The following is a 288,358-nucleotide window of genomic DNA, read 5'->3' as shown; positions in this document are numbered from 1 at the left end:
TGCAGCAGCGGCAGCAAAGGAAAGGCCAGCCTTGCTTTGTGCAAGGCCTTTTATAGGCCTTGAGCTATTGCAAGACCTTCATTCATTCATATAAGTTCATCTTTAATCTATTCATTTATGTAAACTTAGGTAAATTTATTCAAATTTTAAATGTAAATTAATTCTTTTTTGCCCCGGCCGCCGACACAGTGTCAGAGAGCTGATGTGGCCCTCCTGCCAAAAACTTTGGACACCCCTGTTCTAAGGAGAAGGGAGAGAGGAAAACAGGCCCATCCTACTCATTCAGGTCAATTGCAGCAGTTACTTCTGGCAGCAGAGTGGCCAGCAGTGCCCATGACTACTTGCCCACCTCTCATGCTTGTTCTCCTCCCACTCCCTGGAATAAAAAGAGAAAAGAGGAACAGGAAGTGTCTGCGACAGTCTAGTCCACTTACTCCTGCTCCACTCCCCTCTTCCTTTTAGAATCCAGGATAAATATTGGTGGCAGTGCCTTTCCCCATCGCATCACCTGAGATGACTGCCTCACAGCCCAATTCTGAGCTGCCTGGTACACGGGGCTGCTGTGGCACCAAAATGACTGCCGCGGTATCCTGTGTGCATCAGGCAGCTGCTGACGGCTCCTTGGGGGCTTCTTGACTTTGTGGTGGCCATTGTAGCTGGCGCAAAATCAAGAAGTCCCATGTCGGGCCACGTGACTGAGCTCCGCTGGCCCTGTCACCCTCCAGCCCCACTCCTTCCCCCACCTCACTTTCCCTCAGCCTCCACCCACTCCAGAACGCCTCCTGCCCGCCTCCCCCCAAGCCCTGACTTACCTCTCTGCTGCCAGGCATTTCACACAGAGTGCCTGGTGGCAAACCGCCAGCTGGCGGTAATATTCACAAACGTGCCTTATGGCACATTTGCGACAGAGCGTGCTAGCGGTGAACTGGCGTGCACTGCTCTGGATTGGGCCCTCAGTTATGGACAGTCCTTCTTAGGAACCACAATGAACCTTCCTACCCAGGCAGGACCAGATCTACCTATCTAGATCAGAAGTGGATGATCAGAGCTGTCTGGATTTCCCTTTTCCTCCTGGGTTTCCCTGCCCTCCTCCTCCACACATGTGCCTCCTGCTTCTTCCCACCCTGCCAGCTCTGTGGATTGCCTCTGGCACAGCATCTCAGCACAAGCTTCCCAAAAGGACTAGACAGGAGCCAAACTCTCCATTACAACCAGCAATGCTTTGTGGATTTGAACAGCAGGCTGCACAGCTTAGAGTCCTGTTTGCCTCTCTTAAAACAAATAACCCTCTTTTGTCCGTTTTATTGCCTTTCCACTATGAAAATCCAATCTGCCAAGTCAGCCGTGCTTAGTTCAAGATCTGGCTAACAGAAGGAATTCCCTCACTGGGATCTGGGGGCTACCAGCTGGAAAGAAGCAGGGGGGGGTGCACGTAGCATCTGTTTGTGGTTAAATTAGTTCTGGAGGTCAGGTGAGGGGAAGCCGGGCTCAGCATCCAAGGAAGCCATAAAGGGGTGGCAGCAGGAGCTAAGCTACCCAGACTGTGGAAGGGAAGGCTTTGCCTGGAGACCAGGAAGGGCACTGACACAATGGACATTGCATGGCTGCGATTGGCATGACCTACAAGGGCTCACACAGGGCTTGCTGCTCACCAAAAGCCTGGGCTGAGTGTCAGGTTTTAAGCTTCTCAAGGTGTTCAATCTTGGGAGCAAGCTATTTTCTATTTTAGAAGTAGGCTACCTCAGAATGCCAGATGCAAGGGAGGGCACCAGGGTGCAGGTCTCTTGTTGTCTTGAGTGCTCCCTGAGACGTCTGGTAAGCCACTGTGAGATACAGGAAGCTAGACTAGATGAGCCTTTGGCCTGATCTAGTGGGGCTCTTCTTATGTTTCTGTTTGGGCTCACAAAGCCCTGCAGTGCTCTCATGGTTCCTGATCTGGCACCCCAAGACACCAACCTGTCTGGTCATTCCTCTGCTACTGCCAGTCCCTAGCTTACCAGGACTCCACTTTCTGGGAGGCCTTGAGACAGTAGGGACACTTCTCTTCCAGGTTCTCAACCATGAGTCTGCCTCACCCTGACACCCAAGCAGAATTTAAAGCAGAATCAAAATGCAGCTCTTCAGACAAAGCTGGATTTATTTTGAAGGACAGTGCTGGTAGCAACATTTTCTTCATTAATGCAGCCCAGCAGCGATCCAACTCAGAGATTTTTGCACTGTGATTTAGCTCTTCTGTGCTGATCCAACTTTCCACACAAAATGGCTGGGAGCTGGCACAGCACTTTGGTTCTCCTAAGACTGTTAGGGCTGTATAATTCCTCTCCCTTTCAGTTTACCAGGCGAGAGGGAAATTCAAACCCAAATAGCCACCTTGTTTCAAACTTAAGAATTTTGAAGGGAAACTCAAAGCTGGTTTTCTGACCATTCTTTAGCCTTACCCATGACAAGCTCCCATTCTGTCTATGTTCCTTATTTTAGGTCTTTCTTCTTTGCTGGAACTCAGGATGGTGTTCATGGGAGACCCAGGTGGCTCCTCATCCAGCCACTGACCAGACCCAAACCTGCTTCAACAAGATGACTCACAGCCCAATCCTATGCATGTCTACAGTCCCATTAGAGTCAATGGGGCTTACTATCAGGAACATAAGAACATGAGAACATAAGAACAGCCACACTGGATCAGGCCATAGGCCCATCTAGTCCAGCTTCCTGTATCTCACAGCGGCCCACCAAATGCCCCAGGGAGCACACCTGATAACAAGAGACCTCATCCTGGTGCCCTCCCTTGCATCTGGCATTCTGACATAACCCATTTCTAAAATCAGGAGGTTGCGCATATACATCATGGCTTGTACCCCGTAATGGATTTTTCCTCCAGAAACTTGTCCAATCCCCTTTTAAAGGCATCCAGGCCAGACGCCATCACCACATCCTGTGGCAAGGAGTTCCACAGACCAACCACACACTGAGTAAAGAAATATTTTCTTTTGTCTGTTCTAACTCTCCCAACACTCAATTTGAGTGGATGTCCCCTGGTTCTGGTATTATGTGAGAGTGTAAAGAGCATCTCCCTATCCACTCTGTCCATCCCCTGCATAATTTTGTATGTCTCAATCATGTCCCCCCTGAGGCGTCTGTTTTCTCGGCTGAAGAGGCCCAAATGCTGTAGCCTTTCCTCATAAGGAAGGTGCCCCAGCCCCGTAATCATCTTAGTCGCTCTCTGTGAATAGGAAATAGGAACAGGAAAGTGTGAATAGGAAAGTGTGATTCTCTTGACTTTCTGAATGCACAAGTTATTCTTGCCAAAGTTATTCTTCACGAGTCATTCTTGAAAGAGACGCAACTTCTTGACTTAGGAAAAGTAATGAAGGGGGTTAGATCAGGGGTTTCAAACATAAGGCCCAGGGACCTGATGTAGCCCGCAGAAGCTTTTTATCGGGCCCTCAGGCTCTCAGCTGCTGAGCAGTGCTGAAGTGTTACTGCTAAAAGGGCAGCCCCCACAAAAATTGGGCTTCCCCATATCTTGAAATATGATCAAGATTTGCATGTTTTCTCTTCTGTCATTTGTAGTTAATGAAATCCTAAGTGAGAAAAAGTGCTTATTTTTGGTTATGACCTGTTTAATGACATCACTCCCTGCCTAACGACATCGCTTCCGGCCCTCAGCAGGCATCATGAATGTCATTCGGCCCTCGGTATCAGTGGCATCACTAGGGTTTGCATCGCCCGGTGTGGGAGGCCAGCTCGTCACCCCCCCATAATGGACCTCCTCCCATGCAGTGGGTGGGGCAATGACCCTGAGGAGTGGGTGTGGTGATGTATCATTGCTCCGCCCCACATCACAGCCGCTGCCCCCATCATTAAAATTGCACCTTTATCATACACATTGCCTAAATGTACACATTTCTGGAACTGAACTTGATTCAACTTCAACAGGTTTAGTCTACTGGCTTCAATACACACTTGTTCTATACACACATATTCTGGTTTTCATGCTTTCTGTGTGAAATCATACTACAAGCAATGTTCAACATCATGTGAAGAGTCATCACAGGATGTCACATGGATAATCATAGAAATCAGAGTTGGTACCTTCAAGATCATCAAGTTGAACCCTCTGCAAGTGCAGTGTGTCCACAGCTACAACATTCCAGATATAGGCTACCCAGCCTCTGCTTAAAGATACACTGTGTCACTCTCTTCAAAAGCCTCCAAAACTACAGCAGTTCTCAGCTCTAGGAGATTTAAGTTCCTGTCTCATTATTTCCCTACCAATAGTACTAGCTTGAATATCATCACTCCTTGTTCTTCCCTAGCTCTCCCCTCAAAACAGAAATAAAAAATTCAACATCTTGAATAATTCTCAGTTTTGCAATTGGAGCACATACATCCTGCGAAATATATATGCAATTGTGCAAATGCTTCTCTGTGATATACCCTACAACAACTTCCAGTGCTCAATGTCAATAAGAACATAAGAACAGCCCCACTGAATCAGGCCATAGGTTCATCTAGTCCAGCTTCCTGTATCTCACAGTGGCCCACCAAATGCCCCAGGGAGCACACCAGATAACAAGAGACCTCATCCTGGTGCCCTCCCCTGCATCCGGCATTCTGACATAGCCCATTTCTAAAATCAGGAGGTTGTACATACACATCATGGCTTGTAACCCGTAATGGATTTTTCCTCCAGAAACTTGTCCAATCCCCTTTTAAAGGCATCCAGGCCAGATGCCATCACCACATCCTGTGGCAAGGAGTTCCACAGACCAACCACACACTGAGTAAAGAAATATTTTCTTTTGTTTGTTCTAACTCTCCCAACACTCTATTTGAGTGGATGTCCCCTTGTTCTGGTGTTATGTGAGAGTGTAAAGAGCATCTCTCTATCCACTCTCTCCTTCCTGTGCATAATTTTGTATGTCTCAATCATGTCCCCCCTCAGGCGCCTCTTTTCTAGGCTGAAGAGGCCCAAACGCCGTAGCCTTTCCTCATAAGGAAGGTGCCCCAGCCCAGTAATCATCTTAGTTGCTCTCTTTTGCACCTTTTCCATTTCCACTATGTCTTTTTTGAGATGCGGCGACCAGAACTGGACACACTACTCCAGGTGTGGCCTTACCATCGATTTGTACAACGGAATATAATATTAGCAGTTTTGTTCTCAATACCTTTTCTAATGATCCCAAGCATAGAATTGGCCTTCTTCACTGCCGCCGCACATTGGGTTGACACTTTCATCGACCTGTCCACCACCACCCCAAGATCTCTCTCCTGATCTGTCACAGACAGCTCAGAACTCATTAGCCTATATGTGAAGTTTTGATTTTTTGCCCCAATGTGCATGACCTTACACTTACTGACATTGAAGCGAATCTGCCATTTTGCTGCCCATTCTGCCAGTATGGAGAGATCCTTCTAGAGCTCCTCACAATCACTTCTGGTCTTCACCACTCAGAAAAGTTTGGTGTCATCTGCAAACTTTGCCACCTCACTGCTCAACCCTGTCTCCAGGTCATTTCTGAAGAGGTTGAAGAGCACTGGTCCCAGGACAGATCCTTGGGGCACACGGTTTTTCACTTCTCTCCATTGTGAAAATTGCCCATTGACACCCACTCTCTGTTTCCTGGTCTTCAACCAGTTCTCAATCCATGAGAGGAGTTGCCCTCTAATTCCCTGACTGGAGTTTTTTCAGTAGCCTTTGGTGAAGGACAGTAATGCCTTCTGCAGTCAAACAGACTGCAATCCCACACATCCTTACTTGGGAGTAAGTTCAGTTGAATACACTGAGGCTAACTCCTAAGTAAGCATGGATAGAATTGCATTGTAACCCTTGTAGTACTGCCCTGACACTGATCCTGCTGGGATGCAATATTACAGAGAGGCAGGCACTTCCAGACTCCCCCCCCCCTTCTCCAGCTTCTGACTCTCTTGCAACCCTCTCTACAGATATTTCCCCCCCCTTGTTTGTTTGTTTGTTCTGTTCTGTCTGTCTGGGGTGGGAAAGAACAGTGGGAGGGGAGGAAGTTTTAAAATGTAGAAAATGTTGGAGAAGGCAATAATCTTGAAAATATACAGGCTGAGGGAGGAAGGGAAGGGGAGAAGCCCAAGGAGGAGGCAAATTTGCTGAGGGTTTCACAAATGTCTCCAGTCCCACACACAACATCAGGGCTACAACTAGCTCAGCCCTTTGCTCCCACCTTCCTGCAGTTGGCGAGTGACAGGGGATCTCCACCTTCCCTTCTACTTTTGCAGAGCATAATTTCAGATTTCCAGTGGCTGCCTTTTTTTGGGCAACAAACTCCCCCCCCCTCCATGATCATTGGGGGGGGGGGAGGAAATCCTCACCTCCCCATCATCACTCTCCTTGTCCTCTCTCTGGGCTTCTGAGTGCAGCCTGTAGTTGGGGCACATCCAGCCACCCAGGCTCAGTCTAGCCACCCAGAAAAAGGGTAGTTCCACCCCCCCCCCCCAAAAAAAACAGGGGGCAAAGGCAGAACTGAACCCTCCCTTCCAAACAGGCAACTCACTGGGCGTGCAGGAAGCAGGCTTTGTTTTTAAAGGGACAGCACCCCTTCCACACTTTCCTGGGAGTAAACCCCATTGACTGTCATGGGACTTACTTCTGAGCAGACATGCAGAGGACTGGGCTGGAAGGGCTGCTGTCTCTTTAAAAACAAAGCCCCTTCTTGCAAGCACAGAGAGTTGCCTGTTTGCAAAGCAAATGCCAGGCAGGTGGGAAACAGGCAGATAGAGGAGCAGCAGTAACTCCCCTTACCTGCGCACAGAGAGGGAGGAGGGCAGGCCGCTGGCAGCAGCGAAGACGCGCAAAGCCCCCGTGCGCAAAGCGCAAGCAAAGAAAGCTGCGGTGCTCGGTGCCACAACGACGTCCCAGCAACCTCCAGCCCTTCGTTTGCAGGGGCAAGCCACTCCGATGAGCTGGAGGTTGCCATGCATCACGCTGCGCGCACGTGTGATGCTCGCACATGCGTGCAGCGCCTCAAAAGCCTCCGAACTCTGGCAGGAGGCTCCTGCAGCATCACGCATGTGCGAGGCTTGCCTCAGAAGCCTCCGGCTGCACTTTAAAGGAGGAAGGGGGAGTGCACTTTCCTTGGAAGGGCGGGACGGGGTAGGTAGTTGGTGCGTCACCCCCCCCAGCATGTCACCTGGTGCGGCCGGCACCCCTCTAGAGATGCCACTGCTCAGTACGAACATAAGAACAGCCCCACTGGATCAGGCCATAGGCCCACCTAGTCCAGCTTCCTGTATCTCACAGAGTTTGACACCCCTGGGTTAGATATTTTATTATGAGGTGGAATTGCATCAAAGGCTCTTAAAGCATGCCTCTGTTTGCCAGTTAACCATGAATGGAATGGACCTTTAACCCTTACTGTGAAGCCATGATTCCCCTGAAATCTCTCTACCTTCACCAAAATTCAAAACCGCATCCCTGCATTTGATGCTTTATTCCAAGGCCATATCATTTTTTCATGTTGCCACCACCAGGTCACTTTTGGTCAGCCTGGGAAAGTGGAGGATAGGAGGGGCCTCCTCAAGAATTGTAAGTTGCACTTTAACTTGGATCTGTTGTTGGGTCGGAAGGCAATACCATTTTGTAATGTTTGTGGTTAATCTGGCAGAAATTGCTTTCTGCAAGAGGTTCCTTCCCTGCCTGCAGCCATGAAAGCATTCAATAAATAGACATTGAGAGTTCTAAGTGAGCAGGATACATGCAGTCAAAATGAGAATGGCTGAAAAGATCATTGCAGCATAAAGAGTCAACAGTAACCAGCCAAAAGACAGAATAAACATGACAACCATGAGCATGAGCCAGAGAGATCCTGAGAAAAGGACTCCTCTTCCCTACAATTAATCATCACACAGATCCTTTCCAGGCCAAGCTCTATAAATGTGATCATGGGAATCCACAGCCCATAATATCTGCTTAATTGCCGATGGGTGGAGGTGAGTCAGATGCTTTTTGAGAAAGGAAAACTGACAAGCCAAACCTCTATGCACATTTACTCAGGGGGCGGCATTCTAACTCCAGAAGAAAGTGAGCTGCAGTGGCCCATGTGGGGCCAGAATGCATTGAAGTCAATATATCTCTCCATACTGTGGCGCTTCATGAACTGTCACTCAGCGCGGAGAGCCCATTCCAAGAGACAAAGCAAACATATGACGAAATATCTGAGGCATTCTGGACCCTTCTGGTGCTTATTCTAGGTGTTGCTACTTGGCTCTTAAGCCAATAAACCCATTAACAGAAATTAAATTTTCTATAATGTTCCTGATGTTTCTTGCTCATGTAATAAAAGGAAAAGGTTAAACTGAGACCCTCCAATCATGATAGCTAGGTAACTGGTCCCACCCTTTAAAAGTAGGTGGGGTCTACCAAGCCCACTGTAAATGCCACCTTGGTATGCATTCAGAAGTAAGTCCCATTATGTTCAGTGGGAGAGGACTGGACATTGAATAGAGTTGCCAGCTCTGACTGAGACTATTCCTAAACATTTTTTCCCCCCCAAAGTGATGTCATGTTGGAAATTCCTGGAGGCCCTGTTAAAATCTCTAGGATTGCTTTGATTGCTACTGAAGATGGATGCTGAGCCTTGGAGACTGCAGGCTCCTCCTGGAGGACTGGCAACCCTAGTATAGGATTGCAGTCGGAAAGAGACCCCTCTGAGCGTTCACTGGAGGGATGAGTGTTAAGCTTTCCTAATGGCTTCCAAACAAGTCCCCACACCTGTGGGGCACAGGTGACATGCAATGTGGATTTCATGCCACTGTGGATGCAATGGCATCTGGGACGTGACACATGTGCGTACAATGGGATCCGACAGGAGGACAGAAAACAGTTGTGAACAAACATGTCAGTGATTTGTGGCTAGGTCTGGCACAGTCCTACACGGTGATATGAACCTCACTATGAAATTGCTCGTTGCTCACCTTACTCAATGGCTCAAGCTTAATGAGGCAGATTCTTTTCCCCCTTATGTGGGAAAGGAGGTGGAAAAAGATGTCCCCGCTGGGAGAAAGATGGTGACAAGCGTGTCAAAAGCCTCTCCACCCATTCTTCTGATACCTCCATGTTGCTCAGAACAAGTTTAACAAGGTCCCAAGTCAGCACCTGCTTATCTCCCAGCCAGCCCATGAAAACCAGAGGTTAATGTGAACTTGTGATTAACCAATTCACAGCAAGCCAAAATATCACAGAGCTGGAAAGGACCCAAGGCAAGGCCTGCTCCGAACGGCTGAGATGCCAGGAAACCAACCTGCCAAATCCTAAAATTGACTGCCTACAGTGAGAAAATGGTCCAGGGTTGTAAAACATTCCTTGAAGCCAAGAATGCCCTTGTTTCAGTGGCAGTAGGCACCTCAGTCCTAGAGCACTTGACCTGCACCTGGAAGGTCCCAGATACTGTGTCTGGCAGCTCCACCAAGTAGGACGGGGGGGGGGGGAACCCTTGAAACCCTGGAGAGTTGCTGCCAGGGCCTAGGAAAGGGGGGTAAAGGGGGTGTAATTTGTACCCAGGCCCGGGGTCTAAAGGGGGGGCCCAGGAGCCAAAGGAGGGGCCCAGAAATTTCCTGGAATCTGACATTTTTCTATCTACTCAGACTTGTTGCCCGTATGGAATGCTGGGGACACTCTCATGACGCTACTGATGGCACATGGGTGGGTAGACCTGGGCTCCAAAGACGTTTCCAGCTGTCTCTACCCTCCCATCACCTTGCTTTACCCCTCCCTGCCCCTGTTCTGCTCACCTGTCACCACCCTCCCCCACTCTGTTTCACCCTCCGCCTTTGCAAAGGGGCCCAAAAGAAACTTTGTACCCCCTGATAGAATTCCTCTCAGAGGCCCTGGCTGCTGCCAGTCCATGCAGACCAGTGTTTCTCAAACTGTGGGTTGGCCAATTTCAGAAGGGTCTCCATTCATTTCAATATCCGATCTCATCTGATCTCGGAAGCTAAGCAAAGTCAGGCCTGGTTAGTACTTGGATGGGAGACTGCCTGGGAATACTGAGTGCTGTAGGCTTATACCCTAGTCTTTTGAGACTGAAGGTTGCCAACCATTTGATTTGATGTTACCTTAGTATATGACTGCATTTGGGGAAATGTTACATATCTGTATTTTTAACAAGCTACTATGTATATTATTTTAACAATGATAGCAAATGAGACATACTCCTGGGTAAGTGTGGGTAGGATTTCAGCCTAGGATTGTTAAAACTTTTCCTGCTTGATGATGTCAGTTCTGGTCATGACATCACTTCCGGTGGGTCCTGACAGATTCTCATTCTAAAAAGCGGGTCCCGATGCTAAATGTGTGAGAACCACTGGTGTAGACAATGCTGAGCTAGTTGGAGCAAGTATCTGACTCAGTAGAAGGCAGCTTCTTGCCGTTGTGGACCCAGCCCCAGTGCCGCCCAGGGGCACAGGACTGCAAAATGCTGTCCCCTGCCCAAAAAATGACACTTTGCGGAAAACCGGAAGTTTTTTCAGCATTTTGAAGGTCTCAGAAGGCTGCCTTGGGGGGGGGGGGAGGCAGTGGGCAACCTCCCTGGCCCTTAAAAGGGAGGTTAAAAGGGCCCTCAAAAATGGGCCCAGAAGCAGGCCTAAAAAGGAAAAATCATGGCGACTGGAGAACTGTTGTGGTGGTGCGTCTGGGACCTTTGCGTCCCCACAACCCCTCAAATATGCCAGTGGCTTCTTGGGTTTTTATTGAACTGTGATAGCACTGGCAGGTGTGAAGGATGCTTCATTTCCTAACCTTTGGTGCCAGCCCACCCGTGAGGCAGACTGGGGCAGTTGTCTCAGGTTGCTGCTCAGTTGTCTCATTTGTATTTGGGCTGCCCATCTCTGTCCATCCACTCCCTTCCACGGCTTCTTCTCCTCCTTCTGTCTGGATTGGATAAGAATGGGGAAAAGGAGCAGAAGGCAAAGTGTGGAGTGATAGGCTTGATATCAAAACGTGCAGGCTGCCACACAGTGAAGTTGTTACATAACGGCCAAGACATGGATGGAGACAATTCTGGAAGAAGAGAACACAAATGGCTGTAGATATTGGTTAAACCTAGAGAAGGCCCTGTGCTGTCCCTCCTTTTGATACATCCAGGAAGAATGACAGAGGCAGTTCTGGAAGGGGAAGAGCCAAATGGCAGCTTGTCCTGGGCAGGCTGGTGGAGGGAGCCTGTCTGTCTCGTCACTCCCTCTGATGCATCCAGAAAGAATGGCGGACTACAGTAATTGTGACACTGGAAATCCAATCACTAATGCCTGCTGGCCATTAATCACCTGTCTCTCTAGCTGGTGTATGGCAGAGTTGGCTTGAAGGAAAAGATTGCATTTACTAGGGAGGGAGCAGCTAAGGTCAGGGAAAGGTACAGACAAGAACATGCATCAAGCAGGTCCCTTATGTAAGTCACATAAGGCAAACCATACATCACTGCAAGATCCATCTATTATGAAAGGGAATCCAAATCTCTCTGGCACTCATTTGAATTCACAGATCCCTGGCAAGGCAGACCTCAAAAGGAAAGAACAAGGTATTCATTCTTTGAATAACAAAGCTGAAGATGTGTGCAAGTGACCCATTGAGAGAACCGCTGTAGGATTTTTTCCCTTGCATTTTCAAAGCGAGCACCCCCACTTGCTTCTTTGTCCCAGCATGACTTTGTCTCATGTGAGATCTTCTGGGGGCTTCCTCAAGTCCTTTAGGTTAGAAACAAACTGCAGACAGGGTGTCACAGCTGGTTCACGCCTTGAGATTGTTTTGTTTGTGGTGCTTCTGGTCTAAGAAAGAATTCTATGTAACACAAAAGCTCACACACATTGTAGACATTGGTTACCTTTAATAAAGGTATCAGGCTGCAGCAACTGTTACCCTGCACATGCCTGATCTCATCTGATCTCAGAAGCTAAGCAGGGTCGGGCCTGGTTAGTACTTGGATGGGAGAACACCTGGAAATACCGGGTGCTGTAGGCTTATACCACAGTCTTTCAAGACTGAAGGTTGCCAACCATTCAGGCTGCAATCCTAACCACACTTTCCTGAGAGAACAAAATAGGACTTATTTCTGAGTAGACCTGGTTAGGATTGTGCCCTTAGTTTACTATTCTGCTCTGAAAGTTAGAGGTGTGTGTTTGTTTCTACGAGCCAACTGTGGCTGGACAGGGTCATGTTATAGAAACTCACTGTGAGCTATGACGGAAGAGCCAGAGTTTTCTCTCTCCTCTCATTAGCAGATCTGCCAATTCTGCCTGAGCATCCAGATGCATTGTTAACTTGGTCCTAGCGAGCATCCTGACTTCCCCTGCTCCCACACACATCATTTCAAGGTTCAGCTAGCGTTATAGGGGATGTGCCTCGCTGCCAAGTTCTGTCCCAGCTTAGAAAGCCCCTGCAAATCATATAATATTATTCCATAGGGACTGTACATCTTTGAGCCGCACCATCAGGAGTTCTGGCTTCCTTACAAAGAGCATGAATCATAACACGATGTCCTTATCCCTGATTCTCCATTCCATCCTCAATTTTGTTACCTGGATCTTTCCTGTTCCTACCACGGTTTGCCCCCAAACAGCCCCATAACCAATGTGCATTTAGCAGATGTAAGCACAGCCAGTGGGTAGAACTTGGGGTGTGTGTGTGTGTGTGTGTTGTTAGCATGCAAATTGTTTGGACATCTTAACATTTGCAACTGGGGGGGTGAACTCCCTTCAGATCAGTTCACAATTGGTTCTGTCTTTATGAGTTTTCATGGCAAGCATTCAAAAGCGTGATTCTTTTCTACGAGATCTCTCTGGGCTCATAATGCTAGAGCATGTGCACTGTTGCTGCCACCCACACGATTATCTTGCCCACTATAGGTGCTGGTTTCACCTGCCTGACACCCACCACACAGTACCAGCCCTGGTGGAAAAAACTGCTTGGAAATTCAGCATGAATTTCCCTCTCATGAAAAGCAAGCACACCCAGCAACAAGACAAGGAAGGTGGCCGCAAAACACTGTTTTACAGAAGGTGCCACAGAACAGATTGACCCCAATTGAGACGTTAGAGAGCCCTGGCCAAGTTTATGGCAGTCAATGAGCGTTTCAGAGACAGTAAAGACATAATGTTCAAAAATGTTCATGCATGTGTCTTTCGAATATAGGAAAGAACCTTCCAGGGAGCATGGTGCTCAATCTGTAATTGAGCTGAACATTGTGAACTGGAGAAATTTGTACCCTGAGTTAGGTAATTGCCAGTTGTAGAGTGATTGCTGTTTAAAACCAGCTGCTCTGTGAGTGCTCTTGCAGGTGAGTGGTGTGCTATGCAACCACACAACTTGACCTGAAACCTAACTGTACCTTGGAACCAGACCAGACTCTTACAATGAGAGGTGCTGAGGGTAGCATCATTCCTGCCGTTAGACTCTGTACAGTCTGGGTGGCCAGGGCTGTTGGTGCTGGCTGCTCGGTTGAGGACGCCACTGACAGCGAGGAAGAAGCGTCTGGGATAGAGACTGAGGAAGGGCTGTAGCTGGGGAGTGCCAGGGGGCCTTTCCCCCCCCCGAGCCAGCAGTTCCCCCCCCCCAGCACTTTTTCCAAACCCATCCTCTTTCTCTAATCTGGCGTCAGTTGGGGGTGGTTTGAAGCCCTTTTTTGCAACATTTTTTGTGCACAGGAAGGAAGGCGGCTCAGTGCTTCTGGCAGGAATTGGGGAGGAGAGAGAGAGAGTACATGTGCATAGAGTGAGTAGAACAGGGTCCTGGGGGGGCTCCTTGGAAGTTATGACCTCTGGTCACCCTGCCCCCATCCAGAGCAGGGCTGGTCAAGAGCAGCTACAAGAAGGTTGGGAGAGATTTCTACTTGTACTGGCTGGGGGAAGGGAGGGTGCTATTTCTTCTACTGTGGAACATGCTAATTACTATAATGGTACTGCTGTGGGTGGGGCAGGGAGAAATGTTTCTGGTTGGAGAAATCATGGGGGCAGTTTCTTGCCTTTCAGATATACTTTTAAAATTAATGGCTGCTGCTTGGGGGCTGGGGAGACCCTTTTTCTGGTGGGAGAAAACATGGAAAGCATTTGAGCTAAAGAGAACCAAGAACTTAAGTGTGGGAAAGGTTCTAAGCAGGGGCAGATACAGGGGAGGCCATGGGTGCATACCCCCCCAACTTTCCTGCCAGCAGGGAAGGGTGCCCGCCAGGATGGAGAGCAAAATCAAGTGTCAGGGGAACACCCACTGGGCAGGTGTGAAGGAGATTGGCTGGAATGGGAGCCCAGGTCTACCCACCCAGCAAACAGCCACAGAGGCTTTAAGCTCAATCAGGAGCCCAGGTCTACCCAAATAGGTAGACCTGGGCTCCAAGTCCAGGCAGGAGCCCAGGTCTACCCACCCAGCAAATAGCCACAGAGGCCTGGGGGGGGGGCATGATTGAGACATATAAAATTATGCAAGGGATGGCTGGAGAGATGTTCTTTTCCCTCTCACATAACACCAGAACCAGGGGACATCCACTAAAATTGAGTGTTGGGAGAGTTAGGACAGACAAAAGAAAATACTTCTTTACTCAGCGTGTGGTATTACTTTATTCAGCGTGTGGTTGGTCTGTGGAACTCCTTGCCACAGGATGTGGTGATGGCATCTGGCCTGGACGCCTTTAAAAGGGGATTGGACAAGTTTCTGGAGGAAAAATCAATTATGGGTTACAAGCCACGATGTGTATGTGCAACCTCCTGATTTTAGAAATGGGCTATGTCAGAATGCCAGATGCAAGAGAGGGCACCAGGATGCAGGTTATCTGGTGTGCTCCCTGGGGCATTTGGTGGGGCTGCTGTGGGATACAGGAAGCTGGGCTAGATGGGCCTATGGCCTGATCCAGTGGGGCTGTTCTTATGTTCTTACGTAGGCTATAAGCTCAATCAGGAGCCCAGGTCTACTAAAGCAGGTAGACCTGGCCTCCAAGTCCAGGTGGGAGCCCAGACCCAGGTCTGCCTGCCCAGCAAATGTCCACAGTCAAGCAGGAGCCCAGGTCTACACAGCAGGTAAACCTGGGCTCCAAGTCGAGAGCCCAGGTCTACCTGCCTGGTTGATCTGGGCTCTGAAGGTAGTGCTCATGGCCCCCTACCAAATACAGACACTGGATCCAACCCTGGTTCTAAGGAGATTCAACTCTCAGGAAGCTGGGAGAATTCAGCTCAACCAGGTGGAGTCAATACATTCAAATCTTCTGTACTTTGCTTTTTAAAAGTCATGAATATTGTAAAAAAACTAGTGTTCCAATGATGTGACTGTATTTGACTAGCATATCTTTCCTCTTGCTTTTATGTAAAGTAAATTTTATTTTAATATGTATCACTGCATCAGCAATGTGTCATCAACAAATGTTATATAGGCGCTAGATAGGTGCTAGATAGGTGTTAGGCGCTATAGAGGTACTAGATAGGTGCTGTAAAGGCACTATATAGGTGTTAGATAGGCGTTATATAGGTGCTATGTTGGTGCTAAATAGGCACTAGATAGGCGCTAGGTAGATGCTAGATAGGTGCTAGATAGGCACTAAGTAGGCACTAGGTAGGTGTTAGGCGCTAGATAGGCACTATGTAGGCGCTAGATAGGTTCTAGAAAGCTGTTAGGTGCTATATAGGTGTAAGATAGGCACTATATAGGTGCTAGATAGGTGTTAGGTGCTATATAGGTGTTAGATAGGTGCTAGATAGGCACTATGTAGGCGCTAGATAGGTGTTAGATGGGCGCTAGATAGGCACTAGATAGGCGCTAGATAGCGCTGCATAGGTGCTGTATAGGTGTTAAGGTGTTAGGCTCTATATGGGTGCTAGATAGGTGCTAGATAGGTGATAGGCGCTATATAGGTGTTATATAGGCACTAGATATGTAGCGCCTATCTAACGCCTATCTAGTGCCTATCTAGCACCTTTCTAGCACCTATGTAGTGCCTATAATGCCTAGGTGCTAGAAAGGTGCTATATAGGCGCTAGATAGATAGGTGCTATATAGGTGTTAAATAGATGTTAAACAGGCACTATGCAATTTATTGTTACATTGCTTTGGTTGGTTTCTGTGGTTCCACAGTCACTGCCCTAAGCTGTAGCTTGTTTAGCTTATGACTAAATCAGGCACTGGTGCCATGGCACTTGAGGGTTGTGTTAGAGGAGTGCTCAACCATCTAGATTTTTAAAAGTCAATTAAAAATATCTCCAGGCTTCAAAAAAGTATACAATATGGGACAGGCATGAGAAGGGAGCTACGTTGTTAGTTGTTGCAGTGTCACCAGACAAATAGGTAAGGCTTGAGAATCATCAGTGGTAGAGCACCCACTTTCTATGGAGATGGTCACAAGTTCATTTTCGAGCATGAAAATGAACACTTCCCTGCCAGTGGCAGAAAATTATCCTACAGCAAATGAAATTACTACATCCCCAAAACAGAAAGCAGCCTGACTTGGGACTGCACACATGTTACAAAAATATGTGTGAATATCCCAGGCCTGATATTCAATAGCCCAAAACCAGCCAGCAACATCTGGTGGGCTGTTCATATTCTTCTTCATAATAATACCAGTGTGATGTAATGGTGAGAGCAATCCAGGTCATCATGGTCCAGGCACTCTCTCTCACCTAGCCTCCATCACAGGGTTGTTGTGAGGATAAAGTTGGGCAGGCAGAACCATGCACACCACCCTGAGTTCCTTTGAGGAATGGCGGGATCAAAATATCACAAACAAATAATGAGAATATTGGTGGAGAATCACATTTTTGCCTTTACATTAAAAACTCTCTGCAAGCTGAAAACTAGTACAGAAGAAGAGATATCCAAGCCACTTCCCACCCCACTGGCCTGCAGACTATTTACTCTGCAGAATGTTCTCCAGATCATTCAAAGGTGTCTGTGCCCCTTCCTGCAGTCCGTTCTGCACTTCATCCTGATGCCCAGGGGAGATCAAACCAGGATACTGTCATGGAGCCCTCGTGCTTTGTAAAAGACATGCTCTGGGACATGTTCTCAGGCGCATCCTCAGCTTGCCGGCCACTGGATTCCTGTGCGAAGGGAGGGCAACCCTTACCGAACACACCCACCCACAATATCTGTGTCCTGCAAGGCAGTTGTGAACCAGCTTGCCATGATGGATCTTCCCAAAAGAGTTTGGAAACCTCCTCTCAATAAGGTGGGAGCCACGTCAACTGGGCCATGGCCCAGTTGGCAATCAAAATCTCTACTAGTCGGATCTCCAGACTATCACTCTCCTGACACATGGGAGGTGTAACAGGAGACAGGTGGAGCAGTGCATGTCCCAGGAATAGGTGGTGCTGCCAGGTCCAGACAAAGGAACGCCCTGGCTTAAACAGGACACATCTCATAGGAAAAACAAGCTGTGGAAAAGTTGGCAGCAGAAGATGTTAGGTGAGGTTGCCGGGTTTGCCAGAGGCAGGTTTGAAATAGCAGGTTGCGCTGGATTCTGCTCCAGCAATTGGCAGGTACTCAGAAAAAGCCAGCGTTAGTTCGCACGTCATTCTGGCACAACACAATCCAACAGATTAGCTGTGTGGCTGCCAAGGAGAGGATACTCCTCTTCGATTGAGCCAAGCAGGCAGGGAAGGATGCTTTGCTTCTCTTAAAGGGATAAGAACATAAGAACATAAGAACAGCCCCACTGGATCAGGCCATAGGCCCATCTAGTCCAGCTTCCTGTATCTCACAGCGGCCCACCAAATGCCCCAGGGAGCACACCAGATAACAAGAGACCTCATCCTGGTGCTCTCCCCTAATGGTGCACATTTATTGATCTGAACTTCAGCATCATCTTGTCATTCTCATGACCAAGTCGCAATATGCAGCACTCTAGTTTCTGTCTGTGATGGACTTCTTTATGGAGTTCAGGAGCTGGAACTCTGTGGTGAAGCCCCTGCCCTGCACGCTGGGGGTCTCAGCTTCAGTTCCTGCCAGTATCTCTTAGTAGGGCAGGGAAAGATGGGAATCCTGGAGAGCTACTGTCAATCAGGGCAGGCAGGACTGATCAAGATGCAGCTTTGCATGTCCAAGAGCAATAACAGCTGTGGATACTTAACATTCCCCCCCCCCCAACCAGGGGTCATCCAATGAAACTGATCTGCATGAGATGTAGGGCAGGCAAAAGGAAGACTTTCTTCAATATAGCACATCAGGAGACTGGAATGCATTGCCACAAGAACTGATGACTAACTTGGCTGGGTGTCAAAGGAGACTGGACATATTCATGGCGGACAAGTCTATCACTGGCTACCAGTCATGATGACTAGGTGCTACACCGCAGTTTGGCAACATTATGCTTCTGAAAGTTATCGGTAGATACAGGGAAGCAATGATGGCAGAGGGCTATGCCTTTTTCTCCAGCTTGTGGGCCTCCCAGAAGCAAGTGGTGCATCACTGTGGTAGAGGTGTTTGAAAATGGGGTTATTTATTTTACTCGTAAGTAAGCCCATTGTATTCAGTAAGACTCAGGGCACAATCCTAACCCACTTTTCAGCACCAACATAAGGGTAATGCCACTTCAAGGTAAGGGAACAAACATTGCCTTACCTTGAGGAGGCCCCCATGACTGTCCCCCAACTGCAGGATGCAGCACATGCCCCACTAGCACAGCTATGCCAGTGCTGGAAAGTTGGTTAGGAGTGTGCCCTTAGACAATAAACCTATTTTACAGACAGAAAACAAATACCTCTAACTATAGGGAACTGGATAGGCCTTGAGCCCGATATAGAATTCAGATCTTTCTGGTGTTCATGGTTAAGACACCAGAAATAGTATAGCAAAGGGGTGTGTGGGACATGCTTTATCCTGAATTGTAGAGAGGGGGTGGCATGAATGGTATCATTAAAAAGTCCCTCTGTGCATGCTGAACCACCAGTCTTACACCAGAGTACGCATAGCTGAAGACATATTGCTGCTGCTGAAAGAACATCAACGAAACAAAAGAAACTATGTTATATCATACTCTGGCCTGGTTAGGAAGATACTTCCTGCCCAAATTGGGCCCATGCATGGAAGGACATGTGCACTCATGGCACATGCACATCCTGGCCCCTCACTTCAGATGGAGTTTCTTCAACTGCATATGTGCTTGTGTGTACATGGGCACTGCTAAACCTAGTTTAAAGTAGAGCTGCTCTGGTTCTTTCTCATTAGCATTTTCACAGATTTGGGAGGCTGTCTCCAATTTGGAGAATTGGCAGTAGCTCCTGAAATTGGCAAAAATGCAGGCTGATGTTTGGGAGTCAGGGGTCTTACCAGTGGGTGGGAGTGGGCTTCTTTCTGTCTTGAATGTTCAAATGCTATTGCTTCCTAGAGTGGCAGAGAAGACTGTCTTGTAATAACTTCTGTCCTAGAATGCCCCAGGATGCACACTCCCGGGTAGAAGATGAAACCACTTCCACAGTGGCACTGTTTCCATCTCTAAAACAGATAAAAGTCCACTCCCTTCTGCTGATAAGCCCCACCCCTCCACCTGGAAAAACTAGCAGAAATTTTCAAGAATAAAGCCACAAAACTGGGGGTTGGGGGGAGGAAACACACTTTTTTCTCCCAGGGAAAATGTCTGGGTTGTGCTCATGTTTAAAGATTTTAACACTCAGTTTAAACAAGATTTTGCAGTGCACATCAAACATGCACTCCACCAGCTCCATGACAGAAATCAACCTCGAAGTTTGCACCTCTTTAGGCATATGTAGTTCACCTGCCTTGGCTCCACCTGCTCGCATCTGAATTTTGCTGAGGAAGATATCCAAGCATCAAATGAAACTAACTAACTAACTAACTAACTAAATAAATAAATAAATAAATAAATAAATAAATAAGGGAAAAGAATGAAATGGGAATCTCAGGCATCCAGGTTTAGACTGGAGCCAAGTCCAGAGGTGATGCAGTTGCTTGTGTAAATGATGGTCCAGGACAAGAATAGAATTGGCTGCAAGTTGACCAGTAGGTCAAACTTAATCTAACAGCAGCAGCCACGTTGATTGAGTGTTTGATTTAAAGCACTTATACCTAGCTTACATACAATCACAATGGGAAAGCATAACAACAGGAAAAGATTGGGGGGGATGGGGTATGCCTTGCCAGCTCTTTTTCCTTATGGGGCACTTAGTGGTCCTATGACCACTATGAATGGGGAGAAGCACAGTCCAAGCTTGAAGAGGTGGAAATGGTGATGAATCCCATTTGCAAAGTGGAAAGGCCTATGTTTTACATCAAAAAGGAAGCAGGATGGAGGGGAGCTAAGTCTTCTAAGGCTGCAATTCTAACCACACTTTCTTGAGAGTAAGGCTCATTGAACAAAATAGGACTTATTTCTGTGTAGACCTGGTTAGGATTGTGCCCTAAGTCTCCTGGCTCAGCTCCCTAAAGTCCATCACATTCAGTACTTTTCTCCTACTCTTCTTATATCTATTACACAGGCCTACAAAATTGAGTTTTTCCCAAACTTTATGGTGGTTTGATATGAATTTGGGGTGCCGATTCCAAAAATGGCATCCCTTTTGCCCTATCACGTCTAGTTTTGGAGATATAGTATAGCCTCTTTAGTGAATGGTTCAAGCAGCTTCCTCATGAGGAAGCTGCTTGAACCATTCACTAATGAGGCTATACTATATCTCCAAAACAAGACGTGATAGGGCAAAAGGGATGCCATTTTTGGAATCGGCACCACAATTATACCCAAGAATTGGTGTAATGTTTAAGGAAGCAAAATGTGTATTGGCCTGTGTTATCAGAGCTCCACTGGAAAAAAAAAAAAAAAGAACACAGAGTGATGGAGTGCGGTGAGATAAGGCTAGGGTCTAGATTGGTAGTAAAGACTTCACCCACCCCTCCCTGGATTGGAAAAGAAGGGAATAGAGTGGGAGAGGAAGTGTGGAGGAGATGGCACTCTAGCCCATCGTTCTCCTCTCCTCCACACTTTCTGTTCTGCTCCACTAGCTCAGTGTTTCCAAAACTCTGAGTCACACCTCACCAGAGGGTCTCCACCTGATTGTTGGTGGATCATGAAACTGACAAGCTGATAGCTGACAGAGAAAATGTATTGGGCCCCATGGAAAGTGAAACTGAGCCACATGTGCGTTTATTCCTGAGTAGGTGACTATGCCTTTGTTCCTATGAAAGGTCAGGCAAGGGGGAACACAAGTGACTGTGGAGCTCAACAAATGCTCCAGAAGACAGCCCCCCCATAGCAAAAAGGATTGAAAAAGAGCAACTGGTAAGGTGAAACTTTGGGGGGAGGATCTCATAAAGCTAGGTGTGCTCTGATACAATGTCATTTTAAAAAGTACTAAAAGGTTTGAAACTTTCTTCTCCTCTACACTTCCTCTTGTGCTCCACTCTGGCCCATCACTCTCCTCCAAGCTTATTTTTCCCACTTCATTTCCTTGTTCTTTTGCAAATTCAGGGGGTGGGACAAAGAAGGGGAACGAATGAAGGAGTGGCTGGCACACTGCTGGATGAAGGGGCTTCATCTGGCACCACTTCAGGCCCTGGGCAGTGTTTGGCGAGTCCTTGGGAAAAGGAGGGAAAATGCAGCCTTCTGGATCCATGCAACCCTTCTGAGGTTAAAATCAGATCCTCCCACCTTTGCTTTAAAGGGGTGGGCAGGCAAACAATTAAGCAAACATAGATACCACCATGACATCTAGTTTGGCTTCTATAAGCACCTGGTTTGGGTTGATTTTGATTAGAAAAGGCGGAATGGAGAGAGAGAATTACTCATGAGTCAAGTTTGGGGCAAACCATTTCCTGTGAAACAAACCACTTGACAAAGAGACCATCATTAATGTCTTCTACAACTGCAGTGCCTCCAACTGTGCTCCCACTCTACCAGCCAACGGTGCCCCCCTCCCCATTTTGCCCCTTCATTCACACTCTGAGCACATCATTCACACTCTAAGCACAGCTGAAAGGACAAGAAAGCGAAACCTCTCTACAGGGACAGATTTCTCTGTCTGCAGCAATGGTGGTGGGCAGGCAGAATCGCCCAAGGTGCGTCATATTGAAGTTCCAATTACTGATTAACAAAGAGTGACGGGGTCTCTACCTTGACCTTTATTTTCATTTGAGCAAACAGAACTTTTCTGCCGTTTGTAAACAGCCAAAGTTACATACCCATGAGGCCTTCCCTCGGCCTCAGATGTTTGGGATAGTTGGGCATTTGCTAAAGCAAGGGTCCATCCTCTCCCTCTGCATTTCTCTTCACCTGTCATGGTCCCCCTCCAACTGGAGACTTCAGCAGGATCCAAACCTGGGGCTTTTGCATCATGAAAAGCGCAATCCCCTGGGAAGTTCTGCCACACAAACCCCAATGAGACAAATGAGGGCTGCAAAAAGGAGCAGTATTTTTTTTTTAAATTCACCAAAAAATTTTTAAAATGCAACATTGCAAGAAAAAAAATGCATTTTCCTCTTGAGCCCAAGGCAGTTTTAGTTCCAACTTTTAGACAGCCTGGGGCAGAACCCCACCCAGATGGTGTGCTCCCCCACGACAGGGAAGGGCTGTAGCTCAGTGGCAGAGCATGCGCTTGCGTGCAAAAGGTCCGAGGTCCAATCCCTGACAGTATCACCAGGAAGGGAAGAGAATGCCCCTCTTTGAAACTGTGGAGAACTGCTGCCAGTCAGTGTCTGAGACCCTGGAGAGTCACTGCCAGTCAATGCCTAAACCCTGAGAAGGAGCAGCCAGTCTGTGATAATAGTAAAGCAGATGAAAAGGCTCGTCTTGGAAAAGGGGTCCTGGCATCCTTTCACATAACATAAAGCTTTTCACAACTCTACAAAGCAGAACTTTAAAAAGGGCAATTGCAGAGAAAAATTCTAAATTGTTTTTGCATATTTGGGGGGGGGTGATTAATTGTTCCCCAAACAAAACCAGGCTAAGGAACCTGCAGGCAGAGTGCGCAAAAGAGAATCCACAGGGCGTGATGCCTCTTCCCAGCGTTCATGCAGATCCTTGTGTCCTGTTGCATAACTTCCCATGATTTTAGGGGGCCCGAACAGGAGACAGTGGATTTGGCACTCAACTTTTTTCCTATTCATCCCTCTGGCTTCAAGCTCTTTTCAGATTTATCTGATGAAAAGTTACTTGCCATATGTCAGAAAATAGCCCTTAGACAGCCATTTTCAATGTTGTTTTTCACATGGTACTCTGACCTCTGCGGTCTTCTCTATGGTCTTCACCTGTTGTGATGTCACTTCAGGTTTCAGGGAGACTCTTCCAGGTTTTGCAGCTCTGTTTCCAGGGCAACTGCCTGTAGTAACGAATTGTCTGTCCTTCCTCCTCCACCAGCAGGGCATTCCAAACTGGTTGTGCCATGCTACCATTCTGTTTTATCTTGAACTGTTCTGTGAGTGCATTGATTGATTTCTTGTTTGCATTTTGTTGCTTTATTTCTTTTAAGCCACCTTTAGCTTCCTTTTGGGGGGGGGGGGATAAGAAATGTTGGGGACTAAATTTAGAAGATAAAAATGAATAAACACACAGGTGAGAAAACAAATCGGCCACATTTCATTTGATCCCACCTGGCTTGGGTGTTGTTGTTTATGGGCACTGTTGCCTTGTTTTACAGATAGCAACTGCTGGGTGGGGTGTGCATTTGATGCCAATCAGGTCTGTGACATCAGCGGGAAGGGAAGCATTAATCCTTTCCCTCCACCATGCTCCTGATCCAGATTGCTTCCTCCTCCCCACACCATGGCTGCTATTTTTCCCAGGAGCGAAGCAGAAGTGGCACCAAGAACAGCTTCTCTCCCGGGACAAATGGCAGCCAATTCAGATGGGGATGGTGGTGGGGGCAGAGTTTTAAGCCCCCTCTTGTGTTCCATGGACTTAATTCAGCATCGTCACCACCACCCCGCAGCTGTTACTTACAAAACCAATAAAGCCTATACATCTCAAGGCCAAACAATATGTTTATCATAATGTGTCATTTAGACTTTGGGCGAGCCCCCAGCTCTTTTCAGCCTCGCCCTTCTTGCACTGGGGAGGATAGTAAGCCTAACCTCCTTTACTGTATTGTGGCCACGACTTCAACAAGATAATGCATGTCAAGCAGTCTGAGCATGCCCAAGTCCTACATATATGCTTGGGGATCCTTCTGACATAGCTGCCAGTGTGGCCCTGTCAGAGAGAATGGGGAGCCCTTTCTGTTTGGCAGGCAGCAGAACTGGGTGTGATGACACAGCCTCTTCCCCCTCTCTTTCAGGTGTGATGACCCGGCAGGTGTGCTGGCAACGGTGTCAATGAGTTTGTGTTGCTCATACCTTGGGATGCGAGTATGAAAATGAACACATCAGCTGAAACTGGCTATCGTCCTTCTGAATCACAACAACATCAGGCGCTCTGTGTGCCGGGTGAAAGTGGTAGCCGTTGCCAGTTCCTGCCGCACGACTGTATCGTGAGGAATAATTATTGGTATGAATTACAGACTCCTTCAGGGTACATTATGTCACTACATACACTGGCTGAGAGCATTCGGAGTGAGTAAGGGAGCCTCTGGTTTTTCTTGTTTTGTCACCTGGTTTGAGAAAGCCTTCGCATTTGCAGACACCCTCAAATTCAGCCACACCAAACCTGCGTCTGGCTACATGCACAATAATTCTTCCTCTCTGCTGAATACATTATACCTGAATGTAGCAGTTTGCATCTCATTTACAGGAAGGATTTGGGGTGGGGCAACTGGTGGCTAATTTTTCTGGCAATGGAAACCTGTGAGAATTCTGAACTTCATTCCCTTGATGTGTTTTTGTACATATGGTTCAATCAATATTTGTCTTGCATGGTGTTTTCCCAGGGCACAGGGATGAAAGTATGCATCAAGAAATGCAGGACAAAAGGAATCTTAATGTGATCATACATAGGCTGGCATCAAAGCTGCTTTTTTCCTCCATGTGCATGGGCGCATAGGTGACGCAGCATGCAAAAAAAGATGCAGAGGGACTGAAGAACACAACATTAGAGTACTGTACATGCTCCAGTTCCAGAACTAATTTTAGGCAGTCTCTGTTAGATGAAATTCAGGTGGGGTGGAACACAGAGCAGAGTGAACCACAGGAACAATGAAGAATTGGAATGGGGAAAAGCCCAGGTGAGTCTTTGCATAATGAATGCAATTTTCCTGGGGCGTGTGTGTATATGTGTGTCTTTCTCTTATTCTTAGGCAAAGCAAACTTGCCAAGAGCAGTGTTCTTCAACCTTGGAGTTGGGAACCCAATGGGGGGGCCAAAGTCTCGGTTGTGGGGTTGCGGCAACTTACCGGGAATGAAAAAAAGGTTGAAGACCACTGAACTAGAGCACCACCAGGTAAAGGTGGGAGGCATCTGGTGTCCCTCTTCAGGTACCAGGAGATTGTATCCCAGTCCTGCTCAGGTGCTTAGCAATTGTGGTAAAAGAGCTTTCACTCATGTCAGACTTCCTGATAACTCTAATGAGAATATTAGAAAATAAATAAATATTTTGTTACAGTACGTGCTGGGAGGGAATTACAGGGGCAAAAAGTGGGTGGCGACAGGGATGGAGTGGGTGGAGAGGGTTCTAGGAAGGGGGAAGGATTGATAGTGGAGTCCACAGTCTATTTATTTATTATTTATTTGAGTTGTGGCATGAGGTTGTCATGACCTTCAAAAGGTTGAAGGGCACTGGCCTAGAGAGTGTCATCCCCTTCACAGCTGGCCCAGCCATGAGGTGACCTGGTGTGGTTCTGTAGGCATCAAATGGTGGGAGAGCAAGAGGTGGTGGATTTAGGGTGTCCCTGAGTCTGCCACTGCCTCCCTCCAATCTGCAGATGTGAGCCACATTGACCAGCTTTCCACTTGCTAAAAATGAGCCAAAGTGGATCATCCCCTTCCTTAGTGTGATTTTCCCTCCATTGTGTGATTTTCACAAACCAAGAAGTGCAGGACTTTTGATTGTATTTACAGGAATTGCACAGATGAAGGAGCACCTTCACTGGCATGGCCCCTTCAGTGACGACTTCCTCCCCTTGCTGCTGAGGCAGCACTTCTCCCAGGGTAGTCCCTGCACCTGAGGCTGATCCCATTGCAAATGGCCTGGAGGGGCACAGTCATCCCAGGATCTCATTGTCAAGCCAGCCAGTCCCACCTACAGTGTCAATAAACCCTGCAGACAACATGCAGGGTGCGATTGTGACACAGGCACTGCGTGATGCGGAATCATACGGGAGTTAACAGGAGGACACATAGGAACATGGCTGTGGTGGCTGCCCCACGGTTCTGGAACTTCCTTCTCCTCGAGATGACATGAAATCTCAGAACAGGTTTGGGTGCTACAAGGAAGTAGCGACAGCATGAAGAGGAATGAGCAATCTGAACATGGCTTTTCTCTTGTGCTTCCTGGATAACACTGCTGGAGAATCCTAGCTCAAGCTCAGTCTCTAAGAGCAATCCAAGTAGAGCTGGGAAACCCTCTCCTTTAAACCCTGGAGAGCCTGCTGCCAGGCACTAGATGGATCAAAGGCCAGACTCCGCAGAAAGCAGCTTTTCCTATATTCAACTTATCTCCAAATCGTATTTCTAACCAGGGATGCCATTCAGCACCAACAAGGGGCAATGCCCCCTCCCACAAATGCCTTGGAGGATCACATGTGCCCATGCTCCAGCGTGCATACAGAAAGTGCCATCAAACCAAATTATTTAGGGCACTTTAAGGGTTAAAAAGCTGTTTCATGGCACTTTTTTTTTGGCAGGGAAAGGGTGTATAGGTCAAGGTTAAATGCCCTCTACCTCCAAAGCTGCAGCCCTGATCCTGGCTACTCTCCTGCATAACTGCCATACAACATTAACAGAAAAAGTGACCCAAACTGCACTGTCACAAATTAAACACAGCACTGAGTTTGGCTCTGATGTGATCTGCGCATGAGAGAGGAATGGTCTGGCCTCAGAGTATTGATAGAAAAGAAGTTTCTGGAAAACACCCAGAGATGATGTGGCTTCACATGATATAAAGACCATTGTGACAGAGCAAGTGCATAATCCTATTTCTGATTATTAGGCAGTGTAAAAACGGAACTGCAACCAGAGATGGCCCATCCATGAGGCTAACTGAAGCGTCCATTTCAGACAGCAGAGATGTGGGGGGCAGGAGAGTCCATCTCTGTCAGTCTACTTGCCTTCACTGCTCCTCCTCTTCCTCCTCCCTCTTTTCTCTAGATTGAAAAAGAAAGATTTGGACCAAGAGGAAGAGGAAATGTGGAGGAGAGTGCTGAGTGAGAGCATTGGAGAGTGGGGGGAGCAGGGGCTGGCACATCACTGGGTAACGAGGGCAGCATTTGGTATGCCATCTCAGGCATCAGGAAATCTTCGGCCGGCCCTAGTCCCTGGCTTCTGAGGAAATGGATAATGTCAAGCTGCAGAGTAGGCCTTTGGGTTGCTCCCATAGGACATATGGGTCAATTTCTACTCAAGGTAATTGACACAAATCTGGAATCAACAAGGATGTTCAGAAAACAACCTGAGAATACAGTCTCTGGTGACTGATGTGTGGGACTTCCAGTTTCATTGACAGGGACAGCGCCAGAAGCATGGCAAGCATTTTGTTTGTTTGGTTAGTTTGCAGCAGTGTTGTTTTTTTTTGTCCTTTATTTGCGAAAAGCCACAACAACAGAACAATAATAATAACAAAAGTAAAGTGTGCCACTTCCTCTTCCTCTCTGTGTCCTTCTCTTCCTTTCCCAAGGCAGCGGGTGGAAGGAGAAGGAGGCGCAGTGGAGGCCAGCAGCCAGACAGAGATGAGCACCCCCATCACAACCAATCTGCTGCCTGAGGCGACCACTACAATTGGCCTCATGGATGGTCCAGCCCTATCTACAAGTGCATACAAAGTTTTTGCATGAATGAATTACTGCACATGGACTGTCTGCATGTACAGATCAAGACATGTACACTGTACAAAGATTGTGCACACATCAAAGAGAACATTTGAATAAGGCTTATGTAAACATTTCCATGAGTGGTACATAGTATCAGTTAAATCGGCCAAGGTCTTCCTCGAATTGGGCATCCTGTTTGCAGCACTCTGCTGTCACCCAGCAAGGCTCTTATCTCAAACTCTGAGCAGTGCATGCTTCTCCGAGACTTGGTTCAGACATACATGTGTATAATTCACTGCCTTGTGGCACCCCATCCTGCCCCTTCCTGCCCCCCGAGGGTACATCAGGCATTACCACAGCCATCAGTACTGAGGGTTTAGAGGTTGGCCTTGCCAAGTGAGCTCTCTTATGGGTGTGGGCCCTTGGCCAGTGTGCATACTGGCTGAACTCTGATGCCACCTCTGTTAGCGTTGGGTAACTTATGCCTTTGCACGACGACTGACATTTGAGTGCATGAACTGAATCTACAGGGGAGTATTGCCCTGGATCTGGGGTTCTCAAATTTCTCAGGAGTAAAACTCCCAAGTAAATTTGTGCAGGAGCGGAAAAAGAGGCAGTGACACAATCCCCAGGATTGTGCAACTGCAGGGAAAGGGGGGCTTTAAAAAAATTTCCTTACCTGCTGCCAGGATCCGGGGGTATGGGGAGCCCCTCAGATTGCTCTGCAGGGCTCCCCACAGCATGTAGGAATCACTGCTTTCACTTTCTGCAAACTGCTGGGAGCCCTGCAGAGCACTCCACGGAGTTCCCCATACCCTCTGGACCTGGTAGCAGGTATGTTCGGTTTTTTAAAAAAAGCCCCCCCTTCTCCCGCAGTGGTGCGATCCTGGCGATTGCGTTGCTGCCTTCCTCCTTTCCCCGCCCTTTAAGGGGGCAGAGGCCACAGTCCTCAGGCTGGGGCGTCACGACCGCCCTGGATGATATGACAGTTTGAATGAAGTTGACAGGTCTGTGCTACGTAATTGATACACACAAAACATCCCTTGAAATTGTCATCCCATCATTCTCCAGGATGTTTGAACCAGATGGAAGTCCAAGTGGGGAGAGGTCAGGCCTGGGAGAGATCTGGTCTCCCCATGGGAAGGCCTCTAAGAGCCCAATCTACGCAGATATAAATCCCATTATAGTCAATGTGGCTTACTCCCCATTAAGTGTGGAGAGTTTAGTTGCAGTCAAAAAAACTGCTTACCTGGTAGGACAGTATCTATGTGGCATATTTAAAATCCTCTTACCAAGCAAAATCTCCCTTGAGGGAATAATGATAATCATATATCAGAGCTACAAAGTCTCTGAAATTTCCATGCATGTTTTGGGGGCTTTTTTGTGTCTGTACCTTTTGGGATTGGGCCCAACCCAAGTGTTGCCATGGGACAAAAGAGAAGGTGTTGCAATCACCTGGGACTAATTTATAGGAAAAGCAGCCTGTCGGATTTGATGATAGTCCTTATGACATTGGCTGTTAAGTGAAATTACTGTCTCCCCTCACAATGATTCATACAGAGTTGATGGCAGAGAATATTCTGATTGACTCGGTTTCTCAATCGCTTCTGAGCATAATTCAGATTATGGGGCAGATTGCCAAGTATCACTCTTCTTGCAGGTGGATCCCACTGTTTTCACTCAATGTGGTGATTGTCCCATGAGAAAACAAATGCCAACATGGTATTTGTTCCTGCTGATCTTGTTAGGCTGTCTGGACCTTCTCTGCTGTTGGAGTATAGATAGCCTTTAATGTGGGAACCCTGAGTAGGCCTCTCTGCACTGTGATGTATGTGGAAATGCCAGGTGTATTTTTACCATCAAGGCATTTGTGGTGGACAGGCTATCACCACTGGTATGTAAGATCATAAAAAGAGCCCCGCTGGTGCCACTCCCTTGCACCTGGTTGCTTGCTTCCAAAACCAGGCAACCTATTTCCAAAGCCAGGAGGTTGCATACACCCATCATGGCTTGAAACCTAGTTCTGGTGTTGTGTGAGAGGGAAAAGAACACCCCTCTATCCACACTGTCCGCCCCCTGCATAATTTTGTATGGCTCAATCATGTCCCGCCTCAGGCACCTTTTTTTCTAGACTGAAGAGCCCCAAATGCTGTAGCCCAGGGGTGTCAAACTTGTTGCATACCGAGGGCCGAATAGCATTCATGATGCCTGCTGAGGGCCAAAAGTGATGTCATTAGGCAGGAAGTGATGTCATTAAACAGGTCATAACCAAAAATAAGCACTTTTTCTCACTTAGGAGCTCATTAGCTGCAAATCACAGAAGAGAAAACACACAAATCTTCATTATATTTCAAGACATGGGAGAACCCAATTTTCATGTGGGCTACCCTTTCAGCAGTGCCACCTCAGAATTGCTCAGCAGCTGAGAGCCCAAGCGTCTGATAAAAAGCTTCCGCAGGCTGCATTCGGCCCCCGGGCCTTATGTTTGACACCCCTGCTGTAGCCTTTCCTCATAAGAGAAGTGCCTCTGCGCCATACCAGAACAAAGCCCATGCACATGAAATTGCATTTGTGAAAATGCAAATCTATCCTCATTCTTTCGTTCTCTCTTTGTAACCTTCCCTTAATATATCTCACATGTTTAGCTCCAAGGAGCTCAGGATGGCATACACAGTCCCTTCCCATTTTACCCTTGCAAACAGCCCTGCTGCACACTTACCTGGGAGGAAGCCCCACTGACTAATTGAACTCACTTCTGAGTAGACATACATAGGATTGGGCTGCAAGGTAGGTTACCCTGAAAAAGCAGGACTAACCAGCTGAGGAACCCAGTTCCTCTTCACCCAACTACCACTCCTTACCGGTTTTTTTGTCATCTCGCATTGTTTTGATGTTTAGACCAGGGGTGTCCAAAGTTTTTGGCAGGAGGGCCACATCATCTCTCTGACACCGTGTCAGGAGCCGAATTAATTTACATTTCAAATTTGAATAAATTTACATAAATGAATATATTAAAGATATGAATGAATGAAGGCCTATAAAAGGCCTTGCACAAAGCAAGGCTGGCCTTTCCTTTTCTGCCGCTACTGCATCACAGATGTGAAACAGCAAGCAGTGGAGGGAGCCCTCATCCCACAGCTCACCGAGAGGTCAAACAGTTGCCCTCACACTGAGAGCAGTTGCATCGGGCCAGTGTGGGCTCCAACAAATCACTGCAGGGCCAGAGGCTCATTGGAGACTGGGAGCTCCATGAGGGCCGCATTGAGAGGCTTTGAGGGCCACAAGTGGCCCCAGGGCCGGGGTTTGGGCACCCTTGCCCTAGAGCAGTGATTTTCAACCTTTTTCATCCTGCAGCACACTGGCAAGGCACTAAAATGGTCAAGGCACCCTATCAGCTTTTTGACAATTGACAAGGCACACTGTGCTGTCAATGGGGGCTCACATCCCCCAATGGTCCTATTGATAAATGACCCTCTCCCAAATTCCCATGGCACACCTGGGGACCATTCGCAGCACAGCAGTGTGCCATGGCACAGTGATTGAAAATGGCTGCCCTAGAGCTCTATCAAGGTCAAGACCGGGGGCATGTGTCCCTCAGAACCAGGGCAGTGCTGACTAGACTTGGCAGTTGGCCCATAATGATCCTCTTTCTCCATCTTTTTTTCCTTTTTCTCTGGCAGATGGATGGCAAAGGTTAATCTCAGGCCTTTTGGGGGCTACATCTGGGCTGAGCCCCATTAATTTGGGGCTCTCATTATTCAACATTATTGTTGAATCTCATATTGTTACAGTACGAGATCCCCCCCCCATTTTTCAAGGGTTGACAGTCTTATGTCATCACCAGGCCCTCCTCCACAGAGTGACTAGATGTCATAACCACAAAAGTGAACAAGGCACCCCAAAATGTAGGACAATCAAGAAAATTGTAGGGCACGACAAAATAAAAGCTAAAAACAGTCTATATTGATTGGAGGGAGCCCTCATCCCACAGCTCACTCGAGAGGCCAAACAGTTGGCCTCACGCTGAGAGCAGTTGCATCGGGCCAGTGTGGGCTCCAACAAATCTCTGGAGGGCCAGAGGCTCATTGGAGGCTAGGGGCTCCCTGAGGGCCACATAGAGAGGCCTTGAGGGCCGCAAGTGGCCCCCGGGTCGGGGTTTGGGCACCCCTGGTTTAGACTGTCAACCACTCAATGTAAAGATCTGCCTTTGTTGCTTATGCTAGTCTGTAGAGCTCCACGGATCCCGATGGCCCCATAGAAATAATATATTTGGTCAACTATCAATTCTGTTAATAATGAGCTTCCCATATATAAAATTATAAATTACCATATAAATAATCATATGTTCAACGTGAAAATATGTGATTATTTATTAACTCAGAGGTTCTCAAACTTTGAAGGCACTTTACTCCCTCTGTAAGTTCTTGCGGGGGAGAGGCTAGGGCAGCGACGCAACCCCCAGGATCGCATCACTAAGGGGGGCGATGGGGGTGCTTTGCACTCACGTTATGTAGGCAGGGCTGCAGCAGGCTGCAGGAGGTGCCAGAGCCCTGCACAGTGCTCCCCGAGGCATGGAACATATTGAACACAATGGGATTTATTTCTGAATAGTCATACCCAGGACAGTAGTGTGACGCTATTTTATCGCCAGCGAGCTGGTTTCATCTGCTCGTAGAGCTGCTGTAAATCACAAATACCTGCCAATTGTGGATAACATTTCAAGCTGAAAGGGACCGAAAAGGACCATGGAAGTGTCTGTGGAAATAAACCGGTTAATCTTTAGGGTGCTACAGACCTCTTCTTCTTTTTTTGCAGCAAGAGACTAACATGCCTGCTGCCCTTCTGGAAATTGTTCTCAGGAGTGTTGTATACTTGGTCTCACTCCCAGGGTTTTGGGGTGCTCATAGTTGTTGGTTCTGAACCCTAGAGCCCTCAAAGATCCCTGTTCGGTAGTATGCCACCACCCTGTAAGAGCCAGTGTCTCAGTCCAGGGATACTGAGACCCTCTAGGCTTAACTATATCCCTTGTAGGCACTGAGCACTTTCTTTACTTAAAGTCTCAGTCCTCAAGTTACTAGTCCACAATGAGGATTTTTGGTAGCTTGCTGAACGTCTAGGCAGGATTCTGAACCTTTGTCCCCAACAGACAATGAACCAACATGGTAAAAAGATTTTCTACTTTATTAAGTATATCGGGTTACAAAAAGTTACAAAAGGCAGCAAATGCTAGAGACATAAAAACTTCTAGGAAACATACCAGCATAAAACAACAAAGCTAACTGGCTAACTCTATTATTCTCTAACTCTCACCTGGGTCAGCTTCTTTTGTAGATCCTCAGGTCAGTTACCTAAGAGGCCACATGGTCCTGGCGGGGCAGGATGTCCACCCACCTCCTATCTCACCAAGAGACAAGGAACAAAGACCCTGTCCTCCGGAAGTGGGGCTGGATGCTCGCCCTCTCAGCTCTTCCCTCCCCCCTGGAGATCTACAGCTGCATTCCATCCTTGATGGGTGTCTTTCTGGCTGCCTAGGTGCTACATTATCACCTTCCATTGAGTTGTAAATTCTTAGCAGCTAGGACTGCAAGCCACTTCTGTGTTACTGTTTTAGCTTGGTTCAGGCTTTACATGTTACTAGGCCTAAACTGTACATATTCATGACAAGGAGGAAATGGCAACCCATTTAAACTGCTTGCTTGGTCCTGTTGATTGCATTTTTCCACTACAAATTATATTAGTTTCCTGCCACTTTAAATGGCATCCCCAAAGAATCCATGTCATTGCAGTTGGGTGAGAAAGTCTGTATTAGCGATCTCTCCCCTCTTCCACCTCAAAAACCACAATTTCCAGGGTTCCCTGTGAAAAGAGGATGACTGTTCAACCTGTTTTGTTTTGTTTTTAAGTTTGCAAAGGAGATTTACCCTATGACTGTTTTCCCTTCCACTTTCTGTGTACTCTGAGTGGCTAAAGCAACAGATAACCTCAGCCGGGTATATGAGGAAACAGTTGAGGGGAACATTCTGCTTGCACATAGCACATTTCTGCTTTCTCAACAGGGCTGCAGCAGGACTTGCTTAGATGAAGTGTGGGCTGGCAGTGGACACAAGTCTAGGAACAAGCCACAAATAGAAAAGCAGAAGGCTGCTGCACAAAATAAACAAAATAATCCCTGGAAGGGGCATGCATGCTGAGTCTATGCTGGGCTCAGGCCTTTCGAACTTTCATTGTGGAGAGAGCCCCCCTGTATCCCACGTCAGCCTCCCTGCTGAGGACCTCCTTGTGTCTGCCATGGAACCCCTGAATGTCCCAGAGGATTCTGGGAAACAGTAGTAGGTTCATTTGGCTCTGTTGGTAGGTCTCTAGGTGATGTGCAGTGGACTGATGATGGTTTCTGTCTCCCAATGGCTTAAAAAAAAGCAACACCAAAAAAAACTTTTTCTCCTTTAGACTATGAAATGAATGAAGTGGGGGTGAACAGACCAGGAGTGGGTTGGTGTGTGAAAGGACTGTGAGCTCAGATCTGGTGCCAAAACAAATCCTAGTCTGAGCGTAGGTAGGGTTGCCCATTATCCAGAACTGGCCTGGAGGCTCCAAGAATCAGCATCTTTCCCCAGGAGATGACAGGAAACCATCCCAGATTTTCACAGGGCCTCCAGGAATTCCCAAAGTTGTTGTGCTGGAGAAAACAATTTCCGGGAATGGCTTCAGTCAGAATTGGAAACCCCTGCTGAGTCTGCACACAGAGTCACCTTGTTCCTTCATTCCAAGTCCCCCATGAGTCACTATTTTGCATAAGGCTCTGATGCAGCAATTTTCAACTGGTGTGCTGTGGCACATTGGTGTGCCATGAAAGGTCCGCAGGTGCCCCACAGGAGTTTGGAGCACAGTGTTGAAAGTCCCTTAAAAACTCTTCCGGGTTCTGTGGCTCTGTTTTGAGGGCAACTGTCTGTAGTAACAAATTGTTACTCTTCCTCCTCAGAGTCAGTGGAGAGAGAGGGACAGACAATTTGTTACTATGGTTTCTCTAAAAACAGATCTGCAGAAACCAGAAGAGTCTCCCGGATGCGAAGCATATAAGATCAGGGTCAATCCCTGCCAGCCCCTCTGAGACGAGGCGAGGACCATAGAGAAGACTATAAAGGTCAGTATGCTGTGAGCAGAAAAATATTAAAAATTGCTGCTCTGGTGGGTGATCTAGTAAAAAACACGGTAGACCCCCAAAGTCTAACATCTGACCATGCCTGTTCTACGACACCCAGATTACATGGGACACTGACTAGGTCTGTTTGACTCATTATTGAGGGTGTACCCTAAAACAGTCTGCTGAGGCTGTATTTTGTAGGGTAAGAGTGGTGGAATGGAGGAACCTGGTTTATACAGAGTCAGACCATTAGGTCATCCAGCTCATTATTTCTCAACGTTTATCCTCCACAGTACCACTTTACACAATCCATCTATAAGCACCACGGGAAGTGACTGGTGATGACATTGTTGCCAATTACTTCTGGGCTGGGAGACCAGATACGATGCTACGAACACCAGTAAGAGGCTCAGGATGAATGGGAAGGCTTTTTTGAGTGTGGAAAAGCATGCTTTGGAGCTCTGCCTGTCACATTCCTGGTCTCGCTGCCAGACGGCAAGTGTCCAAGGGTCCTGCAAGTACCACCAGACACCACCTCAAGTACCACTGGTTGAGAAAAAGTGATCTAGCTTGCTATTGTCTACTTGGGGTGTCAATAAGGCTTTATGTAGGGGTATAAAACTTGTTTCATAAAGTGGGCCGAATAGCCTCCATGATGCCTGCTGAGGGTCAGAAGTGATGTAATCAAGCAGGAAGTTACGTCATTAAGCAGGTCATAATCATGAATAACCACTTTTTTCCTACTTAGGTACTCATTAGATATAAATGACAGAAGAGAAAATAGGCAACTCTTAATCATATTAAGATACGGGATAGCCGGATTATCAAGCAGGCCACCATTTCAGCAGTGACACCTCAGTACAGTACAGCTCAGCAGCTGAGAGCAGAGGGCCGTATGTGGCCCCTGGGCCTTATTTTTGACACCTCTGCTTTAGAGTTTTAGGCCAGGGTTTGTCCCACTTGGAAGTGCTATCAGGGGCTTGAACACGAGACATTCTACATGTAAGCATGTTCCCCACTATTGAGCTATGGCCCTTCCCTCATCTCCACTATCATAGTAATTATAAGCAAGCTATCAAAGAAGGCAAGCTCTGTAGCTTGCGTCCTGAGTACCCTTCTGTACTGCAGCGAGTCATGGACTCTTCGCTCATAACAGAAGAGGAAACTGAATGCTTTCCACACGCACTGCCTCCGACGCATCCTCGGCATCACCTGGCAGGACAAAGTTCCAAACAACACAGTCCTGGAACGAGCTGGAATCCCTAGCATGTATGCACTGCTGAAACAGAGACGCCTGCGTTGGCTCGGTCATGTCGTGAGAATGGATGATGGCCGGATCCCAAAGGATCTCCTCTATGGAGAACTCGTGCAAGGAAAGCGCCCTACAGGTAGACCACAGCTGCGATACAAGGACATCTGCAAGAGGGATCTGAAGGCCTTAGGAGTGGACCTCAACAGGTGGGAAACCCTGGCCTCTGAGCAGCCTGCTTGGAGGCAGGCTGTGCAGCATGGCCTCTCCCAGTTTGAAGAGACACTTGGCCAACAGTCTGAGGCAAAGAGGCAAAGAAGGAAGGCCCATAGCCAGGGAGACAGACCAGGGACAGACTGCACTTGCTCCCGGTGTGGAAGGGATTGTCACTCCCGAATCGGCCTTTTCAGCCACACTAGACGCTGTTCCAGAACCACCATTCAGAGCGTGATACCATAGTCTTTCGAGACTGAAGGTTGCCAACATTATCAAAGAAGGCATTGCTGATCTTCTCAAATGTGGTATGAAAACCACTGTAGTAGATGAGCATGTTTCCATTCACGAAATGGCATCTCCCTATTAACCTCAGCAGATCTTCTAGAGGTTTCCTTCCTCGACCTGTCTCTTGTAGCTGCTTTGTCTGCCTGCCCCAGGTCTTACCCCCTGCCTCCAACCACTTTCTGAGTGGCACTCAACTGCTTGAAGTGTGCGCCACGGGAGGAGTGGATAGTAGTGCAGTAGTGCCTTCAAGGGTGCCACCTGAAATCATTTGCCCTCACTGAATCTTCCCCCCCCCCCAACCCTGTACAAGCCACAATGACTGTGTGCAACCTCTGGGTTTTAGAAGCAGCCCACCTCTGAATGCCAGGTGCAAGTGAGTGGCTACAGAATTTGGGTACCTTGTGGTCTTGTGTGCCGTCAGAGGCACCTGATGGGCTACTATGAGATGCAGGAAGCTGGACCTGATGGGCCCTTGAGCTGATCCAGCAGAGCTCTTCTTATGTTCTTATGAAGGAAGGCGTCACTTGAAGCATGGATAAAGCACAAAATGCCTCCATTGCCCTGGAGCAACCAGAAGAAGTGTCTGCTGGCTACAACGCCTAGTGGGTAATTGCAAGCAAGTGAATCACAAGTAGTACTGTGGAAATACCAGCATTGCCTGAAGACAGAGAAGGATCTCCTGTTTTCCTGGAGATGCTCTATCTTTTCTTTTCCCCTGACACCATCAGCTCCAGCTCACAGGGGAATCACGCAAAACCTCCTACACACTTGTTTCTTGCAGCCCCACAGTTGTTTGAGCCTAATCTTGACTGACTCCCAAAACTCAGCCGCTCATGCTGAGGTTTGCTTAATTGAAAGTCAAGGTCTTGGAGGGAGCAGGGTAAATGCAGTACCTGTGTGTGTGTGTGTGTGTGTGTGTGTGTGTGTGTGTGTGTGTGTGTGTGGACATTGACTGGACTGGACCAGAGGCAAACCTGCTGCTGCTGTCTTACACAGTTGCCAAACTGGTGTCACTGGGCTGTTGCTGTCCCTGGTGCAAGAGTGTCACCAATACCCTTTATGGGTCCATGCTCCTGCCTCCTGTGGAGCAGGACCACAATGGCATTCCAGCTGCCTTTGGTGTCAGTCTCCCAAACTGAAGGTGAGGTGGCAAAGCTGTGCCTGGCCTGTACCGTTTTAGGACTAAGGTGGGTGTTCTTTCACAGTTAAGGCCCAAATCCTAACCAACTTTCCAGCACTGACATAGCTGTGCCAATGTGGCATGTGCTGCATCCTGCAGTTGGGTGGCAGTCATGGAGGCCTCTTCGGAGCTGCATTGCCCTTACCTTGATGCTGGAAAGTTGGTTAGGATTACCTCCTAATTCTTCTAATCTATACCACTGGCCCAAGACCTCCTGACACATGAGACAGTGTATCAAATGCTGCCTTCCCTTACCTGTTGTTGTACCACTCCCTGGGTTGGAAGAGGGGCATGGAGAGGAACAGGAAGTGTGGAGGAGATGAGAAGGATGGGCTAGAAAGCATCAGAGACACTCCAGCCTACCACTCTCCTTGACTACACCCACTCCATTCTGCTCTTCCTTTACAAAACCTAGGAGTGGGAGGAGCCAAACCTGGGAGGGGAATCAGCAGAAAGAGATGGGTACCCCCACCAACCCCCACCAACCTGCTGCCTGAAGTGAATGCCTCAGTTGGTCTCATGGACAGGCCAGTCCTGCCTGTGATTTTAAAAACAATAATCTCTGAATTATTGTTCCTGAAATCTAGTTTTCTACAACCAGAGAGGTTTTGTTGTTGTTGTTGGAGTGTTCAGAGAAAGGGGACTCTCACCTGCAATCTGAAATGGTATGGTCCAGGAATCGGTTCACCTATGCCACCTTCTGTGAGAAAGAGACCTTGTTTTGAACTCTTTGTGATTGGAAATCAAGTAAGCAGAAGTTGAATGAATTGGAGTTTTGAAATTCGGTCAGATTCGAATTCAGTTCTGAAATTCACTCAGATGTAAATTCAAAGAAATTCAAAGATGCAGAGCTGCTCCCATTCCCAGTCTGAGCTGCCAAAATTGTGCAGACATGATTCCCGCAGCAAGACAGAGCAACTGAGAGAACAAGACTTTTGCAGGAGTAGTTTTGGGAGATGGCATGCTTTATTGGAAACCAGAGCCCTGTGATATCAGAAAGACAACCAGGACATCAGAAAGACAACCAGGGCACCTCTTCAGACACAAACATCAGCTCATGAAGTTCTGGTCACCACATCTCAAAAAGAATACAGTGGAAATGGAAAAGGTGCAGAAGAGAGCCACCAATATGATTAGTGGGCTGGAGCACCTTCCTTAAGTGGCAAGGCTACAGCATTGAGCTCCTGAGTCTAGAAAAAAGGTGCCTGAGAGAGGGCATGATTGAGCCATATAAAATCATGCTTGGGATGGATACAGGGATGTTCTTGTCCCTCTCACACAACACCAGAAGCAGGGGACATCCACTAAAATTGAGTGTTGGGTGAGTTAGAACTATATTTATCCAGGGTGTAATTAATCTGTAGAACTCCTAACTACAGGATGTGGTGATGGCACCTGGCCTAGATGCCTTTAAAAGGGAATTGGACAATTTTATGGATGAAAATTCCATCAATGGTTATAAGCCATGTTGGGTATACTGAACCTCCTAGTTCTAGAAGTAAGTTATATCTTAGTGCCAGAGAATGGCAACAGGATGCAATATCTTGTGGTCTTGTGTGCTCTGTGAGGCATCTGGTGGGCCACTGTTAGATACAGGAAGATGGACTAGAGGGGCTTTTGGCCTAATCCAGCGAGGCTCCTCTTATGTTCTAATGATACACCCCCTGTTGCAAAGACTTTATTATCCTATACTACAGCATCACTGATGGGATAAATTCCTGATTTTTATATTTTTGTCCCATTAACCAGAGATGTAGCTTTCCCCTGTCACTGTATCCAACGCTGGTTGCTGACCCTCTGGTTGCTGACCCTCCTGTTCCATTCTCATCATCCCCTTTCTCTCATCTACAATACATTTGCATTGTGCAAAATGCACAAAATTTCACCTGAACCGAGCATGTCATAGAAACACCAGCCTCCAAATTCTCTGTAAGGCACAAGGAGTCTTTGTTCACTCTATCTGAAAGGTTCCCTATTTTCAAGGCAGGAGAGCTGCTGGGCTGGTGGAGAAGTGCATGTTGAGTTCATGTCCCACCTTCACCCTGAACTGGCTGGCCTTGGGAAAATCGCTTTCTCTGCTTTTGTTCCCTTTTTGTGCATGAGTGACTCAGGACTCTTCTCCAGTGACTCAAGGCTGGTGCAGCCTAGCAGTGCTCTTGGTGACCTGCAACAGAAGTGCACGCAAGAAGCTGGTGCATTCCACAGAGCATCTGGTGATGGGTTCCTATTTGCACCACCTCATGTCTGGAGTGTTGGGGGCATGTGTGCAGCCAATATGTGAGGAACTAGGAGGATCATGCACAGTCTCAGATTTCTCTGTCTCTCACTGAGCTGCAAATACAGACCAGGAAATGCTTAATTTGTAGAAAGGGGGGGGGGGGTGATCAAGTTTGGTTTGGACTGGGAAACATTACTCCTTGATCTGGAATCTTTCCCCATCCCCCAATACTTGGAAGTGTGTGGAAACTCTCCATAACATAGGCCAATACACATTTTGCTGTCTTAAAAAGTTAGAAAATCTGCTGGTATTCATTTGCATCTTTTTAGATTGTGAGCCCTTTTGGGACAGGGAGCCATTTAGTTATTTGATTTTTCTCTGTAAACCGCTTTGTGAACTTTTAGTTGAAAAGCGGTATATAAATACTGTTGTTAATCATCATCATCATCATCATCATCATCATCATCATCATCTATTCCTGGGTGTATTTGGGGTGTTGACTCCAAAAATGGCATCCGTTTTGCCCTATCACATCTAGTTTCAGAGATATGGCATAGTGAATGGTTCAAGTAGCTTCCTTGTGAGGAAGCCTACACCATATCTCCCTCACGAGGAAGCTGCTTGAACCATTCACTAACAAGACTATGCCATATCGCTGAAGCTAGATGTGATAGGGCAAAACTGATGCCATTTTTGGAATCTGCATCCCAAAGTCATATACAGGTATAACCTAATCATCCACGGATTTTTCATCCGTGGTTTTATCTCAACGTGATGAGAAGGGCCCTTTAAATTAAAGAAAAAAAGTTGTTTAACAATAGCCTTGTAATGCAAGACAGGGCAGCCAGCTGACAATCCATCAATCATTTTCCCTCCAGACACTTAGAACAGCTTCACTCCAAGGCAAGCGACCCCTCCCTTCCCCCTGAGCAGATGAAAGAGAGATCATCACTTTGCTGTGGGTGAAAGAGGGGTCACTGGCTCAGAATGAAGTCTTTCTAAGTGCCTGGAGAGAGACTGATGGATTGTCTGCTTAATGACTATCTTACATCACAAAGGTCAGCAAGGCAGTTTTTAAATCACCTAGCAAAGGGACACTGTTTTTTAAATGAATTTACTTTAAAGTTATTTTTGCCATCCATGTGAGTTCTGGGAATGGAACCCTTGTGAATAATGAACCTATAAAACCAATATAAATTTTGGGAAGGGAAAAAAAAGTGTTTCTGACCCTCAGTTTCGCCAGCCTGTGTAATTAGTCCATGTTGATGGAAATGCACTCTGCACCTGCTCAGGACAGAGGACTTTCATCCAAGCTGATGTTATGGGTTCAAAACTTGAACCCTACCACAGTTTGAACCCTGTGAAGCCCTTAGTTCTAGTTCCGGCTGCACCCATAGGGTGTCAAAAGTATCCTGCATTGCATTGTGAGTGACCTGCTGAGAAAGCTTTGGTTTCATTCAGATCTAATATACAACTCTTTCTTCAGCCAGCAGGACTTCCCTGTTCATCTGTGGGCTGCAGCATTCTTTTTGTGAGTGCCCACTTTGTTCTGGGCCTGCAATTTTTAATCAATGACTTGGTCAGATGCTTCCATAAAAGCCTTTGTAACTGACTCCAAAGCCATCACTAAGTATTGAGGCAGCCCACTTTGGTTTTAAAAAGGTGAGTTACTATATGCAGACTGCCACTGGTAAGTGCCTGCTTTAAAGAGGCATTCTCTCTCTCTCTCTCTCTCTCTCTCTCTCTCTCTCTCTCTCATAGCAACACATCTGCACCATTTTGCAACGTGGATATGAAAATCATGCAGTTGTTTTTGCCACATGCAAACATAAATGTCCAGATTTAATAATCCACTAACATTTCTTTAATTGAGTGACAGCTTGTTTCCATGCTATGGTTTTCTACACGACCGCCAGACTGGAAAAAGGAAGAGTTGTAGCTCAGTGGACAGAGCACTGGCTCTGCATATAAGAGCAGGGTCAATCCTTGCCAGTCACTCTGAGAAACCCCCATTTATGTGTAGACAATACTGAGCAGGAACAGAGCCAGATGGGAAGGGCACCCAGCCCCTTTTAAAGGCATCTAGGCCAGACGCCATCACCACATCCTGTGGTGAAGAGTTCCACAGATTAATTACAAGCTGGGTGAAGAAATACTTTCTTTTGTTTGTTCTAACTCTCCCGACACTCAACGTTTAGTGGATGTTCCCTCGTTCTGGTGTTGTGTGAGAGGGAAAAGAACGCCTGCATAATTTTGTACACCTCAATCATGTCCCCTCCTCACTCAGAAGCATGCAGAACAACTATCCCTTTTGTAGCAGTGCAAAGGAGAACTGTGTCCCACCACCACCTGGCAAGTGTGCGATGACGCACTGGGCAATGGGGGAAAGCAGCAGCTGCCATGGCCTGTCTTTCCCTCCAGCATTGGCCAATGAAAAAATGCACCACCCCAACACAGCAGGGGGGCTGACATTGGCGCGGAGCATCCAGGAGATTTGGAATGGCCAGCATGGAGAAGGCTCATGACATACCAGGCGTTTTCTAGGGTAAGCAGTTCTACAGTAAATAAGATGTTGAAACCTTTTCAGGGGGATGCAGAGCCTAGTTATATCTTCATTGCAGACCTAGCCAAGATCCATTATAAAGTGTACTCCAGAGAAATGAAGCAAGATACAGCAGAGATTGGAATAAATCTTCCCCCTGAAACATCAGGGTGTTCCAATTCAGCCTACCAATCAGAAAATGCACTTCCAGGGGCCCCAAATACACCCCTTAGCAAGCAACCCTTTCATCAACAGGCAAGAAGGGTTCAAACTGAGACTCTCCAGTTACCTCAGTGTGGCTCGGAGCTGTATTTGCAACGCGTGGGTGGGAAAGCTGTCACCAGAGAGGAGGAAAAAAAGGCTCCATGGAAAGCAAAAATTGTGCCGAAACAGCTGAGTCATTCTTTAGCCGTTAAGGTAGACCCAGCTCAGCAGCCTAGCTAATAGGCCATTGGGTCATATTTGGCCGGAGTTCCGCGGTTCTTTCACCGCAGGGTCACATAAAAGTGGAGTGTAGGAATTATAGCGCAAAGTGCTGTCTTTTCCTCTGGAGGGCTGACCTTGTTTTGTCCATTTGTGATTTGAACAGCAAGTGCCAAATTGAATATAATGACATTCTTAGCTAATCAGGATTATGTATGGCGGTTTGATGGATGGGCAAGGGCACAGACCCCACAACTGCCACACACTCCCGGCTCTTCTTGTCCAGAGACAGTGTGCAAACTAGGCTGGTAGTCCTCACTGCCACCACCCAAGGCCAGGGGAATGAGGCAGAAACCTCCCTTCTGGAAAAATGCAGTGGCCCAAGGGGTTCCCTTGAAAGCCAGCCAGTAGCAAGAGGGAAGGCAGGACACCCTACTCCCACCCAGAGGACCAAAGACCACGAGGGTTAAAATAGTAACAATACAAGGAGTTTTGTTTTATTAAAATGGTGAAAAACACAAAAGTGGAAGGGGGAAAGGCAAAACAATAAGGCCCTTGAGGGATCACTGGGAGGCAAAGGAAGCATTAGGTGGACAAAGCAAGCGAAGAATCACACGGGATAAAATTTGAGCTGGAAATAAAACACTAATGCATCTTCCTGGGCACTTTCCTCAAATACTTGTGTTGGTCTTTGCACACACAGTTAGCCACTCAGGGGGAGATCCTTGTTGCTGCCTCCAACACACCAAATGAGAGGCCAGGTAAAGGCACAAGGGGGGATGTGGGATTCCACTTATAAACTGTGGGTATCAACCAGGATTTTCTCTATTAGATTGGTGACTTGGGGCCACCTGAGCCCCTTGTGTTTCCTACTCTTGGAATTCAGGTGGGCTTCAGGGTCCAACAAGCTGGCTCAAAGCCAGGGCAGGCCCAAGACCTCTTGGTGTCTGAGGCTACATGCTAAATGCTTTCCCCCCTTACCCATTGATGTGCCAGTCTCTGCTCTTCCCATCTCATGGATGCCAATTTGCCTCATGGATGGGCCGGCCCTGCTTGAAGCCAAGTTCTTCGTTTACTGGTCAGTTGGGGGAAAAAAGAGGATGACTGAACAATAAACACAGGCAAACAGCGCAGCTGCTTCTGAATAACTTAGCAGCTTCTTCAGGATGCTGAGGCAACACAGGAGACTCTGTGGTGACAGGAAGGCCCAAATAAGTGGGCAAAGGGGCAAAAACAGGGAAAAATACAGGATTCTCACTGCCTCATGGGAAACAGAAAAGCAATCATCACTACTTTCCTCTATCAAGTTCTTGTTATCTACTAGGGGTTAGGTTCCTGGAAAACCTAGTGGATACCAAATTAGAGGGATACTGAATCATGGAGTCTATGGGAAAAATGGGGGTGAGTTCCAGGGGACTCTTTTCACCACACACTCTATGTATTTTATGAACCTGAATCTTAACTTGAGGTACGTGGGGATGGGTGATAGTGAGATCCACATCTCCAATATCTTCCTCCTCCATGCTGGATATCCCTTGATGCATTGAAGGTTGTGGCAATGGTGATGGCAATTCCTCTGTGCTGGTTATCCCTTGACTTACTGAAGGTTGCTAGCCCAACAATGAGTCCTCAGAGATCAATAGTGAGGAGGGGGTTGCTTCACCTGCCTGTCTCTTGGCTCCTTCCCTTGGCTTGCCCCAGCCCCAGTCCCAGAGCAGCCCTCAGGTAGCCTTCCAGAAACCTCTCATCATTAGTCTCTCACCATCGCCAGGGTTATGAAGGTTTAACTGGAGTCCCTGAGATGGTGCCCAAGATGGTGGGGCAATCTGGAAGTGGACACTAATGTGTCTGACAATTCTCTACAGGCCAACACCAATGCCTGTTTGATGCTGAACCAACACCTTATTAGCAGATAATGAGAACAGAGTAGCTGATAATGAGAGATGGTGGCAATTCTGCCCCAAGTTGCAGGTAATTCGCAGATAGCAAATTCGCATATAAAGAGAACTGACTATACTCTTCTTTACTACTTTCACCTACCTCCACAATTCAGAGACTTTGGAAGTCAGGAGAGATATGGTGTGCAGTTGCCCCAAGTAGTTGGGTTGCTAGACAGGGCCAGCCCATCCATGGGGTCAACTGAAGTGGTCATCTCAGGCAGCAGGTTGGTGTGGGTCACCTATCTCTGTCTACTTGACTCCTGGCCCTCTTTTCCTTCCCCTTTCTGAATTGGAAAAGGAGGAGGGGAAGAGAAAACATGGAGGGGACAGGAGGGCTGAGCTGGAACACAGGAGAGTGGGAGGAACAGAGGTGGATACATTACTGGGTAAGGGGGGCAGCATTTAGCATTTGGTGTGCTGCCTTAGGCATATGGAGGTCTTGGATGGCCCTGTTGCTGCAGTATATCCTCTCCTAAAGACTTAGGACATTGGAAATTCACTAACATAATCTGAACCTGTTCATCATGTTTGTGGATGGCACAAAACTGGAATGAAATGCAAACACTGCAGAGCATGAGATTATCATGAATAATGACCTCAGTAGTTTGGAGCACGAGAAAAAAAAGAAAGATAAAGTTCTGCTCTTTGCCCTGGCAGACACCAGGCAGCACAAGGGCCACGGACACATTCAATGTCATGGTTTCGAGGGTTAGGAGGAAGCAGATGTCATGAGATACCCATGCCTTTTTCAATTCTGGCAATTCTGGGTCATAGACTCAGTTTTCCCTGACCAAAATCAGCACCTGCAGGCAAATATGCACAGCTGCATGACGATGGAAAGATTCATGCGGTGCTCTTTCACTCCATATATGCGTAACACAGTTTCTGAAGAGCGTAGCCTTTCAGACTGTCTGGGGCCATGAAAGCCCGCCTGCTAACCAGTTATGAAAATCAAGGCAAATTAAAGGAACTGCACACACATAGAGATGCATATCATAGGCAGTTATACACATAACCAAAGGGAAAGGAAACTCTTGAGAATAACCCCAGAGTCTAAATTAGATCCTCGACTCCGGGGCTTAATTGGGCTCATGATTCACTATCCCGAAACCCTGCAACACGTCAAACAAGAACAAAGCAGTGGCTTCCTTGGCTAGGCAGAAATGTTGCTTTTTTTGCTGAGTTCTAAACATGAAGTGAAATGGGACGTCCCTAAATGCTGTCTTTCCTGGTTTTCAAAAGTGTGATGAGGAGCTGCACCAGAGCAGGAAAGAGCTGGGGTAACACTTTCCCACCCACCCACACCCACACCCACCCACACTTTCCCACGCCATTTTCCTGATTGAAATTGTTCCACCAGGCTGTTCTTTGCACTGCAGGGGGGAATATACACGTATGTGTATGATAGTCTCTCAGCTTTGCCCCTCAGAGAAGACTTTGGAATAAGTTACTTTATCCAGGTAAATGGCACTGGGGGATTAGGGAAACGCGGCTCCCACAATGCCACAGTCCTGACCCAGATTGCTCCCCTCTCTTCCAACCACTATTCATAGATTTGAAAACTACGGGGGATCTTGTTTACAGTTTTCCTGCATCATGTCCAGTTTGGCCCTCAGTGTCATAACACTGGGCTTGAGACACCCTAGAGCAGGGGTGTCCAAAGTTTTTGGCAGGAGGGCCACATTGTCTCTCTGACACTGTGTCGGGGGGGGGCAGGGAAAAAAAGAATTAATTTACATTTAAAATTTGAATAAATTTACATATGTTTACATAAATGAATATATTAAAGATGAACTTATATGAATGAATGAAGGTCTTGCAATAGCTCAAGGCCTATAAAAGGCCTTGCACAAAGCAAGGCTGGCCTTTCCTTTGCTGCCGCTGCTGCATCACAGATGTGAAAGAGCAAGCAGTGGAGGGAGCTCTCATCCCACAGCTCACCGAGAGGTCAAACAGTTGCCCTCACACTGAGAGCAGTTGCATCGGGCCAGTGTGGGCTTCCACAAATCACTGCAGGGCCAGAGGATCATTGGAGACTGGGAGCTCCATGAGGGCCGCACTGAGAGGCTTTGAGGGCTGCAAGTGGCCCCAGGGCCGGGTTTTGGGCACCCCTGCCCTAGAGCAGTGATTTTCAACCTTTTTCATCTTGCAGCACACTGGCAAGGCACTAAAATGGTCAAGGCACACTATCAGCTTTTTGACAATTGACAAGGCACACTGTGCTGTCAATGGGGGCTCACATCCCCCAATGGTCCTATTGATAAATGACCCTCTCCCAAATTCCCATGGCACACCTGGGGACCATTCGCAGCACAGCAGTGTGCCATGGCACAGTGATTGAAAATGGCTGCCCTAGAGCTCTATCAAGGTCAAGACCGGGGGCATGTGTCCCTCAGAACCAGGGCAGTGCTGACTAGACTTGGCAGTTGGCCCATAATGATCCTCTTTCTCCATCTTTTTTTCCTTTTTCTCTGGCAGATGGATGGCAAAGGTTAATCTCAGGCCTTTTGGGGGCCACATCTGGGCTGAGCCCCATTAATTTGGGGCTCTCATTATTCAACATTATTGTTGAATCTCGTATTGTTACAGTACGAGATCCCCCCCCCCATTTTTCAAGGGTTGACAGTCTTATGTCATCACCAGGCCCTCCTCCACAGAGTGACTAGATGTCATAACCACAAAAGTGGACAAGGCACTTGTCCCAAAATGTAGGACAATCAAGAAAATTGTAGGGCACGACAAAATAAAAGCTAAAAACAGTCTATATTGATTTCATGTGGTTCATTAAAACACTATATTGCTTATTATTAAATATGTAACTATAGTACATATAATTTATAACATATAATTTATTAATTACAAGAAGGCTATGCGTTGCCTGCAGCGGCCAGCTCACAGGGAAAAGGAGATTTAAGTTCTTTCCCAGGACACAAGGCTAAAAAAGAGAGCATGTCCTGGAAAAAGAGGACGTCTGGTCACTCTGCTCCCCCATAAATCTTGACTTTGGAAATGCACCCAACCTGGCAATTCTAATATGGCTGAAACTGCCCAGCCAAAGTGCAAACTGTACCCAGAAACTGTTGTAAATCTACCAAGTCATATGAAGCCAAAGGGCTGCCCGAGCAGATGGCATCACCCTGGAGCACCGAAGCTTACCCCAAAGCGAAGCAGAACACGGATCTGACCCCACTGCCGGTGAGCCGGTTCCAGTGCCAGCGAGCCCCAGTGACTGTCTCATGATATTATGTAACCTTGGTCTACTCACTGCTAAAACTATGGCCCAATCCTATCCCCTTTCCCCACCAGTGTAACTAACGTTGTGCTGGCAGAGGCTGCTTTACGGCAGTTGCAAAGCAGCCTCTGTTGATACGTGCAGCAGGCCCGCTGGTGGGGAGGCTGGAGTGGCCTCCCATTGCCAGCGGGCCCACAGAGACCCACCAGAGCAGGTAAGCCTACGCAGGGCGTTGGAGGGAGATGGGGAGGGGGTTGAATGGGGTGGGGTGTGAAGAAAGGAGCAGTGACGGAAGCAGGGAGGAGGGCAGATCAGGTCTGGGAGGGGACAGGATTGATAGTGGCACATGCCAAATCCTGAACATGTGACCCCCTTCCTGGGCTTCATCCACCTTTGCAGATCAATGTGGACTTGCACCAGCAATCGAGCTGGCACAGGACCTATAGTGGCTGCTGGGGCTTACCCTGGGACAAGGGGACAAGTGTTCCCTTACCCTAAGGAGACCTCTGGCAGCCAAAAATCGCCCACAAGATACAGCGGTAGTTGCACCTGCACCACTGCATTGCCGCACACGGATTTAGGTAGGATTGGGCTGTTTGCCAATTCCAGGGCAGAGGATGTTTTCTCCAGGGAAGCTGGACCACCCCCAAATATTTTGGTTGATGTTTAATTTTTTAAAGTGCAATTTAACAATGGCAAGGAAAAGTCCATGAAATGATCCATGCACATTTCAACCACTGTGTTTCTCATGTTTGGAAGCAGACCTCGGGAAAGGATCGGGGCCCTGTTTCTATGCATTTGACTGAGAAAACACATGCGCACAATCCCATGTGCAGTGGGCAGGAGATGTGCACATTGGGAGCTGAGGGCTAAAGGAACACAGTACCCAGTTGAGGTCTTTCTGAAGTGGAGTGTTCTGTCTTATTTATTCCTGTGTATTTATCTTAATATTTATAGCCCACTAAATCACCCTAAACATATGTTCTCTTGGCAGTTAGCAGTAAACAGTAAAATGCAACTATTAAACCTATTAAAGGGATAATAAAAAAAACATAATGGCAAAGTATGTTAAGATACAGAGCATCAATTTTATATGTACACACACACACACACACACACACACACACAAGTGCAAACTTGTGATTGTTTTGTTTTGATTACATGCCACCCACTGAGGAAGAAGGACAGGGCTGAGGGAAGGGAATTTGTCCAACTTTTCTCCTCTCTCCCCAGCGCCAACACACACTTCCTGCTCCAGTGCAACTAAGGAGATTGGTATGTGGAAGCAACTGTCTCCCCACATGCATTCACTTCCTGGATCAAAAAACCGTGGGCTTAAATCTGATGCCCCTGAGCACAGATACTGTCTAATCCTGCATAATGTGCAGGGGACCTCTGGAGAGAGGTCCTGTCTCTGCCTGCATTCTGGTGCCCAGCATATTTACATCCAAGTCACCTGCTTTACGAACAGAAGGCGTAGTCTAAAATCCAGTTTCTCAACATTCCGTCACACTCTGGTGTGACCAAGAGGCAGGTCTCAGGATGGGGCTCTGCACAGAGAAGCAGGCTCAGTTCTTCTTGGCTGTGGAGCCTGGGGCAGGAAGCATATTCAGCTCCCTACTGACTCCTTGCTTGCCAACACAACCCCAGGAGGAAAGATAGTGGTGAGCAACATGCATGCAAAACCTGAGATTTCTGAGGCCTGTGATGTCACAAGGCTGGGCTGAGTGATGTCACAAGATTGCCAACTCTTGAAAAATGGAAGACAGGTCTGGTACTGGGCCCAGTGGTGACCTAAAAATGCCCTGAGTTGACCCTTTGCCACCCATTTCCCTGAGAAAAATGTTGGGGAAACAAGGTCATTTTTGTTGGGGGAACAGGGTCATTTTTAGTAAAACAGCAACCTTAGTGAGCATGAAGCTTTGCATAGTAGACTCTTAATGTGAAATGAGACAATTTAGTATTCAACTGCTGCACACCTTCTCCCCCAGTAACATCTAATAAAAGAATGTGACATTGTGATGTTGAGAGTTTCTCCACCCCTGAAAGTGGGAGCAAGGTTAGGGAAGAGGGCCAGCTTTGTCCATTAGGCAATAAAAGTGGCCTCCTGAGGTGACCACATTCAAGGGGTGCTGAGTTAGCATTGTGGCCTTGGGTCAGGAGAGTAATCTAATTCTGAGCTCTCAGAGGCTGCCTCTGCTGAGCTGGCTACTAGCACGTCCTTTTCTTTTCCAAAGCACTTTTGTGGAAAGGGGGGGTAGCAGTTCCCTGGATGTGTGGCTTGCAAACCCATGTGTCCAAACTGTTGTACCCAGTTGGAAAGGGAGCAACTGGCCGCTGAAATGCGCACAAGCCAGGCTGCTATGTGGCAACAGCAGCCAGGAAGAGTCTTTCTGTGTTTGGCTCTTTCCGTTTCCCACCACTTGTCGGTAAAGACCTCTCTAAATCACACACAGGCAGACACTTGGAGAGCTAAGATAACTTTCTCTTCTTTAGGGGAGTGACTTGTCACAAATCTCTCCGCTGGAGTCGGCGCAAAGGGAACGGAAAACACAGGCACGAGAAGGAGGAGAAGAGCAAGTGGAAGGGACGACATCATTACTTGTTTGCAGCTTGGGGTCCTCATCACAGCAGTGTCCAGGAGAACCTTACAAGGAGGTGGAGACTGTTCTGGAATGGACGCCAGCACAAGAGCCTCAGCCATGGGGGGAATTGCCCCAAGTGCTGGACCTGCCCATTACAGAAGGAGAGATGCATCTCATGGGTTTGACATAATCTTGGCCCTAAGCCAAGTGTGATTCTTACGTGGTTCTCTGAGGCACCGTGACTCACCCAGAGTTGCTCTTCCAGCTTTCTCCTCTGCCAGGTCTGACTTTCCCAAAGGCTAGTTATTAAATTTGGGAAATGAGATATGATGGCCAAAAACAAAAACAAACTTGGATCACCAGATACAAAGATTCCCGCTCATCATAGTCCCACTTGTTCATTCATTCTGGGTTATTTCCCTTTTTGCCTCTCCACCCCATCACATGACCAGCTTGTGTCACTTTGCTCTCACTGACTTGAAGGCTATCTTGTAGACTAGGCTGGGTGCCTGGTCGTTCGTAGGCCCACGTCCGGCCCCATCTCCATTTTTCTGGCCTTCTCTATCTTCCCTGAACTGAAGAGCTCCTTCCCTTAGGAAATGAGAGGTGGCCCTGGGGAATGCTGTCTCATCTTAGAGGCCTTGCTATTCCAGGCCAATAGCAGTTATGGGGGGTGTGTGATCCAGATTAGGACCATGACCGGGCAGAGGGTTGAACCCCTTTTCTTTCCCTCATGCCACAAATCTATTGGGATGGGGTAGTCTGGTTATTTACTGAATTAAACATAAGCATACCTGCCCTAATTAAAGCAATGTGTCATTTGACCCTCACTTCCGTGGTTCTTGCCAACATGCTTCAGCCCGAGATGCCAGTCTCTCCCAAGTGATCATGCTGGAGAGCTCATGGTGATATCCTGGATAGCAAGGCTTGTGTAAAGCACTTGGAGCCTCTGAATTGAATGCCTGACTCTCTGTGCTAGCTGGGTAGCTTACCAAGTGATGGAGCTGCTGATCTGCCCTCTGCTGTGCTTCAACACTACTTCAGATGGCTAGAGGTTGGTACTACAGCTACTAACTCCGCAAGAATTCGGTGACACAACAAGCCAATAGGGCTCCACATCTTGTCCCTTTTTGCTGCTGCCTCCTTCATATTCCTCAGTCTTCATATCCCTCAAACTGTCTGCAAGCTCTCTCAGGTGCCAGCCTTAATGTTCTCATCTCTGTGTAGACTGAAGGGGAAGAGACCCCACTGATCCCATTTCTTCCATAGGCATAATTTCGCAGTGCTCTAAATTTCACCATCTTTAATACCATTACATTGCATCACTATAATGTTACAATTACCAGCTGGTCACCTCAAAAACTGGGTATTTATTTGTCAATTTCATGGAGGAAGAATACAGTGACTTGCCCAGAGTCATGGAATGGAGTCAATGGCAGGACCCAGGGATGGAAATGGAGACTGTTGGAAGTGTCCTTTCCTGTCAATTTAGCAGCTGCTGACCCTCAGTGATATTTTAAGGAGTGCTAATGAAGTTGCCATGTGCAATCTGAGTAGTGTGTTGTCATCATCGTCCCCGTCCCCCCAATCTTTTCAGTGCCATAGAAGACACCTGATGCAAAGCTGAGATTTTGGAATTGCAAGGGCATCCAGGTGGGGCAATTGCTGGAGGCCTGAGACGAGTTGAAGTCTTGCAAAGGAGGATGTCTTGGAGGAAGCAAGACAACAGTCAGCATCTTTGCTCTCCACTCCACTTTAGCCAGGCTGGCTCAGGAACAACTGCTTTGTATTCACAATTTGGGCCACAAAAACACTTCGCATTTGTTTAGTGCTTTTTGAGGGCGCAAAGCATGTATTTGCTTGATGCAGTCCTTACAACAATCTTGTAAGGTGAGTAAGTATTATTATCCCCAGATTGCAACTGGGAGGGAGTGGTTCGCCTAAAGCCATCTGGTGAGTTCATAGCAGAGGCGAGATCTGAAATGAGAAAGTCCTGCTTTGCAGTTCAGTCTTTCAGTCACAGTGCCCCAAATATACTTTCAGCGCCTAGCGTGGCATAACCTGGGGGGGGGATCCTAATCTCCAGTCATGATTGTGAGAATAGATTTGGAGTGCTGCGGTGTTACAGACTACAATGGTGTGATCTCCTGTTTCCCCAAGGGAAGGTGGAAAGGAGGAGGTAGATGTTCTGGGTTACACTGAAAATATGGCAAGCAGGACGCTCTCCCTAAGTGACAACATTTCGAAGAGGAAGTCAAACAGAAAGTTCAACATGTGGTTTGGCTAGCTTGCCTGAGTCATCTAGGCAGAGGACATGGGGGGGTGTGCTGTGACTATCTGCCACACCCTTGCAGCCGTCTCTGATTAAAGGGGAGCACTGAAGTCATTTTAGCCTCTGAAATCCTTGTTGCAAAGAATTCTGGGATCGACCATTCAGATTGTGAATTGTGACAGGTCTGTGTCAAGGGATTCACACTCAGGGCTGTATTTGTCTGTCTAAGCCAGATGTGGGCCAGAAGCATTCACAGGGACTCTGAGCTAGTTGATGTACTAGTAATAATATGGACAATATTTGACTTCCCTGCTTTTCATGCTGTCTTAAAACAAGAAGGAGGGGGGGGGGATAGGAATCTGGTGTTTATTTCCAAGCCTGCATTAATGAAATTCCACACTGTCCTGGATTACCTCTGTCAAAGAAATAATTCCAGTCTCTTATCAAGCTCCAGGAGGTGAGGGAGGCAGATAGATTCCCCTCTCCTCGGGGCCAGGAAGATATACACGGAATGCGTTTGGGGGCATGCATGTATCTCTTGCTCTTCTGGTTTGCAGCCCAGGTGCAATTGTAAAACAAGCTTTCCTGCTATCCTTGCTAGATCAGGACCTCACAAAACAGGTTGTGGCCTTACAGGCACACACACAGGGCTGCCAACCATCAGGTATCTGACCAGTCCATTTTGTACATTAACCTTCAGTTTGGTATTACAGGTGTTGTCAGAAAAACCAGGTTTTTGTTGGACAGAGAAGGGAATTCACCTTTGTTTTACATTGGCCTCATTCCCTGATCAGCTCACCACTGTCCAAAGAGGCACCAAAATCATCAAAGCCCTCCCCATGCCTCCCCCCCTCCCCAAATCACAGGGCTCCATCAATGGACCAGCCATTGGCAGGTTCTATCTTCACACTGGCTCCACCCACTGATCAGGTATTTCTAAGAGCAAATGTTTCTGCAGACATCCAGAAAGCAGGACCAGCCCAAGACTTCCAGACACCTGTGTCAAATGATGATCCCCCTTACCTGATAGTGCACCAGCTTCTGCTCCTCTCACTACTTGGACTGGAAGGGCAGAGCCTCCATTTGCCTGAAGATAACATCCACAGGTCGCCAGTTCAAGGCCACCGGCACAGTGCAACCTTGAAGCAGCTGACAAGCTGAGCCGAGTTATTCCATCTGCTCTGAGTGTGGGACGATGGAGGCCAGAATGTGAAACCAGATCAGAGTGAAACATTTGGACTGTTGTGGTTCTTGAAAGATAGAACCTTTCTTCAATGGTAAAAATCCCTACGGGGATTTAATCAGCCTGCCTATGTAAATCGCCTTGAATAAAGTCTGAGGAGAAATCTGACAACCAAGAAAGGCAGTATATAAATACCTTTAAAAAAAAAGGAAGAAGGAGACGGGGCAGGAGAGGAAATGTGTGGACAGGAGAATGGCAGGTTAGAGTTGTCTTTCTAATTCACCACTTTCCTCCATATTTCCTCTTCCATTCCATCCCCCTTTTCCAATCTAGACAGTGGGAGAAGAAGAGGAGCAATGGATGCAAGTGGGCAAACAGGGGTGGAAGGCCCCTGCCAACCCACTGCCTGAGGCAACTACCTCAGTTCATCTCATGGATGGGCCAGCCCTGCTAGTAAAGTCGGCAAGAGTTAGTGTGTAACTCACATTTGTTGCAGTGGAACCTGCTCATAATCTATTCAACAGCAGCTGTTTTGTTGTGATCCTTGTTCCTCCTTCTCAGTGTTGTAAACCGCTTTGCATGTTCTTTAACAGAAATAGAAAAAAAAATAAATGCTTAATGAGACAGCCTTTCTCTTAGGTCCTCTTAGGTCCTTAGGCCCCTGAGTGGGCTCTCTCAGGCAGTCAATCCTGAGTGGCATTAAAAGACAGGAGAATGGAAGCCAGTCAGTTCTGATCAGTGGAGCATGATCTTCAGAAACTTTCTCTAACTGATCTCTTGACTTGAAACTGAAGCTGTTAGTACCTGGAGGGGGGCAGAGCAGCCAGTCCTGTGGGGAGGCTCAGCAGGGTGGGCAAGCAACCCCTCCCTTTGGAGCCATTCCTGGCGAGGGGAGCAAAAGATCAGGAGAGAGATCTTGGGGTGGTGGTGGACAGGTCGATGAAAGTGTCGACCCAATGTGCGGCGGGAGTGAAGAAGGCCAATTCTATGCTCGGGATCATTAGGAAGGGTATTGAGAACAAAACAGCTAGTATTATAATGCCGTTGTACAAATCTATGGTAAGGCCACACCTGGAGTATTGTGTCTAGTTCTGGTCGCCACATCTCAAAGAAGACATAGTGGAAATGGAAAAGGTGCAAAAGAGAGCAACTCAGATGATTACTGGGCTGGGGCACTTTCCTTTTGAGGAAAGGCTACAGCATTTGGGCCTCTTCAGCCTAGAAAAGAGGCGCCTGAGGGGGGACATGATTGAAACATACAAAATTATGCAGGGGATGGACAGAGTGGATAGGGAGATGCTCTTTACACTCTCATGTAACACCAGAACCAGGGGACATCTGCTAAAATTGAGTGTTGGGAGAGTTAGGACAGACAAAAGAAAATATTTCTTTACTCAGCGTGTGGTTGATCTGTGGAACTCCTTGCCACAGGATGTGGTGATGGCGACTGACCTGGACGCCTTTAAAAGGGGATTGGACAAGTTTCTGGAGAAAAAATCCATTACGGGTTACAAGCCATGATGTGCATGTACAACCTCCTGATTATAGAAATGGGCTATGTCAGAAGGCCAGATGCAAGGGAGGGCACCAGGATGAGGTCTCTTGTTATCTGGTGTGCTCCCTGGGGCATTTGGTGGGCCGCTGTGAGATACAGGAAGCTGGACTAGATGGGCCTATGGCCTGATCCAGTGGGGCTGTTCTTATGTTCAAAACAGAGCCATACGCCACGCTGAGCCTCCCCGCCGGACTGGCTGCGCCGCCCCCCTCCAGCTACGCCACCTGCTGTTAGTGAACAGGAAGGGGTGCCATCTCAGTCTCCCTCCTGAGATAACAACTTGTCTGGGACCAGACTGAGTCAGAGAGAGGGAGGTTGGGACAAGATCATTTTAGAGACATTTCTTTTGTTACAGTTCTGGTTTCTATCTCACTCAAAAGTGCAACCATAGTTCAACTGCTGGTAAGAATGGAAGCAGGGCTGGCCCAAGACCTCCTGACACAAATGCTGCTCTCCTTACCCGATGATATCCCAGCCTCTGCTCCTCTTGCTCTGCAATGCTGTAGCTCAGCACTCCGCTTGCCTCCACGTTTCCTGTTTCTCTCTATCCCCCCCCCCCGCTTTGTTCTTTCAATCCAGGCAGTGGAAAGAGGAGAAGGACCAGTGCAGACATAGGTGAATGGAGACAGGCTCCTCGCACCAATGTGCTGCTTGAGGTGACCGCTTCAGTTGGCCTCATGGATGGGCCAACCCTGAGTGGAAGGCCCTGGCAACACATGAAAGGACTTAACCAAAGAAGGGGGTCCTTCATCCCCTTATTCTGTCTTGAGGAAACAAGCAGGCTCTAAGTCCTGCACATGTCTTCATTCCTTGCTGCCGCTCAGCTCCTCCTGCGAAAATTGCTTTGGGGGAAATGCTCCGCTCTTGCCCCCTCCCAAGCTATCAACGGGATTGTATTGAGTGAGGTGCCGGCTGCTGCTCAGTTCAAGGCGGGCAGGTTTCTTTCCATCCCCCGACAGGCTGATGCCAAGCTGTGCCAAAGTTTGCTTTTGAGAGCATCGGTGGCTGGCAGTGCAGAAAAGGGCTTTCTTTGAGCAGTTCCTACTTTAAAGATTCCCCCCCCCCTCCAATTGGTCTCTTGGGCCAAGTTGGCAAATGGCTCTATGATGACCTTCAATTATTTTCTTGGCTTTAATGTTTCCCTGGGGTCAAAGAACGGAGAGAGGGACTGGAAATTTCCAGGTCAGCAGGAGGAGCCTAGATCTCTCTCTCTCTCTCTCTCTCTCTCTCTCTCTCTCTCTCTCTCTCTCGTTTTTTAAGCTAGTGGTGTGCACTCTCACAGAGATCTGCTGGCTGCAGTGAAAGCCAAATAAGATAGGATAGACACATGTTGCAAAGGGAAAGCAAGTAGGAGAGACGCCCCCTGCCTCCCCTCCCCTTGCAAGGCAAAGGTTTTGTACTACCAATGGGAGAAGGCAGCGGTTGTGCTTTGACTCTGGGTGGGATCACTGCTCTTGCTCTTCCACAGGCTTCCTGCGAAGCCCGTGGCTCAATCCTGCGCCTGGGCAAAGGCCCCTGTTGAGAAGGCAGCACCATCCAGCCACCAAGGGAAGCGGAGAGAGCCCTGTATCCTTAGACATACATTGGAAAAACAAGAAAAACTGGAATCCAGCTGAACTGCGGGGGTGGGGGTGGGAGAGCTGGAAGCCAAACAAGCCGTGGCAAGCAACAGCCACCCTCAACCAAAGCAGCCCAGCCTGGCAGGGGATTGTTAAAAGCAGGAGCCCTTGGAGCACCAAAAGGGCAGAGTCCAAGCTGGGGCTTGGTGCAGTTTCTCTGCCCAAATGATGCTGTTTCCAGTGCCAAGGAGGCGTCTTCTGTCCCTCCTTCCAGGGGAAGTGATCAGCTCTTAGTGAGGTTCTTTTTTCCGCCAGGCTCCTGTTGCAGCAGCGCAGCAGCATAAGGGAGCTTGAAAGTTGGCAGCATTTTTCTGTCAGCAGTGGCACATAACACACAAGAAGAGCCCAGCTGGGTCAGGCCAAGGGCCCATCTAGTCCAACTTCCTGCATTTCACTGCAGCCCACCAAATGCCTCTGGGAGCACTGAAGTCAACAAGATACCTGAATCCTCTTGCCACTCCCTTGCACCTGGCATTCAGGCTACTTCTAAAACCTACTTGTTGCCTGTGATGGACTTCTCCTCTTGAAATCAGTCCAATCTCCTTTTTCAAGGCATCTAGGCAGGGTGCCATCGCAACATGCTGTGGCAAGGAGTTCCACAGATTAATTACACACTGGGTAAAGAAATATTTATTTTATTTATTTACTTAATTTCTACCCCTCCTTATCTCCCTGAAGGGCATTCAAAAGAAATGTCTTCTTTTGTCTGTTCTTACTTTCCTTCTCGTCAATTTTAGTGGATATCCCCTAGATCTGGTATTGTGCAAGAGGGAGAACTTCCCTCTATCCACTCCCCACCGATCTGAATTGAATGAACTCAAGGCCAGCCCATCCACAGGGCAACTGACAGATTGGCAGGGGGAGAAAAATGTAATAAATATATAAGAAATAATTAGTTTGGAGAGAGACTAAGAGGCTTCTGACATGAACAGTGGTGCTAGGACCCTACTGGTCCCTTCACATGTGGCAGCTCCTTTTTGGGGCAAAATGGCTGACCTGATTTGTTCGCTATGGTCACAATCCACCAGAAACTTTCTCAATGGGGGGTTGATCTCTGGCATTCAGAAATGCAGCTTCACAATGGAGGGGAGGCAGCATCCACCTGCAGGCAGAATGAAAATAAAAGTGTGTGCTGTTGACAAGCGGAGGCACCATGGATCGGCCTTAAGACTGAACAGACAAAATGTCCTGCCCGTTTCACCCTTCAAGACAGTCTGTCCAGTCGGCTACCCATGTTTAACCACCTGTATCGTCTCAGGTAGCAGATTGGTGGGGTTGCCTATCTCTGCCTGCCTACTTGTCTCCACTGTGAGTGGAGCAAAGGCTGGCACATCATTGGGTAGGGGTAAGCATTTGGCATCCCGCCTCTAGCATTGAAAGGGCCAATCCTTCTCCATTCCAGGATGAAGAGGTTTTTGGAAAGGTTCTCCTATCATCCACCTCAACTGTTTGCTCTTTACCCAGTATATAATTAGTCTGTGGAACTCCTTGCCACATGAAGTAGTGATGGCATCTTGCCTAGATGCCTTTAAGAGAGGATTGGACAAATTTCTGGAGGAAAAGTTCATCATGGGTTACAAGTCATGGTAGGTATGTGCAAGCTCTTGGTTTTAGAGATAAGCTACCTCAGATTGCCAGATGCGGGGGAAGGCACCAGGACGCAGGATGTGTCTTGTTGTGTGCTGCCTGAAGCATTCGGTGGGCCACTGTGAGATACAGGAAGCTGGACTAGATGGGCCTTTGTCCTGATCAAGCGGGGCTCTTCTTATGTTTGCTTGCTTGGGCTTGTGTGTGTGGAGTGGGAGTGGTAGCCCTCAGCTCACTGAGGAGAAAGTGGATGAGGGAGTCAATAAGAAGGAAGTCCTTAAGACCCCAGGCCTAAATCCTGATGTTGAGGATCATCTGGGCTTCTCCATAGCCCACCTCAGCCCTGCTCTGACCCATGGACTGAGATCGGGGCTGCTGAGAGCTTCTCCAGACTGGGCAGCAACAGCTGAAGGTGCCTCAATCTGGGGCATGCTGGCATTGCATTCTGGAGCAGTTTGAGGTTTCTTTGCAGAACTTCCTGGGCAGTTTTGTTCCTTGCCACCCCACCCCACCCCCCCAAGGAACTGGGTCTTCTCTGTGTAGGCAGCTTCCGTCTCTCTGCAGGCTCTTTGCTGCTTGATGCAATGCCGGAAGTTTATTGCGCATCCCACTAGGGCACTGAGCAAAAATCAGCAGACAGAGTGCAGGCGACGCTACCCCCACTCAGAGGGTGTCTAACATCCCCAAGATGCTGAATGTCATTGAGTTTTCCAGTCCTTCTGCAAAATCCACTTCTTCTGAGAAACCTCTTGGGGCTAGTAGCCACTGTTTGTCTTCTTCTACTGATCAACAGCTATTAGCCAGGGGTGATCATTAACCCCAATCCATATGGGAATTTCAGCACCCCTATGTATGAAATCCCCCATTTGGGACCTTCACTTGCCCCCTAAGTACTGCTACAGCGATGGCAACCATCACAGGTGATGGAACAATAACATCATGGATTTGTTAGTCGCTTTTATGTAGGACTACTGAACACACACTCAAAGGGCCATGCACAAGGAAAAGTCAGAAATAGAATGTAAAATATCACAACAGAATACTTAGGAGCTCTCCCACAGCAGGATAGAATGTGGTCAGAGACCAGGGACACATTGGCACACAGGATTTCAACTGACTTATTTCTTTTATGCAGCTCTTAAAAGGTGTCTACTCAGGGTCTACTCTAGATCAAGCACTTATGTGCATCTTTAGTTCCTAGTTCATGATCCTTTTTTTCTTTCCACTTGCCCCTCCCAGAGGGTTCCTATATCTCACCCACCACCTACTGTGTCCCATTCTTTCAGCCCCCTGCCACTGGATGATCTACCCCTTCTGTTCCTGCCAACCAGTTTTCTAGCCCTTTGCCAGCCCCATGCCATTCCTGTCACTTTCTGGAGGGTTGCTGGGGCATTTGACTCAAGGCCAAAGGGAAAACTATCCCTTCTCAAGCTGGTCTGTGAACATTTTGCAGCAGCCTTGGCACCCTGAGAAGTTGGAAGCTTTTTTTTGGATATTGTTTGAATATTGGTTCAAGCAAGCAGGGTTTGAGGCTTCGTTGTCCTGATCCAACACAATATGAACGGAACCCTCTGTGTGCAGATACAGCCTACTTGAGCACCAGTTGTCAGGAAAAAAAACAACAGAAGAAGACTATGGCCATCATGTCCTGCTTCTGTGGTTGCAGAAGCCATCTGGTTGGCCACTGGCATGCTGAAGTACGAGATGACCCTTTGGCCTGATCCAGCAAGGCTCTTCTTCAATTCAGAGGAGCTTACACAGAAAACCTTCTCCTGAATGTGACTCATTTCTAATGCATGAGCTACCAAGCCCTTCGTTCTAGTCCCAGATGCCCGTGGGCTGGATGTGGTTACTTAGCAGGATAGACAGGCACTCCTCACAAGTGACTAGGCTCTTTCCCCTATCCTGCTTCACATGTCCCAGGGACTAAGCATTTCTTTCCTAAACAAATCCTTACTCCCAGTTTATGAACATAATCAGAGAGAAATGTCTTTCTTCTCAGAAGAAAGGATGGCCTCCACTGTCAAGAATCTGATTGGGCTCAGTCTTGCTAATTTCACTGGAGATTCCTCTATTTACTTAACTCCATCACTGACATCAGTGGGCCTGAACAGTGTCTTCACTCCTAACCATGACCAGTGCTGCTCTTTTGCCTGTTTTGATGTGGTCCTTCTATGATGTCTTTATGGAACCAAATGTTCAGAATAACAGAGGAAGCAACAGGTTAAAAAGCCCCCCAAAACATTTTTTTTTGGGGGGGGGGGCTGTTTAAAGAATATTGGCACATAGAATATTTGGAACTGGTTAGTATTTGACAACTACAAAAACTGGCTGCTTTATTTAGTTATCTGTTGTACATTTCCAATACAATGTCCAGTATCTCCATCATTCACAGTCTAGCATCAAAAAATATGGGACATTGCATTCTGATCCCCGTTGATAAAGGACATCAAGTATGAACCATGCCCAAAGGCTGGTTGAAAAATGGATTTTTTCCCCCCATTGCACTCTGGAATGATACATTTCAGGAAGTTTCAACTAAACACATTATTGTATATAAATGTGTATATAAAAACACACATTATTTTTATTATTTTTATATATAAATGTGTATATAAAACACACTACTTTGGAAATATTTCATACGTTGATACTATTCAGTTTTGTGTTATATGAACCCAATTTTTTTAAAAAGATAAAACTCATTTGGAATTCTTAACTAACGGGCCCTTGATTTTTTTTTTTCAGATCCAGCAGTACACATAAGAAGCACAATCCTCATCTAGTTGCAATACAATCCTATGCATAGCTACTCAGAAATAAGTCCCACTTGTGTTCAGTGGGGTTTCCTTCCAGGAAAGCTTACATAGGATTGCGGCCTTGCTTGAACATCCTGCATCTAAGTTGCCTTTGGAACCTTCACAGCTCCTCCAATGGGAAGGGCTGGTCTGATTTCTTCACTGTGGGAAGTGGGGGCATATCACTCCACTTTGAGATCTCCCTCCTCCATCACCCAACAGCTTCTACTGCTCATAGGTTTTGTTTTACTGAAGGGCAGGCAGATCCTTCCACACCTGTGCTATCTTTCCTTCTCCATGGCCTTGGGAAATAATTCATTTCTCCTTTTCTTTTCCCATAGAACCTCATTTTGTGGTAACAGTTATGAAAAGATCTTGTGGGAGGTGGATTTGTTGCATGCTCTAGGGCCTTCCCTTGCTCTTCTAGCAAGCTGCTAATTGCCCGTGGTTCCTATGTTTTGATGCTGGGGCAACTTGTAATCAAGATTAAAAACAGAAGGCATATTTCGTCCTACCATCAAAAGAAATCCACACATGGATTTGCTAAGCTCCCAGAACGGTTGGCAGGTATGCTCATTGCACCTGTGGGTCAGCTCTGTTTCCTCCTGCCCTCCCTTTTGTCCAGTCAGTCAATGACAGGGGCTAGAATTATAGTGGGTAGTGGAGATGCTTCTAGGATTTCCCTCCCTTATGGCACTGTCCATATATTGACAGAGAAAGAGGGTCAGGGCCACATGGGTGCCCATTCCAATGGAACATGAGAAACTGCCTTATCTCAAATCAGATCGTTGGTCTATCAAGCTCTCCGGAGTTTCAGATGGGAATTTTTCTTTGCCCTACCTGGAAATGCTGCCAGGCCAGAACCTGAAATCTTCTGCACGCAAAGTACTGAGCTGCAGGCAGTAGACACAGACAACAAGGTGGTTTGCAGCATGTGTACATCTATTTAAAAGTAAGCTCCATCAAGTTTGATGGAACTGACTCCCAGGGCCATGTACATTGGATTGTAGTGTTCATTTTGCAAGGCGCACTTCTGCCCCCATGCCCAACCCACTTTGAGGCACACAGTTCGGGAATCACTGATCTAAGCAAAACCTGGCTTGTCCTTGATGAGTTTAGTGACATGCCAGAAAGCTCTCTTACACAACTGTGTCTTGGCAGCATGCATGAAGTCTGGATATTGGTATCTCCGAACGTAGCCCCTTGTGAACAGACTGGGCCTACCTTCGCTCTGATGGAGTGGGGAAAAGGATGGGAGGGAAATGGCAGAGGACTCCAGAAAATAAAGTAAAGCTTGGGGAAGAGTGTTTGAGGTCTCAGAGAGCTGCACATAAAAACCAAGGGCGGGGAACACATGTAACTAGGCAGGAAATGTGAAAAGCTAACCCAGAGAGAGAGAGAGAGAGAGAGAGAGAGAGAGAGAGAGAGAGAGAGAGAGATGCCATCGTGCAGACATTGGATGGAGAAGGAACAGCAACAGAAAACTACGGGTGGGTGGTGCATGTTGTTCTTTTAAAAGGGAGGTGGCCTCCCATCAAAAATTTTCTCCCATCTCCACCCTTTAAGACCTGCTTTGCAAGGAGGGCCCAACCACATCAGAAGCAGAAGACTGGATACGTAGGACAGTTTCATTTTATGTTAAAAGAGGAGCAGGAGACTCCAAATTTGACTGCACCCCAAATCTTGTGGGGGCTAAAAGTATGTTTCTTCTTGCACTACTATTAGCAGTTTTGGAAAGGGAGCAGAATTCAAAGCAGGGAAAGAGCAGCAGGAGAAAAGATCAATGCTTCATCTCTCAGTGCTGCCACCAAAATCAAGTGTAGTGCCTGGAAATGGGATTTAAGCACAGATCTTCCACACTGTTTCTGTTTTGGCTCCAAGTCAATAAAAGTTGCAAGGCCACAGAGGGTTTGGACCACCTGACCTGTTAATGGATTGCGGCCTAAACAAAAACCACTGCTACTTTTTCTCAGGTTGCTTGGAGCAGATTCGGAATCGCCAGCGGTGACCAAGCAAGAACCTGTTCATGTTCTAAATGCAAGAAGGAACAGGGACGTGTTCAAGGAGAAGCTTGCTAAAAATGCCTAAGATCGAAAAGAATCTGACTCTAAAACATAAGAAAAGCCCAAAGGGCCATCTAATCCCTGCAGTGGTTCAGCTGTCTTTGGGAAGCTCACGAGCAGGAGGGAAAAGCATAGTCCTCTGACACCCCTGCAAGTAGGACCCAGAGGCAGACTGCCACTGTATCAAGAGTTAGCCCATCACCATCAAGGCATGGATCGACTAGTTCTATGAATTTGTCCAATCTCCCATTAAAGCCATCCAATCTGGCGGCCATCACTACATCTTGTGGCAAGGACTTCCACAGACCAGCTGTATGCTGGGCAAAAAAGGACCTCCTAAATCTCCCTCCAGTCAGTTTCAGTGGATGACCCTAACTTTGTGATAGAGGAAGAAAAACTGTCCACACCATGTATAATGTTAATTATAATGCATGCCCACCCTCCTTTCTGTTTCAATTCTAACTACTTTCCCCCAAAGAGAATTTCTGGAACAGACTGACCTTGTAGGACTGAGTGAGGGTATGTTGAAGAGGAGAAGGGGAAGGTATGGGAAGAAAAAATAAATAAATAAAGGACAAACGTGCCCAGCTCTTTCAGTGCTTATACCATAGAAGTCAGAGCAGAGTTCTTGTAATGGCGTTCAGGGTTTTGTGGCAAAATGACAGCCTCATTGTGAATCCACCATGTCCAACCTTGCAATGAAATGCAAAAAGAAACTTTCCAGGGGCGATATGACTTCTTTGCAAAGGATCTAATTAGAAAGATCCATATCACTCTTTCATAGGCCTAAAAACACTGCATAACAAGCACGACTCATTTACAAAAGTTTAAGGTCTCATTAAATGCACACCTCTTAACGCGCACCTGGCAGGGCAGCCAGGCCCTGGGAAATACACTAAGTCCCTAAGAGCAGTACATACCACTGGAACGGAAGCAGTACATAAATCAGAACATACATAGGTCTAAAGAGCCAGCTCTTGTCATCCCAGCACTTTTCTGCCTGCACAAAAGTGCCAATCTGTGGTGTTTTTGTGCAGGCACAGCCTATGTGACCATCTATAACTCAGCAGCTTAGTGTAAATACTCTTCAGTGCCCAAATTAGGGAGGCTGCCTGGCCCCCTTCACTACTGTTTTTAGAAGGCTAGAGGGGGCATGATTTGGCTAGGGCTTGTGAATTTCATAAGGGTCTCCTGCCTGACCCTCCATAATATAACTGTACTCCACTGTAAACGCACGCTCTCTCCCTTTTAATTCAATACGCCTAAAAAGCATCTCTATTGTTTTCTTAGCTATACTGAAGCAAATAAATCCTCCCTAATCAAGATGTGTGTTCTGCTTGGTCTAGGATAGGGGTGGCCAACCTTTCAACTTTAGGCTCCTGGACCTTTAACAAAAGTGAAGAGGAGGGAATTTTAGCAGGTGCAACTTGAAAGTTTGGCTACCACTAGTCTAAGAGAAATGGATGCATATAAAGATAACAACTGTACTATCTCAAGTTCTAAACATATCCCATTGATGAATCAGGATAGTAATCTCTTAGGGCATAATGCACCATGGAATTTTCCTGAGCCTCACAGAGATGGGTTAACCCATTTTTGCCCAGCCCACAGGTATACATATTTGATCTGTTGTGTATATGCAACATTGGGCAGAAATGGTTTAAAAGCAGCATTGCTGAGGTCTTGTGCAGCCCCCATCCAGTCTCAATACAGATGCTGGAGAACTCCCCTCCTTGGTGAACTGGTTGACAGCTTTATTTGACAGACATCAACAAAGCTGATTAAATAATGCACACCTGAATGAATTAAAGTCATTTAGTAAAAACCAAACATTTTAACAGCATGTTCGGTCTGGAGCTAAGAGAGCCCATACAGAACAGTGATTTTGTTCTGATCCACTTGTCCAAAATAAAAAGCAATTTCTTGCTCATATGACATCCCAACAAACACAAGCAAGAGAAAAAAAATGATTAAGGCAGAATATTTGCATTTTATTTATGAATTTTAACCAAGATCTTTAAAATTCTGTATTTTGGGTCATTCCAAAATATACCATATATATAAAAACACAATTTCCATATATTAGCACTTGTAAGAAAACACACACTTCAGTTCTTCTTCCTGGTACTATGCGTGTTTAAAATGGGCACTTGCTATTTATCAGTGCTATTTCTTGACAGAAGAACCAGTTGGTTAAAAAGAGTTCAGTGGGAGGGGCAGGTGGTGGTCCAAGTGGTCACAGCAGAACAAAACAGACCCTTCCCCACCCTCTAAGAAAATGGACATTCCATACAATCAGAACCTCGAAGAGCTGGGATCCCAGAGGGACACATGTATGTGTACACGTACAAGTGCATGAGGATGGAAGACACAAACCTCTGCCTACCTTCAACGGGCAATCCTGCTCACCAGGAGTTTTGCCCACTTTTGCCTTTAATGCTGCCCACTGGACTGGAATGACCGACAACACCAAGAAAGCCTCTCAGTGAAGGAAACCAGCATTAAAAGGCTCAAACAAGAGTGGTAAGACTTAGCTAGTTGCAGCTGGCAACATGGCAAGAGTTCAAGCAATAAAATACAAACAAATACAAGAGGGACTAGCAAACCTCGAAAGGACCTCTCAACTTTCACAGTACAGAAGATGCAGACCGGAGGGAGGGAGGGAGGGGACGGGAGGGAGGTATGGAAGGAAAGGGTCAGAGCACGGAGGAAAGAACCAAGCAGGGAACTTGGAGGGTTGTAGTAGTCAATACCCGCATCCACCGGTAACCTTTCAAGGTCCGGTTTTGGACAGACAAGATGCTGATCTTTGGATGGACGGAAGGAGACCCAGCCAAGTCTCCCCTTCGAGGCACATGGTAGATTTCCCTTTGAGTCCTTAAGTTCTGGTCCGAGAGGTGGCACAATTTGGCAGGGAAAAAAAATGCCATCTCTTTCACACCCTTTACCCCATCAGCCTCCCCAGCCCTTATTGTAATGGAAGGGTCTTCTTTGAGATAGGCACAGCAGAGTCCCCCATTGCACTCATTCCTCCTTGCACTCGAAGATTCCTCAACACATCCACCCACCCACCCCCAGGCACATCAGCAGGTCCTTGCGCTCTGGCAGTACCTAATGTAGCCACAAACCCGAACTGGTCCATGCAAAATAGTTGTATCAAGGGTGAGAGTCCCTGAGGGAGGGGGGGTATGCAGTGAGGGGGGGACAACAAGTGGCAGGGCTCTACAGTCACAGTCAGTCACAGTTCAGGATTGGGGACACACAAGCCAGGCCGCTGGGAGCCAGGCTGCCCCTTTTAAGGCACTGAAGCAAAGTTCTTGGTCTTGGACGGGGCAAGCAGGGCCCTTGCCCCAGCTCAGGGGTATTTTTTGAGGCTCGCCTCCCCCTCCCAGTCGAGTCCTTTCTGGGCCCACCTGAGAGCCCAATTCTACGCATGTCTACTCAGTCTAGTAGTCAATGGGGCTTACTCCCAGGTAAGCGGGACTAGGATTGCAGCCTGAGTCAGTCTTCCCACCCCAAGGCACAGCAGGGGGATCTGGCTTTCAGAGGGAGTGGGAAGTGTAAGGGGGGGGTCTGTCCTTCCCACTTGCTCGAGGGGGCGTCCCCAGTGCCTGGCCTGGGGGTGCTCAGGGATAGCTACCCACAGCCTTGACGAGGGGGGATCAGTCCTTCTCACTTGCTCGAGGGGGCATCCCAAGCGCCTGGCCAAGGGTGCGCTCACGGGCAGCCACCATGGCCTTGATAGGGGGGGTCTGTCCTTCCCACTTGCTCGAGGGGGCGTCCGGAGCGCCTGGCCCGGGTGGGGCGCGCTCAGGGGCAGCTGCCCATGGCCTTGACGAGGGAGCTCTCGGGCAGCTGGCGGAAGATGCCCCGCAGGGTCTCCAGCTCGCGGCTGAGCTGCTCGACGCGCTTGCGGAGCCGGTCGTTGTCGGTGCTGAGCTCCAGCACCTTCTGCTGCGTCTCGGCGTTGCGCAGCTTGGCCTTGTCGCGGCTCTTGCGCACGGCGATGTTGTTGCGCTCCCGGCGCACGCGGTACTCGCTGCTGCTCTTGTCCAGCGCCTTCTTGCCTTTGCCCGACGGCGCGCCCGAGGAGGAGGGCGACGAGGAGGAGGAGGCCGCGCCGTGGAGCCGCTGCGGGGGGTGCTGGTGGTGCGGGCTGGGGGCGGGCGTGGGCGGCGGCGTGGGCTGCCCCCCGGGCTGCAGGTGCACCGTCGTCTGGGCGCAGTGCGCCGCCTGGTACTGGAGGTGGCTGCAGGCGGCGGCGGGCGGCGCGGGGTAGAGGGCGGCCAGCGCCGCCGCCTCGTCCTCCTCGTGGGGCTCCTGCTTGATGACCAGGGGCCGCAGGGGAGCACCCAGGCGCTCGTAGTGCTCCAGCTTGTCCGCGTAGCCGTACAGCCCGCCCTGCGGGAAGCCCACCCCGGGCATCCCCGCCGCCCCCCCGCCGCCTCCGCACTCCAGCCCGGCCTTGGCGCGCTCCTGCTTGCTGTGCTGGAACAGGTCGGCCAGGAACTCGTCGTTGAAGGCGCCCGGGTCGATGTAGGCGCTCAGGTCGATGGAGTTCTCGTGCTCGCAGATGTCCGGCAGCTCCGACGGCGCCGCGTAGCCCGAGTAGGCGCCCGGCTGCGGCTGGTGGGGCTGCTGCTGCTGGAGGTGCAGGTGGTGGTGGTGGTGGTGCGACGAGGGGTGCAGGTGCGCCAGCGACGGCTGCAAGGGCTGAGGGCGCTGCTGCTGCTGGAGGGCGCTGCTGCCGCCGCCGCTGCTACTCATCGGGGGGCGCGAGTCCGCCTCGTAGAAGTTGCCCGGCTCCATGGAGTAGCTAAAGCGGGCCGCCACGCATGGTGGGGGGAGGCTCCCGCGATCCCGGCTCGGCCGCTCTGTCCCCGTCGCTGATGACCGACTGGCCCTTGCCCCTTCTGGCTCGGCTCGCCTCCCCCCTCCGCTGCTGCTACTACAGCTCTGCTCAGCGCCGCGTCTCGTCGGACTCCCGGGCTGCCTGCCTGCTCCAGCCCTCCGCCTGCTATTTATAGCCCCGCTTTCCCCCTGCAGCGCCGGGCATCGCCCTCTAGTGTCCAACCTACTTGCCTGGGAACTTTGACCGGCCTCGCCTCCTTTCGGCAGGGGTGGGCGCTTCGACGGTTCCTCCCCGGTCCTCCTCCTCTTCTGGGCGGCCTGCCTGGACGGGCCAAGCGCCAGCACCCTGCAGCCACATGGGCGGTGCGCTCACCTGCTCGCCCCGAAGCGCGGCGAAACGGCTCTCCTCCGACGCGCGTCCAAGCTAGCTCATTCACACATACACGAGTTGCACCACGTGTACGCACTGGGCTGCAGCTACCTGTCCAGTTCCTGCAAACCCCCCTCCCCCCGCGCCAGAAACGTGTCACTGCGCACCCCAGGGTGAAATCCCCACCCTGCTGTGATCCCAATCCTATGCATGTCTACTCAGAGGTAAGTCCCATTATAGTCAATGGGGCTTACTCCCAGGTAAGTGTGGCGGACGGGTGGGAGAAACACGTATCTATGGAGCGGAGAATCTTTTCCATGCTCCAAAGGTGAGGTTGCCAGTGCATGTTTGTGCTGCCACAGTCCTGAAATTCCTGAAATTTCCTCCCCCATAATATTTACGTTAGTAAATCTATGGGATTTTCCCACCCCCGCCATCAAATGGAGACATGGGTTTGGTTAAGCAAGTGTGAGCAGAAAACCCAGGAGATTAGTAGTGCTGGACTCATTTTAAGAGTGTCGCAGTGCAAAAGGTACCTGTGCTGTTTGGGATCTCTGCCAAAACAGCGTTTTTCTTTTCCAGATGACCAGGCAGATCATCCTGTCCAAAAGCTTTACAACCTGGGAGCGCAGATAAGGAGTCGGTGGCACTCTTCAGGGAAGTCCAAGGTACTTTCAGCAGCACATTCCGAAGGTTGTGTGTGTTGGGAGAGTGGGCCAGGCAACCACATCAGCATTAACCCCTCTCCTCTGCCCAGCCTTGTAAAGCTCTCTGCTTTCCATCATAGTTCCCTAATTTAAGGATACACCCAGTGGCATAGCCAGAGGGGTTGCAAAGCACTAAGTTTGGCAGGGAGCCTCGCTGTGCAAGGGGCCCATCCCCCTCTGAGCCATTCCAGGCAGTGGGAGCAAAACCAGGCCCCTTGCATGCCATGGTGAGACTCCCTGCAAAACTTAGTGTTTTGCATCCCATCTAGCTTGGCCACTGCCTGCGTGCATCATTCATTGTTCTTAGTAATTAACAAAAATAATTAGTTCACATAATAATTTAATCAAGTTTAGGTTTTTAAGTTTTCTGATAAAACCTCTGATTGCATTTTCCAGTTTTCCGTCCTGTTTATTCTAAAGCCTTCCCCCACCCCCAAGTTCAAGGATACCTGCCCTGTGTGGTTATTCCTGAGAAAGCCTTCCTGAGGCTGTTCTCAAGAAACTGCTCAGAAGTCTTGGAAGAATATTTTGGCTTTGGGATCACCCCAAAGCATACATCCCCACCATCTTTTAACCCATTTTTGCCTGGCCCACAGGTGTGCACATTTGATCCCTGTTGCGTATATGCAACGTTGGGCAACAACAAACTTAATGCCTGATCTCACAGGCCATTTGTGGACAGAATTATTTCAAACAGATTCATACTGAATTGCTAGAGGTGTGATTTTTCAGTGACAAGGAAATAAAAACACTGCTTTCAGCACTTCTCATTTTTGTAAAACAAACACACGCACACATCCCTGAAATTTGCAAAAAAAAATTAAAACCGTTTTCTAACACCTAATTGACTGTGTAATGACTGTCGGCCCAATCTTATCCAACTTTCCAGCGCTGATGCAGCTGTGCCATGCCAGGGGTGTGCACTGCATCCTGCAGTCAGGGACCACTTATGGAGCCCTCATGTTAAGGGAACATTTTTCTGTTACCTCAGAGCTACATTGAGGCCGCATCGGAGCTGGAAAGTTGAATAGGATTGGGCCTTGTGGCTACGTACCTACCTAGTACACTTTTAAAGCTATTTATAATTATAACATTAAAAGGTGCTCCTGGAATAAAAACATATAACACTACTGTCTGCACTTTCCCTCCTGGGAAAAACAAAATCTGCAAAAAAAAATTAAAAATCATTTAATTTTATATATAAAGCACATTAGGGAGTGGGATCTCTATGTCCCCTCCCCCCACCTTACTCCGTTGGACGATATCAACACATCCAAGAGACTGTCCTCCATGACCTCCTGTATGTGAACTCCAGGCACTGCAACTAAGGCTGCCATCCTATCCACACTTACCTGGGAGTAAACACCATTGGCTCTAATGGGACTCACTTCTGAGTAGACATGCATAGGCATGCACCCTAAGACATCTGATACTTATCTAGTATTTTCTGGGCACGTACCAGTTTCTGACACTCAGTCCAAAAACATCAACATGAAATCTTCACTTCGTGGGGTGGCAGAGAAGGTGAATGCAGTTCTCGCTTTCATCAGGTGTAGTATCATGGTCTCAAGAAGTATTCTGTATTAGTTTGAGACCCCCACTCATTTCTGGGTGCTGCAGTTCTAGAGGGATATTGACAAATTGGAGCAGGTCCAGGTCTTTGCCAGCTTTACTCGGAGATGCTGCCGACTGAATCTGGAACTTTCTGTTGGCAAAGCAGGGTTTTGTCACTGAGCTGCGGTTCCTCAACATTAACTATCCCTTAAAAGACTATAACCCCCCCCCCCCATGTTTACTGAGAAAAGCAGAAGAAGAAAAATCAGCCCTGATCATACCAGGACTGGCCTGAGACTCCTGACACTGGAGGCGGCTTGTCGGATGCGGACTCCCTTACTTGATGATGCGTCAGCCTCTGCTACTCCCACTCTCCAGTGTTCTAGCTCAGAACTCTTCTCCCCTCCACACTTCCTCTTCTGCTCTGTCCCCCTCTTCCTTTTCTAATCCAGGATGGAAGGTGAAGGAGGAGCAGTGGAGGCAAGCAGGTGGATAGAGATGGACACCCTCCAGTGGCGTAGCTGGAGGGGGGTGGAGCACCCATGGCAGGGAGCCTCAGCAAGCGGCCCCTCCCTTTGGAGCCATTCCTGGTGGGGGGGCAAAACAGAGCCACACGCCACGGACACCCTCCCAGCATTCTGCTGTCCAATGCTCATTCAGTTGACCTCATGGGCCTGCTGGGGGTCAAACCACATGGAATGGTCCGTGCCTTAATTCTTTGTCCTGACATTTTTTTCTGAATGTAAAGCAGCCACAGAATGTTAAAATTGGGTGTGGAGAACGAGCAGAGGAAGGGCTTACTTAATTCTGTTTGCTTCCTTACATTTGTGTGTTCAGATTCACACATCCCCACCCTATTGCTTCTTTCTGCATGGGGAAAGGGTGCAGGGGTCCTTGTATCTTCCTAGTATCTTTTCCCTGGGGTTGAAAAAGCAGTGGAGGGAAAGCAATTTTGATCTGGAAATTAATAGAGAAGAAAGGAGTAAGCAGATACTCTCTATATGTTTTTTTTTTCCTGTCCTCTGACTCATAGCCTACCCAGGAAGGAGGAAGAAAAAAAAAACCCAACACAAACTATGGAGCTCCCTCTAACGAGGAGTTTGATCCTTAGAGCTCTTCAAGTCTTCCAGTAGGAGTTTGGCACAGATTTTTATACTATTGATTAACTTCCCTGAGATAGCTGGTTATCCCTAGGATCCTGACACAAAAGGCTGAGAGCCTGAATTTCATTTAATCCCTTTCTTCTGCATACCACTTTTCAACCAAAAAAGGTTTTCATAGCAGATGAGTGAAAAGATGGTTCCCATCTCAGAAGAAGTCATGATCTAAAGAAGAAGCTATAGAGGAAAGACCAGCAAACAGCCCCTGGAAAAAATATCCTACTGAAGTACAAGTGAAGTGTTCTCCCCCTGCTGAGTACAAGAGAACCTAACACTTTTAAGTTAAAAGTGCCTTTTAGCCCAATTGCAACCCAATCCTATCCACACTTTCCTGGAAGTAAGCCCCATTGACGCTAATGGAACTTACTTCTGAGTAGACATGCACAGGATTGGGCTGTTTAATGGGCTATTATCCTTCTAGGGCAGCTATTAGGCTTAGGGTTAGCTCAATCAATCAATCAAACCAACCTTTATTAGGCATAAAAATTAACACATAATATCTCTAAACAATCCAATATATAAATATATGTTTAAAAAGCAAATAAAGATAAAGGTTAAAACACAACAATTTACTTGCGCTGTAACTCCAGGTTGCTTAGGACCAACATATTAGCCCCTTAGGGTTAGCTCCTGAGCTCTTAGGGAGTGAGGGCCCAATCCTATACAGTTTTCCAGTGCTGGTGCAGCTGTGCCACTGTGGCGTGTACTATGTTCTGTGGTAGGGAGGCACTCACAGAGGCCTCATCAAGGTATGGGAACATGTGTTCCCTTATCTTGGGGCTGCCCTGCAGCTGCACCAGTACTGGAAAGTTGGATAGGATTGGGCCCTGACTTGTCTAAACCCCCTCCTCCATTCATGGCTCTAAATGGGTCTACTCAAAAGTAAGTTCCATTATGTTCACTGGGGCTTGCTCCCAGGAAAATAACCAGAGGGCCCAATCCTATCCAGTTTTTCCAATGCTGGTGCAGTTGTGCTAGTGGGTTGTGCACTGCATATATAGGACACTATGTATATATAGTGTCCCCAGTGTTATCACTGTCATCTGTCTATGGGTCCACCTAATGCAAGTTGCATCACAGCAAATTGCAAAGGGTCCCCGGGGTGGCAGACAGTGTGCATTTCACCCCAAGCCTGCCACTGCGGTCTCCATCCAGCCTGCCACCAGTGCAAGCCACACTGGTTTGCTTCCTGCTCACCCAAAAGAGAAACAGATAATTTCCCCGTGTTCCTTGTGCGCTGTTGCCAAACCCGGAAGTGTGGGACTTCTGGTTTCATTTAGGAACAGTGCAAGTTTGTTGCAAATAAAACTGGATGCCCAGCTCCTCAGGGTTTGGCAACAGCACTCAAAGACCTTGGTGGGATTTGGAGATTTTTAGTAGCGCAGAAGTGGTGAATCTGTGATGGCATCAGGTGGTGTATCAAGTATCTTGATGAGAGATGTGTGGCAGAAGGGCAATCCTTCTCTTATGTCTCAAAGGTGATGGAAACCATGGCAAAAGGGCACTTGATGCTCAAAGGAAGCATTTTGCACAAACAATCTCTTGTCCCTATTTGATTAACTCCTGTCCTCAGTATTCTTATTGCAAGGACTCTGCCCCAGGAGAACTCCATGCACAAACACTCTGCTGGAACCCTTACCTCACCACCCCAGTGGGAAGCAAGGACAATGTGCCCCACACAGGTAAGCAAAATGGGAAGGGAATCCCATGCGGCAATGTATTGATGCCAAGTCTTCCTCTCATCACTCTATAACTCTCCTCCTAACCTGTCAGAATTGTCACATGTGTCTCTGTTGGGTTGCCCAGCCATCCCTTCCTTTTGCAACAGCTAAGAGCAGGGGGTGTCTGCTTCCTTTTGGTGAATGTCAGGGGCTCCATCCATTGCTCCTGCTGACCAAACACTAACCTGAATCCCTTTTGTTTTTCAGGACTGCACCACTGCCACAGGGAGCTGAACAGTGGTCCTCTGCAGAGCTCCATTGCATCCCCCTCCAGAGAGAGAAAGACAGTGCTTTCACACACACACACACCTTTACAGGCACCACTATGTGTATACTCTGGTGGCACCACTCTCTCTCCCAAACACCAAGAATGCATCTCAAGTGAGATAACAGGTGTGACTGTTGCTGTGGTTAAGTCCCTCTTTGTTTCCCCTTGCTCTGCACAGGCAGCTGTGCCACAGGTGAGGACATTATGCAGACTCGAAGACTTGTTTAACTTTGGAGTAGTGAGTGGTAAGAGGATCTGGGACAGGTTCCTGCCCAGACTGCAGCATGGATATATGTATTCCATTCCATTCTGACCACAGAATGGAACCTGCTAAAAATAATTATCCCCACCTCTCTGTTCCATGCTCTTGGTTTGATGTTCCTGCAGGCAAGGTTTGATCTGTCTGATAATCTTTTGGAAATTCTCAAGCTTTCCCTCCCTCCTGCCTCACACAAATAAACTTGCTTCACAGCTTGATTGCTTACTATGAATCACAGGGCAATTTTTTGAAGATTGCACCTATTATAGAAAATGTCATTTAAATGCCCAAATAATAATGGGTGTGGGGTTTTGTCCTGGGTTTAATACATTCCTTGGAATGGTATTCCAGCCCCGAGCATTCATCCTACACCAAACTTTCAAAACCCTGCAGGCTTTGAGAATAAATAAGAGGTGTGGCAACCACTTAAGCCTGGGCATGAGAAAAGTTCTTCAGTGGGTGCTACTTTTTATTTATTTTATTTCACATATTTTTCTCATCAGACAAACATAAGGGTACCCAGCATCTCCCTACCTTCTGTCTGGAATTCATAGGTCTGCATGTTGGTAACAGGACAAACACTAAAGTTGGGCAGTACAGTAGAGGGACACTACTTAGTAGCATAGTTGCGGGGTTGGCAGCATGGTAAGTACTGCAGGCACTGTGTAACTGGTCTGTCCCACTCACCTTCAGAGCCATTCGGGGCAGTGACAGCAATGCCCTGAATGGCTTCAACAGTGAGTGGGGGGGGGGTGTTACATGGCATGTTGCAATGCCTGCAATACTTACCACGCTGCCCCCCTGTAGCTATGCTACTGACACTACCATCAGTGTGCTTCCTGCTCATGCAGAAAATTAGTGGGTGGGTCACTTGCCTGTATTTTCCCCTTTCCAACTGGTGCCAACAGGGCATTACTTGGAGAACCTTGTTATAACTTACTTATTATGGATTGGATTTGACAAACTTGACCAGTCCCTGTCCTGTGGCTTCTGAGGCAGGTCTGCCAAGCTCTGGCCTCCTGGATAGCATGACAGAAGTGCAGTGATGGAGACTTGAGTTCCATGAATTGCTCCCAAGTTGGACTTGGCCCCATCAGTCACTGACTTGGACCCAACTTGGGACCAAGAGGCAGTTACTTGGGACTCAACTCGACTTGAAGCCATTTTCACATCCAAGTTGTCTGCATAGGCACTGCAAGACCTTCTGGGCAATCAGGAAGTGAACACCATCACTGAGGCAAGGGGGGAAGTTCCTGCCCACCTTGCTCAGGTGGTCATGCTGTAGCCAATGGATCCATGCTAGGTGGCTTCAATCAGCTGGGTGATAGGGAGCAAGCACCCAGAAGTGCCTGCCATCAGGGGTGGGTTTACAACTCCCCCTACACCCCACCACCACCTCCCTTTCTTCTTTAAATTTGGCTTAGAGACTTTTGTGACTTGAGACTTGACTCCAGAATTTGAGCAAGGACTTGAGACGTGGGATTAGGGACTTGAATACATCACTGCAGAAGTGTGTTAATGCAGTTCACACCACCACCCAGCCTGGTTTTTGATGGCACCAGCAAAAGCAGTCTCTAAAATGATATTGGGAACTTCCAACATTTTGTTTTAGATGAGGGGAAAAACCTGTCTGAAGCACAGCTCTTTTTTTCCTGAACTTTCTGATAATCTGAGGCTCAAACTAGACACTCTCATTTTTAAGGGGCAAGATTATATAGAGAAATATCTCACTTCGCCAAAAATTGCTATGGTGGGATTTTAGTCCATGCCATTGCCACTACCACAAATTGGTCTGGAGTCACCAGGAATGGGCATCTATCTCCAGGTGAGGACTGAATGGAATCCTGGATATCTTAAGAGGAACTCTGGGACTTTCCAACATTGCAATATTTTTTTTTTTTTGGGGGGGGGGGAATAACATCCAGGCATAGCTTCAGATAGAGTTGGCAATCCTAATTATGGGTAGGGGAAGGTTAACTCTTGCTCTTTTGCTTTTCTCAGCTTCAGGAGAATTTTTGTTGGCAAGAGAATGGTGCAGGGAGGAAGGGTTTTACTTCCCCATCCTTATTTGCTGGGCGCCTCTTCCCAGTGTCTGGTTTTTTGTTCTCCTCCTAAAATAAGAGGCAATTCTAAGTATGCATCTTAGAAATGAAGGGAGAGCTTGCCTAGTTGTCACCTGAAATGCCCTGATGGAGAATGGGCAGGCCAAAGCAGGTGCACAGGAACAGAGAACTGGGCCCTGCCAAGCCTGCTGCATCAGGCCTAGAACTTGCAGATGGCCCTGGGGCTGCCGGCTGGCTCCTCATGCAAACTACTGAGAATTGTTCAGAAGTTAGAACATGTCCCAGAATCTTTGGCATGCTGCTGGGGCATTCTCCCTGGTGCACTCCTCAACTGCTGTACTGGCAAATAGAGCTGACTCCAGGTGCTATTTTCCCCTTGCGGGCAGGTCAGGTAGCTCAGAGTGATCCTTTTCTACCTGTGTTCATCTTCACTGCTCTCACAGGCCTTAAACCCCATCTGTTTAAAAATGAGATTCAGAAGGAACAAACTGAAGTTGAATCTGGTTCAGATGGAGACACTGCTAGTCTCCATGGGTGACGTTGCCCATGGTTTTATTAACTTGCTAATTAAACAAGTTAAACAGTTATTCCATCTACTATGTCAGGGACCTCCAAACTGGCCTGTCAGAATATTTGGTCTGGGCACAGCACAGCAGTGGCAAAACCTTACAGCTCTGACATGCAGCAACCAGTTTTTGTGCCATGTGATCACAGAACCTTGAACCGGGGAGCTGCTTCCTCTGCCAATCACCCCAGACAGCTCTGTGCCCCAGTTTCCTGGGGAAGTGGCTCCCTGGTATGAGGCTTTGTGATCCCATGGTTCAAAAACTGATTGCTGCATGCTGGAACGGGAAGGTTTCACCACCACTGTGCCTGGACTGAATATTCCAGTGGCCCAGATCCAGCCCATGGGCCAGAGTTTGGAGGCCCTTGTACTATGTGATCACGTAAAGAGCCTTGAGGTGCTTTTGGATCCATCTTTGAGGCCCAAATCCTAACCAACTTTCCAGCACTGGCACAGCTGTGCCAATGTGGTGTGTGCTGCATCCTGTAGTTGGGTGGCACTCACTGAGGTATCACCAATGTAAGGGAATGTTTGTTCCCTTACCTTGGAGCTGCATTGCCCTTATGTTGGTGCTGGAAAGTGGATTAGGATTGCACCCTGAGAAGCATCACTATCTCCAACTTTTGGGGCACCTGGAGCAATTACCCCAAAAGGGCCCCCAATGGTGCATCTTGGAAAGAATGGGTGCATGCCAGCTCCGCTCCTCGAGTGGTGGCTGGAAGCAGGCGGTGAACCAACCACAGTCACCCTTCACTGCTACCACTATAGTTATGAGTGGTGCTGTGAAAGGACTCCTGTCCTCTGCTCCCCATTGCCTCCTGATAAGCTTCCCTATTGGGTTCTGGATCCCTGTCTGGTGTGTTGGGCAGTAATGGGGAGCAGCAGTAGAGGAGTTGGGGGAAGAAGAGGACTGTCCACTGTCAGGGCCTCTGAGGAATTTTATCAGGGGGTACAAAGTCTCTTTTGGGCCCCTTCCCAAAGGGGGAGGGGGTGAAACAGCAGGGGAGAGTGGTGATGGGGCTGCGCAGAATGGTGGCTCAGCCCGAGCCTCTGCTGGACCAGCACCGGTTCGAGGTTGGCCTGATGTTGCCCGGTGCTCCATGCTAGCATCAGGTGGCAGAACAGTAAGTCAGGCATGGATCTCCTCGAATCTGCACCCACTCAATAGCGGGTGCATATCTGAGGAGATCCATTGGGGCTGCCTGGTTGCTACATGGGGTAAAAGAGCATAAGCTCCCTTATCCGGAGTAGCCCCGGTGCTGCTTCCCAGCCCCGTGGGGTGCAGTGGTAGCCATTTCGGTGGCACTGGGAACTTCAGGATTGGGCTGTTTTATTTCTAAAATATTTATATACTGCTTTTCCATGAAAAAAGTGCATAAAGTGGTTTACATAGCAAAACAAATTGTAACTTGGTTCCCTGCCCCTAGGAGCTCACAGTCTAAATGCAAACAGCCTCTCGGTAGGAGGCTCACAGCCCAATCCTGAGCTGCCTAGGGCACGAGGCTACAGCAGTGCCAAAAATAGCTGCCGCCGCATCATGCACGCTCTGGGCAGCCACTGGTGGCTCCTTGGGAGAAGGGAACTTTCGTCCCCTTCCCCTGGGTAAAGCGAGTAGCCCTGCAATGGGGCTAATAGATTCTCCGCCAACCCATAGGTAGGCAGAGAATCAAGAACCTCCATGTTGGTGGGTGAGCACCGGTGCTCACCTGGCGGTATGGCCCATATGGTTCAGGATTGGGCAGTCACTCCCCCTCCCAAATATGTCAGAGAGCCACTGCTTAAAATTTATTTATTTAAAAAGATTTATATCCCACTTTCCTTAAAAAGATCAAAGCTGTTTACAGTTATATCTATATATTTATATCTATAGATATATATAGATTATCTGTTATAGATAGATACATATCCTACCAACACATGCCTCTTTTAGGTAATGTTATTAATGTTTGTATATATTTTATATAAATGTTTAGATAGATTGATAGAGATAATATATATCTATATCTATAATTATATAGATATAGATATATATAATCTATTATAGATGTATATAATCTAATCTATAGATATCTATATAATTATACATATCTATATATCTATATATAGATTATCTATTATAGATAGATTAGATATCTATATCTATATCTAATCTATCTGTTTGTTGGCAACCTTCAGTCTCGAAAGACTATGGTATCGCGCTCTGAAAGGTGGTTCTGGAACAGCGTCTAGTGTGGCTGAAAAGGCCGATTCGGGAGTGACAATCCCTTCCACACCAGGAGCAAGTGCAGTCTGTCCCTGGTCTGTCTCCCTGGCTATGGGCCTTCCTTCTTTGCCTCTTAGCCTCAGACTGTTGGCCAAGTGTCTCTTCAAACTGGGAAAGGCCATGCTGCACAGCCTGCCTCCACATGGGCCGCTCAGAGGCCAGGGTTTCCCACTTGTTGAGGTCCACTCCTAAGGCCTTCAGATCCCTCTTGCAGATGTCCTTGTATCGCAGCTGTGGTCTACCTGTAGGGCGCTTTCCTTGCACGAGTTCTCCATAGAGGAGATCCTTTGGGATCCGGCCATCATCCATTCTCACGACATGACCGAGCCAACGTAGGCGCCTCTGTTTCAGCAGTGAATACATGCTAGGGATTCCAGCTCGTTTGAGGACTGTGTTGTTTGGAGCTTTTTCTTGCCAGGTGATACCGAGAATGTGTCGGAGGCAGCGCATGTGGAAAGCGTTCAGTTTCCTCTCCTGTTGTGAGCGAAGAGTCCATGACTCGCTGCAGTACAGAAGTGTACTCAGGATGCAAACTCTGTAGGCCTGGATCTTGGTATATTCCGTCAGCTTCTTGTTGGACCAGACTATCTTTGTGAGTCTGGAAAACGTGGTAGCTGCTTTACCGATGCGCTTGTTTAGCTTGGTATCGAGAGGAGTGTCAGAGATCGTTGAGGCAAGGTACACAAAGTCATGGACAACCTCCAGTTCATGCGCAGAGATTGTAATGCAGGGAGGTGAGTCCACATCCTGAACCATGACCTGTGTTTTCTTCAGGCTGATCGTCAGTCCAAAATCTTGGCAGGCCTTGCTAAAACGATCCATGTGCTGCTGGAGATCTTTGGCAGAGTGGGTAGTGACAGCTGCATCGTCAGCAAAGAGGAAGTCACGCAGACATTTCAGCTGGACTTTGGACTTTGCTCTCAGTCTGGAGAGGTTGAAGAGCTTTCCATCTGATCTGGTCCGGAGATAGATGCCTTCTGTTGCAGTTCCAAAGGCATGCTTCAGCAGAACAGCAAAGAAAATCCCAAACAAGGTTGGTGCAAGAACACAGTCCTGCTTCATGCCGCTTCGGATGTCAAAGGGGTCTGATGTGGAGCCATCGAAGACAACAGTGCCCTTCATGTCCTTTTGGAAGGATCTGATGATGCTGAGGAGCCTGGGTGGACATCAAATCTTAGGGAGAATCTTGAAGAGGCCATCCCTGCTGACCAGGTCGAAGGCCTTCGTGAGATCTATGAAGGCTATAAAGAGTGGCTGTCGTTGTTCTCTGCATTTCTCCTGCAGTTGTCTAAGGGAGAATACCATTTCAGTGGTGGACCTGTTGGCTCAGAATCCGCACTGTGATTCTGGATAAACGCTCTCTGCAAGTACCTGGAGCCTCTTTAGTGCAACTCGGGCAAACAGCTTTCCTACAACACTAAGGAGAGAGATGCCACGGTAGTTGTTATATTCCAGAGAAGATGTAGTCATTGAAGAAGCGCTGAACAACATTGAGTGCCTGCCTGTGCTGGAGGAGCTTGACAGTGAACCAACCCTAGAAGAACTTCACATGGCCCTGGACTCCCTTGCCTTTGGCAAGGCACCTGGAAAAGACAGCATCCCTGCTGAAGTCCTAAAGTGCTGCAAAGAGATCATCGTCACTGAGCTGCATGAAATCCTCTGTCTCTGCTGGAGAGAAGGTGGAGTACCTCAAGACATAAGGGATGCAAACATCATCACGCTGTACAAGAACAAAGGCGACAGGGGTGACTGCAGCAATAATCTATCTGTATAAACATTTATATAAAATATATATAAACATTAAAAACATAACATAAAAAGGGGGCATGTATTGGCGATTAATCAGATTTGATGCAATTATCTTTATACACAGCCTAGTGTTGACTCAGAGGTAAACCCCACTGGAGTTTGATGGCATTCACTCCCAGGGAATGTGTATGTAGATTTCAAGCTTAGTACAAGGCTCCGCATGTCTACTCAGAAGTGAGAGAGATGTTGGCAACCTTCAGTCTCGAAAGACTATGGTATCGCGCTCTGAATGGTGGTTCTGGAACAGCGTCTAGTGTGGCTGAAAAGGCCGATTCGGGAGTGACAATCCCTTCCACACTGGGAGCAAGTGCAGTCTGTCCCTGGTCTGTCTCCCTGGCTATAGGCCTTCCTTCTTTGCCTCTTTGCCTCAGTCGTTGGCCAAGTGTCTCTTCAAATTGGGAAAGGCCATACTGCACAGCCTGCCTCCCAGTGGGCCGCTCAGAGGCCAGGGTTTCCCACTTGTGAGGTCCATCCCTAAGGCCTTCAGATCCCTCTTGCAGATGTCCTTGTATCGCAGCTGTGGTCTACCTGTAGGGTGCTTTCCTTGCACGAGTTCTCCATAGAGGAGATTCTTTGGGATCCGGCCATCATCCATTCTCACGATATGACTGAGCCAATGCAGGCGTCTCTGTTTCAGAAGTGCATACATGCTAGGGATTCCAGCACATTCCAGGACTGTGTTGTTAGGAACTTTGTCCTGCCAGGTGATGCCGAGAATGCGTCGGAGGCAGCGCATGTGGAAAGCGCTCAGTTTCCTCTCCTGTTGTGAGCGAAGAGTCCATGACTCGCTGCAGTACAGAAGTGTACTCAGGACAAAAGCTCTGTAGACCTGGATCTTGGTATGTTCCGTCAGCTTCTTGTTGGACCAGACTCTCTTTGTGAGTCTGGAAAACGTGGTAGCTGCTTTACCGATGCGTTTGTTTACCTTGGTATGGAGAGAAACTGCATGTCCGCATGTCTACTCAGAAGTAAGGCCCATTATAGTCAATGGGGCTTACTCCCAGGAAAGTGTGACTAGGATGGCAGCCTTTATGTGTCTGTGAAGGGGGGAATGGCGGGGGGGGGGAGAAAGTGGTGCTTGAAAGTCACGTGCCTCAAGGTGGGAGGCAAGAGCCACTCCTGAGGTGTCCTCATCATTCCTCCCCCCAGAATCCCCATTCTTCCTGAACCTGCCCAGCGGGCTATTTTTTAGTCATGTTTCCTATAGGCTGGGGGACCTGTCCGTCTCAGGATCAGCGGCCCGCGATTGGCGGCGTCGGACGGCCGTCCTTCGGCGATTGGCTCAGAGAGAGCTGTCAATCGGAGCGGAGGGGCGGGAGTTGCTTCTTTCCCCTGAGGTACTCCGCTTTCTGATTGGCTGTGGCCGGTTGCGCAACCGTTGGTGTCCCGCCCCCTCCGCCCTGAGAGAGAAGTGAGGAGGAGGACGAGAGAGGGAGGAAGAGCCATTACGGGCCTGGTTGGGCCCGCGCGCCTCCTGTTCCCCCGCCCCCGATCGAGCCCGGGACAGGTACGAAGGGGGAGGGGTGGCTCGACTCGCGCGCGTCCCCCCCACAGTGTGGGGGGGCTCGTACAGGCTTCCACCGGTGCTGGCTACCCTCCCCCCAGCAGTGGGAGGGGGGCTGAGGGGAAGGGCTTTTGGGGGGCTCCCCACACCATCGTGGGCAGAGTGGAGGGGTTGGGGTTGCTCGTGGGGGGGTAATGGAAGTGAGTGGGGAGTGGAAAGCGCCCCCCCCCACAGAACTGGAGTGTGGAGTTTCAGTCCCCCTCCACACACACTAAGTAGGAGTAAAGATTGGGACTGGTGTGCAGGAAAGAGGGCTGTGGGGAGGGGGGAGTGTGTGGCCACATCATGACCAGTGTGTGGTGCAGAGTTGTAGGGTATATGTGAACCATATGGAGTGGAAACCCAGTCATTGGGGGTGTGTGGAGTTAATTGTGTCTCTCCCCCCCCCCCACTAGGTGTAAGTAGAAAATGTGGGGCTGGTGTGTAGGAATAGGGTGTGTATGTGTGGGGAACACTCCATAATACTAGTGTGTGAGCAAAAGTTAGGGGGTTTCCAGCTGAAGGGGGTTCATCATGTATGGAGGTTGAGAGCCCCCCCTCTCTCTCGAGAATGGGGCTGGGGGTGGTGGTTAGAACCCCCCTCTCTCTCAAGAGTGGGGGGGGGGGCTGAAGTTCCTCTCTTAAAAATACAAAAAACATCCCCCTCTCCTTTGAGGCTGGTATGGAGGAAAGGGGGTAGGGGAGAGATTGCATCAGACCAGTATTGGAGGTGCACTAGAGTCAAAGTTGCCTATTGAAGGAGGAGGAGATGGGTGCTGGGGGGCGTGTGGCTCATTCCCCCCTTTTGTTGAGGTGTCATGGAGGCAAGGAGTTGAGCGGAGCATGTTCTGTGTCTGTTTCTCTCTTCGAAGTATGATGCAACCTTCAAGCAACTCTAGCCCTGTCCCTGCTGGGATGAGGTCATGTCTTGGCACAAGGGAAATCCCAGGGGGCGGGTAGGCGAGGGTGGGGGGAGAGAAACAGCCAGAGCCAGAGCCTTGGCTTTTGAACCAGTCTGGGAGGGAGAAGAAAGGAGGTGAGGAAAGGAAACTCTGTCCTTGAAGGGGGAAGCGCCCATGTCTCGGACCCATGCCACACTCCCAAGTGTTCTTCCTCCAAGACAGCATTATCTTGTGACACCATGAGCTGCGAAACCTGCTATGTTTTTTGACAGAGAGGTTGCTTTTCTTCTCTCCCCTCCCCCCTCCAAAGAATAGTGGCTTTAAACCTAGCAGGTTAGGGCAGTGTGTTGTGGGAAGCTCTTCAAAAGAAGCAGGATTTAGGGAGAGTGACCCCTCCCACTTTCTGGATGTTGACAAGAGCCAGGGATTTGCTGTTTCTCAGAAGTTGCCCTGCACTTCCAGTCTAGGCTCCCAGTTAAACACAGTCATTTCTGTTGTTTAGAATAGGTAACTGTCATGTTGACAGATCCTGAGAGAGGAGGCTACAGCTGTGCAGCCTGTGTGGAATGTTGAGTTTCTTACGAAAATATTAATGTAGAGGGGGGAAAAAACTCTAATCTCAATCACAAGTATCTGCCAAGGTGGAAATACCTCTAGCTCTAAGTAGGAGAAACTTTAAGACTACCTGGCATGTATTCTAGGATTTTTGAAACTCCTTGGCTCTACACTTGTTGCTGTTTCTGTCATGGAATCTGTAATCTTTGTTCATTGGAGTGGTGTTTGGGGCAGATAAAATAAGTGCCCAGTAAAATAAATCCGTTATGGGTTTACATGTTCTCTGAGAAGGGTTCTGGTTGTCCCCAGGAAATGTTCTTAGACATTGACATTTTGTACATACTGAAGTGCAGCTTTTTAAAATCTGTTAGATGTCCTGTCATCCAGGATACTGTGTTCTTGTTTTTTTATTTACCTATTTGAGAATGGACTATGAAGCCATTTGTAATAGGAATGCTCACCTTTTAAATCTGAGGGGGCATCTGATTCTTTAGTGCAGGGGTCCCCAAACAGGCCACATCTGGTCCACCCAACACAGTTTGACCAGTGGCTTCATAATTAAGTGCTCTGCACCACACGTCTTCCTGCTTGATGAAACAAGTACTGGGCTTGGTTTCTCTCAGAGGGCCATGCTGAAAGAGGGAGACAGCAAGCAACTCTGCAGCTGCAAACATTTATATTATTGTGAAAATCCATAGTTATGTATGTGTTTTTCTATAATTGAGCTTCTTTGGATCACCAAAAGAGCCATGCTAAATGTGACCCTGGCAGTTGACAGTTTGGCAACCTTTACTCTAGGCAGCAACGAAGGGCTTCACAAGTTTGGAGCATGTGTACGTGGGCATTGTATGCAAATGTCTCTACGAGTTTGATCTCTTGGAATTTGATTGTAAGATTTAAAGAGTGCAATATAGATTTCTTCCAGTGTTTTAAATTCTAAGCCAGAGTTTGTCAGTCTGAGGGTCGTGACCTCCCTAGGGCAGGTGTTCCCAAACTTCTTTTGGAACGCTATTCCCTTAAGAAGGGTAGGGAAGGGACCCAATCGGGGATCTGTAGTGCCATTACAGCAGCACTTCTGGGTTTTGCTGCCGCCACACACATAAGTAAAAAACAGGTTTTTTGAGTGTGACCCTGATAGGGGACCTTCTCTTGGGACTGGACAGGGGAAGTGTCTCTGGTCCTCCTGAACCGCTTGGCAGCATTTGACAACGTTGACCATGATGTGTTTCTGTTTACCTAGGGTAAGCCACAGGGCTCTATTGTGCCCCCCATGTTGTTCAATATTTACATGAGCAATATTTACTTCTCTCAGAAGTTATCAGGGGATTTGAGATTGATTGTCACCAATATGCAGATGATACCCAGCTCTCTATCTGCATTCCATCTAATGGTTGTTGAGAGACTTGATGAGGATGAACAAGTTGAAAGTTAATCTGAATAAAACAAAGGTGCTGTTGGTCCTGAGACGTGTGGGATGGGGCAGTAGGAGGGTGGGGAGGGTGTTGAATGGGGTGGGTGGAATGGGGCAGTGATAGGGGTGGGCGAATTGGGCCTAGGAATGGGGTGGGATCAGCTGCAGAGGTGCACGCCAAATCCTGATCAACTTCCTGGGACTGATCCACTTGCATAGTTCAACTCAAACCTGTGCCAGCGATATCACTGGCACATATTCGAGTTTATCCATTCCGGCTGCTGGTGCTTACCATGGAGCAAGGGGACAAATGTCCTGAGCAGACCTCCAGCAGCCAAAACTCCCCTGTAGTACGCAGTAGAAACTATTTCTGTGCTACTGCATCACTGTGTGGGGAGTGCACTAATTGCCAGCTGGTGTGCCAATGGTGTCCATATATGAGACAGTGAAACCTGACTGTAACAATCCATGCATTGGTGAGATCAGCTCTACTGTAATGCACAAAGTGAGTTGGTGGTTAGTGACCATCCAGAAACTACAATTAGTGCAAAATATGGCTAAGTGCAGAATGAGCAGAGCCAGGCAATTTGACTCTGTCAGGCTGCTGCTATTGCAACTGCACTGGCTGGTGGTCTGTTTTTGGGTGGAATGCAAGGTACTGGTACTGACCTTTGAAGCCTTACATGGTGTAGGGCTAGGGTACCTGAAGGACTGCCCCCCATTGGAAATAACCTATCAAAACTATCTGGTGCAGTTCTTCTGCAGATGCAGCCATTAACTGAAGCTCATTTGGGAGTGACCAGTTTTGGGGGGAGGGAGGGGGCTTTTCTGTAATGGAACATGGGTGTGGACTTCTCTCTCTTGAACTGAAATCTTCTCCCTCCTTATCCATGTTCTGGCAGGGTTTGAAGGCCCTGCTTTTCCGATCTGCTTTTTTATGTTCTGTTGTGAAGCCTGTCTTTTTTATTGATGGTCCGTGATTGTTTTGATTACTGAATGGTTTTTGTTGGTGTTGATATTGGACATTTCTTTTTTAGAGAGAAAAGGTGGGATATAAATTTATTTGAATTTTTAAAAAAACCATATCCCAACCCAGGGCCAGAGATATGGCATCAGCATAGGGATTGGGGGTAGGGATGGAAAGAGTAATACTGTGAGTAGAGAGATAATGGAGACAATTATTTGTACTATTTCCAGGTTGTGGTAGTGAGGTTTATGCATATGAAGTGGACAGTGTTGAGCTTTCCACAGTCTAGAAATTTCAGTTCAGTTGTGTGGTTGCTGATGCCCATGTTCCCCTCTGCCACCTTCTCTTTGTTATGAAATCCACTGTATGCAATCTCCATTGAGCATCCAGTGTATTCTGTTGCAATAGTGATTAGTGGGACAAACCTTTCTTATTGAAAACTTTGAAATTGCATTTTTGAGTGGTTCCAGAAATGTCTCCGAACAAAAAAAAGCCTACAACCTGTATTTGCTGATTTTGGCAGGAAAAATAAATTTCCCTACTCTTCAGTCTGTAATATCAAAAAACCTTTGCATAAGTTATGAGTAGCAACTCTTAGGCTTGTGAGTATCCTGTTGTTTAGTTAGCTTCCTGCCTTTATGTTCCACCTGCCCACCCACCTCTTCATTGCATGCATAGTGTTGGGTACTGGCTCATTACTGTTGTAATGAGGGATAGCCACATGCTGCATTCAGGTCACAATTTCCCCTGGAGAAGTGGGTCTGGTTTTCACTTCTGACAAAGAGCACTTCATTTAAGGTGATGGGCTGTAGAACATGTAGCTGTAGAACATGTACCCTGTATAAGGTCTCCATGTTGGTCCCTGCATCTCCAGGTTGGACCAGGAAGTGCCGGAGAGCTATAGCCAATCATTGTAGACAGTATTGAGGAGTGACTTGCTCTAGTTGTACAATCCTAGGCATGTTTACTTAGAAGTAAGTTCTGTTTTGTTCACTGGGACTTACTCTGTTAACTGCATAGGATTGTACTGTAAGGCTGCTTCATGTGCCTTCCCTTCATTTGGAAAAGGGAAGGAAAAGAGAGGGGGGAAAAGTCTGACATTTTAATTTCATGAACTAAACATGTGAGTAGTCTAGTTCTGGAGAGAGGCAGTGCACAGTGCCTGAGCAAAAGGATAGGGAGACACATACTAAATCTGAGGCTCTCAAACTGGTGCCTCAGCCCCTGGCCACTCAAGGGGCAGGGGAAGGCTGTAACGTGATCCTGAGGATCCTGTTGCTACTGGGCAGGTGAAGGTTTTTTTTTTTTTTTTTTACTCCCAGGGCTACTGAAAATAAGCAATTGCAAACCACTTCTGATTTGCTATTGTGAAACCAAAGTGGTTTGCGATCACTTATATTAGTTTTTTAAGACTTGGGGAGCCCTGTGGAGGGCTGTGCAGGGCTCCCCACACCTCCTGGACATTGCAGCAGTCCATTGTGAGTTTAAAAAAAACAAAACCCTTTGCCTCCCCTTTTAGAGACGCAATCTTGGGGATTATGTCGTTGCCTTCACCCTCTGCAAAAACGTACCTTGGGAGTTTTACTACTGAGAAGTTTGAGAACCTCTGTACTAAATATTCCTAAAGTGATGTGGGTGGTAAGTTATAGCACTTGTCATAGCCTGCTGCTGCTACTGCTCCTGTAGCAATATTCCACAGTGCTCACAAATGCAAGTGTGGGTGGTGGTGAGCATCACAAAGAGCCAGCAATAAAATTTAGCTGGTTCAAAACTTAGAATTCCCCATACAACTAGTAGGCTTCTTGGTCAGTGTTATAGATGTGCCCTGCAAATTAGACATGCATGCGATGCTTCAACACAAAGCATCTTTTACTTGCTAACCTTAAATGTCATGTTGAGTTAATGCTCTTTAGAACTTCTCTTGCTCTTACTGCTTGATGCTGAAGCGCTGAGGTAGGGTGACCATGCTGGCTGTCAAGGGCAGGGTTACTCTTCCTTGTTCCTTATTTCAAAATTGTTCTAAACTTTAGCATTCAATCTGCATTTGAGTGTTTCTTGGTATTGATATAGAATAGACTATTGTTTTTCTCATGTGCAACATGGGGTGGGGGTTATTCTCTTGTGTCTCCCCCCAAGGGGTTTGGAATTGTTCAAAAACATGTTCATTGTTAGGTGGGTTAAGCAGTCTTGCTTAGGTAACTTTGAGGCTTCCCCTACTTTCAGTACTTTCTACATGAAAAGGGCTGTAAAAAATACTGCTGCAATTTTGTGAGAAACAAATGGTAATATGACTGTAAATGATACTCTAACATTGTCTAAAACAGTGGTTCTCACACTTTTAGCACCAGGATCCACCTTTTAGAATGAGAATCTGTTGGGACCCACCAGAAGTGGTCATGACCGGAAGTGACATCATCAAGCAGAAAATTATTTAGCAATCCTAGGCTACAATCCTAGGCTATAATCCTACCCACACTTACTCAGGAGTAAGTCTCATTGTCTATCATTGTTAAAAGCATATACAACGTAGCTGTCCAAAGTACAGGTCTGTAACAGTTCCCCAAATGCAGTCACATACCATGATAGCATCAAGTCTAAGATGTTAAAAAGAAAATACTGAAATGAATGGGGACCCACCTGAAATTGGTTTGCAACCCACCTTGTGGGTTCTGACCCACAGTTTGAGAAACACTGGTCTAAAAGTTGCAAATGATCATAATGTTGTCCTTCTGTGATGAATGAGGAAGCAACTTGTTATCTGCTGCTAGTATTTCCTTGCAAAAACTGCCTATGTTCCTGTGGCTCTTTCTAGGAGGTTACCAACACAATAACCCAAAGGTAACAAATGTAACTTGAGCAAGAGGAAATGAAAGCTCACCAGGAGGTGAGCGAGCAGGTAGGTAGCACTTTTAAAGAGAGGCACTTTTATTGAAGCCAGACCCATGTATTGTGGCAAACCTTTGATAGATTCTGGCCCACAGCATTACTGCCGCAATAAATTTGTTCCTTTTTAAGGTGCCACAAGCCTGTTGTGTTTGCTGCAGTAGATTAAGGGTACAGTCCTATACACAACTGGGAATAAGTCCCTTTGAACTCAGTGGGATTTAGTAGACATACATATGATTGTGCTTAAACACAATAACTCCTCTGGCAGAAGGTGGTGTAATATTTTTCTTTGCTCATTTTAGACTTGAAAAGCTTCTGTAGAGATAAGGACCAGAATTTTTCATAGCAGTCTTATGATGGCAGACTAACATCTGCCTCTCCCTGCAAGGTTGAACCTGAATGGTTTCCATGGGGATAGTGCCTTGGGGAAAACCTTCCTGTATTGTATGACCACACCTCATAGACACATGCTTTTTCTTTTCCATTTGTTGCTTCAAAGGATGAAGAAGCTCACTGTTTGTCTGTGGGTATCCTGTAACTGCTGCACTGTTACTTGCTGATGTGTTAAACATCTTGGGCTTGCCTTTAAATTGTCAGTTTCAACAAGAAAATACAACTTCCTTCACCCAAGCCAGAAGAAAAAGTTGTTTCTGTGGTTTGTCCCATGTAACATTAATATTTTTGGATGACCACTCCCTACTTGTAGACTCCATTGTAGTAGCTTCCTTTGGGTTAAAGCTAATGCTTTAGTGTTGTCTGTCAGGTCTTCAAAAAGGTCTGTGTACGGACTTAATTTGTTTAATTTGCTATGGTTAGATTTCTCATTTCCAGGACATACCTTCTTTGTTGCATTATTGCAAACCCGTATATGTGTCATTGTCTGCTAAGGTGGCATATTTTGAAGTGGCAATTCTCATATTTTGTAGGGGGAGAGAAACTGTCTCTATTCATCTCAGTGTAGTGTCTTTAAGTGGCTGTTTGCTGATGTATGTATTGTGGATCCTTTTTAGATGTGAGAAGAGAAATCTTTTTTTTCTTCATTTGCCATGTAAATTGCTTTGTGAATTTTTGTTGTATGGTGGCATATAAATATTTATAAAAATATTTTGCAACTTTGCAGAGTATAATGCAGACAGGAGCTGGGCAATGCTACCCCAGCCAAGGGCTAGACCAGAACTGAAACAAATATTTGCAGATCATCAAAATATCCCATTTTGAATATGAAATTTGAAGGGAGAGATCTTTACTCTTATTTTCAAGCTGTTTGGCCAGGTTGCAGATATGAAACCGGTTCTATTCTATCCTAACAAGTAAAAAAAGTTAAATGCGAATACATGCAATCTATATAGGATGTTTCAAGTGTTCAGAGAGCTTCTTAGTATTAATCACTTCTCTGGGAAGGAAGGGATGGCATTCCTACTGCTGGGATACCCCTCCTGGGAGGCAGAATCCGAACCTTGTCTGGAACGCTTAGCAGTTTGTGTGGACAATGCACTTGAGATTTGAATGCCAGTGGGAACCATCTTTGTTAAGGCTTGATGTGGAGAGGTGCCAACAAGATGACTGTTGTGGTTGAGGCTGTATGAAATAAAAGTAACTGGATCTGATGCACAGGCACAGGTTGGGATAATGGATGAATGCTGAGATTATGGTCATGCACTTTGTAAACACTGGCGCTGTTGGTATGCTGAAAGGGAGCACATGGCATTGTTTTTTAGAAGGCAGCCTGGTGATACAGTCCAACACTGAAAGAATCTCAATGTGAAAATAATGGATGATGCTATCCTTCCTGATAACCAGATCACACAATGATCTGCTGTAATGTTTCTAAAGCGTGTGCAACAAGACTTTAGATCAGTGGTTCTCAAACTTTTAGAATCAGGACTCACTTTTTAGAATGAGAATCTGTCAGGACTGTCCAAAAGTGACATCATCAAGCAGGAAAAGTTTTAACAATTCTTGGCTGCAATCCTACCCGCACTTACCCAGGAATAAGTCCCATTTACTATCATTGTTAAAAGTATGTACATAGTAGCCTGTTAAAAGTGCAGATCTGTCATATTTCTTCAAATGCAGTCACATACCATGGTAGCATCAAGTCTAATATATTAAAAATAAAATATTGAAATGAATGGGGGCCCACCTGAAATTGGCTCGCAACCTACCTAGTGGGTCCTGATCCACAGTTTGAGAAACACTGTCTTAGGTTCATTCCAAATCAGAACCATGCTATGAGATCCCAAGGTGTTTTGGGTAGAAGTCTCTGAGACAAACAGGAATACAGCATTTAGATAGGGTGGAAAATTTATTTATTTCAATATTTATATACTGCCTTTCTAAATAGATTCAGGTTGAACATAAATCCATTTTTAGTGAGATTTTCACAGGTATTATTCCATGAGACAATCTCCTAGAACAGGGGTGCTCACACTTTTTTGGCTTGACAGCTACTTTGAAACCCAGCAAGGCCTGGAGATCTACCAGAGTTTTTTTATAATGTTCGCGCCATCATAACATATAACATTTATGTGTACAATGTATGTTGGTGTACCTTGCATAACTGCATGAGCCAATATTGCACAACACCATAATTAACTATAAACATTTTTTGTAATTACTTGAGTTTACTTTGATGACTTGCACTGAAGTGAATGAGCCAAGGATGCATAGTCCGGACAGTAGCTGCTGACAGCCAGCCTCAAGCACACTTCCAAATGTTCATCAGTCCTGGTGGAACAGTACTTGGACTTAATGATCTTCATGTAGGAAAAGGCTGACTCACATAAATAAGTGGAGCCCTTCCTGCCTCAGGTGCTCTTATATCAATGAGGGCCCTATTGCCTTCAAGTGGCTGCAGCTGTGCAGCACACTCTGCTGGATGCCCAGGCCTTACCCTTAAAGGGGCCACTGCTGACACCACATCTGCCTCCTCACCAGATCTTCCTCGATTCCAATACAAGTGGGGGGGGGGAGCAGATCTCTATACAGACCAGTGCAAAAACGGGAAAGGTGTGGGGGAGGGAAGATCTCTATCTAGATATCATAGCAAGACCAGTGCAAAACCCCTTGCACACAGAAGCAACAGATGGAAGTTGGGGGGGGGCAGATCTCCATACATACCAGTGCAAAAACAGGGGAAAGGTGTGGGGGAGCGAAGATCTCTATATAGACATCACAGCAAGACCAGTGCAAAGCCCCTTGCACACAGAACCAACAGATAGAAGTTGGGGGGGGGGCAAATCTCCATACATACCAGTGCAAAAACAGGGGAAAGGTAAGTCAGCCCCAGTAGAGTCAACGGGGCTCACTCCCAGGGATGCGTGGACGGGAGAGAAGCCTGCCAGCGTCTCCTCTCCAGGTCTACTCACGAGTCAGCCCCAGTAGAGTCAACGGAGCTCACTCCCAGGGATGCGTGGACGGGAGAGAAGCCTGCGATCGACTCATTTTGCCTTGCGATTGACCGGTGGATCGCAATCGACGTATTGAGCACCCCTGTCCTAGAACCTCCATTTCTTCAGATGTTTCCCTGCATAGTGCAGTTGTCATCCTGCAACCAAGTTTGAGAGCAGTTTCTCAAGGATGTTATCAGTTCTGCCAGCTGACTGCTCTGCGCATACCCTGCGGCCTTGGTCTCCCATCCAAGTAACCAAGTAACCAAGTTAAAGTACTTAGCTTTATCAGGCAAGGTGACAGCTCAATCTCCAGACCATACCTCCTGCCTCTTAGATGCATTCAGTTTTCAGGAACTTAATTCCATTGGCATCAGATTCTTTAAATTTTTTTTTGGCAGTAAATCCGTGGTATGCTCAAATTCTGAAGCTTCTGATCTTGTTCACATAGTGAGCAGTAAATATATGTAAATGGAGAGACGCTTTCACCCATTTCTGCTCAGACTTTTTATCCCTGTTGAATATATGCAGTGTTGGGCAGAAATTAACAGTATTTATATACCGCTTTTCAACTAAAAGTTCACAAAGCGGTTTACAGAGAAAAATAAAAAAACTAAATGGCTCCCTGTCCCAAAAGGCCTCACAATCTAAAAAGATGCAAAAGAACACCAGCAGACAGCCACTAGAACAGACAGTGCTGGGGTGAGGTGGGCCAGTTACTCTCCCCCTGCTAAAAAAAGGAGCACCCACTTGAAAAAGTGCCTCTTACCCAATTAGCAGGGATATGAAATGGCTTATGTATGAAGATGGTAGGTGCTGAGACCAGTGAGGCATTGCATCTTCAGATTGCTTAGAAAGAGAGGAAAGACAGAGACATGCTAGGTTTTTGATACCAACTTGGTATCAAAACCCATACTGTCTGTAAGTAGAGAAGTATATACTGAGTCTTGAGCTGGGTATCACCAAGGTGCCTTGGTGTCCATTCAGTGAAGTTTAGGCACCAAAGCTATATCTCAGTACCGAGAATATTAGTTGCCTTTAAGTTATGAGCCTGGTACCAAAGCTTAATTGCAATGAGTTGAACTCTCTATACTGAAATAAATACTGAGGTAGCTGCTATGTATTGAGGTTTTGGGCTGTTGGTATCGAGGAAACTAAGTTTGAAGACCATTGCTTGGCAAGCAGCTAAGACTGCTTAGGAATTGGAAACTAGGTACTAAGATTAAAATGAGGTAATAAAATGTTGAACTTTCCGTACTGAAGGAACTTAGCATGAAGTTTTTGGTTCTGTGTTCAAACTTGGGCTACTTATCAGTTGAGATATAGGTACTGAAGTATAAGTATTGTGGTTTTGGGCTGTCCATATCAAAGAGACCTCTTTATTGAGACCATTTCTCAGTATTGAGGTTGAGGGTATTCAGCCCACATCTTACGCAAGGGTTATGTTCTAAGCTTGGCACATAAAGCTGTAATAGCATATAGCTGAAATGCTCTTAAATATAACACATTCTGTCTCTTTAAGAACTAAAGCACAGCATGCCAGACGAGGGGGGTGCAGGCATGTGTACTAGAATTCACGCAAGTCAAATCATGCATAAGATGCAGGCAGTCTGTAGTTCTGAACTGAAAGCTAGGTATTGTGACTGGAACTAGTTACCCATGTCTTGAACTCTTCATACTGAAGAAGCTAGAGTCCTTAGCTTGCTATCCAAGCTTGGAGTGTTCAGAGTGAAAGCTAGGTACCAGGGTTAAAGGTAAGTACTGAGGTGTTGACTCTGTCCATTTTGTTGTAGGTCATAGTATAGTGTTAAATATAAAGTCTGAATTGCAACCAACTGGTTAGGGAATGAAGCCTTTTAGGAAGTTCTGAATCAGAAGGCTATGTAAGTGTTGGTGTCTGCCTTGATGGCACGCTGTCTTTTAAGCTGACATTTCTGTCATGGCAGTCTTATGAGTTGAGGCAGTCCTAATGGTCTCCTGTGAGTAGAGAACCTGAAACCCCTTAAGAGACCCGAGTCAAGGATTCATGATTCCTAAATGAATCTGAATACTGCTATCCCACTCCAGTGAGATAGAACCAGTTTAATTAGCTTCTGTATGAAAGGCTAATGCCCTACACTTGACTTCATGCTCTGTGTGAGTTTGGGTACCAAAACACTTTTCAGGATGGATTCTGTGTAAGCATCTTCAGTAGGTACCAGCTTGCATGAGTATGAAAATTGGTATTGTGGTTTGTGTTCTGAAAATAATTTTACAGATAAGAGTAGAGAGGTAGAAATATTCTTCCCCTTTTGGTTGGTCTTCCTGTACTTTCAAGAGTAGTGAAACAAAATAAAGGGAAAAAAGCAGAGGTAAGAAGGTTGTTTTCTATGTAAAGGTTCATCTGCTTGCCATGTGGCAGAGCAGGGAACAGTATTCAATTTTAACTACCAACACCAAAACTGATTGATAGTAAAAACAGAACAATCGTTTTTTCTTTCTGCTGAAAAGCAACTGAATAGGGTGCTTCGTGTGCATAGATTGTGATGTGCACAGGTTTCCCCTACTTGAGAGCAGGGGCAGAATGTTTGTCAGGTCAGTGCTCTTGGGGTCAGTTCTGCATGTGTGCAGAATTCCTGTGTGCGACTGCATAGAGATCATGAAGAAGCTGGAGGGGCTGGTTTACATTGCTGTTATGGACAGCTGGAAGACATGATGCCTCTGGGCATTCATAAGCTGCTTTTCATACATGAGGAACAATAGTGAGATCCTTGGTATCCTAAGAAGGGATTTCCAGGTAGGTTTTTGAGTCCAGCCGCCTCTCATGTTAAAGGTCCCTTTTATATTAGCGATGTGGTGCTGAAGCTATGTTTGGTACATGCAGAGCTGGGTCTTTTAGGGAAGTTGGAAAAGCAGGGTGCTCATAACTCCCCCTCCCATTTGAAGATGGTAGCTTCCTTGTTTTTTGAGACTTGTGTCTCTAGTTTTCATTTAGGACAAAATGACGGATGTATATGAAAACAGAGCAAAAGTTAGACAGTAAGACCAGTTGCCAAGGTTGTGAAACTGGAAGCATTCAAAACCTGGCTAGACATTGGTCCACAAGGGATCCCTTTGTGAGAGCTGAGTGTATCCAGGCATGTTGCAGAGAAGTTGCCTAAGAATGAGGCAATATGGGGGATTAAACAGCTGTAAAAATGGTGTTTGAAAACACCCAGTAACAAACAGTAGGGAAAAATGTGTGTTTTTTTTAATTGGAGATATGTTTGAGACTAGACTTGTAATTCTGACGCTAATGATATATGAACACCATATTCTTAAACATGTGTACACAGCTGCATGCTATGTCAAAATCAAGTCATATCTTTATCATTATAACTATCTCTTTGACCTGTTCAAGCATGCATGTTTATTAATATCCCAAATCATCAAAGCATTTTTTAACAGCAAATATCTGTTGTTCTCATCCAAAGTGACAACTATATGTAGGGCATATGGTCATGTGTGAACTTATACATTTAGGTATTTCTTGGGTATAGAAATACGGTGACATGAAGAATCCAGTCTTATTTAGTTGGTAGTATTTTTGGTTAGGCTGACTACAGGCCTTTTCAGCTCACTCGCCCCTGGTGCTGTGGAATATATAGCATTAATGGTACAAATTACAATAGGGAATCCTTGTGCAGTGGCAGGGGATGGGTAGCCCAGGGGTGTCACTTGCATCATCCCAGGGGCCACACCAGATTCATTTCACCTGCTGAAGAGCAATGGTCCGAGTTCCATGGTCGACCTCCCGTCCCCTCCAGACGTTATCAGAGCTCTACTCTGGTCACATCCAGAGTGTGTTCTGAGGGCTGAGGAGGCCTTGTACTAACTCCTGGCCCTCAGAACGTCATTCAGAAACCTTGGAAGGCCTTAAAATGTCACTTCTGGTTTTTCTGGAGCATAGCTATGATCAGAAGGGGCAGGATGTTGGCCCTGGATCTCTGCGGGCCATATGAAGAGATTCTGTAGGCTGTATGCAGCCTGCGGGCCATATGTTTGACACTGCCTGGGTTAGCCATTTTACTGTTGGATTGGATAAAACTTTTTTGTTTTAAAATGGGGGTGGGGCTTGTAAAGGGGTATGACACTCTTAAATATCTGTTTTTAAATTTCACAGTATGGTAGGTCACTGTTGTAGGAGAAAGTGGCTACAAGAATACTTCTGATTCTTGAGTGACATGGTGTGGGAGGGTTGCAACAGTCAAGAGCTTTCAAACATACAAGAATGCTTACAAAAATTTCCCAAATACTACCAGTCTGGTTAGGCCAGGCTGTGGGAGCAGAGGGAGAAGTGTTTGTTATTTATAGGAATTTTACCCTGTATCTCCACTCTTGCCACAGAATGCTCAAGGCAGCTAACATGTGCAAATAACATGTATGCAATAAAGCAGTGATTAAACACCACACACAGGAGGAAGCAAAAATATTAAACTTAAAGGGAAGCCAAATGCTGATGGAAACACACCCACAGACTTTCAACCTAGAGCAGGGGTCTCCAAACTTTTTGGCCAGAGGGCTGCATCAAATATCTGGCATGGTGTCAAGGGCCGGAAAAATAAATTTTAAATATAAAAGTGCCTGTGAAGCATCTGAGGGACGTTTGAGTGATTGCAGACGGCTTACAAACAGGTAGCTTTGCTTGTTTCTTGGAGATCCTTGTCATGCCTTCTGAGCAGGCTCCTTAACTCCAAGCCCAGGAGTGCCTTTATACAGTGAGCAGTATCAAAAGTAGTCTGGCAGCAATTGAAGCAAGGTGCTGTGCTAAGCTGTTTGTGTTGCTTTATGATGGAGCTGCATTTGTTTTGGGTGGGTTTAAAAACTGCAAATACTTTTCTGCAGTTTCAGGCTACAAGAATACTTTTTTAAAGCAATTCAATGCAAATGTTTGATTCTATCGCTTTAAGGGAGGGACAACACACAGTACTACAGAAACACCATGTCTTCAAACAGTGGCATGGCTCAGATTCCCCCCTCCCTTTCTGTCATACTCCAGGGCATCTTCACAAGCACCATTCCCTCAGTTTTACCCCCTGACTTATCCAATGGTTATGGAACATTCCATGATTTTTGGCTGAAAACCTGCCCTTGCCTTATCTGTGAGATTGACTTATAGGCAAATATCTATGGTAGATGAATGAATAAGTGAATGAATGGGCTCAAAGTTCCAAGATTTCTCCAAGCACCAACACCACAGAAATAAAGCACACACTCAAATGGACTCTCATTCCCCCACCCCACAAGCATCTTACTTATATAGATATATATTGATATGTCTACATATACACACAGAAGTAAATACCTCAGAAACAGCACATCACAGGAAACACCCAGAGCATGTTCTGAGAGCCGGCGAGGCTTCCCCAACCCTCAGAAAGCCTTCTAAGACCTTCAGAGGGCCCCAAAAGTCACTTCTGTTTGTTTTTTTAAACCAGGAAATGTTTTCAGGTGTTCTGAGGATTGGGGAGGCTACGCACAGCCTCCCCAGCTGTCAGAACTCCCCTCAGTTGCACTCAGTCGTGTGGGCCAGTGGCCCACAGGGGACCAGAGGCTTGCTGCAGGCTGGATAGAGGTTCTCTGCAGGCTGCATCTGATCCCTGGGCTGGGATTTGGAGATCCCTGACCTACAGTGAAAGAACCATGGGCTGTGAGGTGCAAATGGATCTCCTTTGGCAAGATGTGCCCAAACTTTGTTTATACAAGAATTTTTATCTCTGGCCCCTTTAGCCAAATGGAGCTGGGAGGTGCCTTCTAAGTCTGTTGCAACATGCAGCTTTTTTTTTTTTTAAACTATTAGGATGTTGGGATTGTTTTGGCATCCTTGGTACAATCCTTACTGTGAATTTAGTAATGCCATTTGTCACCTGCCTGGACCTTTTTTTTACATTTTGCAGCCTAGCATATGAGCTAGCCAGGAAGTGAACTGGTTCACTGTAGTCTGTATGGGAAAACTTGCTGCAGAAGAGGCAATAAGCCCAAGAAATTAGGAATGGCACAAAGCATTTGGTTGACTGAACTTGTATGAGAAACCAGTTGTGAGCTAAGCTTGCAAGATGCTACAAATGGTAAGAGACCAGATTATATAAATGTGTTCCTTTTCCTCCTAGATTCCACTTGTGTTAAATTGGTGTGAACTTGTCTAGCAGCATCCTGGAAGTTCAGCAAGTCCCAGTTTCTCTTATAAATCATCCTGTGAGTTTCAAGAAGAGTCTGTCCAAATGAGCAAGACATCCCAGCAGAACACAACTGCAGAAACCAATGGAGTAAGTGTCATCTACACCCAAGCGCACACAAGTGGGTTGCAGCAGGTGCCTCAGCTGGTGCCTGTTGGTCCTGAAGGTGGAGGCAAAGCTGCACCTCCCAGTAAGCAGGGCAAGAAGAATTCCATCATTGACAGAAACAGCGATGAGTATCGCCAGCGCAGGGAGCGTAACAACATGGCAGTTAAAAAGAGCCGCTTGAAAAGCAAGCAGAAGGCCCAGGACACACTCCAGCGGGTCAACCAGCTGAAAGAAGAAAATGAACGCTTGGAGGCCAGAATCAAGCTCCTGACAAAGGAGCTGAGTGTCCTCAAAGACTTGTTTCTTGAGCATGCTCACAACTTCACAGACTCTGTGCAGCCTCTCGCTACAGAAAGCTCTGCAACAAATCCAGATGGCTCCGGACAGTAGATGCAACCTCTTGCTGGAGGGTGGAACAGTGTGGACACAGTCCTCCTTGCGCATGTCAAGCGCTGCACCAGAGAAGGGTCTTCTCTGACCTTTGTAACAACTGTCATTTTGTGATTTTTGGTTTTTTGATAGTAGGCTTAACACTGACGGGTTGATGCAAGTTGTTTATTAACAAGTATTTGTTTTGAATTAAGTGTTAATGTATTTTCTGCTCTGGCATTTTTTACTTAAACAGTCATCAAAATGGACAAACATCCCAAATTACCTTCACTGAAATTAGGGTGTGATGTTTAGTCTTAATAGATGTATAAGGCAGCATTTTTAAAAGTCAATTCTTTAGTACAAGAACTGTCATGTTTATCATGTGGAGGCACTGCCACCCTCACAGGAGGGAATGTGTCTAAGGTGGTGTCTACTTCAGTGTGCATTTTATCACCTGATGACAAAATACTTTTCTTCAGTGATTGTTCTTGTATGCAGATGCGATCAACTAAGTTTTCTTTGATGAATCATCTAGTTTACTAGCTCGTTTAGGGCTGTCATTCATTCAACAGAGGTTTCTTCAATAAGGTGACTAAAACAAGTGTCCACAATGTAGCCAATGGCTTAATTTTAACAAACTGAAAGTTGGTTGAACCAGAGGTCTTTGACAGGTAGGTTGTGGTGGTGCTGCTACTCCCCATTTTGTTTTGAGGCTCAGGCCTGCTGTCTGAATATGCTTTTTCCATGTTTCCCAGTGTTTAGTGTGCCGACTCTTATCTGCCTACTCTGCCACTGCATAATCATAGGGTTGCTCCTTGTACTCTCTCTGTTCACCTTGCTTCCACCCTGGAAGAAAAGAGGCAGAAAGGGTAGGATCCTGGGGCTGACAGCCATATTTTTAGAGTCTGCAGGTCCTTTGTGAGAAATAGTATGAACTGTAATTGATGCCTGCAGAAAGCTGGTTCATAAAGGTCTCCCCAGAAGGGTCACAAAATCAAGCAGATGTGCCTTTCGTAATCCTAAACCTTTGCTCAGTAATGCTGTGAGTGACTTTACATCTGAGAAAGTTGTGACAAATTGTGCATGTCCAGACTTACCTGCTCTCAAGGTAGAAGTAAGTTAGAGGCTCCCTGGGCTCCCACCCCTACAAAGACTTTAGAACCACTGTTCTAAACAAATTGGTCTTATAATAATGGAATACATGCAAATTGTCCTTTTTAGTTTTTCCTTTTGGAGGAAAGGCATTTACTTCAATAACTTTCAAATGTTGGTGATAAATCCCTTTTATACATTTTTGTGCTGTACACAAGTCAACAAAGCAGGGAAGCTGATAGAACCTTAATTTATTTTCTCTTTCAAAATATTTTCACTTATGGTATGCTTGCATATGATTGAATGGACTAGCAAAAATGACTGTTTTATACTTCCCCTTTCCTTACAGTCCTTGTGTTTGTATATGTATTTAGAAGGACTGGGAACAAGAAATTGGTCATGCTGATAGAAAGAAAATAAAAACATACAAAATTTATGCTGACTTGTACTTCTGCAACTCCCCTGTGGTGAATATCAAGACCCGAGTCTGGGATTTGGGAAAGCTGCTGGTGGTCAGCCTGTGTATAACTGGAACAGTGGAGAAAGTGGTGATAGTAGAGATGAGAGTTCAACTGTCTTGGGCATGCAAGAGAGCCTACTTGTAGCCTGCAACACGAAATGCAGGAGAAATCAAAGCTATCTGGCAGCCTACTATTTTGTAGGTCACTGTCATGTTCTTGTGACAGAGTGGTTTTGTCACCTATGAAGCAATCCCTGTCCTACAGGGACAGACCCAAAACTGGTGCTTTGCATGTTATATTGAAGGTTGCACCTACAACCATTGTAATACTGTGCATGTCCTCTCGGAACTCACTGAGTTCAGTGAGGTTTACTCCATGGAACAGGGGTGTCAAATCCATTTCATGCTTTGGGCTGAATAGCATGTTGTCAGCTGAGGGCCAGAGGTTCATTAAGCAGGAAGTGATATTATTAAGCAGATGGTGACCAGAAATAGGAACTCATTACCTGCAAATTACCTGCAAAAGAACGTATACAGACCCTGATCAAATTTTCAAGGTATGGTAGTGCCTGATTATCACATGGGCTGCTCTTTCAGCAGTGCTGCTTCTGCCAAGGCATGTATTTGCAGCTTAGCAGCTGATGATGAGGCTGGGAGAAATCTTGACAGGCCTCAGTTGGCTGTTGTGCAGTGCATGAGATGGTCCTTCCAATCAGTCAGGGCACAGCTTATTTCATCCATAGGAAGTACCATGAATATGGGCTCCACAGAAGCTCCACACCAATGATCTACATTGGTGTTTGGGTACCATAACCAGGATCCCAAACTCAAAGGCAATTCCATGGACCTTAATGGGTTCCTCCAAAATAAAAGAACAACCCAGGCTTCCAGAATGCAATACTGTACTGGAAACAAATGCAGGGAATGAAATATAGGGAAGCATTTTTTTTTGCAAAGCTTTTATTTTTGTGGTTCTAGCTTGATAATCTTCAGCATAGATTGCCCAAAGCAGCAGTTCTGTTCCCGCCCCCCCACACATAGTTACAGTAACACTTGGATATTTATTCTTACATATAGACTCCCATATAGTACCTTCATCCATAATTGTGGAGATCCCTGGCCTTGAGAGGGCTCCTTGTAAAGATGCAAGATTAGGTTAGGCTAAAATCAGCTTCAATCAAGATTTTTCATTTGAGAGGATTAATCAAGAAGCTGAAGCCACAGAGCTTTTGTTTATTACAAAACTATCCGCCTTTGCCTAATGGTTGTGCTTAAAGGACCAGGTGTGATCTTGCACCAACAGCAGGGAAGAAAACTCACACCTTAATGGTTACACCTTTTGGTTAGATGGGTGCAAACAATTTGGTACTGCCCCGTTCTTCAGCCATGAATGCCTCTATTTCCTCCACTGTCCGGGGAACGCAGGTCAGCAATTCCATTCCACTGGCTGTCACCGCAATGTCATCTTCAATGCGTACCTATGAAAGAAAACACATGTAAAGGGTGTGTTCTGGTAAACGGGGGTCCAGAATGCAGGTTGGCTGCTGGCATGGTGGCATGCATTTGGCCTAATCTAAGCCATTTTAAAACAATGAGAACATGACTTAGTGAGCTCAAGGCACTCCCATAGCTGTAGGCCCTCATCCCTCAGGAGAGAGAGATGCACACAAACTGGCTGCACATCCTCTGAAAACCTTGGCAGGCCTACAGCTATATGGTTTCAATACTAGCCCTATTTACAGAGTACTTTCTGAGCATGCAAAGGACTTGGCCTGTATTGTGATGATGCCATTACCTCAACCCAGAAAGGTGAGGATTCCAATACTGCTGCTAGGAAACGCTAACAGAGACAGCTTCCCATAAATTCAAGGCAGAGGCAAGATTTGAACTTCGGAAGCCCTAATTCATAGCTCAGTATTTTAGCCACTATGCTAGTGGTTCCCAAATGTTAAGCACCAGGACCCACTTTTTTCAAATGACACTCAATTAGGACCCACCAAGTTTAAAAAAAAAATTGTAAAGTTTCACCTTATGAGTTGTGATACTTTTTACTATGGTGTATGGGAGGGTGCCCTCTGGAGCATCTGAGCTCCACATTTGCCAGATGGGGACCATTCTGGTGGCACTGTGGTCCTCTTGGCCTGCTCTTCAAAGTGGACAGAGGTACAGTTGCCTACCCACAAGTAAACACAGACGGGCAGCTCAGTTTCACTTTCTCTAGGCTTAATTCATTTTCCTAGTGAGTTCGCAGCTTGTCAGTTTCAGCTGATAACAATCTTGAAGGGACCCAGAGTTTGGGAAACACTGCACTATACTATCTCATGTGAGTGGTATGACCAGCTGTGACTGCTAGTAATAACAATCTGATGTCTTAACACTAGGATTAGGCTTTCTGTTTAGGGAACTGTACACACCCCACCCATTTACCTTTGTGTTTCTTCCTACAGGATTAGGATAGAGTCCTAAACCTCTCACCTGCATCAGCTGGGAAGGCAATAGCGTGTAACAGTATGTTCTCAGAGTCAAGGGCCTGCTGGCTTGCTCAACACAGGACAAAACCTCAGGAACTCCAAAAGGGCTGGAAAAACTCCTGCTACAGCCCCCCCCCCTCCCCATGAATTGGTTTGCAGTTTGGAGGCAGCTCTGACTGGACAACCCTGGCTCAAAAGACAGATTCCAAACCAGACCCAGTTCTGCTCACTCCTTGAGCACAGTCACTCTTGTCCTTTTAAAAACGAGTCAGGACGACAGATGCCTCCCAGCTGATAGTGTTGCCAAGAATTGTGCTACTTCTCCCATTCTCAGGTGGGTGTACATGGAAAGGCCAGATCATGTTCTGCTCAGACCTAATCTCCTGCTGGTTAAATATGCAGACTCAGTCATCATCCCTTATCTTATCAGAAATGTGCTAGTTAAGACTCTGTGCTGCAATAAAAGCAATTTTAGCAAGGCGTCCAAATCTAAAAGGAACACAAACTCCAGCAACTCCACCATGCAGTTGCCTTAATGGTTTCTGACCTCTGGGCATTTTAATCTAAAAATAATGCTCATTGAACATTTGTCCTGCTGCTTGTAAAACAATCTGTTTGTACAAACAGAGCTAGTCATCTAGGTCTATTGAAGCTTTCAATGGGGTGTTTGCAAGATTATCTTCTTTATTTGATATTAATTTAAGTGTAGTGCAGGCCTGAATTAAATAAACTTTGCAGAACACCACCCAGGGAGGCTGACAGCTGTCCAGCTACAGCCTGCCAGCTCTCTTTTACTAGTCTCTTCTGAGAAAGAAGAATATTGATCCCCCAGAATCAAACCCATGTGAAATGCCATGTTTCAAGCCTTTCCCCCCAACTGAAATTAAAATGACTGGCATTGAAAGGCAATAAGCAGAGGGAGCCATACAACTACGCCAGCTCCTTTTCCTTCTCAGTTGTGGGACCCAGGTTATGAAAGTCTTGGTCCACTTTGCTTTCACACCAAACTAAGTGTGTGGACAGTTAGCTTCCGTTTTGTCAGCAGTCACTAAAGGGTGCTTTATGGCTAACTACAGAGCTCAACATGAACCTGCTGTGTCTGAATCTGCACTCCTCCAGTGACCTGTTTGATCTATTTGACCATCACGACTCTATATTAATTTCCTTTTTGCAAAGCCATTCAAAAATCAATTGAAGGGCTTTTTTTTTTTCCTTTGAGAGGTGAGGTTATGTTTACAAATTCACTCATGCAGCAGAATGAATTGAAACGGTTAAGGCTCCTGCCTTCACGTCCACAGCACACAAGGAGTTAAGCCTCACACATTCTGCTGGTTGACAGCTTGGCCTCCATGCATCCACACTCCCCCCTGGCTATTTGGCCCTATTCCTTGGCAGGTGGCAGGGGTTAATACTTAAGCTTAGGACACTGTAAGGAGTGGTGGTTCTCTAGCTACGTTTTCTTGCTGGCATCCTTCAGTCTTGGAAGACTGGTATTGCGCTCTGAATAGTGGTTCTGGAACAGAGTGTCCTCTCCAGTGCGCGAAGCCTGGGTAAAGTAGATATGGAGGACAGTTACCCATGCAGCAAATCCCCCCTCTCCACGTCGCTGAAATGGTCCAATGGAAAGGCAGAAGCCAATACGGTTGGTTCCAGCGGCATTGCAGGAGTTGCCAGAACATGACTGTGTTTTAACCTTTGGCTTTCCCTACATGTTTTCATTTAGGCTGGAGAAAATGGCCTGTGTTGGTAGTCATGGACTGTATGTAAGAGGGGAAACAAAGCTGGTGGGGCAGAGCAACAGATGTTAGGGCAGACATTCAACTAAGGGTCTGTCTCCTGAGGCGACACAAAAGTCAGCAGGAGATGTTTTCCGTGATTATAAGTGTACAAAACTGGCCGAGGCAATGGGCTGCTCCATTTCAAAATTAATTGGATAGACATCTACAAGCAGAGCAAATCAAAGGTTCAGACAACACTTGAATAATTTACAGTGGGCTTAACTTTTGGTGAAATGTGCACAGGACTGGACTCTGGCACAGAAGATAAGCTTTGCCCAAAGTTGGCTGTCAAAATCTAAGGTCTTTGGAAAGTCAAAACAACAAGCTGTGCAGTCTGTATCACACGTACACAGCACTGCACTCAGCCACTTAACACTAGTATTGTTGGAGGTTGGTTGTCTCTCCACAAATGGTCCACATTTATTTAACCAAAGCCATCTTTTCATGTAGGGGGTTAAAATGAAACACAGGCAAGTAGGACAACTTTTTGAAGAGAAAGCAGCAAACCTGCCTCTGCCTGCAAAAGACAGGGCATTACTGACAGATGATGTCCCTCTCCACTTTTCTGGGTTGTCCCCAAATGAAACTTCTCCTAAATGAAACTTTCTGGGCTATCCCCATCTTTCACTTTGGAAGATGACCTATTATTTCATCTTCCTGGCTTGAAAGATAAGACAGTCGCTTGAGGCCCAAAGAGGAACCCTAGAATCTGCAGCCATGCTACAGGACATGCTGCAACAGAGCTCTCTGATCACGCAGGGCCTCCTGGAGAACAGCCACCTCTCCTGCTGGCCAGTGCAGCAACTTGGAGCGCTAAATTTCTGAACCCGCCCTGCTCTCAGCGTCAGCTGCTCTACAGGAAATACCCTCCTCCTCCCATCGGCCACTTCCCATCCACACACTTTCCATCAGGCCTCACAGTCAAAAATCCTCAAGGCTGACTCTGCAAAATCCACTGCGGTGTTGAAACTGCACTGAGAGTGGCAGGTGAGCACCCTTGCAGTTCTCCAGATCCTGGCTGGCCATTCGAGCAGCAATAAAGAAACTGCACACAGGAACGATAACCTCCTCAAAGCTGCAGAGAGAATTCAGAAGCAGAAGGTAAAGTCCCACGTGGCTCGATAAGACTGTATACTCTGCACACAGGGCTTTCAAAGCACAGAGGGTACAGCCAAGACTGAATGACTCAGGAAAGCAGCTGTCAAGGGAACAGGGTGCACTGTGTGTACAAAGGTGGTGACAGAAATTCAGCTCCAGCTGAAGCCTGAATTCCGCGTTCACCCTACACGGCAAAACCATTGTGTGGCAATTCTGTACAGGGAGAACTTTCCATTAGGACAGATCCGGGGAACGTCAAGGGATGGCTTTTGTTTGGCGGCGGCTGCTGCAGAGCAAATCTAAAAAAACAGTGGTGAGTTCAAAACCACACGTCGGGAATAAGTTGGAGGCTGACAACAGCCCACCAGCATGGCTGAGTAGAGGAGAGCACGAGCAGCTCCCTCAGCAAGTCCTGCTGCCTTTGCCAATGGCCTTTTCACCAGCTCCCTGCCCCAGCATCTCTCTCCACCTTTGCTCCCCCCACCCAACTCTAGCCTTGCCATGGCCTTTGCCTCCTGGCTGCCTCTCATCACTGGCACCCAATGCTTCCTCCTCCTGTATTTAGGAGGCGTTTCCTAAAAATGGAACAGATTTTCTTGATGGCAGAAAGTTGGACAACTGCCTCTCTAAAGTTTTTCAGCAATGCCACTGCACCAGTGCCTTCCTTCATCTCAAGGGTGGTGGTGGTATATTTTTTATTTCCAGCCAATTCCTATAAGTTCCATGAACAGTTAACAAGGAAATAGTGTTCCAATCTCATAATGCCGTGGTTGGAGAGCTTTGGGGAATGCCAGTATTTCCCGAACACTGATTCAGATTCAACTCTTAATGTACCAGGTAGTGGATGACTGAAGATGTTCAAGGGGGAAGAACCATGATTTTCTGTATACTCTGCAATGGCCTTCAACGCCCAAACAAGATTCTGGGTGGCTTATGGACATGATCTGAGCACATGGTGACAAATTCAGGTTACACATTTCCATGTCCCAGCTGAAGCCATCAGTCCCAGCTGAAGAACCTCTGCAACACAAGGTCCTAAAGCGCTCTTGGTCCACCAAGGCATTACCCACTATGCTACTTCAGGAAATCTAAGAACGTGGAATTTCTTAGGGAAAAGCCAGTATGGCTTTGGTTCGTTTGACATGAGAGAAGCAAAAAATACATCAATGCAATTTCTCGCAAGCAAGACTTCCCCATGAGAAAGCGAGTGCAGAATAGTGGCTGAGAGGTGAAGCAGGACAGACCTTGTAGCCCAGTAGCACATGTCTTGCTTGCATCAAGGTCCGATGCTCAAACCCTGGCGGCAGCTCCACACAGGACTGGGAAAAACCTGCTAGAAAACTGCTGCCAGCATAGAAATAACCTGCTGCAGCTCACCTTCTCTGTTGCCATTCGAGGCTTACTTTCCGAATGGAAACCTACATGCTCTGTTTGGGGTCAGGCCAGCTGCCCCTGCTCAGCCTCAGTCACCAAGTAAAATACAGAAATGTGCTCTCACGGGAGCACTGGGAGCTTTAAGTTCTGAACTCAACTCCCTGTAAAGGTATTGTTTTTTTGCCACCAACCCTGGTGGCTCACCATGCATGCCAAGCCATTGTGCAAAAGAAGCTCGGGACAGAAGCCCCGAGTTACTCACCCCACCAAAGCCTCGGAAACGTGCAAGGACTTCGTTGTTGATGAAGCAAGCCTGAGTGGGATCAGCCAGAGCCTGGTCTAGGAGGTGATCGATGAAGTAGATCCCAGGTTCAACAGTCAGCACCATGCCTTCGGCAAGGACCCGGGCGGTTCGCAGACTCCGGAGCCCTGGAAGATCAATGCGCTCCACACCCTGGAAGGACGAGAGAGGAAACTCCAGGGTTAGTCTGGCAAGTACCCCATTTGCATGGATATGCACACTCAAAGGTACCCCAGAACCCTCTCTGATGCATCGGGAGATGGGCAACAGGCTAACCGATGTGGAGAGGATTTTCTTGATGGCAGAAAGTTTGAGAAGTGCCTCTCTAAAATGCTGTCCTTAACTAGCAAGGAGTGGCAGGTTGCATGGTGGCTGTGAGATCCCCCCAGGTTTCCTTAAAGGCTAGAACATAATTTTCTTTCCAGGAAATATTTAACAACAACAAAAATTAAAAGTAAGACATTTCTAAGCCCTAATCTACTGAGATAGTGATAACTGCTTGGGGAGCAAAATATTGCACCATCCCACTCTTGAACATGTTAAGGAGCTAATCTTATGGATTAATGTGATTCATGAGCTGGAAAGGATTACATTAGCAGCTAGACCTAGACGCTTGAGCAAGGATCTATTTATATTACAGATGCCTGAAACAAAGCAGGCAACACAATCCACTCCTTTTGGATTCAAGCACATTTAAAGAACTTCCCGAGAGCTGCCAGCGAGATATGATGGCAAGATACGATGGCAGGGTTGAACCAACCAAAGAATTGGCATCTCAACAGACCAAAGAGCTCAGCATGGTCATGATTGCACTGAGAAAGTTCTCATAAAAGCAGTGTGTTAAGAAATGCTTACAGTTACCCAGCTACAAGCCATAGTTAACGGCAAGCATAATGCTGGCTCCCTACAAACCATGTTCTGCAAACAAGCCACAAAACCTGTTATCAACTTGTGGTTATGAGGAAGCCATGGCTAATGTCAACCATGGGAGCACCAGTATGCATATAAAGCAATATCTTGGTTAAAGCCAACAAGAAGTGGGATGTGCTTCAGGAGACAGGAGGGACAGCCACCTGATTGGCAAATTGGTTTTCAGAGAACATAGGTAAGGTTTGCACTGTTGTGCAATAGAGCTTGAACTCAGCTACATGTTATAGGCTGTATATACACACAGCTTGCAACAACCATTTCAAATCCCAAAGATATCCCTCCCAATCTATTCTGGCTGGCAGGGGAAGATGGAGTGCTTTGAATTACCAGCACTGTTTCCTCACTCTTCCCTACCTTCCTATCCATTCCCGAGTCTAGGAATAGCTCCTTGTCAGAGGAAAGGGGCCATGTCATTGTCTCACTGCTGGGTTAGCTTAAAAAACATCTTTCAGTTGTTGTCAGAAGAAGAGCAGGGGAGACCTGCAATGGGAGAGCCAGCTGTTCCCCACCTGAGCTGAAAGAGAGGGCCTTTTGCATGCTGCTCGGCTCCCGAGAGGGGGTCAGCTGGAGTCCCCTGGAAGATCATGAGTTATCTAAAATGCACATCCCTCTGGGAAGCTCAAACAAACCCAGCAAGCAAGCCAAGGTCATCCTTTCAGTTATATATCCATTTAATAGCATACACCATCATTTGTGGAGGGACAGGTGACAGCGCTATGACTCAAGGCCTTTTCTGCCCTGCGCCTTTGGAAATCTTTCCCCTGGGAAGCCTGCCTGGCTGACCTCTAACCTGCAGAATACTTGCCAAGACAACCTTATCTGGTTTCCTGGAGGGAGGAGCAGGGATGCACGCTCGGGTTTCAGCAATCTACTGTTTTAAGATCATTTTGTTGAATGGTCCTTTACACTTCACTTGGCTGGTTGTGGATTTGAGAGCAACCAGCCAAGAGAAGTGTAAGTGGGCTGGGTAAAAGTGGGAATGTGCATTTGACCAGGGATGTCAAATTTGTTTCAGGCAGTGGGTCAAACAGCATTCATGATGCCTGCTGAGGGCTAGAAGTGACATCATTAAGCAGGTCGTGCCCAGAAATAAGCAAGTTTTTCCTCATTTAGGAACTCGTTAGCTGCAAATGACAGAAAAGAAAATATACATATCTTGATCATATTTTTAAGATATGGGAGAGCCCAATTATCATGCAGGCTGCCCTTTCAGCAGTGATAGCTCAGTGCAGATGATGGTGCTGGGTGATGGATAAGCTTCCACAGGTCGCATCTGGCCCACGGGGCAAACATGTGGTATCCCTGGATTTTTCTTGCATTTTGCCATCTCAGAGGAAATGTGTTCGATGGCAAAACCAGGTTTGCTCCGATACTGACCTCTGGATAGCCTCCCACGTCGTGCACATCAATGCCCAGGAAGTGTCCAAGCCCATGGGGCATGAATAAGGCGCCCAGATGAACCTTCACCATTTCGTCCACGTTGCCTTGGAGGATGCCAATTTTTGTGAGCTCCTCCAGATGGACTCGGTCTGCCAAGCGGTGCATATCAGGCCAGCTGACCCCTGGCAAAGAGTTTGGGTTCAAAATCAGATCAAAGAGTAGCAGAAGTCTGCTCGCTGCCCCCATCTTATTTTACAGGGAGAAAAACAGTCCGGAATGGTTGGTTTATGTCCAATAAAAATTTGACCATGGCAAATAGCCAAGAGAAAAGTGATCAATCAAATACTGAAGACATTTAACAAAACTGGCAAAAAAAACTGGCAACCAAAACTTTAAAAAGTTACACTTTTGGCATTCCACAGACACACTCAAGTCAACCAGGAAAAAGGCTCTCTAGGGCAGTGTTCACCAAACCATGATCTATGGGCGGGATCTGGTGTGATAATTAATCCCTCCCCACTATGAGCAGTTTACTGTTTTGTTGCTACTCACAAGAAGCCCCTCCAATCTCCGTAGCACGATCCTCTGCACTGTCGCGTCTGCCTGGAAGTCCAGGCACAAAGCCTGTTGGGACAGTGGGCTACAGACACAACTGCCCAGAGCATTGCGCTGTGGAGATCGGAGGGGCTTTTTGTGAGCTGCACGGTGGAATGGTAAGCTCTGGTCCGAATGGGATCACTTTTGCGCTTCCACCAGTTGCAAGTTTGGTGACCGCTGCTCTAGGGTGGCAATTTTCAACGTTTTTCATTTCACAGCACACTGACCTCTACGGTCTTCACCTCTTGTGGTCACTTCCATCTTCCGGGAGACTCTTCTGGGTTCTGTGGCTCTGTTTCTAGGATAGCTGTCTGTAGTAATGAATGGTCTGTCCTTCCACCAGCTCTGCTGGTGGAGGATGAGGGACAGACAATTCATTACTCCAGACCAGGGGTGTCCAAACATTTTGGCAGGAGGGCCACATCATCTCTCTGACACTGTGTCGGGGGCCGGGGGAAAAAAGGAATTAATTTACAATCAAAAATTTGAATAAATTTACATAAATGAATATATTAGAGTTGGAACTTGTGTGAATGAATGAAGATCTTGCAGTAGCTCAAGGCCTATAAAAGGCCTTGCACAAAGCAAGGCCAGCCTTTCCTTCGCTGCCACTGCTGCATCACAGACATGAAACAGCAAGTGGTGGAGGGAGCCCTTGTCCCACAGCTCAAGTGAGAGGTCGAACAGTCTTTCTCTTGCTGAGTGACCAGCACAGGCTCCAGCAAGTCTTTGGAGGGCCAGAGGCTCATTGGAGACTGGGGGCTCCCTGAGGGCCTGATTGAAAGGCCCCGAGGGCCACATGTGGCCCCCGGGCCGGGGTTTGGGCACCCCTGCTCCAGACGGTTGCCATAAAAACAGCCACAGAACCCAGAAGAGTTTCTCATTTATTTTCAACCACTGTGCACCAAACTCCTCCGGCCCACCTGCAGACCTTTCACGGCACACCAGATGAAAATCGCTGCTCTAAGAACGAATAATGTGCCCTCTCCTTCCACCGTTTGAGAACTAGTAGTTTATTCCTACATTGAACTTGATTGGGGAGACCTGGATTCAAAATCCCAACCTCAGCCATGTAGAGTGGGAGAAAATGGGATAATGTCACATACAGATAATGTTTCATCATTATTCTGTCAAGTAACTGGGTTCTTAAAATGGTACAATAGGCATAAAACAGTCTGCATGCCATTCCTGACAAGGGCACAGGGAATTTTGCCAGGCATCAGACGTAGGAAAAAACAATGATGAACAAACTGCCCCAAAATGATCTGTGATGGCCCCATGCCAGCTCATGTGCCTCTCAACTAAAGTCCTATCCTGGCTTCTACGCAATCAACTGACTCTTTAAAATAAAGTTCCAAGAACTAGAATTGCTCTAAAATGGGTATTACAAAATCTACTGGTAACCTTCTTAAAAAATAAAACAGAAAACAGTGATGCTAAGACACATTTTATTTCCCTTCTTTGTGTACATGGACAGATCTCCCCCACTGATGGTAGCCACTATGTTCATTCCCTTTGCTAAGGGGATGGGGCCATCCTCGAAGGGACCATTGCTGAATGAAGGTGACTGGGGCTAAGGCTTGAGCAAGGAGCATTTTTACATGTTCAGATTTGGCAGGCATACAGTTTCAAAAGTCAGCAGTTTTTAAATCCAACAGACGCTCCAAAATTTAAATCTACTTGTCGTCCCATTCCCCTCCCCCCCATGGATGGGATGGCTTTGAGGGATTGGGTGCCTTGTTGCCCTAAATTAAGGACACACCCACACACAATACACATTGGAAGCTGACAAAGGCAGGGATACTCCCATAGCCCAGCACCAATAAAAACCGACTCTCGTCGCATGTCTCTGGAATAAAGGCCAGTCAGTGGAATAGTCTCCTTTGCCTGTCGAGCAAACATCTGTTTGACATTACCTTCTCCCCCAAATACCAGCTCCTTGAGAAGGCCTGAGTGCCAGCTTAAACCAGTTCATACCAACACTTGGCAGATACGCCAACTAGGACTTCTTGCACACGCCGACTGAGAATGAAACTTCCGAGGGAATTAAGAGGAACACAGGCCACTCCTGAGCAGGCCAGGGCACCCCATTCACTTCGATGGTCAGAGATTGCAGCAGCACTGATAGAAGCAGCCTCCGATGTCATGGTGAATCAAGGAAGCATTTAGCTGGCCAAGCTGTCTGCCCGAATAACATGAGTGCCGAGAAAATCTGGTTCTGCACAGCCGCTGCACTTCTAAGCAGCCATCACCCAGATCAGTAACCCCACAAGCCAGTGTCTCTGTGCATGCTTTCGGAGTCACGTGTGCACAGGCAGCTTCTGGGCTGAGGTGAGGGTGTTGAAGTCCCTCTGGTGGTTTACTTCCACCTCCGTGTGTTTAGGACAGGGCTGTGTGTCCTGTGCAATTTTGCAGAAAGATGTATGGCACAGAGAATTCAGTTTTCTTCCTTTTTTCAAAGCAGGAAGTTTCTAGCCCTCATGAGTTATGAAGATATGCTTGCAAGTGCGTGGGCAATGGGACTGCTGACATCTCACAAGTCTGAGATGTCTGTGAGGATGTCTGACAGAGGTGGCTGAATAAGATTTTCCAGTGGGTGGGGAGAATGAAACTTCTGTGTCTCATGTGCCCTTCTGTCCTCCCCCAGGACTAAAAAACTAGAAAAAAATGTAGACAAACTGAACAGAAGCCTGGAAGAGCCAAGAGAGGATCAGATCAGGACAGGGGAGACCCACACTACTTATTTAAGGCATTTTTATCCCACCCTTCTCCCTCCAAAAAGGCCATCAGGGCAGCTTGCAAAAACACATGGCAGAGTCTCTTGAATGGATTTTAACACCCAGGCAGGAAGATGCTGGCCCTTCCCAGAACTAGCCCAAGATCTCCTGCTGCCTGAGAAAGCATGCCAAATGCAGGTTGCCCCTCACCAAGCAGAGTGCCAAGCTGCCACACTGCTCCTCTTTTTCTTGGATTTGAAAAGGAAGAGGGGAGTGGTGCAGATGAGGAAGTGCTGGTGAGAGGAAAGGGGCGGGGTCTCCTCTCCCCCACACTTCCTTTTCAAATGTAAGGAATGGGTAAAGGAGGAGCAGCAGAAGAGGGTGTGTCAGTCAGCCTGCTAGGGTGGGCTCCACGCTCCATCGGGAGTCTTTGGCCGGCTTCTGCCAGGCAACTTCCATTCAACTCCTCAACCTGGTGAAGAAGCTCTTCCTCAACTTTGCCTCTTGCTCATTTTTCTATCTAGCCAGCTTGTCTCCAAACTAGTGAGGAGCCCACTAGGAAGCAAGACGATGACAAGGGAAGCCCCCTCCCCCCTTTAGTCAAACAACTGAACATCTGCCAGTTGACTTGGTCAAGGTTAATTGCATCAACATTCGTGTCTTTCTTGGTCCTGGAATTCTGCACACTAAATTCTGGAAAAGGTGAGTTTACAGAAGCATGCTGAGTTAATTCTGAACAGTATGGCTGGCAATGGGGAAAGTCACCAGTGGCATTCTCCTCAAGATCCCAACCAAGACATGAAGCTCAAAGACTTCTGGTAGGACTACCTGTACACCCTACACATGCTTCCCTTTTAACTCTGGATGTAGGCACTCCAAATTCTATGCCAAGAAAAGTAAAATTCTGCAACCTGGGTATATTAAGTGGCAGAATACATAATACAACGACGTAATTCTGGTACACACAGGGAGGAGCAAAGAGCTCTGCAGAGCCCCTCTCACTATCACTGGAGATCTTACTCCCTTCTCTTGACATCACCCCACTGTGGCTTCCGAAATTTCAGAAGACCACTGGCCAAAATGCCTTTCAAGCATCCCTTTGCAGTCATCACAGGCTAGAAATTCTTCTCCTTTTTGAAACAGAAAAGCTGAAGGACCTGCTCTGTGTCTCATAGAAAAGTGGCACATTCAGTGGTGTAGTTACAAGGGGGGGGGCATGGTAATTACTGCAGGTGCTGCAATGCACAGTGTAAGTGGCCCCTCCCACTCGACACTGGAGCCATTTCAGGCAGTGACAGCAATGAGAAGGCACTTGTTGAACCACATGGTGTCTCCTGAGCATTGCCGTTGCTATCCAGAATGACTTCGATGGTGAGTGGGAGGGACCGCTTACACAGTGCATTGCAGTGCCTGCAGTACTTGCCACGTGGCCCCTCCTGTAGTTATGCCACTGGGCACACTGTCACCTCCGCAGCACTACCAACCAGCCTGACTGAGGCAGCGAAGGCCACACAGAAAAGTCTAACTCCGGGTGAGCTTCTTCACAACCCTTTGGAGACCAGTTGCTGGGCAAAATCTCAAAGAGGATCTAATTAACATTTCTTTTTTTTCCACAGGAGATCATCCTATCACACTGCAGCTGGAGTGAGACCAAAGAGCCCACTCGGAGCCAAGCTGCGCACATAATCCCTTCCCATCACAGGCGAGGCTTTCTCATTAAAGGTGCTCAGAGACATATTAATATATTATGTTCTGTGAGATGCCAAACTTCTCCATTTTATTTTTACCTAAATGAAATGAAAATGATCTCTAAATGAAAAAGACATGGCCCTAAAATAAGCGCAGGAGGAAAACATCTCATTATTTTTGCATACAGCTCAGGAATATGCAACTCTAATTAGAGAAATAATTGTGGGCCTCTGGAAGACACACTCCTTCTCTTCCTCCTCCCCACCTCAAGGAAATCAGCTTTGCTGTCCTGCACTCAAGTTGTTTGCACTGCTGATGAACCAAGAAGTTGCAAAGAAATCAGTTTTGCAACCGGGCAGGCTCAAAAGAGAGACACGGACGCTGGTCGAGGCCTCAAGACTGACAAAAGGGCTAGACTCTCTGACAACACCACTGTTTATGGAACACCCAAGGAAGTTAGATGCAGAGAGAGAGAGAGAGAGAGAGAGAGAGAGAGAGAGAGAGAGAGAGAGAGAGAGAGAGAGAGAGAGAGCACTCAGCTTGCATGCCCTGCCTAATCCAGATTTAGGGAGACTTCACCGAGGGCCCCCAAGATCCAAAGTCCTCATGAGGATATCAGAGGGCCCAGTCTTCAGCACCCCGTCTCCCACAGCCTCCAACCAGATGCGCCAAGGGGAGCTGACAAGCAGGGCACCAAGACAAGAGCACTGCTTTGCAAAGCAGCTGGAGGCAGGCAAAGCAATGCTGTCAAAAATGAGAGGCAAGCAACTCATCACACTCACAGCTCCTCCACTTCCCTCATTCATTTTGCATTCAAGCCTGCAGACTCTGGTTTCTTGCAGTCCCTCGTCTGAAACTCTTTCTATGCATGCATGACTTTCTGTGTTATTTATAGATTAAATTTTTTGTGGCAGATACTTGAGAAATTCACCCTTTTCCCCAGCACCCCCCCCCCCCAAGCTGTCTGGTTTGCACTGCAGGGCCAGGTTTGCACAGCCAGCCTGCAGAACCCTTGGACTTTGGCCCCTCGTCCCACGGGACAGCAGTGCTTGGGGAAAATCTGCTGATCAGGCGTCTGCTCCCTTCTCAATGCACTGCCAAACGAGATACCACGTAATGTAGGTCAGTGAACCAATGACTGACCTTCTCACTGGAGCCCAGTGACAGAAGCTCATTAACAGTTTCATTGGCTGTCTCTTGCTCGGCACACCCGGAGGCCAGAGGGCAGGACGCTGAGCACCTGAAGGCGGAAGGGAGAACCAAGGCAAGGGGGAAGAGAGCTGCTCAGCTGGGTTAATGTTTGCAATCACCTCAGGCAAATAAGGCAACCGACCAGTTAGCAAACCTACAGCGGTATCACCAGCAATTACTCACTTAGCGTGAGTGCTCCTAAATGTGGGAGGAAGGCAGGGTATAAATTCGTTAAGTAACAACATTAATTAGGGGCAGCCACCATGCCAGTGGTCTGAAAGGCATATGGACATCTAGCCACAGGCCGCAAGGAGAGGCAGTTGCCTCCTGGAGAGGTGTTTAGGTGCTGCCAAGGGCAACGGATTGGGAGTCCAAGGGGTCTGACCTGGGGGGCACATCTACCAGGAGCTCCTCCTGCATGAGCTGCAGTCGCTCTCTTGCCCTGCTCTGGTTAACTTCAACATGGCTTGCGCAAGATAGCCATTGACGGAAGAGTCCCTAGCAGAGCTGGAAAAGAAGTGAACATATGAAGCCTGAGCCTGACCCCCAGAGTCTACCCTAGTCTGCCCAGCCATCCTGAGCCTGACCCCCGGAGTCTACCCTAGCCGGAGTCTACCCTAGTCTGCCCAGCCATCCTGAGCCTGACCCCCAGAGTCTACCCTAGTCTGCCCAGCCATCCTGAGCCTGACCCCCGGAGTCTACCCTAGCCGGAGTCTACCCTAGTCTGCCCAGCCATCCTGAGCCTGACCCCCAGAGTCTACCCTAGCCGGAGTCTACCCTAGTCTGCCCAGCCATCCTGAGCCTGACCCCCAGAGTCTACCCTAGCTGGAGTCTACCCTAGTCTGCCCAGCCATCCTGAGCCTGACCCCCAGAGTCTACCCTAGCCGGAGTCTACCCTAGTCTGCCCAGCCATCCTGAGCCTGACCCCCAGAGTCTACCCTAGCCGGAGTCTACCCTAGTCTACCCAGCCATCCTGAGCCTGACCCCCAGAGTCTACCCTAGCCGGAGTCTACCCTAGTCTGCCCAGCCATCCTGAGCCTGACCCCCAGAGTCTACCCTAGCCGGCGCTATCTACACTGGCAGCAGCTTCGACACACTGGTCTTTCCTACCCCTGCCCAGAGATGCTGCCAGGGGTGGGACCTGAGTCCTTCTGCATGCAAGAGATACAGCCTCTTCCCAGCTGGCTCTGCTAGGAAGAAAGGTGGGTGCCCAGCCACATAGCCGAGGCATCTGGCACCCGGGGCACAAACATTTTTAACACCCCCCAGACCCGTTAGATCAAATTTAACAACTTCCCAGGTGTTGACACCTCCTGGGGTGTTTAGCAACCCCAGCTGTCCAGGAGGTAGTCGGTGGTGAAGGGGGCCACACAAGACCTCCCTGCACCTCAGACCACCTCCCAGGTGTGGGGGGAGGGTTAACACTGGAGAAACACTGGAAAAGTGGCACCCCCACATGACCTGGAGGCCTGGAATATGTGCCCAGGTACCCTGCCCCACCCTTAGCTATGCTAAGGCCTCGGGCAGGACATTCCTGATGTCACTGAGGGTGGTGGGTGGTGGTGATGGACCTACAAGGCAACACCTCCCAGGAATGCCTCCTGCACCATCTCTCAGGCATGAACAGGAGTTTCATAAGAGCCCTGGTCTAAGACCCATCCTTGGAATACCAGTCAGGATTTTACAGGAGCGGAAAGACAACCACATCACAGTGCAGTTTGGCGGACACAGAAAAAGGCCGGCTTGGAGAACACCCAACAGCATCTCAGGTTGTCCTTTTCGTGGCTCACATTTTATCGGAACAAGCACCATCAATCAGAAAAAGAGCCCTCTTTGCCCAGCAAGCCTCTAAATGCCATTTAGACTCAGTGGGGATTTGCGGACTGTACAAGGTTATAAATAAACCAACCGCTGCCAATTTGGCTTCACTTATTCCTTTCCTCGAGAGCCATTTGTTAGGCAAAAGAGCTTTTAATTGGAACACAGGAAGACGGCGTCTCAGTCTGGAAAATCTGCTTCAACGCAATCGGGCATTGCAATCCAAAAGGAATGAATGAGACATTAAAATTGGGGATATGAATGGAAGAGGTGGAGGTGCCACAACAGCCTCTCTCCCACACCCCATCCAAGCTCTGGGCTTATCCAGCTGGAAACAAGCAGGGGAGAACAAGCATGTCCATTCTCCTGCTTTGGTGGATAGCAGGAAGAGAGTAAGCATGGAGTATCACTCCGCCTTGTGCCACCCCCCCCCCCCAGCTTTAGGGGCTAGAGCTGTGAAACATGAGCACACTGGCCTTAAATCTTACCCCTGCCACAAATGCCAGGCAGAAGCTGGGCACTGCTGGAGAGGCAGGGCTTGCATCTGAAGCAACCGCCCTGCGTCAGTACCTCTTCTTCCATGCCTGCACTGTGTAGTCAATCAAATTCTGTGATGCAACATCACCGCACACTGAATTTCCTTACCTCTGTTTATTGGTTGCTGCTCGTGGGGTAGAGAGGAGAAACCTGGAGCACACATTACAGAATGCACTTGTTTCATGATGTGGAGTTGCCAAAGTTGGTGGCAGCCAGCTGTCTCTAGCAATGTCCAATTCCACTCTCAGTCAGACAGCCTCAAATAAATCTCTCTCGGTCTCTGCCATCTATCTACAACAGGGGTGCCCAAACCCCGGCCCTGGGGCCACTTGCGGCCCTCGAGGTCTCTCAATGTGACCCTCAGGGAGCCCCCAGTGTCCAATGAGCCTCTGACCCTCCGGAGATTTGTTGGAACCCGCACTAGCCTGATGCAACTGCTCTCATCATGAGGGCGACTGTTTGACCTCTCACAGCTCTCGCGTGAGCTATGGGATGCGGGCTTCCTCCACTGCTTGTTGTTTCACGTCTGTGATGCAGTAGTGGCAGTAAAGGAAAGGCCAGCCTTGCTTTGTGCAAGGCCTTTTATAGGCCTTGAGCTATTGCAAGACCTTCATTCATTCATATAAGATCACCTTTAATATATTCATTTATGTAAACTTATGTAAATTTATTCAAATTTTAAATGCAAGTTAATTTTTTTTCCCCCGGCCCCCAACACAGTGTCAGAGAGATGATGCGGCCCTCCTGCCAAAAACTTTGGACACCCCTGATCTACAATATGGGCAATAATCCTACCTCACAGGGTTGTTGTATGAAATGCCGAGTTCACACAAACAATGGCTTTCAAGAAAGCCAGGAAGAAAGTGATCTGGGATCCTTAGAGCCTTACTGAGGGTTCCACAAAGAGAGGACTGGTTGAAAGCCTTCCCTGGAAGACACCTGAAGCTGCAAGGAAGCACTGGGCATGCTTCTGAGTGGCTATGAGGCCCAACAGGCATAGCTGGAGCTCCATGTAACCTGGAATATTTCCCAGAATCCTCTGCAACAAGCAACTTTTTTTCTTGGCAGACAAATTGACACGAACAAAATTCCCTCAAGTTGGAAAGCCCAAACATTCCAAGAGCACTCGGAAAAGCGCCCAGGTAGGATTGCTGCCATTCCAACCTCAGCAAAGCCAAGGGAATCTGCCAGAGGTTTTAAGGAGAGAGGAGGAGAAGTGAATGGTGACTGGAAAACCATTGGATTTGGAGAAAAAGAAAGGTGGCAGCTTAAGCCCTCAATCTTGGACCAGCGAGGAACATGGAGAGCTCATTCTTGTTTTGCAAGTGCTAGGAGTGGCCCCAGACAGTGCAGGGTGCATGCCCTCCCCCACAGAGCAGCCTCGAGCAGGGCAACTGTTGTGTGTTGCTGAGACAACTGATCTCAACTGAGCTGTACAACTGAACTGTACCTGGCTTGACAGCCTTCAGCACAGCCCGGGATGACTTCAAGACGGCTTCGTAGATGGCCCTCTGATCCGGGGTGAACTTCCCATTGGCCGGAAAGGTGCAGGTGATGTCCGAGCCATAGCAGTAGTACTCCCCACCCATGTCAAATAAGCTGTGAAAGAAGAGAGAACAGCAGTGAAGACCGGCAGCCAGGAAAGAATCACAACCACGGAGGGGCTGGACTTGGTGGTCGGCCAAAGGTCAGCCCCACCGAACAACTGATCTCCGACTTCTGCAAAAGGGGCTTTTTGTCCAAGTGGCTTCTGGTCGGCAGCATGGGTGCACTGGCACACCACGGGATCCTATCACCGTCCTAACCACCACCGAGAAGGGGGTTTCATATTATAAATGCAGAGCCGAGAGCATGTGGCTTTTGCTAAGGCTGTTCAAGGAGTTCCATTCAGAGCTGTAATTTGAGCAGGAGCTTTCACATTTTGGTAGCTCAGGCTCTCAGTCGCTGCGTTAACACCAGCTCTCAAAGGACCAGGGATCCCTCTCTGGGTTCAGAGGTCATTAAAACGCCTGTCGCACACTCTGCTTGACAAGACTGGCTAGTTTTTGGATAAGAAGGGGACGCAAACAACATAGTATCTGAAGACCAACTCTCTAAAATGTGTTATTCGCTATTCAGTGCTCCCAGAACTGTTCTAGGCCACTGGGCTGGTCCAAGACCTCTTGAAATCTAAGCCAGCATGCCGAACGCTGCCCCCTTTCTCCTGGGGATGCGCCAGCTTCTGCTCCTTGCACTCCCTAGATTGGAAAAAGAAGAGGAAGTATGGAGGACAGGAGACTAGTGGCTTAGAGCATTCCATCTTCTCCAACGTTCTATCTTCTCCCCCACACCCCTTTTCATTTTCCAAACTAGGGATTGGAAGTAGTAGTAGTGGGGGGGGGCAGGTGGGTGCAGTTGCTTCCTCCATCAACCTGCTGCCTGAGGTGACGGGCCAGCCCTCGCTAGGACAGGACTGCTTCCTTTCTCCCCACTATGTACAACCTTCCATCTCAGATTCCAAAGCATGATGGAATGCAAGGAGGAGAAAAGCTGAGGCAGCTTTCCGGATATTTATTTACAGCCTCAATTGCTGTTTAATTGATTTATGATTCATTCAATCAGTTAAATCAACCCTTCAGGACTAAGTCCTCCCTACCTGGGTAAAAACAGAACCATTGATTGTTAGAGTTAGAAGGGAACTTGGGAGGTCACCCAGTTTGATCCCTTTCTCAGCAGACAACTGCTACTGTATCCCTGACTGGTCCCTCTGCTTGAAAACCTCCCGACAAGGGAATGCACAGGGCAGACTGTTCCAGTGCTGGACAGCTCGTGCAATGAGGAAATTCTTCCTTCTGTCTAGCCTAAATTGACTTCCCTGCTGGTTCAAGCCATTGCTTCTAGCCCTGACCTCAGGAACCACAGGGTGCATCCCTTTCTTCTGCATGGCAGCCCTCCAGATACTTGCAGATGGCTCTCATCTCTCCCCTTGGTCTTCTCCAGACTAAATGTACCATGCTCCTTTAATCATTCTTCTGAGGACTTTGCTTCCCAGGTCCCTCTCAGATGCCTGCCTTTGAACCGGCTTCCACTTCTCAATGCCCGCCTTAAACTGTGGTTCCCAAACTGGAGGCAGCATTGCAAGCAAAGTCTGACTAGTGCAGAACAGAGTAGAGCAATTGCTTCTCGTGGCCTGGATTCTATGCCTCCAATAAACAGCCCAGCATTGCACAGACTGCTTTGTAGCTGCATCGCACTTCTGTCTCATGTTCAGCTTGTGGTCCACGAAGACACCAATTTCCTTTTCGTACCTTTTGTGGCCAAGCCAGCTCTCCCCCATCCCATACTCGTACCTCTGATTTTTTTTTTTAAATAAACCTACATGCAGAATTCAGAGCATGATACCATAGTCTTTCGAGACTGAAGGTTGCCAACTTCACATGCAGAATTGCATTTATCCACACTAAACTACATCGTGCTGGCCTGGGCCCGAAACAGGGCTGGTTGGAGCAAGCTGAAGGAGGCAGCAACAGAGCTGAAAGCACGAGGCACCGAGACGGGGTTCTTTGTTACCACATTCTGCCTTGCCTTCTTCTCCTTGTCCTGCTAGCTACTTCCTTAAGCAGCTGAGCAGGTGGGGGGAGAGACCAACAGCGGCGGTGGTGGTGGGGGGGGGGTGTCCATGCACACTAATATGTAGTTATTTGAGTTCCTCTGTAAACCACTTGGTGAACTTTTTTTTTGTTGAAAAGTGGTATATAAATATTCTTAACAACATGTGCAGGGGATGGGGGTTCATACTAGCAGGGGTGGGGGGTCTGCCCCAACCAGTGGCGTAGTTTGGAGAGGGAGATCAGGCCACACCAAGTAACATGCATGGGAGGGGTGACACCGCTATTGGCCAAAAAATTTTAAAATCTTGGTATTTCCTAATAATACCATCATGTTGCATATCATTTGATGCATAATTTCATGAGGATTGCAATGAAACAAACCGCACTGAAATATCACTATTCTATGAAAAACTATAGAAAAAAAAACCAGCGGGGTCGGGGCAATGGTGCATCATCATGCCCACCGGCTGGGGCATTGCCGCGCTCACTGCATGGGAGGAGGTTCCACCCTGGGAGTGACCTGCTGGCCTCCCGCACTGGGTGACGCAAACCATAGTGACACCACTGGCTCCAACTCAGGTTGCTCCTGCTGAAGCTTGAGAACACCCAAGTCACTGGCTCTAGGGACCATTTCTGGGGGAAGGGGGAGGGCGAGATTTTTCTCCCCAGGCCCTGAGCAGCAGGCCAACATCAGCAAAGTCCACCCTGGAGGGGTGCCACAAGGACCACCCCCTTTTCCTCCACATTAACCCTTTAGCTAAGAGTGTGGGACTCCCTCTTGCGTTCCCTTTGTTTCCTGGCATCTCTTAGATTTGTGTCTGCCCTGGTGGACAGGGAGCTGCCTCACTGTCTTTGTTAACCGCCTCAAGCACTCTTTCCTTCCAAAGTCATGTATGAATCCATCAAATGCATACATAAAACGAGGTGCGGGTTAGACTCAAGCCAAGTGGCGCTGGCTTGAAACAGTAGGAACCCAGAGCAATTGCTTGAGGCCAACAGACCTTTTGAGGTGCCACTGAAGCCACACATGATCCATGCGCAGATCCCCAATGCTTCCTAAGAATCGGTGTTCAGGACACATAGCTGCCTGCCTGGAACAACTACACATCTTGGGGGGGGGGCTCCTGAGAAAAGGCTGGTCGCCCCTTTTTGGTCTGGTCCAACCCTTCCACTCAGAGTGCAGCTCCATTGCAGCTCCTAGGTAGAGTGAGGCAAAGTCCAAAAGGCACCTGCTATGCAGCAGGGGAAGCATCTAGGGGAGGGGCAAAACACAGAGACGCCCCCTAGCATGAGTCATTGCTGCCTACCTAGTCCAGCCATCGATCCGTCTCTCTCCATCGATCTACCCACACTGACTGGTTAGGCTGCCCAGAATGGTCCTGATGGTGAGTGGGAGGGGCAGCCTGCACGGTGCAGAGCAAGCCACCCCTGTAGCTACGCTACTGCTCACTCGTAGGAACTTCAAGGGGCCGCACTGGGAAGGCCAGCCTGGCCGATTCCTCTGACGTTCTGCTTGGGCCATCCGCCCACGAGTGACAGTGCTGGGCTGGAACATTTGGCTCCAAGTACACTGATCAAACAAGCAGCAGCGCAAAGGAGTGGGGCAAGAGTCAGCCTTCCATTATTGATTCTTACTGTAAATTGCGTCATGCCCAGGCAGATGTATGCAAAAGGTCAGCACCTCCCACTGTGGCCGCAAGAGAGCCAGCTCTTCGCAGAGCATTTTGTTCTTAGAAACGTCGCTTAAGTTTTCTTTGGCCCAGGATCAAGTGGCCCGAACACCAAGCCTAACTCTGCTTTCCTGCCAAGAATCACACACACACACACACACCCAGGAGCTCACAGCTTTTCTGACAGCAAAGCAGCGGCAGGTTAGAAGAGGCCACTCTGTCTATAGGAGGACAACAACACAGGCACAGCTCCGTCAGCCTCACAAGCGCGGGATGCACATGATTGCTTCTCAGGTTTGCATGTCCCTCCAACCACGTTTTGCCCCACTGATTTTCAACTCTTCCCCTGCACGAAGGTGCCACAAAGTCAGTCAGACCTCTAGCCCAGCAGTTCCCAAAGTGGTGTGCTCCAGGAGCATGAGCCACAAGAAAAATGAATGGAAGTTGAAAAGACCCCCACAAGCCTCAAGTACTGGGGACTCCTTCTGCATGCATTACTATTCTGATCTTTCACTCCATCTCTGCACTGGGGTGGGAGGATTTGATCACTTCCAATGCAAAGCCACGACAGAATTATCTGCCCTCCGAGGAAGGTCTGCAGGAGTCACTGCTCGGCACAGCTCTGTCTCACCTCAACCCTGGCAGCTTCTACTGAGGGGCAGAGGATTCTGCACTGCTCACCTCCTCTAGAATGAAAGCAAGCAAGCTGTTTCCATTGTAAAGCCATGTCAGGCACTTCTGCCCTTACAAGAAGTCACCTCTGTGTCTCCGCATGAGTCACTGCTCCTTCTGGACTGCTCAACCAGGGGACTCATGTAGAAACACAATGTTTGTGTTTGAGGGAAGAGAACTGTAAAAGACAAACTTTTTGGCATAAAATTGAAATGTGGCTATCAGACATTTTGGAAATGTAGCTTTAGCTACACACATAATTCCTCTGGTAGAATCATCTGAGATTTTCCCAAAACGTTTTAGGATAAAACCACTTCTAGCTCCTCTTCCTCCAACTTCCTCATCAACTCTCTAAGACAGCTATTTCCAAAACTGTGTGCCGTGCAAAAGCAACTCATAAAACCTAAGCCAATGAACCTAAGCCAACCACAAAGGAGGCTGCCTCATGCACCCCTGCGCGTGCAATCCTGGATGTCCTTCTTTTCCAATCTGCTACTTCCGCCGACAGATAATTCCGCAGACACTTCCACAGACAGACAGCTGCCTTGAGTGCCCTTGTGGAATAGAAAGGCGGGATATATATGTATGTGCATACACAAACAAACAAACAAACAAACAAACAAACAAATAAATAAATAAATTCTGTGGCATGTCTACCACAAGAGTCACTGGAGGACTCAAATCACACTTGCTGCCAGGAGACAAGGCATGGTTACTCAACCTCAAACGTGACCTGCCCAAGTCCACATTGATGTCATTGCTCTGGCCTTGCCTCTGAAAATGGAAGCCCAGAGCAGGGACTCATTCAGAGACATTTGGGGGGGGAGGGGCTCCTCTGGGTTAGTGCAGGGTAATTTGCATCTCCAAGGACAAAATATGAGTGGTGTGGAAGTTTTAAAGTTAAAACAAAAGAAGCAGCAGGATTAACTCTATCCATTTAATCAGGACAATCTGTCACTATCTGGTTGTCCACACAGCTGGAAAAACATAACTGCTTTATTATGTCTTGCTTAAACCGACTAATTCATCTTAATTATGAAATCATTACAAAATCTCACACCCTTTTTGGGCCACCTCCAACTTTAAACCAGCTCTTTGATGCCAGAGATACACTGCCCTGAACATAGGAGGCTGTTCCTGAGCCTGATTCTTGTTCATCAGGTCCAGTATTGTCAACACTGACTGGCAGAAGCTCTCCAGGGTTTCAAGTTTGGGTTGTCTCCAGGTCCCTCATCTCCTTCAACCTCACTCTTCCAGCTCCCAGAGCTGGTGTAGCTTAGAGACTGCACTGAGAAACAGAACATTCCTGGTTAAAAGCTCACTCCTGCCATGAATTCACAGTGGCCTTAAGGCAAGCCATTCCCTCACAGCCTCAGTCATCCCATCTGCAAAATGAGGATAATTGTTGCTGCAATGCCAAGACAAGGCACATGAAGTCTTGAACTTTGATTTTCCACCCTGAACTATTTTCCAGCCTTCTCTTCAGGCCCACATGCAAGCAGATATCTTTTTTCTCCATTTCTGGCTTCATCTTCACGTGCAGGTGGCTGGTAGTAAGAGAACGTGCTATACCACTTTAAGAGTGCAGGCAGGAAAATTACACTTGTGATTGCTTTCCTACCAGAAACAAACAGCACTAGCACAGCTCCTTGTAAGCAGAAAGCTAAATCTTCAGGGATGGTGCCCTGAAGCTTTTGTTTCGTTATGTTAACTTGCATGGCATTTGTTACACAGGGAGCATTTGAAAATGGTATTTCTCCCACCACTAGTCTGTAGGCCACCTACCACTTTGTTCCACCATGTATATATGGACCAGCCCCCCCTCCCCAAATGTCTCGTATTGCTTTCCAACCTCTCCACTCCTGCAATGACAAATCCACCTTCTATTTGTTGCAGAACTCCATAAAAATGCATCTGGGCCCAGGCAAAGGACTTTTCACAAGTCAGTTTGCTCCCATTGGAGTGAAACTGTCAAAAACCAAACCCTCTGTCCTGAAAGGGGAACTGATGCTCCTGGACCTTAAGTGATAAAACCTACAATGGTGTGCGTGTGAGGGCAATGGGGGAGGAAACTAGAGAAACAAGATTCATGAGAAACAACCTCCCAGCTGACTTTGCTTCTAGATGTACTTGATGAGTCAGCAGCAAGCATGAGGGTCACCTCTTGGACACTCACAGCTGTCTTTCCCCGCCTCCCCAAAAGACTCAAAGTGGTTTGAGAAGAGGCTTCGCTTCCTATGGCGTGCACAAGTGTGTGTGTGTGTGTCCCCTTTTTCTGTTCCCTTTCAGATCTGGGTCAAACAGGCTTTGTATCTCTTGAAACACGATCTGCCCAACCAGGGCTTGAAGTGGGATGAATGCACATGCTGCAAGCACGGCCACTCGAGCTCTGGACAGAACACAAACCCTTCCGTCTGCCTGTGGCCTGACTGCACCAAGGTCTTTGAAAAGATGCAGGGTGGAGACGGTACTGCTGTCTGGTGCTGGGTCGTGCAGAATCAGGTCTTGCAGGCCTCCGTTCTCTCCCTGCACTCTTGCTGCGCTCCAAGGCCACCAACAGTTAATTATTAACAACAGGACAAGGAGATGAAGCACCAAGAAGCAGCACTACTAGCAGAGAAGGTCAGGCAAAGTAGAATTTGTGAGGCTGCTGCAGACCCAGCAAGACCACTAGGTCTACCTAGCCTGGAATTAACCAGGCCCAAGACTTATCACTGCTTGAGGTGGCAGGCCAAATATTGTGGCTTCCTCCTTCTGGGATGCTTCCACTTTCTGCAGAGTCAGAGCACTGCTCTGTAAGACACTGTGTTACCTACACTGACTGGCAGCAGCTCTGCAGGGATGGATACCCAGAGATGCTGCTGGGGGCTGGACCTGCGACCTTCTGCATGCAAAACAGGAGATCAAACCTGTTACAGGCAGGGGGTTGGACTAGATCAGGGGTCTCCAAACCCCGGCCTGGGGGCCAGATGCAGCCCACAGCGAGCCTCTATCCAGCCCGCAGCCAGCCTCTTGTCCCCTGAAAGCCTCTGGCCCACCCAACTGAACAAGACCAGAGCTGTGCTCTGATTTCATCTGAAGGGTGTTCTGAGGGCCAGAGAGGCTGAGTGAATGAGCCCACTCATTCATTTATTCATTCATTCAAGTTCCATCTCTAATTTATTTATTTAAATTTTATATTTAAATTTTTTTCCGGCCCTCAGCACTGCGCCAGATATTTCATGTGGCCCTCTGGCCAAAAAGTTTGGAGACCCCTGGACTAGATGAACTTGTAAGTCTCTTCCCTGTGATTCTATGACACACTGAGCTACAGCCCCTGAACTGGTCACATACCAGCCACAGCCTCCACCACTCCTCTTCCTTCCACGCTTCCTGGATCCACAAAGGAAGAGAACAGAGCAGAACAGGAAGTATGGAGCTAGACACAGTGGCATAGTTACGGGGGGGCACGTGGTAAATACTGCAGCTTCTGCAATGCGCTGTGTGAGCAGCCCCTCCACTTGCCATCAGAGCCATTCTGCGAAGTGATGGCAATGCACAAGCATGACTGCACACTGTTGTCACTACCTGGAAAGGCTCCGATGGTGAGTGGGGGGGGGGGCGATTACACAGCATGTTGCAGCACCTGCAGTACCTACCGTGCTGCCCCCTATAGCTATGCCACTGGCTAGACACTTACAAAGATGGCCAATTTGCTGAAATATTCTTTAAAAACATGATATAGTGGCAGTTTCAACATTCAGGAAACAACCTGGCGTTACTTGACAGGGCTTGGTAACAGCCCTGCACAAATGACAATAAACCACGATCTTAAATCATGGAGCACTTTCAACACGAGAAGTACTTCGCTGCTTCCCAGTAACACAACAGGGTGGAAGTGCAGCAGACAGGTTGAAAGATTTTGGAAGAAAACGTCTGAAATACCAAGAACAACCCTTTTTGCAGGAAACCAGGGAAAACGTGAAATCTGAATCTAAAAGGTGGATCATAAGAACATAACATAAGAACATAAGAACAGCCCCACTGGATCAGGCCACAGGCCCATCTAGTCCAGCTTCCTGTATCTCACAGCGGCCCACCAAATGCCCCAGGGAGCTCACCAGATAACAAGAGACCTCATCCCGGTGCCCTCCCTTGCATCTGGCATTCTGACATAGCCCATTTCTCAAATCAGGAGGTTGCACATACACATCATGGCTTGTAACCCGTAATGGGTTTTTCCTCCAGAAAGATCACAGCAGTTCAGATGTTAAACTGCTCACTGAAATCAAATACAATTCCAGCTTTGGCTGAATGGTGTCAAAAATTTAGCCTGTGATGGATTACAGAGAAGATGTCAGCACTATACACTTCCAAATGGGAAACGTAAAAGCAACATGATCGGATTGGAAGTTACTTGTCTGCTGGAGGAAAGGAAAGTATCTGTGAAAGTATCTCCTCATTGTATCTGTGAGCAAGCTCTGGCAACCCCATGAACCATAACTGCTGGAGTCACTCCACCGCCTTCTGTTGCATTTGGTGTTTAGTGCTTAATGAAACATCTCATGGGGGAGACGCTTTCATACTAGGATAGGGCCTTTGGCCATTTTGAAGGTGTTTGCAAATTCAGCAATCAAAAGGTTAATTAAGAGAAAGGCCAGCACAAGGAGAGCACGATGGAGATGGCCAACTGCTCTTTGGACCCATTTACCGATAACTGGAGAAATGCTGCATTTGAAATGAGGTGGTGGATTCTCCCTCACTGGGGATCTTTAAGCAGAGGCCGACACGCGACTGCTGGAGGCGCTCGAGGACGACTTCCTGCTACAGGCAGGGGTTGGACCAGATGACCTTGTGGATGCCTTCCAACTCTATGATTCTATGAAAAATTAGATTCTACTCCTAGATGTAATGGCAAATAGCTATAGAGAACCTATTCTTCATGTATCCTCCTAAAGGGAAGCAAGAGGGGGTCCGAAGCAGCCCCTCTTCTGCTTGGGGGGCTTCCCAAAGGCAGCTGGTGGGACTTGGTGGGAATCAGAATGCTGGACTGGCCTCATTCAGCAGCAGTGGTGCAGCACTTGGAGGGTGGGCTGCCCTGGGTGCCAGGCCAGAAAAGGGTGTCACAGGAGGTCCACCCGATGGTGGCATTGGCAGGAGAAGCAGCAGCAGCACCAGCGCGGTCACAGGTATGTAGCGGCCACTGCTGCCACCTCCTGTTGTGGTGGCTTTGCTATTTGAGTCTTCAAACTGAGGAGGAACAGGGCATGCCAATGTAACAGGGGCCAGGACCAAATTCATATTGAAGAGTTGGTATTTCAACTTTCACCACAAGGTGGCAGTGTTGACCTGAACCAGAAACCCTCCTCGGAGCTTCACCTTGGAACAGGTTTGCCGATTGCACCGAAGTCATCAATCACCCTTACAAATGCTTGGAAATCATGTCTGCATTACTTTATATGGATACAGGGAATTTGTAGAAACAGGTGCCAAATGCTAGTCAACCTCAGGCTTCAAGCTTGCTTGCTATTACTTGTGACAAAAGGGGAAGAAACCGAGACCTTTTAAACTACCAACATTTATTAATGCTTCAGTATGAATGAACGCCAATTTATACTGTAATAACAGCAATAGTAATTGCAAATCAAAGCAGAAAATTAGCAACGAATGCTTAATGAATCGTTGTGTCAAAAATACCATTGTTCCCATCAAAAAAAACACGGCTGTCCTAGGAGATGGCCCGGCTGCCTGCCTAAACAGAATGGCAGCTGTGAGGCAGCGCCTCTTGGCATCACACTCTGCCAGGAGCAAGGGGGCAATGCCAATTAGACAGGGGCCAGGCAGTCTCATCAGACTTTTCCAAAACTCTAATTTGCATCCCCCCAAGGTGTGAACTGGATAACCCTGTGGTCAGCTCAATGACGCAGGCCAGATTGCTAACGCTTTGCCCACTTCTCAGTATGTCTCTAGAAAGGGTGAACTAAGACATTTGGCTCAAAGGTGCCTAATGCCCTCTGATGGAAGCAGAAGGGGCTGGATGCACCAGAGAACAAGCTGTGACTGTGCAGCAGCCTGGCCAGTTTGGGGAAGGAGGTTGCGGAGTGCAGTCATACTGTGGGGCAAATCACCCACTCGTGCGCACGGCTGCTGTCTAGAGCAGTGCTGGTCTTTGAAAAGGGTGGTACAAGCCTCCAAAAGGCTGGGATGGTAGAGAGGCTCTAGCCCACCATTCTCCTCTCCCCTGCACTTCTTCCAAAAACAGCAAGCACAGAAGAATAGGAGTGCCCCTCACCAATCCATCAGTCCACCTCATCACAACAGGCCAGCCCAGAAAAAGATCCCCAAACTTCCCAAATGAACTATGTCTAGACATGCCAAAGAAGCATGGAGGGGGATTCTGGGAGCAGAATTATCAGCAGCTCATCTATCATTATAAAATAAACATCTGTGTCCTGTCCTGTTCTAGATCACTCCATCCGCTGCAATAGCTCAAGCTGCAAATTGCCCTACTGTGTCGGAGGCCATGTTAACCTAGAGACTAAGTGATCCCACGTGGACCTCCCTGGCCCTTTTGATCAGCACCTGAGAACTTGTTAGCCCATTTTTACCTGAAATTAGTTTGTCGGGCACTCAGGGCCTTTTGGCGATGCAATCATGTGTTCAGGAACTCTTCCCCCCCCCCCCCGGAGGAGACTTGTCAGCCACTTGTTTGGTCTTTGGATGGCTGTTATATCTTACATAAGCATATGCACTTGCGCGCGCACATGCACAGAACCAGGACAGTGCCATGGTTCTTGTGTTGGATAAACACATGGAAGATTGGGGGTCAAACCCATGCTCAGACACAAAGCTTCCTGGGTTACTTGGGGCCAGTGACTATATCCCAGTCTAATTTAACTCACAGAGTTGTTGTGAGGACAACAGGAGAGGACCATGTGCACCATCCTGAGCTCCTTGGAGGAAGGGCAGTAAAAAAAAAATGTGAAAAATAAAAATGTTAGGAAACTTTCATTCATTTGATTTAAGGATTTTCCCTTCCTTGGAAGTGTACATTTGTGTTCAGTTCTTTGCTCAGGCATGTCTAAAACTCCAGGCGCTTAATTGGCAGTTAATAGAGATGTGCTGGAGTCACTGCGCCGAGTCACGAGTTTCCAACCCCTGACTTGAGTCAACTCATGACGTAACGGGTGGCTGTTGCGACCTCAGCTGCTGTAGAGTCATTTTTGACTCAAGTCTGAGTCATTATGAGTCACTCTGCAAGGCAGGCACGGTAAAAAAAAAAAAAAGCAAGCACACACACACACACACACACACACACACAGATTGTGGGCCACTGTGAGATGGTGGGATGCTGTGAGATACTGGAAGCTGGACTAGATGGGCCTACGGCCTGATCCAATGGGGCTGTTCTTATGAGTCAGGACTCAAGTCTATTCGAGTCATTTCTCTTTTTTGACTCACTGGCCTGGAGTCGGGTATAAGTCAGTGACATCTGTGACTCGAGTTAACACGAGTCATGAAATATGTGTGTTTTTGTGACTCAAACCGAGTCTTTAGTCATAAAGTTTTCATCCCTGGCAGTGAATCACAACGAGCTCTTAGGGAAAAGGCACGCAGCTCAGTAGCCCCTGTAATATTAATTGACTCACTGTCTGGGCTTAAGCCCAGACTTAAGCAGGACGACTCTTCCACTGAAGACGATGGAGGGGCTGAACACGAACCTTTCAGGCTCTGCCCCTGTAAAGAATATCTGGATCCAGGCTCAACGCTGGTCTACAAATGGCTAGATGCTCAAGGCAAGCAAAGACCCAGCACTGCCATGCAGACTAGCTATCAAAGTTCTCCTAAGCCAGGTGTGGAGAAGAACTTTGGGACCTTATAAACACTCCATCTCAACAACTGAGCTAGAGAAGAATTAGTGGCCTCCCTTCTTTGTCCCACCAGCTCCCAATACCTAGCAAGCGGCAGGAACAGCAGCATAGAAGTAAAAGGAGGGGAGGGCAGTTTGTCCCCCCTGGTCCTCTCCTCCATCCACGTGCTCCCAGTTGCCAGGGAAGGAAAAGAAGGTGTTTAGGGTGTTTAGGGGCTGGTGGAGAAGGCTGGCCGGCAGGTGTGGGGGTTCCTTTTCCATCTTTAGCCTGCAGTTTGTCTCACTCACTGCTCAAGACGATTTGTGACAAACTGGATAAATGGGGGGGGGAGAGCAGGTGCCTTGCTTAGGGATAAAGCAAAGTTTTCAAAGTGCAACAGACTTTCAATACTCATCAGGAAAATGCACAGCTTAGGACTGCAAGGACCCAGTGTGGCCATGAAGAAACAGGAGAGGTTTTTAAAAATGTGGCTTTCCCAAAATTAATACCTAATTTATGCTTCTTATAAAATCTTTCAATATCAGGCGAGGCAGAAACCAAATCTGAGACCAGGACTGCTCAGCTCCCACTGTTTGATGCAACACTGCCCCCACCTGGACAAAAAAAAAAAATGATAGCACAGTATATTGAAATACAGCGCTGTTTTCAGGTCCTATTTTCAGAGTTTTACAGGTACTAAATAAATTTGTGCCACATAGGATGAGGCCTGAAAGATGGGCCCACATTACCCAGCTTGCAGAAATGGAGAAGACCTCCCACATTTACTGAATGAGCTGCGGGGGGTGGGAGAGATGTAATGACAGCTAGCCATACCCGCATATTGACGCATCCACTGGCCACACTCCTAGGCATGCCCACATGCAGAGTCATTGATAGAGGGCAATGCTGAGAGCAGGGAGAGCTACTCTGCATGACTGAGAAGCTTCTTCAGGGACAGTTCCCAGCCACTGAGACAGACACACCTCTGTGTCCAGCATGGCCCTCTGCAGACATGCTCCTAAAGCAAAGTTGCCCAGTGGGTTGGGATGTGCATGGCTAGACCACACACTGCCTCTCTCCCCTCCTTCATGCATTCAGTGAATGTGACAGGCTAACTTGTGAGGTGAGCCAGAGTCTTGAGATTAGGGTCAACCTCTTTCTGTCATCACATCACTGCTGAACTTCAGGTTGCCAAGCACCTGGAAGTGACCCACGCAGACCTCAGCTTGGAGACTTTGCCTCCTGCCCAGTTTACTAAACGCTTGACCGGGAATGGCAGAGCCAGCTGCCAGGGACCGTAGGGATCACACGGTGAAGAAAGGGGGCCACAAACCCATTGGGGAAGGCAAGTCAAAGCTTGATATACTCTTGCAAGCGGCATTTACTCCTCAGGCTCTAGAAAAGGGGTGTCCAAAGTTTTTGGCAGGAGGGCCGCATTATCTCTCTGACACTGGGGAAAAAAGGAATTAATTTACATTTAAAATTTGAATAAATTTGAATAAGTTTATATAAATGAATATATTAAAGATGAACTTATATGAATGAATGAAGGTCTTACAATAGCTCAAGGCCTATAAAAAGCCTTGCACAAAGCAAGGCTGGCCTTTCCTTTGCTGCCGCTACTGCATCACAGATGTGAAACAGCAAGCAGTGGAGGGAGCCCTCATCCCACAGCTCACGCGAGAGGTCAAATAGTCGCCCTCACGCTGACAGCAGTTGCGTCGGGCCAGTGTGTGCTCCAACAAACCTCCAGAGGGCCAGAGGCTCATTAGAGACTTGGGGCTCCCTGAGGGCCGCATTGAGAGGCCTTGAGAGCCGCAAGTGGCCCCAGGGCTGGGGTTTGGGCACCCCTGCTCTAGAAGATGGTCTCATGCTCCCTCAAACACCTCCACCCTTTCTTTCCTGGCCCCTCTCAGAATACCTGCATGCATAATGCATTTCTTACACCTTAAAATGCATCTTTTCCATGAAGCCTTTGACACAAGGCCTTAGTCCTCTCTCCCAACTGCAACTGAGCTGAATAAGTACATGTACCTGGGAGAACCTTAAATGTTTCCCTTCCTTATTCTCCCCTCCACTTCCCTCCCTTTCTTCTGTTGTTTCCTTACGTCTATCACAACTGTAAGCTCCTCGGGGTACAGCCCTATTCTTTTATTATGTGTTAAGTGACACTTGATGGTGATTTTTGTTTTGTTTTGCTATAACCTTTGCTGGTGAGCAAATGTTTATGATGAAAATTTATATACTGCTGTTCAACGACAGCAACAAATTTTACAAAGTAAACTGAGTGAGAAGACAGCTCCCTGAACCAGAGGGCTAGCCACCTTTAAAGAAGACCCAAAAGCAGGGTGACCAGATGTCATAACTGCAAAAGAAGACAAGGCACCCCAAAATGTAGAACAGACAAGAAAAATGGAGGACATGATGAAATAAAAGCTAAGAACACTCGTATATTTATTTATATGGTTAATTTAAACTCTATGGGCCCAATCCTATCCAATTTTCCAGTGCCGGTGCTGATGGGCTGTATGCTGCATCCTTTGGTGGGGAGACAGTCACAGAGGCCTCCTCAGAGTCAGGTAACATTTTTTTTCCTTATGTTGGGGCTGCATTGCAGCTGCACCAGAGCTGGAAAGTTGGATAGGATTGGGTCCTAAATTACTTAAGAACATAAGAACAGCCCCACTGGATCAGGCCATAGTCCAGCTTCCTGTATCTCACAGTGGCCCACCAAATGCCCCAGGGAGCACACAAGACAACAAGAGACCTGCATCCTGGTGCCCTCCCTTGCATCTGGCATTCTGACATAGCCCATATATTTTTAAATTTAAAAATATATTGCATATAATTTATTAAATATATTTACAAGAAAGCTATGTGTTGCCTGCAGGGGCCAACTCACAGGGAAAAGGAGGACATTTAACTTATTTTCCAGGACATGAGGTTAAAAAGGAGGACATGTCCTAGAAAAGAAGACATCTGGTTACCCTGCCCTAAAGAGATCCCAAAGTGACACCAGCAACCAGCCATTGAATATGATGCTCTGTTGGAATGAAGGGGGAGATTTGCTCTCTGTTGCTAAATCTAAGATAGCCATCGCTGAAAAGGTGCCTCTTGGTCCAGTTATCAGCAGCTGATGAGGCAGGATTAAACAACACTCTTTTTTTCCCCATGCTGAAACACCCACAAAGTGACCACTTGCATTCCTTCATAGGAACAGAGCCTCATTGTGCAACTCTCAAGCAAAACAGAGAAGTGGAAGGATTTCACCCACCCTTCAGATCAACAGAAAGGAGCCGTATACTGGGATTCCATCTAACCTTAGAAGAGACACAACTGTGAGAAAACATGAGTCAAGTTTACCAAGGTGCACGCTTCGCATTGCACCCTAAAACAGTTATTAAAATTCCAAAAAGCAAGACTATGCAAATGTTTTTAAAACGGAAGAAAAAAAGATTTTCTAGCCGGGGGCTAGAAAAGCTACCAAACTCTGCTAGCTCGTGCAATGCTGGATTTTCTCTTTAGCAAAAGCAACAAAGGAATAAAGCACAACCGAAAGGCAAAAACGGGCACCCACATAAAGCCGGCCCACTTCCTCTTTGGGCAGTCCCAGCTTCAGGGTCGCTGTGTTGCATTTTGCCCCAACCTGGATTTTCAATGCCATTGTGCAGACGCAGCCTTTACCCCTGAGGTTGGCCACATTATTTGCTCTGCCTTGAGCGGTAGACGGAACCCCACTGATCCGTTTCAGAGGCAAAAAAACCCCCATGGAAAATCAAAGAAGTAATCAACCACATTCAGGCGGCACTAAACAACACAGTGTCACAAATGAAATGCCGCCGACTCAATTATTCTCCGGGATCCGCCGCTGAGCAAATAAGCTAAACAAGCACAGGCTGTGGAACTAACAGAGGCGGCCCGACTCTGCCAGCTGGTGCTGAGCCAGAGCGGCCTCTCTCCCAATCACACAGAGACCCTTCCAGCACCCACGTGGGGAGGATGTTGTAAGCGAACCCGCAGGAGAGGGAAGAGACAGGACCACTTGGGACGGCTGTTTCAAGCATTCTCTTTCCATACTGACCCAAGAAGAGTCTCCAAGAAGAGTCTGGGGTGTGTTCCAGGGCAGCGTTTCTCAACCATTATCCCCCACTGTACCGCTTCTCATGGTCCACCTATTGGAAGTTCCACCGGAAGTAACCGGCAATGATGTCACTGCCTGTTACTTCCAGATTGGGAGACCAGGCGTGATGCAACAAATACCAGTAAGATGCTCAGGGCGGGCAGGTGGGCTTTTTCGAGCATGCAAAAAGCACATGCTGGAGCTCTGCCCACCAAACTAAGCCTCCTACTGCTATTTGCTACATTGCGTTGCTGGTCCCACTGCCAGGTGGTGGAGGCCTGGGGGTCCTGCACATACTACTGGACACCACCTCAAGTACCACTGGTGGTACGAGTACCACTGGTTGAGAAATGCTGTTCTTGAGCACACACCCAGGTCCCACAGCATCAGTGTTCAAGGCTCCTGGGCCTCACTGGGAATGGAGGGTATGCTCAGTTCCTACATATTCCCCGGGGAAGACCGGTAGTGATGGAAAAGTATGTCCTTCAGGAAAGTTGGTCTGCCTTTACTGACCTTACTAGATTCTGTCCCACCTGTCTCCCTGCAGGATTTTTGTCTCCAAAAAGAGGATTTTGAGACAGTCACCCTTCCAGCCAGGATTAACCTGGCTTAGACTTGCTTAGTGTCAGCTGTGTGGCTGCACTGCGTGCCCTCACCACTATCCCCTGGGACTTACCAAGGGTCCAATCTGATCCAACTCTCCAGCACCGATGCAGCCATACCAATGCAACAGAGAGACTATCACAGAGGCCTGCTCAAGGTAAGGGGATGTTTACATTGAAATTGCACTGTGGCTGCACAGGCACTGCAAAGTTGGATAGGATTGGGACCCAACTCTCCTTAAAACACTCTTTGAGGAACCTTGATAAACTTCCAAGGAGAAAACGGATGGACCTGACAAGGATGAGGAGGCAGGGAGCAAAATCCTGAAACAGAACTTAGTGGTTTTATTCCTACATTTTTATCTGTTGTATTTTTATTCTAATGTTGTGCACCGCCTTGAGCATAGGAAAGGTTGTGCAAATCTTAAATAAAATACATAAATGAACAGCATAATGCCTGACCTAATGTTAGGCTTGGTGAGAAATGTGTGCACAGGGGGGTATTTAGTGAGTTCAGACAATGAGATTCCAGTGGGCTCAACAACCCAGAAACAAAGAGAAAAGCTTGGCCCAGCCAGTTCTCTCCCAGGTTTCTGCTTAGTACAGTGCCTGGATGAGGTGCGCTTATGTGCATGAATTTATGGCAATGGTCCATTTGGGAAGAAACTGTCAGAATTGCCTCCCTCCCCAGCATGTGCCAGGGTCGCCCAGCCCTCTGGTGCTAACCATATTGAAGCTGTGGGTTGCAACAACACTGCACTAAGACATCCGAAAAATAAAGGTCTTATGCTGAATTTAGTAGGGTTGAGGCAGCACACAAATTCTACCACTGACACCCGACAGCAGAGAACCTCTCTTGCACACAACAATTCAGTCACGCAAATTCTGTTTCAATACAACCTCATCTTAAAGGAGGGGCTGTAGTATAGCAGTATTTGATCTCTGGCAGCATCTCCAGGAATGGTAAAGATTGGTGGGGGCCTGAAACCCTGTATTGCCAGTTGAGCATCAACAATACTAATCTAGTTGGACCCACTCTGTAGAATGCAACTTGCTTTGTTTTTTATGTAAGCTGATTTTTTAAAAATTATTTTACTGGTTTTAATTCTAAAGTTTTATCTAGACATTTTATCTTTGGTATGTTTTACTTCTGTATTGTACACCACTCTGAGTACCAGAAAAGCAGTACATAAATCTTTTAAATAAATATATGTAGTCAGTGGGTTGGCAATTTTCCCCACTTTGGTAACTAAAGGCCCAATCCTATCCAATTTTCCATTGCAGGTGCAACTGTGCCAATGGGGCATGCACTGCATCCTGTGGTGGGGACATAGTCTCGGATGCCTCCTCAAGGTATGGGAACATTTGTTCCTTTACCATGGGGTTGCATTGCGGTTCCACCGGTGCTGGAAAGTTGGATGGGATTGGGCCCTCAATGAACAACACAATGTTGTATGACTTGTCAGTGGGATCTTTCATAGGGAGTGGTTGGGGGCTGTGCAAGAGGTGGAGTGGGGTCTGCAAACCCAATCTCAACCAATTGTAGCATTTATATCAAATGGAACGACTTATAAATGGTTTGTATTGATCTTTAAGAGGCATCCTAGCCTGGAAAAGAAAGAAAAAAAGCACACTACAGGTTCTAAAGAGGACATTTCATGCCATTGTCAGTCTGGAGGTTGGGAAATGCTGTCCCAAAAGGCAGCCAAGGAGGAACAAATAGTCCAGGAGCAGCTTGGTCTATGTCTGAGTGATGAAGGAAAAGTTTTCTGGAAACAGCTGAAAGCCTATTTAGCTCTTTGCATCAACCAGACCCTACTGAACCGGCAACCGTAATACCTCATCTGACCACCTGCTGGTGTTGGGGCTCAAATGCAGAGCAAAAGCATCCAATGCAGAGCAAAAGGTGTCACCACCTAAGGTAAGTGACACGACTGCTGCAGAAAGCCGGCATGAACGCAAGACAACCAATTCAGTCTGCCCACTTCTTGATAAGTATGGTCAAGCTCAGCGACACAAGTCACCACGGCTGGTTCTGATCTATCCTGCTGTAGTTTCGTACTGACTAGCTTCGTTGCTATGGAGTGAAAGCATTCATTCTACCTTCCACTCCACACATTGTTGCTGTGTTTTATCATGGCTTCCTAGTTCTTTGTTCAGGAAAAATGGATGGTCAATCTGTTCTACTGTCTGGCTTCTTAAAAATAAGTTTATGTTGCTTGTATAAGCCTGCAAAGTCCACTTGAAGCAAACACTGTTTCAAGCTTTTTCACCTCTGTTTTTCGGCTGCATTTGCCAGGAGCCCACAACATTAAAAATTAAGGCAAAAGTCCTTAAAATAATATGCATTCTATTTCTTAAAATCAAGATCAATCTTACACATGCAACCTCACCCAGTTCCCTCATCAACCAATTGTAATATTTATATCAGATGAAACTATATAAAACTGTAAATTCAGATTACGATTTTTGCATCCAAAATACAACAGAATGTAAATGAATATTATCCTTCCCCTGCAAAATAATAATAAATAAACCACCCCTCCCTCATTTGCAGATGTTCAGATCTTTCAAAATACAAGAACATCACTCAGGAGAGAAATAAGGAGGAAGAGATAAATAAGAACTTAAAACCTGAGAATTAAGTAGAAAATGTTGAGAAGGCACGCCATTCTTTAAAAGGTTACTCTGACCACAAAATTCTGTGGCTCAGGGGAATAGGGTCTCTGCCCCATGTCTGCCAGATTGCTAATCTGCTTGAGCCATTTGCCAATTGGGAAGCGAGTGGAAGTCGCACCATTTGATAAGTCCCCCAGTCTTCACTTCAAAGTTGAATTGGTGGAAGAGAAAAGAAAACCTCATGGCTTTTGGATACAGGCAACTAAACCACCACATAGTACAGCAGTTCCGTACAGCATTGCAACACCCTAGGGCAGGGAGACATTGCATTGCACAAAGTGTGCATTGCACTGCCAGGCAGGGAGACTGTAGCACAAGCCTCCAAATAGTGGCAGGGGGCTCAGTGGACAGATCTGCAGCACTGGGAAAACTCACACACTGGGTAAAGCCCTCCTGCCCTGCTCTGACCCTCTTACTGCTATCTTAAGGCTTGCAATGCCCTCTGAACCTGGAGGTTAGTGGCGATGACAACACCACATGACACGGTTTGTGTCATCGCCACTTCCTTCCAGGTTCTGAGGGCGTCACAAGCCAGTTACATTTTGGAAGTGCCGACATCATAGAAAACCTGAGCATATGGCCAGGTAGGCCATCTACATTCCCCCTACGATTCAGACACCAGACTTCCCTGGCCTGAACTCCCCCTTGCAGCTGCACAGTAAATTACGTGTGATGTCGGGCAGCTTGACACATGGTGGTGGATGGCTATCATTTCACCACCAAAAACATATCCTTTTTCCAACTTTAGTAGCAAGAAGAGCTTGTGATAGAAGACTGCGAAGGAACACTCGGATTAAATTCAACCTTACAGCATCCTCCAGCATGCACTGCACAAGATATATAGAACGGTCTCTTTGAGAAAGGAAAAACACACACACGCACACTGGGAATGCAAACAACGAGTTCTATGACTCGTATTTCAAAAGTAACAAGATTTTGCTTTGGGGCTCTTTGAACAGAATCAGGTATAGCTGTGCAGTATGCCTGAGGAATTGGAGTCTCCAGCAGAATCATAAATAGAACAAGTAACAACGTCCCTAGATTAATTTTGGTTCTGTGGTATTTCTTTCCCCTGCATTTTGTTGTACTTTTAAAAAGATTTGTATAGAAAAAGGGAACACCAGGCTCTGTTCAGCTGATTTCAGTGCAAGGTAATGCAATGATTTCTTATAGGGCAAGGGGGGAAAGCCCATGTTAGATGTCACAGAAATATGCCACAGGCTTACAAGACAAGGGGGAAATTCAGTGGGCAAATTGGAGAGTTCTTTTCCTTTCCACTCTAACTTTGCCAGAAAGAAAACATCCCAAGAGCAAGTTGTTGGCTGGCACTTTTCAGCTCATGCCAAGAGAGGGCTCCCCTGAGCCATTAACATTTTACCAAGAAGCCAGAGTAAACCCTAACAAGGTGCAGTTGAGTAGATGCTCTGTTTTATGTTTGCACATGTGCAAATGCCACTATCACTGCTGGGAGACGCATTGATTAAAAATGGCCCATGCTGACGAACCAACAAGCAACTACTAACTCCCTTTCATAATTCAGCTTTTCCTGGTGCAGAATTTGGATTGCCTGGACAGAGATTTTTAATTTCTTTTTCTTTAAGCATGGTGTACACACAGTTCTAGCTAAGAAGACCAGCAGTGTGATGCAGCTATGCCAGAAAAAAACAACAATGTAATTCTGGGCTGCATTACTAGCCCAGACCATGAGAAGTCACAGTTCCACTCTGTTCTGCACTAGTCTGACCTCGCTTTGAATCCTGCATCCAGTTTTGGTCACTAAGTTTTAAGAAGGATATTGACAATTTGGAGCAGACTCAGAAGATAGTGAGGGGTCTGGAAAACAATTCCTAAAAGGAGTAGTTAAGAGGGCTTAGTTAGTTTATATAGCCTGGAAAAGAGATGACTAAGGGGAGATGTGTTAGGCTGCAATCCTAACCACACCTTCCTGAGAGTAAGCCCCATTGAACAAAATAGGACTTACTTCTGAGTAAGTTAGGATTGTGCCCTTAGTCATCTTCTGAATCATCTGAAGGGCTATCACAAAGAAGAAGGGTAGGACTTGCCCTCTGTAGGGCAGGACTACATCCAGTGGGTTGAAACTACTGGAACATAGATTTAAGCTAGACACAAGGACACATTTTCTCAGTGCAAGAGCTGTCTAGCACTCCAACAGTCTGCCTCACACAGTAATAACTCTCTCACAGGTGAGGTGAGAGGCAGAGGTGTAGAAGCTGCATGCAGCGAGTGGTGGGGTGGACGAGACTGTCTCCAACATCCCTTCCATCTCTAACATTCTACGTTTCTATGGCCCAGCAGTAATATTTTGCCTCACCACAAGTCCCCGTCTTCAATCGTCTTCTCGTTCGGAGCTCCAGCATGGCCGTAATGCAGAACGGAGCTGTTATGTCCACTGAAACAGAGAGAAACAAGTTATTGGCAGGCAAATCAACAGATGAGGAATGAAAGAAAACAAATCCCAAAGTGGAATATTCCAAGTATGCTTCTGTTTTGCACACAGACAAGACCCGCAAAATCCCCAGTCGCTGAAAATTATCCATTCAAAAGTGCACACGCACTCTCTTTCCTTGCTCGAAACATTCAATAGAATCTCTTAATTACAGATTTTGAAGCTGGAGGCAAAAGAATACAGACAGGCAGATTTGCTTCTTTCATGGTTCTCTGGCAGTGCCTCTACCTGGGAAGATTCTGATGTTTCAAGCATCCGGCCTCCTGCCTGGGTTGTGCAGCAGCTTGTGCACCTCTCCTGCTGTGCCGGGAGTTCTTTTGCAGCACAAGCTTCGTCAGCACAAAAGCCACTCACAATAAGTGTCATATCCAAGGCCCTTTCTGTGAAGTATACAGGAAAGGCCAACTTGGACCACAGAAGACCAAAAATACTTTTCTTCTGCATCAGAAGTGCTGAATCACAGGAACGGCATGGAGAGAAACCTGGGTGTTCGCTCTCCACTTCTGAGAACACCTGTGATCTGCTCAGTGACCTATTTCTGGCTCCTGCGCTTTTGCCCCAGCGGTCGCTGTTCCGTTGGGCCTATCAAACAGTGAGTTAAAAGGAAGGGAATTCAGGCTCCTCCATTTTCTCTGTGCTGTTCTTTTCGACAATGCGCTTTTCTGCCTCACCACTTTTTAACGCAAGCACAAAGATTAAACTGAAAGGGTTATTCTACCGTCCAGACTCTGTACCTTGGAAGAAATCGCTCACAGTGCCCTGCTGACCTCTCCACCTCAGCTGTCAAGTCAGTGCTCAACCAGGTCAAGCTGGAAGTCAATTGGCTTCTCTAGTCAAGGAAGGAAGTCAGCTGTTTGGACAAACGGTCTATTCCAGCTGCAGGTGCAACCGACAGTCCCTAGCAAGTGCATATGTGTTTCTTTAAGGGCAACTGTTGGGGTGGCAACTCCTCAGACAAAGAGCAAATCTGAGAATAGAGGTGTAGTCGAGGAGGGAAGGTGGGGGAGCATAGCACTGGGACTTCTACAACAGGAGTGCTTGGGTGCTGCCTTTGAAACATCTCTCAAACGATTGACAAGGAAACAAGATGTATTTGCGCAGCTAAGGGAGGGTGAGGGGGGTGCTGTGCTCCTGAGTTGCATAGGTTTGAGGGTGGCAATGCCACCCCTGTGGCAATCACTGCTTCCGCATCTGCTCGATTCTTTGTCCCCTGACCTGTACCACTCCAAATGCAACTAGAGCTGCACTTGCTTACATCGGGAGAGTGCTCTGAGGCCTTCTAAGGCCTTAGAATGTCAGTTTGGTTTTTCAGGAAAAAGCAGGAAGTGATGTTTGGAGGGATACAGGTCAGGGGGTGGCCCTGGAAGGGTTAGCAGCTTGGGAGTCGGGCATCTGGGAACCGGTGCCGAGAGAAGAAAGAGGAGGGTCTGTTGCTGCAACTGACACCCACCATCACCTGGGCACCTCCTTCACCACTGCCACTGCTAATGAAAGAGGCAGAATGAAGGAGTTGCCGCACAGGGTGTTTGGGAAGAGTGGGTGTAACTGGCATATGGCAGATCACTCTCTTAAGAGAAAACTGCAAGGTTTTTGCCACAGGGCCAGCCAAGAGCTGGAGCTGCCACTGACCTATTGCAGTGGTTCTCAATGTTTGTCCTCTGCTGTACCAGTTCACACAGTCCACCTATTCGAAGTACCACCAGAAGTTACTGGCGATGACATCATCACTAGTTATTTCAAGTTGGGAGGCCAGATGCGAAGCAACAAATGCAAGTAAGAGGCTCAGGGTGGAGGGATGGGCTTTTTTCAGCACGGAAAAGCATGCACTGTACTCCGCCTGCCTGCCGAGTTGAGCCTGCTATTACTCTTTGTTGTGTCACATTCCTGGTCTTCCTGCCAGGCAGCAGGTGTCCACGGGTCCCACGAATAGCACCAGGCACCACCTCAAGTACCACTGGTGGTACCCATACCACTGGTTGAGAAACACTGACCTATTGGCTTGGCTGAGATGTTTACATTCAGCTAGAATTTAGCCCTATGCAACTGTGCAATCTATAAGCTTCCTCATCCCCCTTCAAGGAGAGGAAATCAAAAGCTTCTGCTTTGAATTTTGAGCAAACCAAAGTTTCCTGTCTGAATTCAAGGAACTAGGGTTTGTGATTGCTAAATGAATGTCATGGAGGAGGCTTGCATAAGCCTGTAGTTTACAGAGGTTCATTCATGTTCTCTAGGTCCAAACAGGGCTAAATGGGGTGTGTCAGTCACCCAACCTCTATACTGACTGCAGCAAGTCCCTTAAACACAATCACCAGCCATCTCTTTTGATTGCCAATTGCTAGTCCTTCAGGGCTTCATATGTTCCCAAGTCTCCACCTGGATAATCTCTATGTGAATATATTTTGGAGTCATTAATTGTCTGCTTTGGACTAATCGACTCATTTACCACATATGCACATCCACGTACAACACAGTCAACATTTTTGAGAATATTAACAAACATGCCCAGAGAGTCACCTTCCATGTGGCGCCAGAACCAAGAGATGCACACAGATAGTTTCAAACCACATCATTACCATAGAACACCTTGATAATAATGCAACTCCAGTGGCCTAAATGGATCTGACAGAACCCAGGTAGGAAAAGTAAGACTTGGGGGGCTGGATCCAGCCTGTAATAGCCTCCAATCCAGCCCTTTAGCTGTTTCGCACCCCAGGCTAACAATCTGACCGTCAGGTCCTTTGTGCACTCGCGCATCATGATCTGGGGCCGCCCATTCAAACACAGCTGTCTCACTCAGATATGCATGTGTGTGCCTGGGCATCCTGAGAAGAAAAGCACCAATGCAGACAGAGCATGAGAAAGCAAACTAGCTGTAAACAAGAGAGAAAGCAAAGAAAGAAAACTTTCCGTTTCCCTCCTCGGAACTTCTCCAATTCAAAAATGAATTCTGGCAAAGAAAAATTAAAGAGAGGAAGGAAAAGGACAGCAGTGAAAGTCAAGCGATCCAAAGAGAATGCCACACAAAATGTTTTTCTACAGATCCAGAATAAAACTTGCGATGCTAATTCTAACAAGGATGCATCAAATTACAGCTCTCTGTAAAATTTCTAGATGCCCATGTAGACCTTGGGCCAAGACGCTTGCCCACCCCTGTGATCGGGAGTCAGTGGCTGAATGTGGCCTTTGTGATGGAGCAGATAATGCTGAAGTTTGAATGTGGGAAACCCAGATTTAAAGCCCACTCCTGTCCAGCGAGGAAGCTGGGCAGCTGGGCAGCAACGGGCACACCACTCTCACCTAAGAGAGTTTTCGCAATCAACAGAGAGAATGCAATTTTCTCTCTAACACGCCTGATTTGATCTTCTGAATACTTTTACTCTGGCATTTAACGCAAACCCCCATCCTTTAACTCAACACGTCACTGCCACCTATGCGGAGTTTCAATTTGAAATGAGCCAACAAGCTCACGCTTCAGAGTTTGCATGAGTTATTACTGAGCAGGAAAGATCAAGGCTCTCCCTCTTGGAGGCACGACCTCGTGCAGATTAGAAGTATGAAGGGAGGAGGGGACTAAAGGGAGCGGGAAAAAATCCACCTTTGTGAAAGATCACCAAGTGGGTGACTGTGATGTTACCTTGGAGATATATGAAATTTAAAAAAAGGTGATCCTGGCTCGTGAAAGCAACTAGACTGACTCATAAGGTAGCCAAAAGGTTAAAATGGAAAATAGATTATAATAAATTGTAACCCACTCTGTGTCTTTGGAATAGGAAGGGAGACACATCTACCTTAAGAAAATTCAGATTCTTTCCATAATTAAATTCCCGAGCGAGATGCAAGGATTGCTCTCCTGAATTCAATCCAGCTAGCAATGCATTCCTATCTCCACAGCAGATCAGGAGATGCCCACAGAAAGTCATTCTCCCTCTCATTATTTGTTCCCCCATCCCAATAACCAGAGGGTGACCATCTCTGAACAAGTTAATGCTCGACTCATGAGAGGCTCGAACTCATGACCTTCAGATGATAAGAGTCAGGTGTACTAATGCTCTGGCTTTTTGGTTGTGATGTGAATTATATTTAATAAGCAGAAAATGGACAATGTCAGCCTGTGCCACAAGCAGATGTCCAGTCGGGCCTTCGGTGCAAACAGAATGGGCAGCTGGCAATCCCCATCTGGGTGCGTGGCAAAGGAGAGGTGCAGAACCACAGTCCCAGGGACTCAGCTGGAATTTCAATTGCACAATTATTAGATAATAAAATATCTCCCAATCTGATTGCATTGATGCCAAAGAAAACAAATTATCTCTGTTGTTACGATGCTGTCCTCAGGGTATACTGCACACTCTCTCCCTCTCAACCTATGCATGGATTTCCTTAATGCTTGTGGCAGCATAAAGAGTCAAACACACAATATAGGCAATGTTAAAAGATAATCTCAAAAAGAACTTCAGATGCACTGAAAAGATCTGCAGGAAGAAGCATACTCTCATACAGAGATAATCGAAATACGTTTGCATTTCAAAGGGTGCAGAGCAAAAGCATTCTATGCATTCCATTGGAAGCTCTGGGGCATGGTTCAGTCCTGGGCATTTCAGCTCAAGAATCCACACACCTCAGTGCTCAGTGTGTTCCCAGTAAGGGGACCTCTATATATTCTTCTCTCAGGGGTCCTCATTACCCGCATTTTGTCACAGGCCATGCTCCCACAAATGGAGTTACAGTGTAACCCCAGTATCAGCAGATCTGACATCTGAATTTGACTTGCCACAGATAAGCCACTTCTGGTTTCCTTGTAAAATTGAAGGGGCTTTCTGAGGCCCCTGGATGGTCTTCTGAGGTTCCCCGGGAGGCCTCGAAAGGCCATTTCCGGATTGTTTCTCAAACGGGAAGTGGCTGCGTATTCTCATATCCCTGGGGGGTCTTGGAAGTGATCCCCTGTAGATAAAAAGGGTGGAATGTATTAAAGCAGCTTCATTGTTGCCCTATGGACATTACAACATAGTCCTCTTTGAGGAAATTACACAGGCCTACAAAATTGAGGGTCAGGAAAATTTTTCCCAAACTTTAAGGTGGTTTGATATGAATTTGGGAGCCGATTCCAAAAATGGCATCCGTTTTGCCCGATCACATCTAGTTTTGGAGATACAGTATAGCCTCTTTAATGAATGGTTCAAGCAGCTTCCTCATGAGGAAGACATGGTGTAGGCTTCCTCATGAGGAAGCTGCTTGAACCATTAACTAAAGAGGCTATGCTGTGATAGGGCAAAACGGATGCAATTTTTTGAATCGGCACCCCAAATATACCCAGGAATTGGTGTAACGTTTAAGGAAGCAATTGTGTGTTGGCCTGTGTTACCCAACGCACAGGGGCAACATTTCAGCCAAGAGTCCATTCAAGTTCAGACTGTGGTCAGATTTACACACACACACATGGAAGTCAATTTGAAAATGTTTTACAACTGTTGGAAAAATGTGATTGAAGCAGACTAGCAACTAAATGCACAAACAGATCTCTAGAGAGAAATGGTGCAAAATCCACAAAGCACATTAATTTAAGAATGTTTCAGAAGAAGCTCCAGCAGGGAAGGGCTGTTGAGTCACCTGGCCTGGATGGGATACTAATGTGGGGCAATGGTATAAGTGTCCAACAACAAGTGGGGGAATTTAGGTTCAAATCCCCACTGAGATATGAAGGTCGCTGAACAATTCCATGTCAGTTACTATCTTTTAGCTTGTGTTATCTCCCAAGCTTGTTGTAAGATAAAATGAGGCCAGCTACATCTTCTTATGCCTTCTTTCCTTGGTGGAAGGACCAGGATCAGGGCAAAAATGGGTTAAGACAGACACTTTATTCCTATTCTTATCTCCCTATACTCCTTAGAACTGATCTGCAGTAACAGTGTCCTTTATATATTATGTTAGAAAAGAAAAATCACAGATTAAATACGTATGAAAGGATGAATGCTGAAGGCACCAGTCTCAGCAATCTACATGCATCTCTTTGTTCCTCTAGCTTTCAAAGTGACTTACCAAAGACTTCTATTTTACTCTTTTCAAGTGTATTATCTGATTAGTGAGACAACATACATCATCAACTAGCTTAACAATTTGATGATGATATAAGGCTGGGGATTGCCAAGTTCTTGGACAGGAAATTTGGTTGCTGGACTGAAGACTGTCCAGTGGTCCGTTTGGGAAGGTGCCCTGACATGACCCCTCCAAGATCTGGTACTACAGCTACATCTCCTCTATGGTCAATGCAGAACCTTCAAGAAGCTGCAGCTAAAGAGCGAAAAGAGCAGCAGATGCAACATGGGAGACTGGGGGGAGGAATTTCCATCACACACCTCTGGACAAAGTTAGCATCCACCATTGGTCATTGTTTAATATATGCTTACTGTTTTTTAAATGCTTCTTATTGTCAGCAAACCTGGATATCTGTGGCAGGCAGAAAGGCTAGAAATATTAAATAAAGAATAAAATACATGGCCAACTGGCGCCAAGTGATGATGTTGGCCTACATGCACAGTAGGTCTCATTACTGGACTGTACCACTTGGGGAAAGCTGGTGGAATGAGCACCTTGTATTTAAATTGTTCCCAAAATAGAGTGGTGCAGTCCCAATAAAAAGCACCCTGCAAAAGTCAGACTGCGTAAAGTTCAGCTTGCAAGTCCCAGGTAGTTTGACAAAGCAGGTTGGTGTAGTGGTTTGGGAGGTGGACTTACACCTCGAAGATCCAGGTTTGAATCCCCCCCTCAGCCTCGAAGCTTCCTGGGTGACCTTGGGCCAGTCACTTTCTCTCAGCCTCACCTACCTCACAGGGTTGTTGTGAGGACAAAAGGAGGGGAGCAGCTGTGTACACTGCCCTGAGCTCTTTGGAGGAAGGGCGGTATAAAAATGTGAAAAATAATAAATAAATAAGCAACACAGAAGGAATTAAGAGTGGATGCTCTCAGGCATATAGTATATTACTACCTATGATTCCCAGACCTTATTGCTTTCCTCTAGATCAGGAGTGCTCACACTTTTTTGGCTCGAGAGCTACTTTGAAACCCAGCAAGGCCTGGAGATCTAGCAGAGTTTTTTTTTACAATAACAGCATTTGCCATAACAGAATTATCTTAGATGAAACCAGTTTCTCTCCCCCCCCATCCTAGCAGCTAATAATATGGGTAATATAAATATTAGTATTTAAAATTATGCAGTGGTTCTCAAACCTTTAGCACCAAGACCCACTTTCTAGAATGAGAATCTGTCAGGACCCACCGGAAGTGATGACATGACTGGAAGTGACATCATCAAAGAGGAACATTTTTAACAATCCTGCACTGCAATCCTACCCACAATTACTGGGGGTAAGTCCCATTGACTACCCTTGTTGAAAGCATATACACAGGAGCCTGTTAAAACTACAGAGCTGTCACGTTTCCCCAAATGCAGTCACATACCATGGTGGCATCAAGTCTAATGTATTAAAGATAAAATACTGAAGTGAATGGGGACCCACCTGAAACTGGCTCATGACTCACCTTTTGAGAAACACTGAATTAAAGCATTTGGACACCGCCTTTCTCACTAGCTCTCACTGCGAGGGTCTCACAGACTCAGGGAGGTTGGCACAGGCAGGCTAAGAATGAGGTCAAAGAGGCCACGCCAGGCCTGAAGCAAAGCCCCCCCACCTTGTCCCAGCAGCTCACACCAGAGCCCCTCGCTTCCAGATGGCCTGCTGGTAGACTACCCGTCCATGGAGGCTCTCCTGCAGAGCCCAGCCCATCACCATGACAACGGTGGGGGGAGGAGGGGCTGGGGGCCTGAGGCGGAGGGTGGAGGCCCCCCCGACCCCTTCCTGCTGAGCAAGGGACCCGCGCCGCCCCGAGGCTGCTCACGCTTCCCCCCCCCGTACCTTTCCCTTCAGGTCCAGCATGTAGACGGCGCTGGCGGACATGGCGCTCCTCTGAGGGCCACTACGGCACCCGCCCCACCAGCACTTCTCCCTCTGCCCTCCCACAACCACTTCCGCTTCCCAGCCCTCTCCTAAACAGCACTTCTGGTGACAATGGTGTGGGCCTCACAATAGAGGGGCAAATGGCTAGACGGGCGACTGCTGGGCCTCATCGTAGAGAGGCGAAAGGCCAGAGAAGCAACCGCTGGAGGTGCTCAGCGTGCGTGGAGAGCTCTTGAAGCAGCGATAGACTTCAAGGGTAGACTCACACGCACTGATCTATAGACTACTAGAGTCTAGACTAGACTAAGGGCTCCGCGATCGACTCATTTTGCCTCGTGATCGACCGGTCGATCGCGATTGACGTGTTGAGCACCCCTGCTCTAGATCCTTGCCTTTAGTACCCTCGTTCCTATGTCATGGGATTTCTTCTCATTCAGCATGCCCCAAAATAAACTCCCCCCCCATTAACTCTAGGGTCTGGAAAGCCTTTCAGATCAGACAGCTTTCTCTTCCCTCACTGAAATTTGGGCTGCAAACCTTAGTGTAAAATTCTACTTCTCCAAACTGTTTGAACTAAATAAACTTAATAAAATCAAAAAGGTATCTAGTATTAAGAGGGTGAATACGGTACAAAAGTTGTTAAAGAGTTGAAATCAACACAATGGAGAGAGAAAACCAAACAATGGCAATGCAGAGAGAGAGAGAGAGAGAGAGAGAGAGACAGATAGACAGACAGACAGACAGACAGACAGACAGACAGACAATTCAGTTATCCAGAGACAGCACTTATCCAGACATAGCTTTTATCCAAAATGTTCTCCTCTCCCTCTCTCTTTCATGCAGGTCAACATGATGGTCACTGCCCTTCAAGTGTCAGCCAAGAAAAAGCATCAGCCAAGCTGCAAACTTTGAGGAAGAGTGAAAATCACTGTATTAGCGGGCAAGGCGCAGCTGAACAAATAAGCTTGCCGCGGGAAGCAAATTGCAAAGTGAACAATAAGGGAACCATGAAGCAGAACAAACCATGTCAAGTGTGACTCGAAAACGAGAGGCTTTGTCCGAAAAAAGAGTCTTCCCAACTTCTCTGCACCGGAGACAGCAGTCAAAGAAAGGAAAAAGTGAGCCAAGGAAAGTGGTGAGTGGGTTGCTATTTAGTGAAACCCTAATCCTAGGCTTCCCAACCCATGGTCCGCAGCATCCCCCCAGGTGGTCCGCGATGCCTCTGGTGAAAAAAGAAAAAAAATGCCCTTCCAGGCAGAAAAAAAGCCTCTGCAGCGCCAGCAGCCAATCAGAGCAGGTCAGAGCAGCTCAGAGCAATCAGAGTACAGCCTGTCTCCTGCCGCCCCCCCTCCACCTCCCCTCCTTGTCTGTGAGTGTTCAGACAAGCAAAAGAGTGAAGCACAGGCGCCTTGTAAGGTGCGAACGCGTTTGTGCAGCCTCGTGGCTCAGCTGCATGCAGAGGAGAGGTGCCCTGCCGCCCACTGCCTCCATTCCTTGACCCTGTGCCTTCAGGTGAGCCCTGGCAGCCTGGTTTCTCAGGGGTCAGATCAGGACTCCAGCCAGCCTGGGAAGTCCATTTTGTGGGCAGGCAGGCAGGTAGGGGGGGCCTGAGGAGGAGGGGGGCCAGAGGGGGGAGGATGAAGAGAGGGGCCTGAGAAGGGGGAAGAATGGGAGTAATGAGGAGGAGGAGGAGAAGGAGCAGGAGCAGGCTCACAAAGGTATCACTGGTTGGCTGGCTGGTTCGGGGGGTTTCCCTGGGAGTGGGTTTCTCTGGATGTGATTTCCCTGGGAGTGCAGACTCCAGCTGGCCAGCAAACACAGAGGAAGGGAGTTGGAGACAGTGTGGCAGCAGGAGAGGGGAGAAACAGTATGCTCAACCCCCAGCCTTGGTACCCCCTCCCCAGTTGGCAGGATTGGGCCTCCTGGATATGCTCTTCTAACACCCAGGGGTGGAGCAAGGGATCCAGGCAACCAGGATTTTGCACCCCTTTTGGAGAGGGAAACAGGCACCAACTCTGCTGTCTTACTGCAAGCTGCCCGCCTGGGGAGAAGCAGTTCCAGAAGTTACAGAACAGGCAGCAAGTACAGCAGGTGTAACCCCTGACTTTTCCTCCTCAGAGAGCAGCAGCAGCTTTGTCCATGGGGAGCCCTCCCCCACCCCACACTTGGCCAGTTCCCCTATCTCCTCAGACTGCAATCCTATGCATGCTTATCTTGGAGTAAGCCCCATTGACTATAATGGGACTTACTTCTGAGTACACATGCCTAGAATGGGGCTGTTAGTCACACTGTGGCTGTGATGAACTTCTCCAGAAACTTCTCCAATCCCCTTTAAAAGGCATCTAGTCTAGACACCATCATCAAATCTTGGGGCAAGGAGTTCCACAGACTAATGGCAGAGTAGGCAACTGTTGTTTTGTGGCTACAGCCTACCTATAGGCTTGCTCACACTCTCTTACCTCCAACCAAACTAGTCCACAGTTAGAGCATGACAGTAATTAGAAAAGGAAGTGAAGAGAGGCTTCCCCCCCCCAAGACCTTGTAGTGCACACGCAAAAGACCTTGCAGTGCACATGTGCATATGGAGTATTGTGTCCAGTTCTGGTCGCAACATCTCAAAAAAGACATAGTGGAAATGGAAAAGGTGCAAAAGAGAGCGACTAAGATGATTAGTGGGCTGGGGCACCTTCCTTATAAAGAAAGGCTACGGCGTTTGGGCCTCTTCAGCCTAGAAAAGAGGCACCTGAGGGGGGACAAGATTGAGACATACAAAATTAACCCCTGCTAATTGGGTAAGAGGCACTTTTTCAAGTGGGTGCTCCTTTTTTTAGCAGGGGGAGAGAAACTGGCCCACCTCACCCCAGCACTGTCTGTTCTAGTGGCTGTCTGCTGGTATTCATTTGCATCTTTTTAGATTGTGAGCCCTTTTGGGACAGGGAGCCATTTAGTTATTTGATTTTTCTCTGTAAACTGCTTTGTGAACTTTTAGTTGAAAAGCGGTATATAAATACTGTTAATAATTAATAATAATAATAATTATGCAGGGGATGGACAGAGTGGATAGAGAGATGCTCTTTACACTCTCACATAACACCAGAACCAGGGGACATCCACTCAAATTGAGTGTTGGGAGAGTTAGAACAGACAAAAGAAAATATTTCTTTACTCAGCGTGTGGTCGGTCTGTGGAACTCCTTGCCACAGGATGTGGTGATGGCGTCTGGCCTGGACGCCCTTAAAAGGGGATTGGACAAGTTTCTGGAGCAAAAATCCATTAGGGGTTACAAGCCATGATGTGCATGTACAACCTCCTGTTTTCAGAAATGGGTTATGTCAGAATGCCAGATGCAAGGGAGGGCACCAGAATGAGGTCCCTTGTTATCTGGTGTGCTCCCTGGGGCATTTGGTGGCCGCTGTGAGATACAGGAAGCTGGACTAGATGGGCCTATGGCCTGATCCAGTGGGGCTGTTCTTATGTTCTTAAAGGACTTTTCTTCCTGAGACATGCAGCAGCCATTCTGAGATGTCGCTCTGAGTTGATGCTTCTCCTTCAGGACCAACCTGCCTAAATTGTGTTGAACACTTTCCTAAGGACTCTGGACTCACAAGTGGGGGGAGCAGGGCCAGGGCTGTGTAACAAAAGGAACTGTGGAGGGATGTGTGTGCTTTATGTTGGCTCATTTAACTACCTTGCGTGACTTGTCTATAATCCCCTTGTGCTTGCCCTCTCTCTTTTTGAGGTGTTTTTCCACACTTAAAAGAGACAAGGGCTGTGCATAATGTGGTCCGGTGTGGGGGAAAAGAGACTAGATTGAATTGGGTGGTGTGATGTCCATGGTGGGCGGAGACTCCGCCCCTTGGTGTGCAACCGAGCACGGGGGGTTTACCCTGTCGATGAGAGTTGGGCGGCGGCAGAAAGAAGGATGGGAGGCAGACACAGCTGTTTTGCACAGACAGTTTACTCGTGTCAAACTCTTGACATTCATGGGGCCTGTTATGTCACAGGCCCCGTTGCCTTACACAGACTCGTGGCGTCGGTGCACAATAGGCTCGTTCCCGACCCCTTGAGGTTTCAGGTAGAGCCCTCCGGCTGGTGCCTGTCGGCCAGGGGTGTGGATTCCCAAGGGCTGCAGTGCTGTTGTCTGGGGTCAGCTTGGCTGTCCACAGGAGGGCCCCCGGTACCTCCGGGCTTGCCCCTCGAGCAGCTGGCCTCCACTGGAGGTCGTCGGTACTGGGTCCTTTGTTCTGCAACCTCACCTCTCCTGCAGTCAACCCCAGGGCCTGGGCAGGCCTAGGATCAGGGAGTTCCCAGCCCCCGGCCCCTCTCTCCAGGGCTGAGGTAGGCCAAGTTCCCTTTGGGTCCTGGATCGTCTGCATAAGGCCGGGGTGGCTAACCCCTCTGGCCTTCCCTTCAACCCTGCTCCCAACTGGAGAGGAGCGACCTCTCTCTAGGCTGTCCAGCCTCCTTATGAAGCCAGCCTTGGGCTGGGCCAGCCCCACCCCTTCTGCCCACATGACTGCTGGCTGCTCCCAGGAGGTACTAGGTCCTACTCGCAGGGAGGTGTCTTGCCAGGGACCCCAGTCCTGACAGTGCTTAGGTCTTACTCCCGAGGAGGCCCCTACCCCTGAGGAGACCCCTGCTCCTGAGGAATTCTAGGCCACGGCCTAGGTGACAGGTGGGTATGAAAACCTCTGAGTTGGGGGGGGGGATTATTTTGTATTCCATGTAAACCCAAGACTTTCACAGCTAGTGAAGCAAATGCAAGCAGAACCATCACATTAATTATTAAATAATCTTCTTATGTATTACAAATTTAATTGTATTTTTTGTGTGCGAGGGTTGCATGTGGTCCCCGCCGTCTCCAAATTTTGCCTTAGTGGTCCCTGAGCTCCTAAACGTTGGGAACCACTGCCCTAATTGTAGCAACACTTTCTCCTCCTCCACTTTCAGCGGGGTTCCATTCATTAAACTAGCTGTTAAATTGCATGGCTTTAAAATACCCCTCCCCAGTCTGTTATGTCCCTGCCTGCAACTCTTCCTCCTTCAGCTTCACCACCTACAACCAAAGACCTGTTCATGCACAGACCTCCAAACTGCCTCCTGGAACAATGGCAGGATTTCTCCTCTCTCAGGCCCTTCAAATCCTCCCCACCTCCAAAAAAACCTCATCTCTTCAGTCATAAACCCACAAAAATGACACCATCATAATAAATTTCTCCTACATTCTTAGATAACAGCTTACTCTTTGATTTACACATATCAACTCTTGAATTTCTTTGCTGAAATTAGTTTTACATAGGTTACAAATTAGCCTGGGTACGGCAAATGTTTCACAGGAACAAGATAGTTTCCTCATCCACAGGGAAGATATTTATGAGTGATAAAGCATTATGAAATTATAATGCTGCCCAAGACTTTCTGACATCCTTTATCCTGTGGCTTATTAGCTGCTTTGTCTTCTCCTCTTCCTTCCTGGACTCAAGAAGGAAAAAGGAATGGAGGGAGAGAGGAAGTGTGGAGGTGGAGAGAAGATGGGTGGGCTAGAGTGTCAGAGGAAAAGGAGCAGCAAAGGCAGGTAAGGACCAATCCACTGCTGGGATGATCCATGGCTAGCTGGCCCTCATTATTGTAATGCCAATGAAGAATGGCAGGTCAGCACCCCATATAGATGTGCGCAACACACAAGAACAGAGGGTCTTCTGCTCTTCTGTTTGCATCTTGGCATTCTGAGTTGCACCAAAGCTGTGACATTTTAATACTATGAAGAGAGTCTTTAAAATAATGTTAAAAATACAGCCCAGGAAGCAGGCATAAGAGACTATGGAGAGATGGTGGTACTTTGCAAATGCCATGAAATGAAAGAGGCAACAGGCCTTCCTTTCCAGCGTTCTCCTCTGTGCCGCCTACAGCTGCTCCAACTATAGCCAGCAGAGAGGGCTTAGCAGTAGTGCAGGGCATTTGCGCCCTGTGCAGTTGTGATAACAGCTCGTCCTCTGTGAAGCCTGCATTCCGGTGTGGGGAGGCTTGAAATTACAGGCAGCATAGCCAAAAGGAACTTTCCTGGGCTGCTGCCTGTAATATCAATATACCTCTCCAAACCGAAGCTTGGGGAGAGTAGTCTTTATACTTCTTGGTAGGAACAGGAAGATACACTCAGAGAGCAACAGGTGGGGTTTAGGCGAGTTACACTGGGCGGCCACAAAGTCTCTGGGTGTGAGATTGTGTGGACTTGGAACTGAAACCATTTTGGCCTGCATAGGGACATCATAGCCATCCTGCAGAAGATGTGCTTGGTGCTCTCTAAACCCCAGGTTGGCTTATTTAGAGGAGCAACCAGATACCTGGTCCCTGAACTCTGCATTGCCTACAAGGACTGGCAGGACATTTCCAGAGTGCCTGGCAAGGGACTTTGACAGTCTTAACTGGAAATGCTGCTAGGGACTGGGCTCTATTGTGTGCCCATCCACACAAGGGGACCTCAGGAACCCACGGCTGGAAAATACTCATGACTGCATCCTGTGATAGTTTAGATCACTGGTCTGTAACCTGGATCACTTTGAGGAACAGGTGGAGGGCGGTGGGCAAAGCCCATGCTGCAAAGAGAACTGCCAGCAAGTCCTAGGGCCACAATCACTTCCAGATACTTCCAGGAATCCACTTCCAGGAATCCAAGGCTGGAAAATACTCAAGCCTGTGCCCTAAGTACTAGGGCCACAACCACCTCCAGATAAGCACATGCATCTATGTATGTAGAAGCCAGTGTTTCCCAGGGGGCTGGGACTTTGCTCTGGAACCTCCAGATTTTGAACCAAAGATCTAGCATAAGTTAGGAGCAACATATTGGGATCCACTGACTGATGTCACGCTGTGCAACATGCATTATCACACCCAACCAGAAGCAATCCAGCACACAGCACTGTGCATCTCAGTCAAAACATGCAATCCTTTAAGGCTTGCTTCATAGAAGAGTTGGGAAAGATCCATGACTCAGTGGAAGAGCCTCTGCTTGGCATGCAAAAGGCCCCAGGTTCAAGGCCTGGAACCGTCTCTAGGTATGAAAGAAATAATTCCTGTCTGAATCTTTGGAGAGCTGCTACCAGTCAATGTTGGCCCTAGACGGACCAATGTCCAACTCAGTAGGTGGCAGTTTCCTATGATGGTTGGCTACAATTGGCTATGGATTCCAAAATGTCTCTTAGGACCTATTGCGCCTTAGCGCTGGTGCTGAGCTCTAGTGCCGGTGCTGGGTGTCGCAAACATGCCATAAAGAACATTTACAGCACCCTCTGAGTAGGGAGTGCTGGCGCCAGGTCGGTGCTGGATTGATGATGCTGTGGGAGCGCCCAAAGTTAAGTCGCACCACCAGACAGCAGTGCGGGTTTTTGGGGTGGGGGGAGGTGTTTGGAGGCGGGAGGAGGATCCTATCCTCCGTGTTGGGCTGTAAAGTCTAACATGGAGGTTCTCAAGTCTGTACCGGCAAAAAAGCTTGCAAACACATGAAAAGCCTCATTGCGGGGGCTGGGACTTTTCTCGGGGGAAGGGGACAAAAGTCCCATTCCCCTATGGAAACTTCCAGTGGCTTCCAGGTGCCCGCAGGATAAAGCAGTTGCCATTCTGGTGCTGCTATTTCTCCAGAAATATCGGATTGTAGAGGAAGGATAGGATTGGGCTGCTTGAGATCAAGCTAAAACAACAGACTTGAATCCAACCAAGCAACCAGCATGAAGGAGGCTTACCTGCCACAGATGCATGTGTAGGACGTGTGCCTCATGCCACCACGGGTGTAGCAATAGTGCTGGAACAGGCTGCAAAGCAAGGAAACCGACAATCAATCATTTGTTCTGGGTGAGTCACAAAACAGAACACAGTGCAAGCTCCCTGGGACCCATTTAGCTACATCAGGACATCAACTCTCAATTCCATCTTGACTTTTGAGCTGTGTGCTTGAAAGAAATACACAGCTGTAAGAGGAACTGCAATGAAAAGAGCCTGAAGCCCCAGAGAACATTAATTAACCCCCAACCCTTTAAAGTTTACCAGCCTCTAGAGCAGAACAATTAACAACTGAAGAGGATCAAAAGCTGAGCATGGCTATTAAAATCCCTGGTCTCACCCTGAAACCAAATGGACCCGCGACACACCTTCCACATGTAGCAGTGGAAGGAATGTGCAAAATTTCACCTTTACATTATTATTTTTAAACTGAAACCCAGAATGCTCAGAGGCATCAACACAGAGAAAGGAACATCCATATTGAAAAACTCGGACTGCAAAGAAGGAAGTATTCCTAGATGCAACACACAGTTACATATGGCATGCACTGGTGCAATACGTTGTGATGGACATACAGCATGTATAGATTTGAAAAGATGCAATTATCACAAATAAAACTTTCCGGGCAGCTGACAATCTCAGATGCAAAAAAGGCTTTTCATTTTTTGTCACATTTGCCTCTCGCCTTTGATCCAGGACAGAACTCGAGGCAGCGGAGGTAGGGTTCCCACGCAGTCTCACATCAGGGCAGGGTGGAGTTGAGCAGGAGAGGAGCACCCAGGCTACTCCTACAGCAGGAGTGATGATGTCATCAGCAGGTGCTGCCTTTGATACTTGGTTCAGAAGGACATTCGCTGAGAAGAAGCATCAGGCTCAGCAGGAGGTAAACTGGGAATTTTGCCTAGGGGGACACATTAATGTCAACACCTTTTCCAAGGGCTGCCTGAGAGATGGTATGTGGCTTGCAGTACTTTTGTGTCCCTAAGGCAAGGCATCTGGGAGTCCTCCAGGAGGCAGGGCTGCAGCAGCAACGGGGGAAGAGATGGAGCCAGTGCGGCTCCTGTAGAGATGCTGTCCTTGAGAATTAGCATCAGGGCAGCTTAATGCTGAAGGGAGAGGGAAGGGGGTTAACACATGCCAAGGTCCTCCTCTTGGGAGCGGCATAACAGGAACTTCTTTCAGGCAGAACCAAAAGCAGCCGGAAGTCTGCAGCTCTTGCCCACTTGCTCACTACTCATCATAGGCTAAGACTTTAAATAATGTCCATATTACAGCCTGTGCAGGCACCATTTTCCTCACCCTAGACAGAGCAACCAGAACAAAGTGCCTTGACTACTATGGTCCCTGCTTGGCTTCCATTGCCATCAGTTTGATCATTACAGGAGAAGGTGCCAAATCCCTCGGGACATTCAAGTTTGAGGCGCTCAGGTCTGTGGGACAAGCCTTGCCGGCCCCTTCCCACCCCCAATCACGTGGGCATCACCCATGCTTTGCAATGCCTAACGCCTCCTTGGAGCCAAGGAACAGGTTTGTGGTTCTCCAAGTCTCACCTTCCTTCCTGACCACAGGAAATGGCACCTGCTCCATTACTTTTGAACAGCGTCTTGCAGCTCTGTCATGCCCACAAACAGACATAGTATTATGCTTTCAAATAGTCTCACATACGCTATTTGGATGCAGTTCTTTTGTCTCCAGGGGCATCACAATCAAAAACCAACACAAGGAAAAACAACAGAGGAAGGGAAATGGAGATAGAGATAAACTGGGGACAAAGATCAATTACAGTATTTCCTTCATATGTATTCTTAGGTTACAATGTTAATTAGTTGTCATTGCCTGCACAGTCTGGAAGCAAAAAGGAGCTAGGACTCACTAGTACTGTAATGCAATGAAAACATATGCTGGGAATGGCCCAGTCTGGAGGAACCTGTATGTTTTTCACAAAACTGACAACCACTTGAAAGAGAGATTGCTGCTCACCTGAGCTCTCATCTCATCTCAACCTCTAAGAAACAGGTTTTGGGGTATTATTTTAAAAACCTGCAAGACCTTCATGCCCGGAGATGCCAGTTGGGCAAAAGAAAGGGGTGTACACATCACTGGAGGCAATGCTTCTCTCAACCACTTTCAACTCTCTGTGAAAACCTCTCTTCCTCCAAAGTATTGCCTGCCTCCTCTCTAGTGAATCCTGCAGCATGACAGAGCCATCCTGCAGGGGGAGCTTTTCAGCTTTACAAAATGCTCCAGCCTTTGCCATTTGATGGATGCTCTGACATCAGACAAGGGCAGATGTGCCCAAAGTACAATTAATACAGGATTAACTGCTTTAAGAGCCAAGCACATATTAGAGCCCCTTTTCAGTCCTGGTGAAATATACTCTAATTACGATCCAATTCCCTTTAATATGGAAAGGATTGCGGGGAGGAGAACCTCATTTGTTGTAATATTAAAATCATTTCATTAACATGGAGCGATAATGGAACCCGTTCAGGATTCCGGAGACATTCCCAAGCCTGTCCTTCTGCAGTAGCTGCTACAGTGAAAGCCATTGGAAGAAGATATTTCAGGGGCACATGGAGGTAGATATACCCAATAACTTTAAAGCATAAAAGTTCAAAGATGGATGCGGAAGTCCAAACATTATGCACATACCATGGCTACATGCCTTTCACAGATCAATCTATCTCAAAAGTTTTCAAGGAAGAGTTAAATGGGCATTGGCCAGAAACATACCATGGGATGGAAATACTTCTTTCCACCTGAACCATTCAGGTTCAGCATTAGATGAACCCTAGGAGACAGAGGATGTTGCTCTACCCTCCCCCTCGACTCAGAGGCCTCCCTTGAGAACCCTTAGCACTGTAGCAGATGCTTGCAAAACTTCTGCCTCCCCTTGGAGCTGTCCAAGGTCCCTGCAGGGCTTTTCCTTGTTCCAGCCAATGAATTCAACTAGAACAGTACAATGGATGAAGCAGAGGGGTGTGGGTCCACTAAATGATCCACTATGATCCTTTCAAACTCTAGGTCAACATTTTTCAATGTTTGTCCTCCACCGTACCACTTCACATGGTCTACCTATCTGAAGTACCACTGGAAGTAACTGGTGATGACATCAATGCCAGTTACTTCTGGGTTGGGAGGCGAGATGCAACACAACAAGCACCAATGAGAGGCTCAGGTGGATGGGGGGGATTTTTTTTGAGGGCAGAAAAGCATGCTTTGGGACTCCCTACTGCTATTTGCTTTGTTGTGGTCCTGGTCTCACTGCTGGGTGGCACTGCTGGGTGGCAGATGTTCAGGGGTCCCGCATGTACCACCAGACAGCACCTCAAGTACCACTGGTGGTACTAGCTGTACCACTGGTTGAGAAACACTGCTCTAGGATCACAGCCATGAAGATCAGCAAAGGCAGACCACATGGTCACGATGACACAAAAATATTACAACAGAAATGAGATCATGGAAACATGACAGATCGAATACAAAATCATAGGAATTGCCTGTTGCTACAGCAATAGTGAAATGGTTGGCTAAAGTAGCCTACAGTCCTGCCTTATGATTCAATTGCAAACAGCCACTGGGTTTCAGATAAGTAAACATCTTGACGCCTCCCACTCTCAAAAGATAGCAAAGGCCTGAGAAAGTCATTCCGTCTATCAGAGCCCAAAGGAACGCCGAAATGGTGGTGGTGACAACTCTCAGTGCATTTATTCTTGAAACTGATATCCTGCCTTTCTGTTCGAAAAAGGCAGCGCACAGCAGCTCATGTCATTTTGAGGCAGAACTTTGCAACGAGTGGTATCGACACTTTTCAAAAGTGGGGTATCACCAATGACTGCTGGCAATATCCCACAAGTACTGCTGCCTCCCCCCACAGGGAACCCTACGGCACTTCTCCGTTTTGCTCAACCCCACCAAAAGAGGAGATGGCTGAGGCAGCAATGCGTCAACAGAAAGGTGTGTCTGTGTGCCAACTCTGCCCCTTGCCATAAGAAGGCAAGTGGAACTCAGAGAAGGAGGAAAATGTTCCCCCCCCCCCGGCAAACAAGGGAGCCAAGCAGACCACTCAAGGAGGGAGTTCCTTGGGGGCAACGGCCAAGAAGGTTGTCTCCTGATACGACCAACCCCCGTCCTTCTTTGTAGGCCTGTTGTCCAATGATTAAAATTGGCTGGGGAGGGGGCAGTTTTCAATAGGAACTGAAGGACGGGACATTCTGCCTGCTCTCAATGTGCACAGGTTTTCCCTGTTTAAGGTCAGGGGCAGAATGTTTGTTCCAGAGCAGCTGTCAAAGCCTTGGAGGTCAGCTCTGCCTTTGCAGAGCTCTCTCTTCCTTCCTTGGTATCTACCACTGCTGGTTTGCAAACCCTGGTTGAGGCTAACAATGATTAGTGTTAACACTGGTGCAGATGTAATACTGCACCACACTTAGCTCTCAGGAGAAAAGGGCAACAGATAGGCATGCAAGAGGGGAAACAGAAGGAGAAGTAAATGCCCAAGACTGCAGGATGCAATTTCCTAAGTACGTACACTGAGGAAATCAATAACGGAACGGTTGCACCAGCCAGTTCAGAGTTCATAAATTAAAAGGAAAATGAAAAAAGATCCCTGAGACATATATCCTGTGCAATTTAGAGACAGCAACATCAACTGATAGCTTCAGTTAAGAGGGGGGGAGGGGAAGGTAGACAGGGGAGGCAAAAATTAGCATTTTAATTGTATGATTGGGAATTGCAAATCACTGTCCTTATTTGAGCTGCAAGCGAGCACACTTGGCACACTCTGAGAGTGTCACTGATGGAAGGACCAAGCCTGTCACACTTAAGAGGAGATGCTGTGTCCAGATGCTCTGGGACAGTGGTCTTCAACCTTTATCATGCCACAACCCCAATCAATCAATCAATCATAGTGTGAGACTGGGGACCCACTGTTGATCCCACAACCCCTCCTGGGACCCTATCCTCCTACCCCTGCCCCATTGCTGCCCACTCCCCGTCCCCATTGCTGCCCACTCCCCATTGCACCCTCCCAGCACTGCAACCAAATATTCCTATTAGAAAGAGCAAAAAAGGTTACTATGAAGCCTGGCACCAATGAAAGCTATTTTACACCAACTGCTAAGAAGCTAAGCAGGACTGGGACACAATCTGCAGATACTGTAAGGGGCACTCCACATGCCTCCCCCTTTACCTGGTGGTACTCTAGTCCAATGGCCTTTGACCTTTTTCATTCCATAAGTTGCCACGACCCCACAACTGAGGCTTCATGACCCCCATTGGGGTCCCAAACCCAAGGTCGAAGAACACCGCTATGGGCAGTCAAGGGAGCTGAAAGACAGGGCTGAGGTGCATCTCTGGGCAAAACGGCTTGCTGGAAAATGCTGGATTTGGAGGGGGAAGTGCTCCACCTCCCCACACCATGTGTGCACATGTATGCATGCAACACAACTTCATGCTGCCAGGGAAAACAGACCTGCAAATACACACCTGCTGAATCTAATCCCCCCCCCCCAACACCTACATGTCTTCCACAGGTATCCACTTGTTATGTACATTAGCTACAACACAAAACCCAAGTACTAGCACAGCTCCACAATTTCACACCCAATTTCATATTAAATAAGAGAGCATGCATTAAGATCATTTGCACTCTCTCCCTCTCTTTTTCTTACACTATAATAATTCTGGATCTCAACTAGCATATTTTAAATTGATTTCTGTGCACATGTTTATAGCTATTTATTAACATCTAATTAATGAGGTCTAAATCCTCTGATGACAGAATGATTAAATTGTATGTTAACTAATCCTTCTTTAATTATGGTGCTGCCAGAAACCCATTTCTGCATATACAAAAAGGAGATGTTTATACACACATTCTTTAAAACATGCATTATGAAAAGCCAATAATTAGAAGAACTTGTGATTTCAATTATGTTTTAATTACTCTTTCAGGTAAAACACCCTTTAAATAGCTGTAAGCACAATACATACTCCTTTTTATAAATCGTTAATAATTTCTTTTTGGGTGACAACCAAATAGAGGTAGTTTTAATCTACACACTAATACAGAATAATTCTGCCTATTTGCTCCACATTGCCAGCTTCCAAGTATTTCGCCATTAAAGGGCCCAATCCTAAATAGTCACTGTCACAAACATGCTGTAAAGCACGTTTGCGAGCCCTTAGCAACGGCCGAGTACCAGAGCTAGCCCAGTGCCAGCGGAACATTGGTGCTCCACTGCCCCACAGTTGCCCAAACTGCCGGGCAGCAGAGAGGTAGGTAGGAGCATGGGGGAGGCAGGGAGGAGGTGTGCCGTGGGAGGGAGTGGGCAGGAGGGAAGCGGGGCTGGTGGAGCTCTGCTCCACCGGATTCTGAGCTCTGTGTGGGGCTGGACAGCCCAACACAGAAGCTCCTGATTCTACAGCAGGCCAAGGGTTGCTGTAAAATCGAGTAGCCCAATTGCAGGTCTACTTCCCTTACCCAGGGGACAAAAGCCCCCTTCCCCTGAGGAGCTTCCAGCAGCTGCCCAATTGCACACAAGACGCCATGGCAGCCGTTCTGGTGCTGTGGCAGTCCCGGCACAACGGACAGCTCAGGATTGGGCTGTAATAGAGCAGAGAAGTCACATCGATAATTCCTACAATGGTACCAAAAACCACCTGGAACGTAAGGACAATGACACCTGGCTTCTCTGATGACCTGCAAGAAATAGACGACGAATGCAAAACAGCTGACTTCGACATGAAGCTGAGCAGACTGCAGATGGACATCATCGCCCTTCAAGAGACAAGGCTGCCAGATTCCGGATCTGTCAAGGAGAGAAATTTCTCATTTTTCTGGCAGGGAAAACCGCCAAACGAAACCAGGGAACATGGCGTTGGCTTTGCGGTCAGAAATACCCTGCTGGAATCCATCATCCCACCTACTGTGGGAAGTGAAAGAATTTTGACCCTGCAGCTCCAGTCATCAGCAGGACCTGTCACACTCATCAGTGCTTATGCACCGACTCTGTCGTCTCCAGCAGAAGCCAAAGACAAATTCTACAATGACCTGGCCACCACTATCAAGAAAATCCCTGTAAAATAGCTATTGTTCATCCTCGGCGATTTCAATGCTAGAGTTGGTGCTGATAACAGTTCGTGGCCCACTTGCTTAGGTCAGTTCGGCACTGGGAAGATGAATGAAAATGGCCAACGCCTGCTAGAGTTTTGCTGTCATCACGGTCTCTGTGTCAGCAACATGTTCTTCAACACAAAGCCCCAACACAGAGTCTCTTGGAGACACCCAAGATCAAAGCACTGGCACCAGCTCGACCTGATTCTCTCCAGACGCTCCAGCCTTCCCAGCATCAAGATCACATGCAGTTATCATGGTGCTGCCTGCGACACTGACCACTCCCTGGTGTGCAGCAGAGCGAAACTGCAAGCAAAGCGACTGTATCACATGAAAAAGGAAGGAAGACCTCGCATTGATACCAGCAAGATCCGGGATCAGAGGAAAGTGGAGGAATTTGCACGAGCACTTGAGGAATCTCTTCCAGGCCCGGCCGATTCAAACGCATCCAACAGATGGGAACATTTCAAGAACACCGTTTACAACACCGCCTTGTCCATATTTGGCAAGAAGACCAACAAGACGGCAGACTGGTTTGAAGCCCACTCTGAGGAGTTGACACCAGTCATTGAGGAAAAGAGGAGAGCTCAAGCAGCATACAAGGCCTGTCCCAGTGAGCGCAACCTGCAGGTCCTCCGAGCTGCTCGCAGCAAAGTCCAGCAGGCTGCCAGAAGATGTGCTAATGACTACTGGCTCCAGCTCTGTTCCCAGATACAGATAGCAGCTGACAGAGGCAACATCAAGGGGATGTATGATGGTATCAAGCAGGCCCTAGGTCCAACACAGAAGAAAATTGCAGCAGGCGAAGTCATCCAGGATCGGGCGCAGCAGATGGAACGCTGGGTGCAGCACTACTCTGAGCTATATTCCAGAGAAAATGTAGTCACCGAAGAAGCGCTGAACAACATTGAGTGCCTGCCTGTGTTGGTGGAGCTTGACAGTGAACCAACCCTAGAAGAACTTCACGTGGCCCTGGACTCCCTTGCCTTTGGCAAGGCACCAGGAAAAGACAGCATCCCTGCTGAAGTCCTAAAATGCTGCAGAGATCATCGTCACTGAGCTGCATGAAATCCTCTGTCTTTGCTGGAGAGAAGGTGGAGTACCTCAAGACATGAGGGATGCAAACATCATCACGCTATACAAGAACAAAGGCGACAGGGGTGACTACAACAACTACCGCGGCATCTCTCTCCTTAGCGTAGTAGGAAAGCTGTTTGCCCGAGTTGCACTAAAGAGGCTCCAGGTACTTGCAGAGAGCGTCTATCAAGAATCGCAGTGCAGATTCCGAGCAAACAGGTCCACCACTGATATGGTATTCTCCCTTAGACAACTGCAGGAGAAATCCAGGGAACAACGACAGCCACTCTTTATAGTCTTCATAGATCTCACGAAGGCTTTCGACCTGGTCAGCAGGGACGGCCTCTTCAAGATTCTCCCCAAGACTGGATGTCCACCCAGGCTCCTCAGCATCATCAGATCTTTCCACAAGGACATGAAAGGCACTGTTGACTTCAGTGGCTCCACATCAGACCCCTTTGACATCTGAAGCGGAGTGAAGCAGGGCTGTGTTCTTGCGCCAACCTTATTTGGGATTTTCTTCGCTGTCCTGCTGAAGCATGCCTTTGGAACTGCAACAGAAGGCATCTATCTCCGGACCAGATCAGACGGAAAGCTCTTCAACCTCTCCAGACTGAGAGCAAAGTCCAAAGTTCAGCTGAAATGTCTGCGTGACTTCCTCTTTGCCGACGATGCAGCTGTCACTACCCACTCTGCCAAAGATCTCCTGCAGCTCATGGATCGTTTTAGCAAGGCCTGCCAAGATTTTGGACTGACGATCAGCCTGAAGAAAACACAGGTCATGGTTCAGGATGTGGACTCACTTCCCTGCATTACAATCTCTGCGCATGAACTGGAGGTTGTCCATGACTTTGTGTACCTTGGCTCAACGATCTCCGACACTCTTTCTCTCGATACTGAGCTAAACAAACGCATCGGTAAAGCAGCTACCACATTTTCCAGACTCACAAAGAGAGTCTGGTCCAACAAGAAGCTGACGGAACATACCAAGATCCAGGTCTACAGAGCTTGCGTCCTGAGTACACTTCTGTACTGCAGCGAGTCATGGACTCTTCACTCACAACAGGAGAGGAACCTGAACGCATTCCACATGCGCTGCCTCCGATGCATCCTCGGCATCACCTGGCAGGACAAAGTTCCAAACAACACAGTCCTGGAACGAGCTGGAATCCCTAGCATGTATGCACTGCTGAAACAGAGACGCCTGCGTTGGCTCAGTCATGTTGTGAGAATGGATGATGGCCGGATCCCAAAGGATCTCCTCTATGGAGAACTCGTGCAAGGAAAGCGCCCTACAGGTAGACCACAGCTGTGATACAAGGACATCTGCAAGAGGGATCTGAAGGCCTTAGGGATGGACCTCAACAAGTGGGAAACCCTGGCCTCTGAGCGGCCCGCTTGGAGGCAGGCTGCGCAGCATGGCCTTTCCCAGTTTGAAGAGACACTTTGCCAACAGTCTGAGGCTAAGAGGCAAAGAAGGAAGGCCCATAGCCAGGGAGACAGACCAGGGACACACTACACTTGCTCCCAGTGTGGAAGGGATTGTCACTCCCGAATCGGCCTGTTCAGCCATACTAGACGCTGTGTGAACCACCATCCAGAACCACCATTCAGAGCGCGATACCATAGTCTTCCGAAACTGAAGGTTGCCAACAACAACAACCAAAAACCAAAAGGGATGAAGTCTTAACTTTAAGAGAGAGGGAGGTATATGACTTATTTTGGGGGCTCCTTACCCTAGATGATGCCAGCAGGTGCAGCTTTCGGACACGCTGAGCACACATTTTCATAAACCCAAGCATGCCTGGGTAAGTGAAAAATACAACACTCCAACTCGTGGCCCAAAGGTTGCTAATTGCATTCACACTCCCCTGCCTGCACTGCACCAACCCAACCCTAGTGGCACCTTGCAAAAGTGCTTATGGGTGACTAGCTGCTCCAGACTGGGGAAAGTGTTTGCATTTCAAATAACTACGTAGGTCAAAGAGCCCCTTCCTTAGCTTGCAGAAGATTCTAACAAGTGGGTCAGGGCTTTGAAGGAGGTTGCTGACATTCCGTGGCTTTGGCCAGCACACTTCAAAGAGCAGTCAGGGATCTCAAGGAGATACCTGCCCGGGATGTTGCCTTTGAAGGAGTTGCTTGGCCAAGACCCCTAATCTTCAGTGGCCCTCTTGGTTGCTCATCCACCTGCATGCTCAACCCTTCTGTGACTCACTCTGTCCTCACTGTCTCTCTGCTCTCACTTCCTAGGCCTGTCAACATTTCCACACCAATTTCTGCTCCTCCTCTCCTTCCAGTTGGCCTGGAAGGACAGAAGGGGCAGAATGACACAGTATCCATGCATGCTGATTGGTTGCCACTGGGTGGAAAAAGGATAGTAATGGGGTGGCTTGGTCACCCACCTCTCTTGCCCGCTTAGTCCTGGTTTTGCACGCAGGGTGGAGAAAGAGCCCTGATAAAATCCGAGAGCTGCCAATACTGGGTTAGGTCAACTAAGGGTCTGACTCAGGATGGGAGCTGCACATGAAAGCAATGTGGTGAAAACGGACAGCATCTAAATTTGTATGTGCATTAATGTATGCTCGGAGGTGTAACACACTGCCCTGATGCCCAAGGCAGTGACGTCATGATGTCACACGACACTGTGACGTCACTTCCAGGTTCTCCCGGGAGGGCAGGGTGCTTGCTGCTGCAGCTTTGGAGGAGAAGGAATGGGCAAGGAGGAGGAATGGGATGCACAAGCCACTAGTGCCTCCTCCACAGCTAGGGCAGAGGCTGGGGGCAGTCAAGTGCCTCTCCCGCATAGCACCCGGGGCCCCTTAGGCTCCAACCAAGTTATGCCTCTGTATATGCTTATGGTTTGTGTATATGACAGTAAAATGGAAGGCTGCTTATGCAGACCGAACTTGTTGGTTGGAATGGATCTCTAATGACTCCCAGCCCATTCTAAAGTTACCCCTTCTGCGGCTCCTGGCCCAAAGGGACCCACCTCTGGTTGTCACTTGCAGAGGTTGGCATCAAACACAACATCCAGAAGGAAGATGCCACGAAAAGGAGCATTAGTGTGATGACTGCGGGCACAGCGTGAAAAATCAAGATGGAACACCTTGCTGTAAGCCAACCTGTCTAACGGAGCAAAACACTTCCCAACTGCTTTGCTGTCTCTTGAAAGTCACTCTTGTCGGAATGCTGACTAAATATTTAAACTCTGATGTTCCACTTCCAAAACAGAACACTTTCTACATTAAAAAAACCCAATGCCCAGAACGAAGGCCTCTGAGACTTGTTCTTTCTCCCCAGAGTAATAATGTTCATTTTAACCTTGATTGGGGACTTAACAAATTTATGCGGTGATTTCGGTAATACCTACGTATTAATTTTACATCTCCTTTCTTCCTGTTTGGGTAGATCTGGACCACTAGGAATTATGTTAAGACAGACAATAGGATACTAGGGATTTCCAGTGAGTAATGTACTATGTTTAAAATCTTTCAATCAAATTAATAGTATGCAGAGCTCTCCACTGTGTAATTGCGTCTAATCTATTCCAATTTGGAAGTCGGCACTCATAGACTGTATAGATGGGATGTTTTCCCCTTCAGGAAATTATACTGACTTAATTTCACATTCTTACTATAAATCCCAACCCAACAGGGCCCCTTTGCAACCTCAAGATCACCATCCGAAATCAGCATTTCATGAGTGCACTCCCAATAATAATTTTAATGTCATTCTCCAAATAACAGAGAGACACACTTGGGGTTTCGAAATTATGAAGTAGGAAAAAAAAATAGGAAAAGGAGAACAGAAATGGGCCTTCTGGACTTCAGGTTGACATTTAAAAGAGATAGCAGGGCACGGCAGGCAGGGTTGGACACAGATTATGGAAGTAACTGTGTGATCTTGGCTGGTCACAAAGACTTTGGTGTCTACAGGCACAGAAGAAGGAGGTGATAAGATTGTCAGGTGGTAGAATGGATTGCACCACTTCCAACTGCAGAAAATTTGTGCATACTCCCCCCTCAAAAAAAAACCCCCTGGAAAGTAGGCCATACCGCTCCCCCTGCTTCTGCTTGTTGTAGGTTTTTTGTTTATGTACAAAGCAAGGCAATCTCTTATCTATCTCTTATCTATCTTATCTATATAAGACATCTTATCTATCTTATATCTTATCTCTATCTATCTTATCTAGATAAGATATAACGCAGTGGTTCTTAAATTGCTGGGTTGCGATCCACCAGCCCGAGAAGCACTGTCTCTGCCCCTGAAGGGTTGGGATGGAGGAATGGTGGCAACACGATTGCCAGGATCACACCACTGCCAGGGACATAGCACCTTTTCTTAAATTTAATCTCACCTCAGTCTGTGCCGGCCCTCTGGGTGTGGGGGTGTAGGGATTCTCGTGGAGCCCTCTGAAGGGCTCCCCACACCTCCAAACAGTGAAAACTGTAATCATGACCCAGAAGTGGGTTATGATAGCATTTTTTTTAGTATTCTGAGGCACGGGAAGCCCAGCAAAGGGCTCCACGGGGCTCCCTGTATCCCCCAGAAGCAGGCACAGACCAAGTAAAAAAAAGCCCCTATGTCCCCAGCGGTGGCGCGATCCTGGCGATCACGTTGCCGCTATCCCCTGGGCCCTGCAAAGACTGTCCTCGGTTCTCAAAGTCACTGTGAGTTTGAGAACTGCTGGTCTAACTTAAATTTAAATTCAATTTTTAACTCCAAGTTAGAACTTTAACATGAAGGAGAGAATTTGAGGATCTAGTCAGTGGGACCACAAGGAATAGCAGCTAGGTAAGTGTCGTATACTTGGTCTCACACTCCCATAACTTCTAGGAAACATATCAGCATAAAACAACAAAGCTAACTGGCTAACTCTATTATTCTCTGACTCTCACCTGGGTCAGCTTCTTTTGTAGATCCTCTGGTCAGTTACCTAAGGGCCACATGGTCCTGGCAGGGCAGGATGTGCACCCACCTCCTTTCTCACCAAGAGACAAGGAACAAAAACTCTGTCCTCCAGAAGTGGGGCTGGAAGCTCGCCCTCTCAGCTCTTCCCTCCCCCCTGGAGATCTACAGCTTCATTCCATCCTTGATGGGCATCTTTCTGGCTGCCTAGGTGCTACATAATCACCTTCCATTGAGTTGTAAATTCTTAGCAGCTAGGCCTGCAAGCCACTTCTGTGTTACTGTTTTAGCTTGGTTCAGGCTTTGCAATGCTACTAGGCCTAAACTGTACATATTCATGAAAGTAAGAAAAAGAGAGCAACCCAGCAATGGCAAGTTCCTTGTGTCAACATCCCGTGCATGCCACCTACCAGGCTTTCATGTAAGAGGACAATTCCTGATGAAGAACCAGATGCTCCCACTCTGTCAGCAAGGGGGTTAGAATCAGGGTGGCACGGCAGTGAGGACCACATTGGTTTGTTTCTTGCTGTGAATGGTTTCACCCCTGCTAACTGGTTAAGAGGCACTTTTTCAAGTGGGTGCTCCTCTTTTATTTAGCAGGGGGAGAGTAACTGGCCCACCTCACCCCAGCACTGTCTGTTCTAGTGGGTGTCTGCTGGTGTTGCATCTTTTTAGATTGTGAGCCCTTTGGGGACAGGGAGCCATTAGATATTTGATTTTCTCTGTAAACCGCTTTGTGAACTTTTTGTTGAAAAGTGGTATATAAATACTGTTGTTGTATATAAATACTGTTGTTGAATGGACTCACAGTAAACTAACACACTTCTGCACTGCTTTTTAAAAAGCAGTCAACAAGAGCAGTTCCTAGATAAAGGTGTGTGGCCTGAAGGTTGAGCCATCGCCTTGCCTGAAAAAAACTAAACAGGATCAGCTTGGATCTTGCCTTGGATGGGTGACCAGAAACCGGGGACTAGAGACAAAGGGACGTGGACTGGCAAGAAATGGTTAACAGCCTGAAAACCAGCCCAAGGTGTGATTTTGCAGCGGCCTGTGGGTGATTGGAAAGCGCAAGAGCTGTGCAGCAGGGATGAAGATTGCACCATGAAGGGAACACCTGGAGAAACGGAGAAGCCTATGAGTTACTCATGTAAATACTACTTGTAAAAACCCCATTTGAAGAAAGGATTTATGGTCAGCTTGCTAATGTAAACCACTTTGAATCTAAGAGACTCAAGTCTATGGTGGTCTATAACCACTGTAATAAATAAATATAACATTTAAAAAAAGTTCTATTAAATGAAAAGATAACGAAGTTTAAAAGATGACAGACAAAATAGGAGCATTAAATAGTGATACCAGATGAAATCCTACTGCAGCAGATAGAAAACAGCTAAAATAAGTTAAAATCAGAAAGAAAATTTACATTTTAAGGGCCCACCTAAAAGCCATCAGTGCGGGGCCATAGCTCAGTGACAGAGGGTATGCTTGGCATAGTGTTGCAGGGGTCCCAGATTTGCTCTCCAGCATCTCCAGGTAGGGCAGAGAAAATTCCTACCTGAAACCTGAATAGTGGCTGGCAGTCAGCATTAAGTTAGATCACTGGTTCCCAACCTGTGGTCTGGGGATTATGGGTGGTCCACGAGATCCTGAAAAGTGGTCCAAGAGGTCTCAGGGGGAAAAAAACTGCTTTTGAACAGTTTCAGCATCTCTCTGAGCAAGTAGTCCCCCATAGATCACCAAAGAGAGTAGAGAACAGACCACCTGCAGCTGGAAGTAAAAGCAGCAAACCACAAATCTTCTCTATAAATAATAAATCTCTAACAAACTTTATCTAATTACAGGCAGCCCATATCATTTATTTATTTATTTTTATACTGCCCTTCCTCCAAAGAGCTCAGGGCGGTGTACACAGCTGCTCCCTTCCTTTTGTCCTCACAACAACCCTGTGAGGTAGGTGAGGCTGAGAGAAAGTGACTAGCCCAAGGTTTGGTACCCATGGATTTCTTCATCTGTGGGTCCCCGAACCCACGATTTGGGCCAAGCTGGAACCTCCAGAGCCGAGGTGCTCCTCTCACCTCCAGAGGCTCTTCTGAAGCCTGTAGAAGCCATGTGCATCCACCCACAGTCTCTGCAGACTTCAGAAAAGCCTCCAGACCGACTGAAGCTCAGCAAAAATCACAGGTTTCAAATATCTGCTGTTTCCTGATCTGTAGGGGTTCTGGGAATGGAACCCCCGTGGATAATGAGGGCCGCCTCTATAACAAATTTAAATGTATTTTTTGGTGTGCGGGGGGGGGGGGGTAGGAGGTTGCATGTGTTCCACGACAATTCCAATTTTGGTCTAAGTGGTCCACAGTCTCCTAAAGTTTGGGAACCACTGAGCTAGATGGACCAATAGTTTGACTCAGTACAAGACAGTAACCTATGTACCTATGGGTGCCCAAAGGACCCCTTCAGGAACGTTCCGCAACTGTGGTGCCATCACAGCAAAGGCTACACCTTTGGTACCCACCAGCCATGTTTGTGCAAATGTGACTCTAAAGACAGCCTGTTCTCCATTTCCATCAGCATGACCATCACAAGGCACACTGTGCTCATGCACACATCAGTTCCCCTGTGGAAGATTCTACAGTACACACAACAATTGGCTTTGCCCTGTAGGATGTGGAGTCACACAAAATCGCCACTGCACAGAAACTATGCTGGGATTAGGACCCAAATGCAGCACTGAGAACAAGGAGTTTGGTTGGCGTAACTAATATCCATTCCTAAGCGTTATATAGGCTCACAATGTTGACCTACGTGTCACATATCGATACCTAACTCAGAGCTGTGCATCGTCCATAATTACTTTCTCAAAGCAGCAAAACGCTGATTCTGAGTCAGTGAGATGTTTCTGAAGTATCGGGTGCTGGTGCCAGCCCTGCACTGGTCTTCTCATGCACAATCCATCTCTCCCAAGTTATCTGCACCTACTGCAGGCAGTCCTGGTTCCCCGAGACAGCCCAACATACTTGATAAATTATAGTTATTAAATGTATTTCCCAAGCGCTGCCAACTCTAGCACAGTTAGTTAGATCACACTGCAGCTCCAGCGTCAAGGTTTTACTGCATTCAGTGGTTTGAGAGTTGACAAGATGAAACTGGAGCGCGGACGCCTATAGCATAAAATTGCAAGAGTCATCTCTCGCATCGTACTTGATCAAGTGTCAAACGAGATAGTGCCAGGCGGCCTCACTACCCTTCAGTCGTTTCAGTACAGCTGGAAGAAAAAGGGAGGAAAGAAAACGTCTCTTGGCAGTAGGGAAGCATTGACTAAGTGCTGCCATCTCAACCAGCATGGGCATTGCACCTGCTCAGATTCCAATCCCTAGCCCAGGACAAATGGAGTATCGGCAACAATGGGTTGCTTTGAACCATTCTCCTGGGTCACAAGCTTTGACAAATGCACACATGCAATGTTTAAATGAGCTCTGCACCATATGGGTCATTTTCAAGTATCATCTGAAGCAGTTCAAGAAGGTACTAAGAGAAGCAAGAATGAGGAGAGTAGTGACCAGTGGTTAGTGTGCATGCATCCCTTCATTCTCTCCACTTTCCTTTTTTACTGGGTCAGTAGCTGAATGGGGAGGGAGGCGGCCACAATCCCAGGTTAAAGAGAACATGTGGGGAGAGGGCTATTTGGGAAGACCACCCCCTCCCTGGAGAGCACAAAATCCCAGGGGTTCTTAGTAAAAATCAAATCACAGTAGCACCTGTGAGAGATCAGACATGGTAGCCCAACCTGCTAGTCAAAAACATGGACTAAGCACGCAAGGAGAGAAAAGATATCTAGTTCATTAGGAACCCAAAAGATAAGGAATTAAACAAAATGGGGAAAGGGGTAGGGATAGAAAAAAAAGTGCAACAAGCAGGCTGATGGAAAGTGAATCCAATGGAACTTACATGGAGACAGAAAAAGTTTGACCAAATCAGTTCCCATAACTAGCAGTGCCCAGCAGATGGAGCTGGGACGCTCTTCAAGAGCAAAGTATACACAACCCCTTCCTTCTGTTCCTAAATAGAAGAAGTTTTGTGCACTTTAATAAACCAATTCCTGCACTTAGCTTGGTGTACTCCTTTCCTCCAATCTCTAAAAAAACTGTACAGGCTGTGGGCTGGCCTGAAACAGTGCCCAAATACATTTTCCTGCCAACCTTCCACTTTCTCTAGCAGCAGCAGCAAAAGAAGAGTGTCCGGGGTGGAGGGTTTCATCTCCCCCACATTTTTGTTAATTCTTCTTCAGTTACCCAGAATGCTGGACACAGGGATAGCCTTCTACTGCCACCACTGAGAAAGGCAAGGAGAAGATGGAGGGTTGGCAGGGAGTAAAGGGAGAATTTTCCCATGCCATTCAAGATTGGCTTGGTTCGTTATTTAAATTATTACAAAGAGGGGGGAAGAGGAGAAGATCTTGGATAAGTTTTGAGATCTGCTACAAGCTCAAGCCAGTTCACCCAATCTGGAGGTGGGTGAGCTGGCTTGAGCTCACATCAGATCTGTTCAAAAAATTATTCTAAGATCTTCTCCTCTCCCCTCCCCAAATCAAATGAATTTGGACAAACTGCAACACGGCAACTAGGTGACAGCAGGGATCACTCCCACACCAACTTCCCTGTTACGAATGGGTGAGGACACAAACAACACAGTGCCCTTCTCCGTTCGTCTTAAGCTATTGTCTTATGGAGGGTGAAAACACTCCTGGAATTTGCAGGAAAAGTCACAGGCTTGCGCGTCTTCTTCCAGTCTCTCCCAGCCCCCGTTTTAGGACTCCTGGTCATACAGAATGAATAAATAGCTGCCAAGAGGATTATACTTTTGCCACAAATTATCCCATTATAGTAGAATTAATTTTATAGTCTTCTGAATCTCAAACATTTGGCACTTGAACACAGCAGAATTACTCTTTGGAGAGCTAGACCCAAGACGGATGACTTCACGGAGCCACACACAGGGTGACAGAACCATCTGCCATTAGGCATGTCAACAATGATAAGAACATAAGAACAGCCCCACTGGATCAGGCCATAGGCCCATTTAGTCCAGCTTCCTGTATCTCACAGCGTCCCACCAAATGCCCCAATCATCCCAATGATGGGATGATGCATCACACAGCAAAAAGCCAGGTGAGCTGGATCCAGCACTGGACCATGCATCAAACATTAGATGGCTCAAAACGTCCAGAAGATTCCAACAAGCCCCTACAAACAATTAGCTGAATTGAACCAGGCAGTGAGTTTAGTCTCCTGGCTTTCTGCATAATGCTTTGGGTAGGCTTCCCATTGAGGCACACATAAGGAAGGGAAAAGCTTTACATAGTGCACTGCATTGATGCTTAGGTAAAATATCTGTGTTCAATACTGACATCCAGCAGCCAACACAATCATTTTTTTCTGAAAAAAGAAGAATCAGAAACAGTGACTGTTTCTACTGTAACAATCCTCAATTTAGAAACATGGAAATGATTCCCAAAGAACTCCTGTGGATCTTACAAAGCATCAGGTTGCAGGATTTCAGCTCACTCTTTTCTAATTATAAATTAGATGCCGTAATACAACTGTTACATGGGGTTGCAAGCTTAGTAGCAGAATGGTATCTTCAGGCAGGGCTAAGAACAACAGAGTCTAAGAACAAAATGGCAGATGCGCTTCAATGTCAGTAAGTGTAAAGTCATGCACATTGGGGCAAAAAATCAAAACTTCACATATAGGCTGATGGGTTCTGAGCTGTCTGTGACAGATCAGGAGAGAGATCTTGGGGTGGTGGTGGACAGGTCGATGAAAGTGTCGACCCAATGTGCGGCAGCAGTGAAGAAGGCCAATTCTATGCTTGGGATCATTAGGAAGGGTATTGAGAACAAAACGGCTAGTATTATAATGCCGTTGTACAAATCTATGGTAAGGCCACACCTGGAGTATTGTGTCCAGTTCTGGTCGCCGCATCTCAAAAAAGACATAGTGGAAATGGAAAAGGTGCAAAAGAGAGCGACTAAGATGATTAAGGGGCTGGGGCACCTTCCTTATGAGGAAAGGCTACGGCATTTGGGCCTCTTCAGCCTAGAAAAGAGACGCCTGAGGGGGGACATGATTGAGACATACAAAATTATGCAGGGAATGGACAGAGTGGATAGGGAGATGCTCTTTACACTCTCACATAATACCAGAACCAGGGGACATCCACTAAAATTGAGTGTTGGGCGGGTTAGGACAGACAAAAGAAAATATTTCTTTACTCAGCGTGTGGTCGGTCTGTGGAACTCCTTGCCACAGGATGTGGTGCTGGCGTCTAGCCTAGACGCCTTTAAAAGGGGATTGGACAAGTTTCTGGAGGAAAAATCCATTATGGGGTACAAGACATGATGTGTATGCGCAACCTCCTGATTTTAGGAATGGGTTAAGTCAGAATGCCAGATGTAGGGGAGGGCACCAGGATGAGGTCTCTTGTTATCTGGTGTGCTCCCTGGGGCATTTGGTGGGCCGCTGTGAGATACAGGAAGCTGGACTAGATGGGCCTATGGCCTGATCCAGTGGGGCTGTTCTTATGTTCTTATGAACAGGCTGATTCTGTATAGAGTAGCTTCAGGAGGATTCCCAGCTCATGCTTTGCTTGGAGAAGTCCCAGGCTCAATCTCTGGCAATGTTCCTCAGGAGGACAGGGAAAGACCCCTGCTTGGAACCTGAATGAGCAATGCCAGTCAGTGTTGACAGCATTGAACTAGACAGACTACATTTATTCTGTAGCTTTATAAAAATAGCAAAGGATATACAATGTGATCAAAAATAATTTTTGAGATTTTCTGGTATCTAACATGTTTCTTGGTCATTCATTCAAGTCACCAAGAGCCAGCAAGGAATTATCTCAATCTTGCAAATTCAAAAGTGTGGTTTAACATAGTTTTTGAAGGCATTCCTGCTACTTACAATTAGTTTTACAAGTTCTGCTTGTGGCTCTGGAAAGCAAATTTGTACTGTAACATGATGAATTTGATCCTTTTCAGACTGAGGCAGCTGGGAATTTCTAGACAGCAAAAATATTTGCTGTAACAAAGAAGGAATCTTTGGCCAGCTGTGAAAAGGGTTAAAAAAAAAAAAGTGTTCTATGGAACACCGCTGATGAAATTGTAGGTGACGGAATGAAATTTGTACTGAAGCCACTCCCCATAATTTTCAGAGGCTCTGTGGGTTATGCGTATGATCCCACCAAGTTTTATAAGACATACAGCAGGGAGACTGCCTTTCACATCACTCAATCTACAGGCCAATCACTGAGCTGCCCATCTGTCCATAGGCCTCGCTTTGTGCATTTTCTGCTTTTCATGTGACATGACTCTCATTAAGGGTTTTAATAACTAAAAGTAAAAATGTTCTTACATTAAATTTTAAATACACTATAAACTGCAAAGAGACGTGAAGACACTTATAAATAAATGTCTATCTGTCAAGCCAACTAGGAAAATCCACTCCCACCCATGTAGTTCATATGATCTGATTGGCATTGCATATCTAAACTTTGAGAAGAATACGCTATAATTAATATTCCAAAATGAGCTTAACATCACCGTCTGTTTTAAGTAAACAGTAATCATAAGGTTTGCTAATCAAGTTCCCTACGCATATAAACAGCTGAAGTGGCAATTTGTACCTGAGGAGTTAGAGATTAAGAATTAGGCAAAACAAAATTTCAAGGAAAAAAATAGTAACAATGATTAGTTACTCACATGCCTATTAACTAGAGTTTTGTTTGGGGAGGGCGGGCCCATATTTAAGTGAGGTTTTTGGGGCATTGACAGCTGGGCTGGGTTGCCCCAATTGTATGCTCAATCAGCTGAGAGAGACAGAATTGAAGAAAACCTCTCCCAACCTCAAGAATTTATTCCCAGGTTGGATAAATGAGGGGGCCATTTACCTAAAGGGAAACTCAGGCTCTTGAGGTTCTGAGGCAGCTGGTGATTGCATCCAGATGCCTTGCCATAGGGACAGAGAGAGCTATCTTCTTCTGAGACACTGACCAGCTTTCAGACAGAGCATTTTCTCCATTCTACCATAAGATGCTGGGGATTGAACTTGGAACATTCTGCAGGCAAAGCATGGGCTATGATCCGTCCTTCCTTCCTTCCACCTGTCCCTTCCGTCTTTCCTTCCCCACATCAGCCCCCAAAGCATTGGTATTCCCAAGTTTAAAAATGAAGGTGGTACAGAGTTCTCACACTGCCATCTCTCCTGGGCATGTAACCAGCACAATAGCGAAATCTGATTGGTTATGTTGTGTCAGGTCAACACCCTCTGTATATGACCCCTGATTGGTTGGGACTGCTCTAGGAAGCCCAATGAAGCTCAAGACGTGCTACAAAAGTACCAAAGGTAGCAAACAGCAAAAAACAAGACTGGGAAAAAAGTCTGTTGTTTCAAACCAACAGACTCACAAATAGAGTAATACATTTGCTGCTAGATAACCTCAGCCAGGTTTGTATCCTACTCGCCATTTGCAGCAAGCCAATGTGCTAAAGCAGTGCAGCTCTCCATTGCATTGCTGTTTTAAGCCATTTCTTCCCAGTGTTGCACAAACACAACAGGGATCGAATGTGTACGCCTGTGGGCCAGGCAAAAATGGGTTAATGAATTTTCTTGATTTATTATTATTGCTTTTTTTTAAAAAAAATCTTGTCCTTCCTTCAAGTTGCTCAGGGCAACAAGCATAGTTCCTCTCTCGTTTTATCCTCCCATTACTACATGTTCACCTTTGCAAGGATTTGAACCCAAGTTTCCCTTCTCTCACTTAGCTCAACATTCAACCTCAACATTCAATTAGCTCTAAATTAAAACCAAATTGTTTATATACACACTGATATTATTTATATCACAACTTAACTGCTGATGTACCCAGTCTCATTGCAGGTGGCAAGAAGGAGACAATTTAACTGGGGTTGTCAAGCAGCAAGTGTTTTACTCTATTTGTATTATTTGATTATTAAAGTAAGTATTTACTTATTCAATTAAATCATTAATTATCAATTTTTTTTCCAAGCCTGTTCGGTGCTGTGCGCTGCCTTTGGTACTTCAGTAGCATATCTGGGGCTTCCCTAGCCTTCCTAGGGCAGTCCCAACCAGTCAGGAATCACATACAGAGGGTGTTGACCTGACACTATTTGGTCAATAGGTTGGCAGTTAGTACTGATATCTCTGATGGCAAATGAATTAGACTCTAAGTGAGGGAATTATTTATCAGATCAGTTCCTTGGAATAACCCAGGCAAATGGATCACTGATTGTGCTCACTTGCTTTTCAAATCTTTCAGAATGTAAATCTTGAAAAATCAAAAGGGTGCAAGGGGGTTTTTCACACTGTAAGATGCCTTCACAAAAACAGTCCAACCTTTGCATCTAATCAGGGAGATCAAAGCCAACACTGCAAATGAATTTTCGGTTAGTAACTAGCTATTATTAATAGCTGCTCCAGTACCATGGCAATGGAAAAAGCTTCCTTAAGTCAGACTGGATTAAGAGGCGACTGGAGCAGAGAGACCTTCAAGCACATAAATAACTTCACAATTCAATTCAGAAGCGGAGCTCTTTTTGCTGTCATAGCCAGTTGGGCCAAATCACATAAGACTGTTCACTGCAAAGTGACATATTTTGCTAAACTGTTACAGACTTACTGAGCTCTGCGCAATAAATTAGGCAAAAACAGGTCAATATTGCTGCCTGCCCAATAATCAATAGTGAGACAGGAGCGATTAGAGATCAAAAAGAATTTTTAAAAATATATTGCAGGCAGTGACACTTGTGCAAGCATCCTGTTTTTCCCCTCCCTCTCTCTCTCTCTCTCTCGGATCAAATTACTCCTCGCTATATCGAATACCAAAAAGGGCATTCAACTCAAAATGTGCTTGGAGAAATTTAATATCAGTCCAATGGCAGAACACAGCATTCAAAGAACAGATGCAGGTTGCATGGAACCTAAATTACCTTCTGCAGAAGGCTGATTACCATTAATAAGCAACGACAGACAATATACCATCAATTTATGTGGCACTTTACAGGAGGTTGGAGTGAAAATCCCGTTAATGAAAAGTGGGAGGAAGAAAAATGTAAGGGCTGAGAGCCAGCAACTGCGGTTTGGTTTGGGGACCACAGGGAAGGGCTTCACAGAAGAGCCAGGTTCTGAGAGAAGGGTCCATTAACTGAGCAGAAGTTTGCAAACCTGCCTATACTAGCATATGTTCAACTGAAAAAAAGAACTTGAGCTCCCCTCCAACTGCTTGCATGCCCACACAGAGTTAACTAGTCTTTGCATTCAAAGACAGAAAAAAAATCACATGATGGGGTGGTGCAGTGGAACCAATTAAAACAAGCCATCCTGAAGACCTCTGCAGCCTCTAAACTTATCGGATGAAAAGATGCAATTTGTTCTGGGGTCTCTCCGCCTGGTTTCATTTTGCCACTAAACAGTGCATTTCTCTCCCCCCCCCCCATTTGTAATTTTAAGACTTTATATGCTCTTTGGAGTCGTGTTTTAGGCTGATTGGCAGGATTCAAAAATTTCATAAAGTTAAATAAAATGAACCAAAAGCTAAAGACAAGCAAGTAGACCCATTTTATTATCGGAAAAAGCAAGATATTGTCTGACCTCCGTAGGACTTACAGTTAATCTTAAAATGATTAAAAAGAAAGCCTGTCTCATGTTGGCAAGACTGCAATCTTCTCCCCCCCCCTGCCAAATCCAAAATCCGGCTCACCTGCACAGTGAACCAAATTGGCTCAGTGCTCCCTTTGTCTTGCTATACCTTCAACATTCCAAGACCAAAATACCGCCTTGTTTTAGCTGCAGGATAATTTTCACTTGGTTAATAACAGCAAATCTAAGAAATATCTCCATAAGTTTGGCAAATTGGAGCAATATCGCCTGCTCTAAGAGAAACATGGCTGCCACCCAACAGGACAGCTGAAGCCCATGGTCAAGCACCAGGCAGCTTCTCAAATGGTACCGCACCTAGCTTTGCTAAAACTTCTCTGCCAAGTTGCCAAAGTGCCACCCCAACCAAGATGTGAACCCAGGACTTGTGAACCAAGCTGTCCACAAGCCTGCGTTTGTTCAGCAGGTGTGGCCCAACCTGAACCAATGTTAAAATTTCCCAGCCTCCTATTTTTTTGCATGTATGTCAAGGGAATGTGCACTGTGCAACCCTCCCCTTTTCTGCCTCCGCTTCCTCAAAACAGTCTGTGTGGGAGTACCCTGACAGTCCAAATTCAAAACAGTCTGGGAGGTGGATCCTTGAGTCCAAGAGGAAGACTTCCTCTTGGGGTCAAAGATCCACCCTCTCAAACTGTTTGGAATGGGTGGAGGAAATGGTGGCAGCTGTGATGGCTACAGGGACTGCTATGATCCTTCCTGGAAGGAAAGTGAAAGATAGCAGCCTCCTCCCTCCTCTTGCAGCCTTTGATGGCAGTGCTGGAGGAGAAAGGCTACCATTGCCCGATTGTCTTCTCGCTCCCTCCCAAGGGAGCAAGGCACTGCACAGACTTCTTGGTAATCTTTCCAAGGAATCTGCAAGAAATCTCGGTATATACCTCCTTCACATTTTCCCCAGCAATGAACTCGTGCAAGGAAAGCGCCCTACAGGTAGACCACAGCTGCGATACAAGGACATCTGCAAGAGGGATCTGAAGGCCTTAGGAGTGGACCTCAACAAGTGGGAAACCCTGGCCTCTGAGCGGCCCGCTTGGAGGCAGGCTGTGCAACATGGCCTTTCCCAGTTTGAAGAGACACTTGGCCAACAGTCAGAGGCTAAGAGGCAAAGAAGGAAGGCCCATCGCCAGGGAGACAGGCCAGGGACAGACTGCACTTGCTCCCAGTGTGGAAGGGATTGTCACTCCCGAATCGGCCTTTTCAGCCACACTAGACGCTGTTCCAGAACCACCTTTCAGAGCGCGATACCATAGTCTTTCGAGACTGAAGGTTGCCAACTACTGTCTATCTGCACGTGCAACCTGGCAGCTCAAAATGAGCACACAGACTTTAACACCACCCTTAGACAGGCCTGTATGCTGCCACTTGAATGGTGGGAAACAAAGGCAGCCTACAGGTGAATAGAACTCTCTTACAAAAGTTGCTTCTGTTGTTCTTTTGCACCACAAATCTGAAACACAGCAGGTGCTGTGGGAGAGTTGGCCGCTAAAATGCTGGTGGACGAGTAACAAGATTTTATGTATTTTACACATTTTTATACTGCCCTTCCTCCAAGGAACTCAGGGAGGTGTACATAGTTGCTCCTTTCCTTTTGTCCTCACAACAACCCTGTGAGGCTGAAAAAGAGTAACTGGCCCAAGGTCACCCAGGAAGCTTCATGGCTGACGAGGGATTTGAACTCAGATTTTCCAAGTCTAAGCCACTCCTGAGCCACTACACCATGCTGGAATTCTTGGCAAGGCTCCACCTGTTCAGCAGACATGTTTATATCATCCCCAAAGTCTGAGCCCTGCCACTGTGTGCACATTTCTCAAAAGCAGCTAAAGTTGCCAGAAGGCATTATTGGTTAGGAAGGGGAAAAGAAATAATTTGATTGATGCGTACTGCCCAGATAGCAAAAATAGTCCGTCATTTGCTTCTCCCACCGAAATAAACTAACAGTTATTTACACTTTAGGGATCTGGATTGGCTATTAACAGAGTAAACACCAGAACGCCCAATATTTCAAGACTTTGCAGTGCAGGAATCAAGTATTCCAACGCCTGAAGTAATGAAGGGGATTCTGGCAAGGAACAAGCCTCGTGTTCTCCTTGCCTTGGTCACTGTTGACCTGCATCAGACTAAAACCTAAATCCAGAGCTGGGAGGAGATAAGAAGCCACAAGATGATAAAAATGCAACAAAGGATCTGAAATGGCAGCTTGCTGGAATAAAGATATGCTATGCTGATGCACCCTCTTTGGCATTCATGATATTCACACAAATTCACTCAGCGCACACAGTGCCTCTTTGTTGCCAGCAACAAACATCAGTTCTACCTCAAGCATAATTAATTATTGTAATGCAGGAAGGGGGGGAACACTATGCTAGCAAAATAAAATGTTTGAGGCAGAACAAGTGGATGGGCAATGACTAATCTGAAGCGGAACGAGTTTAATAGAGTAAGAATTGTGTATGTGAGAGAGAGGGAGTTCTGTTAAATGCCTCTCCAACTATTACTGAGGAACCTATTCCTTTTTACTAGAAAACTGAAGATATCACGTACATGTTACTGAAAAAGCAATCACTTACAGCACTGCGCAACAAACACTCCACGTGCACGGCACATGCATTCTCCCCAACAAGTGCTCTTTAGACCACAACTGGTATTCATCCCCCACAGATTGCAACAACTAAAGCTACAGAAGACACTTATCCACTTTTCCCTTCAGCAACGCCCGTTGTCATGCAACAACAGCGCTATATTCAAAAAAGCGAGCACTAAGAGGCCAGTGTCTGCTGCCCCCTGACTTTCTCCTACAAGCACTGGAAGTTGCCTTATACTGAGTCAAGCCATTGGTCAGAAAGCTTGTCAACACTGACTGGCAGCAAATGTCCAGAACTTTAGGCAGGGATTTTTCTCTGGTCTACCTGAAGGTGCCAGGGACCAAAACTGGAACCTTCTGCATGCAAAGCAGTGAGCCACGGCCCACCTGAAAGAGCCAGGATGGCATAATTGAGGAAGTATTTCGGGTTTCAACCAAAGAGAGGTGGGTTCAAAATCCCACCCAGTCAAGAAGCTCACTGAGTTGTCTAAGGCACACACTATGACTATGTACCAGGATGCAGGTCTCTTGTTATCTGGTGTGCTCCCTGGGGCATTTGGTGGGCTGTTGTGAGATACAGGAAGCTGGACTAGATGGGCCTGTGGCCTGATCCAGCGGGGCTGTTCTTATGACTTCATTAATGACTCCTGCATTAAACCAGAGCTACACTTCCATAAGCGTGGTTTGGATGGATATTTGGGAATCACCACTGGACTAGCAAATCTGATGCAAAAATTGTAGTTTGGCCTAGGTTTGCAATTCCCCATGGGTTGCACAAACTGCATTTTGGTGCAGCACCTGACCTGATAGACCAAAGTTAGGCCAACCAGCTGCTGTCCAAGGCAGCTGCATTGTGGGGGGAGGGGTTCAAGTGCTGAAAAGGATGGAGAATCAGAGTAGCTGAGAAGCAGTTTTAAACCATCTTTTGTGGTGTATTTTGAAAACTCAAATATGAACTGACTAAATGGAAACCCATGGACTACAAGCGGTTAAGAAAAGTGATGGCTTGATACGAGGCCCGACCCAAGTTTAATCTGTCCTCACAGGTCTGTGGCAAGACGAAAAGTAGGGGATAACCTGAACTGCACTGCCTGTCCTCAGAAGAAAGACAAGAGATAAATGTAGTATGATGTCTCAATACTTGGTTGGATTAGATAACCTTTAAGTCATTTCCAATTTCATCAGAGACAGAGAGCTGGAAGAGATTCCCAGAGATTCACCTCCTGCAGACTAATCCTGCATGCTCAGATTGCAGCCCTGGCTGCTCCTCTTCTAAGTTTATTCTGCCCCTACCTGTCAATTTGGAAAGCGAGTGAGCAGAAATCCTTGCATCTAGCCATGAGCTTGCAGTCCGCTATCACAGGCAAGGATCTGCAGATGGGGTGGAAGAAATGTAGCCCTGGCCCTCACTTCTTTCATGCATCACCATCGCTTCCCATGACTGCTGCAGTCCTACTCACTCACCTACCTACCTGCCCACCCTCCTGTCTCCAGCTCAGAAAGCAACAAGCCTGGCTGAGTGAAGCCAAATGAGCTGACCTTGGCGAACATGGCCGAATTTTGGTCAGGAGATGATGGTCATTTCAAAATAAAGTCACAAAAGCATGGCCTTTGGAACTGGTGCACTAAGCAGGGTGAGCAACCCTTCCCCACTATCCTGCCACAAAGAGGGTCCTACACCCTCACCCTCTATTTAGCACACAAGGAAATGGGCACAAACAGCAGCCACTAGGTATATCCATCCGAAAATACTTGCATACACATGGTAGTGGCATCAATAGGGTATTGTACACCTGCTGTCCGTATGCAGAATCCCCAGGTGATGTTGGAGGATGTGTTTTATGCACCAGCCAGTGAATGTGCAGAGTGTCCCCGTGGCATATGAATTCACCAGGCAACATACAACACCCCAGTTCTTCTGTTTTTTTCTCCTCTACCAGGTAGAGCGAATGGGCACCATGACCCAATCGGACTGGCATAAGCACACACCATGACATGCAATTCAATTGTTTCCTCTTGCACTGGCATCGGACGCACCCAAAGTCTTGTGAGAGCGCACCAGCAGCACTGCCCTTCCATTTCAAAGCCCAGACATGACACCCAAGAAGCCACACCAATAGAGAGAGGCAGCTAATTGGGTAGCCCTCCCTATTCCCCTAGGAAGATTCTTCTCTCTTCAAAAGCTTATGGACGGATTGCAAAGCCACAGCAGCAAATCAAAAGGAAGCAGCTCCTCATTATCGACTTAAGAATTTCCCAGGTTTTCAACATAGAAGTCATTCCGCTGCTGTTTGATCTCAAAGCCACCAGCAACGTCTCCGGGCGTCCGACAGAGCACAACAGCTACGTCTCGTTCCTGCTTCGCTTCAACAGCCAGATGAATTTCCACCTTCAACCCATTTGAAATTGCAATCATAAAAGAAAGAGAGAGAGAGAGGAACTGCCAAGAGAGGCAATTCACAGACTCAAAAAACACTGGTCCGGAGGTGGAAATGGGAAGATACATAGAACCAGTTCAGTGTGACCCAGAGTTTAAAGAAATAACAGTGGGAGCCACTGCTGCTTATTGTCACTTTCAAATACGTCACTCTGCATTTGTGGTGGGGGCAGGGTAAATAATTAAATAAAGGCTTGGGAGTGTTCTATCAGAATGCAGAGTCAACCTGGATTTATGGACAAGGAGAATCAGAACTGACAGCCTAGGCACGTTCTCCCCTCCCCCCCCCTGCCCCCAAAGCTAGCACAACTAGACTTGCTTTTCAAAAGACATACAACCCACTGGAGAACCCAAGTTTTTTTCCCCTTTAAGGCCAAGAAGGCAGTGGCCCAAGTACAAAAGCATCTACTGCTGTTTATTGATGGAGAGGAAGTGGAAAGCACTCCCTGATCTACACCAGCCCATAACCACCAGTTAAACAGCGTTATGTAAGTTTCCTGCTTCTCGAGTGGGGAGAAGTTCCAAGGGTGATGAATGTCTGGATGCTAGCCTTACTTGGAGGAGAGACTGCTGGAAGCCGGCCCATCCACAAGGCACTACAGATAGGAGGGGGAGCGTTTGGAGGAGACACTGCTGGAAGCCGGCCTATCCCCAAGGCACTTCAGATAGGAGGGGGAGTGCCCACCTCTGTCCACCCACTCATCTCCACTGCCCCTTGATTGGAAAAGGAAGAGCAGAATAGAGCAGAAGGAGAAGTGTGGTGGAGAGGAGAGGGTTGGACTGGAATGTCTCCGATCTCTCTCCACCCATCACTTCCAATGCAGGGAGTGAAAGGCTAACATATCACCAAGTAAGAGCGGGGCAACATTTGGTACATCCTCTCGAGTGTTAGAAGATCTCAGGCCAGCCTGGTTGGATGCTTACGATGTCTTTGAACCACAAGTCTATTTATTATTTGCTTGCTTTAAAATATACAAGTTGAGTACTGGATGGAGGGCAGGCAGCTGAGACCTTCTTACATGCATCGGCCTGAGAGCTCTGTTGTTGTGTTCGGTGAACATTTTGTAAGCATTTGAGAGGAAGCCTAAAGGTGTGCACTCAAAAATAAGAAAAAAGGTGGCAGACTGCACAGCACATTGCGAATATTTGGAGTGAATTCATCATGTGCTCTGTAGTTATCACAACATTTACCACTGCTGTTAAAGAGAATTCCAACCGTTGAAAATGCTCCCCCCTTCCATTCAGACAACTGACAGCTAAGCTCCAGAAGGGATTCCGGCTACCACTATGAGCAAATTCAGCCTGCCAGCCCAGTTCCAAGGGGGGATTTCAAAAATAAGCTAAGACAGAAGGAAAGCCAGCCCACCCATTCCTCATGCTTCAACTACAATTCCTCCAAAAATGGTAAAAATAAGATCTGAAAAGATAAAGGAGGGTGGATGGAATGGGTGACAGGGACCCTCTCAGTTTCTAATGAATATGCTCAAGGGTAAGATGAACCCTGCAACTGAAGACATTAACTTTACTTATACAAGGTTAACACACATCAGGCAACAGGGCTGGTTCTGTTCATGCCTGGGGGCGGGGTGTTGCCAAACATCAATGCCAGCATGCCAGGGTATAAAAAGTCACTTCTAGCCATCTCCACCATGGTCCTCTCTCCTGCAGGAAGTGTGGAGGGGAAGGAAGTGGTCAACTGTAGCAAGAGAGACTCTTCTTTCCTCCACACTTGCTCTGCCACTCCATTCCCACCTTCCTTTCTTCAATTCAGGGAGCATGGTTGGAGGGGAGGAGGATGAGAAGCAGTGGCAGAAGTCAAGGCAGAGTGTGGCAACAATGGAGGTAGGAGTGTCCACACTGATCTGCTGCTGAGTTGTCACTTCAGTGTGCCTCACTGGTAGGCTGGCTCTGTGTATGCTCATATAAAAATGGAGGGTATATTAACAATATAACGCACCTTCCCCCTGATGTATCCTTTCACTGGAAAGAAGGGAGGGACTAAATATTTCAACCCAATAATTAAAACAACCAAGTGGAAGTCAAGGAGCAAGGAGTTCCACTGGTTGGAAGCAGTAAGATGTGAAGAGGGCACAGTTTGGAAATGGGGAACATCATTTAACAACAGTTAAGACAGGCTCTTGTATCGTCACTGCAGCAAAATTATCTCAAGGATATATTGCAACTGAAACTATCTGTTGCCACAAAGATGACCAAGGATGCTAGATGACGACATGTCCTTCTGTTTTCAAAGCTGTATCATTGTGGATGAGACTGAGTTACAGAAAGTCATGTGGTTTACTGTGACCCAACCGTCTTGATAATATACTCCACTTAATACTAAAGAGCAATTAGAAGGCAAAATTTGGCACTGGTTCCCTAAATCTGTAATGGCTGCCAGGGTTGCCCTGCTCTGTCCCCACCTTGAAGCAGGGTACCTAAACAACAAAAGAAACAGTTGGCGGGGTCCCCAGGTACAGGAGGAAAGCAGCTCCCTCTGCCCCTGGGATCTCAACCTCCCAAGCATTTTTTTTTTAACCTTTTACACAAGAAACTGGCCAAAATCTATCTGTAACGGCTTATCTTTTCGCTTGAGAAAAGCTGTAAGATGGAGGAAAAAAATTAAATTAAGACATTGACCATGAAACAGGGAAAGTTCACTGCAGCCTAAGTGAATTGGAACAAACCCAACAGCTACAAAAAGAAGCTTTTCTCCCAAGTACCTGTCAAATTCAGGAGATATTTCATTACAATCAGTCCAGGAATTATTCTCAGCCTGCCCATGCCAACAGGTAGGTTTCTACGGTACAAGTCAAGTGGGGAGAGGGGGTGCCGGTACGTCAAAGTGACAATTCCACAATGCAGAAAAAAGGATGGCAGTAATTTCAGCTCTACCGTTACTAGCATCTTGCCCCTTCATATTGCCTGAACTCCTCAAAGGGGTCACAATGACCTTTATTTAGGATGGATAGTATTTTATTTTGCTAAGCGTAGGAAAAGCGTCCATCTCCGGGAATGCAAAAATCCACAACAATGGGGAAAATCCATGTAGGATTGTTCCTCTTCAAGCCAGGCAGGCAGCTAGTAGAAGCTGCTTGTCACACTTGTCAAGGGTCAGCCTGAGTTGGCACTGACCAAAGGCCAACCTGACCCCTGAACTGGAGACAGTGCTAGCACCCAATGTACCATCAGAAGGCGGCTGGGGGACTATAGAGGTGCATCAGTGCATAATTAGTGCATTAATACAATAGTGCTATATAACTGGGGGGAAAACAGCTATCAAAGTGGTAAGAATAGTTACAAGAAAAGTTAAGAATAGTTATAAGGTAAATGTACTGGTTGTTGCTCTCCTTTCCATTTGTTCATTTTTGACCCTTTTCTTCCAAGCCTGCTGGGGCATGGCTGCTTTTGCCCCATACTTTAGTGTGGAGGTGGTTGCTGGATATGCAAATAGATATGAGATGAGAGTGGGGATTGGTGTAATAACTGTTGACATCACAAGGCATTGATGACTCAGGGCCCTATCCAATTTTCCAGTGCTGATGCTGCTGTGCCAATGGGGTATGCACTGCTTCCTGTGTTGGGGAGGCAGTCACAGAGGCCTCCTCAAGGTATAGGAACATTTGTTCCCTTTCCTCAGGGCTGCGCATTGTGGCTGCACCAGTGCTGGAAAGTTGGATAGGATTGGGTCTTCAGTCCCTTAGGGAGGAAAACCCAGTAATTGCCCTATGCTGTTCCCAGAGAAAAGGGACATAAGGGAGGGGTCTCTCTCCAAGGTGCCAGGTTATCCAAACAGAGTATTTTAATCTTCCCCACCCTCTCACTGGGGGTACTGCTCCTGATAACTCTGGTAAAGCAGTGGAAGGAAAGCAGTGTTGGATTCTGGCAGAGCAGATAGGTCGGTGCACATCCTTTCTCCCCTCCCTACCCCATAGCAAGCATTCAAGGTCCTACACTACACAGCTGTGCTCATACATACAATTGTTCAGGTCCAATCAGGGCTAGCTGAAGACCTCTTGTAACCCAGGGGAACACCAGCTTCCTGCCTGCTGCTTGTCCTCCCCTCCCCGGTTAGAATAGGAAAAGGGGAACAGAGAAGAAGAGGCAATGTGGAAGAGATGAGAACGATGGGCTACAGAGTCAGAGATGTATCTCCTTTCACCGGAGATCCTCAAGCCCACCTCAAGGTCTTCTCTTTTCCTTTGTCAAATTTAAGGAAAGGGAGAAGCAAAACAGTGAAGACAGGTGGGCAAAGCGAGGCAGGTATACCCCTCCCTGCACCAATCTGCTATCTGAGGTGACCCCCTCAGTTGACCTCACAAACGGGTCAGCCCTGGGTGCAGCCCAGCTGCTCTGGAACTGATCCCTGGGGGAAGGCCGACAGGAGCCGAGGGGCATCCGGTTCGGGACTCCTCATCCCTATGGGATGAGGATGGGGAGGTTAGAGAACAACAAGACAAAGGCAGGGTAGGAGAAGAAATTGGGAAAGGTAGGGAGATGGGATGTGATAGACAGTTTGGCACAATGAGAGGATGCGGGGACAAAGGAGCGAATAAGCAGCCCATCCTGGGGCATTCCGTGTATAATTGCTTTTATGCGAATGCCCGAAGTCTACGAGCAAAGGTGGGAGAACTAGAATGTCTGGTGACAAGGGAAAATATTGACATAGTGGGCATAACGGAAACCTGGTGGAATGCGGAGAATCAGTGGGATACCGCAATCCCGGGCTATAAACTCTACAGGAGGGACAGGCAGGGGCGTGTTGGAGGTGGGGTGGCCCTTTATGTTAAGGAAGGGATAGAATCCAGCAAAGTAGAGATTGAAGGTGGGTCTGACTCCACCGTAGAATCTCTGTGGGTTAAATTACCAGGCTTGAGCAGCGATGTAATACTGGGGGTGTGCTATCGTCCTCCAGACCAGAAATCTGATGGGGACCTTGAAATGAGGAAACAGATCAGGGAGGTGACAAGGAAGGACAGGGTTGTAATCATGGGGGACTTCAATTATCCTCATATTGACTGGGTCAATTTGTGTTCTGGTCACGATAAGGAAACCGGATTTCTTGACGTGCTAAATGACTGTGGCTTAGATCAGCTAGTCACGGAGCCCACCAGAGGACAGGTGACTCTGGATTTAATTTTGTGCGGTACGCAGGACCTGGTTAGAGATGTAAACGTTACTGAGCCATTGGGGAACAGTGATCATGCTGCGATCCGTTTTGACGTGCACGTTGGGGGAGGAATACCAGGCAAATCTCTAACAAAAACCCTTGACTTCCGACGGGCGGACTTCCCTCAAATGAGGAGGCTGGTTAGAAGGAGGCTGAAAGGGAGGGTAAAAAGAGTCCAGTCTCTCCAGAGTGCATGGAGGCTGCTTAAAACAACAGTAATAGAGGCCCAGCAGAGGTGTATACTGCAAAGAAAGAAGGGTTCCACTAAATCCAGGAGAGTGCCCGCATGGCTAACCAGCCAAGTTAGAGAGGCTGTGAAGGGCAAGGAAGCTTCCTTCCGTAAATGGAAGTCTTGCCCTAATGAAGAGAATAAAAAGGAACATAAACTGTGGCAAAAGAAATGTAAGAAGGTGATAGGGGAGGCCAAGCGAGACTATGAGGAACGCATGGCCAGCAACATTAAGGGGAATAATAAAAGCTTCTTCAAATATGTTAGAAGCAGGAAACCCGCCAGAGAAGCGGTTGGCCCTCTGGATGGTGAGGGAGGGAAAGGGGAGATAAAAGGAGACTTAGAGATGGCAGAGAAATTAAATGAGTTCTTTGCATCTGTCTTCACGGCAGAAGACCTCGGGCAGATACCGCTGCCCGAACGGCCCCTTCTAACCGAGGAGTTAAGTCAGATAGAGGTTAAAAGAGAAGATGTTTCAGACCTCATTGATAAATTAAAGATCAATAAGTCACCGGGCCCTGATGGCATACACCCAAGGGTTATTAAGGAATTGAAGAATGAAGTTGCAGATCTCTTGACTAAGGTATGCAACTTGTCCCTCAAAATGGCCACAGTGCCAGAAGATTGGAGGATAGCAAATGTCACGCCTATTTTTAAAAAGGGAAAGAGGGGGGACCCGGGAAACTATAGGCCGGTCAGCCTAACATCTATACCGGGTAAGATGGTGGAATGCCTCATCAAAGATAGGATCTCAAAACACATAGACGAACAGGCCTTGCTGAGGGAGAGTCAGCATGGCTTCTGTAAGGGTAAGTCTTGCCTCACAAACCTTATAGAATTCTTTGAAAAGGTCAACAGGCATGTGGATGCGGGAGAACCCGTGGACATTATATATCTGGACTTTCAGAAGGCGTTTGACACGGTCCCTCACCAAAGGTTACTGAAAAAACTCCACAGTCAGGGAATTAGAGGACAGGTCCTCTCCTGGATTGAGAACTGGTTGGAGGCCAGGAAGCAGAGAGTGGGTGTCAATGGGCAATTTTCACAATGGAGAGAGGTGAAAAGCGGTGTGCCCCAAGGATCTGTCCTGGGACCGGTGCTTTTCAACCTCTTCATAAATGACCTGGAGACAGGGTTGAGCAGTGAAGTGGCTAAGTTTGCAGATGACACCAAACTTTTCCGAGTGGTAAAGACCAGAAGTGATTGTGAGGAGCTCCAGAAGGATCTCTCCAGACTGGCAGAATGGGCAGCAAAATGGCAGATGCGCTTCAATGTCAGTAAGTGTAAAGTCATGCACATTGGGGCAAAAAATCAAAACTTCACATATAGGCTGATGGGTTCTGAGCTGTCTGTGACAGATCAGGAGAGAGATCTTGGGGTGGTGGTGGACAGGTCGATGAAAGTGTCGACCCAATGTGCGGCAGCAGTGAAGAAGGCCAATTCTATGCTTGGGATCATTAGGAAGGGTATTGAGAACAAAACGGTTAGTATTATAATGCTGTTGTACAAATCTATGGTAAGGCCACACCTGGAGTATTGTGTCCAGTTCTGGTCGCCGCATCTCAAAAAAGACATAGTGGAAATGGAAAAGGTGCAAAAGAGAGCGACTAAGATGATTATGGGGCTGGGGCACCTTCCTTATGAGGAAAGGCTACGGCGTTTGGGCCTCTTCAGCCTAGAAAAGAGACGCTTGAGGGGGGACATGATTGAGACATACAAAATTATGCAGGGGATGGACAGAGTGGATAGGGAGATGCTCTTTACACTCTCACATAATACCAGAACCAGGGGACATCCACTAAAATTGAGTGTTGGGCGGGTTAGGACAGACAAAAGAAAATATTTCTTTACTCAGCGCGTGGTCGGTCTGTGGAACTCCTTGCCACAGGATGTGGTGCTGGCATCTAGCCTAGACGCCTTTAAAAGGGGATTGGACGAGTTTCTGGAGGAAAAATCCATTATGGGGTACAAGCCATGATGTGTATGCGCAACCTCCTGATTTTAGGAATGGGTTAAGTCAGAATGCCAGATGTAGGGGAGAGCACCAGGATGAGGTCTCTTGTTATCTGGTGTGCTCCCTGGGGCATTTGGTGGGCCGCTGTGAGATACAGGAAGCTGGACTAGATGGGCCTATGGCCTGATCCAGTGGGGCTGTTCTTATGTTCTTATGAACAAGTCAATCACTAAGGACTCCTTCTCACTGCCCCAACTGAGCTGGCCTAATCCAACCACCACTCGTGTAGAGTCCTTGATGGCTCAGGCAGTTCCCATCTCCATCTCTCAATAAATCTGTATGATCACAAAGCGCTTGCAAATGCAAGGAATCAACATTGGTATTCTTGCCAGCAGGTCGGGAAACATTCTTTTAGAGATACTGGGGTTAAAACTTGCTCCTGACATTTATAATATTCAGTGCGAGGGGGAAAAAAAGTTTTGAATCTTGCTGAAAAGAATAATTGCTCCCACAGGGACCAATCCACAGGTCACAGGTTGGGGCAGGTTTCCCCCCCCCTTCCCCCTTGCACTCGACTGCAACATTGCCTTGAAGGAGATTTTCCAGTAAAACCTGAACTTTAGCTTCAAGCAGGAGGGCCAACTTTGATTATGCTACCAGCTTAAGGAAAGTGCCACTCCAAGAGCACAGAACAGGAGTCCCCAAGAGCAAGATAGAAGTTTTACAAGTCAGAAGATGGGGGAAAAAAAAACCCAAACAGGAAAAAATGAATGGCACTGTAATTTAACCATTTTTAATAGGGTAGATTAATTGTCATTCTTCCCTTGCAGAGTTAGAAGGGACAGAAGGGGGGAGTGTCCCTGAGAAATAATTACCTTAAATGTCACTCATTTTGCTTATTAGGAAACACAGAAATTTGAAACATGCACTTCAGAGTTGCAAGATGCAGGCAACAGAAGCAATGCAACCACAATTGCAGGTCTCAGCCCTCCACAGCTGGCTACTCACAGCCTGCAGTCTCTCTCCTCTCCCCCCATCCTTGAGGACTGTACAAAACCCACATGTACAAATCCTACAGAAATCAGTATCAGCAGGCACATAGATGTGCATCAAAACAGATCTCCATTTTCTTCCAAGACGAACTGCTCTGTCACATGGCGGGGGGGGGGGTCAAGAGTATATTTAAGGGGATCAAGAGTGAAGCTTAGGTTCAACTGTGTCTGTCTCTTAGTTCGCTCTTGGTGTAGACCTGAAGCCAAATACAATGGTACAATATGGACAGGGAGGGATCATGTTTGTGAAGATCCTCCTTGCACACACTCCTTACACATACTCCTTGCACACACTCCAAAGGGTGGGCGGGGGGGGGCTAGAAGAACCTCCCTCCAATACTGACCTTTTTCTGCTTAGATATACATTTTTCATAGAATCACGGAGTTGGAAGGGACCCACAAGGTCACCTAGTCCAACCCACTGCCTGTAGCAGAAAATCGTCCCAGGGCAGGGGTGCTCACACTTTTTTGGCTCGAGAGCTACTTTGAAACCCAGCAAGGCCCAGAGATCTACCAGAGTTTTTTTTACAATGTTCGCACCATCATAACATATAACATTTATGTGTACAATGTATGTTGGTGTACCTTGAGCCCCACTCAAGGAGTATAACAGGACTTACTCCTGTTATACTCCAGGACTGAGTATAACAGGACTTACTCCTGAGTAGACATGCCTAGGATTAGGCTGTGAGGCTGCAATCCTAGCCACACTTACCTGGGAGTAAGCCCCATTGAGTACAATGGGACTTACTCCCGGCGTTTCCTCCCAGAGGCACCTGAAGGGGGGGGTCGGCACTCCACGATCTACTCATTTTGCCTCGCGATCTACCGGTAGATTGCGATCCACCTATTGAGCACCCCTGTCCTAGGGCATCTCCAACATGTGCCTGTTGATCTCCCCTGCTTGAAGATCTCCAGTCAGGGAGAAATCACCCCCTCTTTTGCAATCTGTTCCACTGCAAAACCATCCTGACCCCTCAAGAGTTTTTCTTTTTTTGTTTTAAACATGAGGCTGGAACATTCAAACCACATGCTACAGACCCTTTTACTCTACCCCCTCATTCTGCCTCCTGTGGAGACCCAGACCAAGATGGCAGCCATCACCAGCTCTTGGCATAAAGCATTCTGCATCCCTGTGCTGTGTGAAGATGCAGAGCTGGTGTAGCATAGAAGTTAAGGGTTCACTGGATTGCATAACGGGACTTCCTTGGTTCAAATCTGGCCTCTGTCACAAACTCACTCAATGGCCTTACACAAGCCACTCCATCACAGCCTCAGACGTTCCCAGCTGCAATATGGGCACAATTTTACTTAATTGTGGTTTACATAAGAACTGCATCAAGATAATGCGCATTACTGGTTAGTGCTTTGTACACTAAGAAATCGCTATACGAAAAGAATTAAGTATCATTAAGTACATCCGTGCTGAATTTACTGTCAATCAGTTCCATTAAGTGAAATATATTTCCAAGCATGTTTGGGAGGCAAATCCCTCTCAGACTCACATATGAGTTATGGTAGCATCCTTTCTAATTGGACCAAATAGGTTCACACTCCTGTGCTTGGTTAAAGGCAAGGGCAGCAAAAGTTATATGGACATCCATAATTCAAAACCATATTTAAAAAGACCAAATTTGGCTCAGAGGCGTTAGAAGCATGAAAATACAGAAGTTGGTGGAGAGGGGTCAAAGCATTCACTGCACCAGAATGCAAGAAGGGGAAGGGCTAGCAAGCAAGCCTACCTTCAGATTCTTCTGCCTCTTTCCAAGACAGACCGGAATTTAAAGGCAGCAATATCTGACAGCTTATTATTAATAGACAGAATTAATATTCTAGACATTCCGCTCTGAAGTTGTCGACATTTGCGCCCACAGAGCTCAATTATGCGGCATTTGTGGTCACGGGGAGAAGAGGCTTTACGTGTGAAAACTGTTGAATTCCCCAGTCACCCAAACAACTGAGCCAGTGTCAAGACAGGGCTGTCTGGGGCACATCTCGATTTTCCCTTCTCCATATGGCTAGGATGAGGAGAAGAAGGTGCAGGAAGTCTGGATGCCATGGAAGCCCCAGGGCCTTTTCCCAGTGTGAAAAAGGCTCGTGTCAGTAAACTTCACTCCTTGTTAGTAAAGGCAGATAAGACCTCTGTGGCAACTTTACACAAGCTCCAAAGAAAGCTTCTCTCTGATGAGAAAGAAAGAAAGAAAGAAAGAAAGAAAGAAAGAAAGAAAGAAAGAAAGAAAGAAAGAAAGAAAGAAAGAAAGAAAGAAAGAAAGAAAGAAAGAAAGAAAGGCCCAGCTTAATATTAATCCAAATTAAGCAGTAATGCTTAAGTGTCCTAAGCTTATTGGTACAGAAGTCACATTGAAGATAGAAGGTCCCGGGCTCAGTCCTTGAGTTCCCCCAGTTAGCAGGGTTGGAAAAGACCCTCAGAGTAGCCCACTCTATGGCTGGCAGAGGGGGACAGACAATTTGTTACTACAGACAGTTGCCCTAGAAACAGAACCACAGAAACCAGAAGTCTCCTGGAAGCCAGAAGAGACATAACAACAGATGAAGACCATAGGAGGTCAGTGTGCCAGGAAAAGAAAGATGTTGAAAACCACTGTGGTAGTGATTAGGTATTGTACACAGTGGGAAATGTGCACCTATGCTGCAGATATTGTGCTCAGTGGAAATGGAAGCAGGGACCTAAACGAATATGTCCGGATGGGACTATGGACTCAATTATCAGACGTGTCCATCTGGAAAAACCTTAAAAAAGCTTCTAGCAAGATCTATCCAGATCTTATTTCATGTGGGCTGCAGTGTATGAGTGGAACAGTAACAAGTTTATGCTGGAAGGAACGGGGCACGAGAGGAACATATATACATAGTCAGTGATACTAACCAGTAAAAGGCTACTGTAGTACTTCCCAATCTTTCTGGCCTGGTGATGCCCTTGGAACCCAGAAGCGGGGATGAAATACATCTCACAGTGACATCACCGCCACTTACTTCCTGGTTCAGAGACCTAGCACAGGCCATGATGTGTATGTGCAACCTCCTGATTTTAGAAAAGGGCTATGTCAGAATGCCAGATGCAAGGGAGGGCACCAGGATGCAGGTCTCTTGTTATCTGATGTGCTCCCTGGGGCATTTGGTGGGCCGCTGTGAGATACAGGAAGCTGGACTAGATGGGCCTATGGCCTGATCCAGTGGGGCTGTTCTTATGTTCATAAGCCCAGAAACAGCAGTAAGAGAGTCAGGGCAGGTAAGAGGGCTTTTCCCAGCATAAGGTTTTTGGGTATTGCAGCTCTGCCCACCGAACTGAACCTCCTGCTGCTGCAGGGAGACTTGCACCATGGTCTTGCTGCGGGGCAGCCGCCGTCCTGTGACGTCCCAGACAGTGGCAGCCCTGGCAGTTTTCCTGCTGGGGCCACCCCCTCATTTGACACCCCCAACTTGGAAGTAATTGCAGTGATGTCATCTGTTCATCTCATCTGCCAATATCTCAACTCCCTTCTAATGCCTGCTTTTTGGCTAATTAACAACCCCCTTTCCCAAGAACAACAGCTGTGGTGTGCAAAGGAATAAACACAGAACTTCTTATCTATAGCAATTAACAAGAATTTATTGCTACAAACACATACACTCCCTGCAAGTCCTCTTGTCCAGAGGCTTTCCCTCTCCCCAAAACTCCACTTAACTTAGTGGGTAGAGGTCTGAAGCCTCCAGTCGAAGTCCAATCCAGTCTCCAAAGCACAGTCCAGTCTTCCCCGTCCAGTATTCCCAGTCCAATCTTCTGCAATAGAGTTCCTCCTCTCCAGCAGTGTTCTCTCCAGCAGGGTCCTGGCAGTCCTCTCTTCTGTGTCCTCCAGCAGAGTTCTGGCAGTCCCCTTCTCCCAGTGTGGGTCCGTCCGGGTTTCCCTCTGGGTCAGCGTCCCGCTTCTGGCTCTGGGTCAGGGTCCTCCCTCTGGTCAGCGTCCTGCTCCTTGCTCTGGGTCAGGGTCCAGCTTCCAGCTGGGTCAGCATCCCGCTCTTGGTCCTGGGTCAGGGTCCAGCTTCCGGCTGGGTCAGCGTCCCGCTCTTGGTCCTGGGTCAGGGTAGCTCTGTCTCCTTCCAAAGCTGCCTTTTATCCTTGGATGTCTCATGATCCAAATGCAGCTCAGCTGTGAGCTACCTCATTAGCTCCAAATTAGGCTCAGGTGAGCCATCCCTTCAGTCCATGTCCATTCAAAGTCCCATCAAGGTCAAATGAAGCCCAGGTGTCCATCCAGGTCTCCATTGGCCTTGATTGATTACAGTTGTGGAGCCAGCCCTTCCCTTCCCAGAGCTGTCAAACAGCTGTCAAAACAGGGAATCGCTGTCAACACCACATCATCCACCTGATGATCTTCTGATCTTCCATTACATCATCCTGTCCTCCACACTGCCTCCTCCTTTCTCCCTATGAAAAAGGGGGAGGGAAGGAGGTGGTTTGGTCTCCATCTGAGCTGTTTCGCACCACTGGAAGCAGCACCTAGGAGGCAAGCACCGCCCGCCTCCTGGAAGCAGTGCTTGCCTTCTAGGTGCTGCTTCTAGCAGCAACAAAAAACTTTGATGGAGCCTTTCAAGCCGCTTAGCAGCAGCACAAAAAGCTCCATTGGAGCTAGAAGCGGTGTGCTCCTCCTCTGAAATTGGAGGAGGCGAGCACCACTTCCAGTTGAGTGCCTGCAGCCAGTGGCGGCACATTTCCCGACCATGCAGAAAAACCAATGGAGGGGGGAAGAGAGTTGCGGTGGCACCCCCCCCAAGCCTGGCACTTGGGGCATTTGCCCCCAAAGGTACCTCTGGGTACGCCATCAGCCCTAGAGAGTGCCTCGTGATGCCCCAGAGTGTTGTGATGCACACTTTGAGAACTGCTGGGTTACTGGAATGAAATCTTGAAAATGATTAACCACCCATTATTAACCAAATAATGGGACAATCTCTTATGCATCACAAAAGCATCCCTTTGAGTTCCTTTAATAATGTAATTCTGGTCTAAGGAATGCATTAATATTTGCAGGAATTTGTATTGCCAGAATGTGTTACCCAATTGTAAACAAACTTTCTTGAGATTTTGGAAAGCAAAGAAATCAATGCATTACATTAAAAACAACATGGCATGATAACAAGAGAAGAAAATCTTGCAGGGCTGGCCTTTGTTTTCTGGAAAAAGCATGCAATTAGCTATGACTTTCTAATCACCAACAAAGATGATGAGCAAGTTTTGTTCTTCATGTGACATGAAAATAGAATTGCTTCTTAAGCCACTTAGATCATTCAGTGAGAATTATATATACTGGGGCCCACATGTCCATGGATCCCATATCTGTGGATTCTCTTATCCGCGGATCAAGTTCGGCCCCCTGCGCGTCCCCTCCAGAGATCAGAATGACCTGCCAGGCTCAGAATGACACTTAGAAAGAAAAAGTGACCTGGTTTCTTAAAAAACCAAAGTTGCTTTTTTCACTTTAAGTGTCATTCTGAGTCTGGCAGAGGCCACGGGCGGATGTGCATGTTGGGCTCATAAAATCCTCCAGAGGCAAGGGGAGCAGAGCAACCAGCCTGGGAAGCACATAGCTCTTGTCCCTTAAGAGATGAGGAGGGGGGAGAGGTTTTCTCCAACTTCCAGTTGGGGGACATCCAGTCCAGGGGACATCCACTAAAACTGAGTGTTGGGAGAGTTAGAACAGACAAAAGAAAATATTTCTTTACTCAGTGTGTGGTTGGTCTGTGGAACTCCTTGCCACAGGATGTGGTGATGGCGTCTGGCCTGGACGCCTTTAAAAGGGGATTGGACAAGTTTCTGGAGGAAAAATCCATTACGGGTTACAAGCCATGATGTGCATGCGCAACCTCCTGATTTTAGAAATGGGCTATGTCAGAATGCCAGATGCAAGGGAGGGCATCAGGATGAGGTCTCTTGTTATCTGGTGTGCTCCCTGGGGCATTTGGTGGGCTGCTGTGAAATACAGGAAGCTGGACTAGATGGGCCTATGGCCTGATCTAGTGGAGCTGTTCTTTTGTTCTTAACTCATCAGATGGTGTGCTGGCTGGGGGGGGGGGGTGTGTGTGTGAGGAGCCCTGCAAATGTCTCTGCAGGACTCCCCAAGTCTCTGTAATAGTCTCTGTAAAAAAAAAAACTTGATTAAAACAAAGGGTTTGAACAGATGACCTCTAAGGTTCCTTCCATCTCTAACTTCCTCAGTTTCTATTTCAGGGGCTCTTTTTGTGGCTCTAAAGAATCACCAGTCCCTTATTTTAAATTTTAAAAGATGCAAGGCATAAATCTTAAAGAGGGCACTCTTAATCCAATTTACATAAAAGAAACTGCTCTTCTTGGAGAGACAGAGTGGTGGAGTTCAGGTCATGTGCAACTTAAGGGTGGAAGCTGGGATGGGGGCACTTACTTTGTCTGTGCACCCCCTGCTGACTTGATGAGAGATCACTTTCTTAAAGAACTGACAGAGGACAAAAAGCCAACTTGCACCTTCTTCTAATCTGTGACAGGAAGTGAGGTATCAAAAGATTCCGACCAGCAATGCCTGTAAAAATAATTTTCACTTCTCCACCAAACTGAAATACTTAGAGAACTGAAACACAGACAAGAGAGGAAAAAGGCATATCCAGAAGGGGGAAAAACCCCTCTGAAGCGAAGGGAGTCTCAAAGGGCATCTGAAACTATCTGCTTGCACGAGTAACTACAGCAGTGTTAATTTTAGATGTGCAACACAGCTGCCCCTGTATCCATGGGTCCCATATCCACGGCTCTCAAATTCCTCCCTGTTGCACTAATGACTCACCTCTCTTTGCAAACGCTTTGTAAAAGGGAGCTTTCTCTTTCTTTCACTTTGGAACAGGGCGTAGACAGTGAGCCCCCAGGGGTCTCCAAACCCCAGCCTGGGGGCCAGATGTGACCTGCGGTGAGCCTTGATCTGGCCTGCAGCCAGCCTCTGGTTCCCTGAGAGCCTCTGGCCCACTTGACCAAACACAACCAACAAGCTGTGCTCTGGTTACCTCTGGAGGGTGATCTGAGGGCCAGGGCCACCCTCCCCAGCCTTCAGAACACCCTCTAAAGAACTAAAAACATAACTTTTGTGCCCTTTGAAGCCTTTCTGAGGGTCAGGGAGGCCTTCCCCATCCCTCAGAACATGCTCTGGGTGTTTCCTGTCATGTGCTGGTTCTAAGGTATTTACTTCTATGTATTTAAGTAAGCTGCTTGGGACGTTAGGGAACGGGGGCTGATTGAATGTGTGCTTTATTTCTGTGGTGTGTTTTGATGCTTAGAGAAATTCTGGAAATTTGAGCCCATTCGTTCATTCATTCATTCATCTAAGTTCCATCTCTAATGTATTGTCAACAGGCATCTCTAATGTATGGTCAACAGGCATGTGGATGCGGGAGAACCCGTGGACATTATATATCTGGACTTTCAGAAGGCGTTTGACACGGTCCCTCACCAAAGGCTACTGAAAAAACTCCACAGTCAGGGAATTAGAGGACAGGTCCTCTCCTGGATTGAGAACTGGTTGGAGGCCAGGAAGCAGAGAGTGGGTGTCAATGGGCAATTTTCACAATGGAGAGAGGTGAAAAGCGGTGTGCCCCAAGGATCTGTCCTGGGACCGGTGCTTTTCAACCTCTTCATAAATGACCTGGAGACAGGGTTGAGCAGTGAAGTGGCTAAGTTTGCAGACGACACCAAACTTTTCCGAGTGGTAAAGACCAGAAGTGATTGTGAGGAGCTCCAGAAGGATCTCTCCAGACTGGCAGAATGGGCAGCAAAATGGCAGATGCGCTTCAATGTCAGTAAGTGTAAAGTCATGCACATTGGGGCAAAAAATCAAAACTTCACATATAGGCTGATGGGTTCTGAGCTGTCTGTGACAGATCAGGAGAGAGATCTTGGGGTGGTGGTGGACAGGTCGATGAAAGTGTCGACCCAATGTGCGGCGGCAGTGAAGAAGGCCAATTCTATGCTTGGGATCATTAGGAAGGGTATTGAGAACAAAACGGTTAGTATTATAATGCCGTTGTACAAATCTATGGTAAGGCCACACCTGGAGTATTGTGTCCAGTTCTGGTCGCCGCATCTCAAAAAAGACATAGTGGAAATAGAAAAGGTGCAAAAGAGAGCGACTAAGATGATTACGGGGCTGGGGCACCTTCCTTATGAGGAAAGGCTACGGCGTTTGGGCCTCTTCAGCCTAGAAAAGAGACGCTTGAGGGGGGACATGATTGAGACATACAAAATTATGCAGGGGATGGACAGAGTGGATAGGGAGATGCTCTTTACACTCTCACATAATACCAGAACCAGGGGACATCCACTAAAATTGAGTGTTGGGCGGGTTAGGACAGACAAAAGAAAATATTTCTTTACTCAGCACGTGGTCGGTCTGTGGAACTCCTTGCCACAGGATGTGGTGCTGGCGTCTAGCCTAGACGCCTTTAAAAGGGGATTGGACGAGTTTCTGGAGGAAAAATCCATTATGGGGTACAAGCCATGATGTGTATGCGCAACCTCCTGATTTTAGGAATGGGTTAAGTCAGAATGCCAGATGTAGGGGAGAGCACCAGGATGAGGTCTCTTGTTATCTGGTGTGCTCCCTGGGGCATTTGGTGGGCCGCTGTGAGATACAGGAAGCTGGACTAGATGGGCCTATGGCCTGATCCAGTGGGGCTGTTCTTATGTTCTTATGTTCTTATGTTCTTATTTATTTAAATTTTATATTTAAATTTTTTTTCCGGCCCTCAACACCATGCCAGATATTTGATGTGGCCCTCTGGCAGACAAGTTTGGAGACCCCTGACCTAGACCCATAGGTCTAGAGAAATGCTACAGGAGGTAATAGTGAGAATGCTAACAGAAAGTTCTCTGTCCATGAAAAACCCCAGCCTTACAGGGGCAGCACTAACACTGTCCCTGTAAATGAAAACAGAAGTTCCAAAGCACCTGGTTCCATTTGGTGTGCAAGGAGGGGAATGATCAAGCCAGTAGGAAGCAGAACAATGCAGCCTGTAGTGGTGGCAGGTTGGGGGAAAGCAGTGGCAGATTTGGAGTGAAAAGCACCCCAAATTGGCTGTTCCCCTAGAATCTTTGCATCTGCCTCAGATGCAACCCATATCAAGTGGCTGCCATTGAGATTGTTGCAATTGCTTTTACTTTGCAATGACTAGTATAAGCTTCAGTCCTGTTGTTACTGCATGGGGTATTTTCCCCACTTTGCCTCGTTAGCTGCTACTGGTAAGGAAACACCTATCGCGCAATATTGTTACATTGTGCAAACTGAGCTAGATCTTGAGTCTGGGGGCAGTACAACTTGACAAGATGCTCTGGTCGCAGCCCTGTCATTCTGAGAACATTCTGCTCTTCATTTGATTCCTTCGAGACCAGAACAGATCAACTGTGAGCAGCAAGTCCCCATTTTTGCTTTCAGTGGCTTGAATGGAAAGGCTGCCCAGACAGCCTCTTTAATCACAGTGGAGAAAGAGGAAGGGCTAGGTTGTCATTTAAGACCCACAGCCCCAGTTTGGTTTCCCCCCAGTTATGACGGTATGAGATGCAATCCCATATGCAACATACATTGTCTATGTGAAGGTCAGGAAGACAATGCAGCATCTGTGACTTCTTGTTAGGAGAATTTACATTTGGTTCAATTTCACACAAAGCTAGGAATTCATTCTCTCTCCTTTCCACACACCCTTCGGAACATAAAAAGGTTAATTCTAATTTTGATGGAGATTTGCATCATTTAAAAGCATCTCAAGCCCCTCCTGAAGATGACATTGTGCCCTCTACCCTCAAAATCAAGACAGCCAAAGAACTGCAACCAGGATGTTTCAATAGCAAGATCTGCCACAAAAGGGAAGAGAGACACAAATCCAAGAGTCCTAGCTAAACAGGAGAGAGGGGAATGGCACCAGCTGTTCAGTCTTTGGACATCTGCAATCTCTATTTTCTTTTTGTGCCCTTGGAAAAAAAGGGAGGGAATAAAGGGAGAGGTGTGAGCCATAATCCGTAAGAGAGCTCCACAGATACGGAAATTTAACACCAACAGATATGACAGGAACTCATCTGATAGTCTAAGCCCTGCTATAGAAATCCAGGATGACAGTGAACAGAATACAGAATAAAAGAACTGAAATTTAGCCTCTCCAGCTGAGATGTAGCTGGAGTTGTGCGGGGGGGGGGGGGGGAGAGCTTCACAATCAATATCAAAAGCCAGGAAAGGATGGTGTGAGCAAGGGTGCTGTATTAACATCACTGTCACTTAAACAAGTCACCGCGGAGACTTTGCGGCTTTTGATTTCCTTTATCCTACTTATGCCATTGATTTTTAAGGAGACTGGGACAGAGGCTGTCTCTGGGACCAGATTAAAGCCAAGGAAGGGGTGGGCTTGGAGCCCATAGGAACTAAGCTCTGGGATGGGGAAGGCAAAAGAAGCAAGAAATATACATTAAAAAAAGACTAAGGACCCAATCCTATCCAGCTTTCCGGGACTGATGCAGCTGTACCAATGGGGTGCGCATCGCATCCTGTGATGGGGGGCCGTCACAGAGGCCTCCTCAAGATAAGGGAACGTCTGTTCCTGTTTCCTCTGGATTGCATTGTGGCTACACCAGCTCTGGAAAGTTGGATAGGATTGGGCCCTAAGGATGCAAATCTATACACATTTACCTGGGAGTAAATCCAATCAAACTCAATGGGACTTACTTCTGAGTAGACATGCATAAGAGTGTGCCATCATCTTTGGAAGTAGTCTGGGAAGTGGAATATCAAGTACAGGCACATTCAGGGGTGAAGGAAGCTCTTTTTTTCCTCTTTCCTGGGAGGAAGGAGGATAGTTCATTTTTACACCCCTAGAAGGATGTAGAGGATGTCAGACAACAAGGAGGAGAGTAAGTAAGGTTGCAATCCTATACACAGTTACCTGGGAGCAAGTTCCACTGAACTCAATGGGGCTAACTTCTGAGTAGACATGCATAGGATTGTGCTGTAAATGAATGAAGTCCTTGGAAGTTACTCCAACACAGGTATGGGCTCCTTGCACTAGCATTTCCCAAGGCTCAAAACATCCCTCAAAGGACCTGGAGACACCTGATCACCTATCACTTGGACCATCAATCCTAATCTCCAGTGGAGGATGGTTTTGACTCAAAGGACAAGCAAAAGCAGAAGCAAATTTACACAGATCCACTAAGGGTGCAATCCCAACCCCTTAAGTCAGTGCTTTCCAGCACTGACATAAGGGCAATGCAGCTCTGAGGCAAGGGAACAAACACTCCCTTACTTTGAGGAGGACTCTGTGAGTGACACCCAACTGCAGGATGCAGCACACGTCCCATTGGCACCGCCATGCCATTGCTGGAAAGCACTGACATAAGGGGTTAGGATTGCGCCCTAAGTATCTCAGTAGCACAAATCTGCCCCACCTGAACTAAATGAGGCATGGTTGGAGATGATGCACAGTGCTGAGGTAGGACAGCCCCAGAACACATTGTCAGTCAGGATTACAACCTGGGAGATCAGAGAGGAGAAGGGACCCCAGATCAGCCCAGGTATTTCCAATCTCAGAGAGTGGCTCCATGCCTGATGGAAGCAACACCTGTTCTTCCATGAAACACACCTGTCCTAAATTTCCTAGAGCTGCTGCAGCAGCCAAGATCAATAGACTGAACTTGAGTCCATCTAGGTGAATGGAGTGGCCATTTTTCCACAATGAAGGGCCTACCATTAGTGGGGCTGGATGCCAAGGGGCTTGCATGTCATGACTAACGGAGCACTGCCCCAGGGCACTGTATTCTTTCCACTGGGACAGACACAAGATGCACCAGTCATTGACCAGGAGGTATCAGCCCCAGTTCCCAGGCAGCTGATGGCGGGCAAAAGAGTTGGAACAAAGTCAGAAGTATCAAAGACAAGCAGATCTCCAGGCCATGAGAAAACCTAAAAGCTTTTATAGGAAGTTTAGGAACATCACTACTTGATTCGCTCTGGCCTATTGGTGCATTGAAGCCCATCAGGGTGGGCTCCTTGTGGCTTCTCTTTCACCCAGAGCTGAGTGACAGAGCTAAATCCTTGGTTTGACAGCCCTTGTGTTACCCATCCATAATCCACAGTGGCTGCAGTCCTGAAAACTTATTGGTCCTGTCAGTGCTGATCACCTGTTTGGCAGGCGGGAGAAAGAACACCAAGAATTTCCAAAGAACAAAACGCACACCCAGCAATCAGTGGTGCACATGCTATTGAATGTGGCTGGGTATACTGGTCTTGTATCCCATTAGCTCTTTCACAGACTACCTGCCGGTCCCCTAAAAGTCAAACAAGCCTGTTATTAAAGCTGAATAAAACCAGGCAATAAAAAGCAGGAGAGCAGAATGTACACACAGTTAAGGCTTATGATATCCTTCCACTCTACTGTATTATCGATTCAGCATTATTTACGGCAGCTTAATAGCATGGTCTGTTTTCCACTCCTTCTCAAGCATCTTCTTCACATTCTGGGCAAAAGAGGGAGATTGTCTGGAGGGATTCTTCAGGGGTTTAGGTGTGACATCGTGGAACAAGGCTGGAGACCACCACACCCCAGTGTCACCCACCCTTACTTTCTCCAAACTAGGTTTGCTCAACATGTGGCCTATCTGAGTGACCCGCTGGCCTCTTCCCTCTCATCATCAAGTTATAACATACCTGTTGTACAGGGGCAGAGCTGTCCCTTGGGCAGGACAACTGGAACTCACACTTTCATGACCAATATATGGCCATAATGGGAGCGCACTGGATGCACTGCCCTAGGCCTGCACCCTTCTGAAGAGAGGGTCCATTGCGGTGATGCCATGCTCACCAGACCAGACCCAGCAGGGATACCTCAGGAGCCTGCGATCTCTCACACCATCCTGGTGAGTAGCCACATCCAGGAGCAGCATCAAGCAGGGCGTATAAAACACCAACAGTAGAGTAAAATGGCAGAAGCAGGAGGAAGGAGCACGTGGATTCCCAGGCAGGTCCGAGGCCACAGTTTGCTCAAATCTGCTCACCCTCTGGCTGGCCCCGACATTGTGGACAGATCGCTGGCTTGACCCAGCTTCTGAGTGCTGGCCTCACCACATCCCCTGCAACTCGGCCTCTCTGCCACCGTCCTTGTCATGGAAGACTAAAGTGGAGGAGGCAATAGTGAGGGATGACACCGTTCCTCTTTACCCCAGCAGCTTCCGGTTCTGACAGAGAGGCAGAAGGGTTCACCATAACCTCACCACACATCAGTGCCCTGCCCTGGTCATGGGAGAAACTGGTGCCCTGCACCCTTGCCACCATCTGCGCTAGCACCATCAAGTGGCTTGGGGGGAGGCAAGACAAAGAAGTAACTGGGCAGTTGTTTGCCCTCTCTTCTGTTTGGTTTAATAAACAAACTGTTACCTGGATCCTCTCTTCACCTGGTCTCTGATAAGCCACCCCCCATGCTGAATGGCAACCCCTTCTACACGCCCCGCCCCCGGAATGGGACTGCAGCTCCCTAGGACGTAACATGGACCCTGTGACAAGTGTCCACATTATACATTTCTCCACATTTAAGTCCTCAATTTTTTGCTTAATGGGAAGTCAATATTTCTACACGTACACACTTTACTGCTGTAGCCTTGCCTGCATATCGACTTACACCTACAACCATTTCCCAAGGCGACTAGCCACCAAATTAAACACACGCAAATACAGTAGTGAACGTAGGCCAATAAAAACAGAACAAGAGAAAACAAAAACGAGAGCAAAATCAGCAGCAGCAATAAAACAAGCAAACACAATTAAAAGACTGGCTGGACAAGAAAGCTTTTACTGCTCTCTTACGAAGCAGCCAAAATGGGAGCCTGATGGATCTCCCCGGAGAGAGAATTCAAAACTCAGCAGTGCTGCTACAGAAAAAAAAAATCCTGTCCCTGCCAAACGAAGAGGAAACATCCAGTGCGACTCGGAATGCCAGGCACCCAGCATTCAACATCATGTGAAGATTTTCTCCATAAGGATAGTGTTTCCCTGTGCAGACAGACACTATACTTTGGGAGGACAGGGTACCGGGAGCAGGGCTGGCCAACATGCCCCCATTCAGGCTGTCATTTACAGTAGCAAGTGAACAAGGCTTCAGCAGGGGACAGGAGCACTCTCCTTTTAAGAGTTTAAAGGGCTCTGGAGACCAAAAAGTTTGAGAACCGCTGCCCTAGATCATATATTCCTACTAGTATTTTCATAAAGCAGTTGCTATCAACAGAAAATGGTTTAAAACCTCTATTTTGACTATTTGTGCCAGAAGAACAGACTTCTTTGCAAGTGTTTCTTTACTTTGCTCATCTTTTGTGCCCTTGGCTGTTGGCAGTCAGGAGTGAAATGATTCACTGGTTACATTAATTGATTAAAAGTCTTCTGATCAACTAAAAGGCATCTGATCTATTAGGGCAAAACAAGTTAACTTATTCTTAACAAGTTAACTACAGTATTTTGAAAGAATAAACTTTAAAAAAAACCAGGGAGCAGGTAGTGTCATAGAAGAGGCATTCCCACTTCACCATCACATAGAAGGGAATGCCTCTTGTAAGATGATGTCTGCTACAACTCATTACCAGACTCCTCGCGGATATTGATTTCCATGGATAACTGAATCTGCGGGGAGGACCTCAAGGACCTCCTAATTGCAACCAGAGGTATCTTCTGGTCATGTCTAGGAGAAGTTCTGGGGTGGGTGGAGGAACTTCTGGTTTTCAGTGAAAACCTGGTCACCTCCAGGAGGTCTTTCTGAGGCCTGGGGAGGCAGTGCAAGGCCTCCTCCTGCCCCAGAACACCTCCATAGTGCAACCAGACGACGCTTCTGATCCAGTAGGTCCTTGAGGCCCTTCAGATGCGGGGTCGGCACCCGCATTGAGTCAAGCCTGTCGGTGCCGAACCCCTAGATAAGGAGGGCCCACAACATATGAACATATACTTTTGCATACAAATTGTATGCAAATTTACTTGATCATATTACTTGATCATCAACCCAACCAAGATTTCCTTAACCGTGCAAAATCATGACATTCCATTCATCAGCACACAACATAGCAGAAGTGTGACACTGTGAATTCAGACTTGGTCCACACTGTGCAGCATGTGTGCCTTCAAGAGGGCAAGCGATGTGGACAAGGGCAGGACTGCAAAGGAGCTGAACTAGAACTATCATTATGGAAAGTGACACAGCAAACTGGAACTGTAATACATAAACCCAGCGATATTTCCTCAAGCTACAGCAGAGATCCAACGGCACACTCCAGGACATTTTATAGTGCCCATAAATACTCATGTACGGAACAGGCCAAACTGTGATATTTGCACCCATAAAAAGCTACTTTATTGGATGCCATCAAGCAATAATAATGGCTATTAGGTACAGTTTCTGTAAATTACATAAGAGTCTGCAAAGAGAATTATATTGCTTTAAACCATACCTAAAAGTAATCAAGACCCACTGCATAACACGAATGAAATGCCTTTGGTATAATAAAATAATATGTCCAACACAGCTTCAAAAGGAGCTCATGTAATTGCCATTAAATCAGTGTCACTGGGCTTCGTTGGTTGCGCTTCCTGTTAACAGAACCCTTTTCCATAACTTTCCCATAGGTATCGAAAAGGTACTTACCTCTCCAGCTCATACTCCTTCATGCCTGTCTTGACGGCCTTCATCACCTGTTGACACAAACATAAGAGGCACCCTAATTAGGAAATCATGCATGACTAGCAGAGGAGCTCCCAAACAACTTCCACATGGCAATATTTCACATACACTTGGGGGGAATCAAGGCAATTTGGAAGGAAAACACACATGAAAACACTACCTACTGGACATGTTCTCAGGTTCATATGTTCGCACATGTGAGATCATGCAACAGGTCATCATACTCAGAAAGTGGGGAATCAGTTATCAAATACTGCACCTTCTCAAAAACCCCAGGTGCAAACTGAGATCCTATCTAGGACCTGTTGAGGCCAATATAATTCACTCCTCCTGTACTCAACTCTCAGGACCATTGCTGCGGACTTGGAAGAATCTGACATGCCCTCTCCCCCCCCTTCTTTTTGCTTTGCTGAATATCCTCTGATGAAGAGCTCTAGAAAACTTGAACGCTTGCTTCAGACTCTGCATTTATCTTGCCTTGTCCCAATAAACGTATTACCAGAATGTGGCCGTTTGACCCCTCCACCCACATGGACCAGAACAGCTACCTACCATTTTTTAATTTGCACGCATTGATCTGGTTCCAAAGAACTGTGCAATTCAGTTCCACACACCCCAAAGACCCTCAGATTTGCTTCCCTTGGACAGCCACACTTCATATGCTGCATGGCAAACCTTTTCTGAAACTGACAAAAGTGTGAAAAGCAATTTGGCATATAGCGGGGGGGGGGGCGGCTGTTGCTTAAAGGAAAAGAGTAAAGATCCCATTGGGCAAGCCCCCTGGGCACTTCTAAAGCTGCTCTCTGGATCCTGGCCAGTGACTGGTGCATGCACATTTTTGCAAATGGAAAATATCCATAGTGACCAGGCAATGTATGAACAAACCTATTTTGGCTGTCACAGTTTGCATGTTTGTCCTTCCCTGATACACTGAGCAAAATAGAGACTTGGCCATTCCAGGTGCACACATGCCCCGAAACATCGAGTGGTGCTGCAACCATGGCCTAAATTTGTGCATATGTTATAAATGCAAGACTTTTCCAGACAGTAGAGAAAACTCTTTTCAAACTCAAACCAGGGGGTGCCTCATTGCCCCATTCAGACATGCTTGAGGAACTAGCCATAGCTCAATAACAGAGCATTTCATATGCATGCAGAAGGTCTCCAAAGGCTTCTCCAAGCAGGGCTTTAAGATATCCCTCTTTGAAACTCTACAGTCAGACAATACGTAGCTAGATGGACCAGTAGTCAGGCTCAGCAGAAGGCAGCTCCATACATTCCTATATATGGTTTCCTTGATGCGTCATCACGGAATGTGTGGACTGACCATTGAAAAGCATGGCTTCGGAGGAGAAATAATAGTGTGCAGGGAATACAGCATTATATCTGCAGTGACTGATTCACAAGTGCAAGTCACCACCTAAGGCTGCACTAAAGTGATAAAACATGAACTGTGTAAAACATGAACTGTGATAAAACATGTGTGAACCGTGTCCTTCTGTGAAAGGGAGTAAGAAGTCTGCTGTGGGATCAGGCCCAAGGTCCACAGAAACCCAGAGTAACCAATCAGATGTCTCTGAAAAAAACCCACAATCAGGGCACGAAGCATCTCCCATTGCTGTCCTCCTCCAGCAACTGGTGCCCAGAGGCATATTCTTGGAATCAGGAACTGCCCACAATGGGGCAATTTTGCACGGTGCCAAGTAAACCAACTGCTGTAAAGAGGGTCTCCTCCAATCCCAGCCTCACAACAGAAGCCACTTTGCTCCCTACCTGCCTACAGCAGTTCCAAGGGCAACACAAGGTGCATTACAGGGTTCTATTAAGGAAGGACATTATCTTCCTAATTCCATCCAGTTCTTCCATTACTTCATTACTAAGCAATTCAGGTAGCTGGGAACATTCTCTGCAAACTACTGTTACACAAAGAGCAAAAAAATTATCATCTGTAAAAGATCCATTACCTCTTTATGAGCTTCACTGGAAATTTTATTGGTGTAGCGGAGGACTTCCAACTCCATGTCCGTCTTAATCACGCGGCTTCAAAAGGAACACAGGAAAAGGAAAATCCGGTTAGTCGTTCTCCCTACAGCTCGGCAATGATTAAGTCGGGAGCACAAAGAGTACCTAGGTAACTTAATTGGCAAACCAAGAGCAGGCTAGGCGTGCTTCCACAGTAAGAGGCTATTATGAGATTGCAGCAAATAAAGGACAGTAGGAAATGAAATATTTTGCCGGCATTAATTCTGCTGAAGTAGGATGAGCTGAAAACTATGTACTTGCAAGGCCATTATGTCTGAGTTTAGCCAAACACTCACAAAGCTGGGGACAGGAGGAAGTTTGTGTCACATCCAAGTGGGAAGAAGTAGAAAACTGAGGAAAGGAGATTTATGATGGCAGTGGGGGGTCTGAAGGGGGGACAGGGGGGTAAATGCCCTGAGCACCATACCCACATGGCACTGCAGACCTCTCAGAAAGCCTTCTGATGCTTCCAACACAGTCTCAAACAGTACTTCCAGTCTCCCAGAAGTACTATTTAAGACTGTGTGGGAAGCCTCAGAAGACTTTCAAAGTCATCTCTAATGCCATGCGAGGCTCCATTGCAATGGGTAAGTATGGGGGGGCAGTAGCGCAGACTTTTTGCCCCAGGGCGTGTTGAGGGTTGTTACTGTAGGAAGGGTATGAGGAGGTACAGTGCATAATTAGTCTGTGGAATTCCTTGCAACAAGACATAGTGATGGGCACTAGCTTGGGCAGCTTTGAAAAAGGGAACTGGACAGTCTGGCCTGAGGCAAAAGAAATCCTCACTGTCTTCCAAAGAAACGTAGGAGTGGCATAGTAAGAGCAAACAAACACATACTGAAAAACTCAACATATTTCACGCTTTGGAAGGTTTAGTTCTGCAAGGAACTGCTTTTAACAGAGCCTGCCTGAAGCTCCTAAAGGAAGCTCCATGCACCCTGTCCCTGGCTAACTACGTACACTATCACAGTGTCAAAAGAAAGAATTGCTCTGAGTGAAGACTTCCTCTGAAGGCTGCAATCTCATTCTGTGGGGTGAGTCTCACTGACCACAGAGAGGCTCACATTTCAGGGTAAAAATGCTCTGGGCCAATTAGGCCGTCCTTCTTGAAATGGGGCAGGGCTGTTCTAATATGTTTCCATGTGCATCTATAATTGACAAGCAGTTTCTGAACCATTGCTGATCGGTTGCTCCTTCCCCTTGGGTTAGACACTGAATCACAACATTCCCTCTCTGGTTGAGTCAGCTAGGAATTTAACTATTTGCATACCCCCCCCCCCATTTCCCCAGTTCTCAGCATTGGGTGTTTCTAAGGTGACGCAAGGTGCTCCCGCAGGTTGGCTTCTTGCCATTTTTTTGTAAGATTGAAAAGTCCAATGCAGTAATTGAATATGAATGAACTCTTGCCGAAAGCTATCAACTCCTTTGGGTTACCACAGCAAAAAGCTTCATGAAGGCAGCAGACAGAGGGGAAAAAATATATCCCAACACATTGTTTTGGCTTAGAGCTGTATTAAATTTATGAACCTCTGGATGAGGTGCAACAGAAATCTGAAACCTGCACATCTCTGAAGGAGAGCTGGTTGCAGCTGAAGAGACTGAGATAAGAATCAGGAAGCCCCCAGGTTAAATCTCACCCCTGTTACAAACTCAGCAGGCGGCCTTAGACTCTCTCATCTTTTCACTGGCAAGAGGAGGACTGCTAAGTAAAATAGGTCCCTTTCCACTATGTTCTGCCCTGAATGGGTCCCATTTGGTTCCCTCATTGCTTATTTTTAATTACAGGTTAAAGCTTTATTACATGAATGGTTCCAACTGCAGGCGATCCAGGATCCATTTATCCACAGTTCCCTGTGCCTCACGCCGCTACTACCTTTGTGTATGTTCATCACAGTCACGTGAGATGTCTCTTGCTTTAACCCAGCGTTCGCTAAATTATGGCCCGCAAGCCACATCCGGCACAACGCTGAAGCCCTCCCCGCTGTGAGCAGCAGTTACCGTTCAGGCATATTGCTCACAAGAAGCCTACCCAGCTGCTGTATTGCGACCTCCGCGCAGTCATGTCTGCCCAGAAATCTGGGCACAAAGCCTGCTGGGGCAGTGGGCTACAAACGCGACAGCCCAGAGCATCGCTCTGTGGCAAGCAGGTGGGCTACTTGTGAGCATCGTGCCAGTACAGTAAGCGCTGGTCCAAGCAGGGTCTGTTTTTTCCCCTGAGCACAGCAGTTGTGTGTTTGGCAACCGCTGCTTTAACCAAACAAGCAGGCACACAGCCTCTTGCAATTTGTGTGCGTCTCTTGCTTTAACAGACAAGCAAGCAGGGAGGCCATTATTCCTTTCTTCCTTTCCAATTCCACAGAGCATAAAGACCAGAAGAAAGAGCAACAGAGGCAGGCTGGCAAACTGCTGGGCAAGGGAGGGGTGGTATATCATAAGAACAGCCCTACTGGATTAGGCCAGAGAGGCCCATCTAGTCCAGCTTCCTGAATCTCTTAATGACCCACCAGATGCCTCAGGAAGCATTCAGATATAGACTATGTCTACAACCAGAGGTATACCCATCATGGCTTGTAACCTGTGGTGGAACATTCCTCCACAAAATTATCCAATCCCCTTTTAAAGGCATCTAGGCCAGGTGCCATCACCACATCCTTTGGCAAGGAGTTCCACAGGCTAACCACAGGCTGGATAAAGAAATATTTTCTTTTGCCTGTTCTAAATTCATATGCTGCTTCAGCGACTGGGAAGTCTTGGACTGCACTGGGCCAACACAGACCTCTCTGATCATTCATCCACCCGTCTCCTCCTCTCCTAGAGGGAGCACAACACCGCCTCCCATACTCAGGCCTATCACAACACTTTTCAAAAGTTTTTCTCCTTCCCATTTTGATCCAGCAGCAATTACAAAGCCAGTGCCTTGGCAGAGAAAGAGGTGTTCCTGCCTGCCTGCCTGCAGAGCTGATTTTCAGATAAATGGCCAGATTTCAACTGGGATCCTATTTACTCTGGTGTCTTTTCTTCTTGATTATGTTTCTAGTCTTGACAAAATGATTTAGAGAGAGAGTGAGGGGGGTGTCATTACTGTAGTAACTTGCAGACATGATGGGGTAGTCAGGGAGCCACTGAGGGATAATCTCACCCTGATGGAAGCAGGGAAACAAGCCAACTAAAGGTTTTCAGAACCTCATGGCAAACAGCTATGGGGTCGTATGTTGCATGTGCAAGACCTCTGAGTGTCACAGAGCTACTCTTTATAGCAGCAAATGATGATGCATAACACAAGCGAAACACTTTCTTCATTGTTTTGAAACAGCTTGCCTTTCCTGAAGTGTCTCTCGCTGGCCATGGCCAAAAAGAACTGCTATAGGAATGCATTCCATTTTTCACTTCAAATCTTTTTTTTTTCTTTTGTAGCAATTATCATGCTGTGCCTATGTGCTTAAGAACTATTTTGTCATACAAGGGGGCTACATGCACCATCTGACTTTGTGCAAGCCCACCAACACAGTAAATAGATTGCCCCCTAATAAGAAAAGCCTTCCTGCATCTGGACCAAAGCCCCATCTAGTCCAGTATCCTGCCAGATGCCTCTGGGAAGCCCATAACTATGGGCCTAAGGAGGTCCTCGGGGGGGGGGGGTGACAGGAAGGAATAGGGCCTTCTCAGTAGGGGCACCTCCCTCTTAGCTTAAAAACTGCTTCCTCCTTAGGCTGCACCGGAAAGCCTCTAAAAAAAGGTTATTTAGATCAGACTTCTGAGTTCAGGTTTTTTTTTTAAATTTTGGATATTGTTGGTTTTTTAAAATGTGGGATAGATGTTATGTGTCTTCGCCTTTGTTTCCTGTTACTGCAAGCTTATGCATTATGTCTTTGGTCTAATGCAATGGTTCCCAAATTTTTTAGCTTCAGGACCCACTTTTTAAAATGGCACGCTATCAGGACTCACCTAGCTTTATGAGCCTAAAAAATTGTTTCACTTTACCAGTCGCTTTTATCCTTTTTACCATTTGGGGGGGGGCACCTTCTGGAGTGTTTGTTGAGCTCCACGTGCATCGGATCAGGACCATGCTGGTGGCCCTGCTACCACTGCATTCCCCTTTGCCTAGCCTTTGATAAGAGCCGAGACACATTCATCAACTTGCCAGTAAATATGCATGTGTGGCTCAGGTTGGCTTTCCATAGGGCTCAATACATTTTCCTTGTCAGCTGTCAGTTTTGCGACACGCCAAAAATGAGGTTGTGACCCGCTGGTAAGTCCCCATCCACAGTATGAAAACCACTGGTTTGATGTGATACTTTTAATGCTGCCTTGTTGAGTAGTTTTAATGTTTATAGTTTTTTACTCTATTTTATGGGGGTTTTTTTACTGTTTCTACTGTGATTTTACGTTACAAACCACTTTGAATGCCCTTCAGAGAGATAAAGCAGGGTAGAAATTTGCTAAATAAATAAAATAACTAGAGATTGTGGGTCAAGAGGACTCCCTCACTCTCACTTCTCATTGGTATTCTGCAGGGTGCAGCTTCTGAAATTTAGACTGCAATTCTATACATACTTTCCTCAAAGTAAGGCCAAATGAACATAAGAACAGCCCCACTGGATCAGGCCATAGGCCCATCTAGTCCAGCTTCCTGTATCTCACAGTGGCCCACCAAATGCCCCAGGGAGCATACCAGATAACAAGAGACCTCATCCTGGTGCCCTCCCTTGCATCTGGCATTCTGACATAACCCATTTCTAAAATCAGGAGGTTGCAGATACACATCATGGCTTGTACCCCGTAATGGATTTTTCCTCCAGAAACTTGTCCAATCCCCTTTTAAAGGCGTCTAGGCTAGACGCCAGCACCACATCCTGTGGCAAGGAGTTCCACAGACCGACCACACGCTGAGTAAAGAAATATTTTCTTTTGTCTGTCCTAACCCGCCCAACACTCAATTTTAGTGGATATCCCCTGGTTCTGGTATTATGTGAGAGTGTAAAGAGCATCTCCCTATCCACTCTGTCCATCCCCTGCATAATTTTGTATGTCTCAATCATGTCCCCCCTCAGGCGTCTCTTTTCTAGGCTGTAGAGGCCCAAACGCCGTAGCCTTTCCTCATAAGGAAAGTGCCCCAGCCCCAATCATCTTAGTTGCTCTCTTTTGCACCTTTTCCATTTCCACTATGTCTTTTTTGAGATGCGGCGAACAGAACTGGACACAATACTCCAGCTGTGGCCTTACCATAGATTTGTACAACGGCATTATAATATTAGCAGTTTTGTTCTCAATACCCTTCCTAATGATCCCAAGCATAGAATTGGCCTTCTTCACTGCCGCCACACATTGGGTCGACACTTTCATCGACCTGTCCACCACCACCCCAAGATCTACACCCCAAAATGAACACAACAGGACTTACTTCTAAGTAGGAATGTCCAGGATTGCAGTGAGGTCCAGTTAATAATAATAAAGGAAAAAGTTGGTGGCTGAGCACCAACCTTACATGTAGGAGGGCTAAGGCGCAACCATTTGCTGAACATTCAGTTAAGGCTGGAAAAAACACCAAGACCTGTTGTGGAGGGGTCGTGAAGAGTCAATGCCAGCCATTGAAGGGAGTGCTGAGATAGATGCACCAAGAGACGGGCTCCAAAGAAAGCAGTTTCACACGCCTACATGTATGTGGCTTTTTTTTTTTTTTTGCAGTAGCATGCAGCTTCTCCACACAGCAAACACAAGAAATAAACCTAAGCATCAAGATTCAAAGAGCTTCTTGGGCTCAAGGTTAAATGACACTTTAGGTTAAGCACATGCTTGGAGCCACTCAATTTTTGCTCTCAAAATAGCAGCTACTGGGGATGGGTGGGTGGATGGGAGATCCAAACTGGGACTGTAGGAAAGCGGTTCTAATCCTTTGCTTCCACTACAGACCCTATCTGGCCATATTCCCCCTTGCAACTGCTATTTAGAGACGAACAAATGTCATCAGCTCCAAGCACATGCTTTAATGTGCAACAAGCATCTCGGTCTTCAGGCAAGGAGAGGATATGGACTTGTCAGCCATTTCCTACTGGCCGTTTCTAACAAGGAAGACGGGCTTCCAGGACAGATACCAGGAAGGGAAGTTTCTATAACTCAAAAGAGACTCTGCTTTTCTTCTTTTTTTAGTATATCAATGTTGGGGCATGCTGCCATATTTTGGAAGACAGGCTATGAAATGAAGACCTATTAACACAAACCTGCCTGAACCCCCATATAGCCATGCGAGCCCTGCTCACTGACTGAGATTCCACTGGTTGGCACCAGAACAGGAACTTCTCCGTGGCAGAGCTGTGATTCTGCAACTGCATCCCCAGAGGGACTCACTTGGTCCCTTCTTTGTTTTTAAAAACTGAACTGAAAATCTGTGTCACCTTTGAAGTTGCTTTTTGTCAGCTAGGTATACTTTATTTTATCTGTGGCTTTAATTATTTACATCTTTGGTAGCATTTGTTTTTATATCGCACTGTAATTCTTTGGGCGCCTTTTTCATCTTTTGCAAGACGTCTTGCAGTGACACCCGTCAGGAAGGGCAAGGGGGGAAAGCTTTCAATAAATAAAATATTTGCATAGCAGAGCTTGCACTGGAAAAGTTCTGCCCTTGCCCTACAGTAGCCATTTGCAACCTTTTTCAGCTCACGGCACACCGACAAGGCACTAAAATTGTCAAGGCACACTACCAGTTTTTTACCTACATTAAATCACTACATTACAATTATATTATAACATGACAAAGAAACTCACAAGAAACTTGGAGAGGAAAGGATATGTGATTGTGAAAAGGATGAAAAATGTTATTAAAGTGTTATGCGAGAAAGTGCTGGGAAATAGAGGTCAGATTGAGCACACAGGAGAGCTGTGGGGTGAGGGGCAATGAAGAGACATGAGTGAAACAACTACAGGATTCAGCTGGAGTGGGGGGAAGAGAGAACTTGAAGCAAGTGATTCTGAACCTTTGGAAGGTGCGGAGGAGTGAAGGGAGGGACAGTAAAAGAGGTGCTGACTGCAGTTATGAGATTTGGGGGGCAAGTGCCTGTGGGAGGGAGTGCGGTGGGGAGAAGTGCCAATTGCCTGCTCCTGTATTTAAGAAAAAAAAAAAGTGTGACAAAAAGCCCAATCCTAGGCATGTCTACTCAGAAGTAAGTCCCATTATAGTCAATGGGGCTTACTCCCAGGTAAGTATGGAGAGGATTGGGACCCAATGCCCTTCCCCTAAAAGGCAAAAGGCAATGCAGAGGGGGTCACTTTGGGGAGTTGCAGGCAAACTGCGGCAAGGAAAAGGGACTATCCAGGACCCTTTGAGCCAGCCAGTTCTTAGGCTGGTAGCAGACTCACTCGCTTCATACCTGCTTGCCTGCTCCTGACTCCCACCTTCTCACTCACTCCACCCGCCAGGACCTCCTCCAAGCTTCTCTGGTCGCCCAATCAGCATGCACAGAAAGAGGAGGCAAGAACTTACTACCCAATCCTAGGTGTGTCTACTCAGAAGTAAGCCCCATAATAGTCAATGGGGCTTACTTCCAGGTAAATCAGGATTGGGTTGCAGCCTTTGTCTGGAGCAGGAGCAAGCGACAGCAGCCGTGACCAGATCCTTCGCTGGCTGCCTGCCTGCCTGCTCAAAGCAGCAGCTTCCCCTGTGTGCGTGGCTGCTGCCTGTCTGCTCTGATCTCGCGGCACACCTGAGGCAGCCTCACGGCACGCTAGTGTGATGCGGCACAGCAGTTGAAAAACGCTGCCCTACAGATTGGAGCTCAGGTCTCCAAACTGTTTTCCCAGCTCTGCCCAGTTTTAGAAGCAGCTTTTGCCACAGGCTGATGTTGAATGCTGAACACTCTCTCTCTCTTTCTCTCTCTCTCTCCCCCCCTCCCCCCGCTTGTTATCTAGATGCAGTTCTTGGGCCCCTGCCAAACAGATTTTCTGGAAACGTGTAGGTAATAGCAAATGTACACAAACACACATGTTGCTTTCTTTAACTTCAGGCGTAAGAAACCCAAGGCTTCCCGCCTCGTCAACACTACACTTCAATTATCCCAGTTACACTCTCGTGCCAGCCTCTCATTTTCTCCTCATGCATTATTAGCCATAAACGCTGCCACAAATGAATTATGGTAGCAACAGAAACAAGCTATTCTCCACATTCACCTTAATCAACTTAAACATGAAACTGCAGGAATATGGAAGCCACCAGTGGTGCATGAGGCAAATTATCTAGCAACACATCCAGTTTTGGATATTGTGGTGTTAAAAAAAAAAAAAAAAGACAGGCAACTGTAAAGGAAGGTCACCAGTTGTAACCGTGCTACTTTTGCAAGGAGAGAAGCAGGGTTACAGTTCAAATGGGGGGAAAAAACACAGCTGTAACTGTTTCACATTGTAACTAAACCTAATAATATTATTGTCCGCTGCACTCGCTGCACGGCTGCCTGGGAGAGCAGGATGTAACAGCCACAAAGATAGACAAGCTGCCTCTTTCTCCAGGAAACAAATGACGAAGGTGCCCCAATGTGCAGTCTGGAAACCTCTTGGCCAAGCTATCTTTGAAAACCTTGGAATCCGCAGCTGGGCAGCCGAACTGTCCTGAAAGGGTCACATATCAGTGACCCCTGAGGAACTGCACCAGTTGCCATCTCAGCTCAAAAATACTGTTTTCTTCCCTTCAAAGGCTCAGATAGTCTGGGCCCTGAAAGAGCGTGGAGGAGAGAAGTGCAATGACTAGAGCATCAGGCCACTCTAATTCACTACTCTCCTCTCCTCTACTCTGCTCCCACTTCCTCTTCCAATCTAGAGAGCTGGAAGAGGAGCAGTGGAGATGAGTGGGGTGGGTGCCCTTCCCTAGACAATCTGCTGCTTTCTGGCCATTGGATTGCTCCTTAACTTGATTCAAGGCGGTTTATATGGGCAGACTTTCTCTAAACCCCCAAGGGGGTTTTTATAGTAAACAAAGAAGTTCTGATTTTCAAGAACACACCACATTTCAAATGAATCTTTTTCTGTCTGGTCATCATTCTGGCCATGTTGCCTCCCATGCTCACAAACAGCTGCAGCCTTCTTCTTGCCTCCCACTCAAGAGAGCTCAACTAAGTTTGTCAGCCTCAAGGTCCTTCTACACATGGAAGCTTCCGGTAATCTTTAACTGGTGACCTTCAGATGTTGTCTTCGGGCTTTACAGTGGCTCTACTCTCTAGACCAGCTAACAATTTTCTTCTGCAAACCAGGCAAAGAGTGCTTGCAAAGTGTTGTGTGTGCGTGTTGTTTTTTTTAAATGTTTCAAAAAATTTTCAGGATCTACCAAAAATCAGCTCACAACCCACTAGTGGGTCCCAACCCACAGTTTGGGAAGCACTACTGTAAGATATTATTACTCCCATTTTGCAGATGGAAAGACCAAGACTCAAAAGGAAAAATCTTGCTTAAGGCCACCTAGGGAATTCATAATAGAAGTGGGATTTGAACCCAGGAAGTAGGAAATGCTGATCTGCAACTCATGCTGGCTGTGCCAGCACTACAAGGATCAGGGCAGATTGGGTGGGCAGCAGCAGAACCAGCAACCACTGTACCCTGAACCCCCATCCTGGGCAGGACATGCCTCTAGCAGGGTCCTCAGAGCTATGTAAGCAAAAGAGCTGGCATAGCTTTGAGGAGAAGCATCAAGGACCCTTCCACAGCCTACACCCAGGTAAGTTTTCCCCACTATAACTCTCTCATTTGGCTTCTTCCCAGGGACAGAGCACTGGACACAGCAGCCAGTACATGGTGACCCTGCACCCCTCAAGCCAGCTGGGATGAGATTTGACAGTGAGTCTTGTAGCCACCACACGGCACTGGCTCTCCAAATATCCAACAGGAAGGCACCAAATGAACATCTTCCCAAGCATCCAGCATACCTGGCAGCCAGCTACTGACTGGGCTGATCCATGCACCGATTTTAGGCAGCCTCAAGTCTAGCTGCTGTCAGAATAAGGTTGTGGTTTTATGGAGCAACAGTGACTAAGACCATATTGCTCTAAACACTTGACACAGTTTTTTCCTCCCCATTTTCCATTCTGTTCAAGCATCCATTTTCTTCTGCTAGTAACTGGGTCTCATTAATTCTCAAGATCTTAAAACGAGGCCAAGCGGCTTGAACCTCCTTTTCCTAATGAGTTTATACTATAGCAGAACTCTTAATGTGACTGAGCCATGCTCTCCACCTGTGTTAACGCTGGCGGCAGCTTTCTGATGGCTGAAATGTCATTTTAAGAGTGCACAAATGAAATGGGCCAGAATTACCCATCCTATGGCAGCACTGAGAGTGGCTTGTGTAGAGGAGTCCCTGTTACATGTATGCGTCCCAACTGCAAAGCAAGGCTGCCATGAATCCCTCAGAGAGTCAGAAGGCAGCCCCCTCCCTATACAGGTGCTTGGGGCTGCCAGGGAACCTTTCAACAAATGAATTTCTCACAACACAGAAGTAGCTTTCTTGTAAATGACAGCATATTGCTTCAAGAGAAAGTCCCAAGCTTTAGATAGCCTCCACAATTATGGGAGAACATGGCATTCCTTCCCTTGGATGGTGCATCTCACCCCTTGTAAGGCAGTCTGAGGAGGGTGTCTTGAACCGAACCTCCCTGCTCCCATCTCTTGAGTCACCCATTGCCTTGACCTGTTATCCACACCAATGCCCCAAGGAAAGGGTACTGTCCGGGGGACAATGACTGGCTACAGTAGTGAGGAAGCTTTACTCCCTCAATAAGTCTTTGTCGGGGAGGGGCTAGGACAGTGATGCGATCCCTAAGATTGCGTCGCTAAGGGGGGGCAAGGGGGGTGCTTTCACTTACTTTTATTTAGATAGGGCTGCTGGAGTTTGCAGGAACTGCGGGGAGCCCTGCACAACCCTCTACAGAGCTCCCCGAGGCTTGGAACGTTCAGTAAAAGAAGGCGCAAAGCACCTCCTGCGAAAAGGAAGTGATTTGCATCCACTTTTACTGAAGATTCCAAGCCTTGGGGAGTAATGTGGAGGGGTGCACAGGGCTTCCCGCACCTCCTACTGCCTCCAGCAGGCCACTTTTAAGGCCACTTAAAAGTAAGTGAAAGCACCCACCCTCACCCCCTCTTAGTGATGCAATCCTGGGGATTGCTTCCCTGTCTCTCCCCTTCCCCCAACATTTAAAGTGAGGGGGGAATCTTTGGTGGGTCACAACCCACCAGTTTGAGAACCACTGGGTTAGAGGCAGCCAGTTGACTCTTAAGCCTTATAAAACCCATGCCTCCAAGTTAGTCTGGCAGTCTTTGAGCAGCTTAAGTGCTTGTGTAATTAAGAGACTGGGCTGTGAATCAAGTGTTCCCTGGTTCAAGTTTTGCCTCTGTCATTAGGTGATTTCAGGCAAGCCACTTTCAATCAGTCTTGGTTTTCCCCATCTGCAAAATGGGAATACTGCTACATTCAGTACTTATTGGGGTAGTGTAGATTACATCAAGATAATACATAGGAAGCACCCTGCATATCAAAAGTCTACACAAATGCTAAATATTAGTACTGCAATTGTCTAGGTGGCAACACAAAGGCACCCTGATCTTGCTCCATACCTGCTGTTGGACTGGTTCCCCCAGCACTTGATCCCAACCCAGCCCTGACCCAGTGGCGTCGCTACGGAGGTGCAGGGGGTGCGGGCCACACCGGGTGACGTGCACGAGGAGGTGACATGCACTGGGGGGGTGACACACTAAAGTTGCGGTGGTTAGGAGTAACCCCATCATATTATATACCACCGGATGCGGAATTTCAGGCAGAATACAATGCAAAAAACCAGAGAGAAATATCTCCTTTCTAACAAAAGTTATGGCCAAAAAACCGGAGAACAAAAAAAATGCATGGATCCCTATGGAATATGAAACTGAGCTGTATCACGCGTTTACTCGCAAGTAGGTGAACTTGCCTTAGGCCATCGAAAAGGGCAGGCTGAGAGGAATCCAACGACACTGGAATGGTCCTGATCCAATGAATGCAGCCCCAAAAAACACCTGAAAAGGAAGTCCCTTCCTCCAAGCAGAGGAATGTATTGAGCCCTATGGAAAGCGAAACTAAGCCTCACAGTCGCATTTACTCACAAGTAAGCAACCATGCCTTGGCTGATGTGGAAGTTCAGGTGAAGGAGAGTGCAAGGCTACCAGAATGGTCCTGATCCTATGCACCTGCAGCTAAACAAGTGCTCCAGAAGGCAGCCCCCCCCCCCCACAAAAAAGGATCAAAACAGAGGCTGCAGCTGATAAGGTAAACTTTTTTGAGACTTGCAAAGCCAGGTGGATCCTGACAGTGATCTGGTTTAAACAGAAGTTCTTAAATTGAACTGGGCACTGGGTAGGGCTGAAAACCTTACTGGTTTTGGAGGGGGTGTGTTACTGCAGGCAGGCTACAGAGAAAATTCACTTGGCGGAACAGGGCTGGCTTCTGCTTATTTAATTATTTGTTTCACTTTAATTATTTGTACTTATTTATTTTAATTTGCCTGATGATGTCACTTCCACCATGACATCACTTCTGATGGGTCTTGGACAGATTGTCATTCTAAAAAGTGGGTCCTGGTGCTAAAAGTTTGAGAACTGCTGCAATAAGGTGTTAGTAAGTCGACACCCGGGGTGTGTGTGTGACACCACTAGTGACTAAAATCATAATTTGGAAGAATAATACCATCATGTTATATATCAATCAATGCATAATTTCATGCAGAATGTGTTCTGTCTTGTTCTATCAAAAGGTGCGGCCAAAAAACCAGTGGGGGCGGAGTGATGGTACATGCCCCACCCACTGCATGAGGGGTGACGCTCTGGCATCCCGCACCAGGTGACGTGAACCCTAGTGACGCCGCTGCCCTGACCACATCCTCTGCCTCTGAGCCTCTGCTCCATAATTGTCCATGGCAAAAACTTGCAACGCAAAAACTTGTTTTGTTTCAGCAGGTGTTTGGATTCTAAGGAATAGAGTTTATTTTGTCTGTGAATGCTGTCAATTTCATCTTCTCCTTCCAGTTGCTATATTTTTATTTAAGCTGTCTGCATGGGTGGTTTTAATACTGACTAGTTGCTTTGTGTTTTCAACTGTTGTTAAAGTCCACTTTGCACATTTTATGAATGGAAAGTAAGGATATAAATATCTAGAATAAAATACACAGACTCTGCCCACTGAAGCACGCTGGCACCCTGCTGGTTGCACCCTAATCTGTGGAGTGCATTTTACCCCAGTCTCTACTGCATCCTGCCACAAGGTGCAGTAATGGGTTGGAGGGGGGCTACACAGATTCACAGAGGACAAGCCTGTCAATTGCTATCAAGCAGAATGGCCACCTGGAATTGTCACACCTAGTTCTGCTTCCACAGTTCTCACAACATTATCTCACACCCTCTCCATTTTCAGTAAAAAGGATTCTTTTATTTTCAAATGGTGGAAAATAACCATCATATTAATCTTATTGAAAGAATTAAAAATTGGGAAATATCTCCACTGTGTAACACTTCAGAACTCGGGTGCTTTTTAGGGATCCTTCTGCTAATGTCAAACTCACTGACATTCAAGTGTAATTAAAGAGAAATCCATAAATTTGCCAACGGAACGCTTTAGAATTAATGCTTCTGAAATGAATCCCCAAAGAAGGCAATAATAGCCTGACATTTATATAACATTAGCCAATCTGCCAGGCTTTCAGTGAAGACTCCTTTGGGTAGTTCACTGCAATCGTGCTAATTATAATTAATGCATTTGTACCTACACAACTGCTAGCACCAATGAATTTTGAAGCAAATTAACAAGAGTTCTTTGAGTGGCATTTCATTTTTCTCCCTTGCAGCCTTGTCACTTCCCAGTGCCCTATTCCACCACTGTGCAAACTGCCCCCCCCCCCAGTGGTATACAACCTTTGATGGCTATGTAAATTGATGGCTACATTCGATTCTACGAACGTAAGAACCACCTGGCTTCTGGATCTAGTCTAGCATCTTCAGTCTCACAGTGGCCCACAAGTTGCCTCTGGGTAGCAGAGATGAAGAAATCCATTCATTATGCCTCTTCTCCATTCTCACAGCAGGGCTGGGAGAGAGGCACAAAGGAAAGCTGCTCCCTATCTAAGCAGACAGCACTGGAGTTTGATGGACCAACAGCCTAACTTAGCAAACAGTTGTTTCCCATGGTCTCAGTACTTGGACAGTCTGAGCACATTCAAAAGTAAGGAACAAGATTCCCCAAGGCAAGATACAGCAAAGTCAGGTGGGTCACAATCCTGGAAGGATGAACTTCTGGCTACCAGACAAACAGATCAGACAAAGAAGAAGCTATAAGGGCTCAGAACACACTTTCCAGGTATCTGCAAGGAAGATGCAAAAGGAAAAGAAGCAGAAAGGATGCCCGATAGATCACTGCAATCTGTTTGCCTCTTCATAAGACTATCCCATGTCCATAAAAACCTCCAATGTTTGGCACCAAGCTTCAAGGGTACTTAATCCCCTGGGGTCCTTGCCCTTGTGGATCTACACCTCTTCCTTTGGGGTGTTTGGAATTGTGGTGGGGGCTGACAGTGGAAGGAGCTGTTTCATGACAATTTCAGAAAGCAAGGAATTCTGGACTGCCCTCTAGTGCATCACTCACACCTTTAGCACAGCCGGGAAGGTGAGGATTAGGCTTCTAGTCCACCAAATGTTAACAGTGGCGAGGTCAGGGAAGAAAGAATCAAGTTGTGAACGCAAAGGTATAACAAATGCATGACAAGAGCATAATATTACGAAAACAGGCCCCACCAAAAAGGCATTTGATACCACAACCCCACACACCGACCCCTTCAACTTCTGTCTGGATTATGAAATCACTTTACATTAAATATAAGATCAAAAACTATTCAGTCATACCACTTCCCAAACACCAGCATTTTTTTTGTTAAAGAGATGGAAAAGATACACGATTACAAATGATGCTTTGTCTCCAGCTGCAGGAGCAGAAGCTTATGCAGGAAGACCCCACTTGTACTCTGAAAACTAGCTGCCTGCAAGAAAATACCACCCCCTTCACTGGTCACCTACACTCCTCCATATGCCTTCTTCTGTTCTCTTCCTTTCCAAAGTGAGAGAAGGATTAGAGGCAGAAAAAGTGGGCAGAAGGTATACAACCAAAGGTGCATGCTTCGTTTGGCCTCCTGAACAGGCTGGTCCTTTTGCAACTCAGAAGTAAATGAGTCAAAATGGTAAAAAGCTTTGGGGGGAAAAAATCAAGAGAAAAAGGCAACATACCATTCTGCAATCTCTGGATGAAGAACTGTGTTGTTGACAGTAAATCTATATTTTAAAAGAGAGAGAAAAGAATACAAGTTTACTCTTCTAATTTGCACATATTAGATTTGTTTCCAATTCCTATGCAGCCACTCATTTAAAGACAGGTCAATTACCAAACATGTACAGAACCTCAAAGAAAAATGCGTACATTAAAATGAAGCCCCAAATACAGTTCCATCATTTCTTATACTTATCGTTTTAGACACACAACTACTGCATGGACATTGATGGAGGAGATGGAATTGAAAGGGGCAGGTGACCTTTCCATCCCCCCTTTCACCCCACAGGCTTTTGCCAGCAGGTAAAACAAACAGATGCTGGTTCCTAGGATTCTGAAATGTGTCTGCAGGTCTTTCTAGGGCTAGAGGTTGGATTGAGAATGGCACCACATCTCCTAGAGGGCAAAATGAAGACAGGGCGCCCCAGGAGCCCCCAACAGTCACTGCTGTTGCCACAACAATCCAGTCTGAGGTGGTAAATCTGCAGTGGCAGGCCCCCTGGCAGCAACCTCCTGGAGATAACAGATCTTGGAGAGGGATGCAACAACAGAGGTGGCAGCTTACAGGACAAACCAGGTACCCCACTGCCTTTCAGGCTGGCACATTTCAGCTGTGGGAGTTCCCAGCATAAAAACTGATTTCTTGGAATGGAGGAGTGCAAAAATGCAATTTAAGTTTACATTTGACAAAACTGCACATTTGTGTATAAATCACTGGGTTCCTGCATACTAGGCCAGTGGCAATGCAACTGGTAATCAATGATCAGGAGCCAGCCAAAGGAGAACATGCTCACATACACTCTTTTCTTCCCATGTGTAGTTTTCCCCCATTACCCTGATGACTTTAAGCATGACCAAGATTGTTGCAGGTGCAGGCACCAACGAGATTCCCTCCAAGACAGGGTTGCAGAGCCATTTCAAAGGCTGACATCTATCTCACATAGATATAACTCAGAAGAACAGTTAAAGCAGTCAAGACAGAGTGTGTGGGGGGGAGGGGGTGACTGGCATGTAAGAAGGGAGAGAGAATGAAATCCCACCAAACATCATCTCTTTACAAAGATTTAAAAAGACCATGCAGGCATCACAGCACCAGAACCAGGGGATAAGAACATAAGAACAGCCCCACTGGATCAGGCCATAGGCCCATCTAGTCCAGCTTCCTGTATCTCACAGCGGCCCACCAAATGCCCCAGGGAGCACACCAGATAACAAGAGACCTCATCCTGGTGCCCTCCCTTGCATCTGGCATTCTGACATAACCCATTTCTAAAATCAGGAGGTTGCGCATACACATCATGGCTTGTAACCCGTAATGGATTTTTCCTCCAGAAACTTGTCCAATCCCCTTTTAAAGGTGTCCAGGCCAGTTGCCATCACCACATCCTGTGGCAAAGGGTTCCACAGACCAACCACATGCTGAGTAAAGAAATATTTTCTTTTGTCTGTTCTAACTCTCCCAACACTCAATTTTAGTGGATGCCCCCTGATTCTGGTGTTATGTGAGAATGTAAAGAGCATCTCCCTATCCACTCTGTCCATCCCCTGCATAATTTTGTATGTCTCAGTCATGTTCCCCCTCAGGCATCTCTTTTCTAGGCTGAAGAGGCCCAAACGCCGTAGCCTTTCCTCATAAGGAAGGTGCCCCAGCCCCGTAATCATCTTAGTCGCTCTCTTTTGCACCTTTTCCATTTCCACTATGTCTTTTTTGAGATGTGGCAACCAGAACTGGACACAATACTCCAGGTGTGGCCTTCCAGGTCTGGCCTTACTATCGATTTGTACAACAGCATTATAATATTAGCAGTTTTGTTCTCAATACCTTTCCTAAAGATCCCAAGCATAGAATTGGCCTTCTTCACTGCCGCCACACATTGGGTCGACACTTTCATTGACCTTACACAACCCAACAACCAGGAGACACCCATTAAAACAGAATTTCGTCTGTTCTGACTCTCCTGTATGTCAGACAAAATTCGTAATGATGATTTGTGACCTACCATGGACGTTCATCAGTCTGTCCAGCGGAACTCCTTGCCACTGGATGTGCTAATGGTAACTGGTCAAGATGCTTTTTAAAAGAAGACTGGACAGATTGATGGAGAAAAAGTTCATGGCAGGTCACAAGTTATGATGACTGCATGCTTTAGAGCAGCGTTTCTCAATGTTTGTCCCACACTGTACCACTCTGCATGGTGCAACTACTGGAAGTACCACCAGAAGTACCTGGCGATGATGTTATTGCCAGTTACTTCCAGATTGGGAGACCAGATGCAACACAACAAACACTGGTAAGAGGACCAGGGCGGATGGAAAGTCTTTTTCGAGCATTCAAAGACCATATGCTGGAGTTCTGCCCACTGAGCTGAGCCTCCTACCACTGCCTGTCACATTGTGTTGCAGGACTCGCTGTCAGGCGATGCGGGTCTGGGGGTCTCATGTGTACCACCAAATGCCATCTCAAGCACCACCGGTGGTGCAAGTACCACTGGTAGAGAAACACTACTTTAGAGGAAAACCTATCTCTGAGTGCCAGAAGCAAGGGAGCAGCAACAGGATACAGGGATCTTGTTGTCTGGTGGGTGACTGTGATGCTGTGATACAGATACAGGAAGCTGGACTAGAAGGGCCCTTGGTCGGATCCAGCAGGGCTCTTCCGACATCTGCACTGACTCACAGGAGAGTGAAGTGGTTAGGCAGATGGAAACCCAGAGCAAAACACGGGCGATAAATCATCACCTGCTGGAGATTTCATTCTCTTAGTCATAACAAAATACTTGCAGATTTAGAGAGCAAAGTAAAAGACACAAGCTATGACATGAGTGAAGAACCGCAAGAGACCTGCTTGCCCTCTAGGACAACAATGCTCAAACTTGTGCCCGCTGTGCGCCCGGAATGCTGTCCCCATCTGGATCACTGCTTGAGGTGTTCTGCTTGGGTGCTGCAAGATATCCTCCTCTTTTGGAGGACAGGGAAGCTCTGGGCAGTCACGTCATCTCCCCAGCATCCCAGAAGGCTGCACGACAGAACGTCCAGGCAGACATGGCTACCCAGAGCATCCCTATCCTCAGAAAGAGGTGGAGGTCAGGTGGTGCCCAAGCGGAACTGAAAGTTCTGCTCAACAGGCAGACGGATCCGTGCAAACGAAGGATCCCTCCCTCGGGCCTGGGTTTGCATCTGCATCACCTGCTCTAGGAGATGTGGTGCTGTTCGAAATCCAAGGGTCCCTCTCATCAGCAAAAACTGGAGAGACAAATCCTCAAAGGACACCGTTGCACACTTTGGTTTTAGCTCTGAAAAGGTCTGTAGAAAGTTCACATTGCATTTCTGTGCACCCAGCAAGCAGGTGAGGGGATCTGTCCACTGCCTTGGTCATCTCTACACCTCTGCTGCGAGCATTCAGTTTTAAGCAATGTGCCATCTCAACATGAGAAATGAAGTCAGAAGTGACACCATTCAGGCTCTCAGTGGTGCTCAGCTGGTTTCAAGCGGGGAGGGCCGGGAGACAGCAGCAGCTAATGAGATTTGCCCGCTTTCAGCAAAACCAAACACTCTTCCAATAGGAAGGTTTTAAGACCGTCATCCCCGCAAAAAGGCACTGTTTAGCACAAAGGCAAAGATGAGGATGCAAAAGCTAGTTAAGCACAAAGGCCACTCAGCACAAAACCCATTGTGGAGTAAAATAGCACATTCCATCTATGAAGCTCAGTGAACAAGAGGCTGGACTTGAAAGCATCCCACCAGAATCCTAACAAGTGATGAAAGAAAGCTGGAGATGCAAGTGAGCTAACTGTGACAGAATAGCAGGACATAATTCTGCTATCAAGATCAATATAGTGAATTGAAAATTTAAACAGCTCATCAAGAGATCAGCTGGATGGGGAGCCGGGACAAGAGTAACCTCCAGCGACCTCGCAGCTAGCAGGTTCTCTTGCTCGAGGAAACAGTGTTCAAATGACCGGGAAGGACACAGAAAATGGTCACAACACACTGTGAAAATATAACCCTTTTTTTAGCACTTTCTCCTGGGAATGTATGACTTTTGTACTGAATTTAGAATATCCACTAGGCAGTTCAAGCCTTCTTCCCTATGCAGAGTGGATTCACATGACTCCTTTCCTCCCACAGTGAACAGTGTTTGCAGTGGCAAAAGCTGCAAGGTCTTGCAGGCACACTCAGTGACCGACAGTGGCTGACATCTCTAAGTGCTGGCAGAGTACCCACAACCAACGGATTGCGTGTAATAACAATAACAGTGGAGTAGCCATTTCTGGGCAATGATGTGGTCACACAAAAGGCCTAAATCTAAGTAAAATAGAGCCCCACTGACTGGACTAAGAGGTACAGGCAGCCCTCAGTATCCGTGGGTTTGGTATCCGCAGATTTGAATATCCACAGGTTCCAAACTCATGGGGTGCGTCACATGTAGTCCTCTGAACACGACAGGGCTGAGCTCCAATCAGATTCAGAGGGACTTCTGAAGCCTCCAGGAGAACCAGTTTTCAGTTGAAAAGGCCGTGTGTGGCCTCCTTGGCCCTCAGGTTCCAACCAGAGTTGGGTTCAGGGGCTTTGGGATGCCCAAATCAACTAATTCCAACATCTGCAGATATCAGTATCCGTGTGGGTTCCAGGAACAGAACCCCTGCAGATGAGGAACACCCTGTACTTTTAAAGGAGTGGGACTCTTATACTGTGTAAGGGAGAGCAACTCTCCCTCTTCAACCCAGCACTGCATCTTTTTCTATGGCTTTATGCAGGCATGTTTTCTTTTTAGGTTGCGAGTGTCATTCAGAGAGAGTACCTTTACATAGCTATGTAAGCCACTTGGTAAACTTTTCTACAGAAAAGCGGGATAGAAACCCGCTAACGGCAAGTGAAATTCTTTCCATCCCTCAGTGAGCACTAGAGACAGTTGTGGGGAGGAATTTGGGTTCAAGACCCATCATGCCTGAATCCAATTTCTCTCTTCCTTCATGTGGTCACTTCAGGAAGACTCGGCCCCTCTTTGCCCCCAAAGCAGCTGTTCGAGAAGGGATACAAGGCTAACCAGGAGACTCAAGGAGTATATGTTTCCATTGCACAGAGATGTTTCTCAACAGGCTCAAGGCCGTTTGAGTAGGCAGGCTGGACATAAATCCATTTTTCAAGGAGATTTGTACAAATATTATGACATGAGAATCTCCTAGAACCTCTATTTCTCCAGGTGCTTCCCTTCATAGTGCAGTTGTCATCCTGGCTACTGGCTTGTACACTTTCCAAATTCTCGCAGGCAGCTGCAACCAAGTTTGAGACTTGCTTCTCAAGGATGTTATCAGTTGTTGTTGTTTATTTGCCAGCTGACTCCTCTGCACAGACCCAACGGCCTTGATCTCCCGCCCAAGCAACCAAGTCTGCTTAGCTTTTTTGAGCAAGAGCTCAACCTCCAGACCACACCTCTTGCCCAAACTCCTCAGAAGCGGTGTGATAAGCACATATCACACATAGCCAAAATCAGGGGGATTTTCAGGGGAGGGAAAAGATGGGATTATTTCAATCCCCTGGTATTCTCTTGCAGGTCAGGGTTTTGTTGTTGTTTTTTGCCATTCGTAGACTTTCTTCCTGTATGGGCTCCCTGCACATCTACACACAGGGGAAGGAGACCCACTCTAGTTATATATTCACAGATTACTACTTACTGCCATGGAGACTTAATGAAAGGTCAAAAGAGGCCTAGCAATCCAGAAGGCATTCAAAGGCTGGAAAAGCGAAGAAGCAGAGCCATGTAATTAGTGCATCAAGAGGCAACTTGATTTCGACCAAAGGCAGAGAGTGACAGCTTGACAGCAAAGAACAAGATTCAACTGTTTTAAGAAGAGAAGTGCTGAAGACTGCAGGGATAAATGTCGAAAAGGCCTGGAAAGGAAGAAAAATCAACAAGAGGGCTCCGTCAGTGGTATCTGGAGGATCTGCAGAGTAACACTGAAACAATCTTCCATAGTAGCCCAAGAAAAGGAAATGGCAGACTGTGAGAGGTGCGATCCATTGCCAACATCCCCAGTCTTTGCCTTTGAAAAGGGATGGGAACATAGGGATAAACACAGCCTGCTTGTGGGGTTCACATTTGCACAAAGAGATTTCCCAGGGCATCTGAAAGAACAAGACTGTCCAAAATCTCTGGTCCCTGCAAAAACTATGAGAATAATCCTGAATCATCTACTGAAACCATCAGCTCACGCTTGAAAGGAGGGAGCTCTGGAAGGCTAGAAGAATCCTTTTCAATAAGATATGGCAGCAGTTCTCAAACTGTAGGTCAGAACCCACTAGGTGGGTCACAAGCCAATTTCAGGTGGGTCCCCATTCATTTCAATATTTTATTTTTACTATATCAGATTAGATGTTACCACATATGTGACTGCATTTGGGGAAATGTTACAGATCTGTACTTTTAACAGGCTACTATGCATATGCTTTTAACAATGATAGTAAACGGGACTTACTCCTGGCTAAGTGTCAGTAGGATTGCAGCCCAGGATTGTTAAAAGTGTTCCTGCTTGATGATGTCACTTCTAGCCATCACTTCCGATGGGTTCTGACAGATTCTCATTGTAAAAAGTGGGTCCCGGTGCTAAAAGTTTGAGAACCACTGAGATATGGGCTCACGACACTTTCAAGCAGGGGTGACCAAACCACATGTGCCACGAGTGGCAGGCAGACACTTTCTAAATGGCACACGCAAAGTCACCATATATGAAATTTTAATAATATCAGGGAGATGACTCACCTGGCGAGTCATCAGGGGCAACGAACCCTGAAGTCCCTCCTGCAGGCTGCTGAGTTGCTGCCAAGTCAGTGGGGCCACACGGTGGCCATCCTTGCACAAGGCCTGCTGCAGCATTACTCAAGTGATGCACCAGCTGGTGCTTCTGGGTGCACCAAGACACTGCAGACTGGTACCCACCTTGTGGCACATTCAAGATTCTCTACATAAAAAGCAGCACATGCCGTGCAGTGGGTTGGCCACCCCTGCTTTAAAGAAAGTTACTAATTTAACAAGGCAATGAATTTGGAGGGGAAGAAATGGAAATGAGAGGAACTGCATGCATTCTTACCAGGGGAGTTCAAGTACTGAACCTGAATATTTGCTGGCAAAATTATGACAAAATATGAATCCACCCCCAAAGTTTGAGCCTTTGCAGATGGTCAGTTCACTTGAGCCTTCATGAACTATCAGTGCTTTCCAAGGTCTGAGCATCTGTGGGCAAGTGATCACTCTACAGACATTCACTCGAAAACACACACAAAAGCTCAAGTCAATTTCAGGTCAAACACTGGGATGCTCATGCATCCTCCGTAACCAGATTCAGCCCTTTCCCTGCAACTCATGAATACAGTGATTAATGTTTCTAAGCTGCTTTCAGGAGATCGGGCAGGAGGTGACATTGTCCTTCACTTTCCACCAAAACCCTCAGGAAGGAGCTTTAAATAAATAAATAAATAAATAAAAGGATATAGAAGAAGAAGAAGAAATCTCCGCATTCTTTTTAAAAGGTGCTCATCTTAATGAATCTGGACGTGTCTGAATTTTTTAAGTACCCATCAGTGTTTTGGGTACAAAACAGTGTGGTTTGTTCTGTACTGTGGTTAAAGAAAAAGATTTCTAACACTTGCAGATGTCAAGAGTAGACTTAAACCCCCCCACACAAACACACATCTTTCTCTTGCAGCTTAATTAGTTGCAAATCCTCACTGTCAACTCAGAAACTACACAAGTTAATGACAAAACCTGGCATGCAGTTGAGAAGATAAGGGGAAAGGGGTATCATAACAAGAGACTGCGAACATGAATTCTGACACACAAAAAGCAAGAAGCCTCTCGAGTCCCACATTAGTGGGTGTCCTTTTTGCCAACAGGAGGTACAGGCCAATGATCCACAGCTGTTAAAACAGCAGAAGGAAGATCATTTTTATGCCTTGTGGTTATGGAATAAAGAACAGTTGCAAGCCCACAGAGAGAAAGATAGCTGAACGACTGGAAACCTCTTTCCAAAAAGTTACTGATCCAACCTGATCAGGAAGACAAAGGCACAACTGTGCAAAATTATATGCAGAGAAAAGTAAAACCACACACACCCCTTCCCTTGAAAGGCCCCACAAAACTAGATTAGCAAAACCGAAGAGTATCAAGACACATTCACTCCTGCTGCAATAGTGACTTGAATTGTACTGGACCAACACTGAAACATTCCTCAGCAGCAGAAGTTCCATCTCCCTGGGGCCCCAAGCAAAATTTCTGCTGGGAGGGGAGTGGGCTATCAGCTCCCTGCACAACGAAACTCTTCACCCTCTCCCTGCCAAAAGCTTAAATGCTTTCCTTTTCAGTGGTTTTTACACAGGTGTGTTGAAGTTTGTCCTTGGGCTACTTGCTGCTGAAAGATCTTAGACATTCCCACCAGTCACTGAAAAGATACTAGGACGTCACAAAAAAAAATCCATTTTCATGCCCTAACACCCACTCTCACAGATCTGTCCTGGCACAGGTTGCAGATTTAGAACCAGGCCTCCCAGTTCTTCACAGATAAAGCTGTTGTTTTTTTAAATGGTTTTTTATTGTTGCTTTTCTCAAATTTTTACATACTGCTTTTAAACAAAAGTTCACAAAGTGGTTTACAGAGAAAACTAAAAAAAAACACAACTAAATGGCTCCCTGTCTCATAATCTAAAAATATTAGATTCACAATCTAGGACTCAATATCTAAAAATATGCAGAAGAAAAAAAAAACATTAGCTACACAACTGGTAAAGACACTGTGGTGAGGTGCAGAGGGTCTGTTATCCTTCAAAGCTAAATATAAGAGGAGCACCACTTGAAGACATGCCTCCTTGCCCAGTTAGCAGGGCAGTTAGTTTTGATGTATTTTTAATAGTTATTGTAAACTGGTTGGGTGCCCTTTGAAAGAAGAACAGGGTATAAACAGAATGAATAGATGGATGAACGAATGAACAGATTTTCTTTCCACCTTGCTGACTTATAGGCCCTTCAAGGTGGCTGACAAACATGCAGGTATGCCCCCTTACCCATGAGGGTTCTGATCTGGGGAACCCCCCACCCCGTGGATAACTTAAACCACAGATACTGGCAAATACTGTTCCCCATGGTCCTGGGGGATGCCCTTCCCTCCCCTCGCCTCCAAAGGGACCTCTGAGCTCAGCAAAGGATATCCATCCCCGGCCTCTGCTGAGTTCAGACTGAGCTCTGAGACTAAAAAAAGTGACTTCCCTCCACATTTTGTTTTTGTTTTAAGCCTCAGAGCTCAGTCTGAGCTCCACAGAAGCCAGGGACAGACGTCCTGGCCTCTGCTGAGCTCAGAGGCCCCTCTGGGTGTGAAGGGAGCAGAGGTGAAGGCAGTTGAAATCCTCCCAGGAGGGGCCCTGAAGGTGCTGCCCTTGTCCCTCACTGATGCCAGTAGTAGTCCTGGCTGTCTTGGCCCTGGTAATGGGGCAAACAGCAAACCCTCCCCAAAAGAGTGCCCAACAAAACTGAAACGAAATTACATAGCCTTCTACCCTAAAACTAAGGCTGCTTCGGCTGCACAGACAGCTCCAACCTTGAACTTCCTAGAACAGGCAGCAGTATGAGACACCAACAACAAACTTTGGAGTTTTGTGTTAGCAAAGGACTTGCAATATCAGCATCCCAAGAGTTCTCTTAAAAAGGAGACTAGAACAGGACAGATCTTGACAAAATCCTCTCCACGTTGCACAGACCTGAATCCCAGACTCTCAGTTCCCCGCTTTTCCTCCTATTTCCAATGTTATTCCAGCCCCACAACTTGCGATGGCAGACTCCTCCAGTCCCCCTGTTCCTGGCTTCCCAAAGGCCTCAAAGAAGATGGCAGAGTTAGCATAACCTAGCAGATAAAGGAGAGACCTGTGAACAAGGAAATCTCCCTGTTCTGATCGTATCTTACCAGTTGCAAATGAAAGACTTCCCATGCTTGATTTTTGCCTCTGCCATGAACTCACATTAGGCAAGTTACTCCCTCTCCATAATCTTGCAGGGCTGTTGTCCTTACAACTTCAAGGCAAATCCTGTGAAGCCTTAGCACACTAAGAAAGCACGATACAAATGCCAGGTTTTATTAATACCACAACTGGGTTCCCTTGGGCACACCACTATCTCTCAGCTCTACCCCCACCCACTCAGGGATGACACTACTGGACAGAAAAAAGACACTCTCCCCAAATCAGCATGTCACACAACCACACTGCACACTGGATGCAGAAAATTCATTAAATACAGAGACTGGTTCTCTTAATGGATCTTTTGCATCCTGAAAATCAGGCAGACCTACATTACAGGATTGTTGTTACATGTCATCAGTTTAACATATAAGTGTTTCATAAATGTTAACTAGGGTCCCAAAACAGCTATTCATAGATCAGCCAGCCGTGACAGGATGGCAGCTCAAGTCAGATAATCTCTTAAATGGCGTTTGAATGTTCCAGTTTTTTTCCAGTGATTATGTTCATGTAATATTTCAAACAGTTAATTAATGATTTATTGGACTAGCACCCAGAGGGCTACTTACTGAGAGATTCCTTCAAACGAAGCTTCCCGGGTCACACTTCCACTGTCAGTGTTAACACCCCTCTAGAAAGAAAACAAGGCATGACAATGAGCTCACACACACTGGTTTCCACCTTCGACTAGAAAGAAGCATGATAGAAGCCATCTTCTTCCCAGGGCACAGTCTGCTGGCACCTGCTGCAGCCAGCCTTACAGAAGCTAAATATGTCAACGCCTGGACAAGAGAACCACCGTCCAGGGCAGGGGTCAGCAACCTTTTTCTTAAAAGGGGCTGGATGTTCAGTGATGAGCTGACGGCACCACAGTGATTTACATAATTGGCTAGTTACTGCAAATTCCTAGCCTGCTTTTGTGTTAAAAAAAAATTCACAAAGTCATGTCCAATAAAATAAATTAAGGGTGCAATCCTGAAGCGCCCATGGGCCAACGCAAGTTCCTGGCGCCAGCCCAGGAGGGTCGCAAACATGCCATAAGGCACGTTTGCACCTCTTCAGGAGGCAGCTGGTCACACGCCTCTGCGCCGGCTTCCTCTGTGAGGTTTGTGTCGGCCCGGCTGGGGTGACACAAGGCTCTGAGATGGGCAGGAGGGAGGGAGGAGGGCGGGCGGGGGGCTGCCCTGGGGGTGGGTGGGGAGCGGGAGGCAGGGCTGGGATCCAGCAGTTATGCCAGATCCCAACTCCTGTCCCCAGGGAGATTGGAATGGCCTCAAGCCGCTCTGCTCTCCTCGGACTTGTGCCATCTCGAGGAGACCTATAGAGGAAAAGTTTCCCCTTGCCTCTGGCTGAGCCACGTTGGGCCCCTATCCTGCGCTGGATACAATGCAAGCCTCTTGGCTTGCCTGTTCCAGTACAGGGTAGGATTGCGCCCCAACACAACTACTACAGAATAAGGGTTTCAGTGGTATTAAGAACTTTTTAATTCTGCATTGCATTTTCAGATTAGGATGGGCAGAATGATGGTGGGCTTCCCACTAGCTGCACATTCTACTGTAGCTGCTATTCCTGCTGCCCTTTTTGGTGCCATCTGTGTTTTTACAGTGTACCCCCCTTGGGCCTTTATACCGTCGCATGCTACTGGCTTCACTGAGGATTTTACCATGGTGTGGGTGTCTGTGTGTGCTTGGGGCAATGAGCTGCTGGGTGTTACGACGTGGGTTGTTTAAATATTTTTATATTGTACACTTTGCAGTTTTGTTGATTGCCATTTTATTTGTATAATTTTTACATATTGTATCTCTTTGTATTTGGTGAGCTGCCCTGGGTTCCCACAGGGGAAAAGGTGGGTTATAAATTTGTTAAAGAAAGAAAAGCACCGACAGATATAAAACAGCACTAAAACTGCTGTTAGTGCAGCATTTTAATACAGGTGGAGCCTATTTATCCGCGTTAGTTCCGTGACTCGGCGCGATGAACAAAAAATGCATTGTGCTAAATTTCATAGAGTTACACAAAAACACGGCAGCCTGACACTTCCGGATGGAAGGAAACTAAGGCAGCTGTTATCAATCCCCTCCCCTCCACTCCGTACTCAGCCCTCCCCGTTGCCAGCTGCCCGACTTCTTTCACATGGGCTGCTGATCTTTTAAGAGTCCAGCCCTATGCGTTTCTACTCAGAAGTAAGCCCCATTGTAGTCAATGGGGCTTACTCCCAGAAAAGTGTGGAGAGGATTGTAGGCTAAATCTCATGCTTTGCTTGGTGGGAAGGCTTGCTTGTGTTCGTGATAGCCTGCACCATGGGGGGGGGGGTTTGCTTGTGTTGGTGATTGCCTGCACCATCTCAATGGGGGGGGGGAATTTGGCAAACACTCCCTGGGCTTTTTAAAGCAATCCCCTCTGTTGCTACCACACCTGCCCCTGCGTGAGTGAGAGAGAGAGCACTCCACCTTGCTGCATGTGTTCTGGTTACAGAGATTTTCACCCCCCCCTTCCCCTCTTCGCTGGCTCAGGGGCTCCAGGAGTGTTACTGTTCCTTTGCAAGGGGAACCTCTTCCAGGGCTCCAGGGCTATTTCCCTGCCTGAGCAAGGCAGAGCCTTTTTGCAGTGTTTTGGGCTGCCTGAAAATGGGGCGAGAGGACAGCGCAGGGCAAAGGAGGAAAAGGTGTGTGTGATTTTCGGTTCCCCCACCCCATTAGCATTGAGACAAATATCCGTGTATAAATAGGCTGCACCTGTAGTCCTTTCTATAAAGTCCATTAAAATTAAAAGGGTTTTGTCTAACACCTAAACGATAGCAATGTATGCACCAGGTGAGCCTCCCCGGAGAGAGGACTCACAAGCGGGGATCCACAGTTGAGAAGCCCTCTCCCTGGATGCCACTCACCTCCTAATGTAGCGGCACCCAGAAAAGGGTGTCAAAAAGTGAGATGGGTACATGACTTGGAATGCAATCATTTTTCACTGAATGACTCTTTTATTCAGGCAAGTCATCTTCTGAAACCAGGAAAAGTCTTCTTCCTCATCCTGAGGCAAGATAGAACTCAAAGGGCTGTGATTTCCACAAATGTGGATCCCTCATAGGTTGGCTGGCGGACAAGATACATGCTGCAGAAATCAATCGGTCCTGCACTTTTACTCAACGCTACAGGAGAAAAGCACACCTTTCATTATAAAATCAAATCTAGTCTCTAGGATTTGATGAAATACTCCAGGGAAGCTTATTTTGTGGATCAAAGTACATATTACCCAAAGTACATATTACCCAAGAACACAACATGCCACTTACCAGAGTCAGAAGAACTGAAGGGTTCTTTGAAGCCAAGACACTAGAGATCTGCAAAAACAAAACAATCACTGCTGTTAACAATCATCTACGTTTTCCCACAAGGGGAGGCCTGTGAAAATTCACAGCCCCAAACGCTGGCGATACATCCACAACCCATCAATTCTTATACACTTCTTCATTCATATAGGTCCATCTCACGTCCTGCTCTATGCTGCGCTGTCAGGCCTCCCTTGGAATCCTGCATCCAATTTTGGGCACCACGTTTTGAGAAGGACCCTGATAACTTGGAGCAGGTTTAGAGGTGAGCAAGTAAGGGCCCATTCCTATCCCATTTTCAAGCACCGGTGTAGCCACAATGCTGCCCCAAGATAAGGGAACAAATGTTCCCATACCTTGAGGAGGCCTCTGTGACTGCCTCCCCAACACAAGAAGCAGAGCATACCCCATGGGCACAGCAGCAGCGACACTGGAAAATTGGATAGGATTGGGCCCTAAGTTGGTGAGGGGTCTGGAAACCAAATCCGATGAGGAACAGTTAAAAGAGCTTAGCATATTTAGGCTGGGAAAAAGGCGACAAAGGGGAGACACGCTGGTTATCTTCCAGTATCTGAAGGGCTGTCACAGAGAAGAAGAAAAGGACTTGCTCTCTGTGGCTCCTGGGGGCAGGACTGGAACCAAGGGGTTGGAACTACAGAGAAGTAGATTTAGGGTAGATGCGAGGAAGAATTTCTTGACTTTAAGAATTGCCTAGTACTGCAACAATATACCTTGAGCAGTAGCAGACTCTCCCTTGTTGGCGGCTTCAAGCAGAGGTCCCTTCCAACTTGATGATTCAACCAGCTACAATTACAACAGTACAGTCTCCTCCCTGACTTTTTTTTTCTTACTTCTAACCCTTTGGAGTTGCCATATATGTTCATTAACACTTGAGCAGCTGTTTCAGTGAATTAGAGCAGGGCTCTCCAGATTCTAGCCCACAGGCCGTATCCAGAACCCTGCTCCCCACCCCACCCCCACGTGAACGGTGCTTACCATTCCATGGAGGAGCTTCATGGTTGTGGCGCTGCTCTCCCCTGAGCTGTGCCGAGGCTTCCCTTGTCTGCTCGAAAATCCAGGCACAATGCCTGCTGGGCGACAGATCCCAGAAACAGCAAGCCGGGGCTGAGTTTCGGGGAGAGCCGCACCATGACTACAAGGCTCCCTGGAGGAACGGTAAGCTCAGTTTGCACTGGGGAAGCCTTTCCCGGCGCACAGTGGTCTCTACTTTGGAGACCACTAAATTAGAAGGATCTGATCTCAACCTAGTGAGGCCAGAGTTCCTACAGCCAAATTTGTGGAGACTTCATAGTTTACACCTGCGTTCATCTGAGGTTTCTTTTTAGAGCTTATTGAGTTAATCCAATTTGGAAGATGGCTTGGCAAAGGTACCATTTTTCTGCAAAACGTCACATTCTGGGCTTAAATTTGATGGCACATTTGTCTCTCTGCAGCCGTAGCAAGTGCCCTAACCGATCACTCAAGACTAGCTCTTCAAAAACAGACATATACATTTTTTAGCATATGACAGAGCCTCACACTCCTGCAGATACGCTGACAAGTTTATTATTTAAAAAGAATTCAAGCTGCACACGTTTCATCAAAGCGAATCATTAACCAATCGTAAAACTTTTGATCAAGAAAAGTGGTGTCCCAATTAACTTCAGACAGACATTTTCTTTCGAATCAAAGATCACTTCTAACACAAGTAGAGGCATGTGCCACTTAACAACCATTCACTTAACAACAGGTCGCAGATACAACAGTGGTCACAGCACAATAAAGATGCTCTTAATGAGGAAATCGCATCTCCCAAAGCCTGCAGCAGAGTGTCTGTTTACACAACAGAGAGGCCGTTAATGCAAAGAAGAGGCAATTATCTCCAGTAGCCTGAGCGGCCAGCTAGTGTCTAGCAGGGAGTGTCTGTTTACACAACAAAGGCAATAGAGTGGACTGAATGTTCACTTAATGATCTAATCGCTTAACAACGGGGATTGGAGAACATCTCCCCGTCATAAAGTGGTGCACACCTATACCTATAAGGACTGCAGAGGGCAGGCAATATCTTAGAAGTGACTTTCCCCCTTTTACTCACACAAGAGGGAATGCCTCTAAGACAACGCTGGTTGCCACACCCATCTAAAAACAGAAGGGACACTTTTTGCTTCACAACTATGGCTTTTACACATGTGCAAATAGATCGGATTGATGAACTCATGAAAATGCATAGAATATGAACAGGGCTTCTCCATCTTTCTCCCTCTTCTTTTTTCTAAGTACCCATATCACGAGAGACGACTGCTATGCACAGAGGCAAGCAGCCTTCCCTCTTAGTTGTCCATGCAATGAGGAAGAGACATCTCCAACTGGTATTTGCCCTCCATGCCCAAAATGTGCCTTTCAAAAAAAGGGTTTGGCTGTCCCTCTGTGCACAGCTACCCAGTTTCCAGTGGAGTCAGGCCAAGAACAGTAGTGTCATGACGTTCTTGTGGGAGTAAGGCCTAGTATCACCTGTCATACTGTGAAGGACCACTGGTTGAAAAGAATGGGATTCACTAGGCAATGGTTTCCTTAATTGGGACATAACACTACTCATAACCTGCCCTTTGAGTCAACATTCTCCAGAGTGAAAGAGGCAAAAAAAAAAACAACAGTCTCTCACAAACACAAAGCAGCGTACAAAGCAGCACAATAACCAAACCCTCAGCAGGGCAAGGAGCAGACAGATTGAGTGGCAGCAAAGAATCTCAAAAGAAAATCAATTAGACAGTTTGAACCTCAAATGCCTCCCTATTTAGACAACTCTTTAAGACTTAAGGTTTAAAGGGGTCAAGATCCCAAATTTGGGGCAGCTCAGCAGGCGGGTTCCAGGCTCTATAGGTTGCATTAGAGACAGAGACCATTCAGGGTCTGTAGAACAAAACGCTTCTACATGCTTAAGCCAGCGCTGATGCCAAGCCATTGAGCACCCGGGGAAAGACCTGCACTGAGTCTCTCCCAGTCAGACTGCTGGGTGCCCATGGACAAAGTAGGAATGCCTATGGAAGCCTGCAGCCACTGGGCACTACTACTGGTACAAAAGGCTCACTCAGACTGAGGCTTGATCAATTGGGCCTTCTGATGACCCAATCTGAGCACTCAATTCTTAATACACACACGCATACCCATACTTTAGAAGTATGTGATTTTTGTTACATAAGAAGAGCCCCGCTGGATCAAGTCAAGAGCCCACCTAATCCAGCTTCCTGCTATCTCACAGTGACCCACCAGATGTCTCAGGGAGCACTCAAGATGACAAGATATCCATATCTTGTTGCCATTCCCTTGCATCTGGCATTCAGAGATAGGCTACCTCTAAACCCCAGAGGTTGCACATAGTCATCATGGCTTGTAACCTGTGATGGACATTTCCATCATCAATCTGTCCAATCCCCTTCTCCAGGCATCTAGGCCTTCAGGTGCCATCACCGCATACTGTGGGAGAGAGTTCCACAGATTAATTACTCTGGGTAAAGAATATTTTCCTTGTTTTAACTCTCCTGCCTGTCAGTTTTAGTGGATGCCCGCTGGTTCTGATGTTGTGCGAGAGGAAAAAGAACTTCCCCCTATCCACTCTATCCATCCCATGCATAATAGTGTTTGTCATACATGCATAATAGAGTTCAGCAACTCTTCCAAATTCAGCATGTAGAAAAGGAGCCAAAACCCATGGGGGTCAGGCACCTGTTCACTCAGCACCATCAAAACATGAAATATATATCCAGCCTTGACAATGACCTACAGCTCGCCACAGCAAAACACAGCCCACGTACCTTTCCACTCTGCCTCTCGCTGAAATAGTTTTGAGTAAAGAAACCCACTAAGCATTGCATTTGTTGACAGCACTCTGACAAAGTGTCAATATAGGTGATACCAAGCAACGAGGCTAGCCAGGAATCGCTTGTCACCCCCTTGCAGATAAGAAGTCCTTAACTAGCACTTCTTATTCGATGCATCAAGCCCGATAACAAGCAACTACGATTCCAATCCAGATATGTCAAGCTGCAAAACCTCCTTCCCAGCTACAGCAGAGGGAATGAATAGATTAGCACAAACAGTTTTTCACAGGCATATTTCGCTGCAAGAATCAAACTGCCGTTCAAGTGGAAGCCAAAAGTGAGATTAAAAAAAAATATATATATATATCCCAAACACAGACTGTCATGGGGACAGATGGGGAAGAAAACTGTTTGTTCAGAAATCTTGATGTTTACATTTATCTTTATATGCCAGCTTCCCTCCAAGGATCAGGGCAGTATACAGGGGGCCTCCGTTATCCATGAGTTTGGCATCCCCGGATTTCATCATACGAGAATGCCAAACCCCCAACTCCCAAGCCTCCAAGCACAGCTCCAGTGAGGTCTGGAGGCTTTTCTGAGGCCTGCAGAGGCTGTGCGTGACCACCCATGGCCTCTGCAGGCTTCAGAATTGCCGTATAGGGGAAAAAAAAAAAAAAAAGGAGGGGGAAGGGCTTCCCGGGCTTAAGAATGCCTTACAATGGACAAAAAAAGTCATTTCTGATTTTAGGATAAAACCAGAAGTAGCGGGTTTTCTGCTGAAACAGCCATTCTGAAGCCAGCAGAGGCAATGGGCATCATGTACAGAGGGTCTCAGAAGGGCTTCTGGATCGTGCTCTGGTTGGGTTTGGAGCGCCTGAAATCTGTGGATTTCAACATCTGCAGAGTTCCTTATCCATGGAGATTCCTGTAACCCAGTGAGTTTCATGGTAGAGTGGGGATCTGGGTTCCCTTCTCAGAGTTCAAAACTCAAACCATTTCATCGCGCTGGCCTATATTCATATACTGCTGCAGAGAGTCTGTACAGCTCTGTATTTACAATTCTTACAGTTTTGATTTTCTTACAGTTTCAATTCTTACAGTTTTGAGCCCACTCAGTAGGCTCACAAGGGAAGAAAGAGTTTGAAATTTTGTGATTCCAAATCTTGGGTCCAGAGCAAACATGCAAAAACCCACATGGAAATCAGCATTTTCCCTGGATTAACAAGCATTTGGCTGCAAAACCCATATGGTTTTCCTCATCTGGGAGTTCCCCCACCCTGCCCCATGGAATAGGCCAAGTACCGTTTTATCACTTCACCTTTTTCCTGCACCCAAGAGCATATCAGACTGTACCACATGCATGATTCCCAAAGGTTTGATTTGGACTAGCAAGAAACAGCGCAGGGACTCGCCAACAAGCCCAAGAAAGGCAGCACTAGGAGAAAGAGCCTTTTCTGTTCTTTTCCTTCTCAGTCTGAAGTTCTAACAGCTAGCTAAGAAACTGCAGTCCTAAAGTCATTCTTGCAACAGACTGGCAAAGACAGGACCACTCACCTCATCTGTGTAGCGGACTTCGGTGACAGCGTACTTCTGCTTGAAGTGTTCAGGGGGGTGGATCCTTTAAAAGACACACAGAAAACACATGATTGGAGTGAGCCATTTTGCAATGTAAGAGGACAGCAATCCTATATTATTACATTAAGATTGCCATTTTTCAAACTACCATTTTACAAGGAAGATCCAATACAAGATGGAAAGAGAGCAGTTTTCAATTTATTGGCAGGGCCTTCCTGGAGCCTCAGAATGCATGCCAAATGTGTCTGCCCCCTCCCCACCCACTTGGTGATGTGCCAGCCTCTGCCCCTCCTACCCTCTACTGGAAGGGGAACAGGCAGGGGCAATATGACCAAGAACATCACCTGATGCTTCTTCTGAAAGTCCAGCATTTCTGGGTTTGACAACAGTATGCAAGGAAGATGTTTAGGAGGGAAATGATCTTGAGCAAGCAAGAAGCCGATCATCGTGGCTTACACTGTCAGCAGTTAGGAGGTGACGGGAGACTCGAGGGAAAGGCACCCCAAGTCTGCCATCCCCTCAATCCATCCCTCTTGCAATCAGCTGCTGATGTAAGTGGTCTCCTGGATGGGCTGGCAGTGGGGAGATGGAGTGGAAGAGGATGTACAGAGAAAAGGAGAGTGGTGAGCAATTTGCAACAGGTAGAAAAATCAACCCAAAGTAATATTTCTCTTCAATTTCCAAGGATTTCGGAGATATTTTCCTGAGTGACAGAAGTCCTGAAAGTTACCATGGTTTCAGAATTTTACTAATGTGCACTCTGGCTCATAGGGACATTTTCCCAAGATAATTTAGCACTAGAAAGTTGAAAGGAGAAGTCTCCAAATTACATCATCTGAGCACGCTAGCTCCTTCCTAAGACTATATTATTCTAATGCGTAGATGTGGAAAGGGGCTAGATTCAGAAAGAATGTGAAAGCACATGCTTTGTGTTCTGTCCGAATGCAAACCCTCTCACAAATCATGGTTTATTTGGGACACCAGCTTCTGAAACCACATTTTGAAGCTAGCCTGAAGCCAGAGTTAATGCAAACGGCAGCTTGCCCAAATTCCCAAAATTCACATTCCCAGATGTCAATGCCCAAATTCACACAGACCGCTGTCCAGCCAACCAACAGAAGTCACCATGGAGATAAGACTGAACTTATAAAGCTAAGGTGGCAATCCTAACCACACTTTCCTGAGAGTAAGCCCCATTGAACAAAATAGGTCTTACTTATGAGTAGACCTGGTTAGGATTGTGCCCTAACTCCTGAGCAGACAGGACAAAAAGAAAAAAAAGGTAGGCAAGTCACCCTTAACCAAAGTTTGCCTCATGTGCATGTGGGAGGTGAAATATGCATGAGTTCTCAGCTACATTTAACACAAAAGCATCATTTCACATTGTGTGCAAACCCAGCTTATACTTTTATGCCACAAGGTAAGAAAATGAACATGTCAAGCGAGAAACTACAGTAATATTTTTACACGGGTTTTTCATATACACAACCTAAAATCAAGCCACATGTCATTACTCGCCCAATTCTGCTACTTTTGGCTCTTTGGGAAGAAATTCTGAGAGCACCCCCATATGATAGCTGTCATCTCCCATAGGGCAGCTGGGGGATGGAAGGAATTTTATTCAAGAACACGGTGCAGGGGGAAAGGGATTAATCTTTGCAGAAACAAAAATGAGAATTCCTCGAGGTCCTCCCTTCTATTTACAGGATCAACTTGCAAGAAAAATCAGTCGTGTTGAAAGAGAAAGCTTGATGGATTCCCAGCACCCCACAGGAAATGGGTAGAAGAGCAAAGAACTGTAGATCAGCCATCCAGAGTTCTTTGATGGTTTCTACTGCTCACAGATCATTAAAAAAGAGCCCCAAATTCATTTCTGGCATCCCATTTCACGGACTTGCACTAAGCGTCACTCATGGCTTCATGCTGTTAATTATTCCTCTATTTAAAATTTTTGCTATCTCCCCATCCCTTTCTTCCATCTCATTTGGTGCTCATTAAAAACTCAGTTATAAGCCCAGCTTTATTTTTATTTTATTTTTTAAAGACTCTGCTTGGAAGACTGTAAATACTCGTAAAGCAATAAAAGCGTACTTACAGCTCTTGCCTGCAGGCTCCCTGACGCTGCAAATCACCACTCGGAAATCATCATTTACATCTTGCTGCAAAAGTTTGAAAACTGCAGCAATGAGAACCAAATCAATTTTTTTCATACTACCACAAAACAAGCTTTATGCCAACATTTCCAAGCTTCTGACAACTGATGCACTCTATTCATAATTCACTATTCCAAGCCCTGCTACCAAAAAAAAGGATTGTCTTGTGCAGAGTGCAAGGCAAAGAATTCCCCAGTCTCAAGTCTTCCCCAATCTACCTCTTTTTCTTGCACAAACCATAGAGCTGGGTATGCTTCCCAATTGGTAGCACTCAGGCAGAGATGCACCAGGCAGCCTTCACAGAGCACAAACATAGGGAGGGACTGAATGAACCAAGTATCAGCTCATCCACAAGACATTTGGAGTGGACCAAGGTGGGCAGCCCCTATCAACTCTCATCCCCAGTCCTTGGATTGATAAAGGGGGACACAGTAGGAAAAGAAAGCACGAAGGAGAGGAAACTGAAGGACTGAAGTGTCCATCCACCCCTTCTTTTTCCAAACCATGGAATGGGAGGAGGAGAAGAAAGATCAACACTGAGTAAGGGAGGGGGAAACTTTTGACACAGCACCTCTGATGCCAGAAGGACCTGGGCCACCTCTGAATGGACCAATCACACTGGACGCAGGGACACAACAGAATTACTGTGTCTCAGCAGAGACTGGCTGCAGGAACACCACATTAAGGTAGTATATCATCCAGAGATGCAGTGGGGAGCCTCCTCTGCCAGCGGATCTGACCTCATGGGAACCTTCAACTGACAAACTACAGTATAGTAATTTCTCACTTAACACCAACTTTTCTCAGGGCACACAGTTCAACTTTTTTTCTTCATGTCCGTCAACAAAGAGACTTTGCACTGGTCCTCCCTGGCCTCGGAACAGGAGAGGACTTGCTATCATTCACCTCCTCTTCCATTTTCTGGGCTGCAGCCCTAATTGGACCGACAGCCTCAACTGAGGCTTCTCCTCCTCAGCCTTCCCCCTTTATCCTTGCATAGCAGGGCACATACGTATTGGAAGCATTCTCCGGCACCAACTCCATCAGTGTTAGCTCAGACAGGATGCCATCTTGGCTGCAGCAGTGTCTGGGGTCAGAGTTAGCAGCCTCAGGGCGCAATCCTAACCCCTGACATAAGCACTGACATAAGGGTAATGCAGCTCTGAGGTAAGGGAACAAACATTCCCTTACTTTGAGGAGGCCTCTGTGAGTGACACCCAACTGCAGGATGCAGCACATGTCCCATTGGTACCGCTATGCCAGTGCTGGAAAGCACTGACATAAGGGGTTAGGATTGCGCCCTCAGGGAGCGGCCTGCTGGGTGAGCCCATGGCTAGGTATATGCTGGGGGGGGGGGCTGGAAGGCCTCAGTTGGGCAGGGCATGGACCATTGGACAGTTGAGCAAAGCACACCTGCCCATGCTGTAAGTATCTGCAGAAGTCTTCCTGTCCTGAGGCAAGTACTGTACCTTGTACCGTACCTTGTACTGTACAGAGCCTTCCCATCCTCCTGGGAGGAGGCAGCACAGGACCCACAGGGAGAGTGGAACGAGGAAGGGAAGAGGGACTAGCCCAGGCTATGAGAATATAAGGAGTTGGTAAGGGCTGAGAAAAGGCTGGCTGAGGAATGGAGGCTGACTGAAAGAGAAGCTCCAGAGCCCTGGGAGGCTGGAGAAAGCCCCAATTCTGAGGATTACGGTGCTGTCATCCCCCTCCCTGCCTCTGCTCTGAGAATTAGGGAGAAGAAGAGGGAGACAAGCCAAGTGGGAAGCCCTACATAGCCACCTGGGCCTATACCTGCAGGGACCTCAGCGCCAGGCAGGAGCTCCCCTTCTCAGGACCTCAGGCAGGCAGCAGACTTGGTGGTCACCATGCCCTCTCTCCTTGCCAACTGGTGCCCCCACTTCAAAAACCCCTTGACAACAGTCCCCTATAGAGGAGCCATGACACACTTCACCTCCTTCACAAATTTGTCTGTGTCCTTAGAGTCACCAACCACATCTCTATCTTGTGGCAACAAGTTCCATAAAGTGAATTGTGCACTATACAAGATACTTGGTATGCATCCACAACAAGGCAAACTTCAACCCTCTTGACATGAGTGCTTAAGGACCAGCACTTGCCTGGAACACAAGCTGAGCATCAGACAGCATTCAGACTGCGAAAGCACTTACGATGATTTACAGCTACCAAAAGTTGAGGCAAAATGTAGTGAGAAAGCCTGTTTCAGGAGCTCTCCTTCCAACACAAGCAATCGAATTCTAATTACATTTTTTTGAATTTCATTTCTGACATTATGGGTTCTCCTCCCCTTCAAAAAAGACTAAGCATATAAAGTTGAAGAGCAGCTTGTTCTTTTAAATTCTAATTACAAAAAGAAAAGTCATTTAAATGTCATCTCGTCAGCCAAAGACAATGGAACGCTCCATTCTCAAGCAGGCAACTGTAAAACATACTAAATACAAACCAGTTACTGAAACACTAAAATGGGAAGAGAGTCTGAAATAAATCATTATCCAGGCTCATTTGTTTAGGTTATCAATAATCCTTAATTAAATCTATCCCTTTAGCACTTTGGCAAAACACAGAGCAGTTTCTATTCTAAAGGATATGCACTACCCTTAACAAGAAAAAGCAATAACCAGTTCACATTGGAAATCATTTAAAGGGAGGACAGATCTAAAGAGAATGGGGGGGGGCAGTAACAGTGAGGTAGCTGGAATGAGAGTGGGACTATATGCCTAAGCACATGCTAAACAGTTCTGAAGCTTTGCATCCAGGCAATCTACATTTTGTGCCAGAGAAGCTGAATTCTGCATCCTGAATAAATCACAGAAGTTGGGCAACTTGCAACATTTCTTCTGCATAAAAGGACACACAATTTATTCTGTATGCACTAGCCAGGGGTTGAGTTTTTGCTCTCAGGGTTGGCATCCAGGGAAGCCCAAGTCGGTTTCTGGCAGAGAGCTCACCCAGCCCAGCCAACCCCTGATTCTTCAAGCATGAGCCTGATATGTCACCAGAAGATGAGTAACGAGGGACACAAGGAGACCAAGGTAGGGCTTTGTCTCAGGCAAAACAACAACCTGACATTATTGCCATTTGCCCCCAGTCACTAAAAATATATTTCAGCAAATGCTCCAACTTCAAAAATTGGGACCGGAAGTGCCCACACACCAACACGTTAAAACAGTGCTCTCCAAATCCTAGCCCATGGGCCAGATCTGGGATCTGGAAAAAGTCCTCCCCCCCCCCACCCGTGAGTGGCACTTACCATTCTGCCACATCCCCATGTTTCTTTCAAGCTGATCTGGGCACAGGGACACTCTGGGCAGTCGTGTCTGCCCCAGACATCCTGCTGCACAGCTTTCTGGGACATTGGGCAATAGATGCGACTACCCAGCGAATCCCCATGCCCACATCAGCTTGAAAGAAACACAGTGGGAAAGTAAGTGGGACAGGGACAGGGAGGACCTTTACGGGACACAGTGGTCTCCAGTTTGGAGAATGCTGCCTTTAGAAAAAAAAAAATCACACTAAAAGCCAAGATTCCCAGAAATTAATAGCGTACCTACGTTCACATTCTGTGCCTTTGCCAAGATCCAGAGCAACTGCAGCACAACATAAGACAGAATTATCAAGCAGTGCTTGGGCAAAGATTCAGTTCCTTAAAGACTGCTTTTAACAAGTAAACAATGCAGAAGGTATTCACAATGGATACCAAGCAGCATCCTACACCCATACAAGTTGCATACATGCAAATGGAAGATTTGCGCCATGTGGCTTAGTACACTGAGTTGAAGATTCCATGTGCAGTCCACATGCATCCTATTGGTCACTCTCACCAAACAAGGACACGCTGAAAGGTTGCGAGTGGGAAAAACTTGAGAAAGACACTGTCCGTTAAGTCAGACTGAAGTACCCGCTTAATGGGCTCCCTGGAGAAAGCGAAAGACTAAATTAGCACGCTGTCATGGGGGCTGAGAAACAAAAGCCTTTCCTGACAGCCTGGCCACCTGCATGCGCCTAATGAACGTGTCAAAAAGGCCCAATTGCAGGAGTCGCCTCCAATCTTGATTTGTTAAAGGCCACCTCTGGGTACGGCTGCCATTGTCACACACCCGCGACAGCTTAAATACAATGAACGGAGATCAAGTGGCAGCTGACTTCAAAGCTAAGGCGGCATGCGAGTGGCAGAGAGCTGGGCAAAAGGCACTGCGTGCCTGCACTCAATGAAGAGTAGACCCACAGGTTTTACTGACGGTACATCAGCTTAGCGATTTAAGCCTTCCATGCATTAGCAAAAAGATGCAGCTACAAGCAGTGCTTTGCTTTAAATAAGATTGAACATGACTCAAAAAAAAGGCAGGCATAATATGCACATAGGAATGCCTGTGCAATAAAAACCTACAAGGATCAAGTCACTATTCTTTTTTTTTTAATTGTTAGCAAGTCTGATGAAAAGGTTCTGCTCTGATTAAAGGTTTTCTGCCTTTCCCCACACATATGACAGACTGCATACATTTAAGCAGGTGGTTGAGCTGCAGGAGGCTCCTGCCACACAAGCCACAGTAGACTCAACGCAAGTCATAGCAGAACATGCAGACATGCAAAAGCCACAAAACCCTCAGCCTCCAAAATCAGATGGGGAAATCCTAAATGCATGCGGCATATGTGCCATTTGTAAACACTTCTGTCACTTGATAATCACAAATTATGTCCTTTGGAAGTCAACTGGGGGGGGAGGGGTGGAAGTGGAGAAGATAAGTGCATACGAAAAAGAACTATCAGAGATCCGTGCTGAGAGCCAATGAAAGGGGTTCTAGCGGTTTGGAGTTGGGCCTGGAAAATGTAGGCTCAAATCCCCGCTCAGCCACGAAGCTTCCTGGGTGGGTGATCTTGGGTCAGTTACTCTCTCTCAGTCTCACAACAAGGTTGATGTAAGGATCAAAGGAGCAACCTTTATAGCACCCTGAGCTCCTTGGAAGAAGGGTGGTATAAAAATGCAAAAAATAAGTTTCATTAATGTAGTGCTGTGATTGCTTTAGCTGGATGTACCTCTCCTCAAGGCTGGCCTATCCACGGGGCCAACTTAGGTGGCTGCCTCAGGGAGCAGGCTGGCTGGGCTGCCCACTCCCACTCACTCCCACTGCTGTTTTCCCCACTGCCTGGACTGGTAAAAGGAAGAGGAGAGGAGGGAGACGTGTGAGGGATAGAAGAGTGGTGGGACTGGAGTGCCCAATGCTCTAGACCACCATTCTCCTCTCCAGCACACTTCCTTTTCTGCTCCACCCCCTCTTCCTTCAAACAAGGTTGGCAAATCACCAGACAGCATTTGGCACACCATCTCAGGTGCCAGGAAGTGTTAGGGCAACCCTGACTCACTGCTTGCTGTTTCACATTTGGGATGCAGCAGCAGCAGCAAAGGAAAGGCTGGCCTTGCTTTGTGCAAGGCCCTTTATAGGCCTTGAGCTATTGCAAGACCTTCATTCATTCATATAAGTTCCATCTCTAATATATTCATTTATGTAAATTTATTCAAATTTGAAATGTAAATTAATTCCTTTCCCAGCCCCCGACACAGTGACAGAGAGATGATGTGGCCCTCCTGTCAAAAAGTTTGGACACCCCTGCTTTAGGAGAAACCAAGAATCTGCTGCACCCTACTTATATGGGAGTAAAGCAAGCTTAACCCCTGCTAACTAGGCAAAGAGGCACCTTTTAAAGTGGTGTCTTCTTATATTCGGCAAGGGGAGAGCAGCTGTCCCGTCTTCACCTCAGCATGGCATCTTTTCCACAGGTTACTACTGGTGTGCTTTTTTTTAAAGATTGTGAATCCTTTGAGGACAGAGAATCCTTTATTGATTACTATGTAAATCATAGTAAATTTTACTATATATGAACCCAGTGGGTCTTACTTCCAAGTAGCCACACACAGGTTTGTGTTAGGCTATTGAAAAGTTCTAACTGATTAATCTAGGCCAGGGATTTTCAACCTCTCTCATCTCACCGTACACAAACAAGGCTCTAAAATTATCAGGGCACAGCATCAGTTTTGAAACAACTGAGGGCCCAATCCTATCCAACTTTCCAGCTCTGGTGTAACCACAATGCAGTCCTGTGGTAAGGGAACAAATGTTCACATACCTTCATAAGGCCCCAGTGACTGCCCCTCCACCACAGGATGCAGTGCACATCCCGCTGGCATGACTGCACCAGCACTGGAAAATTGGATAGGATTAGGCCCTGAGAAGGCACACCACAGTTGGCCGGGAGCTCACAATCCCCAATGGCCCTGCTGATAAATGACCCCCCCCCCAAATTCCAGTGGCACACCTGCAGATCTGTGCACACCTGCGGCACACTGGTTGAAAATCTCTAATCTAATATTCCCAATGTTTGCAGGGAGAGCTGGGCTTTGTCTGTTCTTGTCAGGTCTATGTTCTGGATAAGGCAGAAACACAGCCAACAAGGTGGTTCAGGAACAGGTGCAGATTGCTGGAGTCAGCAGGATCAGCAAACACCTGTGACTGCCTCACCCTGGGTGTGGCTTAGCCTGCACTGATTGGCCACTCCAACTACTTAATGTTTGGTCTGTTGAGCTTCCAGTGCAGCAGTAGGAGACTACTGAACTGCTGCCAGTAACTTGGGAGGCTGGATGTGAGTATATACATGTTGTTACTGACCATGGAATGAACTTTGACTGTGTATCTTGGAAAACGGATTTGGATTTGTTGTTGATGGACTGACTGCTCATTGTGCTGACTAGGACTGTTTACTGATTACTCTACCTGTGATAACCCTTGCTCTGAAATATAACCACTGCATGCAAAGAACTCTGCTGGTGTATGCTGCAACTAAGCAGACAAAGGGTTGCAACTAAACAGTTCTCAATGTTTTCACACACAGCCAGTGGAACACACACACAGCTTTAAAAAAAAAAGAATCCAAACCCCATGCACTCGAGAAAACTCCTCCTCAGTTTCATAATTTTCAAAGCGTAGAAAACTTTCAAGGAAATGGGAAAGGGACATGCAATGGCAACCCACTTGAGCCAAGCAGGAAGCTGTCAACAAGGCATGAGAAATTGGAGCAAGGCAAAAGGGACACTACTGCTGTCAACACACACTCCATTTCTCGTTACGGTAACATCAGATGCACAGATGGCAAAGTGTTAACTAAACAAGAGGGTGTCAAGCGAGGCTAGGAAGAACAACATGGGAGACTTTAGTAGGCACTAACAGATGTTTCTGACACTGCCAAATTTATTTTTTTTTAGAAAGAGAGACACACCAAACACACACTTCCATGTACAGCTTTGTAAAACGTTCCAGGCAAGAGAGAAAAAGGGAGCAAGATGACGCCAGCCCCACCAAATTGGGCTGTACGTGACCTGCCAATTCTCACTGTGAGATATTGATTATGAGCCTCTCCCTGCACAAACAGGTAGCGGGTGCCTTCTGCAAAGGTCACTGGGTACCAAGCAGAGGCGGCTGGTGGCAAAAAATCGGATATAAAGCTTCAGATGGATTTCTTGCCTGGGCCAGGGGCAGGAAAATGGAGCACTGCGTGGGGCAGCTGCCATAGTGGCAAGCCTTGTTCCAGGTAATAAGCTTTGAATCTTTAGACAGGCACAGATGGTGCACCTGTCCCCATCCCCCCCACAGTGAAATATGAGACTCGGCAATACAGTTGAAATCCAATTATAGGTTTATTGCTCTGCATCACAAAATAGCATGAAAGCAACAGCCAAGCAAAGTTAAAGGAGGAATTCTAGGTAGTTAACACATTTCTCTGCCACCTAGGCCAAAAATATTATAGGAGGTACATTATTATTATTATTATTATTAACAGTATTTATATACCGCTTTTCAACTAAAAGTTTACAAAGCGGTTTACAGAGAAAAATCAAATAACTAAATGGCTCCCTGTCCCAAAAGGGGTGACAATCTAAAAAGATGCCAAGGAATACCAGCAGACGGCCACTAGAACAGACAGTGCTGGGGTGAGGTGGGCCAGTTACTCTCCCCCTGCTATAAAAAGGAGCACCCACTTGAAAAAGTGCCTCTTACCCAATTAGCAGGGGTACATCACTCCTGCCTCAGCATGGTCCCATGGAGGGAGGGAGAGCAAACTTCTGTTGCCCTAAGTTCGAATCTCCACCTCCGCCCCAGTGGCACACAGCCTCTGCTGTGCTAATTCTTGTGCAGCCTCAGTTTCACCACCACAGCAGTCTACCTTGCAGGGCTGTTCTGAGGACAGGTGCTATGAAGATGGGAAAAGCACCTTGTACATGTAACACTGCACAGTGTGGAAGCACAACCTGTACGCTGGTCTTTATCCCGTGACTGTCCTTGGGTTTTAGATTTCTGAAGATGCCAGGACCTGGTTCAGACACTCAGTAGCTCCAACGTAGCTGTAGGAAGAACAAGAGCAGCATTTTTCCACCACTGTGCCGCGGCACACTGGTATGCCACAAATGGTCCGCAAGTGTGCCGCAGAAGTTTGGGGGAGGATCATTTAGTAGTAGAGCTATTGGGGATGTGCGCCAAGTCGTCCCCATCCCCCCTGCTGGCAGTGCAATGCGCTTGTCAATTTTCGAACAACTGATGGTGTATCTTGACATGGTTTGCACCTTGTCAGTGTGCTGTGAAATGAAGAAGGTTAAAATCGCTGGCTGCAGTCTCCAAATCTCAGAATCTAACCTGAAGCTTGTGTGTGAGGGTATGTCCTCCTCATTAGCATTTCCAGGAAAGAACAAAAATATTGTGGGGGGGATGAAGAAAGAATGTTCTAATTGATGATTTTGCAGTTTGCCCCTGTGTCCCCCCCCCCACTCAATGTCCATCAGGTTCCTTCCCTGAGTGACTGGACCTCATCTCCATCCTCGTGACCTTCAATACCCTGGACCAGCCAGGCATGAACCTCTACATCTCAGGGTTCAAGTCTCGGGAATCCTGGCAACCCTAGTTTGCTTATTAGACATTGGAAAATCCATGCTACAACACAATTTCATTGCGATGCCATCGCTTTATGCCAGCCGACATCTTGGTAGAAATGCAAACGCACTTCTCAAAGTCTTTATGTAAACCCAATCGCTCACAGCAGAACAAAAGCAGAAAGCTTATGCCCACACTGGACCACATCAGCTGCCTGCAGGAGGACCCTAAAGGTTTGTAAAAAAGTTTGGAAAGAGGAGACACTCCAGCATGAAAGGATTCGTTCCTTGCCTGTTTTTCGGCAAAAAAAAAATTCAAACATCAGACTTGTGGCAACAGGTTCGCCCACTTCCTATCCTTCTTAGTCTGTGCTTGAGCCAGAAGCCACATGAACCAACCCCTGTGACATACCAGACACCTGCCAAAGTGAAAAGTTAGGAGGCACAAAGTCGCACCCTCCCTAAGAGAAAAACCCGCAGTAAGATGAGTCCTGTGCAGATAGTGGCTCGCTCCAGGAGATTCCAAGCCAGAGATACTTCCCTGCAAGGCAATTAAGTTATTTTGCCATATGTGGCATACAAGACCAGCTGCTGTACAGTATGTTTTGCTTCAGAAAATAACTTTAATCAATACAGTGGCTCGTTCTGTCAGTTACAATTAAGGCAAGGTAAGTGGCAGATGCAGCATTAATTAACAAAAATGGAGCTACAAGCGCTGGGAAGCAGAGATGCAGGCTTCAGCCTTCCAAATCAGGCATTCATGTGTCCAGTCCTCTACTGCTTAGAAGCAACTGTGGCCAGCAATGGTGCCTCAGTCCATTCCAGAAACAAAGACAAATGTCTTAGTTGTTTCTAAAGGAGTGATGGACAAGGTACGTGGAAGGGAGGAGGGGCATGTACGGCACACACAGGGTGGGTCCTCCCTGATGAAATTAAGAGGCACCCTATTGAAGCTCACACTGCTCTGTGCATCAGGGCAACCTAATGCATTTTATTTATTTATTTTGTAAGCTTCTCGCTTGCCCTTTAAATACAGTAATAAAAATAATTAATAAAAACAGAACAAAGCCCAATGAGTCACATAATTTGGTTTTGCAATTTTACGCTTTTGCATTTATATTTCACCTCCAGTCTTGGTAACTAACAAAAGCGAGGAATATCTAAAGCACATGGGAAAAAAGCACGAACACACCCCCATTGTTACAGAAACAGACACAGTCAATCTGTCAAGCAGCACCTAGAATCTCACCAGGCCTCCCTATTCTCCAGAGACCAGATGGACAGGTATGCCCAACATCCTCTTCAAAAAATTGGGAGAGGGTGATATCCCAGTTTGCTGTGGCAAGGGGTTCGAGAATTACCACCAAGAAGGCTCCGTCCCATGTGCTCACCAACTGAAATCCAGTCAGTAACAGAGCAGAGTCTCCCTCAGTTACCTTAACTGGTGGGTAGATACATATGGCAGAAGACAGCTCCCAAGATACCTTTGAAGTCCGATACAGCAGGGAAACTGGGGAATTATAAGCACCTCAACTAGAACTCGGAAACAGTTGGGCAGCCAGCATAACTCCTACAAGCTTAGGGTAATATGGTTCACTCACAAGTCCTGTGTCATCCCATTCTCCAGCCACAGCATCCTGGACAGGCTGTAATTTCTAAATGCTGTTCAGGGGCAGCCCCGCTAGACCACCTGCAATAATCCAGCTGAGATGCGACTCAAGCCATGGATAATCGTGAGACAAACTAAATAATTTATATAGTGCCATCAAGGTACATGGCACTTTTCACAGAACGAGAAGGTAGTCCCCTGCCCCAATGAGCTTACAGTCTAGGACTGACAGAGAGGGAAGAAAGGGGATGGAAATAAGGGTCAACAGGCGAAGCCTATGCAACTACACAGTGGCCTTCTTGGTTTTTCCTTTGTAAAATAGCAAGAATTGGGGGGGGGAGGAAGGGTAAACATAATACCTATGAAAGAGCATTACTACCCATCACAGAATTATTACTTTCACGTAATATCTGTGAAAGGCACTTCTCCTCCCGGGTTCTGATCTGGATCAGTCGTCCTACTTGTGCTATTTTACAAAGACACAAACAGGCAGCTGCACTGCCCACGCTGACAGTGACATTTCATTTGGCCCTGAAACAACTTCCTTCCCAGGGAAGGTCTGCCGTCCCCCACACCACCACCCCCCTCCCGGATTCCTCCATTCTGCACGACTCACAATATATGCCCCCTTCACAGGTATGATGTTCAATGATTATTTTTATATTGCATTAGTCTTCAGAAAGCCTGCTGGCTGGGAGACAAGTACACAATCAAGCAAGAGCCCTGAAATGCAGCTGGTGAGGAGAAGATAATTGCAATATTCGTAATCAAATTTGTAATCTAGCACCGTGTCCATCTGCAAGCGGAGTTCTATTTTAACACTGATAACTGATTTTCGGAAGCAGCAGAGAGAGCGTGCAGCAGGAACAAGGAACATGATACACCCCGGATGGCCAAAAAGCAACATTTGAACAAGCAGCTCACTCTGCATCAAATTCCACAGCGAGGCGGGAGGTTTCGGAGGATTTTTTGTTGTTGTTGCTTGCAATATGTTAAAAGAATTACACATACAGGCGTCAGTTAAGAGGGTGTTAAATAGCTTGAAGGAACGCACTAAAGTGTCTCTGAACACACTGCATCTAAATAAGAGAGACAAAAAAAATCACAAGATGGGGAGGCAGGAGAGACCAGGAGGCAGCAGCAACCAAAAAAGGTCTCTTTCCTTTTGCGTGGTGAACTACCCTGCTCTGCACACAGGAGCTGTTGTAGGGGGGTGCCAACACTTCAGAAAAAAAAAAATAAACTGCAAAGCCCAGCTCTGCAGAGGCTCTCATTCCACGGGCTGGTTCAGAGGAACATGGCCAGGCACAAACACAACTGAGGGCTGCTCCCTCCCCTCCCATGCCTGGGGAAAACCCTGGTTTGTTTGAATAATTGTTCCGCTATTTATTCAAAGCCAAGAGCTGTGGTTTAATGAGTGTTTATTCAGCGAGAGAGATGGGAAAAGAAAAACTCTTTAACGAAGACACTTCAAGTTGATTTTGATTATTGTAGAGTTGGGCATGGCTGGGGGGGGAGGGTGGTAGAATGACAAGGCTGGGAGGGGTGGTAGCATGACAAGTGCTTGCATTTAAAAATTCACCACTGCAGCCTGGTAAAAAGATAGAAAACCAAACTGCTAGACAGGTGTGCATTTTCACCATCCCAAAACTCAGTGCACAGTACACATTTTTGCAGAGGATTTCAAGAAAATCAAAGCACAACTATCCTCAAGGCAAAGCAGCACAAAAAAAAAACCAATATTTCTCCTTGCATAGAGAGGAAAAGCCCTCCCCGCCATATGGTCTATCTGACACAGTTTGCCACGTGGGAATGGCTGCAACCACAGCCTCCGTCTGAAATTAGCATTTAAAGAAGAGTAATCGCTTCAATTAGAAGCCATCCAATCTGAGAGAGGCAAAGTATTAAATTAGAAACAATTCCAGATTCCCGAAACTGTGCGGAGACCAAAAAAAAACGGACGACTTGTTAGGCACAGCATAAATATAATTAAGATTCAACGAGAATGAGTGACGATCGGTGTGGGTCCAAGCTGCCAACCAGCTCAAGAGAGAACTGCACAAGAATTTGGGAAAAGCCAAAACACACAGGCTGACAACTGCAGCCATCAGGAAACGACTCCTTGCAAGTCTGCTTGAAGGTTGGAGAAAAGCTGAAATGCTGGGTCCCCTCCGCAGCAAGCTCCACAACCTTGGTGTGGCCATTATTTCTGCACAGATTTTCACAATTATAGCCAGTTGAGAGTCACCAAGTTCTGCAACATCCCAGTGTTAAAGAACTGCAGATCCCCACTTCTCCCTCTCCGTCCCCAGCAGGGGATAAAATTGCTGTCACGAGAGAACTTTTGGGAACTCCAAAACAGCACAAGCCAATATTAGTTGGAAGCTCCCAGTGCAACTGGAGCTCAAGGCTCTTCTTCCGGATGCAAAGTAGAAAATATAAAAGGAAAACAAAAAACAGTCATGCATTTCAGATTGACACAAAAAACGCGTGGCACCTGAAAGACGGACACACTCGTTTCAGAGCAAGCTCTAAGGGACTACAGTGCACTTCAGCAGATGCACAAACCGAACTCCTTGGTAGGTGGAGCATAACATGCATGGGTAGTTGTGTATGTACAGGTATAGAAAAAACAAAATCAAGAAGAGCAGAAGCAAGAGGAAATGAAACAAGACTGTGTATATTTGTAAGCTTGTTACAAGAATATTCATTTCAGACTGTCACACTGCTAATATAACTTATGCAGTTTATTTAAAATATCTGTATCCAGGCTCAGGGGCGTAACGCACTGCCCTGGTGCTTGGGGCAGTGATGTCACATGACACTGCTTGGCATATGAGCACCCCCTTGGCATATGCCAGGAGCAGGTGCCCCTAAGGATCCACCCTAGTTATGCCTCTGTCCAAGTTTTCCCCTCCCATAAGAAAGGTTCTCAAGGTGACTCGAAACATAACGATTTATATCTTGCCTTTTGATTGAAATGATCCCCAGTCACTTCTCCAGTCCCCAGGACAAATGGCTACTCTCTACTAACTCCATTTTGATTCCTCAGCTGACATTCCTAAGAGCCAGCCAGGACTTTGCCCTGGAGGAAGTGAGGCACAGCAAACTGTGATCAACATCATGCTAATAAAGGACCATTGATCAGAATGGAGAGCTGTAGCAATGTAGTGCATCTGGGTGCCACCTTCCTTGAAGGTCTTGCTAATTCGGACTCCCCATCTTGGGCTTAATCTCATTTGCAAGCCCAAGTATTCCTGAGTAATACATTAACTGCCCAATGGCTGGGCCACCTGAACAATCTTTTAGATTCCTTCTCCAGAAAGCCTCTCCCATCAATGACCTAAGAATGGGTGCAGACCACATTCTGTCAAACATTTGGCCCTTAGGAACCTCTCCAACATGGGTGCAATTAAGCTTTTGTGCCCAGCTAGGAGGACACACTCTATCAAGCCCAAGAAAACTCCCGGACATCCAGGAGATGTTCCAGATCCCACTGTTCACCCATGAATATCTTTGTATTCTTTAAAAGTCCTATAACTAGCCCTGTTCTCGAAGCAGGACTTTGGAGTTTTCTTCCCCACTGAAAGTATCCTCCTGGTCAATTCTGGTAGTCTCTCACCCAACTACAGACTTCCACTCTGTTCATGTCTGTGAGGTTCTTCCCTCTTGGAGAGTCTTTTGTCCCAATAGCTGCCTTTATCCCCGAGAGAAGCTATTTTCCTTACCCATGAAAAGGGACCATATTGACTGTGCTTTCCCTCTTTTCCAGGGATCTGAAGCAGAGCAGCCTGGTCTCACTTTGCAGGATGGCATCAGACTCTGGTCTACCCAGCAAACGATAGGTCATTTCTCTTCTTTTCTCTCCCCTAAGCTTTGTAACTCCTCTCTTCAAAAAGCCTCCATCCCCAGGTGCCTGTTTTTAACCACCTGCTAATCCTCTCCTTCTCTTCCATCAGGTCATCTCTAAGGAACTCAGTCCAGCAGGCAGCCCGGCTCTCACTTTCTTTTCCTCCTTCAGTTAATCTGTGTATGTTCAAAAGGAGCTATTCACAGGTATCCTTTCCTCACAATCACTTCAATCTCTGTGCAACTGATACTGCAAGTAAATGCTGCCTTTAATTACAATCTACATAGAAAAAAAACCTCTCTCGCTAGTCATGCATTCACAACAGAACAAGAAACCATGCTTCAATGTATGTTTCTTGCACAAAATTATTAAAAATTTCAGGCTGTGTGTACAAGGGGTATCTGAAACATACTTCACATTTAGACTTGGTCTCATCCCCAAGATCTCTCATTATGTTTATGCAAATATTCCAAAATCCAGAAAAATCCAGAACACTTCCAGTCCTAAGCATTCTGGATAAGGAATAATAAAACTGTAGCAGCATGCCCACTGCCAGAGGGACGCAGCTGACATGACACCTCAGAAACCTCAAGTTAAAGCTGATGGAGAGATACTTGCCACCCTCTCTCCCTTTGGTCTCACCACATGAATTGATCTGGCAATGGTTGAAGCAGGAGTACTGCTGAGAGGAGTACTGCTCTCCCCTCACATACTGGACTGGAAGCTCAGGCACTCACTCTCTCCAGCCCTAGGAGCCGGTTCCCTCTCAGCTCTCTGTAGCATCCAGAGAAGAAGTGTCAGTCCCTTCCCCAGAACAGAACATTACTTTTAAAAGCCAGTAGCATGACCAGAGAGAGAGAGAGAGAGAGAGAGAGAGAGAGAGAGAGAGAGAGAGAGAGAACTTAAAGGTAACCCCAATACAGACAAGAGATAAAGAAAATCTCTTACTTTCCCATCCACACTGCGTAGTTTTCGGGAAGTCTCGGGACAAAGAGGATGGTGTTCCCAGTATCCACCTCAACCGCTCCATAGCAGTCTGCCTCTGTGACTCCAAATGTCCAATGGAAGTAGGATTCCTAGAACAAGGAATGAACAGGTGTTTCACCGTTCTCACTCTTTGCTTTCCCCTCCACACCTTAAAAAGCAAACAGATCTATACATAGGTATCCAGAAAGGTGTCAAGTCCAGACAGCATGATCCGCCAGGTGTATTTATCTCCCACCTTTCTACCGCTGAACAGGCCCCCAAAGCGGTTTGCAACATTTTAAAAAGTACAGTACTATACAACAATTTAAAAAATTAATAAAGCTCTTAGGCCAGTGCTGGTCTCCATAAGAGTCAGTGGACTGCGTATCTCTTCTTCCTTCTTCCCTTCAGGACACACAGATCTTATGCAGTCCCTGAGAGACAGGGGAAGGGGCTGCACTCACAGTCCTCTTAGGCCAGGGCTGGTCTCCAAAGAAGCTGGCGTTAAAAGCTGGTGGCCTGAGGACAATTATTTCCAATAAATGCAACAGATCTTCCTCATTATCTTAGCATCGGGCAACTGAAGCCTACAGATATGCTTGCCAAATCCTTGAAAGGAATGCTTCGGAGTGGCAGTGATTATAGATGGTCATCTTCCTGATTCTAAATTAATGTTTCTGGAAGCACACCATTTCAGGGAATGGGAATTCAGACCCATTGCAAAAGACAGATCAGTAATTAACGTTCATAAGCCACCTTCCCAAGGGCTTCACTTCTTATCCCACCCTCTGCCCAACTAACACACAAGGAGGAAAGCTCCCTCTTCACAGGCTCCAGCATCAACAGAAGGGGCACTATCTCAGACTCGCACAGGTGGGTTTGAGCAGAACTGTATGAGCCTCAAGGCCCAATCCTATCCAACTTTCCAGTGCCGGCAGAGCCACAATGCAGCCTTGAGGAAAGGGAACACGTGTTCCCTTACCTGGAGGAGGCCTCCATGATTGCCCCTCCACCACAGGATGCAGCGCATGCCCCGTTGGACAGCTGCACCGGTGCTGGAAAACTGGATAGGATTTGGCCCACAAGCCCCCTATCGGCAACACCAGCACAAAATGAGGATGCCTGAGCCACTTGTCCAAACGTTAGAAGTGGATCTGCATTTCCCACCAGCAGCAGTCAGTGGCTGAATACCTGCTAGGCTGCAGTATAAACAGCTGCCATAGAACCCCTGTGCCCAGCCTGTGACGCCCACTAAGCCTTCAAGCAGCCCAATAACTGGCTTTCTGTCTACCCACTTGAACACAGGCCTAATCATTTCACACTGGAGAGAAAAACATTAAGCATTTTATCCATTTTACTTTAATTGCCATCAACAGCAACTTTGTTGGGCTCAATTTGCAGTTTTTAATTGGATCAGGAAAACTCTCGCCCTCTCATGCTTTTTCTTTGACACTGTCCTTATCTATATTTAGATTTTGTGGGGGTTTTGACTCATATGCGTTCTTGTATTCACTGCATTTTGAGCCATCCTGTGCCTCTTCTTTTTAACCATAATATCAACCAGCAATGACTACATGATCTTTGCTGCTGGGGTGTCCCCAGCCAGGTGCTTCTCTTTGCTGGCATCTCAGTCACAGTACTGCAAGACGGATGCCACCGTGAACATATCAGCACATACTGGGCCCAAAGAAAAAACCAAAATACAAACCCAATCGCTACCTCCAGCACAATGAGGAATTTCACATCCAATCACTTGTGTCTGCTATACTGCACACCAAATCTGCTATACTGCAAGCAGCAAGAATCAGACTACGGAGCATTTTCTAATCAATAAGACCACTAACTTTTTAAGCACAGTATGACACTATCAGGATAATAGATAAGATCCCCATCCCCCAAAACACTAACATGTGACTGATGTGAAAAAATTAAGCATGCTTGAACAAGGGATTCTACAGTAGAGGGTAAATTCCCAGAGAAAGGCAGAGGAGGGATCTCAATGCTGCACAAATACACCTGTGTTGCATATCCTCAGTTTCTCCTAAGGGAAAGGTCCCTACTGGAAGGGAAACAGCCTCCCTTCAGTGACAGAACATAGAAGAATAAGAGTTTCTGCAGTACCAACTCAACCTAGTCCACTTGCAAAAAATAATTACCGATTTAAATTATAACAGAGATTCTGTGCAAATTGAGCATCTTCTATAATAGCCGATATGCAATTAAAAATGGGGGGGGGGGGTTTAGAGATGAAAGGATAGCACTTGGTCTCAAACAAACCACTATTTCAGCAAAAACAACTGTGGAAGAGGCTGCGGAGATGCAGAGCTCTCAAAAAACACAGAAGATGTTATCCTTGCTGGAATCCTACAGATCTCTGCCTCTTTTTCCTGCAGATGCTTCTGGGTTCGACAGAAGCCTTGCCGAGGAGACTGTCCCCCACACTGCACGTCCCCTGCATGGTCACTAGAGGGAGTAGCAATACATCCCTCCAGAAACTAATTTTCTTTCCGCCCAGCCTGAGACCCAGACCAGAAATGCCAAAACTTGGAAATGGGAATTTCCCAAGGAATAAAGGCAGAGCTGGAAGCAAACACGTGGGTTCACTTATCTGTGAGAAATCCATGAATTTTTTTTTACCACCAAATATCCAAGCACCTTTTCTACTTTGTATCCCACAAGTTCCAGTTCATCCATGTGTTTTTTTAACAGATAACAGGAAAACTTATCATGGTTGTCGAGGAGCCCTGGACAGTCTCCGTGTGAAGCCCCCTTCCCCACAACTCATTCTCTTTTTGTTTTTGACTTTACAAGCAGTAGCATTGCTGGGGGGTGCAGGCCACAGGGGAAGTGACACCACTACTCTTCCAAATTTTTAAAATAGCGGTTTTTAGGAATAATACCATCATTTTATATATCACTCGAGGCGTAATTTCCTGCAGAACGCAATGAAATAAACTCCGTTGAAATATATCTATTCTATCAAAAGTTATAGCCAAAAAACCAGCAGGGCAGGACAATGATGCGTTGCCATGTCCACCACCCAGGGTGTTGCCATGCTCACTGCATGGGAGGAGGGCCATCATGGGGGTGATACACTGGCCTCCCGCGATGGTCAATGAGAACTCTAGTGATGCCACTGTTTACAGGGCAGCCACCTCTGCCCTCTTGCTTGTGGTGAGCAGGAAGGACAGAAGTGAATGTGCTCAGTCTTGCTCAATATTTTGCTTTGGGATCTAGATGGGACTGGAGGAAGGGAGGAGAGCCCTTTGGGACAGCCAAAGGAATCCTTCTTGTCAGCACTTTATTTAAGACATTTATATGCCGCCTTTCCAGAAGCCCAAGGCGGCTTTAATCCTCTTCCCATTGGAGGGAGAAGGGGCAGGCCATCAGCATTTATACCACCCTAATGATGCCTACTCAGAATAGGTCCCATTGTGTTCAATGTGGGCTTACTCCCAAGAGATGCAGGCAGGATTGCAGCTTATATCACAATCACAGGGAATGAGGCTCACAATTTCTTGCAAACAAACCACTTGCATAGGTCTCCTTGCTGAAAGCACAAGGTAGGGCTTCCTTCCACTGAGCAGTTATTTTGTCTTTCCCCTGCTTGATCCACAGAGGAACTGTCTTCTAAAACATGGCTAATGTCGGGGCCCCTCCCAGATGCCCTGACCCCTGACTTACCCTGGAGCAGGCACCCCAGGCCCAGGGTGGGGAGGCTTCCCTGCCCTTGAAGGGGGCAAAGCAGGTTGGCTCACCCCAACCAGCCAGAGAGGGCTGGCAGGGCAAACAAGGAACATTGCAGAAAACAAGCCAGGAACAGGAAAGGCCTTTTCTGCCCCAATTGGAGGAAGGGGAGGAGCCAAAGGGGGCGGGCTTGCTCCATAAAACAGGGAGGCCAGGGATGAGAGGCAGTCAGTGTGAAGTAGGGAGCTGTGAGGTGAACAGCTCCTGCTCCTAGGCCAGGTTTGGCAGCTTGGCTAGGGAGGAGGACAAGGGTGCTGGAACCCCCTCCCGCCAATCTGAGGCCTCCCTGGGGTAGAACAAGCCTGCTCCAGGCCCCTCCAGGGCAGGGACCCTACAGCTAATGATACAAGGAGGTATCTGTGTTGCTCCGCCTTTTAGCCTGGCACATTTGACTTCTCCTTCCATCAGATCCACCCAGAGCGCTCTGAAATGCCATTAACTTGAGGGTGTGCACTTGCACGTGTACAGAAGTGAGGTATGGCTTCCAGGGGAGCCCTCCCCATATTTTCAGCTTTAAGGGGTAGCTGTCTCTCTTCGTACTGAGGAGGGCACCGTGTCTACCTGTAAGTCAGTCCCATTGTGCTCAGTGGGCTTACTCCCAGGCAAGTGCATAAAGGATAGCAGCAAAGTCACACAATCAACAATCACAAGTAAATAACAGATTTACCAATTGCTCCCCTTTAAGCAGCCTTCCGGTAGGGCCTTAAAACATTTCTTTGCTGCAGAGTCTTCTCATCTGAGTATTCCTGCAGAATCTTATACATGGGTTTTTTTATTGTTGCAAAGTATTTTATAAGCCATATTTTATTTGTTTGCTCTCTTATTCTGGAACAATTGCCGCTGGTATAGTGTTATATATTTTTAACTTTTAAATTGTTTTTTGTACAAACACATACACACACAGTTATGCTGTACTTTAAATATTTAAGCCCATTGGGACAAGAACTGCTTTCTCACTACCTGCAAAGTTTATTTATTTATATAGTGCCATTAACAGGTTCCTTCTTGACACAGATACACTATGGCAGTGCTTCTCCAACTATCTAATATGGCAAACCAGCAATTTCTCCCAGGCCCATATCTGTGCCGCGTTACTAATTTTGTTTGTTTCCTGGAAATTCACCATGGTCCAATAGCTGATGCCTAATAGACCAGCACCAGTCTGTTGACCACAACACTGAAGTAGCACTACAAATGGGGAATGTGAACATCTCCTTTAGGCAACCATCAAATATTTGCTGGTGTTTCTCTGAACTTTTGGGTATCTACGAACACTCATTGGAAGAAGAGATCTATGCAATGAAATGGACACATTTCATTAATTTCACACATAGGAAGGACTGGTAAAAGGAAAACCTCTCAGAGACTGCACATTGTTTTCGTTACCATGCAGTGCTGCCTTTTTGATTTGCCATTTTTGCTAAAAAAGGGAAAAATAAAATTATTTTTACAAACAAACAAAAAGGGGGGGAAACAAAATTGAAGATAAAACATTCTGGGTTTTAGACAGAGAGCTGATACAGAACAGGAAACAAGACACTGAGCTACAGATCAGAAAGTCTCTGGCCTCAGGTAAGGCACTCTCTCCCCCTTTGGCTCCCAGCCTAAAATACAGTGATTACACTCCAGACTCTCTTAATGGAGCACTGCAAGGATGAATTAGCAAATCTGTGAAGGCACTAAAGTGCTTAATAACATGCTAATTACAGTTAAGAGAATAAAGGGAAAGAATGGACACCATGGCACAGGACAAATTTTTACACGGTTCAAAGAAGTCAGTTTTATCCTGCAGCATAACGGAGCATTTTTAATGCAACTAGGTTTTCCTCATATTTGCTGAATTTACTGCTATTTATGAATATGCACAATTATAGGCTCAGCCTATGGGAGGCTCTCTCAATATTCAGATAACTGCCTTTTGTGTTAGACAGGATTCCCAAGGGTGCCCTAAGAATATACTTTGTCTTAAATTGTTGCATACAAGCTGCTGGTGAAGAGTGGAAACATGTTCAGCTGATATACAGACTGATTTTATCACCCAGTAACATTGCAATTAGGGCTCTCCATTTAAAGGAGATCTAAGGCTGCAATCCTATGTGCATTTTCCTGGGAGTAAGCCCCCCCTTAAAAGAGCAGAACTTCTTTCTGAGTAAACATTCATAGGATTGCACCACACATTGATCAAACAAACAAGACTTCCTTGATTTAAAATGAGTATAGTTACACTGGATGAAATTGAAGGGAAAAAAATTAAGCTGCCTGTGTTTAGATGGTGCATTTTAGATGTTGCTGCAGGCATCATCTTAAAAGATGCATTCCCTCCTATGAGAGCACAAAGGAGGACTGTCTCCTATAAAAACTGCCAGCCAGGCTCTACCTACTCTGCAATAGGATAGAATGCTTCTTCTCAGATAGTGCCTGCCCTCTGAAGTTTTTAATAAAATACTTATATTTTGATAAAATATACATTGCAGAAAAATGTCTCCTGGTTAACCTGGGATTTCTTTTTTGCCAATTGTAAAAGGTTTGCAATCGATTCATCTAGTCAATCTGCTGGTTAAAGGCTGCAGCCCAAGTTGCTATTTTTAAGAAGATTTTGATGGTACATAAAAAAGGTGGTTGCAATTGTTAGTGTCTCATGAAGTGCACATGTACTTGATTCAAATAAAAAGTTTTCCTGTTCATGGCGCTGATGGAAAGTAGCCAGCAAAAGTGCAAAACTGTTTAGATATCCAAGGGAGTCGTCGAACCTTTAGTCTGCTCTTTAGAACGAGCAAGTGAGCAGCCGCTAGAAAGGTAAAAATGATGCTCACTCACCTGGCGAAAGATCACCCCAGTATCAGTGCAGTATCTATTTGTCTGCTCTCCACCCTGCAAGACGATGATGGACTTCTTGGGCACGTCTGGTTTTGCTCTTAGTCGTTCACACAGACGGGTTCTGTTTAGGGCAAAAAGGGCTGCGGAAACTCTCAAGGTTTCATTCCCCAACCAAAAAGATGGCCTACAAAGGGAGAAAAGTTTTAGTGTATACTTGCAATACATAGCATTTACATTTATGTTTAGCATATACATTTAGCATTGTTTTAAAAGCCACCATTGGTTGCTTTCAGAAAGATACAACTCAAATCATGTACGATGTAGAGATTGCAAATAGGGATAGATTTGGAAGGACAGTAAAATATCACCTCCACTAGGACCAGTGCTCCCAAAGGAGCATGCAAACTCTCAAAAATAGTTTTTTTCTGAGCAAGGGCAAAATTGCAAAGTCCTTGCCTGCAAATTATTTCAAGCAGAGATATCTATCAGTTGCTGAGATGTTGCCAAGGATGTTTGGACAAATTTAATCGGTTTTGCCCAATTGGCTTTAGTTTTGGAAGTAAAACATAGCCACCTTATATGCCGATTCAAGCAGCTTCCTCGTGAGGAAGCCAACGCCATGGATTCCTCACAAGAAAGCTGTTTGAATCAGAATATAAGGTGGCTATGCCGAATCCCCAAAACTAGAGCCAATCAGGCAAAACCGATGCCATTTTTTGAGTCAGCACCCCAAATATACCCAAGAATAGATCTAACTTTTAAAACAAAATGTGTGTAGATTTGTACACACACATTTGTACATTCTCAATTTGTACATTCTCTTTCTGCACAATTTTGTTCATCACCTTTACCATTTGTGCTGTTCATTTGCCTTAGCTGTGGGGAAGAGGTACAAGATCACATGGGGCTCTTGAGGCAATCCATTCATCCAGCTGAAGCCATGTTGGGTCAGAGAAAAGTCGCTGACAAAATTGACATGCCTTCCCAAATACCACAAGGATTCTTCTCCTGACTGGCCTTGAGTCACAAGCACCTTTAATGTCAACACACACGCACCCCACATTCTCACTTCTCAGGCCTGACCAGTCCAGGAGGGATTCCTGAAAAAACCGTCTTTGCGCATCATGTACAATATAAGTCTTTCTGGAAGAAACAGTGGTGATGCCTTCAGCTGCGCACTGTTGCTATGCTCAACTGTTGCTATGAGGGAAATATTATGTATCTCAACCCACATTGACCCAAGCCTGCTCCAGTGCAATGTTCCCTCATGCATTAATTATTATATGGTTTTCTTGGAAAACTGCAAGGTCTGAAAGGTAACCTTTGCTTTATAGCCGCAAAGAGCCAACGCCAGTGCGACTTCAGCAGCAAAAGTCCAAAGGCAAGTTTCATGCGGCAAACGCAACATAAAGGAACTATTAATCCATAACACTTGGAGACAATTTTGCAAAGCCAAAAGGTCAAACTTCTCCGATATGCAAATATAGCTACTTAGAGCCCTGGTGGCGACTTGCTTTCAAGCAGGCAAGGGCTGGGGGGGGGGTCTACCCACTCACCCCTCATGAGCCAAGGAAAAGGAGCCTCATCCCCTTTCTTCTTTCTTTAAGCACCTCAGCTTCATGCTACTACTACCCTAGCAGGAGCCCAGGAGCTATGCAGCCAAGGTAGACAATGGGACAAAGGACTCTGTCAACGCTTCCACTGTAGTTCTCGCAGAGCAAGGCTAAAAGTGCCCTTTGCCTAGATCTCAGTTGGAGCAAAGTACAGTCACTCATGAAAGGTCCTCGAGATTGGAGCCTGAGCCAAAGTCCAGGAAGGATGTCTACAAGGGGGGGGGATCTGGACCCCAGTTGCCAATTCCTAACAGAGATCAAAGTCTCAAAGTCCACCTGACAAAAATACAAACCCAAATTTGAACAGCTTCCCACCCTTCCCACGACAAGACAACAGGCACAGATGTTGAGGAATTGTTAAGACAAGCAGAAAAACACAACGCAGGATGGAAAACATTCAGTGAAATTGTCACTGAACAAGAATGTTCCTGAATATAGTGTCTCATTTTAAAATGAAATACAAAGGGGGGAAAAACAGATTAAAGCCTACACCAGTCTATTTAAGCTGAACCAGGTTCATCTATTAAGGACACTGAGTAAAAGACTGCTTTTTGTGGGGGAGGTTGCAGGAAAAATTTGGAGAAAAATATGTCAACACACCAATTTTAGGAAGCCAAAATTGCCTGCTCACATGGCAAAGAGGCACATCCTTTTCAAATGGTGCCCCTTTTATATTTAGTAAGGAGAGAGAAACTGTCCCTCTTCGCTTCAGCACAATGTTTTTTTTTTCTGGTGGTTGTTTGCTTGAGTTCTGCATCTTTTTAAATTGTCAGCCCTTTTGGGACAGGGAGCAATTTACAAGTGGGCCTTATTATCAACGGATTTGGAACCTGCAGATCTGACTCATCATGGGTTCCAAATCCATGGTGGAAGACCCCACCTGACCACCTGGATGTGAGTGGAAGTGCATTCCAGTCACGTCCGGGGGTCAGGTGAGTGCCCAAACCCACAGATTTGGTTATCCGCAGGTTTCTGCATCCACAGGTGTAGCAGAAGGAGGGAAGCCCCCTGGTTCTGAGCCTACATTCACGAGTGATGTGCGGAAATAAAGAAGGCTGAGTTGAAAGATGGATTTGGCAAGGAAAGCTGTATTCTTTGAACAAAGGTGGTTCCCCCTCCCCACAGGGTTAGGAACTCATAAGAGAGCATAAGCAGTTCCATTATATAGTTCAGTCAGCATTGTACCCTATTTGCTACATAATTTCAGCGAGTACCCTCTAACTGGCACCTGTCCTATCTTAGCCAGTTCTGACTGCTTTCTGCAGTCCTTGATTTAACTAGCTTGCATATTTCACACAAACAGAGCTTGTTCTGGGCAGAACTGAGAATGTTGCCATACCAAGTTTATACAGGAATCAAGATGGAGTCTGTCTTGTCAACACATGGGTTCTGGGAACAGAAACGCCATAGATGCCTACTGTAATTATTTGGTTTCATCTATGAACCACTTTATTTTTTTTACATTTTAAATACCATCCTTCCTCTAAGGAGCTCAGGGTGGTGTACATAGTTCCCCCCCTCCTTTTGTCCGCACAACAATCCTGTGAGATAGGCAAGGTTGAGAGATAGTGACTGGCTCAAGGTCACCCAGGAAGCTTTACAGCTGAGCAGGAATTTGAACCTGAATCTTCCAGGTCTCAATTCAGGTCTAACTCCCAAACCAGTACACTATCTTGACTCTTTGGCTTTTGAAGTTTTTTGTTGGTAAGTGGTTTAAAAATATTCTTAATAAATAATAATAATAATAATAATAATAATAATAATAATAATAATAATAATAATAATAATTATTATTATTATTATTATTATTATTATTATAGCGCGTGGTCGGTCTGTGGAACTCCTTGCCACAGGATGTGGTGCTGGCGTCTAGCCTAGACGCCTTTAAAAGGGGATTGGACGAGTTTCTGGAGGAAAAATCCATTATGGGGTACAAGCCATGATGTGTATGCGCAACCTCCTGATTTTAGGAATGGGTTAAGTCAGAATGCCAGATGTAGGGGAGAGCACCAGGATGAGGTCTCTTGTTATCTGGTGTGCTCCCTGGGGCATTTGGTGGGCCGCTGTGAGATACAGGAAGCTGGACTAGATGGGCCTATGGCCTGATCCAGTGGGGCTGTTCTTATGTTCTTATGTTCTTATGTTCTTAATAATAATAATAATAATAATAATAATAATAATAATAATACCACCACCCAGCTTTGGGAAGTTCAACATCATAAATGTAATGAGTGACATTCTATATTATAGGCTTTTTTTATCTAGGCAATCTATAGCCCAGTGGCCAGATTCTGCCTGCCATCCAAAATCATTCAGCCCATAATCACAAGAAGATATACCCACCTGGCCCACAGTGGTCCTAAAAAAGAATTCAAGTTTGTAATTCTGCCTCTCTAAGGCTTACAGTATAAGCAGACCAAGGACAGAAGCTTTCTTTCAGCATCATTCTCAGTCTAGCCATGTGTCTCTCCACACCTTGCCCCTGTTTTCTTAGCTCTAACTGAGTTTATGCATGCGTACCAAATGCGCATGCGTTCTTACTATAGACAGATCTAAAGTCTGGTCCGTGCAGGAGAAGGTTGCTGACCCCTGATCTAGACTCTGGGACCAGCAGATTCCAAGGGGCTATAAGCATTGCAGTGAAGACAATGAAGAGTCTCTTGGCACCTAAGCTTTACTGCTTCATCACCTTTGCTGCATCCAGAGACCAGGCACCAGGAGATGCCATCCAGAGAACTAACATGGGTGATGCTGAATTCCAACTACCTGAACTCTGCTGTGTTCTCAACTTATGAATGGCTACAACTCTACCAAATATCCAGCACAAAGATATACTCTCCATTTCATGGAAAACACGTCATTCAGACCTGTAGCCACCAGCCCTTGTCTCTAGGAAATTCTGGACATTTACTGCCCAAATGTATGTTTATTCCAAAGTCAGTCCATTCTGATCAATGGGAAGGGTTTCCAAATCAGTGTTTAAAGGACTGCAATGTTAAGTCTCCCAGTAGGTCATTTTGCTCTGTATCCTGGTGAATGTAGTGCATCAAACTGAAATTCACCACGTGTCTAAAATGATACAATTCTGAAATGCATGGTCACGGATTCTTTTTAGTTGTAGGTAAGAGTAATTCATGGTTACCACAACCAGGTCATATGTAGGTCTATTCACTATGCAAGAAGACTACCTTACAGAGAGAATCTAACAAAATCCATCGGGGCTCAGCCTCACGATCATTGCTTTCGAACCTTGTGTTGGATTAGCGGTTCTGAATTTACTTATTTCCACGAACTGGTTTAAGCACTGCTACTGCACCCTGCTATAAAACCAGCTTAAACATTTGCCTTCCTGCTACAGGTGCAAGACACATATTATGACTAGACTGAGAGCGCAACCCTTCGCATATCTATCAGTAGTACAGTGTTTCCCAAACACTGTACCCACCAGTGGGGTGCGAGCCAATTTTGGTGGGTTGCAAAAATTGTTTGAAACAAACAAAAACCTTTGCAAGCACCCTTGCCTGGTTTGCAAAAGAAAATAAATGAAATGTTAACGTGTGGTATAATCTTCATACTCCCAAATTAAAATGTCACATTTTTCAATTTTCTCTAGTAATTGCATTGGCATAGATCACGTGTGAACACAGTATCAGCCATCTGCTTGCCTTGGAAGTCTCTAACTGCACATCTTGCTCTCCAGTTCAGCCTTGGGTACCCTAGAATGACTGCAAAGGTTTGGGGGAACAGTCCTTGAACTCCATTTCTAGGGAGAGTATAGGAAATGTCACACACACATACTATATGTAAGGTCTGTACCAGCCTCGGGAACACAGGACCCCAATTATTAATTAATAATTTATTAATTATTAGTAATAAAATGTTTCTTTTTATATCTTTTTTTGTCTAATGGGCCACAATAGTCATTTTTAAAACTGGGTCCCAGTGCTTAGGAAGCACTGCAATTGTAGGTTCATTTTAAGAGGCTTACTCCAAGGTAGGACTGCAGCATTACTTATAGAAATAGGAGCACTGCCTGACCATTGGCAGCACAGTCTGAATCAGAACAGCAATGAGAGAGAATAGGAGAACTTGAGACTTACTGAGGAGTCAGTGTGGGGTAAGGGCTCAGGCAGGAGTCCTCAAACATTCAGCTGCCAGAGAGCCTTATAGGGGGCTGGAGTAGGCCAATTAGGCAATACTGGCAACAGGATCATTTGCTGTGCCTCTGTCTTAGCTGGGCTCTCATCCAGCAAGTGAAGAAAGGTGTGTGGTGGGGGGGGACGGGACACACTGTTATGATGGTACTGAACTGAGAGGGTGATCAAAATGGGATGGGGCTGGATGTGGCCTGCAGGCTGGGGATCTCTGAACTAGGGTGCTGACCCCAAAATCAGGCTCAATTTCTTGCTCAGTCACACTCTCTTAGAATAGCCTACCTTACAAGCGTGCTGTGTAAGTAAAGGATGTGAAGAGAATATGGTTTAACCTCCAGGAAGAACACCAGTGTTCTTCAACCTGTGGATTGGAACCCCACTGGGGTTGCAAAGCCTCTTTGGGGGGGAGGGGGCCATGGAACCTTTCAAAGCTTATGCAAGAGAGGGCTTGGATTCAATCCTATAATGGTCCTGCCTAACAAAACTGAGTTCTTGATATAGTCCAGTACAATCTCTTCTTGCTGTCTTGCCCTACAGTGCGTAAGGTCAGCCCTCCTCAGTCTGCTACCACACAGGATTTTTGGGCAGATGCAAGGAGGAATGGGGCAGGCAGTGGGCACCAATGGGGCAGATTAGGTCCTGGGAGGGGGGGGATCGCCAGTGGGTCCCCAGTCTCACACTTCAACTACTTATTGGGGTAGCAGCACAAAAAAGGTTGAAGACCACTGCTATACACTATGCTGCCATGAGCTCTTGGAGGGGAGGTCATGAAAAAGAGGGACTCATCCTTTAAAAGCACATCAGCTGACCAGCACCATCTGCTGAAAGCAAACAACGGAAAGCTATTGTCCTAGCTTACAGCCTGAAGCAATCAGGTTTCCAGTGAGGGGAGCCAACAGGGTTTTTCCATCCCTGATCCTGTTCACTTGCCTAATTTCTATCTGTTAGGCTGTGTTAAGTTCTTTGTGACAAGAACAAAGAGGTAGGAAAATAATCAACAGCTTAATTGCTATAGGGCAGCCTGTTAGCAAAGGCACAGGAACAAAGAGCAATCAAAAAAGAGTTGGCAACCGTCTTTGCAAGGGCTGCAAAAAGAAAAGCCTGGATTATAAATGTCTAATCACCCTGCCTATAGAATGCAAAAAATGGGGGGGGGGGCTTTTAAGGTAGTTAAATCTCCTTTTTGCAGCTATACCTTTGAGGAAGGAAGTGGAGGAGAGGGGGGAAAAGGCAATAAGCCAGTCCGAAGACCTGACTGGGCATGATAGCTAAAAAAAAAATCAGGCTGTCCACAAGTCTAACACCCTTTAACCTTAGGACCTTAAGGTTAGGACAAGTCTAACACACCTTAACCTTAGGACTATTTGTTGTATACACATACAGGTATCTGAACCACTGTATCATATATTTTAAAAGTCAACCCAGTGCCCAGCTCCATCAGCTATAGCCCTAAGTGAATGATTTATAACTGTATAGGTTCACATAGGTTTTGGGAGGGGAGGGAGAGCAAGTGCATGGTGGCAATCCCCAAGCCCACTGCTCCATAACCATACACCTCTGTTCCACATGAGCTCACGTACAGCTGAGGGGGGAGTGGAACTCCAGGACTTCTCCTACAGCAGAACTAGTGCCATCATCACCAGGAGTACTCAGGTGCTGTCTTTGAAACTTCTTTTGTAACTTCTGTAACAGGTAGCCCATGTTACATTAAGGGCTACTTCCTATCCTACTTTACTTGAGAGTAAGTCCTGTTGAACAGAGTGGAAGCTTTTGACTAAACATGCATGACTAGTTCTCAAAACTACTTTTCATATGTATCGAGGACTTTTTTTGTAATCCCATTTTAAAAAATGATTACAACCTACTCCAAGAGCCCTTGCTTGAAATTCTTTAAATGAAGCACAATAGGTTTCAAAGTAGATTTCAATGGAAAGAAAACACACTCCAATGAAGGCATTTCAAGTTTATTTGTGACATTGCCATATAGTCTTTGTAGGGTGTGCCTACAGCAGCACTGTAGTGATGAGCTTCTGCAGTTCGAAATTCGCCACTGCTGACAAATTTAGCCGATGCAGTGACAAACACAGAGAGTCTTCCTGTGATTAGGGACTGGGTCCCAACTACAGACCAATGCTGTGGGGATGGAATGGGACTCAGAAGCTTAATCTTCCTGCCTTTCCCAAGCACGTAGTTCTACACATAGTTCCAAAACATCCACACAGGGCTCTAATGAAAGATGAGTCACATGTACTGCTACATGCTTGTTGAACGTTACATGTCAAAAACTGTGTGTACAGAGCAAAAATCAAATGCACACTTTATCCCAGTAGTTCCCAGTCCACCAGGGAGACCAGAAAAACCACATTCCCCCTTAAGGGGTGCGACTACAGCGGTGATAGCATCAACAGCACTTCATTTAAAGAACTGCATTGTGATGGCAAGAAAGGATTTTTTTTAAGTACCTGGGGGTAGCACTGGTCATCCAGAGGGGTGGGGGGCCCCTAGCCCCCACTACTGGCCTCCCCACTGCTCCAATCGACTCTCTGCTAAAATCAGAAGAGCTTTGCAATTGTAGCAGGGAGTTGTTTTGAGCAGAGGAGAGGCCCACAGAGGTGGCAAAAGGCACCCTGCATGGTGTACGTAAAAAAAAAACCCTTTTTGCCATCAGGACATCACCCGCTGCCTGCAAATACTTACAGCATTCCCAACCTTCATGTACAGATTGGGAACCACTGTTGTATGCAGACAGTGTGCATGACACCCAGGCTCTTAATCTTGCCATATCTAATCCAGTTCCCCTCTAAGCTTCTTCCAAAGCAGGGTGCCCAAACCCCGGCCCTGGGGCCACTTGCAGCCCTCGGGAGCTTCCAATCCGGCCTGCAGGGAGCCCCCAGTCTCCAATGAGCCTCTGGCCCTCTAGAGACTTGCTGGAGCCCATGCTGGCCTGACACAGCTGCTCTCAGTCTGAGGGAGACCGTTTGACTGCTTGTGTGAGCTGTGGGATGAGGGTTCTTTCCACTGCTTGCTGTTTCATATCTGTGATGGAGCAGTGGCATCGAAGGAAAGGTCAGCCTTGCTTTGTGCAAGGCCTTTTATAGGCCTTGAGCTACTGCAAGACCTTCATTCTTTCATATAAGTTCCATCTCTAATAAATTCATTTATGTAAATTTATTCAAATTTTAAATGTAAATTAATTATTTTTTCCCAGCCCCCGACACAGTGTCAGAGAGCTGATGTGGCCCTCCTGCCAAAATGTTTGGTCACCCCTGTTCCAAAGTATGAGGCGGCCATGTTCTTTCCCTGACATACCAAAAGAAAAAAGAGCTTTCTTGGACAAATTCCCAGGACAAAGCACACAGGAAGAAAAGACAATGAAAGTGATGCCAAATCTAAGCTTCCTGCTCCTGTTTGGGTGGGGAGGACCATGAAGGGAGACTCCCTTGACCTCTCCAGTATTTCTATGGCACTTGATACACATACCCCTGCTCAACTGGAAACAGGGAACTGCACCTGAAACCTCTGGAATGAGCCATGACTCATGAGCAATTGGGCAATCCAAGGGGCAGGGTGCTCTTCTTTCAGGAATTATTTTTACACCCAAGAAGACATAGCTTCCTGTGGTTTAATGGAAGTCTCTGCTGAGTACAGGACTCTATCCACAGCTTTCTTTCGCCAGAGCTGCCAACAAGAAGGGCAGCAGAGCAGCACTCACAGATTGCACCTTTAAAACGTAGCATAAGTTAAGCAAGAAGTTCTTGGCTGAAGCTGCTCATTCTCCGCATTGCCTTCCCCCCCCCTCAATACAACTTACCCAGGCTGCAAGGATGAATTAAAAATTTGGAATGACACAGAAGGTGTTATATAACACTCTAAGAATTCTTATCAAGACAAGCTCCAGTCACACCAAAGCAAGTCCACCCTGTGGATTGCAAAGGAAAATCTATGATCTCAACTATGCACATATGCACAGAAACTTTTCTTCCACGAATCATGTTCCGCTTGCTGACTGTTCCTGTAGAAGACGAGTCACTTGGCCCAGACTCTCTGGTGAACCCCACAGGGTGGACTTCACCGTGCACCTCTGGCCTTGCATTGCAGACTGAGAAATAAAGAGGGGCTTTGAGGTCCAATGTTTTGGCTACAGCAAACGTTTTGGAATGAACAAACTCAGATCCCCTTAATCAAAAGCCAAAGGTTTTGCTTCTAAGAGAGAAAGAAAATTTTCTGCCCAATAACAGGAGGGGTTTTTCTTCTTAACATTCCAACCAGAGTGAACAGACCAGGTCATCCATCCCCCATGAGAGACAAAGACAGAATCACAGGATTTTTTTCAAAGGAATTCTTAAGTCTTGTCACTTGCTTTTCTACTGTGAACATTTTCAAAGCAACTCATGCAGTTCGATGAAAGGAGGTCATGAACACCACTCGTAAGTCTCTTAAACTGACACCATTCGCGGCCACAACCTCCAAAGCGATGACAGATGAACTGTCTAGGTTTAAACTAGGGGCAGGAGGTCTGGTCTAGAGGGTAGAGCCTCCATTTGCCTGAAGATTAACATCCACAAGGTCGACAGTTCGAGGCCACCGGCACCGTGCGACCTTGAAGCAGCTGGCAAGCTGCAGCTGAGCTGTTCCATCTGCTCGGAGCGTGGGAGGATGGAGGCCAGAATGTTAAACCAGATCGGAGTGTAACAGCTTGAATGTGGTGGTTCTTGAAAGAGAGAACCTTCTTTCAATTTGTAAAAATCCCTGCGTGGATTTAATAAGCCTGCCTGTGTAAACCGCCTTGAATAAAGTCTTGAATAAAGACCAAGAAAGGCGGTATATAAATACTGTATATTATTATTATTATTATTATTATTAAACCAGGTTAGCCAACCTTTCAACTTTTTAGAGCTCCTGGGCCATTAACAATTGTGTAGAGTAGGGAATTTCAGTAGGTGCAGCTTGTCATCTCAGATGGTTGAAACAATTCAATCGCCTGGTTTGAACAATCCAGGCCTAGGATTTCTGCCAATTTCACCTCATTCTCAAAGTGTAAAGTCATCGCTTCTAGAGAAGTTGAAGGGGAGAGGGCTACACTGCAAGGCACTGGACTTTCCAGTGGTTCTCCTACTGGCTTCTATTGGGTCCCTAAAGATATTCTGGCACAACCAGAAAAGGTGGGGGGAGGACAGGTAGATCTATGCACTGGTGTTCAGTGCTTCAACTTCATGGACTTATAAGGCTTGGAGTGGGCCCCGTGTACCCAAAGAGATGAACACGGAACCGCCAGGAAGGCTTGCCCTCTGCTTTTGCCTCCTTGTAACACTGTCAGGGTTGAATACATTCAAAATGGTGGCAGGCACCTGGCTCACCCACTTTTGATCCTGTAAGGTGGTACCACCACCTAAGATACCCAACTGGACACTCCAGGCAGTCAGCAGAGTGTTCCAGCATAGAGGCAGGCAGCAAGGGAGGCGGAAGGTGACAATGTAGGCACAAAAGCCAAAATTGCACCAACATGGAGGTGGGTGCATCATTTTGTATTTTTATCCCACCCTTCACTGTAGGGCTCCAAGGCAGCTCAGAGTATTACAAGAGACAGTGAAACCATCACATTAACAGACAGCAAATGCATTGGCAAAGAGCAGAAGTCTTCAGAAGTCTTCAAAAGCCTGGTGGAACAAGGGAGTTTTTCAAAGGTGCTGTTGGAGGACAGGAGAAGCACACACTTGTACACGCACACTAGGAGGGCACAACAGGCTAAGCCTGCCAACCTGACCACATGCACACCAAGAACATTAACACCAAAGATCTCCTACATTTGAAGACTATCCCTAACCCACAGCCCTATCCCACCTACACAAAAGCACACACCCTCCCACCTCTGATAGTTGAAGATAAGGGCACTTATGTTATTCACTGAATTCAGTTCTGACATCAAGGATTGCTGGGAAAATTTCTGGTTATTTCACAAGGCTGACCTCTGTCTCGCATACATTAGATTCTTGTACTCTGCCCTGGCTTCTGACGGAGAGAGGTGGTTTGAAGCAGTCAGTAAACTTACAATAATGCCACTTTGAGACAAAAAAACGATTCAGCTAATGTTTAACAGAAAGCCTAATCTATAGATACCATGATCTTACTACACATAACTGCAACTCAACAACAATTGTGCTACTTTCACTAATTGCTAGATCAAAGGTTCTCAACTGGTGGTACGTGTACCACTGCTGGTATGCCGAGTGATGTTGGGTGGTACACGCAGCACCCACCATCCGGCAGTGGGACTGCAATGGAAGCTTCCAACAGCAATAGGAAGCTCAAGCTGGTGGGCAGAGCTCCAGTGTGTGGTTTTCGAGCATAAGAAAAAGCTCACATGCCCGCCCGAGTCTCTTACTGACCTTGGAAGCTCCTGTTGTGGTCTCCTAATCCAGAAGCAACTCCGTCACCATCAGTTACTTCCGGTGGTACCTCCGAGGACACTGTAGTGGCAAGTGGTACGTCGGGGACGCAGCATTGAGAACACTGTGCTAGATGGTTAAAAGCATCTGCAACAACAGTAAGAAGCTCCCCACTCAATTACTAGAGGGAGAGCTGGGAGAGGGACTGAAAGGGAATGAACACCTTCTCACTCTCATACAAATAGTTTGTTTAGCAAGTCACCTCTGACATGTCCCCAGAAGCAACACATGAAGCCCAGGAACACTGAGGATCACTACCTACTATAACATACTGCTCTGCCTGTTGTATTCATTTACTCTACAATAGGCTGGCCTAACCCTGCACTGACTTCTAAAGAAAAGTTTTCTCTAACAAGTCAGACTGGCAGCCCACCTGCTCAATTACTCAATATTGCCTATCATGACTGGTTTCAGCTCCTCTCACCCACCCCCCCAAGTCTCGCAGAAATTCTTTCCTAATATTTGCTATCTGATTCCATATGACTGTTAAAAGTTGGAAAGGACCTTACAGGTCATCCAGTCCAGCATTACTCTACATTACCTCCCGACATACCACTTGCTGTCACACTGTCCTCAGAGGTACCACCAGAGATAAGTAGCAATGACATCATCACTAGTTATTTCTATGTTTGGAGGCCACAATGGGAGCTTCCAAGGTCAGTAGGAGGCTCAAGGCAGGCAAGCTTTTTCTTGAGCTCAAAAAACCATGCACTAGAGCTCTGCCTACCAACTTTAGCTTCCTGTTGCCATTGGAAGCTCACATCGCAATCTCAATTCCAGCAGTGAGTTCTATGCATACTACCCAACACCGCATTGCATACCACTGGTTGAGAACCACTGATCTAGATCAACCTTTTCTCAGTGCAGGTCTGGCAGGTGGCTGTGCAGCTTCTGCCTGAAAACCCTCTTCTAACAAGGGTGAGTCCCAAAATTCCAACAGGCAGGTTGTTCTAGTGCCAGTCAACCTTTTCCAGTTAGGAAATTCTTCCTGGTGTCTTGCTTAATTCTATTTCCCAGCACTTTCAACCCCACTGGTCTGAAGCCTGCTCGGGTACCACAGAGGCTAAGCCCTTCCCTTTCTTCTCACTACTTCATTTCATGTTGGGACGGAACCTGGATCCTGTGAGGCAGGCTCTCTGCCACAAACCTACCATCCCAGTCCTATAAACATGGCACTTTCCCAAAAACAGACCTGTCCTGAGAGAACTTCGGAACCCAGTGACTGTGTACTTATGGAACCAGAAACACAGTAATTAGGACAGAACATCAACCTCTCATTCAGCAATACTGATTGGCTCAGAGGTCATACCTAGAGATAGAAGAGAAAGCAAGCAGTGTGTCCTAGAATTCCATGCAGACACATATGTACATTTACGTCTGAATGCATGCTTACAGACCTGTGAACACATGTTCTTCTGCCTGGCACCAGTTTTGAGAAAGCCAGACTTCTTCCCAAAGCAGGAGCCATGCTTGCCCCCTAGAATTCCATGCACACACAGGTGTACGTGCACATCAGAATGCGTGCTTACAGACCTGGGTACATGTGAACTCCTGCTTGGCACCAGTTTCAAGAAAGTCAGCCTACCTCCAGGTGCAGGAGCCATGCTTGCCCCCTGGAATTCCATACACACACAGGTGCACATGCACGTCAGAATGCATGCTTACAGACCTGGGTACACGTGTACACCTGCTTGGCACCAGTTTCAAGAAAGCCAGCCTGCCTCTAGGTGCAGGAGTCACACTTGCTCCCTAGAATTCCATGCACACACAGGTGTACATGCACATCAGACTGTGTACCTACAGAGCTGGATACACGTGTACACCAGTTTCAAGAGAACCAGCCTGCCTCCAGGAGCAGGAGTCATGCAGGCACCCTAAAATTCCATGCACACACGTGTGTACACGCACGTCAAAATGTGTGCCTACACGTGTACTCCTGCTTGGCACCAGTTTCTAGAGAGAGAGAGCCAGCCAGCGCAGGAGCCGCGCCTGCCCCCATTGCCCTGCCTGCAGCTGTACCTCCTCCTCTTCCTCCTTACCCCACGGACGCAGCCATGTTTCCTCGCTGGACTCGCTGGGTCATGTGAGCGGCGCTGTGATGCGAGCAGCAGCCTCTCAGAAGAGGAGGCGGAGAGATGGGAGGAGGGGCCTGGCTGCAGGGGCGCGTCTTGGCAGGCTGCCAGGCCCTGGGGCTGGTCCTCCTCCCTCCTGCAGCCGGCTTGCAAGCCTCTCTTGCACCTGCGGAAGGAAGCAATCAAGGCTGCAATCCTAGGCAGGCTTTCCTGGGAGTCAGCCACATGGAACTCACTGGGACTTCCTTCTGAGTGGACAGTGGACACAGTGGACAGCCACCAAAATTGAGTGCTGGGAGAGTGGGTGCAGACAAAAAGCATGCATTTCTCTACCCAGCATGTGATTAGTCTGTGGAACTCCTTGCCACAGGGTGTGGTGATGGTATCTGGCCTGGGTGCCTTCAAAAGGGGGTGGGAGTGGTTTCTGAAGAAAAAGTCCCATCGCAGGTTGCAAGCAGTGATGGGTCTGTGCAACCTCCTGGTTTTAGAAGGAGGCAACTGCAGAATACCAGGGGCAAGGGAGGGCACCAGGATGCAGGTCTCTTGTTATCCTGTGTGCCCCCTGAGGCATCTGGTGGGCCACTGTGAAATTCAGGAAGCTGGACTAGGTGGGCCTTTGGCCTGATCCAGCTGGACTCTTCTGATGTTCTTAGAGATCAGGGTGACCAGACAGAATGGAGGAGAGAGTGTCTATACCTTTAACTACTGTATAGAAGAGGGAATGTTGGCAGGTGCAGCTCAGCATGGAAGGGTTTAAAAAGCTACACCTGCCAAGATTCCCTCTTCTATACAATGGTTAAAGGTATAGGCACTATCTTGTTACTCTGTTAGATATGCCCAGGATCAGGCTGTCACAGTGGCACAGTTAGAGGGGATGCAAAGCAGTAAGTTTGCAGGAGTCTCACCGTGGTGTGCAAGCAGCCTTCCCCTTCGGAGTCATTCCATGTACTACACTTCTATTTTGCTACCCCCCCCAATGGCTACGAAAGGGAGGGGAAGGTGCTGCATGCATGCTGCAGTGAGGCTTCCTGCAAATCTTAGCGCTTTGCACCCGCTATAGCTACACCACTGGGCTGTCAATTGGACTGCCTTCTTAGTTGTGCATAGAATTGCGCTGAAAGTGTGGCAGTAGTTTCCAGAATTTCACAGAGTAAGGCATCTGTAGTCTGGTCTGGGGCAGGAGGTCTGGTCTAGAGGGTAGAGCCTCTGTCTGCCTGAAGATAACATCCACAAGGTCGCCGGTTTGAGGCCACCGGCACCGTGTGACCTTGGAGCAGCTGACAAGCTGAAGCCGAGCAATTCCATCTGCTCTGAGCGTGGGAGGATGGAGGCCCGAATGTGAAGCCAGATCGGAATGAAACACCTTGAATGTAGTTGTTCTTGAAAGAAAGAACCTTCTTTGAAATTGTAAAAATCCCTATTTAATAAGGGATTTAATAAAGCCTGCCTATGTAAACCGCCTTGAATAAAGACCAAGAAAGGCGGTATATAAATACCTGTTATTATTATAGTCACTGCTAGAATTCTCACCCCACCCCACACCCCATTATTGCTGTCCTGCACTAGCTTTGGAATCAAGCTGTGTTAGGAAACTGATGCAGCCCCCCTCCTTTGTTGTGACATCTTAAATCAGAGGTGGCCAACCTTCCAACTTTAGGGCTCCTGGACCTTTAACAATTGTGTAGAGCAGGGAATCTGTGAGATGACAACCTGCACCTGCTGAAACTCCCTTGTCTACACAATTGTTAAAGGTCCAGGAGCCTAAAGTTAAAAGGTTGGCCTTAAGGGAGAATAACCCAGTTTTGTTTTCCAATGGTGGGTCACAACCCACCACTTTGGGAACCATTGTAATCTAAGAGTTTTTCAGCGATTTCAAACCACTGTGCTCCAAACATCTTCGGGATACCTGCAGAATTTTTATGACACAAAAATGTGCAGCAGTACACCAGTTGAGAATTGCTGCCATAAAGGGCCTGGTATTCCCAGGCCCTGTTCCCTCTGCAACATTGCAGTGGATCTTGGACTGCACTTCTCCGATTGTGCTGATATGGCAAAGAGCCTTGGAGGAACCCTCGCCAAATAAATGTTTCGTAATAATAACCATCAAACTGATAAACCAAAGGGAGGGGAAACCAGCAAACAACCCGTAAATCTTCCGAAAATGGCTTTAAAATAAACACTGCGTCAGCATAAAGGGGAGAGAGGGAGAGAAATGAAGTCCATTTTAAGTAGCCATTTAAAGAGAAATGTTTTTGTAAAAAAGCAGATTCTCTACCCAAGAGACAACAACAAACTCGTGCTGCTGAGCTCATATGAGGAAGTGGCTTAATCTCTGCCAAATATACAGAACTGCTTTCTCCTCTTTAATGT

The 288,358-nt window shown here is 46.9% G+C and overlaps 3 protein-coding genes and 1 pseudogene across 3 annotated transcripts; 2 read left to right on the top strand and 2 right to left on the bottom strand.

Moving 5' to 3' along the window:
* Positions 1-11,863: 11,863 nt before the first annotated feature.
* Positions 11,864-11,983, top strand: LOC136660753 (5S ribosomal RNA; annotated as a pseudogene).
* Positions 11,984-65,948: 53,965 nt separating this feature from the next.
* CEBPA (CCAAT enhancer binding protein alpha) lies at positions 65,949-68,869 on the bottom strand. Its single transcript, XM_066637278.1, is given in 3 exon segments — positions 65,949-68,512; positions 68,568-68,684; positions 68,687-68,869. Coding segments are annotated over 3 exon segments (942 nt in total). The 5' UTR covers positions 68,738-68,869; the 3' UTR covers positions 65,949-67,738.
* Positions 68,870-82,922: 14,053 nt separating this feature from the next.
* On the top strand, positions 82,923-101,373 carry CEBPG (CCAAT enhancer binding protein gamma). Its single transcript, XM_066637318.1, has 2 exons — positions 82,923-83,025; positions 99,300-101,373. Exon 2 carries the CDS (start codon positions 99,411-99,413, stop codon positions 99,861-99,863), a length of 453 nt encoding a protein of 150 aa, XP_066493415.1. The 5' UTR covers positions 82,923-83,025; positions 99,300-99,410; the 3' UTR covers positions 99,864-101,373.
* Positions 101,374-102,334: 961 nt separating this feature from the next.
* PEPD (peptidase D) lies at positions 102,335-285,996 on the bottom strand. Its single transcript, XM_066637314.1, has 15 exons — positions 285,956-285,996; positions 271,704-271,887; positions 265,122-265,249; positions 247,603-247,666; positions 242,195-242,242; positions 239,475-239,536; positions 228,867-228,911; positions 213,542-213,617; positions 211,542-211,588; positions 158,593-158,661; positions 142,773-142,850; positions 120,729-120,877; positions 110,727-110,911; positions 108,381-108,572; positions 102,335-102,875 (listed from the first exon to the last, which is right to left on the bottom strand). The coding sequence occupies exons 1-15, from the start codon at positions 285,970-285,972 to the stop codon at positions 102,741-102,743; spliced, it is 1,479 nt and encodes a 492-aa protein (XP_066493411.1). The 5' UTR covers positions 285,973-285,996; the 3' UTR covers positions 102,335-102,740.
* Positions 285,997-288,358: the final 2,362 nt, after the last annotated feature.

This window comes from Tiliqua scincoides, chromosome 9 (assembly GCF_035046505.1).
Source record: "Tiliqua scincoides isolate rTilSci1 chromosome 9, rTilSci1.hap2, whole genome shotgun sequence".
Lineage (NCBI taxonomy): Eukaryota > Metazoa > Chordata > Lepidosauria > Squamata > Scincidae > Tiliqua > Tiliqua scincoides.
This window is presented reverse-complemented; position numbering and strand designations above follow the sequence as displayed.

Excerpts from the sequence above, each read along its gene's own strand:
- CEBPG (XM_066637318.1), top strand. The coding sequence starts at position 99,411 with ATGAGCAAGACATCCCAGCAGAACACAACTGCAGAAACCAATGGAGTA.
- PEPD (XM_066637314.1), bottom strand. Across the intron at positions 239,537-242,194 it reads CTTCAGTTCTTCTGACTCTG|AGGGGTGTTAACACTGACAG; the intron begins GTAAGTGGCATG and ends TTTTCTTTCTAG. Across the intron at positions 228,912-239,474 it reads TCGTTTGAAGGAATCTCTCA|ATTTACTGTCAACAACACAG; the intron begins GTAAGTAGCCCT and ends TTTAAAATATAG.